This window comes from Lynx rufus, unplaced genomic scaffold, assembly GCF_022079265.1.
Source record: "Lynx rufus isolate CCGP_SWC_20201006 ecotype Redwood Valley unplaced genomic scaffold, mLynRuf1.p SCAF_2, whole genome shotgun sequence".
NCBI classification, from domain to species: domain Eukaryota; kingdom Metazoa; phylum Chordata; class Mammalia; order Carnivora; family Felidae; genus Lynx; species Lynx rufus.
The window spans coordinates 42,753,756-43,042,113 of record NW_025814834.1 but is presented as its reverse complement, the minus strand read 5'-3'; the positions used below and the strand labels follow the sequence as shown (position 1 = coordinate 43,042,113).

General features: G+C 38.2%; 1 protein-coding gene across 1 annotated transcript; it reads right to left on the bottom strand.

The window, feature by feature from the left end:
- Positions 1-50,245: 50,245 nt before the first annotated feature.
- On the bottom strand, positions 50,246-280,845 carry TMEFF2 (transmembrane protein with EGF like and two follistatin like domains 2). Its single transcript, XM_047085434.1, has 10 exons — positions 280,674-280,845; positions 278,194-278,303; positions 269,577-269,706; positions 265,297-265,323; positions 149,170-149,266; positions 98,665-98,813; positions 97,871-97,930; positions 56,037-56,160; positions 53,840-53,998; positions 50,246-50,479 (listed from the first exon to the last, which is right to left on the bottom strand). Exons 1-10 carry the CDS (start codon positions 280,843-280,845, stop codon positions 50,383-50,385), a joined length of 1,125 nt encoding a protein of 374 aa, XP_046941390.1. The 3' UTR covers positions 50,246-50,382.
- Positions 280,846-288,358: the final 7,513 nt, after the last annotated feature.

Genomic DNA, 288,358 nt, shown 5'->3' with positions numbered 1-288,358 from the left:
CACGAACTGTGAAATCATGACTTGAGCTGACGTCAGACATTTATCTGACTGTGCCACCGAGACGCAGCCTCCCCTATTATATTATTGATACAATTTTCTATTCTATTCTATTGGTCTGGGAGAAGTCAACATTTTCCTTTCAATTTATAAATTGACTCAGTCGGTTCATGTGGCATTTTACATAAAAAGCAGCAGGCTCTTAGAACCAAGTTAGTGACTATGGGATATACCATCAGTAAGGCCAAATCTGGAGACAATTTTATTGTCCTCTGGTTATTTTTATTGTCCTCTGGATATTGTCCTCTGGATTTATGACCTCTTTGATGCAGATAGTGCTGTCCAAGCTGCTGGAAGTGCCAGATCCTTTGCAACCTGTGTGGTTAATTGGAAAGCTACTTTTACTCTCAGAGTCTATGTCTACCCTCTGTCTCCTCCTACCCCGTGTCTCTTTTGTTATGTCATTTGGAGCAGTCCAGGATTTCACTTACACCCAGTACCACGCTTTATTCAATGATGAATATAGCTCTGGGCTGTGGCCAATTAGGAGCTATAAATGTACATATTATAAAAATAATCACAACTTAACAGGCAAAGACCTTAGGGGGCTGATTTGCTCACACTAGAGGCTCAGTGTGTCCTGATTCTTCATTGGCTACACCTGGAAATACAGGCTCTAGAGCCAGCGGAAAGGGAACATCTTGGGAATGAACATCACAGTCTAGGATAACCTGGACTTTCGGAACCATTGTCACGTGGCAATGACACGGTGGTAAAGAGGGTGGATTGCAAAGAAAGATAAACTAGGCTCAAATCTCTGCTCTTCCTTCTGACTGGGTGATCTTTGACCAATCAGTTAATTCTGCTAAGCTTTAGGTTGCTAATCAGTAAGACGGTGACGATTATAATACTTTCCAAATAGGACTGCAGTGATTATTAGATTAAATGATGTTTGCTTTGTCTCTGACAAAGAGAAAATATTTAATATATCTAAGCTGTTATTATCATTTTGATTATTACTAGTCAATATCCAAATCAGTATATTTTAGCACTGTGTCTTTCTTATTTTTACCTAATAAATACAGTTATTCTTTTTTAGGATAAAAAATTGGGGTTGTTATCCTCATATTTGGCTCCTAAGGAAAACAACCCACAATCTAGGCAAGGAGGTCAATGCATGGCACATTCGAGCTAGCATTCTGTTTTTAGCAAGAATAACCTGGAGGAGAATGCTGGAAGCTTAAAGCCCTATTTCTTAAATGGCTGTGGACTGGGGTGTTCTATTTTCTCTTCCAGGAAGATCAATTATCTAGATGTCAGATTTCTGCTGCTTGCTCCTCTATTTTATCGTTTTTCTCTGACTTTTCATTTCTTTTTCCTTTACCTTTGTTTTCTGGAAAAACATGTCAAATCTTTCTCCATATCCCAGATATGTTTTCTTTTAGCTTTATTGAGATAGAGTTGACATTACAGCACTGTATAAGTTTAAGGTATACACCGTAATGTCTTGGCTTATGTATATTACATATGTTGTGAAATAATTGCCACCCCATAAGTTTAGTTAATACCCATATCTTCATATAGTTATCATGAGATGAGATGAGAACTTTTAGGATCTACTCTGTTAGGAACTGTCAAATATACCATAGAGTAGGGTTAACTGTCATCATCATGTTGTGTATTACATCCCCCCTGCTTATATATCTTGTAACTTACTTGAAGTTTCTACCTTTTGACCACCTTCCTCCAGTTCCCTCCCTCCCCCTGCTATAACCACAAATCCGATCTCTTTTTCTACGAGTGTTTTTAAGATTCACATATAAATGAGATCATATAGTATTTGTTTTCTTTCTCTGAAGTATTTGCTTTAACTGTCAATATTTTTTTTCTTTCTCTTCTCTTTCTTTTGCCTGACTGATTTCACTGAGCATAATGCCCTCAAGATCCATCTATGTTGCTACACATGGATACACACATATATACATATATATCCATTATATACACATATACACATATATATATCATATATGGATTATATATATATATATATACACACACACACATATATATATATATATATATATATATATAATATATGGATTATATATATAATCCATTCACCTGTTGATGGATATTTAGGTTGTTTCATGCCCTGGCTGTTGTGAACAATACCATAATGAACTTGGGAGTCCAGATATCTCTTTGACAGTGACTTTGTTTTCTTTGGATACCTACCCAGAAGATTTAATGTTTTGCGAGGCAATTTAGTTCTTCATGGCTGTAAGTGATATTTTAAATACTGCCATGACATGATTAATTACCTTATATTCTTTACATTTTTTTCCCCAAGTGCAGTCACCTTCCCTTCAAATTTATCTTCCTCTATCTTATCTTCTATTTTAAATATTATGAAAACAATGTTCTAAAATGTTTGTTCCTTGGAACAAATCTTTGTAAAAACACACTCTCCCAGCTTTATCATGTTATCTTTACTTTCTTGCCAAAATTTTTCAAGGGCTAAACACTTTATTTTTTTGTGTACTTATCTTTGATAGAAGGCAGCTCTATTTTGACCTGTTACTTGAACAAAATTTAAGAGGCACATTCTCTTTGGGACTGCTCACTGTTTGGCTTGATATTTTTACTCCTACTTTTATATCCTTATATCTTAAGATAAAAAAAAGAGATAATATAGATTCATATTAATAGTTTGGTTATTAGGCAGACAGGAAGATATGGAATGAAGAAAATCATGGCATGGGTAGTCCCAGAAGGAGAACAGCAATTTACATACTTGTTGAACTGAGCTTCCAGGGTTCCATATCTGATCTTCCTTTTAACCTAGTGGTAGCTTTTAGGCACATGACATCATATCCTGTTATCTTCCTGCCAATCTGGGCAAATGTCCTTCTGTTTTAGGGAAATGCCTCAGAGTCAGGATGAATTTGTCAGTTGGGGAGAAGCTGCCTGTCTGTGCTCCCTTTGGTGTGGTTTCACGTATTTCTTCAGCTCAGTGCTTCTGCCTTGGAGTGTTTTCATGCAGCCTGAAGCTGACTGTAGGGCGAGGAGTTCCTAATTTTTCTATAATCCCTTCCTTCCTTTTTCCTTCCCTCTCTTCCTTCCTCCTTTTTGCATCCATCTTTCTCTTCCTTTCCTTCTTTCCTTCCTTCCTTCCTCCCCCCCCCTCTCTTTTTGGGAAAAATTCTCCTTTAATTTATACAACTATTTCATCACTGGGAAAGGGGAATCCGTAACAGGAAATTGGGGCCAGCAAAAATCCTGATTTATCTCTGCTTGAGGTGGTCTGCTCCCATGATGCTGGTATAGTGGTGCAAGAAGTCCAAGTCAAGTCCCTTTCTGTTTCTTGCCTTAATCTCTTACAATTCTTATTGGTTGGGTGAGGGCACTTGGCTAAGTGGGGGCTGCAATCTATATTCTTGCTGGCTGAGCTGTGTAACCTTGAGCAGGACTGCTTCCACTAAGAGTAAGAGGCATTATCTAAAAATTATCATAAATACCTTGTTACTTGCCCAGGCTGGGGGACCTGAGTCTTCCTGAAAGGTTGGGGGGGTGCTTATTTCTAGTTTGCACAAAAATTTAGCATGGGCTATTAATAGCTCTTACAACATTAGGTGAATTTGTGGGCTGTGTGCTTTCTTGGAAAGAAGATTACCAATTAGCTCTTGGTGATTTGCTTCAATCTCAGTCTATCTAGGCCACCTCTGGGAGAAATTCCTTGACATACTTTGCTTACTTTTCAATTGATATGGAAGGGGAATTTTGGCCTACTTTTCTGTTCTCAACCCCCTGACAATCACTGCTTTATGTAAAAAAAAAAAAAATTAATTGGTTGTAAAACTTGAATGGATGAATGAATGTATGAATGAATGAATAAGTGAATGAAGAAAGAGTGAAAGAAAGAGAGAAAGAGAGAAAGAGAGAAAGAAAGAAAGAAAGAAAGAAAGAATATATAACATGGAATACCTTTCTCCCATCCCTGCCCCCAATTTGTCGAGTTCTTACTCCGCTGCCATTGTTCATAGTTTATTGTGCTCCCTTCTACAATTTGTTCACGTATACACAAGCAAATACAAATACAGATTCTTTATTATTTCCTCATTATTCTTTTAAAAAGAAACGGTATACTATAATACCTCCATTAATATTTTTGTTTTCATCTAACACATATCTTCAAAAACTTTCCAGATTTGGACACTGAAGTTCTTCATTTTTTTATCTAGCTGCATATTCCATTTCAGGATAAGCATTCAACCAGTCTGTTCTAGATAAACGTTAGGGATGTTTCCAATCATTTGTTCTTCAGAATGATTGCTCTTAAGAATCATTTTTCCTTATAATGTACTGTAATGAAGAATCTTTTTTAAAATTCCAGTGTACTTAACATACAGCATTATATTCGTTTCAAGTGTATAACATAGTGATTCAAGAGTTCCATATAATACACAGTGTTCATTACTACACATGTACTCTTAACCCTCTTCACCTATTTTCTCCATCCCCTGCCCCACCTCCCCTCTGGGAACCATCGATTTATTCTCTGTAGGTAACAGTCTGATTTTTAGTTTGTCTCTTTTTTTCCTTTTGTTTGTTTTGTTTCTTAAATTCCACATATGAGTGCAATCATATGTTATTTGTCTTTCTCTGACTGACTAGTTTCATTTAGCATAATCCTCTCTAGCTCCCTCCATGTTGTTGCAAATGGCAAGATATCATCCTTTCTTATGGCTGAGTAATATTCCATTGTGTGTGTCATGTGTGTATGTGCACATATATATATATATATTCTTTATATAATGAATAATCTTGTACATTATTCATTTTACACATGGGCAAATATGTCAGTAGGATAAATACCCAGAAGCAGAAGGTCCATAAGGTCCACTGAGTCCAGTGGTATTTGGATTTATGATGTTTATATATATTGTCAAATTACCATTCGTAAGATTTCAGCCATTTGGGGCGCCTGGGTGGCTCAGTCGGTTGAGCCTCCGACTTCGGCTCAGGTCATGATCTTACAGTTCGTGAATTTGAGTCTGCATGGGGTTCTGTGCTGACGGCTCAGAGCCTGGAGTCTGCTTCGGATTCTGTGTCTTCCTCTCTCTGACCCTCCCCCGTTCGTGCTCTCTCTCTGTCTCAAAAATAAATAAACATTAAAAAAAATTAAAAAAAAAGATTTTAGCCATTTATATTTCTATGAATAAAGTCTGAAAATATTTCACTCTAGACTTGCTAGAATAGTGTATTATCAAGCTTTTAGATTGTATTCATGATACATGATAGGTGAGACAGGGTATTAGTGTCATTTAATTTGCATTTCTCTTATTGTGAGATTGGGTCTGAGTATCTTTTCATAAGACTATATAAGACATTTGTATTTCACTTCTGTGAGCTCTGTTTATATTATTTTTTTCCTCTTTGGTTATTGGTTTTAATTATTTAAATTATTTTGAGGAGCATTTTACACATTAATGTAGTTGTTTCTCTGTTATATGAATTGTAAAGATTTTTTTTGTTGCCCATTTATTTTTTATCTTTTGCTTTTGTTTTATTGTATTTTCCATGTAGAAATCTTTTTTAATGTAAACAATTATCAGTATTTCCTTTTATGGCTCCTGGATTTTGAAGAATATTTTGAAAAAAAATCTTTGAAATGAGGTTATGAAGAAATTCTCCCATATTTTATCCTATGATTTAATTGTGCACATGGACATTTTTGATGGATTTTGAGTTGTTCTCAAGTTTATGCATTGTATAATGTATAAAGTACAAGTTATGGATATATATATATATATATACATATATATTTTCTAGTTGGCTACCTCCTCTAAGCAGGAACAAGGTATCAATTCTCATTCTCATCACTTTTATTCACCCTGTCACTGGAGGTATTAATCTATGTAATTATACTATTAAAGAAAGCTAATACAGTCACAGAAATTTTAAGGAAGTTAAAAAAAAATCACTATTGTTTGGTGATATTATTATATACCTGGAAAACACAAGAACTAACTGAAAAGAAAATGCTAAAAAATAAGAGATTAAATAACTAGCATGGTAAACATTTTATACATATAAACCAATAGTTTCATTTATAAATAACAATCAGTTTTAACAGCTAAAATAATTTGTAAAAATCCTATACATAGTAGCAACAAAAAAATAAAATACCTAGGAATGCATTTAATAAAGTATACACATGATCTGTATAATGTTTAGAACACTGTTAAGAGGCACCAAAAATTTGCTGAACAAATTGAACACTATGTCTTACAGTAATAGTAACAAGATCATTCTTACCAAACTAACTTATAAATTTGCAGGTCAATAAAAGGATTACAAGCAAATTTTTAAAATATGCATGTTGGTGCAAATGGATTCGTAGAAAAATAAACAGAAAGAGCTCATGAAATTCTGAGAAACAACACTGAAAAGAGACCAGATATTAAACCTATTACAGAGCCACAGAATGTAATGCAACACTCTTCCGGTGCATAGCTAGACAGACCAGAGGAATAAATAGGAAGTTCAGAAATAGACTCCAACAGATCGTGGAGATTTTGTACATGATAAGGGCACAGTCTTAACCTAGTGGGGAAACGGGGATGTTGGAACAACTCATTTATTTTAAACTGCAAGTTGTGAATCATCGTATAAACACAGGAAAAATTCTAAAATGCATCACAACAGCCCCGCATCCTAGAAAAGCTGATGAGATTGAAGATGCACTTTGGGTTCTGACTAAACCCACAACTTCAACAGAGAAATAACTTGTTCCTATGCCAGAGCAAAGCACGTTGCCAAATTCCATCTATTGAGATCGGGACAGGGTTTATATATATTCCTTTCCCATCCCCCGGCGTATAGGTATATGGAAGGGGAGGGGAGTTAGACTTTTATAGAAGCAAAGCAGAATACTTACAATATAACCGTAGGAATCATTTGTAAAAATTGCTTTTAAACGTTCGCCGCTTACTGGGGAGACAAGGCGGTATTCTTGAACAATTTTTAAAATACCTGTGTCAGTCAGTGTAGAGGAAACTTTGTAGGACAACAGGATAGCTGCCTTTTGTTGTCTTACAAATAATTTTTGCTTTATTCTAACGCTAGCATGGAGAAGACCTGCAGGTCACCGAGAGTCCACCAGCAGGCGGGATACGGGGAGACGCAAGCTGTGTGCGGTGTTAATTGCTCTCATTAGTGCTCAGGAATTCTTAGGGAAGTAGAGCAGCTTTAGAGCTGCAGCACTAGGGTTTTCATCTCCAGGTGTTCTTATTTTAGGTTCCTGCTTTATCGCCTTGCTTGTCTAATGTCACTTTCACCCATTTTCTAGGTGAAATTTGAACGAAATTTCTTCAGCTCTTTCTGAGATACTGGGCGAGATAGCAGTGTTGTATAGATGAACCAAGTCAGGGTCTTCAAGTCGTTGGATTCAGGGTGCAGTATAAATGCAAAGCAGGATGCACCATAAAGCAAAATGCTAATTATTGCAGGCAATGCAGATGCTAGTTTTAAAGGTACCAGATGTGAAGCGTCTCTCAATAGCACGGGCTGGCTCCTGGAAAAGAACACGAGGCATGCGAATGGTATAAACCGAGTAAAACAAATCACTCGGAAGAATAAAAACCACCGAGTAAGCAGAGCTACAACTATCTTCAGAAAAATTAGGATGGCACTTTCTGGAAGACAGCCAGGTGGAATGGGCACGAAAATATCTGGTAAAACACTGGGTTCCCCCCACCCCCCAATTTTTTTGAACATGGATGAATCATACTTCTGTTTGTTTTCTTCGTACGTTGCTGTGTGGTTTCATAAGAGGTTCGAATGCCACTTAGAGGATTTGGACACAATTCAATCTAAATTGTGAGAATTTTTCAAGGCTGAGTAGTGAGTGTATAACAGATTTATTATGTGCCATGAAGACCAGGTGAAACACATGCGTGTTCATGGAGAGGGTGAATTGTTCTCAACTATCCACAAGAATAAGTTGGTCTTTTAGGGAATTCGTTTGTATCACGTATCCCAAAAGGTTTGTGTCCAGTGCTACGCATCAGTTCAGGCTAACAAATGAGAAAAAATTCAAAGGCGGCATATGCTAACCACAAGGGTAAATATAGTTGCTCTGATGAGACGCAAGAATTTCCCTCTAGCCGTGTCAAAGAAAGAGACTTAGTAAGTTGCATAATCTTTGTTATCAGGAAGGAGAGAGGGAGCATATCAATTCTCCAAAAGAGATAGTTTTAGCATTTGATTCTGAATGACATTTAATACATAGGATCTGATAAAGGGATATCTAAGCAACATAATGCACTGTATTTTCGATGACAGTCATAAAAAATGAAGGAATATGAAATAGAAATTTGACTCAATTCTGAAAATTGTACTATTCTGTTACAGTCTACAGGCGATAAAGAGAATTTGCAACCTCACAAATATTTAGTGAAGAATTATTTCATAAATGGGCCATTTATGAAATAATGCTCCATATAGATATTGCAGAGACCCCCAATGTCCAATACGAGAGAAATAGACAAAGCCAAGAGACAAAAACGAAGATACTGGAAGGTTCTAAAATCCATTCTATGTAAAACATTTTCATCATTTCAACAGAAGAGGTTCTTTATGTTAGGATAATTTCTTTATTTTTTTTTTCCGTGACAGCCTCCATTATCTGCTTCTATAACTCCATCTGTCTAGCATAATTCCATCCATGATATTTAATTGAACTATCTCTTCTAAAATAATAAAGCAAGAGGGACACGAAGGGCTACTGTTCGTGAACTGGCAACTTCAGGCACGGAACTGAGCTACCCACCCAAATGGTCAAGGAAGAGGTCAATGGTCGTACGAAGTAGAAGCTGTTACTCAGACATGGCCTCTGCTTCTCGCTCGGCCTCTACCAAGTGAGGGCTGTCCGTCCTTGTTCCTTGCCTCTGTTAAAAGACAAACCGGGGCATATTAAGCATTTCAGGAGTTCATCTGAGCAAAACTCGATTCATATCAGGCAGGGCCAAACCAGAAGGAATTAGGAAAACTCCACAAGTAGGGAAAGACTTTTCTAGAGAAAATGTGAACACAAAGCAAGGAAATGATTTGACTGGCTACAGCTTAGAGCCTAGGTGGTTGTGATGGGTTGTGCTGAGGGTTCAAGTTCATGACTGTGATGCATTCACAGGCTTAGATCATGTGGGCCTTGAGATGCTTTGGCATAGAAGCCACCTCAGCTTTGCGGCCTCCTTTGCTCATTAATTTAACACCTCCATTCTTGTGGACCCGGGGATTCCTCTCTACCTGGGAGCTCGATCCTGCCTTCTCCAAGGATCTGTCTTGGCAACTCGTGACTCCCTGCTCCTTTCCGTCAGTTGTTGTGCTCACATCTTTATGAAAAGCAACAGTTGTGAAGGTGATGACAAGGACGGTGACCAGTGTACTCTTCTGCCCAGTTTCTTCTTCCCTTTCCCAGCCCAACCTCTAGACATTGACAGCTCATTTCCATCCTTTCACCTTCTCTTTGCAGCTGTCTGGCCTCTCCCTCCACTCTGCATGAAAACAGCTCTCGCCAAAGTCACTGATAACGTCCTTGTTGTTCCATCCTGTGGAGCCTCCAGAACCTTCTCTTCTGGCGCCTCTGCAGCATTAGACCTCTGCTCCTTCTTGCTGCCTTTTTCCCTTTGCTCCAGGATGCATTGCTCTTCTAACTTTCTAGTGCTCTAATGGCTGTTCCGTCTCTACGGTGGACTTCTCTTCTGCCAATCTCTTAAATTTGGGGAATTATCTCCCCGTCCTTGTTTTAATTTCATACTTGCCGTGGGGCTCCCCTCTACTCCCATACTTCTAATTGCTCTGTCTTTCTCCTGAACTTGAGATTTTCACCCCCACCTGCCTACTGGATATCACCTGCTGGGTAAACATCAGGCCCCCTAGACACAGCACATCCTGGCCGGTCCTGTGGTTGGCTCCTACCATCCACCCCAAAATGTGGGCGTCTTCCCCAACTTCTCCTTCACCATCAACCCCATCTCCAGTCAATCCCTATGCTCTGTTATTTCCGCCTCCTCCATACTCTCAAAGGTGCACAGCTGTCTCTGTCTTTCCTACCCTCATCCCCCCTCAAGCAAGTATGGTTTCTCACCTGGGTTACCGATCCCTCCTCCTATCTCCCCGCCCAGAAGCCTTGTTCTCCCTCATTTGTTCTCTGCAGCCAGAGAGATCATGGTACAAAGCAAATCAGATTATGTCATTTCCATGCTTAAAAACCTTCAAAGACTTCCCAATCTCCTCATGAAGAAGTTAAAACTCTTTGATATGGCTTAGAAAACTCCATGATCTCATTTTCATTTTCCCTTTTAGCCTCATTTTTTTTAAGGCTAAAATTTATTAAGCCAAAGGGAAGTCCCTTTAGTTCCAAAAGTAAATCCCAAAATACAGGCACAAAATCCATAGTTAGGAGCAGACTTTGGTACCAGACTGTTGAGGTCCAAATTCCAACTTTGATACTGATGTTTGACCTCAGGCAAGTTCCTCAACTTCTCTGTGTCAGTTTTCCCAGCAGTCAAATGGGATGATAATTGAATTACTGGGAGGCTTAAGTAAATCGGCCTCGAGTAAAATACTCCGGGCTCTGCTGGGGCATAATTGGCATTCAATAAACACGAGCCTCTATCGTTACCACCGGCCCTAAACACTGCAAAGACTGTGTTGACTTCACATCTGGGATTCAAAGTAAAAACAACTTCAGACTGTAAAGCGCATTTAGACAATAAGCGAACCTCACAAAGCTGTGCTTCCCGCCCCCGCCGCCACCACCCAATGGTTGCTACTTTGATTCCTTTTGAAAATAGATTGAAAAAAAAAAAAGAGAAGTGTGGTTGTTTCTGCTTTGTTGGCAATTACCCCAGACTTAGTCTGGGTTTTTGATTTTGATCCAGTGCCTGCTTTTCCCTCTTTCTAGAATACTCTTCCCCTTCTCACTGCCTCTTTCTGAGCCAAAGGGGGTTTCCTCATTTAGGTCTCAAGTTACACGGTAGTTCTTCTCAAAGGCTGGGCCCCCGCATACGCCGTCTCGAGGCACACTGTATCCAGCTCGGCACCTGCCATTCTGTGTCACAATCTCCCTTTTCCTTTCTGTGTCTCCTGCCGTAATGCTATCGTCATAAAGGCCGAGGCTACTAGCCAAGCCGTGGCATTATCCTCTGTGCCTGGCAGAGTATGTGCTCAGTAAATCAGAGAACGACTCAGTGTCAAGAACCTCAATTTTTCCCCCGAGGCATCAGCTCACTCGGGCAGGAATAATTCCGTGGAAGAACACATTCACCTCTGTGAAGAACACCCACCATTTGTTTCTTCTCTTTTTTCTTCTGACTTGGTAGTGGCTCGACCTCAAACCCCACTCATGACCCAAAGAATTACTAGCTTGGTCCGTCCGCTTTCCAATTCAGTCAACAGGAATGAAGCAGGGCATCTTCTAAGAGTGTGTGTCTGGAGACCTTTTCAGAATGTGATGAGGCTTCCTCTGGGCGCGGTGTGAGAACCAGGCGTGGAGGCATTGCTCTTGAATCTGTTGTCCCCTTTTTTAATTTTTTCATTGAGGCATACTTGGCACACAGCATTATGGAATTTGTTGTCGTAAGTCCAGCCCAACATCCTGCGTGGTGGGAATCTCACGCTTGCGCTGACTGGTAAAGAAGACGTTTCCCGAGCAGGAGCCCCTGAAGTCAGGGTCTTGGGGTAGTTACTTGTTCCCTTCCGTACAGAGCAGTTCCTGTGTTTCAGATATGAAGGCCCCTGGGGAGCCCCTGATTCCCTGTTTGGCAGTTAGGTGTTGAGATTTCATCTCGCTGTTATAAATTATTCAACAAACGTTCACAAGTTCTTCCTGGGAGGTTTGTACTAGAGCCCGTAGAGGCGTGATGTGATACACAGACACAAAGCCATGGTCCTGCCCTGCAGAAGAACAATCCAGATGTCACCTGTTGCTCCTAAGAACCTCCGCCAGACACCCTACAGGAAATACCAATATCTGTCCCAGGGGGTTTGCCAATCCGGGGAGTTCGGCTTCATCTCGTCCTTTTAGGCTCTGGTTTCTTACTGATGCTGCGTTTTCGTTGTTTGTTTGGTGGTTCTCCCTTTATCTCTGCCCTGGCTGCAACCCGGAGGTAGAACACCTTTCTTCTCCATGATTCTTTCCCTCATGCTCCTGAAATATCATTCTGGGAAGCAGCTGGACGTGGCCGCATTTTACTGAAGAGATGGGGAGTGGCGAGAGACTTTCTATGGCATTCCACAGTCAGATTTTCTAAGAACTGAATGGTGAGCTCTTCAAAAACCCCTGGGCCGGTTCTCCGAACCGAAGTTCCAGATGCCCGCCATGCTTTTCGGCCCCCTGTCTCCTCTCTGCGCCTTTCAGCCACTCCCGAAGGAAAACTAATATTGTCTCATACTTGTCTAGGCTGGGCAATTCAGCTCTCTCCATTTCCTACCTGTAACCGGCTTGGGCTTCCTCTGCGTGGATGTAATTCACCACCGGGCTTTGCTAAACGATGCGCCTCCTGCTCCGGGTCCTGCCCATTCCCTTTTCTCCCTGATGACGTGACTTGCACCACTGCCACCATGGCCCCTCCCTGCTCCTCTGGAGGCCCACGCGGAGAGAGTCACATCTGGTTTAAGTGACACGTTCTCCTACTTCCCTCACAGAGGTTCGAGACCTGGGAAGAACTTGGAAGAAGAAGAAGAACGTATTTATTGAATGCATTCCTTCAACACTTAAAGGACAAGGGCCACATCTTGTTCGGTATTGTATTCCTATCTCCTGCACGCAGAGTAGGCATTCAACACATATTTATTACCTGCGTGAGTTTACAATTTCTGGGAGAGCTGCATGGGAGATAAATGTGTTCAATTTTTTTTTTTTTTTTAATAGCTCAGCACCACCAAGTCATTCTAGTTACCTGAGGTATACTGTATTCTAGCATATTCGGAGCACTATTAATCTGAAGACAGGCAGAATCATCTGGCTGGCAGTCTTTTCACGGCATTCTCCCTGACATCTCCGGGAAAACAGCAAGGATCTGGCGAAACGTTTTGACTTTGCAGACTGTGGGGTTGTTCTCTTCGGGGGCCCTGGCTGCCAACATCCCCGAGATAGAGTGAACTTTTGACTCTGGGCACAGCACAAAGCCCCCCCGCTGCTCCCTGTAGGAGTGAAGAGCTTGGACGGGGTTAAGGACTTTGGTGGCTTTTGCAAATGCTTTAAGGCAGCTTCACCTGCATTTGCATCAGCAAGCCGGTCTGAGAAGTGCGCAGACCAGCCAAGAGCAGAGCCTGTTTTGAATATGCCATCCAGGATTCCTGGGAATCCAGCTATAGGGACCGATGTCTGACAATTGTGTTTTTCTTTACATAAACCCCAGCAGCTCTGCCACCAGCAGCTGTCTCCCGTGTGTTCTTGAAGCATCGTGTCCTTGAAAGGAGTTTCATCTCCTGCATATCCTGTTTATTTTCTCAGGTGAAATGATCTCACGAAACCATTTTCACTTAATGAAATTACCTGCCTGGGCCCAAAAGCTTTATGTTTGAAGAGGACATTTCTTTTACATCCAGAATGGCTTTTCGATGAAGAAACTGACGGTGATGGAGCTCTTGACCTTAAAGATGAAATATTTGCCTTTGCGTGTGGTGCGCTTTCTCCGGAGAAAGTTATGTTATTTTCCTGGTCCTTCGGTGAAACATTGTGGTCCCTCACCCAGGGAAGACGCTTTGGATCTTAGATCAACAATGTCACAGGCTTCCCTACTTTTATCACCCGCTGCCTGCATTTTGTTTGGAAGGCAGAACAGCAGACCTGGCCGTTGCCGTCGGAGCAGATTTCTTTGTTGGGTTCTCTCCTCGTTTTGAATTGCTACTCCGTAAAAAAAAAATAACAGTTGAGTTTCATTTTAGTATTGGTATTGTGGCTCCAGCAGCGAACACGCAGCACGCTCTGGAGGAAGCTTTTAGGAGACTCCGTAATTTTTTCCTGACCCCAGCTGGTGATCAGTTTATGTCCTGAAACTTGCCGAAGAATAGCCCTTCTAATTCCCGTCCTAGTGTGGGTGCAGTCTGGCCTGCCCCTATCTGAAAAGACAGTCTGAATGGTGACAGCGTTTTGAAATGTTATTCCTCTGTAAGCAGGTAAAGAAACACCTTAGATTAATAGTCTTTTATGTGCTACAGGGAGAAAGGATTTTGCGGGTCGCATTAGAATGCCGTTCAACCACTCCAACCTATCAGGGTGTTCATGGTCTGTTTATGGCTTTGTTGTCTCTTCTTTCTTTCTTTTTTTTTTTTTATTAATTTTTTTGAGACAGAAAAAGAGATAGAGCATGAGCGGGGGAGGGAGAGAGAGAGAGAGAGAGACAGAATGCGAAGCAGGCTCCAGGCTCTGAGCTGTCAGCACAGAGCCCGACACAGGTCTCTAACCCACAAACCATGAGATCACGACCTGAGCCGAAGTCGGATACTCAACCAACTGAACCATCCGGGCGCCCCTCCCCTTTCTTTTAACATATTATTCAATAACCTAATCATTCTGTGATTCTTGTATTCTTTATTCATGTGTTCTTTTATTCAACACACATCTATTATGCATCTCTTAACGTACAAGATGCAATGTAGGATCATTGATCCTGCCCTCCTCAAAAAAAAAAAAAAAACCCATAAAACAACAACAACAACAAAAAATAGGTTGCTGACATCCAGGGGTTTACAAGCTGATGAGGCAGATAATAGTTGAATGTACAAACCACGGTGGTTAAAAATACCTTTATGCTGCATGCTTTTTAACTTTTTTTTTTTAACAATTTGTCAATCACTTCCTCCCAGATTATCTGTTGTACCCACCATTGTGTGTGCATGTACAGCTAGGATTAGAATTCAGATCTTCTGATTCTCTTTTCCTTTTGTAATTTTGACTTCACCATTCTTGGGCCCACTGTATTTTACTTAGCATTAAAGCTATACTTAAAGGATTCATTTGCTTTTCTGAAGATTTTGTCAAGGAATGCATGAGGACATTTTCTTGCATCATAATTTCCCCTGTGTCATCGAAGTTGTTCATTATGGCGTTTCTTTACATGCCTGCTTCTTTCCCTCATCCCAAGACCATTTGGAAAAGGGGGCATATTGTAATTAGAATGTTCATCGAGAAGTTGGATGCCAGACTGCATTTCTGGCGGGGACAGCAGTAAGAGACAAAGAAAACATTCTAAAAGGTACCAGTTAACTGCCACTTAAAATATGCGCGAAGAGGAAAGAATTTCCTTGTTTAGAAGAGACAGTTAATTTACTTTGGAGAAGGGACACAGCAATCTGGAGCAGATTGTACTGGTCATGTAACTCACGAAGGGGACAAATCAAATCATAATTCCCAAATAAACTTTAGTCTCGGTTATGACCTCTGTGGTCTCTTCCAGCTAGAAAATTCTTCTATGATTCTAATTATGTTCTGTGTGATTGTGTATCTCCACTTCTCTCACAAAAATAGACCACCAAGCTTAGGGTGATGTGGAGATATGAAAACAACCAGTTAACATGACAGATACAGAGACTGGAGACAGACTGATCGTCTCCTCCCCCACCCGGCTTACATGGCTCAGTCCAGCGTTGTGTTGGGTGAGTAAAATCTGGAAGAAGAGCCACTTCAATGAATCCACGCTGGCAGAGACAACCTGATGGGTCATCAATAACAAATTATTCCATACTGTCCTAAATAGACATATTTAGGTTACCTAAAATGTCACATTTAGAGCTTGTTTTTTCTAGGAAAGCATTCTCATATTTGTTATCATTAACAACCCTGTGACATGGGGAATGTGATAATCAGCATGACCTAAACCAGAGGTTCTAAAACAAATTTTTGTCTTCCTCCAAATGCCTGAATGGTGTGATATACTAAAGTCAGGAACAGTGCTCGTGATGGTAGCATTTCTCACCAAGGGTGATTTTCCACCCTCTCCAGGATACAGATGAGAAATCTAAGGAGGGGCTCACTTCATAGTGAATTTGATTTACACCTCACTATCAATCAAAACAAAAACAAAAACAAAAACAAAAACGAAAACGAAAACAAAACGTTCCTCCCAGCCTCTTCCGGTTGTAAATTATTATTTCTTACTGAATGATCGTCTTTGATTACCTGGGAGTCCTGTAAATGTCAGCTGAGGAAAATCAAGGAAATCACCAGGATTTCTTCACAATCAGGGTAGAGGAGTCAGGAGAGAGGCACATGGGGAAAGCATCAGTTTTCCAACTAATCTCTAACTCAAGAGAGTTTGGATGGACATAAAGACCACGTGGTGGAACCCATGCAGGAGACCCCTTTGGAGAACGCTGGGGTTCATCAGCTGTGCAAGTTATGTCTCTCTAACAGACTAAGCTAATACTGAGCTTAGTATCTAAGCTAATCGTGAGATACTTACTTTTCATTTATATCATAGGGAAGAATCATAACTTCATACCTATCTGCATGGGTTATGTTTCACAAAATGATCTCAGACACAAACCCTGCAATCTTACTTTCAAAGGAAGGATACTGGCAAAAAATATGAATGTTAAGCTAACTAACATCCATTTACAGGGTAGCTGAGTTAGTAGTCAGTTTCCACGGTGGGGAAAGATATTGATAACAGCTCCTGAAGGATCTAGGATTTCAACAGTTCAGAGGTTGTGTAGGATGTGACAGAAAAATGCATAACTGGGATGTTAGTGCATTCTACCCCAAAGTAGTTGTTTTGAAAAGCACATACCTTTTGTTCGGCAAGAGAAAACCATATTGAGTGGTAGGGATATTAGAACAAGTATGGAAGGCGACAAAATCACAGTAATAGGCCCCAGCTATAGCACAAGGAGGCTTCAGTGCCAGGTTAACCATTCTTGAGACAGAAACACGACAAAAGTTTTTGAGTAGTGGTACATCACAATTAGATTACTGTTTTCAAAAGCTAACTTCATAACAGCGTACGTAACGAAGACTGAATGGGAGGCTCTTACAAAGCCCTGGGTGACAAGTTCAAGGGCGGAAATTAGGATGCTAGCAGGACTCTATCCTCAGGTATCAAATATAGGAAAAATGGAGGCAGTGTCACCATATTTGGAACTGACTGGATAGAAATTTGGAGTCAGGGCTGAGTTGCAGTTGGTCGGTTGGTAAGTCCATAGAATGCACTTTCTTGATGAAATAATATTCCAGTGGTCATGTTCCCATTTGATGCACAAAGTACAGTATAATTTATAATTTCCTAAATTAGAAAAGCATGGTGGGGTCACCTTCAGAGATCAGTGCAAGAGATGTGACAGAGTTAATGACGTTCGCATCAAATTGGGTGGGGGGAGACAGGATTCCCAGGTGTTAAACTGGAGAATAAAGAGATAATGATGTTTTTCGTGGAAACGGGAGCATAAGAGGAAGAGTTTTGAACTGGTGGTAGAAAGCCAAAGTATACTGCTTTCCAGCTTTGTGTACATTAGTATCGTCCAACAGGCCAGTGAAAATGTGGGCCTGGGGTTTATAGATGAGTTTTAGAGAGAGGTTGACAGTTGTTGCTATATACAGGTGATAGTTGAAATTGCAGGCATGAATGGGATGCTGTTCCTAAATAATAAGTATAAAAACAATAGAGAAAGGGCCCAGGGAGCTCTTTGGACAAAACATATAAGAGGAATGCCTGATAAACATACAGGGTAGGTTTTGTTATACGCAGGAATCACAGATCAAAGGTGCAGCAATGAACTATGCAGCTTCTCTGGAGTCACAACCTGTGTGTGTGTGTGTGTGTGTGTGTGTGTGTGGTCAAATATCCTGGGTTCTACTCTTTAAACCAAGCAGGACAAAGGTGACACGATCTGTCCATGTTTCCAGTTGTCAGTCCTTGTGTGGTATTTATCCGCAGCTGGGGTTGTTTGCTCTTGTAAAGATAAAAACATGCTAAAGCTCCCGCTCGGTGCCCACGGAGACATTCTCCTGGTTTGCAACATGCATGCTTCCCAGTTTGTTTAGCCAGCGACCTCCAATTTGATTCAGAAGTAGTAGTCACTGCAGAATGAGAAATGATTCATTTTTGGTTCAACTTTAGCCTTGGGCCTGCTCCTACATAAAGAATTGCCTGGTGAGCCTGATTATATGCAGAGGCTTAGAGGCTTGAACTTCCAGAAAGTGCTCTCTTAATCATTTCACTCAGGTCCTCAACCTGACAGAGCCAAGAGCCCCAAAGGGGAAATGCCAAAGCCTTATCTGTTTCGACCAACATCTTAAGGGATTTTCCTGCTCTTGGGGCTTCTGTGGCCGGAAGTGTCCTTTGCCTTCTCCCTTCCCATTCTCCCCCTGAGTGTGCTGAACGTGAGGACTAATTGAGGAAAGCCACGGAAGTTATCACTGTTGCCGACAGAGATTCTGAACCCCCCCACTTAATTCTGGCTCCCTTGCAGGGCTCTGACAATCTCTCTATCTTGCCTCTCTCTTTCTCCAGCTTTATTTCCTTTCCCGGGCCCTTTCCAGTCTCCCCTCCCTCTTGACAGCCTATTTAGTACCCCACTCTCTCGAGCAGAGAGAGAGTCGCTCGGCAGAGTGTCATGCCGTAATGGAAACTGGGTCCCACGGGTGCCCACTGCCTGTCCCTGAAAGCCTTTTCGTCGTGTCCCTTGTTACCCCAGAGAATAATTACTTCAAAGACCAGTCCTGGTGCCTGGTACTTCAGTTTATCTCATTACGTCCGGTTTTTTTGTTTTGTTTTGTTTTGTTTTTTTTGTTGTTGTTGTTGTTTTTTTTTCCCCAGGCCTGCTAGCAGTGCCAGAAATCAAATCAGGTTTGCTGGCCGTACTGCCTGCCTAGCATGTTCGGCCTCTCCGCTGCCCGACACTCTAATGTTCCCTGATTGCAGACCCTGTTATCATCTTCTTTGAATTAGCTGCGCCTCCTGAAACGGCATAATGGGCGTGCGGTGCTGGAGTGCTGATGTGCAGTCCTGCTTTAACTGTCTGTCAAAGCCCAGGCTAATGAATTCTATTAGCATCTGAGCTTGCCAGCTTTGGGAGCCCAGAAGGAGCTGGGCAGCCAAACGCGGTTGGCAGGGCTCAGCCACCGTGCTTCAGAGAGCTCTTTGGCAATCGCGGCACCGGAGCCCCCGACCATGTAAACGCGCAGACGTGGGAGCGTAGGCAGAATGAGAAAGGTGATCTGTTCCCGTGTCCTCGAGCAGGAGAAACCGGCAGGAGAGACGGCGGGGCGGCGTGGGCCTCCCCCAGGCATTGGAAAGGGTAGGATAGCCTTGAGAGTGCCCCAAGGCGCTCGTCCTCTGATCCTAGATTCTTTGCGGAAATTAGAATGTGTGGAAGCAAGGTGTGCTTTTCACAGGACTTAAGAGAAAATGGCTTGAGGGGTTCATCTGATGTTGATTTCACGTTGACCATGATGACCCAAAGTTGACTGGCGCCACTGCTTTAATAACGGGGGCATCAGTCTTAGGACAGTTTGTTGAGAGTGGATGAGAGCGTAGTGATAAGGACTCCCCTTCTCAACCCTTACGTTGAAATCCAACTCCCCAGGATAGCAAACTACAGAATCGTCAACCACAGAGAGAGTGCATTTTTCTAACAAACAGGTTTGAAGTGGATATATATTCATCGCTGATTTTCCATTAATGTTTGGGATAAACTTACTGTAAGAGCTGGGCCCAGGGTTGCTAGGCAACCAGCGGTGATTGTTATGCCCAATATTCACCTCTTAAAGGTACGCTTAATGGGTGTAATCTTCAATTTAGTTTGAGATTAATTTAAAAATGTATAGCTTGAAATGCTTTATGTTAATAAACTTTTAAATATTGCAACATGGTATTAACGCTGAATGTGTGACAGGCACTGAATTCCAGAAAGGTTCCTTAAAACTGTATTGACTTGTGGTTAGAGCTAAATTATTCTACCCACCGAAATAACTTTTGAATACATTAACAAATTAATTAGCCTTATCCTCAAAGACTTGGTGAAAACCTGCACATTCCTGGGTAAAAGATGGCCGACATAGCATTGTAAGAGCTGTATCTGGAAGTTTGGTCTCTGTTCTTAGTTTAGTTTATTGTCTCTCGTATTAAGTAAGATCACTTTCAATCTTTACTGTCAATAGTAGAAATACATGGAGGAACTTTGGCTTACTGTATTAGATGCAGCACTGAAATTTTAATATTTATTTTGGAGAGGCAGTCCACAATAATCGAACATATTTTTCCACTCAGAAGGATTATGGTGCTTAAAATTTTTTATGAACTTCTTATTTTCCTTTCCTTTCCTTTGCTTATTTTTCATTGTTGTTGAAGCATTATTTGTTTGTTTCTTCTGTATCAAAAGTAAATATAGCTGTGCCTCTTTTTGTGGAAAATATGGCTGACCTGTTGTTTATTTGAACATCTGGAAGGTGAATGAATGCAATAAAATGAAGCTGGATTGATCATCGGCTATTGTAGACAATATTGGTTGTTTATCTAACAACAAATCCTTCTTGTGTTTCCCAAGCCTAAGTTCTTGCTTCAGAACCCTGCTTTCTCTCATTGCCTGGAGGAAACTGGGACGCTCTCCCCAGCCTCTCAGCAAAGTGGATCTTGATTAGTCTTGTGGCTGAGCCAATCACAATAAATTCCAGTCCTGTTGACTGCCGTTGGCTTAGGGCATGTTGATGTGATTCTGGGCAAAGAGATAGGAGAAAAATACAAGAAAAAGATATGCTCTAATTTCCCAGTCTGGCCATTGGATAGCATGTGATCATGTGATGTTTGAAGCTGCCGTACCAAATTAAAACCATGAAGGAGGCAAACCGGAAGACAGCCGATAAAAAAGATGTCATGTTGAACTACTGGTTGAACTTGGGGATTCTTCTGATGTGAGATAGTACATTTTCCTTATTGTCAGGCATTAAACTTTCCATTTCTCGTAGCCAAGACACCATGAGTGATATTACCTGGCATTATTTTATTTTTACGTAGGATTTAAGCAAAGACAAATGTGTATGATTTCTCATATGTCTTATTTTCTTAGATCATTAAAATCGCAGACGATGTACAATATTTTCCTTTGCTTCACTTGGCTGGCTCTACATGGCACACGCTTCCACACTTGCCGTCAATGCAGCAATCAGACGAACTGATTGATTGATTGTTCTGTTCATCAATCATTTGAAGGCAAGGTCCTCTGCCAGCTACCTAGGAACGGTTATAAATACAACACAATCCCTATAATCAAAGGGTATTCAAAAAGACAAAACTGAATTTTTTGGTGCATGCTAAGAATGCGTCTTTGACTGGAGAGTGGAGGAGGATGATGGATAGGGATAAGGGGAGGAGGAAAGAACTTAATTTGTATTTTCAGCAGTAAAGCCCTGTTAGTAATTATATTTCCATAAAAAGTCCTTGGCTCCCTCGGTGTCAGTTTTCTTTTTAAGTGTTTGCAAGCAAGGTGAGCAGAGGTTATCACACAGCCCAACTAGAAGTTCAGTCGTGCAACGTGGCTGTTGATGACCAGGAACAACAAGACCACATGAATGTGGAATGACAATCAAAACTTCCATTTGGACTAAAACTGTACAATTGTACAACCCAAGCTGACTCATCTCAGTAAACAGACCCCAGGTAGAGGACGGATCGATTGATGGATGATATATACACGTGAAGGACAGAGGCTCTTATTATTGTCACTTTCCGTTGCAACCACCCCAGATGATCCACGGTTCCCCAAATACCGGGCTACTCCACACTCTGTACCTGTGCACACACTCTGACCTTTACACGGATTGCCCTCCACCCCTGGCTTGTTGGCCACATTTCATTTATTCCACATCTCAGCCACTAACGCTCAGCTTGTCACCTCCTGTGGGCACTCTCTGGGCCCCTATCCCTGAAAATAGTTAATAATTCTGTTCTGCTGCTTGTATCTGATACAGTATCATGCTTTTTATACTTACATGGCGACGATTGCTTTCTATATCTTTCCTCCCCATCATCCTGGGGCTTCTTTGGGAAAGGACCCATCATTTGTCCCTGTTTGTGTTTTTAATGCCTAACAAGGTGCCAGGCATGCAGGAAGCAGCCTCCACCGTCCTGGGGGTGAGGCGGGAAACTGTTGCAACAGTATCGTTAAGAAAGAAAGAAAGGAGTGAAGCTTTTTTGTTATATCTGTGTATGTGCGCTCTGCTTTCCCCCAGAACTAGACTGCATTCGCCAGTCTAGGCGTTGTACCAACAGACACGCTGAACCAACACACTGCAGGGCATGTTATCAAATTTATAATTATCCGTGCCTTTTGTTTCTCTCCTTTACTAGGTGATACCTGGGACTTTTAGGCATTGATAATGCTTTGTAATGGAACAAAGGAAAATAGGTGACTCAAAAAGTCACTGTTATTCTTAGTAGCATGCTGGGAAGAGGGGAGTGAGGGTAAACTTAAGCTAATGTGAGAGCGTTTTGTCATGGGGTTTCCTTTCTTCTCCCTCGGGCCCCACTAACTGAGACAGTAGGCGAGAGGCAAGTGAGATCCGGGCCTACGATGGCAGGTGCAACCGGATGGGACCCAAGAGCCTTCACTTATTTTGTAATTAGGAGCTCACAGAATAGGTAACAACTTGACTGCTGCCTTCATTCCTGTTATTCCTGGGAGAACCCCAGTGGAAGTGTCTTCAGCAATCTCTTTGGGTCTTTGATAAACAGGGCGGTTAGGCCTGAAAGAACTGTGAAATGAATAAGAGAATATTGATGCCCCCCTATTTAATTGCCTTCTAAATCCATGGTAAATTTTTCAGTGATTTTAAACTCTGGAAGAATAGCAGACTCATTGATTTCTATAATTCATTTATTTAGGGATTTCTATTATCAACTGAATTTGATTGATGGCTTTATGACAAATAGCTGTGTGCTCAGCATATACCAGCACTCTGTAAGCTCACTCAGCCATAAACAATGTGTGATATAATTCTTGGGTCATTTTGCTGAGTCTGTACTTTGCTATTTGGGGAACAACTGATTGAGATTCCTTAAGTGAATGAGGTAAAGTGAAATTCCCACTTAGTTCCTTTGGCTAAGGGCGGTGGGGGGGAGATGTTTTTGTATGTTAGACAGTGAACATTCTCAAAGTCTTATGTTGAGAGCCTTTGGCATTTTACTCCAAAATTTCAAGCCCCCTCTCATGATCCAGAATACCGCAGAGTCCCTTGGATTAAGGAATAGTGGCATCTTCTGTATGCTGTCACAGGTGGGTCCATCTTTCAGGGTGTTTCTCTCAGACACAGGGATGATGGATAAGATGATACGTCTTCATCAAAAATTAAAATGGAGCCCCATAAATCATTTCAGTTTGTTTTTCTTATAAAGGACTTTGACTCACAACTTCTACATGGATGGAGATCAAGTGCCTTTTCTATTTTACAGGAAATGGGGAGTCATTAGGTAAGACTCCAGTTCCAAAAACTTGTTTGCCAGTGAGACATCATTGACACTAAATATTCCTGGCAGATTACATAAATGGCAAATTGTGACATTTATTGTAAAATACTCCTAATGCTTTTCCTGATTATAAATCAATTAATTTGTATTAAAAGCAAGTCGAAAATTAAAAACACATAAACAAGGAAATTAAAATTGCCAATAAAACCACTAACCAAAGACCACCATTGTTAATAACTTAGCTAATCAGCTGTTGTAACTGAATAATTTTCTTCTCAGCACCCCAAGCAGGCAAAGGTTATCAGGCAAGGGTTAATATTGGTCATAATGATGAGGGTTTCACATTTTTTTGCTATTTACCTAACATCTACCAAATAATACAGAGTTGAGTCCGGAAGTTGGATCACGGGCACCGTGATAAGTTGGACAAATGTGTTGTGGAATGTGATGATTAGCTGATTTTTTAGTACAGATTAGGACAAGATGGAAAAGTATTGCAATAGCTTTAGAGAAGGATCAAATTAGCAAATATCTTGATGGACAGCATTCCTATTGTCATTTTTGTCTCTATTTTACACTAGCTTCCCTGTCTGTAAAAAACCATTCTTGGGTATTTAATAAAATGAGTTCACCATTTCACAACCAGCTTCTTTGGATTTAAAAGATGCAATATGAGTAACATAGTGACACAATAATGTCTTATTCAGGGTGGGCCTTTTAGGGTGGGCAAAACATTTAACCGACTAGTGTTTATAAAATTAATAGAGCTTTTAAGGAAAAACTAAAGAAAATAATTTACTAATTTTCTAATCAGTGGTGAATTTAACTGTATAAAAATAATATAACAAATCGTAATATAAATATTGGGGACTTTTAGTGGGCCCTTTTTGTTGTGTGAGTTGTAGCAGACTGTGTCTTCGTAATTAGTAAAGGTATGCTTTATAATAATGGAATTATATAACTGAAATGTTTGTATCATTAGAGTTGATTTTTAATTATAATGAAGGCAAAAGTAACGCAAATAAATCAAGGATGAAGTTAGTGCAATAAGACTTGTATTATTGTCCGTGTAGTTTACCACCATTCCAACATCGAGAGGGGCTCCAAAAGATATTGTAGTAATTATTTTGCCCTATTTAGTTTCTTCTTTTTTTGATAAAATGTAGATTATTTTCCCTAAATATCTGTGACTGCTGCTCAGTACACTGGACATGAATTTACAGTTTCCTTCAATCCCTTTGTATTTTTTGTTTCCACCCATTCTTGGGCGTCGCATATTTTTTCAGTTTGCTCTCAGTGTATACTATGTTCCAAGTTTTATTTGTTTAAGAACTAAAGCTTTCACATTTCAAGGAGTAGCTCTTAATTCTATCCATCAGTGAATGAAGCCCTAATCAGTCTATTTATATGCTTTTTATTCAATGAACATTGATTATACAATACCACTCAAGCCTTGTGATTCTAAGCCAAAAAAGTTCTAAAGTTTAAACCTATTACGATACAGTCTACTCAACTCCCCTTACTGATTTTCGAGGTTGTTCGCTAAACTTCAGTTTAGTTAATTGTCATTAACATGAAAAGGCAGACACTTGGCTGCCTTAGACCTGTCCAGGCTTGAAAATGTTTTATTTCTGAAACATTCCCAGGAGTCTCCAGCATTGTGTTTCTCTAGTCACAGAAATAAAATATCCTGATTTTAGGAGGAATAGTTCCTAGTTCTACCTAAACAATTTTCTAGAATTTTAGTAACTGGTGGGATCTCATATCTTATACATTCACATATATATATATATATATATATATATATATATATATATTCTATATTGCTACTTTATTTTTTAAGTATTTTTTTAAAGTTTATTTATTATTTGGAGAAAGACAGAGACACTGTGAGTGGGGGAGGAGCAGACAGAGGGAGAGAGAGAATCCCAAGCAGGCTCTGCGCTTGGGATTTGGAAACGCAGCTCAGGCTCAGGGTTTGAATTCATGAAACTGTGAGATCATGACCTGAACCAAAACCAAGAATCGGATGCTTAACCAACTGGCCCATCCAGGCACCCCTATATTTATACTATTTTCTAAATTTTATCTTTTAATATTGGTACACATTAAAGATCATCTACCATTTTTCTTTCTATATAGGCAGCCTTGGATGGTGTTTGTTTGCTTGTTTATTTATCCATATAAGTTTAGATATCTCACTGCTGAGATCAGTTTCATATTACCTACAAACTTGATTTTTTCATTTGATCCGTTTTTTTGTTTTTTGTTTTGTTTTTTTTTTAGGATTCTATATAAAACTGGTTTATCAAGGATACCACTATTATCACTTTATCATCCAGAGAAATTCCCATTAAATTTTCCCTTTTGCCCTTGTCTCTAGGGTGATTCTCTCTCTGTGTAAAACTTCAATTACAACTGAAAAAAACCTACTTTGCGTGTGTGTGTATGATGTGTATGTGTGCTCACGTGCACACGTGTGCATATAAAATGTTGGTATGGAAATTTGTCAAAGCGTATTCAAAAGTGCAAATGAATAGTACTCGTTGGTTTCCCTTTAGACTTGTGTTTATATATTTTTATGTTCTCCCCTTAACTAAGTTCTAGTTTTATTTTGGAGATTTTCAAATGCACAAATGTAGAAAGAAAAGGGTAAGAAACCACTGTGTGCCCATCTATCAGTAGTCTGCTTTCTTTCTTGTGACATCTGTTCTCTTTCCTAATTTTTTCCTTTTGGGGTATTTTAAAGCAAATCCCAAATATTATGTAATTTTAGCCATAAATACTTACCTTGATTTCTAACAGGTAAGCAGTCTTTAAGGAAAAACTCAACAAAACTGAGAATTTCTTAGTATCTGTTTCACGTTTCGTAAATCATCTGAAACATGTCCTTCATAGTTGGCTAGGCAATTCCTCATAAAAACTGCAACTCCTCTAGTTCTTGGATTTTTAAGGTTTATGTAGAAGCTATCACCTTATCAAATATAGCAATCAGACTGAAAGGCTTTTGTTTCCTGAATCTCCCTGGGAGTCCCATCTAAGAGTTTGAACCATGCTGGCGAGCTGCCATTCTTCTCCTGTAGTGGTAGGTCATAACAACAGGTTACACATTTTGGCCAACAGTTGCTTATTTCACCCTTGAGTTCCTTTGAAAGTCTTGGGTGGATGCCGTCTGGTCCCGGTGATTTATTTACATTTAGATTTTAAGTTAAGTCTAGGAAAATCCCATTTCCCAAGGTTTGTTCTGATACCTCGCACTTGTCTGCTTCAAAGTGTTAAAAACAAAATTCAGCTGAGTAAATCAGAAGATCTAATTGGGTTATTAAGTGATTCATGAAATGAGCATGTGGCGTCCCATGTGGCTGGTGGAGAGAGACTCTGAGAAGCTGTACAAAATGGAAGGTTTTTGTAGGAAAGCAGGTGGGGCAAGAAGTGATTGGCCAAAGGAAAGAAAGAATGGCTTTAGGGGAGGACACTATCTTTTTTGGGGGGAGGGTCCTGCAGGGGTTTTATCATGCAGATTATTTCACTAGTGCTGATCAGAAAATTTCAGACTATTAGAAGGTCACATTCCTGGGACAGGTTGAAATTGTAATTGAGTCTTGTTTTGCTGTTAGGGGGGCAAACCTCCCTTTGAAATTTGTTCTTTTCTTTTTTACCAAATACAAGAGGGAAGTGAGACTCTTTCTCACGTTTCCTTCATTAAAGACTGAGGCAAATAATTCATTGGTTCTCGTTGCCATCACTTATTCACCCCTGCGTGACCTTCACCTCTTATAGCTGCTGTACTTAAAGGGGTTCCTTTGGAACTTCTTGTTTTGTGCTTTGGAATTTCTTGTGAGCTGCTCTACTGATTTCTCTGTGGACCAGTTGTTTTTAGTTTGCCTCTGACCTGCTCTACATTCCTTTTCTTCAAGAGTGGCAAATTTTACACTTAAACATATTTGTCTGGCCTTTTTAGGTTACCAGCTCGGCTTGAGTGGCTTTTGTCTAAGTGCTCTCTATTTTGATCGGTGCTCACATTTTTCCTGGCCTTCTAACAATGTGTTTTAACACCATCTTGCTTAGTTTGAAAACTTTTCCTATCCAAACATGTGCCTTCTCTCTTTGCCTGTCCTGCAAGAATTGCAAAAGCACAAGATGGAATTTGAAGCTTTCTTTGTTCCACTTGAATGTCTGGATCGTAAGTGTGATTGTTGTTAAAGACTGGTTCTCCCACAAGATACTTCTGGCTTCATTTTACAATCCACTCCTGAGATCAGGTGATCTGCATCTGGTTCTGGAAAGTGCTTTCCAACTTTCTTCTGCAGTCACTGACGTGCCTGCTAGCATTTCCCTCACACTGCTATAAAGACTAGCTTCTCCATTCATTCATTTAACTGGACAGTGGGGAAAGGTAATTGGAAATTTGTTCGGCATTTAGGTGGACGTCTATCTTTTTATCATTTACATTCATTATTTAACAAAATGGATAATATTCTGCAGATAATTAAGATTTAAACTTACATATTGTGTAGATGATATAGAGCAACAGTGTGCAATAGAAATGTAACACGAGTAACATATAAAGCTTGGAATTCTCTTGTCTTGACTGGTCTTTTTTCTTTGAGAGCAAGAGAGAATGCGAGTGGGGAAGGGGCAGAGAGAGGGAGACACAGACTCTAAAGCAGCTCCAGGCTCTGAGCTGTCAGGACAGAGCCCAACGTGGGGCTCAAACCTACGAAACGTGGCAACGTGACCTGAGCCAAAGTCAGACGCCTAACTGACTGAGCCACCCAGGTAACTCCTAAAACTTCCAATCTTCTGGTAACCATATTTAAAAAGGTAAAAAGCAACAAATGAGATTAATTTTAACAGTACGGTTTATTTAGCCCAAATAGCCAAAATATAATTATTTCAGCAAGGAATCAGTATATACATTATTGATATATTTTATATACTGTGTGCTACAGTTTTTGAAATCCAATGTGTACTTCATACGTACAGCACATTTCAATCTGAGCTAGCCATTTTTCACGTACTCAATAGCCACTTGTGACAGTGGCCACCATATTGGACAGCACAGCCTTATATAGGGTGCATCTGAAAAAACACTCACATATTGCTCTACAGATCATTCAGAATTATATATATATATATATAATATATATACGTATGTGTATATATATACATATATATGTATATATATTACACATATATGTGTATGTATATATATACATATATATGTAATATATATATATATATATATGGTTTTGTTTTGTTTTTGTTTTTGTCTTTTTTACTTACACGTGTGGCAGCACACCAGTATAACAAACTCTGAAGGAGCCATTTTACCTGACAAGAAGAAAGTTGATGAATGCATTTAACTGTATTACTCTAATATACTTGGTATATCTCTTCTAATTAAAATAAGATTATCTTACAACTTATGAAATGACGATCTGGCATAATAGACTCAGAATGTGATGAAAATGTTTTCATTAAGTGCTAAGATACCCTGCAAGGCATGGCATTTTATCTCAAGTCTCCAATAACGTTAATATACCCTTTTAATCTCTGAAGCATTTAAGACTTAATAGGAACTCCTTAAAGAATGGCAGAATTGGAAGACTTGCAAGGTTACTTTAACTTGAAGGGACTCACGGTCCACCGTGAATCTGAGGAATTATAAAATTCTTCATTGGCAGCATGTACAAGTACAGTCTTGTTTACTGTGAGACAAGACTCAAAAGCCACACATGGGGTGGGGGTGCAAAAGGGAGGAAAGCAGGAGTTAATAGTGTGTTCCAGTAATTGTCCTTGGCTTCAGCGATAACGTGACTTGGCTGCCATTCCTACCAGGGGGTGATGGCTGCGCGTGCACAAGTTGGGAACTCAGCACAAGTGGTTTGGCAATTTTATTATCATTTTACGAAGCAGTGTGTGGGAAAACTACAGTTATTCATTCTTTCTCTTTTTCAGGTCATTGATTGCACGTGTGTATATTTATTTGTTGCTTTTCTCTAGTAGACGAGCTACGTATAGCCAGTAAGTATTATTTTGTTATCTGTATTGCTACTGTTCTCATTTTCCTTTCATGTGACAGAAAGCAATACTGGGGGAGGGGGACTCCACTGTTATATCTAATTTTCCACCCTTGATATTAAATAGATATAGCAATAATTTGCTAAGGGTTAGGAGAACTGGATTCTATTCCTCCCTTTACTAATGGTTAATACCCACTTTGGATGACTCTATTTGCTTTCTCTTGCCTTATTTTTACATACATCCTAATGGAACAGTTTAGAGCTCATTAGGGAAAGGTTGCTACATTAATCCAAGAGACTAATGTGGTAAGGCCCTGATACTCTGTTAAGAAAACAATATCCTCTGGAAATGTGCATAAATGTTTTCTTTCTAGGCATTATGACATCACTGGCTTGTAATATTTTGTCCTGTAACTTTTGGTCTATGAGGATATTCAGTAAACAATCTATATTCCCTTGAGAACCTCAACTCAGCTAGATTTAATTTTCAAAGGAAAGAGACGAGAGTCCTGTGATAAAGACATGGACATCTAATGGTATTAAATGAGATAAGAGGGGATGGGAGGGGAGAATGAAGCCCATTGCAGGAGCCACGTACACAGTGGGTCTCCAGCTATAGTAGGTATGCACAGAGCCAGCTGTGGGAGTTTAACCCCGCTCTTGGAGAGTCTCATTTAGTACCCCCTTGTAGAAGCAAACGATTCTGCGGTTGTAGTCAATGCTCTGGATGAAGTCAGTAACACAGAGACCTCACTTTGGGAAACAATGCCAACTTTAGCAGAAAGCCCACCAAGACTCTCAAGTCTTGACTCCTTGGCTTTCGCAGTGACTAGTGTGGAAGGTTTTATTTTTTGTCTCGCTACCTTTTCAACTACTCTGGTAGTTGACCTTGACTCTCTTGACTATGATTACTTGTTCAGTTTTTGTGTAAGTGGGACAAGAATTCACACTTCTTCCAATGGCCTATTTATTCAGTGTGGAGCCCTTGGCCTCTGACCTTGCTCCGGACCATATCTCTGTCTTATCTTTCCATCTCCCCCAGCCCCCCGCCCTCACCCTTCCCTTAATCCTTGAGTTTTCTTGTCTGCTTGGCCAAGAACCCACCATCTGTCATTCAGTGCAGTCAACTCCCTTTTAGCATTTTTTGCCACTCGGTCATTCTCAAAACCTACACAGCCATCGCAAGCCATCACCCTCAGGGTGGGCTTGGGTAAAACAGATAGGTTAGTTGTACTAACCACTGGCTTTTTTAAAAAAGCACCTGGTATTTGCTGCTGTGGAAGAACAAAAAGAGGAAGCAATGCATGGAGATCACAGTGTCTCATATATACACCTCTGCTGAGAACATAATGAAGGTTAAATTGTGCCTGACACACAGCAAAGGCGACAGGGCTGCGGGTTTTAAGGGAAGTTGTTTGATAACACCATTCTAAAAGCAACCAAATCTCCAGAGTTGATACCAATAAAAGGATGCTATTACGAGTGGCTTTTCTAAACGTTCTAAACAGAAAGTGTGTCTTAAAACTGTTTTCTCATTTCACGAGAATTTAGAACACTTTTCCTCAGCTCCCACCGAGCTTCACTGGCCTTATTATCAAGATGCTCAGAAACCTGGGCTAAAAGGAGCTCCTGCTCATTGTGACCTTTTCTCCTTCTTGGAGTTTTCTTTGCTAGTTTGACCCTACGGCTGACTCACCTTTTCACTCAGTGCAAGCCTGCAGGTCAGGTCAGAAGAAATTCCTTTGGGCTCTGGGATGGCCTGGTGACATGACTGGGTTCACGAGAATTCGGAGGGTGTTTTGGTGTTCATTCGGTGAAGAAGTGACTGGTTTAAATTCTGGGTTTACTTCCGTGTTTATTTCCAGGTGTGGACAGGCAGATGTCCTGTGCCAGAATTACCTGGGGGTGCTTATTAAATATTTAAATTCCCAGGTCCATTCTGGGTCAGCTGAATCCGAATTGATAGTCGTGGAGCTCAACAGCATTTCTTCAGGGCATTCTCATGCGCACAAAATATCGAGATCCGGTTCTAGTTTCTAGATATCATTTTTAGAATCTAAAATACCTATGAGGTATTTAGCAAATGTAAACACAATGCCACTTAGTGAACATCCTTCTAGCACAACCCCACGAATGTGTCCTACACAGTCAAGCAAATGTACAGGGTTCCCCTTTGTGTCCCTAATGACTTGTGTTAACGAAGGGCATTCAGTGCCTGCAGATGTATGTTTTAGTCTTTGTCATCACTGTTGTGCTTGCCCTTATTTGGCAAAGGATATTATTAGGGTATTACAGCTTCTTCCTTACCATGCAGTCATTTGCTGAGGCAACAAACATTACCGATAGTGAAAGGGTAAGAATCTAATTTCAAAAAACCTCATTAAATGTACGTAGAAATGTAAATGTAATGTCAGAAAGCATCCCCAGGTGGCCTTTCTGCTTATGGTGCTGTGACCAAAGTGTGGTGACAGTGAGTATTACTGAATAAAAGTGAGACGGCCGTGCGGCGCATTTAAAAGCTGAACTCAAATTTGAAGCCCACAAGTAATGATAACACAAGACAAGGTGAGAACTGTCATGAATTTTGCACAAATACAGCTTTATAGGGTTTTAGAGTGGCTTGTGCACGTTAGGTGTAGATTACGGACCATACTGGTGAGTCAGCTGAACTTCAAACGGTAGTTTTAGACCATGTTGAGACGAGCCCTGAGTACTTGGTGGGCACGTGTGACCCCAGGGGGTAGGATAAATCAGAGGAGGCAGGGAGACCTTTTGGGAAGATGTAGTGGACTATTGGGCTATTGGTCTTGCTCTCCTCTCTTGGAAAGTGTGTCTGTCTATATTTTTCACCATATTATACTACCAACTTCCAGCATATTGGTCATGGGGAGGATAGCTGATCCCAGCTGGATCAACTAGAATACCTCTCAAGGATATGGAATTTTTGAGCTGGAAGACCTGAGAAGAGCTGGTGGGCCACAGCTGGCTTCAGGGCAGAGCTGGAGAAGAAAGTTCAATAAACTCCAGGTGTTGAATACTCTGGCTCCTGACTTTCCTAGGCTTTTCGTTAAACCCTTTCTTAAATTTATGATGTTCAAGGCTTTTGGCCCTCACGACCGAAGTGTCTGAGTAAGCAGTCTCTATAAGGCTACGGACTAAGCACACGCACTGGCCCAAGATTCAGGGAAGAACCAGGGGCAGGCACAGCAGCTGCAGGCTGGCTGGTGAGATAGCAGATCAGCAGTGACACGTGAGTGCTACAAAATGGCGGCTGCTTCCTTTCTGCCTCCAGCTTCCCTGCGTGATTCACAGTACCCAGAACCAATTCAGAGAACTCATCCTTAAGATTCTGTTCCACTAGAACCACTCCCAGAATCAAAATCTAAGTCATCTATCGTTACATAATACATTATCCCAAAACTTGATAGCTGAGAATAAACAAATGTTGGTTGAGCTTGGTGGCTAAAAACAACAGACATTTATTAATTCATAATTTCTGTGGCTCCAAAACCTCAGAGCTGCTTAACTGGGAGATTCTGGTTCAGAATCTCTCACAAGGCTTCAAATATTGACTGGGGCTATAGTCATCTGAAGGGTCAACTAGGGAGGGATCCATTTCTGAGCTTGCTCTTATAGCTATTGGGAGGCCTTAGTTCCTTCCTACATGGGCCTTTCCACAGGGTATCTGGCTTTTCCCAGACAGAGTGATCCAGGTATCCAAGATAGAAGCCATTTTTTTTAGGACCCAATATTGGAAGTGACATCCTATCACATCTGCCACAGTCTATTTATTAGAAGTTAATAAATTTGGTCAACACTTAAGGGGAAAGGATTCGACAAAAGCATAAATACCAGGAGGTAGGGATCATGGGGGCTATTTGAAGCTTCCCACCATAACCTTAGATTAACTTTCTTTTTTTTTTCTGTATGTTAATTTGAATTGTTTTCTGTTATACAAATAAGTAAATTTTGTTATATAAATAAATATTCTGTTATATAAATAAGCAAGTAGGTTTTCCTTAATATTATAGGATTGCAATAATCTAAGCAAGAGTTTGGGGTTTTGCAATGATAAGGGCAAGAGACAGACTAATTCAAATAAGTACCATTTTTTCCACTAACAAAATATTATGAATTTAGAATTCATCATCTTGGCAACACTGGGCACTGGTTCAGAGTTAGAAAAATGGGTGTGCATTTTGGTCATTGTGTTTACTAGATACATGGACTGGGCAGGTTCTAAACGAATTGAAGTCATAGTTTCCTCACCTATAGAAGGGTACTTACCTCATGGGGCTGTTGAGGGGATTCTATGCATATGTATCATTCAGGGTCCCAGTAGGGAAAACATGGTCCACCCAAGTCAAGTGGCTGAGAAGAGTTTAATAAAGGGAATGGTTTTTTGTTTGTCAGGTTTTTTTAATGTTTATTTATTTTTGAGAGAGAATGAGAGAGAGAAAGAGAGTGCAAGCAAGGGAGGGACAGAGAGAGAGGGAATCACAGAATTCGAAGCAGGCTCCAGGCTCTGAGCTGTCAGCACAGAGCCCGATGCAGGGCTCGAACTCACAAACTGTGAGATCGTGACCTGAGCCGAAGTCAGACGCTTAACCGACTGAGCCATCCAGGCGCCCCAATAAAGGGAATGTGTACAAAGATGTGGGCAGGGTTAGGGAAAGAACAGAGGATGGTGAAACAGAATAGTTACCACTTCTAGGCTTTAAGGGGCAACGGGAGGAATCTGTAGGCATCGGGGATGGCTGCTGGTTGGGGATCTTCAGAGAAGGACACAGCTGACCTGCTGTGACAGTGCAGAAAAGAAATAATACCCTGACCTCATTTTTCTCCCTTCCACCCAGCTGCTGCCAGTTACTTGTACATGTAAGCAGAACGCATCCAGAAGCCAAAGGCAAGGGAGCCTAAAAATGTGGTCCAGAAGGATCAGCCTTCCAGGGCACAGAAAGGGGCACGGAGCAGGGTGGGGACAGGTACAGAGTAGCTCTGAAGGGCACATGGAAATGATGCAGCATAGCATGGAAAGTGCTTAATTAACACGAGTTACTTCCGAGAGGAAGTGCCCAATTAATGCGAACTATTATTATTATAATTGTTGCCTGCTAATGGGAGATATAAATGGAGATACGCTGGATAGAATGTGTGTGCGGGAGAGGGCAGAGTGATTTGAAAGAAACCTAAGTTTTCTCCCCACGAAGAGGAGGTCTAGCTATCCCAGCGTTAGGAAATGCAAGCACAGTGGAGTTTACTGAATTTCCCGGCATCATTTAGCTAGGTCAAGTTAGGAGACAGATCTCATTCGGTATGATAGTCTACCCACCGGCCCATGAAGAGGAGTTCTCCTCTTCGTTTTGGAATCATCTTGGAATATCAAGGAAGCTTCCCACACGACATCTAACAGCAACTCCCGAGCTAAGCCTTCGGCTCCACCTCTGAGAGTCGGTCTTGCTCAGCAGGACATGTTGCTTCAGCAAAGCTCTTCCATCCAACTTTCCTCCCACCCAGCTGCCTGCTTCTCTCTCGGTTCAAATAGCTGTGAAAGGTGCCACTCCCACGTAATTCGGCGCAGAGTATTCTGGGGTTTCCTGAGCAGCAGGTTGGCAACCAGCAACAGATGGAGAAGCTGTGTAATACTGAGTAGAGGCTGCAAGGAGAGGTAGGCAGTGAGGCACGGAGCCAAGTGGGCAGTCTGGGAGACGGAGGGCCAAAAAGCAGAGAGAGCTCTTGTTGCCAAAATGGAAAGATTCCTGTGAACTTGCAGATTTCACACTCGCACGTTCCCCTTCTGCCCCTTCTTCTCCACAGCCCGTCTCCAAATCCAGCAAACCTCATTTACCCATTTTTCTTGGCTAGTGATGTGCCGTCTCTGCCCCTGAATCTGATTTTCCCTCTAAGGCTCCACTACGGCAACTCCATTGTGCCTTTAAGGACGAAATCAACACGGTGCAGATGGTATTTCAAACATATTTGTTTCTGTGTCATCTGCTCTGAACATAAATATCAATTCAGTAACTTCACTGTTGTAAGTGATAAGTTGAAACATCATCAGTTGTTTTTTAGTTAAATGACAGTAACAAAATGAAAATCACCATTAAAAAGGCTATATTTGCATATTTTTTTATGCTGTCAAAGAACCTGGCACTAATGTGGCATAAGGAGAATTCTTAAACAGAAACATTACAGTTTTCAAAATCTAAGGACGATCAAAAAATAAATTCTGAAATTTCGTTTATAAAAAGAAACCGGGAACAGTTACTCTACTGGCAGAATAATAAAAGCACTTTCTAGTGACATTTTTAATAGCATATTAAGTCAAAATCGTGATTTTGAGACGGACTGATTCCATCTCCATAAACACTAAATGCATTCTAAATGCTTGGTATTATCATAATGACTAGAAATTAAATTAATAATGCCAGGAGAGTTAAAATCTGAGGCAACCTTCTTGAGTCTTTTGTACCTACATGAATTATTTCTCATTCCTATTGAACTCTCATCCTGAACTTCACTTGTTGTTTTAATTTTTCAAAGATCTGAGCCATTCTTCAATCTTAAGAGTGTGTCACTTTCAGAAGTTACCTTCGAAAGGCCCTTACAGTCATTTTGAGCCCACCAGTCATTTTTACAGCTGGGGGGCCTAATTGGTCACATACACGTGCACACGCACACACACACACACACACACACACACCCTCATAATGTTGCCAGTGACCGTCCTCCTACACTGCTGCCTTTTACCGTAGCTTGTAACAAAGATGGTCCAACCAAATTGGTACTGTTTTAATCCTAAATGAGTGGAGGATGCCTTTTAATCTAAGTTATATCATCCGAACAACAGTGCACAAAATTAAGAACCCCATATCAAGGGAAACATTTTCTAATCCCCTCCTGAAGACTTTAAAAACACTGCAAAGGTCTGGGGAAAGAGATTCCTGAGGGAGAGTTTCTTGGTTTCTTTTCTTCCCTTTCAAGTGTTCATCAGGATGGTCAGCAAGTCTAATCCCGCTGTTCGTCGTGCCTTTAATGAGACACAGGGCAGCAGGCAGCCTCGGTTTCAACAGGTTTGTACTATTTAGGGCTTCATAGACTCAGTCACGCTCCGAACTTGATTGTCGGATGTATGAGCATCTCGGGTAATTCACAAAGCGGACATTTCTCCTAGGAAATGTAAACACTATCCAGAACGTTAGGCATCATGCTTTGGCCTCTTCTCACCACTTGGCAAGCTTCTATTATTATTTACTACGTCCTCAGTTCTCTTTGTTTCCTAAACCACAGCACCCCTGAAAAAGTGATTATGACATGCAACTGATTATGAAAAACCACATAAAGCCAGGCAGATTGTGCTTCACTAAGGATTTTCCTTCACTGCCAAGGCACCCTGCGGCCAAAATGCCAGTGTGGCATAGCCCTTGGCTGCAATGGCTGCGGCCATCACAGAGCCCAGGCAAGGCTTCTCAAAGGACGTGCAAAACATCCACCTTTCCGAAGCCCGTATTTATGCTCTCAGACTTGGCCCTCCTGACCCCTTCCCCCCCAGAACGCCCCACTTCTCAAAAATGATACCAAGAATGGAAAACACAAGAAAATGCTAAACTGTAAACGTATACAGTCAGAGATTATTCGCTCCGAGAGTTTCATTGTTTTTCAACTGGAAAATTGTCGTGATGTTTGTTTTTGATTTTGTTTTTCTTTTTAAAAGGACCCAATGTGCATTATTCATAGGCCGTTTGGACTCACAGATCTCCTTGCGATTGGTTTTTAGGGAAAGTCTCTACACAGAGAGTGAAAGTGCATTGCTAACATTTTGCCTTGGTTCCCACATATTCCATATGGAGGTCCTTGCAGTAAATCCCTTTATAGTTATCTAAGGCTGTCCTTGCACTGAATTTGTTGCTCCTAATATAGTTCTGTCCCTATAGCCTCTTCTTGGAATAGTTCATTGGCCCCAGGACAGATTCGAGTAGACCCAATTCAGATAACAAATATAACACCATTAAATCTCACTGGACGTCCAGTTTACCTTTCTTATCCCAAGGAGGGAAGGAGTAATCAAATTTTAATAATAAATGTGCAAACACATAATAGCAATGTATGCAATTAAAAAAGTTTAATCTCCTATCGTATCTTATAGATTTTTCTCTCCAGTACATTTTGGGTCTGACAGATTCAGTGTCTTCTACCTACTTATCATTTCTATTAACCATTAACCAAGCAGGTTCTTTTTACTTCAATTTCTAAAACGGGCAGGGAGAGCAGGGTAGATCCTTAGGATTAGGTCACAAACAATAGCTTTCCCCCTCCTCACTCTCAGATCTTCCAGATGACAAGGTTTGGTGGGTAAGTTCCAAAGGTGCCCGCTCACCTCGCCAGAGAGTCTCTGTTTGCCTTTGCTGGTGGTAATTTATTCTGAATACATCTCTTTCATTTACAGCTGACCTCGTGGAAAGCAGGGTTCATTTTACGGTTTCTACCTCAGTAGCTTTGGAAGTACTGTTCTCCGGTGGCTCACATTTTTCTTTTTTACTTGGCATCCCTTCACTTGAACGGCTAATGAAAGAATCGAGACCCATGTCTTGAACAAATGAAATCAGACTCGGTGCCCCTTGCTCCTTTATTCCTGCCTAGATTTTTGTTTGAGTTTTATCCTACATATCGGTTTGCTTTTTGGCCATGCTGAACTCTGCCATGCGGAGCCATTAAAAACGTTCCCCTTCTTTGAAAACAGGTCAGAAATAACTGATGTTAATCAGAAATAAAAAAAAAAGCACGTTTCCATTTTGACTAGTTAAAGGGTGCGTGTAGGCCATCTGCAGATTCCAATAATGACTCAGCGTTCACTCGTTTTCTTAGTGATCTTTTTTAATGCATCTCTATTTAGCGGTCACGGTGGCCACAGGGCATTATGCTGCTTTGTACCAGGTGCTGAAAGAACAGGATGAGAGACGAGGCAGAAAACAACCTTACAAGTGGATCTGAGAGTTCCAATGCCCTTCAGAAGAATAGCTCATTTTTACTTTTTGGGTTTTTTTTAAGTGTTTATTTGTTTATTTTGAGAGAGAAAGAGCGTGCATGTGCGTGCACATGCATGAGCGGGAGACGGCAGAGAGAGAGAGAGAGGGAGAGAATCCCAAACAGGCTCTGTGCTATCATCGCACAGCCCAATACAGAGCTCGATCTCACAAACCGTGAGATCATGACCTGAACTGAAATCAAGAATCAGATGCTTAACTGACTGAGCCACAGCTCATTTTTAAACTGACAGCTTCTAATTAAATTGATTGTGAGATAAAATGCACCCAATACGTGTCAGATTCACATGAGTTAAAACAACCCCGGTGGGTTGCAAAAGGCATTTAATACTCCTAAACCTTCTTGAAAGTGTATGCCCTTGAAAGCTCTCCTAGCAATGCGTTAAGGGTCTCAGCTGGGGGGCTGCTGACATGTTGTAATGACTGTAATTTATAGCATACCAGCTCCATACTACCCTCTGCCCCACCAGGGGGCTGCCTGAAAGCTACTAGGCTTTTGGAGGGTTGGAAGGAAGAAAGGGGAAAACACCCCAAGACCCTTTTAGCAGCCCCTGTGTGGTTAGCTGAGACTTCGAGGCCTCTTTCAGGGACGAGTAACTTTTAAATCAAATGTATCTTATTCGACTTCTGCCCATTTATGCCATAAATAACACAGTTATGCTCGTGATTTACATAGTCAGTCATTCCAGGTAGCTTGGCAGAAGCTCAGAGATGACTTTAATTCCGTTTGTTCCTTCCTTCGTTCATTCATTCATTCAACAAGTATTAATTGAGTAGCTACGTTGTTCCAAGAAGTGTTCTAAGCACTGAGATCATATAAACAAGACAGGCTTCCTGATCTCATTTAGCTTAACATGCTTTGGGGTAGAGAGGCCAGAGATGGAAAAAAGACAGGAAAACAAGTAAACATGTACGTGAACCAGATGATGTCTGATATGATATCACTTATAGAAATCTGAAATAACCTTGTTCAACTGTTTCCCCTGGCACTCGTGCTTTAGGTAGAAAGAGCTATGTGGACAGCGGAGTTCATCAAAATGGAGATAACGAGGAGAAGGGGGTGAAAGGAGAGAGCGGCAGGAACCCAAAGACAGCATCCTTTTAATATGTTGAAACAGGTGTTCTGGTGTGGCTCATACGTCGTGTCTGAGGATAATTTCCATAGCAAAATTTCAGAATAATCAGAGCAATGGCACCATTATTGGAACAAGCATCTGGCCGTCCAATAGGTAACCCTGAAAGCTATACAATCTCTGACCTGCTCGTGTAAAATGAAAAGTAATAGAAACCACATGATATAGCGGAACAGACTGAATCCTGCTTTGATCTGGATTCAAATTTTGATGGTGGTTTATCCTGGCTCTGTGACCTTGGCCAAATTATCTACAACTCTACGAGTTACTTTACAGCTACTTCATCGTGAAACGGCTATAATCGTGAACTGTCTCAGAGGCCCATTATAAGAAATAAGTGAAATACTACTCATAAAGTGCCCCAAACAATACCTCTCCTATAAAAGATGAGTAGGAATTTAATACATGAGGCTCCTGCTTTTATCCTTAGTCAGAAAAGATAATTTTATAGACATCATACATTATCACAATCAATAAGCCATAGTATCAATTCTTAAAATCCTCCAACATAGAAAGAAAAAGTCAGTTCTTTAAGGAGTTTCCTTCCTTCCGATCAGGTCAAACACGGGGTTATGTCTGAAATGGAAAAAGTTTGGTTCTGTGTCTTCAGGATCAATTCCGGCATAGTGTTCCTTTGAGTACGGCCACTATTCAAGTTAGCTTTTGAGGTTTTTTGATATTGCGAAACAACAACTCAATGAAGGATCAAAGGATGGAAAATTCAAGGTTGATTCATGAATTTTAAAGTAAGGATGTCTTAGAACACGGGGCGTAATGTGAAGCAGTGAGTGCCAGGGCGATGGAAACTCAAGAGAACAGAAAGACCTTAATTTCAAAGAAAGAAAGAAAAGAAAAGAATCAACAACTTAATCTCTCTAATGCCTCGGATCCTGACAGAAAAATTTGCAATGATGAAAAGAAGGGAGCAAAATACAGATGACTAGACCAATTTTCCCCACACAGACTGGAGACTGCTCACTATTTCCAGCCTTTCCAGAGACGTCTTTGAAAATCTCCCACACAGGAGCCCTCCTGATACGAGGACCTGGGGAAGGCCTCTTCACTTACGTGTTGCTGCCAGACAAACACGCAGGGATTATGAAGTAAAATAATTTTGTATAGGATACCAGGTGCTTCTACGCATTAAATGCAGGGTTAATGGCCTTTTTATCGAAGTCCTTGGTATGATGCAGGTAGCTGGTTTATGAGGCAAAGCGTTCACAAGGATTGCTCAAGAAATGAACTCAGGAGCGTGTTTCTCTATTTTTTCAATTTTCCGAAAATGAAATCCAATCTGCCTAATTTCAACGCACAGTCTTTTTCTTGCAAATGCAATCTGTTCTGAGCATGAGATCCTGCTCTCCCATGAATTTTTCTAGGAGCTCACGGGTCATCTGGTGTCTCTTTTGCCCCTTCGAAACCTTTTCTTAGGCTATCCGGCTTTTCTGTGTACCGGGCGAAAAGAGGGCTGACGATGTGGCAAAATGGAATTGCCGTCTTTTGTGGTGAGCCGGTGCGGTGAGCGTTCGGTCCCCGTGAGGGGTTTTTGTGCGGCTTTTCAGAGAAGCATTTCCACGTCCCCACTGAACTGATAACGGTGACACTCCGTCCCCGTTACCTTCAATCATCATCTTATTGTGCCAGCTCGGTGATCTGCCTTCAACCCCACTGTTCTGGCACCAGGTCTGGCACCGGCTAGGAAAAAAAAAAAAATTCTTTCGGTGTGAGTGGCAGTGAACTTCACTTCCAATTCCCCGTTAATGTGCAATCTGAAGTCTTATTCAGAGAAAAATCGTGTTCGTGTTTGTGGCCAAAAGGAAGGCAGAAAAGCGACAGATGTACGATGAGAGCAGAGGCAGCCTTTAATCATGTTGTTGTCAAAGCAGCTTTGGATGGCCCTTTGAAGACAGCATTTTCCTTGCTGCTTCTGGAAAACTGGAGACCCATTCTCCTGCCCTTTGCGGATTCCTCGCCCAGAATGTTAAACTCCTCGCTGCATGCAACACTTCGGAACTCGAGATCCTTGCTACAAAGTACTCCGGTTCATACATTCGCATTTCGGAAAAATTAGATTCCTTTGCTCTGGCTAGATAAGGACTCCGGTGACTCCACTGATACATCATCCTGAGAGAAGAGCACGGAGGGTGAAACCCAGTGACTGCAGAACTCATTTTCATTTGCGCCTGGGCCAGAAATATGTCGTACAGAGGCTAAGTGTTGAAGCGTATAATGTTTACAAAGTAAAAGCCCTTTCTCCCTTAATCCCTGCGTGGCTGCAATTAAGCAGGAAGAGTTAATTGTATGTAAATCATGCATTACTGTAATTGGGCGCAAGTGAACATTCGTGTACATCTTGTTGAAAAGGGAGATGTAATGTCACTACGTGGATGCTGGTGCGAAGTCTCAACCCTCTGGGGGGACGTTGGCGACGTCACCGGCTGTTAACAAGGCTCCGGTGTGTGAGCTTAATCGCGGATCCCTGCAACTAACTCCTCTGCCCTTCGAAGAACAGAGCTCCGTGCCTTTGGAAGGGCTGAGAGGTAGAACGCTGGGGCCCGCCTCGTCCCCAGTCCTTTCTTGGCCTCCGCTTAGAGAGATGTCGTTTTTCTCAGGCTCCTCGTCTTTTCAAACCTGAACGATACTTCCCCATGGTTTGCTCTGTGCGGCAGTTCGGACCCGTGTTTCCCCAGGCGGACCACAGATGGATTTGTCTTCCCTCAGCCGGGGCGAGTCGGCTTCCTTTTGTTTTAGCAGGTCTTTTCTGAACGCTGCTCGGGGCTGCTTTCAGGCCCCAGGATTTTGTTTTCCAAGCGTAGCCAGATCCGATTGCTACCCCGGCGGGCCGCGGTTGTGACCGCCGCGCGGCCTCCCCAGCCCGAGAGGGAGGGCTAGCCTCTGGGTGGAGGATGAGCTGTTCCTTTATTCTCCATCTAGAAAGATCCAGGGCTTTGGGACCAGGTGGTTCTGCAGAATATAAAGGATCTAATCTGCAGATCTTGAGGTCAAGAGTGGTGAGGAAGAAAATGGGCACGTGACGAAACTTTGTATTTTAGACACATTCGCTTCCTCACCCAGAGGCCTGAAAAGTCATTTTTAGAGCTGGGCCCTGGCCTCGTTCTGCCCAGCTTGCAGGCTAGCTCCTCGCCCACCAACCCGTGCATGCAGCACGTTGGCCTTCCAAGACTTCAGGGCCAGAGGCCGGCTGGGGTGTCCCCTGACTGCCTCCTGTTTTCTCGCGGCCCTTCTGTACTCTTGCAATCCCGCTTACAGGCTTTGGCCACACTTCTTCTCGAAGGGCCATTTGAAGGAACCATCTTTAAATTCCTCTTCCCATACCCATCCCCTTCTCCCCCAGTCCAATTATTTGTTGTCTCAGTTCCTCTCACCCTCCGGGGCCCTGGATTCAGCTCTCTCTCACTCGCTTTTTTCTCCCCCATCCCTCATTTTGTCAGTTGGCCTTCTGAGGGTACTTTCTGGAAACGCCATTGGTCCAGAGGTTATGGATATGAACAGGTGAAATCACTTCTAGTTATCATTGTTTCTTTCAAGTAAGTAGTAAAGAGGTAAGTGTGTCCCTTGGAGACCACAGTGTTTTCCTCTTTGTTTTGTAAAGAGACTCCTTGAAGCAACGCGTAACAAAGCCCGTTAGAAGAATAGACTGTCTTTACTGGACAAGTTCAACGAGGAAAATTCTCTGTCCTTTTATAGCAGCTAACTTCAGCTCAGGTAATGGGTGGCAGCTGTTTGTGCATTACTCTAAGTAAGATACATTCTTTTTTTTTTTTAATGTTTATTTATTTATTTTTGAGAGAGAGAGAGAGAGAGAGAGCAGGAGAGGGGTAGAGAGAGAGGGAGACAGGGAATCCCAAGTTGGCCCCTTGCTGTCAGCACAGAGCCAGACATGAGGCTTGATCTCACAAACTGTGAGTGAGATCATGACGTGAGCCAAAATCAAGAGTTGGACACTCAACTGACTGAGCCACCAGGGCGACCCTAAGTAATATAACATTCTTATGGTACTTTTAATTATTCAAATTTATATTGTGTTCAAGTTTGAAATTGGCTCAAGTATTTTTGAAAAGAGTCACATAAGGGCACCTGGGTGGCTCAGTCAGTTGAGCGTCCAACTTTGGCTCAGGTCATGATCTCTCAGCTCGTGAGTTCGAGCCCCACGTCGGGCTCTGGGATGACAGCTTGGAGCCTGGAGCCTGCTTCGGATTCTGTGTCTCCCTCTCTCTCTGCCCCTCCCCTGCTCACACTCTGACTCTCTCTGTCTCTCAAAAATAAATAAACATTAAAAAAAAAGAAGGAATCACATAATACATTTTTGGGTAAATAAAAGTAAAAATATGCACATTTCTTAATGTCATCGTTATTGTTATTTAACCTTACACTACTTATACTAACTCCTGGGTTCTGAATCAAATCAAATGCCTCAATTAATGCCAACAAATGGCCTTTTACTCAGAGCAATCAAGGCAGGGAAGGGAAACACCTCAAGTCAGAGGTAGGCCCCATGATGGGCTGAGTTTGACTTCAGCACAAACCCTTGGCGGAATGATGGCATTGGTACAGGCACATCGTGGGCGCGAGATGGTTACGTGGCCCGGGGCTCAGAGAGAGGCCTCTCCAGAGTGAAAAGAGACACAGAACTGCCTCATCATGAGTGGAGGGTACAGCTGGCTAGGCAGCCCTGGATCTAGGCAGATGCAAGTTAGGCACACGGACAATTAAGGAGAACTTGTCGATCTGGCCCCCATCCTCTGTGGGCAAAGTCTGGGCAGCTGTAGACCACAAGACTGAGAACTCCTGGCCAGTGCTGTAAGTGCGCTGACAGCAGAAAGCCCCTTGCAAGGAGTATGGGAGACGGTGGAAATTAGTGCTAAGGGGAGACAAAGAGAAAGATACAAGGGGGCGCTTGGAGACCCCAGGCTGAACTCTGAGGGCCTCACTGAGTCATGACGGAGAGGGGTTAAACAAGAACCGCACCGTGTACACGGATAGGTTAATACTGACTATGATTCTCTGTAGCTTACCCTTTGGTGAGGATTCGGTTTATTAAAAATTGTTTCATTGTCTTCTAAAATCCTCAACATACATTCATAGACATTATCTGAAAGGATATACACAAACACCACGGTGTTTATCTCTTGGTGGATTGTTTTATGTTTCTGGCTTATCGGCGTTTTCTAATTTTGGTTACATGTGATTTAGGTAACACGTTTACTTATCATTTGGTGCACTGTGGCGACAACTTGGGACATTATTCTGTGCTTCATTTTCAGAGCTGGACTCCTAAAGAGGCCTGCGTCTTCAACACTTAACTCCCCGGAGGAGAATTAGGCTGGATTGCGGCAAAGATGGGCTGTCGCGGAGGATGAAGTCTTCATGAGGAGAAGGAAAAAGGTGGTGAGGACATTAAGAAGGGGAGAAAGCCCCGCAAGAGGAGACCCTCACAGAGAGGGAGGGCAAACAGCCCTCTCAAAATGCCCGGCGGAATGGGTTGACTGCGTGGGTCTGGAGAATGGCTGCCTCAGGAGATCACTCTGACCAAACGCCTTGTGGACCCAAGCTTACCAGTGGCAATGGAATCACTAGGAACAGAGGACGGGTTCTTGTTCCTGTCCTCTCTCCCCCGTAACACCTGCTTTGGGGCATCTCATTAACTCTGAGTTGAGGTTCTTGGGCTGAATTGAATTTGGTTTGGGAAATAATGGAAAGCATTATTTCCTTCTTTTCTGATCTGATGCAAGGTAAATAATGAAAAATAATTGGAAAGTTAAGAGCAAATGCAAAACTTAAGTTAAAACAGCTCACTTAGTGTTACCGGAGATAGGTATCGATGAAGGTCACCTTCCTAGAGTAGGTGGACCAATAAAGCAGATTTTTGTCCAGGACGAGGGTGGACGGAAGTGTGAATGTGATCAGGTGGGCTGCACATCAGCCATACCTTCCTGACGCTGATTTCAAAGGGTCATATTCATTTGTATATTTACGCATCAGTTTTAAAGCCGATGCCATTACTCTGTGTAATCCTTCATCCTTCATATAATGGGAATGCTCGTATAAAGATAGCAGTTAGTTAAGGGAAAAGGTTTTTGTTATTGATATCCAGATGATTAATTATATAACCGAGGTGGCTACTGTAATTGAGGAACGGTAACAGCTGGCACAGGTGTGCATGACTTTGGAGACGGGAGGCAGCATCTGAGGATAAACATTAGCTGAGAGACTAATATGACTCTGAGATAATCTCCGTCATATTTTGATAGTCTGCACTGACTTCTCCTCAAGGATTCATGAAAGTAAAGAATTCAGCCCTGCAAAGTCCCTGCAATATTGACTCACTCATCCTGTGCCTGGGAACGCACACAAGAGGTTTAACAGTATGGGCTTTATCAGGATAGACCTCTTTTAACATGAAAGAATGATCCCTCCTTTTGTTCAGACATGATGCCAGTGAACCCATTTGGAAAAAAAAAAAATAGAGGAGCTGTATTGTTTCTTAACTCTATATTGCCTCATTTTTCCAGAACCAGCTCTCTTGTCTCCACAGAGACAATCCTTTGAGTAAGTGTGATAGCTTGATGCTTCCCAGCTTTAACCATCTCATTCCTTTTACGTTTCACTTAACTGATGAACTATGTTTTTTTCGTCTGGATGACTCTTACAGCAAATATGTATTCTATCCCTGAAAAAAAGTTCCATGTGTCCGAAGTTTACTCTGTACACGTCATTGTTCCAAGCACAGCATGGATTGTCTTAGTTACTTGTCATAGTAGTATTATTGAGGATGGGAAGACATTTTTCTCTCCATTTTAAATACAAGGCATATGGAACTGAGGTAACTTGCTCAAGGTTGAGTAGTTAGTAAAGTGGAACTTCGCCTAGGACCCATTTCTGTCTTGAGTCAGAGGCCAAGTTTTAAAGACCATACTCTCCTTGGAGGGACCCAATCCCCACTCACCATCCAGTCACCCCGAGTCACCTCATTCTAACTTTCATTCTTTGAATAGAACTTAAACTTTATGGTTGTGTTGTTGTTTTTGTTTACTGTTTAATTAATCCTCGCCTCTATCTCCTTTGCTAGAAGGTCAGCCTGGGTGCAGAGACCTGTTATCTACTTCATCACTACGTAATAGCTCCTAGAATAGTCTCTGGCATGGTATAGGCGCCCAATAGATGTTCGTTGAAGAAATGGGAACAATTGGCAAGGTGCTAATTTTCTGCTTTCTGATTGCTCCCAGGCTAAGGGAAAGACAGATTTGCAGGGACGAGTAAGGAATAACATGGGAAATGCTACAACAGAATTAGGAACACTGCCAAAGGAAACACGGAAGCTTCACTGATGAGCTGCTCTTTGCTCTGGGTACTGTGGATAGAAGAAGGGTATAAAGAGAGCAGTGAGAAGTGGATAAAATCTCAGAAGCAAGAAGTGAGAGTTTGTATGGAGAATGAGGAAGTCATCCTGTGTATCTCACTGCAAAGAGGCACATCTACCTGGCCTTGAGAGTCTTCCTGCAGGGGCCCCAAGCTCTCTGAACTGACCATTATCCTAGCCTTTGTTGCGTGCTTTATAAATTTTTATTTAGCTCTCAGTCTCCCAGCAGGGCTGTGGCATCTTTGATGCAAGGAACCAGGACAATCGGACAGTGAGCTCCTTTCAGGCAGGGATTCTGCCTTACTTATCTTTGTAGTCTCAGTGCTTCGTGTGGTGCTGGTAATTGGTGGCCCTCAGTACCTGTTTAATGTAAAATAAATGTATAATGAATGAATGGGAGAATGACATGGCTTAATAGCAGTTTATTTAAAGAGTTTTAGATTTAAGTTGAGAACAAACAGCAAAAATAGTGTGGTCTTGGATAGCAATAACAAAAGTATTGTATCGGATTTCTGGATATCTAGAAGCTTAGAGCTACAGAGATCGAAATAATGAGGAAAATAAGGCCGGTGATTTGAAATGACTTGCTTAAGATTCTACAACAAACTTGTGATCAAAGTAGGAACTTGAATTTAGAGATCGTGGCTCTCAGTTAAATTTGCTTTTTACAAGTTCAACTATATTCTCTTCTGGCCAGACCACAACCGTGTAATTCTGAACTCTACGCTTAAAGAAACGAATAGACAAAGTAGAATTTGTCCAAGGAAGGATGATGCAGATGTCAGGGGGTAGGGGAAACTATATCACATGAAGATCAGATGAGAACATGAAGGATATTTCGCCAGGAGAAGAAAGCACTTGCAAAGGGGCCATGCAGTGAGTGGAGAAAACATGGTATCTGTTTTTAAAGTCTTAAATTCATAAGTCATTATTCTTTTGCTCCAGTAAGGAAAAATAAGAGCCATGGGCAGAAACCACAGAGAAGTAAAATTCAGCTCAATATGAGAAAAACAGGTCTCAAAATTAGAATTGTCTAAGAATGAAATTCCAAGTTATAAGAAATGTGCAAGCAGAGGCTGGATGATTTTCTGTCAGGACTAGATTGTGAGTTGCTTTAGAGTAAAGATCGTGTTTTACTTGTATTTTCCTAAGATTTTGCATAGCGCTTGGCACATAGTATATGGTCACTTATGATTCACTATGTTTCTTTTAAAAGGATTTCCTTCATCGGATAGGTGATCATGGAGGTGAAGAGGAATGCATTGTGTTATTAACTCCAAGGACTTTTCCAACACTCAGGTTTATGATTCTTTGATAAACATTCCTGCAAAGTAGCATACCGATACTTAGCAAAGCAAGTCATTTCATACTCTTAACAGGGAAAGGTCAGTGGAACTGTTTCGCTTAAACTCTAAGGTCTGTAGTATTGTATCATTGCTCTTCCCTTGGGAGGAAGGGTTTGTCTGCCATTACCTACTGTCTTACAAAGGAGATCACCGCTAGTACATCTCTGTGCTTTTTAATCAAACTAAAGCTCCGTGTACAAGTTTAAATGGAGTTTGTTTTGTACAAGCAGCACAAGACCGATTTTTGGAAACACTTGTGTGATGATTATGCCAATAGTTTCACACTTTTCAGAGGGCCGATTAACCTAGAAAACCAGGTTTTTCACAAAGACCTAAATCCTATTTAGATTGTCCCCCCTTTAAGTGTTTTAACAAATATCTTAAGTATCACTTCAAGAAACTTATTTTTCACCGAATATTTTATATCCAGAATGTATTAATTTGATATTTATCTTTTTTTTTTGGGACACAGAAGTGGCGTTCCTCTTACTCCGTGCAGAGGTCATTTAAAGGAGACAGAGAAAGCTCTATTTAAGATGTACTACATTAGCCACAGAAAGCTGAGGAGAATGGAGTCATAATAAGGCAATTATTTGATTCCTTATTTACTTCTTACTCTCAGAGAGTACTCACATCTTATTTCTTTCCAGTCATACCTATTTACATACTGAAAAATCCCTATCAACTTCCCACTAAATTCTTTCAGATGCTATGGGATTGATTTTTTTTAAGTTTATTTACTTATTTTGAGAGAGTCAGAGACAGCACGAGTGGGGGAGGGGCAGAGCGAGAGGGAGACAGAGGATCCTAAGCAGGCTCCACACTGTCAGCATGGAGCCCTGAGTAGGGCTCGAACTCACTAAGCACGAGATCATGACCTGACCCAAAAATCAAGAGTCGGACACTCAACTGACTGAGCCACCCAGGCGCCCCAGGATTAATTTGCTTTCTTACATCAGCGTATAAATATACTTAAAACATGTTTCTGTGTTTTCGTGAAATAATCATCATCAATCTGGTTTCACTTCAAATAATGGCGTTGCATTAGCCATAAGGCCATTCGTAAGAAATTTGATGGGGATTCTAACTTTTTTTTAAAGAACTCTATAATATAAATGCAACAAGGTGCTTCTGAGAATCCACGACTCTGGTGTTTCCCTTTTAACGGTGTTATTAAATTTTTCTCCAAGTTGTTAATTCCGCTCACCTAAATGGAATAGATTTTGTGCTGTGTGTATTCCTGATATGTATCTCGTTCCAGATCCTTCAGGTATATGCACTTAATGGGGGGAGTCTAAGATGTCTTCCAAATAAAAACCAATATCTTCTTTCCCCCTTTTTTATGAGTTATAAAACACTTTCCCTCCCTTTTTTCTTTGATTTAGTTTATATGCCAGAGGTTTTTCAGCTCTGGGGATGAAAATGGAAGACCGGGGAAGTTGATGAAATAGAGATGATTCGGAGATCTGAAATATTTTACCCTCACTCGATACAAAGAAAATTATTTTTTCTCTTTTCCAATAACCATCATTTCCCTTGATCTTGGAATCACTCAAAACCTAGCCACTGAGTCCTGTATAAACTAATGCTCTGTCTCAAGGTGTGGGGAAAGATGAACTACTGGTACCTGTACAGATTGTACTAGCTTGATTATATTTACAGTTATGAGATACCGCACATTTAAGAATGCCAATTTTTTCTCATCACTGAGTATTTATTATATATAACAAATACATGGGAAAGAAAAAACTATATTGTGTGATATAAATAGTTTATTTACATTACAGAAAAAACATCAAGACAATGTATACTATTTCAAATATATCCATACATAATCAAATATAGCTGTAGTACATGTTTTCATTGGTGTAGATTACCACAAATGCAAGGCAACATGTGTAGATCTCTTGTCTTATTCTTTTGTCTATAATACTGTATTGTGTAGTCCCAGCTCTCGGTAGTCCGGCCACTGTGCAACATGCTCCCTTTAGATTAACCTCGTGGATGCTCTTGTTGTGTTGTCTGAACTGTAGTGCCCTGTATTTTGCTTCTGTCTGTGAATTCTGTTGCTTCTGGGGCATTTCCTAGAAGGTTGGAAAGTTCACAGATCTTAGTCCAGTGCTATACCTAAAATTTGGTCCTACAATTACAGACTGAAGTCATGGATTAAGCAAACTGTCGAAATATTTCAGACCAAAGAATTTATTAGCAGCAGAAGCTGGGATTATGTTGGAAGATTTTTCCTGTTTGCTTCTCCTTGCCACCGCGTTTAAGCATTTGTTGAGGAGAACTGAGGAACAGAGGCAGAAGTCGGGGAGGAACGCGGTTACCTAGTCTTGCGCTGCTCACTCAGTAAGGCAGAAGAATGACTCAGCACAATGCGATCAAGCAAGTTGTGAGCTCATCTCCTCTCACTTTAAAGGTCTTCAACAATTTTGTATTTTAAATGTCCTAAGGATGAATGTTATATTGACATTTCAGTGCTACAAGTTTAAATTCTATCCCACCAGAGAATGAGCCAACTGTTAATATCTGATATGTACTGAAAAGAGATATTGTTCCGGTCCAGCCTAATATCACTTTTACATATTAATACTCTCAACTAGAGACATAAATTGGGACCTGTTATTTAGCTTCTATAAAAAGCTAAATTTAGTCAAATTATCTGAAAAGCTCTGATCTGTCTGGTGTCTTTTCTCTTGTAACAAAAGAATGCTTTGACGATGCAAATAAGAACAACGATGTAAAGTTCATATCAAATCCTATTATAGTAAGATGGGCATCGGGGATTAGATATTCATATGTATGTTCATACGTGAATAAATATTTCAGAATATATATTTATATTTTTTCCAGGGGTGTGGCAGATCTGTCAAAATGAACGTGGAGCCGAAAGTCGCATTCCCAGCAAGTCGGAGCTAGAGATAAAAAGATTAAAAATCCATCTTCCTAACAGGGCAACTCTTTTCATTCCAGAACATGTCTCTGGATGTCTATAATTTTAAGACACATGTTGTATTTAGAAGGAGGACAGATGTTTGACTAACATAATAAAAAAAAGGGGAAGCAATTAGAAAAAAAGAAAGCGGGAGGAGGAGAAGAGAGAAAAAACAGGAGAGACCAGGTGATGGAGAAATTAAAAAAAAATTGAAGAGAATGAGCAGACCTCTGCTTGGTGCAATTTCATAAATATTTTAGCAACTGGGTATGTTGGAATGGGTCTTGACAGGCAAGCATGGTCAAGGTGGCCAGAAAAAGGGAGGGTTTGGGTGACGGGCAGATGGCCTCGTTGGAAAATCTGGTTTTGGAGCAGAATGTTCCCATGAGAATGAAATGAATCCACACTGGGCAAAGTGCGGCTTGTTGACTAGTATGACTCCTGGAAAGACTCTGGGAGACTAGGACATCCCAGGACAGATTTATAAAACGTGTTTCAATAACGGTAACTTACCTCACGTACTCCTCCTCAGAAGTAAACAGAGAATAGGTTTTGTTTTGTTTTAACGTGGAAAATGAAAACGGCCATTTGCCTGGAAAAAATGGCTTCCTCTAATTTGGAGCTCAGTTTAGGCTGTCGTGAGCATCAGAACACACAACGTCATGACCAGCCGAGGGGCAGGATGAGCAGTGGTTAAGGGCGCAGGCTCTTGCACCAGGCAGCCTGGACTCCAGAGCTGTCTTTATTGCTCATGTGTAAACTTAGCAATTTGCTAGCTTCTCACACCTCAGAGCCTCTGTTTTGAAAACGGGGATACCTGTTCCTTTCTCACATTATTAAATATGTGTGTGTGTGTGTGTGTGTGTGTGTGTGCGCGCGCGCGCATACGTGCACACCCTGGGCATTCCAGCTGTTCTTATTATGTATGGGAACAGGACTGTGGCTAATAACAAACTTGAGGACATATGCTAAAATATTGAAAGCTTTGCATTTTTGTCAGTACAGGAAGTAGCAAATCCAACAGTTATGAGATCAGACCCATTAATATGAATTTGGTTGCTCGTGTACATTGTGTAGATATCAGAAGGCTCAAGCCCCTTAGAGTAACATGGCACCATTTCTTGTGTTTTAGATTCTTTTCTATCTTTCCTTTATACTCAGTATTTTTGGTTTCCTGAGTTATCTTTATGTTCCCTAGAATCTATTTTAACATAATCCATTGACTCACTTGGCATCTAAACGTGAGAGTCTAGTTGATGAGCTCAACTTGGCTTCGAGCAGCACAAAGCTCCAGTCGATGATCTTCCCTTAAGCTTTTAGGCCCAGAAAGGATTTATGAACCATATTTTGTCTTTTTCAAGAGCAAATGCCACACTTGTCCTCAAAGAAGATAGTGCAATACAGCTACAGAGATGTATTATGGCCTTTATTTTCTAAAGATATGATGCTTTATTTTATTTTCCTGTCTGTAGAAAAATAATTTTGGAGGAAACCTTCTGATTTACTACAGAGCTGTATAAATGAATGAAAGTTTAAATGTCTTGTGAATTTGGCAAAAACCTTGAAAAACTTTCTTGGAACTTTTATCTCAAGGAGGATGAAATCGGGTCAGAAAGAAGTATCTTCAATCATATGGCTGGTTAGACATGGCGTAAATAATACGAGTTTGGTTGCCATGAATTGACACACTGATAAAATTAAGCAAGTAAATACCTGGCCTTACTTCCTTTACCTCAAGCACAATGGCAAACATCACTAATTAACCAGATTTTTCTCTCCTGTTGAAACTGGATCCAGAGGGATCTCTCTCAGTCTAACTCTCCAGGAAACAATTACCATTTGATTGTCCTGGAGTTTGATATAAATGCTTATCGTCATATTTGCTGCCTGTTCCCTATACCAAAGGTTTGCATGTACTGCAACATAATCTTTTTAAATTATAGCTGCTGTCTTTGAATTTTGTGATTAAAAGCTATTTCATTAACTTAAGACAAAAATGTACTTGTTTATATCAAATATGTTAAAAATGATTATATCTGTGAGTTACACTTGGAAATATAAGTACCACAAATGAGAGCTATACATTACCACGTTTCTAGGCCTTGTAACCAATCTATTCTGACCTCTTTTGGCATACTGATCTGAGTAAAGAAGGAAACACTGGTCATTTCATTAGTCTGTTTGTAGTTTGAATGAGGACTGACTTTTTATAGCTAAAAGAGAAGAGCAGGTTTAAACAAAGATTGGCATTATGCTTTAAAGAAAAAAGTATCTTTGCTTCAGAAATAAATAATCCTCATCAACATGAAAAAATAAGGAAAATAATTTGTACTATTCCAGCATGAAAATCGATGCTATTCATATGCTGTTATGATGAGGAAATTGGACTCCAGAGAATGGATGACCACAGAGGCCACAAAGGGACTCACATCTAGAGTGAACTGTTTCAGGCAAGGAGAAACAACATATTCCTTTATCTGGGTGGCCATTGAGCACAGGTACTGACCTGGTGATGCAGAGGACCACCACGCAGATGACAGCAATCTGAATGGTTCCAATCACAGCGGCGATTAAGACATACTGAAATCGTACAGGGCCGGGGACAACATACAGTACACTGTAGTCCTTTTTTTCACAGTGTTGACCAGTATAACCAGCATCGCACCTGGAAGAAATGAAGTGTCCGGTTACCTATAGCTGGGAGACTCATTTTTATAGTTGGCCCATACCCATTTATCTTCTTGTTTCTCTAAAAAAAAAAAAATGCTACTTTGTAGATACGGTTTTCTACTACTTATTTTCCACAAGATCTCCGTGTGTTTTCGGTTTCAAAAACATGAGGTTTTTCTTTTATACTCATAATAAGATTTTGAAGATAGGAGGGTTGGTAGGTAGTTTGTGATGATCATGTGAGAAGTAAGAGATGTCCAGAGGTAATTGTTCTTCCTATATATTTTTGTTCAAGTGAGCCTCACATTTTCTGTAACTTGCTCTTTAGTCAACCTAAGCCAACATGATTATCGTGAGAAAAGGTTTGTTTCGGAGGATAGGGGTAACAAACAAGGGCTATTTATTTATTTATTTATTTTTGGATAAAGCATTCTCTATGCTACTGTGAGAATAACTGTTGAAAAATGTTTAGACCAGAAGTACAACAAGCAATATCTTTATTGATCATAAAGTTGTCTACTTATGTTAGTTAAGTTTCAGTAAGAAGAAAAGTATGGTGTAGGCAATATAGTTCTGTAAAATAAACCCATGTGCTATTCATCTGAGAATGAATGCTGCTTCTCACTTACTCAGCCCTCATCAGAAAGCTCCAGTAGACCATCTTTGGGTTGCAACTAGCAGTTGACAATGGAATGAAGAACCAGTTCACATAACAATACCAATGAGGATCAACTTGTCATTGGCTTTGTGCAATTATTTTAGTACGTCACGTGGAATTTCTACATCCTGAGGTCTTTCCTTCTGCCTCAGAAGGGTTCAGTAATGGGGACCCTGGTAAGGATAAGAGAGCAGCAGGAACAAATCTCAGTTTTGTTCACTCTACCTGGCTTCACTGGAAGGTAGGTGTTAGTGTGTTCAGTTAAGGAAAACGTAAAAGGAAGACAGTTCTTGGGGGGGGGAGGTAAGAGACACAGAAAAAGAGGAGGAGGAGAAGAAGGAGGAGAGGGAAGAGGAAGAGAGAAGAGAGAGAAAGTCCTCTCACTGTATAGCAATACACAACCTATTTCATCATATGCCACTTGTATCTTCCTTTATAAAAATACATTTGTTTTTTGTTTTTGTTTTTTTTTTTTAATTTTTTTTTCAACGTTTATTTATTTTTGGGACAGAGAGAGACAGAGCATGAACGGGGGAGGCGCAGAGAGAGAGGGAGACACAGAATCGGAAGCAGGCTCCAGGCTCCGAGCCATCAGCCCAGAGCCCGACGCGGGGCTCGAACTCACGGACCGCGAGATCGTGACCTGGCTGAAGTCGGACGCTTAACCGACTGCGCCACCCAGGCGCCCCAAAATACATTTGTTTTTTAAGTTTGGCTTTACCATCTCTGAAATAATTATGTTCTATTCATGAATATTCAGCAGATATTTATATTTATTAAGTAAATCCAGGCAAGGAGTTTCTTTGGGTATCAACCTACTTAGAATCTGGGGAGGTACAGCTAATAATCTCACTATACAAGGCTTCTGGACAGCAAATCCGCAGAAAAGAGTATGTGTCTAGCAAAACCAAGATTGATAATATTTATTAGAACACCTGAAGGACTCTGGAAAAGACCTCCCAGAAGCGATCATGTTCTCTTAATGTATAGTCAGTCCCCATCCATTCATTTCAGAAATACTTACTGAGCACGTATTATGTGTCAAGAGCTATTCTATGTCCATGGGAAAGAGTGGTGAATAAACCAGAGGAGGAGGTTGAGTTTTTAAGAAGCTTGTAATGCCAAAAGTACAATTTAAAATGCTACTAGAAGAGTGTACATAATAATATGTTACATCGTACTCCCGTGTGTAAGGCACACCCACTTCAGGGCTTTCTAGTGGGTCTGTGTGGGGGGTGAGGGGGAGAGGCAGCGAAAAGTTTTGCTGAGCATCACTCAGTCAGACAGAATGCCATCCAATTCTCTGCAAACATCCAGAATTTAGTTTTATATTTTTACTTTCCACATTTTAATAGTTAAAGAGTGAAAACATTACCTGCAAGATGGCTCCTGCATATTGATAGAATGTTCACACTTTCCATGCATGCAGAAACCATTGTAATGTTCTGGGCAAGGTATGTGGTGCTCTCTTGCACTTTCTTCTAACTTGTTAGCATTCTCTGTGAATACAGATAAAAGCAGGCACCCCTTGTAAATACTTTCTTAGCCCAGTAAGACCAACCAGGACATTAAGAAGCAAAGCTATAGTAGGCAAAAATATTTAAAAGGGCAAGAACTAAAAGGCTAAGCTTCAGAAGAACGAGGGAGAAAGAACTGAAAGACCGACATCTTTACAATTGTGTTTAGAGATGAAACTGCAAAATTACCCAATGCTTTTCATGCTTTTATGCAATTTCTTCCATCTTTAATAGCCAGTGATGTTTCTATGAGTCGTCAGACAGCTTTAATTTTCCTTGTGTAGAGACTGTACATTGATCATAAAATAATTCAAGAAGAACTATCCTATTTTTTGGATTTCAAAGCCCAGCATAATGTCCCTAAGAGTAAATTGCTGCCGTACCTGGATACTTTCTCAGTGTGGGAGCTTAAAAGTCAAAATACGGCTGTGTTCAGTTGTTAAACAGACCTTTCCCAAAACCAATGCAAATTGCAACAAATGTATTCTTTCGGGCTTTTTCCATTTACCGTGAATGTGCATTTTACTAGCGTCCATACATTTTCTTATTGCCAAAATAAGGCTATCGAAAGAACAAACGTTATTTCAGAATCATTTATGTAGATACTAACACAGTACATATTGAATGCTGTGGGTGTATTCCGATGCATGGTAGCTGGCCTGTGTTAACAACGTCATGTGAAAGTTAAACTTACAATAAAGAAAAAGTTTGTGTTCTAAAATGAACCCTTTCCTCTATCATTAACGAGTTTTGTTTTCTTACGTTTCTACGAAGACATTAAAATACTTTTTCTGACCGTTAGCCCCAATACATTTGCTTGCTATTTGTAATACCATCTCTAAATAGTCTTTGGAATATGTTCACTTTTTAATACAAAGTTTTGTCTTTTTTGAGTCTCTTCTGTAATCTGTGGCCTGACCTGACAGACTTTAAAATTGTTGCCTAAGCACATGAAAACCAGAACTTTTTGACTCAGTCTAAGACGCTCTTCCATCCCACTGACATAGAAGTAATGGAAGCAGCGGTAATGGAAGATTAAGAATGAATTACTATTTTCATGAAATAGATTATTTCCTATTATTTCACGTAGAGGTATAGCTTTTATTACAGTGCATCCTTATAGTTTTGTATTGACGATCACAGATGATGTGTATATTCATCAGGAGAAAAAATACCTTCAATATTGGTGAATCAGACAAATGCATTATTTATGTTTAAGCAGAGCTCTAAAATATCTACTATACCTTTTAAGGTCTAGGTGTCCTCTGCATAACTTTAAAGTTTGAAGTATATCGTCAAATATGTTAAGTGTTTTCTTGCGTGGGAATATTTGTGTACATTTGAATGATGGGTAGTATTTCAAATCACATACTCAAATTAATAAAGGATTTGTCACAAGCTGCTAGAGAGACTGGAGATTACATTTAAATCATTCATTTGTTCTATATTTGTGTCTCTTTACCTACTTAGGTTATATTTTGTTTGCACTGTATCTCTAATATTTCTACTTTGGTGAATATAGTTAAAATTAATGAACCGCTTCCATGGAAAAGACGAAGAATATACAAAACTTTCTCTTTTGTCTTCTCCCATTTTTCCAAGCTACTTTGGAATTGTGTCATGGTGTTTTGGGCACACACATTAGAGCCTCAGTGAGCAAACACACAAAAAAGTGAAATAAGTAATGTTGGGTGCAATTTCCAACATGGGAATATGTGATTAAACTGGAAGCAGGCCAATCATGGTATTTCGATGTACCTTGGGAATGGCTTGTGGTCATTCATAAATCCATAGAGAAGATTAGGCTCATTTGCTGATGCTGCCAGGAGGCTACAAGCTGCAGTGGTCAAACCATGCACCTGCTGTTTAAAGGCGACTTTCACAGTGGGCTTTGCCAGCCAGCCCCACTGCTTATGTAACGAACCAGCACTGATTCTCATTCTTAGCTCTGGATCTTCTCCCCATGACAAACTATTCAACACTTGTATTCAGTGTTTGTTAGTAACTCTTCAGTGCTTCTGCACACCTGCACGGAGGGGAATTTTCTGTAACGTCCCTAAATTTCAGTTATACATCGTGATTTCCAGCCTATTTTTTGAACACATCTTATTAGGACTATTTTTCTTTTTGTCAGTTGCTGAAGAAGATCAAGAATTTTCTTAACTCCAAATCCGTTTTTAGGCAATTTTATTTTCAACTCCGTCCCTCACCCCATTCTGCTTTTGTTTCTGGATTGATACCATATCCACAGTTATGAACCAAAGTCCAAGGGCAAAGTAAGAGCTTGTTTGAGTTAGACTGTTGCCTTCGTGTAGTAAGAACCAGATACTTTCACAAAGTTTATTACCCAGATAGGATGATCACGTGTGAGGGGAATAGTTTCTACCATAAAATCTGCTAATTCACACCATTCCTTATGAGCTTGGAGTGCTCTGTTACGCTACTCATAGGATACTGTCAAATGAGAAAGTTAGAGAGATTGAAAATAAATGAGTAGAAGAAATGATCCCTGAGCAAGAAAATGAGGAATCATCAATATATGTCAACAAATTTATAGTCAATCCAACCAAGTAAACCAGTTGATTGAAAACCTGAATGTATAACCACTTCTAGTAATGCAATAGACATATTTTAGAAATGAGATTTAAGTATATTAAGAAGAATAGAGACACAGAAATCTAATATTCCGAACAAATATGTGTATGGATGATAATATTGGTGATCCTGATGTTTATGCACACAGAAGCATTTCAAGATTCAAAAAATATAAAAATTACGCTTTGGCAGTCCATGTTTCCTACAGTGGCTGACAATTTAGATGTCAATTTCTCTGTCCTCCTTTGAAAAAGAGGTTTAATGTAAGGGTTGTGTTCTTTCTGCTAAAAGAGATAGTGACAATGGTAGAAACTCTTCGTGTTTTTGTTTAAAATCCTTAACTGATTTCCCACCCAATTGTTTACAAAGGATTTATGCTGAAAGAGATCCGGACCCTTTTAAGAAACAATTTCTGGTATAATCTGAGTTACCTGTAGCAGTTAACAGGACTTCATACCTATTGCTAGTCAACGCTCCAGTCAAGAGCTATAGAGGTGGGTTGCTCTAAAGCACAGCTGCATGTATCATTTCTGTCCTTGTGCTTTCAGAGAAAGAGATGGGTGAGGGGGGGGAAAGAGACAGGGAAAGTTTCTACCTTACCACAAGGCAAGTAAGGGAAGTAGTTAGAAAAGGGGCAGAGGCAGGCCAAGCAGTTCCGAGACTTAAATCTATATAACCTGGAGTGTGTGTATGTGTGTGTGTGTTCAGCGTTATTCCTGCCTTCCTCTTCCCCCAAAGCTGGGAATAATTTGATTAGAGAATTCATCTGGCAAAGAAACACATTATGGACTGAGGCAGAAATATGAGAGTGTAAAACTGGACTGAAACTATCCACATCTCCGAAGAAACCATGTTTCCTTGGACAAAGGTTAGAGTGTGGCAAAAGGAGCTTCATGGTCTCTATTCAAGTACTCTTCAGGGTGGGGTGCCCTGAGAAGCCAACCTGAACTTGCAAACCTAGAGTCCTAGTTGCAGAAATGGATGCACAAAACTATTAGTGTCTGATGCTATTAAGTATTCACTCAGTCAACCCATTTCTCTTGTTCTGATGCTCTGTTCTCTGAACAGTCTCAAAACAATTTGACTTCTGTGCAGCCTACAAATTGGGAATGGCTTTAACTGTACCACCTTGGGTTTCTCATCCATTTGACAATTATATTTCATATGAATTGAACTGACTGGTTCTGACTTTTCTGTGTACTTTTTGGGGGGCTGGGGGGGGGAGGGTGAGTCAGCTTTCTCCAGCCCACTCACTTTGGGTATTTTGTAAGATCAAAGTTCTGTAGCTACAAGCCCTACCCATAGTGCACTGTAATCTGGGAGGCCTTTCGGGGGCTGATCAGATGATATTTCTCTGGAGATAGCCCGGTTTTGCTTTAATCAGGCCTTTTTTTTTTGAATCTATACAAATCCCTTATGTCACTGATTCTCTAGGAGTGGTCTGCTTCTGTGTAAGGATTTCCGAGTAAGTTGGAAAGATCCTAAACCAGAGGTAACATCGAAGATTCAGTGGATGTTTTCGGGAGCCAGATTTCCACTGCACATTTTTAAGCAACTAGAACTTGTTCAGTAAGTGAATGAAGAGTAGTGGGTTTCTGGTGGTGTTAAAAAAAAGCCTTCTTACTATTGTGCAGATTTTGTAGTGTTACTGTTTTGTAGTAACAAAAGTGTAGTGTTACTTGATTGTTTCAGACTTCTAGGTTCTTTGAATTCTAAGAGTAATATTTGTTTCTATTGCTAATAGTTACTTAAAATAAATTACCAATAAATATTTACTAATATTTAATGTGAAATATTATTACTTTTGATATGCTGGGAAAAAGAATTAGACAAATAGGGACATTATTTAGGTATTGTAAATAAAGGAAATCACTTTGCCTGAATTATGGGAACATTTTACTTTATCAAAGGGTATAAAATATCTTAAATATTTACAATGCCCATAATTCAGACGTTCTAGCCTAAAGTGAACTCCCCTATGCATTATCTTCCTTTTGGAAAAAAGTATGCTTGTGGATTTAAATTTAATTACTTTTTTTAGATGTTTATTTACTTTTGACAGAGAGGGCAAGAGCACAAGCAGGGGAGGGGCAGAGAGAGAGAGAGACAGCCAGTCGGAAGCAGGCTCTGCACTGACAGCTGAGAGCTTGATGTGGGGCTCAAACTCATGAACCGTGAGATCATAACCTGAGCTGAAGTTGGACGCTTAACCGACTGAGCCACCCAAGCGCTCCTTAAATTCAATATTTAACAGCATGCTTTCACATCATAAATTATCTTTGACAAGTGCAGACATACGTGTAACATCATTTCATTTACTACCTTTTTAACAAGCTTTTCCTATGGGCACACACAATGTGCCACACCTTTCCAACAAATGAAGTCTTCCATTGTGAAGATATTTATATAATATTTTTGTTTTTTACATTTAATAATGGCACAAGGAAAGCCCAGCACCGAAGTAGTCATATACTTGCACACCTGTTGTGATTACTAGATTTTACCTGTCCCCTACTTCCTGCCAGAGCTCTAAAGCAGTTTGAAAATAGTTTTATTTAACGAACATGAAAAAGAAAAATTGTCTTCATTTCTATTATATTTATATTGTGTCTGGGACAGAACCAAATTATGAATTTAGAAGTAAAGTCATGATTGTCCCTGTTGTTGATTAGAGTTGGTTTCAGAGAAAATATGTAATTCTTAGGATTTCGTGTCCTTATCTTTATCACGTATAAACATATGAGGTGGCAGTAAAGCCTCATATCTTGAATATGAGCTTGAATTATAGTCGAGGGTTTTTAAAGACCAGAAAAGTGTTCCTATTGAACAGGTTCTGAACGTAATGCAATAGGAGGTCTTGCAACTTGTATTTGTTCTTCTTAACAAATTCTATAATAGCTTCACCTGCTGTCATGGTTTCTTCAAGGCGCAGATGAGTAGATGAGAAGAGTCTCTCCTTTTTTAAAGCCTCTAAGACAGAGACTCAAATGAGAATCCTAGCTAAAAGCGACAGCTAGGGCAAGGGACATGAAGGCATTTAAAGACACAATCGATTCTCAAGTTTTGTAAAGAGCAGTCCCAATCTTCCTAGTTATTTAATGTCTGTTAAAGATTTGGAAAAATAACTTCAAAACAGAAACAAAGTCCTTGGCTACCAATTCAACATTTCTTCTACCAGTGGAACCTATTTTTTTCGGAAGAATAATGGAAACTATTTGGATCCACAATTTTGCCAGTTAGGCAGTGGTCTGGGTTGGGAATAGGATGGGTAGAGACAGAGAGAAATTCTTTTCTTTTCTTTTTTTTATTTTAGAGAAGGAGAGGGATAGAGAGGGCCAGAGTGGGGGTGAGAGAGAGAGAGAGAGGAAGAGAGAGAGAGAGGAAGAGAGAGAGAGAGAGAGAGAGAGAGAATATCTTAGGCAGGCTCCACGCTTAGTGCGGAGCCCCACCTGGGGCTCAATCCCAAGATCCTGGGATCATGACCTGAGCTAAAATCAAGAGTTAGATGCTCAACTGACTGAGCCACCCAGGCACCCCAGAGAAATTCTTTCTTACCCTACCATTGATCGGGCACTAATATAAAATGTGAAATGTGGTTATCCATATTACCACTTGCATATATAAATATTCTTATTGGACATTAAAAAACTAAAATAAAGTGGAAGAAAACAAATTTTCATGTTACTACATTCTCAGGCACAGCCTTAATGACGTTATTCAAGAATTGCTTGAATTTAAATTGGAAAAAGTACCAGCATCTGAAATAGACATAGTAATTTGGGGACTGGAGTGATTGAAATGCAACAATGTTGCATGATTATTTGCATGGGGTTTATTATCTCAGTGTCTACTGGTAACATATTTCCATAGGTAAAAGTGGGGAAATCTGTGAAATCTCGGGAAAGAAACTTGTACGTAAACATTTTAACTTATGACATCCAAATACAGTTATTACAATTCCAGGATTTGGCATCCCAAGGCTAAATCACAGATTTAGCTATAAATTCCAGACCTCCAACACACACACACACACACACACACACACACAACACACAACACACACACGCACGTTTATTATTAAAAGAAAAGTAAGCAGATTTTGAGCCATTTGCTCTGTCTTCTGCCTCAGAAATGCCTTGCCTGGCTTCGGTGGCACAGCCCTCCAAAGCATGAAGGGAGCAGGCTACTGGGAGAAAGCGTACCCTGCCTCTAATGGTCCTTTTTCAAACTTCACCATTCAGTCAAGAGCCTATTAACTCTCAGCAAGTGGGTAACTCCTATAGGTTTAGAGGATTTAGCTTGAAGACCTTTTCAAAATACAGTATTTCATGGAACTTTAGATGTCTTTGACAACACTTCATAAATATCAGGCCTTGAGAAGAGGTAGGGATCATTAACCTCTCAGGAGTCCAGAGTTGCCTTAAGCTTATCTGGGGCAATTTGCTATATAGCTCTCCCCACTGAGCTTTTCCTGCAGCAACCCTTCTTGCATCCAAGCTGCTCTTGGAAGACAAAGTTTACTACAAACTTCAGAGAAAGAAAAAAAAAAGTACGGGAAGCCATTTTATGCCAAGAATACCCCCCTCCCCTTCTTTTTTTTGTCTTAAACTAAACCTATGCACATCTGGCCGAATTTATTTGCTCAGTGGCCAACTGGGCATCCTTTCTTAGCGAGCCTGTTTGGCGACAATGCTGAAAATGACGGTGTAAGTGACAGAGGGCTCAGGTCCTGTCTACTTCTGCCTTCTGGGCTATGCGAGTCAAGCTGTTTTTTCCCTGCAGATACAGAAATGGTTAAGGGGTTCTGATAGACCTTCCCAGGTGACACGTTTGTTTTCCTCTGTGACACTAAAGTTGCTAACCAATAGAGAGCGAGGAGGATTTAGATAGGAGCGTGCACTGAAATGCAGCAGAAAAAAGGGTTTTAATAATGTAAACAGGACAAAAAAATGGCTTGTGTTAATCTGTTACATGAATATTTCTCGAGCACTTGCTATGTGTCTGTGCTATGTACCGTAGGTAACATACTGTATCCATTGGTCGTCTCCCCATGATTTTGTTTGTCGTCTTCTAAACACAGCTAAGAAAACCGATCCGCATACAAGGTGATGATAGTACATCTACATTTACTGGAGAATCGACCACATGCCCAACATTGTGTTAACACTTAATATGATAAAAATGTATTCTCTATCACCGCTCTTTAACGTAGATTTATAAAAATCCCATTTTGTATAAATGAGGAAATGCAAGCTCAAATAGGTTTAATTGCTTATCTTAGAAATTTGCACAATTGATGGGCAGACCTGGGGTCAAAGCCAGGGCTCTCGCCAGTGTAACATGCAGAGCAGGTAGTCAAGAACTCATTAAGACAGAAGATAGTATCTGGCCTCCATATCTTACTTATTGTTTGCCCTTTATGATTCCTGACTATTTATCCCACGTGGATCCTGCTGCTGCTCTGAAAACTGGTTCTTTTCTTTTCTTCTTCCTTCTATCCTGGGAAAGATATCTTGTCCAAGGCCAGACCATCATGAGTCCCAATCTCTCCATCCTCGTCAAGGGCCTCTCCATCACTGATCTTTCTCTCCTGTATCTTCAACCCTCCTCCGTTCTTTGCTCCTTGCCACTAGCATTTAAACATTTTTGAATGTCTTCCTTCTTACAAATTTACAAAATGCTGGGTGCCTGGGTGGCTCAGTTGGTTAAGGATCTGACTCTTGATTTTGGTTCAGGTCATGATCTCATGGTTGTGAGATCGAGACCTGAGTGGGGCTCTGCACTGCTCTCTTCCTCAAAATAAATAAACATTTAAAAAAATTTTACAGACTTCTCTTAATGCATGTCCCCTCATAGGTCTCTTGTCTCCTTTCTCCTCTTCTTAAGAAGCTAAACTTCATGAAAGTGTTGTCTCCACTCCTATTCTTTACTTCCTGCACTAAACCCCATTCACTACCCACTGCTCTCTGGTCACCCCTGCAGAGAAACTGCTGGCACCACAGTCGACCCACAATATCCTTTTTTTTTTTCATTTTAAGACAAAAATTTAAGTCTATTTATTTTGAGAGAAAGCAAGTACAAGTGGGGGAGAGCAAAGAGAGAGAGGGAGAGAGAATCAGAAGCAGGCTCTGTGCCCTGTCAGTGTGGAGCCCAATGTGGGGCTTGACCTCACCAACCGCAAGATCATGACCTGAGCTAAAATCAAGAGTCTGCCACTTAACCAACTGAGCCATGCAAGCACCCGGAACCACAACGCCTTTCTTGATAAAACTAATAGTCTCTTCTCAGATGTCAGCTGTCCCGATCTGTCAGTAATTTGATACAGCTGACCACTTCCTCCACTTCCTCCTTTGTTAAGTTTTCTCTTCCCAAGGCTAATACACTACGTACCTCTTGGGTTTTTTGTTTTTGTTTTGTTTTGGTTATTCTTTCTATATTTAGGTATTCTTTTTTTTTTTTTTTGTACCTATTTTGTAGGTGTCTCTTTTCCAACTGATTCCTTAAGTATTGATGCTTTCCTAAAGTTCTTCTCTTTTTATACTTTAACCAACCTCCCCCAGGAGCCCATCCTAACTCAGGGCTTCTGTTGTCACCTAAATGCCTCTGACCTCCAAATTCTGATTACTCAGCCCAGATCACCTTTTCTGAGTCCTTACAAGGCTAACCTGTATTGTGAGGTGACAAGAAAGGACACGCATTATTCATCTTAAATTTATTTGCGTTGGGACCCTCTCTCTTCTTTATAGTAACATTTTGTGGGACTCTTTCACCATCCTCCGTTCTGGGAAACATTGCATTGGACCGTGGCATCTGTAGATTTTTCACATAGCTGCAAACATAGAAAATGGGAAATGTTTTAGGTTTTAGGTAAAAGAAGGAGACCACTCGCCGGGGGGCTTTAGCCACGCAAGGCTCCTGAAGGCTAAGGTGGATTGATGAGTTAATACACCTGTTACTCATTCAGGGCACATAAGAAAACTTTGCACTGGACTATACTTTCTCTTAGGTCAAAGGCTGTGTACTGTTTACTGTAACATCTCCAGGGTGTAGTGTAAGGACTGGCACAAAATGGGTGTGCAGTAAGTAGTATGAATGAATGAATAAATAGTATAGGAATAGGCAACGTAAGTGCAAGCCACAGGTACCTTGGTGTGGCAACTTTCAAAAGACTAGTGCCTCTTAGCTGTTTGCATCAAAGAGTCAGCCACACTTGGATAATGTGTTCTCAAAGGCACATATAATCCCTACTTTAAGCGGCAAGATAGGGTGTAATGTGGTGGAGAACTGTAATACACTCAATAGAATGTATATATTCAGGGTGACAGGAGTAGACGCACAGGTAAAAGCCTATCTGCTATGCCCCTCCGTCTTTGTCAGCGAAAGGCCAAAGGCTGGAGAGCAAAAATGTGTTGCCAACCATAAAGAACAAAAAAGACACCTATAAATGACTTGAAAGTGCAAGTATAGGCAATTGATGGGTTGATGAGTTTGCACTTTTCTCCTGTATGATGTCATGGCCCAAAAAGGGCAATTAGAGAAATTACAGTGTAGATTTGGATTCATTTGCAAAGTTGGAGTACTGCCATTTGTTAGTACCTGACCAAATTAATGTAAGTGATTCTCATCGAAAGGGTTAGAAGGCACACCATCTTTTCCAATATTCGGTGATGAGACATAATTTTAAGAAACAAATGGAGCTGATTGTGCTGTGGGTGTTTCTGAAAGTTGGTTTAACATTTCAAATTAGCATTCTAAATAAAACTGTTAATAAAAAAGTCATGGAGTCAACTCTAAGCAGAATTTTATAGTTTTTCTACGAAGTAATTTCGGAACATAGCATAGCCCCTGAACAGTTTAATGGCATTGAAAAGTTATTCTGTTTTGATGGTATTTCTCAATGATATCTTCATCTAGGTCTACAAATCAAGTATTTTTGTGTTTAAGCAGAATAAGACAGCTAGTAAAGGTGGTATTGTTTCCTAAAATAAAACTGTTAGTGATGTGATAATTCATCACAGATTTATTTCCATGTAGTTTCTCCATTTATCCTGTTCCGGAGACATGATAATACAAATGCACAGCCTTTTATCATGGCTCATATACACTGTGTTTTTTTTTTTTTTACCCTCACTAAAACTTTATGTCTAATGGTTATTTGGTAATATAATAGCCATATATGTTATCATTAGGTACTGTATTGGGCTGAATAATGTGTTCCCCCCAAACTCATGCCCACCTGGAGCTTCAGAATGTGACATTATTTGGTAATAAGTTATCAGTTCAGATGAGTTCATACTGAGTTAGGCTGAACTCTAAATCCAATGACCACTCTTAGAAGAAGGTTATATGAAGACACACACGTAGAGGGCCATGTGGAGATGGACGCAGATTGGAGCTATTTTGCTACAAGCCAAGAAATGCGGGAGCCACCAGAAGCTGGAAGAGGCAAGGAAGGATTCCCTCTTTGAGACTTCGGAGGGAGTGTAGCACTACCAACACCTTGATTTCACACTTTTGGTCTCCAGAGCCAGGAGACTATAAACTTCTGTTGTTTTACGTCACCCAGTTTGTGGTAATTTATTATGAAAGCCCTAGCAATCTAATACAGTCACAGTCTAGCAACCAAACGGTTACACTAATAATTTCTTTTTATTTTGCATCTTTTATTTCTTAAAAAAATTTTTTTTAATGTTTGTTTATTTTTGAGAGAGACAGAGACAGAGTGTGAGTGGGGGAGGGGCAGAGAGAGAGAAGGAGACACAGAATCCGAAGGAGGCTCTGGGCTCTGAGCGGTCAGCACAGAGCCCGACGCGGGGCTCGAACTCACCAACCACAAGAACATGACCTGAGCTGATGTCGAACTCAGCTGAAGTCAGCTTAACCAACTGAGCCACCCAGGTACGCTTTTTATTTATTTTATGAAATATATTTTTTAATAATCCACATGGAATCAGTGAAAATAAAGATTGGTTTAAGCTAGTATGTGACCTGGATGGCCTTGGTTTATGTTTATTTTGCCAGCATGCTTTTACTCTCAAAAGTCTCTTAGTTTGGGTGGTAAATTATATGATTACCTTAGTTTAAATTTAGGTTGAAATATCTGTGGTTCATTACATTCCCAACACACACACACACAAACTATGTTTTAAGGTGCTGAAATGTCAAAAGATGCTAATAATCCCAGTTAAGAAGAATTTTTGAGATGATAGAAAACTTCATGGAAGAGGCTACATTTGTTTTTGATTTATTAATTCATTTTGTAAGAAAGACAGTTATCTTACATGATCATTTTGTCATACAACAAATGATGCTGCATTTTACCTTTATTTTTTTTTTGCTTTCACTTCTTTTATTTTTTTTTATTTTTTTTCAATATATGAAGTTTATTGTCAAATTGGTTTCCATACAACACCCAGTGCTCATCCCAAAAGGTGCCCTCCTCAATACCCATCACCCACCCTCCCCTGCATTTCACCTTTAGTAGAAAGAAGCAAATGACCAAGAATCAAACTGACATCAATGACCTTTCAACAATAAGATTCACAGGTCATATGTGGCATGTGATCTCCCACATTATCTCTATCTGCATTTTCAGAATGCCTGAATAGCTAATGCTTTATGGGATTCTGACTCATTAAGAAAATGATAGTTTATTTAGCATTTTTTGTTTAAGAAGGATAGGAGTTTATAGTACTCTATTAAGAAAATTTGAGGGGCGCCTGGGTGGCGCAGTCGGTTGGGCGTCCGACTTCAGCCAGGTCACGATCTCGCGGTCCGTGAGTTCGAGCCCCGCGTCAGGCTCTGGGCTGATGGCTCAGAGCCTGGAGCCTGTTTCCGATTCTGTGTCTCCCTCTCTCTCTGCCCCTCCCCCGTTCATGCTCTGTCTCTCTCTGTCCCAAAAATAAATAAACGTTGAAAAAAAATTAAAAAAAAAAAAGAAAATTTGAACATTAAATTTTCTTTCAAGTGGTATCCTTCAGTTAAATGCAAATATTTTTAATCTAGGACAATTCATTCCCCAAATATTCTAAATAGCTATGGGTTCTCTCTCTCTCTCTGTCTCTCTTCCCAATTTTGAACAACTGATTTGCTTCTCATACTACCTTAATTTCTACTTAGCGATAACTCTGAGTACAAAAAAACTGCTCTAGAAATAGTTAAGGCTGAGGTGTGGATCTTAGTTTCTTTCCAGTTGGACAGCATTTAGGGCTTGATATTGGTTATTAACTAAATGGTACTTATGGTCTCAAGTATTAGTTTACCTTTTAACAGGTCTAACACACTCCCAGTGTATAATTTACAGTCTCCAAGTACATGGTTAACCACTCAAGAAATCAATAGGGATTATAAAACATGTACAAATTTGAATTGAAGAAAGTCAAACACCTATTTTATCCATTAGAAATAAAGCAGCTGACATTTAGAATTAGAGCTTCTAAGGAAATAGAATGTATTTTGAAATAGAACGAGCACAAAATGTCTATTCCAGAGACAGTAGTGGACATAGCCAACTCAAACAAAGCACCTCACTGTTTCTGTAACGAATGCTATCCATATTAACCTACAACTTTGGGGGGGGTTCTTGGTATGTGGCTGTGTAGACCTTTGGATCCACAGAAGATAAGAAGCATGTTTTATCTTATGAGGTTTTGAAATTTACTAGATCTTGGTCCTACTTTTGCCTAATTAATTCATCAACCTATTTATTCACTTAAAAATACTGACTGATTCCCTCCTATGTGCCAAGTACTACAAGTACAGGCTATACAGTGGTGAATCAAACAGGCCAACTTTCTCTCCTGAAGGGCACACTTATTAGAGTGAGACGAGCAGTCTACAAAATAAAAAACAAACAAAAATCTAACATCTCAATTAGAAATGTTCCAGGGGAAAAATAGAGTATTCAGATATAGCAGAATAGGGTGGGAGGCCTCTTTAGAGAGTAAGGGAAGGCATATAGAGGAAGGAAGGATGAGAAAGAGCTGGTCAGGAGAAGAGTCTTGGGAAGACCCCTAGCTTTAGTAAATGGCACAAATGGGAAAAGACTGAAATATAGGAAAGAGACGTTCCAGGAACCAGCAAAGTGGCTACAGCAGAGGATGCCAAGTAGAGTAGAGAGAGGCCCAGGATGAGTTAGAGAATCAGTGAGTTCCTTTTTATGTAGAACTTCGTAAGCTGTGTTAAGGAGTACCAGTTTAAAGGGCAATGGGAAACCTACCATTTGGATAGTGTCAAGTAGATCTGACTAATATGAAAAATGAATCATTGAGGCAAAAGAGAAAAGAGAGAGAACAGATAGGAGACCATTGTAGTAGTGTGACTGCAAGACAATGTCCAAGTCTTGGACCTGGGTAGCGGCAATGGAGGGAGAAAACAAAACAAAGCAAAAAAAGTAGACTGAATATGACTTGTTTATGTGTTGTAACATGGGAGGAACAAATCAGATGACTTGGTTTTTGGCTTGAACATCTGGGTAGTGTCTTTTTTGTATAATGGAGAAGACTTGAGGAGAATCTATTAAGCTCTGAGGTATACACATGACAGATGTCTGGTTATGATTTTTGAGACTGCATCGAAACTTCTATGTTTATGTTTGGGTATGCAACAACATAATTGATGTTAAAGGTAGTAAATCCATAGTTTAGTAAGAAAATTATTAAAGGGTGAGATGTCTGTTAATAACATTAAGCAAATTTATGATTATTAAGTGGAAATCTTTAGTAGGAGGAAGGACATTTAAAGTAGGAGGAAGGACATTTATAATGGTCTACAAAGGATTTGAAGATGCAAATTTAAAAGCAAGATAAAAAATATCATGAAATGAAAGGGAAAAATTAGACTGTGCAAAAACATCACTGAGGAATGTTTTTAAGCAAAGCACTTTTCTCTCTTTTTGAAAAAATTATTACAAGAAAATATAAATTATTTAAAGATTATTGTAGATTCGCTGTCTTCAGTTACCATTTTATAAAATAGGTTCTATTTTGGCCAAAAGATTATTAAATTATGTTATTTCACTTTGTTTAGTTATTTACATAAGATTTTTTTGTAGCTATTATTTTATATGAGACTGCAATACCCCTAAATATTGGGTAAATATAAGGACATGAATGTGTGTGTGTGTGTGTGTGTGTGTGTGTGTGTGTGTGTGTGTGCATTTTTATCCTTGATATACTAGGAGGTAGAGGCCAGAAATATTCAATTATTCTCTAATGTGATACAGCAGCTCAAAGGCGGAAAGCTAGCTCCAGAGGTCATGTGTTCTCATTTATTTTAATGAACTTTTTTTTTTTAAAGAATAGTTCACATTTATAGAAAAGTTTCAAAGATGCTACAAAGAATTCTCATATACCCACAACCCAATTTTTCTGTATCTTTTCCTTTTTAATATGGTGTTTTCCTCACACTTTTTCAATGGTAAAGGATTGTCTTAGAGTTGTACATGTAGAGATAGGGGAAAAAATGAAAGAGGCAGTCACCTGGATAATTCCAAGCCAGAAAACAATTTTGTCTGAAAGATATAGATAATTGAGACAGAAATGTTTTTTTGCCTGGAGAGATCCCTATGATTGCCTTCCTTCTCCACTTGAATTTGCAGGTATAGCTATGACTATAGGTGTTTCACTTACTAATAGGAAACTGTGTATCATTCAATGTGAAGAATGTGGGGTTTTGAGAAGGCTAAATTGCTTAGTTTCTATATTTCTTTTCTTAAAAATAAAGTATATTGGGTATTTTTCATTCTAAAGGCAATTCACATTGATTTAAGGATAGTAGGAAATATAGAAAGTAAAAGGATAGAAAGTCTTCATTGTTTACAACCTACAGAACACCATTATCCACATTTAATTTATTTACTTCTAGTCTTTTTACTACATGTATTGTTTGTGTCTGTTTACTTAGATTAGATAATACACGGGATATTCTGTTGTTGTTTTTTTTTTTTTAAGCTTTGTATCAGGTTGTGTCTAAAAGCTGATAGCAAATAGCAGGACAGTTCAATTGTTGAGCATGGTATCTGATAAGTAGGGCAGTTAGTCTATCTGGACAAGAACCATTCTAATTGGAAATCCACAGCTTATGTTAGCTGGGCAGTAGTAGATAGTGCAGAGACTAGAATTTAAGAGATCATTGGTGGAAAAGAAAATGGTACCAACTTTTAAAAACTAATATAGTATTATATACCAAGAGACTCAAAAGCCAAGACTCATGTTGTAAATACGTCAATTACAGCATCTTTTATAAAAAAGGAAACTGAGAAACTACCCACATTTTCAGCAAGAGTATAATATAGTTAAGTAAGTTGTAGTGTAACTACATGGTAAAATATGATTCAACAAGAAACATTATGCCATAGAAAAAATTATGAAGGATTTTGATGGCATAGAAAAATGAGTAGGATACTAAAATATGTATTGCGTGGAAAAAATAAAAATTTGGAAAGAAATTACCAACATTTAGAGTTATTTTATCAGTGATTATCTCTGGGTAGTAGAGATAATTTCCTATAATAAATGTATTTTATTTTGATAAAAATACACCAATTAAAAAATAAAAGTATCAAGTGATTCTTCCTTTTTTTTTTGTGGGGAGACTAAAAAGGAATGATTTGGTCTTTGAACTTAAGAATTTTCTCTTACTTGATTAGTTTAGATTTAAATGAACAATATTAACAATCTCTCACAGTAGAAATGTGAAATCATAGTTCCCTTAGCTTATGAAAGCTTTAATATTCATTGTCTTCATGTCCTCATACTGTTTGCAGAAAACAGATTCTCTAGTTCCCAAACCTGACTGAGTGTATTCCCACACCCTTGGAGCTCCACAATCTTTTCTTTCATAGTTAGGACTGCCAGGGATGAAATAATTATTTTTGAGTGTCCGAACTTCCTTCATATCTCTATTTTTTTTTTTATTGGTCTCAGGTCACTGGAAGAACTGCTACCGTGTCCTGACTGTGGTTAGACATGACAAGACTGTCCTTTCAGAACCCTGCTAGACTTAAACACATACAGTGTGGGAATCCTGGTCTGAGAGTCAGAACAATGAATCTTTCACACCAATTAAGGAAGATCAGTTTATACAGAGAAGAGGAAGTATGCCCAGCGGAGGAACAGCTTTGCAGAGTCTCAAGATCCCATCTGTCTTTGTGCTAAACAAAGTTGGACCCACACAGACCCTTTATCATCTTTTCAAGCTAGGTCATTCCAAAGAAATTAGGCGCAAAATATGAGCAGGAAAGGCTTTAGGTACACTCATTTCATTCCTACTCTCTAAGTATTTCTCAGTATTCTCTGAGGGGTATTGAACATAAGGCACATTTGCTGTTAGTCTCCTAATATACAATTGATATGTTATAGGAGTCAAATAGTTTTGGTAATTGACAGTGGATTTTTGTTAACACTGAAAATAATCTCATTTCTCCTACAAATGAGAAGTTGTGTCAAGTTAAGTTCAAGATCTAATTTCTGTACCTACAAGTTGTGGATTCAAAGCAAGTCACATACCCCTCTACGGATCAGTTTTCTCATCTGTAAAAATAGGGATGATAACAGTGTTTGCATCAGAGGGTTATTGTGAGGAATAAATGAGAATATCCACATGAAACGCTCTGAACGAAAGCCAACAAGTAGTGAGCACTTAATAATGCTTTAGTTATTATTATTGTCATCACATGTCCTCACAGTCATGTTTTAAAACATATCTAAAGGAACCAGTCAGAAAGGAAGCAATAGACCTAGAAATATTCTCTGTATCCCTTTAAGTTACTCTGCTTTGTTTTTACGGGAATGCACATCTGTGGAGAGATTCCCTGGCTCACATTTACACAAAAGACTCCGAATAGCCAAAGCAATCTTGAAAAAGAAAAGTACAGCTGGAAGCATCATAATTCTGAACCTCAAGCTACGTTACAAAGTTGTAGTCATCAAGACAGTATGGTACTGGCATAAAAACAGACACACAGATCAATGGAACAGAATAGAAAACTCAGAAATGGATCCACAACTGTATGGTCAATTAATCTTCAACAAAGCAGGAAATAATATCCAATAGAAAAAATACAGTCTCTTCAACAAACAGTGTTGAGAAAACTGGATAGCAACATGAAGAAGAATGAAACTGGACCACTTCCTTACACCATACACAAAAACAAATTTTAAATGGATGAAGGACCTAAATGTGAGACAGGAAAGCATCAAAATCCTAGAGAACACAGGCAGCAACCTCTTTGACCTCAGTCAGAGCAACTTCTTACTAGACGCATCTCTGGAGGCAAGGAAAACAAGCAAACATGAACTATTGAGATTTTATCAAGGTAAAAAGCTTCTGCACAGTGAAGGAAACAACACAACTAAAAGGCAGCCTATAGAATGGGAGAAGATATTTGCAAATGCCATATCTGATAAAGGGTTAGTATCCAAAATCTATAAAGAACTCATCAAACTCAATAACAAAAAAACAAAGAACCCAGTTAAGAAATGGGCAGAAGACATGAATAGATATTTTTCCAAAGAAGACATCCAGATGGCCAACAGACACATGAAAAGACGCTCAACATCACCTATCGTCAAAGACATAAAAATCAAAATCATGATGAGATACCACCTCACACCTGTCAGAATGACTAAAATTAACACAGCAAACAACAAACGTTGATGAAGATGCAGAAAAGAGGAACCCTCTTACCTTATTGGTGGGAATGCAAACGGGTGCAGCCACTCTGGAAAACAGTATGAAGCTTCCTCGAAAAGGTTAAAACAGAACCACCTGATGATCTAGCAATTGCTCTACTAGGTATTTACCCAAAGGATACAAAAATACAGATTCGAAGGGGTACATACACCAAGATGTTTACAGCAGCACTATCAACACTAGCCAAATTATGGAAAGAGCCTAAATGTCCATCAACTGATGAATGGATAAAGAATGGATATATATAGAAATGGATATATATATATATATATATGTATATATATACACACACACACACACACACACATAATGATCAAAAAGAATGAACTCTTGCCATCTGCAAGGACTTGTATGGAGCTAGAGTGTATTAGGCTAAGCGAAATAAGTCAGTCAGAGAAGACAACATATGATTTCACTCATAGTGGAATTTAAGAAACAAAACAGATGAACATAGGGAAAGGTGGAAAAAAAAAGAGAGGGAGGCAAACCATAAGAGACTCTTAAATACAGAGAACAAAGTGAAGGTTGCTGGAGGGGAGGTAGGTGGGGGATGAGTTAAAGGGGCGATGAGTATTAAGAAGGGCATTTGTTGGGATGAGCGCTGGGTGTTATGTGTAAGTGATGATTCACTAAATTCTACTCAAACCAATACTACACTATATGTTAATTAACTGGAATTTAAATAAAAACTTAACAACAAAACAAAACAAACAAAAACCCCTAAGAGATTGTTCAGCAGAGGAAAAAATGCAGACTTTGGATCAGAGAGAGCAAAATCTCAGCATGGACATTTGATTTGGTTAATGGTCTTTTGGCAAGTTGCTTCACTTTCCTCATCGAGAAAGAAGGGAACAGGGAAGCAAATTGGCAAAATACAGCGCGACATGATGCCTGGGTGAGGATAGAGGCCAAAGAGCATGTGGAAGAACCTTTGTCCAGACTTGAGGGTAAAGGCAGGGAGCACTCGGTCTCTGCTTCTTCATTTTTAAAATGGTTGAAATAACGGTCCTGCCTGTTAACACTTGTGAGGCAAGAAGATCGCAGGCTTGGGAGCCTAACTGTCGAGGTCCAGTTTGGGCCCGCCCCACACCACCCTCCCCAACTGTGACCGCAACCAAGTTATTTAACCTGCATGCATGTGTTTAAAACATTTATAACAATATCTGGCACACGGTAAGTGCTCACTAAATTATAGTTATTTTTCCCTAATATGTGCATGCATAAATGAGCTTTTAAAAGTAAAGAAGTGTTTATTAAACAGAGTGCCTGGCCCATAGTAAGTGCTCAATAAATGAAAGCGGCTGCTATAATCATCATCATTCCCAGAGGAAGGTTATCTAAGCGGAAACATGAAGAATAAATAAGAGTTAAGCAAATGAAAGAGACATGCGAGTATTCCAAGTTGGAACAATATATACAAAAACCCAGATGGGAGACACAGCATGGTTTGTAGGGACACTGGCAGTTTCTAGAGCATAAAGGTAAGGAGATGAGAGTAGAGGGAATGGATTAAGGAGTGCAATACGTGCCATGAAAGCTATTCTATATACCACCCTGCTGTACAGTAGGCACCTGTACAGTAGGCACCCATGAACTGTACAGTAGGCACCCATGAAGCATGTATGTGCAGGACTCCGCTCCTGGGGAGACAGTCTCTCCATCAGGAACTGCAGTTCCCACTGCGATGCTGGTCTTAGCCAGCCCTTGAGGATACGGTGTTGCTGGTGTTCCGCGGAAGAGATTCAGTTATACTCAGTAGTTGAGTCTTGAGAGAGCCCCGAGGAGATGAAGGAGCCCTTGATAAAAGCCAGGGGGTAGGATTCTAGAGTCAGTAAAGGCAGACTTCATTTTGACAACCTACAAAGGAGACAAAGCCATGGTGTCTCTATCTCTAATAAAGTAATCTCTCTTTCCATGAGGTCTTATAAAAGACGTGGAATTATCTCGTGGCAAAACCAGACCAAAAAATATAACGCTTTTAGGTCATTTTTCAAACTAAAGGCAATATTAATAGTGTAATTTGAATCACTTAAAATGACAAATCTTAAGACTTGCAATGTATTCTTATCTCTCAGATACAAGAGTTGCTGACTCAATATGATCTATTCTGATGGGAACAAGTTTGTTACAAAAGATAACATCCATATTCCTCATTTTAAAAATAACTTCATGTTTTTATATTTGATGGAGTGAGATCCTGTAATACATTGGAAAAAACATGCATGATGTTCATTCATTGTGGCAGTATATCATAATTACTCAGCTTCCTTTTATCATTAATAATGGAAGATTGTGAATAAAAACATACTAATACCCACCAGATGTTCGGAAAAACATAAATATCTCCAAATGTCAGCACATTTTAGCAAAAAGTCAACAAAATTTTGTCTACTTCTTTTTCCTTTTTTAGTTTTCTGAACATGTTCTTTGATAACGATATTTTTAATCCTCATAAAGGATTTGCTTTTGGTTTCCTTAATGTCTGCCCCAAGAGACTGACTGCCTAGTTCAAATGCAGCGAACATGCATCTAGCTACCCTTTTCCCTATTACTCTATACACCAACAGGCCGGCTGATGTAATGGAAAGAGATCAGCCAGCTTTGTGGTCAAAGAGGTATCAGTTTATACATTTTCTCGGCCTCTCAGCTAGGTGACCTTGGGAAAATTGCTTAAACTTTCTGGGCCTAAATTTCTTTATCTTTACAAGGGTGATAGTAATTCTTTCATTGCAGGATCATTTCAAAGAGAAGCACTAATAAAATGCCAGGCATCCAGCCATATTCAATAAAGGGTAGCAATTATAGTATTCATCTGAAGACCATTCTGATTTCTTAGGTTCCTTTGACTATCACATTTTCCCTTTTCTTCCCCATTGATACCTTAAGCCTGTTAATTTACTTTTTCTAGAATTCAAGTGTTTCCCTTCAGTAATCATTTTAGAAGCTTATTCTGTTAGCCCCAGCGCCCTCATAAATATGCTGTGCAAGGATGAGGGCAGGCTTTGTCATGCTTTTTAACACCCAAGATGAAATTGTGGTGCAGACACTACCTGACAGATTGCACGTAGCTCTTCCAGGTAGGGAAACAATTCCCCCAATGGACTCCCTAAAATGGCTAGCCAAAGTTGCATAAAATAATTTATTAATTTTTTTTTCCTGTGATGAATTCTATCATCTTAACTTGGAAAGGAAAAATGACCTACTGTAAAAATAATACCTGGGTACCGGGTCCCCACGAATGGGGTACATCATTGGATGAGGTACTTTTCCAGAAGCAAAGAGCATCCTAAGAGTGCAGAAAAAAAAAAATGTGCTTTATAGAGTGGTACCCTGGTGTCCTGGAAGGATAATTCATTTAACATAAAGGAGTTATTTATCCCCATCTGGTAGTTTACATACTGTGGTTTACCAGAGGGATTTTTTTCCAAAGTGACCATTTTGTACCGAGTCAGGGGAACAAATACCGAAATAGGAAAGAGGTAATAATTGAAGTCTTGGTTTTTTTTTTTTAGTACAGCCTTTAAAATTTCACGCGGAAAACAATCCCTGGCATAGAGGTTAAGTGTAGAAGACATCATGAGGCCCTTGACTTCTGTGTCAACGTTTAGAAGAAAGCAAATACTTGATGGGAAGTTGTCTTCTTTTTATGTCTTTTTTTTTTTTTTTTTTATCTGTGACTCCCTTTTCTTCTAGCTGGTTCATTTCTCTTACTAGTCAAGTACTGTGGGTTTTAATTTCCTTTTGGTCTCAATTTGGCCAGGTGGTCTGTGACCTGAAGTACCACAAATGTATTCAGAGGTAGTAAAAATGTGTTCTTCCATATCTTGACTCATTGCTACTCTATCAGTTTGTTTTATTTTGATATGGAAACTGGCGGATACTATACAAAGTCTCCCTTCCCGGAATGCAGAGAGCAGCTTATTTATATGTAGATGTAGCTATATGACATTTTCAAATGCCATACATTTGCATATGAAGGTCTCTTTCTTCCCCTTTTAGTAAACAGTCATTGCTATTACTTCCAAAGCAATGTTGAGAATTATATTTTCTATACAGGTCCTTCCTTAAAATGTTTTTTAAATGCCCAGTAGAGATAAAAAATTAAACCCTCAAATTGGAATTAGCTTTTTGGGGGTGACAATTTAGAGACATCTTTTGGCACCTTCTGTTTCCGTCGTTTTGCACTAAAAGTCCTCGAAAATGAAACAATACGAATACGGTCAAAATGTCTTAAGAACAAAGCAAACGTGACATTAGTTTGATATGGAGCTTCCTTTAAAAATTCACGTGGTTTTGTTTCTAGAAAGATGACTGTCGGTCTGATTTATTTATTCAACAAGTAATTATTTAATGTCTACTATACGCCAGGCATTTTTTGCCAGACAAGGCATTTACAGCGGGGGGGGGGGGGGGGGGGGGGGGGGAAACCAGAGAAACTCCCTGCCCTCAGGAAGTTTACATTGTACCAAACGAAGACAGAAAGCCTAAAGGTAAAAGCGTAGATACAAGTCTGTTCTCACTTAACACCGTGAAGAAAATGAAACATAATACTGCCACAGAGAATGCACAGGGTGCAGATGGGCCTCAAATAGGGTGGGCAAGGAGGCTTTCTTCTGAATGGTGCCAAGGGTCCTGCTGGGGGAAGAGGAGGGGCAAGGGCATCCCTGAGAGCACAGAAAAGCCTGGGGTAGACATGACAGTCCAGAAACACAAGTTCTGCAACAAGAAGGACATTTTTAAATGCATCTCTCAAAGTGAAATGGTTATGTGACTTTAAAGTTTGAAGAAACATGAAGGAGGAAGGAAGAAAGAAAAAAAAAGGAGAAGAAGCTATTGAGCGTTTCCACATTTCCATTTGCTTCCAGAGCTCCCTGTTACGGGAGCAGGTCCCACTGCTCGCCAGGGTTTCATTCTTGGTCAGCTTTGCTTTTCCTTCTACCTGAGATCCCGGCACCCCCCAGACGCAGCTTCTACTTGAGGATTACGACACGATTCTTTTTATTTCTACTTCCCTCCAGATTTTTCAGCCTCATCTGCTCATTTCGATGTCGATGCCCTCATGCAAAGCGGAGGAAAAACGGACTAAAGATTCTCCTCTTCCCCATACTGAGCCAACTTCACATTGACTCTCCCCTTCCCTTGGCATTCATATCTGGTCACTTAGCAAAGCGGCTGATTTTATCTTCTGAATCCACAGAGTCTGTTTCTTCTTCTCTGCTGCCATCACTATCTACAACATTCAAACTTCATTGTCGTCTGTTTGATTAGTACTGTATCCTGCTACCTCATCTTGCCTAGGGTCCTTCCTCTCTAACCTATTCACTTCGTCGCCAGTGTTTGTTTGTTTGTCCTGTTTTGTTTTATTATTTTTAAAAATTTTTAATGTTTTTTTTAATTTTTTTTATTTTTGAGACAGAGAGAGAGAGAGAGCAAGTGGGATAGGGGCAGAGTGAGAAGGAGACACAGAATCTGAAGCAGGTTCCAGGCTCTGAGCTGTGAAGCACAGAGCCCGACGGGGGGCTCCTACTCATGGACCGTGAGATCATGGCCTGAGCCCATGTCGGACACTGAACCAACTGAGCCACTCAGGCGCCGCTGTTTTGTTTTATTTTTTAAATAAAATATGACATCATTTAAGATACCTCAGTGTACCCCTATTGAGCAGAGGGTAAATTTCTACTTTCCTTGAAAACGAGAAAAGAGCCTCGTTTGATGCTCCAAACCATATTTCTATTTTAGTCCGTATGTTCCCCTTCCTCAGTCCATGCTTCAGCCACTCCAAACTATTCGCATTCTCTAAAAATGCCTGCTCATCAAAGCCTCTTTGCCTTTACCAATGCTGTTCCCTATGTTTATAAAGATCCTTTCTCTTCTCTGCCAGGTAAACCCAATGGAAGTCCCAGCTTCTCTGTGACACCCTGACCTCTTGTATTTCTAGTCATAGTTACTTCATCAGCTTGAATCTCTGCTCTATTACACAGGCATCTCTGAGCTCTATTTAGTTCTAGAAAGGACTCATTATTCCTCCTCCCCAGGCAGGTTGTGAGGAGACAACTAGTGTGTTCTATATACAATAGATGACACAAAGTAAATAAAAATAAACATGGTTTTTTATTATTTTGTGTCTACTTCAACACTCTGAATACCTTATCTCCTATTTGCTGTGAAAAAGCTATTTGAGGGGCGCCTGTGTGGCTCAGTTGGTTGAGCGGCTGACTTCAGCTCAGGTCATGATCTCGCGGTCTGTGAGTTCAAGCCCCATGTTGGGCTCTGTGCTGACAGCTCAGAGCCTGGAGCCTGTTTTGGATTCTGTGTCTCCCTCTCTCTGACCCTCCCCCATTCATGCTGTGTCTCTCTCTGTCTCAAAAATAAATAAACGTTAAAAAAATTAAAAAAAAAGCTATTTGAATAATTATCATTTAGGATAAGAGTGCTTGTTAGAGTAACATGCCTCTCTGAACTTAAAGTTAGGGAGAGGCTTCCTTATTTCCTAAACAAACAAACAAACAAACAAACAAATAAATAAAAAGAAAAAAAAAACATTATCAGCATTAGTGAGGAACTGATCAACCCTCATAAGATGTTCACTAATTAAAATCCTGCATCCAGTTCACTAATCACAGTCTCTCTAAGGCATTGCATCTTCCACATGAGCAAACTTTGTGGGTCTCAGGTTGTTTTGTTGAAGTCTTGGGTACCACCAACCTGAGGACCAGGACACTTTACTTCAAGGGTGTCACAGTTGAACTTATGCCACTTGATAGTGTCTGAAAATGGCACTCTTCTAGGCTTAGGATTTATTTTGATGAACTTGGGGCAGCGGTGTTGACTATAGCAAGAATAATCGTGAAGAGACAATGGACGAATTTGCTAATCATTTTCGGGATTTCAACAGATTCATGCAAATTCAGGGGAAAGTCACTGTTTAGCAAGGGCTGACCACTTCAGTCTGTGGCTTTGTATGTCATCATTTTTAGGTTAATAGATGACACTGCTACCTGAGGACATCGAGATCACGTATTCAAGGCCTGTGATTTACACATAAGGACACCAAGGCTCAGAAGGTTATGGCCACATGCAGGAGCTAACACAGGTCTCCCTGGGGACCACTGTGCAGCAATGATGAGATCCAAGGGCATTACATCTCAATCCTGAGATTTCCCCACCTGGGGGGAAATGCCTCTGTTATTCAAAGATACTGTAACCCATTTCACAGGAGATAATGGAAACAGGTAAAAGGGGGGAAAAGGGTGAAGAGGGTGGAGACAGAGTTAACACTAGTTTTAAAAGTATGTTACATATAAAATAAGAAGGCTAAAATGATTTAAGATCAGTGAAAAACTGGACTCACCCATTTTAGGGATTATGACTTTTATATTAAGAATAACAGATGCGGTATACCATTATATTGTTTAAGTTTCTGATGCTGAATCATATTTTCCTACTAAAATTTTAATGTAATTTTGAATTTTTCATAAAACATGATATTTCGAGGCATGTGAATGTGGACGGTTTTCTCAGAAGAACTTTTCTTCAGCCATTTAATTTTAAAAGGTTTGTTTCATTTGTAAGGGGTGTTTTTAACCCATTGGAATCATTTTCCAAGACAGAAATACAAACGAGAGCCATTAGAAACCAGAATTCATTTACCAGAAACTAGATGCTAGTAGAACTTGAAGTAGTCACAGCAATCCCAAATATCTGCATTTACCACTGAGCGTGGGGAGGGGGGACACTGAGCACAGTAATTTCTTGTTAAGAACTCTGGCCTGCAGCAACATATCACTGCCTCTTATATATTTGACCGCTTCGAAAACATCCTATCCCTTAATGCTCTAAAAACACAATGCACATGGCCAGTAATAGACATCGGCAGATCAGGATAATATGACAAATTGGATGAACTGACAGGTAGGTGATGAATAATTTTAACATGACCCTAAAAATAGTGAAGGGATGTTTGCACATTGACACTTCTTTAAAGGCAGATGGATATGCATGACCCGTGTTTTTAGACAGGTGTCAGGAATATTGATGGTTGGTATGGGAATGATCATTTTCTTGGCACTGTTGCAGTAGACAGTTTGCATGATTAATGACGCGTCTTAGTCTTTTTTTTTTTTCCTCCTAGGGGCAGAAAGGGATACACACTTTTGTCACCCCAAGGAATGTAAGGATTCTGCCTGCAGGGGAAGGCAGGAGAGTTTTGTTCACCTAAAAGCACCAATTTCTTTTCTGGGGGGTGAAGGAACGGTAGTAAAATACACAAGCGGGTCTTGGCGTCTGAGATGATAGTCCCTGGTAGGATAATTATAACGAGCTTCTTATTAACAGGGTTCCATCCCAGGGCAGAGAAGGCTCGCGCAGATGTGAAGCATGGAGCCTAGAAAGCCTAGGCTCAGACAAAAACGAAAGCGAACTGTGGCGCTGGGATGGATCTGATCACATACGTGTTTGAACGAATATTAAGAACCACTCAAAAGAAACGGCGCAGGGCCAAGGCAGGAAGTAAGAGGTGAGATCATCTTCCTAACGTTTGTATTCACTTCAGGTTTCCAGAGACAATTTTCTGATTCAAATCAATTCAATATTGTTTCTAAATCCTGAACCTAGTGAGAAAGAGCTTTTCTTTCCCAAGAATAATACTGTTTGCTCAGGTTTTTAAAATGTCACATAGAGCAGTGAATGAACTATGCTATTTCAAGGCTCAAAATTAAATACAAAGTCTAATAACAGTTTGTAGGTATATACGGCTAAACCTTGGGTAGCCCATCTACTAAAAATATCATGGTAAGGTAATGGCAAATATAAATTAAGGAGGTAAACTACAGATTTTTTTTTCTTTTTCTTTTCAAGGAATAAAGGGCAACCATGGAACTCGAGTCCCAATGAAGGGGAAAACTTGTTTATTCAAAGAAAGAATTTTCTTTTTTATACTGAGACTTATTAGCTAATACATTTAGGTGATTATGAAAGCAGACCATCTATATCGTCAAAGAAATTTAAATACAGAATACAGACTTATTTATATGAGGGGAAGGGGTGAAAATTTAATCTTCATGAACACAAGGACTAGATTGTTTCTTTATTTTGTTTACCCAGGAAGAGAGAGGACAAGAGTTACAACTTAAAATCCCTCCTTTGCCTTACTGGAAATATTTATGGATTTACTGATGAAATTCTCAGTAGGTAAACTCATAACAAAATGTGGGAATGATGGAGTGTGTCTTATCTGGAATAGGCTCTTCACATTTCTAACTCATAATTTTAATTGGTATACTGCTACAGTCAAGTTCTGTAATAGAGTTCTCTTAACAGGGCTAAATAACATTACCTTAGAATAATACAATTTTTACTCGAGTTCTGAAGCATTCTACACATGTTGCGGAAATGAACTCTTCCATTCCTTGGGAACACATTGTAACAATATGAATGGCTGCTCCAATGGCTTTGGAGCTTTTGGAAAAGGGAGTCTGAACAAGGCATAAGCCAACCAGCAGGGAAAAGAACTACCTGGGGCATACATTCAAAGCTTTAGATATAGGCAAAAGAAGACTGAGTCAAACAGCCTTGTCATTTATTTTTTTTATATCACCCAATTAATATATGCATATGCAGGAATAGAAAAAATGGAAACTTAGAACCTAAAAGTCTTCAGTTTGAATTTTTTAAAAATTAGATCAAATTATGCTATCCACACTAAATAATTATTTCAACCTGAAAAATAATTACAACTTTGATGACAATATGGAAAACATGTTAGACTAGGTTTTCCTATCCTAAATTTGTGCTAACAATAATTCCCAGTAACTGCATAGTGAGTCACATCTCACAAAGGGCTTTCATTTCTAAAACATGTGAAAAATGTAGAAAACGTATCATTTTCATTTTAAAGATTCTCAGAGAAGACAGGAGACTTCCCCAGATTATGTAACATTTGTAAATTGAGCAGCTGGGTTTAGAATTTCGGTCTTTTGATAACCTGTCCAGTGTGTTTTCCACAAAATCAAAACATCTCAGTAGGGAATTAACAAGCTATATAGAGAATAACTTTCAATAAATGGATTTCAATAAATGGCTACTTGTATGTTATTTCATTTATCTATGCCAGAAAGATTTACTTCATTTTTTTCTTTCAATGATTCACTTTTGTCATGAAGCTAGTGTAGATGGAAAAAAAAAATTGTCCCACCTTTCAGAGACAGTCTGTTTCCGAAAAGAATATCATAAATTTTTCAAAACATTAACACAGATCTCTCAGACAATTTATTTACCAACACCTCTTTCTTAGGTACTTTTTTGTTCCAGTATAAAGGTCAACGGTACACATACTATACGAATTGGTAGTAGTATAATCTGAGACAGAAAATAGCATTGCTGTGAAAGTTATTCATTTGTTTCAATACTAAAGTAATTACTGTAGCAAAGACTTGCTCATTTATCATTTCCCGTTGTCTCTGCTATTTTTTAAGTTGTCTTTTTAAACAAATATCCTCATTGTCCTTGTAACAAAACCAATAACTTTATTTTACGACAGCAAACCGAGGCAGCAAGGTTTGTTCCCTGTTCCAAGGAGGGTCTACGCCTGGGAGCTTCTGAACAGTATTGTCCGTTAGCGTCCTTCCCTGAGGAGTGTGGCACAGTCTAGTTGACCGCTAAGTTGCATTTAAGAGACATCTTCAGTTTCCCCTTCTGTTTCACTTATGAAGGTTTTTCATGAATCCCTGAGATCTAATGTTATACATATCAAGCATTTTGTTCCACGAACAACACGATTTTAGTCTTAAGCATTGCTGTTGGACGCTTCAAATGAATTTAGCCAGTTGATTTTAAATAGATTCTTACGAAGCAAGGTTTACAAAGATTTATACTGTAAAAGTGCCTGATAATATAAAGAAATGGTTGCTTTTGACTTCTCAAAGAATATCATTAAAGATCTTTCAAACAGGTCTGCAATTTGGTCAAAATTTGTAAGGAGCAGCTAATGTGAACTAAAAGATGACAGCTTTGAACAGAAGCAAGGCAGGGACCCAGGTTATTAAAATACTACTTCAGGATAGTGAGTAAGATAAGGAGTCCAATTATGACTGGGACTTTCTTCAATTACTTACAATAGCTAAGAATATAACTTCTTTTTTAGACAGATGAATTTTTATTATTCTGATAAGCCTTTTCAAAAACAGATCTTCTCTCTTATTTGTGAAACCTTAAAACACATTTCCGTTAATGGGACAACCATCATTTTAGAAAAAGAACACGTGTGTGTGAAGCAGTGAGATAAAAAGTTTGGACCAAGCCAATGATCCTCGTTTCTGGGATTGTATCTCCTTTTGTGGCACAGGAGAATTGAAAATGCTCAGGAAACCCAGCTCTGGATTTCATAGGTCACTTAATTTGTAGAACCAATGTCATACATACGTGCTTTACCATAATTTCTAACACCATAAAGCAGGATTTATAAACCTTGGCATTATCGGCATTTTGGTTAGATAATTCTTTGTTGTGGAGCCTTGTCCTGTACATCACAGGATGTTTAACAGCATCCCTGACCTCCAACCATTAGATGCAAGTAGTATCCACTCTCTTCCAGACAATCAAAAATGTCCCTAGACATTGTCATATGTCACCCTATCTGAAAACCTCTGTCATAGGTCATGGTCAACAACTTTCCCTCAAATTCATGATTTCTGCACTAAAGCTATGTACTTGGTTATAACATCATAAATCTCGGAAAAAAATATAATCTAATTATTACCAAATTTTACTCATGGGAAAACAGGTTCTGAGAAGTTAAATACCTATTTAAGTTTCGAGTTAGCTTAGACTAGAGAAAAAACGAAGCAAAAGTTTCTGCAGTCTTATTCCCGCCTCTTTCTTCTACAAAATGCTATTTGTAAGTCATGGGCTCTGAAATTCAAATGGAATTAAGAAATAAATATGACTACACATATCACTGGAGAATAGTTTTGCAGAAAATTCAAAACAATAGATAACATAACATACTTTCTAACTGATTTTGGAATAAACTAAGTTATCTTATTACAGTGGTATTATTTTCCTGATGATGATGATAATGATAATGATGACAATGAAGATGGCAACAGTTTTCTTAGGGTAACATTATAATTAGCTCTATTTCCTAAGCATATACCGATTCGTGGCCAAAGTAAACAGCTAAGAAACATACTAAGTTGCAGAATGCAGCCAGCTTGAAAGCTAGAATACAGGCCTGATAATCTACTGAGAAGACTGAGAGTTAATGGTTGCTTATCGTTGCTGATGGGATATTATGCTTCCTATTGATTGTTCGAATTGTAGAAGACAGTGTGAATACTCTACTAAAACTACCACAGAGATAAGCTTCCCTGGCCTACCTGTTAAGTTCTTCCTCACGCTCCCACAGCTACATTTCATTAAAAACCAGAATCTGAGAACAGAGGTATATGTGCCAACTGTGAGGAGGGGTGAGTAGCCAGGGATGTGGGGACAGGAGGGGGATTCGCTCAGAGATTATTTCAAGCAACTGGAAACCCCCAGCTTCCTTGGGGTTCTTTAAATAACAGAAAAATAAAGAGGAAAAAAGTCAGTGGTGCAAGATTTGTAAAATAATTGTGACTGTACATGAACAGTCAATCTGCAGAAGTGAATTTGGATGTGTACTGCCTGACAAAGCACTAATTGCTTGTTGGTTTAAACTCTGTAGACTAATAACATGCCCTTTCTGGAATACTTAATTTCTGGAGGACAAATGGCGCTTGTTTTTAAGCTTCATTTTCTGAGTGATTTTTAAAAATTTATTAACTTTTTTTTGTTAGACCTTTATTTCCAGTATTAAATGAAATTTTTTAATGAAATACTCTCGAGAGGGAGTTTTCTGGATAGCACACACAGCTTTGAATCTCAGAAAATGTAAGAGAAAGTGGAAAAATAGTGGGTTTTTTAATGGCCTGGTATATATTTTTTAGGCATTATTATGTAACACTATCAAACATTGGTAATGCGTTCACAACTCTTTGGAGAACTCTCCATCTCATTCTGTGTGGGATAATTAATAAATTCATTGTTTTATGAAACTAAACATTAACATTATCACCATAAAGGGTATTTGTTAGCATGCATGCTAAGAATAAAAATCTTAGTAAATACCAAAAAAATTAAACTTGCTTTCTAAGATTTATTCATTCTTCTTTGTTATTGGTCGGATGTCTTTGGATTACGTGTTAAAGAATGGCCATGGAGGGGCGCCTGGGTGGCGCAGTCGGTTAAGCGTCCGACTTCAGCCAGGTCATGATCTCGCGGTCCGTGAGTTCGAGCCCCGCGTCGGGCTCTGGGCTGATGGCTCAGAGCCTGGAGCCTGTTTCCGATTCTGTGTGTCTCCCTCTCTCTCTGCCCCTCCCCCGTTCATGCTCTGTCTCTCTCTGTCCCAAAAATAAATAAACGTTGAAAAAAAAAATTAAAAAAAAATTTTTTTGAAAAAAAAAAAAAAAAGAATGGCCATGGAAATTAATGTTGTGTAAAAACTCTTACAGGTTTCACAGTGAAGGAGGACCTACCAACCCAATATGGCTAATGCTGACATTCTGTACTAATATTGTCATTTCTAGGGTTATTGAGTGAGATCCCAGAGGGATTCAAAAGTAAGGATAACAAGATTGCTCTGTACTTTACCAGAGCACCAGAATGCCTTAAAGTCATGAAATGCATCAGGGAGAACAGGCCTCAATGTCACCCTGACTAAATGTATTATATCTAGGAAAAGAGGTAGATTGGACAAGAATTAGTCAGAAATGGCAACTCAGACAAAGGAGAATAACACAGGTCAACAGTGTTAGGTAAGCTCTGACCATGGGAGAGGAGGTCCTGGCCAAAGGCACTTCCCTATCTCGATCTGAGGGTAGTGGTAGGTATCTTTAGAGTGTAGACATTTGTATCTTAGCTTGTTACCTTAAGTATCTGAAGAATATATCCTCTATTCAAGCTCACTAAGTGACCTCATCCTGCTGGGCTTCTCAGAGAATTCAAGTCTAAGAAGAGAACACATTGGTCAGGGGACCCGAGTCCTCCCGGTAATGCTTTCTCATTGCAAATCAACACACAGACATTGAATCTGATTAATTTGAGTTCCCTGCTGAACAACAGCTTACTCCTGGTGTGTTGAAAATTTAGATTTTTAAGTCTACAGGTCCAAGAGCTTTTATACCGAATTTAGTCAATATCCGATTCCTGCCCTGTCCTGTCCCAGTTGCCATGAATCACCATGAATCCACTGAATCACCATGTCCACAATGTGCTGCTGGTTTCGGTTCTCCATCTTTGACTAAGCCTATCTTTTTGTCCCCAGTTTCCATCCACTTCCCAAAGCTCACCAGAAACTGTGCTCCATAATCAGCAAATTCCTCACCCCACATCTTCAGAAGTTTCACTGAAATTCTCATCTCCCTTCTTGCATCCTGAAGTACTAGGTTTCTCCTAGAATACCACACGCCTTTAGTCTTCTCACAAGGTGGCCATTTTCTCTACCCTCTTTTCCTGTGTTTCAGGACTCAGAGGTGGGTGTGGGTGCTAACCTCCCTGGTCCTCATTAGTATTTTCATGTTATTGGACCACCCCACTTCCCTCAAGCCTTATCACTGATTTTCATACATTGTTATGCCTGGAGTTTGGCTCACAAGTTAGATTTCTCTTAATTACATTTGAGTTCAAACCAAAAGTCTGAGCAATTTCCAAATGAACAGCTTAAAGGGAACAAGCTATGACCCATGAAACAAGGAACAGTGTTTAGAAACACAATATTTCCGAGGGATTTTAGCTTCAAAGATATTTAAAAACATTTTTAGTTGATTATATGTGTACACAATCTCAAATCATCAAGATGTGAGAACTGAATTTTCAATGTGCTTGATAATGTGGGTTCATATATGTGAAGCATATCAGACTCATTAACAAAAGCAGCAATCAAAGTGGTCTGGATATTTTGGGGTTTTTTTTGAAACTGCTTGAATTCTATTTATTAGTTTTATGGAAAACAGCGTGTCTTGAAATTATGCAGAGCATTTGGACATATCCTCGTCTTCTTTCGGTTTCTCACATTCTACCCATATTTATGCCACTTTTCCTAGGAATGGAAATAACAGGCTTGAGGTAAAAGGGTAAATTAAGGTGGAGAACTGCGTCACTTTCACTCGTGGTATCTAGATGTTCACGTTCAACCAGCCTTTCCTCTTTGCCTCCTGTGTTAAACAAAGCAACAAAAGCTAATCGGCAAGGAAATGCAACTCTTTTCCTTGATGCTTAGCTTTTGTTGCACGCATTTGTTCTGACCTTGATGCTCTGACTCTTTAAGGTGTGTGTGTGTGTATCTGTGTGTCTGCTGGTTGATGATGTACAAACACTAACTTTTCTCAGTAGAAAGAATGTTTTGCATAACGGGCATAACTTCTTATATATGACATTCCTGTTATTTCTGCTTGATACTTTCCCATCACTATGGTCACCCATTACACAGGCTTCTTTTAAAGAATGAATGTGCAGTTCTTTCATACAAACACCCTGGGATACAAGCGACTAACTTTAAAGGTCAGGAAGAAAAGAAATGTAAGCGATATCATGATCTTGCAATTCTGTCAAGCCTTACGTCCTTTTACTCAATTTTTGTTTGAATCTCATGTTTTAATAATCGGGTGATCATATTATTTGAAAGCGATCAAACTATATTGTACATAGAATTATGCCTGGAGACAAACTGAAAAGTTAGCCATGTGAAAATTTAGACATACCAATGTGCTGGAGACTTACAAATGGTAGGTGCTCAATAAATACTTCTTTACAGATGAATTAAAAAGTCTGCCAAAATCTCTTGCGACAAATTATTGTACGACTTGAGTAGGAAAAAAAGAAACCCCTTGTAATTGTATGAGTCCAGAAATGAAAGTATTTGTACAAAAACTCTGAATATATATCATATGGCTGGACCACAGCCCATACAATATGTTATACTGTCCATTAATAAATTTTCAATTGTCAGACAAAAAGGAAAATAATAACAAATAGCTGGCTTGCTAGTTTCTTGCTAATATGTTACATAATGTCTTTTTAATTTCAAACTTTAATTTTCTTTTAGTTTATTTTTTGAGAGAGAGAGCAAGTAGGGGAGAGGTAAAGAGAGGGAGAGAGAGACTCCCAAGCAGGCCCCACACTGTTTGCACAAAGCCCACTGTGGGGCTTGAACTCACACACTGAGCCAACATCAAGCGTCCCAGTGGGATGCTTAACTGACTGAGCCACTCAGGTGCCCCTTATATTCAAACTTTAACCCTAAGGAAGGAGGCTTATTATCTCCATCGAACAGATGAGGAAACTGAGGCTCAAAAAGGTCAATTAATTGGCTCCAGGTTAAATAATCAAAAGCATGGCCAGTGTTTAAACTTGGCCTTGATTTTTAGTGGCCTTAACCACTAATCTGCCTGCCACACCTTTATGGAAGAGAAAGGTACATGAGTAACACCTCAAAGTGAACAATTTGTTTCAGAAAGGAGCATTTCAAATCGGAAGAAGAGCACATAAATGATGCAGGATGCATTTATGAACTGGGGCATAAACACAAAGTTTTCCAGAGTCTACCAGGGCCCAAGGCAACTCTTCAGTAGGAAACGTTCATCTGTATTGCAAATACCATTTCTGTGTTTATCTATAACCATGAACATAACATAATATTACAGATGACTGGCTACATGATTTTATGGAGAAAACAATGAAAGCACAGAAGTTCAAGAGAGCAGGAAAAATTGTGAGCTAGAGTTCATAGAAAGCTTTATGAATTTTGCAGCAGTCTAATGTAAATCCCAGAGGGGAAAATACTTGAATTGAGATACTTTCCCTCAGAAATCTTGAGAAAATCTTGACATCTTAATTCATTTCCTGAGCTTAAATATTCTAGGCTAGTCTGGTGGCACTGTAATAGCCTGGGCAAACGTTTTTATTTATTTCACTGTTGATACCAATATTTGTGCTACAAGCTGCTGCCTGCATTTGCTGCTATTTATTTATTTCCTACAGATCAAATTATTGGCCTAGACATAACATGCTTTCCGGTGAAGTGCTCTTTGTGTTCATGAGCAAACGGAAAAAGCTTCCATTTTAAATGCAGATTTTTTTCCACATGACTGAATTAATTCATGTTATAAATATGATATGTAACCACTTGATATTCATGTCGATATACATATAGTGGAAGAGGAATCGAGGCAAATAGTAGATTAATCAAGCAAGTGCTGTATTCGCATGGGTGGCTGGTCAATGTGTCAAAATACTGTGTCCAGTTCTGGGTCAACCACTTAGGTTTTCTGAGCCACAGTTTTATTCCCCCTAGTATTTGTAACTGTGTTTTATTGAATTGACATGAGAGCGAATAAGGTAATGGGAATGGATCTCTGTAAACCTAGAAAGTATCACACACACTTTTTCTATTAATGTAGGATTACTGGGTAGCAAAAACTGTTCTCTTTGGTTTCTCTTGTCTATGTGAGGAAATAGAAAACAGAAGAGTAAAATTTAAAAATCAAAGAAGACAGAGCTTGTAGGATGTTTATGAGATAGAGACAGATTCAAAGAGAGGAGGAACTCTTTGGAGCATTTCACAGCAATGTAGGTATCATGGCGAAACATTTTTGAGTCTGGAACTCTCAAGGAGTTAACCTCTAAGGTGCAGAGGGGGATCCCAAAGTCTCTAAAAATGTTAAGTAGTGACACATCTCCTCTGGTCCCATACCATTCACGCTTTGCTGGATTCTGGAATTAGTGATGATGGTTTGAACCTTAGCTCTATCGCATACCCTTTTTAGTTAATCTCCCTGAACCTCCATTTCTCACCTGTCAAATGCATATAATATCTCCCTCACATTTCTGTCATCGAGACTGAAGGAGACAATATACGTGAAAAGCCTTTGTAAATTGCCAAGGCTTCTACAGAGAACAAGTTATTATGACAATTCACTTAGACTAGATACCCTTTCAAGATGTCAGTTTCCTCTCAGGGTGAACAAATGAGTCAATGGAATAATAGTAGGATGTATGGAATTTGGTTTAAATGTATACTTCTGGCTTCTTCCTTTCATCTTTTAGACCCGAGCTTAGTATCTAAATTAGACCCAAACTTCATATCTAAAGCATTGCTTAAAGATAAAGGAGAGGTTTCTAAAGAGAAACTTGCCTAAAAAGAATTAATCTTCTCTAAATGTTACAAGAAACGGTGAAAGGCCACAGTGTAATGCACGATAAGAAGACGAATAGACTCCATGCATACCTGTACCTAAACTCAGAGCTGGGAAGACCCTGGCTTCCTCCCAACACTGGAGATGACTCAGGGTTAACTTTTTTCATTAACTGCTAATACAAGCAGGGGAAATTTCTTTTCCCCATATACACATTATAATTTACCATATTCTTTATCTTTACTTGGGCCTTCTGACTCTTCTGTTAATCCAGTTCCCGTCAAATCTGTAGACACACAAGGAAGATAAGCCGAACACATTCTCTCAACAGCCATTTCCCTTAGTATTCTGGGATTTATTTTTTTTTTTCCAATTTGGAAATATACATAAACATAACTGATTTTTTAATCTGCCCCAGAGAGACTATCATTGAGTTACACGTATTCTAATTCTGTGGTCTAGAATGTATAGGACATTATTACAAAAAAAAAATCTCCCCAGCCATATGAAAAGCCTACAGGCAAATTTCATAAAAATCATTGTTAAAGATATCATCCATTCTATGTTTTCCAGTGATGCCTCGTAAGATCTATGCCAAATATTCTTTTAGAACTTAGCATTAGAGAAATTAGTTGTTTGGTTCCTGACCTGATTATTTATTTATTTTTTATCAGACACTGAAAGCCTAGGCTGCATTTTAGCAGAGACTTAGAATGATGTGTTCACCCTTGTAAAGCCCCGTGGAGTGCAGAGAGCAGGGCCTCTAAATATTTGCTGAATGAACGAATTCATCACATTTCCTCTTTATACACTGGTTGCAAGGAAGCTTAGGGCTAAATGCAGTAACTGTAATAGTCCATGTTGCTGATATATTTATTTTCCTCTACAGTTATGCTTTGTGTTTTCACTTTCTCTTTTAACGATCTCATTGAATATGCTTTAATTGTAAGCCACCACAGATTATTTTGGAAACTGGTACAAAATGTCATGAAACAAAATTCATTTTATTTTCTAGATGGTGAAAGACAAAACAGTTTAAATTCATGGTTTGTTTTGCTTTTTGCGCATCTTTATGTATATGTGTATATTTCACAAACATAAAACCGAGTAAATTTTCCCTGGAAGATCATGTAGCTGGTTCTTCTGAGGCATGATCAGACTTTCAGATAGAAAAGCAATATAATCAGAAAATATATATGCCAGATGAAGAAAAACACAATAGTTGGGCTTCCTTTTTTTCGTCAAGACATGAGGGAAATTTTTTTAAAAAGAAAATGTTGCAGATTTCAAGAGGTGTAAAACATTTGCTATTTATAAAATATGCTATTTATAAAAACTTCCAGAAGGAAAGTTTAATATTAACATTTTCAAACAATGGAAACCCTCAAAAGCTCCAGCTCTGTGGAGCTTTTTGTTCTCGGAGACTTTCTGCAAGTAAATAGAAAGACCTAAATCGAAGCCCGAGTCTTAGATGGTGAAGAAGGATAACACTAAGTGGCCCGTTTAGTTTATCAGACAGGGGTCTTGTCACTCTGCCTTGAAACACAGAGTCAAAGCTCTTGATTCAGGACTCACTAAAGTCTTGAGTCTCATTAAAAGAGAGAGGGCAGAAGAGAGACCCAAGTCAAGCACAACCAGAAAGCAGTGGTGGCTGGGATGATCTGGCAAATTCTTTGTTTTCCTCATCTCTATTTCAGGTATATGCCTGTGAGGATCTCAGAATTCACAGCTCTGCACAAGTCCAGTCACACTGTAGTCTACCTCTGCTTAGTGTTGTTGGAGGCATGGCTCTCTTAGTTTGCATTTATTTGTTTGCAAATCGGCTCTTGCTGGTCCTTACTGCAGTCTCTTTCTTTTAAATGATATTAAATATGAGACACAAGATATTTATTTTTAGGTTTAGGCTCTCTTTAAATTATATTTTCATTTTTTTACATTTTTTTTTTAATTTTTTTTTCAACGTTTATTTGTTTTGGGGACAGAGAGAGACAGAGCATGAACAGGGGAGGGGCAGAGAGAGAGGGAGACACAGAATCGGAAACAGGCTCCAGGCTCTGAGCCATCAGCCCAGAGCCTGACGCGGGGCTCGAACTCACAGACCGCGAGATCGTGACCTGGCTGAAGTCGGATGCTTAACCGACTGCGCCACCCAGGCGCCCCTATATTTTCATTTTTTTAATCAGAAATGTGTGTTCTTATATTTAAGGTAGGCTCAAAGGGGAAACTACGGTGTGTTGTTAAAGGTTTTTCACATATAGTATTGAGGACATGTAAGAAGAAAATGAGAGTGTGTTAAGACTGGTATTTCCCTTCAGTGGGAGCATCCATGGATGTTTGTCTAACAGGGGAAGTGACTGTGACATTGAATGAGCTTGTGAACACACAGCAAACTTCTAGGAATGTGAGTCACACAGTGCCCATCTTCCCTCCTTGGGGAGTTTTGAAAATATGAAACAGAAATTAAGAGGACAATGACATACTGAGTCTCTGTTTGGTTCCTTTTATTTTCCCAATGTTTTATCCCCAAATTTATAAAAATGCAAACACTGTTGGGAACCTGGAAATGTTGAGGGACATGGCTATTATTTAAATAATGTCTAACGAGGGGTATACATTGTATTTTAATAAGATTGCCAATGAAAATAAAGACATCTAAATTAAATTCCATGGGAGTTTTAAAGTATGTAATCAATGGTTAATTAGAAACTGCAAGCTTCAATTGACATTATCTTTGTTCCTGTCTTAAATGTGGATTTCAACAAACATGTATTTTTAAACATTACTTTTATCTTAAAAATTTTTCGTCGGAAATTATTAAATAAATCTCATGTCAAACTAGAAGACCTTGGACAACATGGAGGGTCTGAATAGTTTCCATTTGCATGGATTTAAAAACACATTCTCTTTCCTTCTCATGTTCAATAAAGTGATAAGATAGGAAATAATGCCAACTGAAAGCATTGACATTGAAGGTCAGAAATTATTTGTTTGAAGCCAAATTCAAATATGAATTTTTTTGGAACAATATTTCAACTCCCAAACTCTTTGAAAATGGGCAAACTGTAAATATGTAATATGAATGACAATGAGAGAGCGGTAAACTCCATTATGATATTTAATGTACAATTTCGGAAACTCACATATATATGCATATTGATGCTAATCAACTTGAAAAGTTCTTTGTTTCAGGGAGAGTCTTGATTTTCCTATGAGTTCAATGATGGATGGTTCAATAGAGAACATTTTCATATAATATTAAATTTTTGAAGATTTTTTTTCCCAAGCGAATTAGTTTGCAAAACAGGTATAAAGGTATTTTAAGCACAGTTAGTTACTCTTTATGTGAAAGTGAAATCTTTATGAAATCTTCAAATACTTTAGGCTACAGTAAAATTAAATATGCCAGGTAGCAGCTTATAATACCTTCACAATATAGCTATTGTTTAGAATAAAATATAGAATTTAAATTTGATTTCATTTAATATTTAAAATATATATTATTAGCTTCAGACCTCGATTTTTCATCATCTTCTATTACTTTTAATATTTTCCTGTGGATCAGCATATTTCAAAGTGCATTCTTGGGAACATTAGTGCTGTAAAAGCGCCCCAAAACATGTGTTATTTATCAAATAAGTTTGATAAAAGCTATATATTATAAGGGATTATTCATAATCATTTTAGGTGTGATAATAATGAAATTTTATTTAAAAAGTGTTGATCCTTTAGGGTTGCAGGCTAAAGTATTTATGAATAAAATGATGTAATTTCTGGGATTTCTTTCCACATATTTTGAAAATGCTGAAACGGGATGGAGTTTGGGATGGGACCAGGTTACTACATTTGAGTGATGAATACATATTGGTTCATTATACTATCCAGCCTACATTTGTGTGCATTGTGTATGTATTGGAACAAAAATTAAATAAGTTAACTAATTAATAAAAGATTCATATCTCTTAAAAATTTTACAGTGCACATAAAGAGCTCTGAAGTGCTCTGGGTAAGAAAGTCATTTGTTTACCTAGGCTCTTCCCAAACTTATTGACCACAGACAACTTTTTTTAAGGAATACCTGCTAATATCTTAGCTGGACATTTGGGAACACCTATACAATAGTAGAACTAATGTTTTCCATGTATTATTGTTCATGATGATTCTGGGCTTCTAGCACATAAAAGGTTTTACATGTTGAAAATCATTAAAATAAAAATTAAAAAAAAAATTATTTTGTTACTTCCAAATCCGGAGAGGTATGAGGTATCCATAGTACAATATCTGATTACCTTTCTTCAGTTTCATTGAGATTAATTTTGTATATGAATATAACTTCATAAATACTGTTAAAGAAAATGCAATAACTGAAAAAAATGAATGATAATACAGATAGAAGCACTTTCGATTGACTAAATTTAGTCACTACTGTTTGATAGTTAAATGAAAAACTCTTTAAAAAATTAAAAAAAAACCTCTACATATCGTTATCATCATCAATAATTTATTTTTATATTTCAATCCAAAATTTTATAAAATTTTATGATCTGCTATTTGCGTGCCCGTCAACTATCTCTCACTCTAGAAACATTACATTAGATAGAAATAGTTCTCAAAATAGCATTCTATAATTGCTAATAAAATGTATGTTTTTATATAAATGCTTGATAATTCTGCAGATGTCAGAAGCTACATTGTAGTTTTAAAGAACTTTATTATTTTGAAAATTGTTTACACCTACCTTTTTAACTTTGCATGAAAGAGAGATCAGCTGTATTATTATCTATAGCTGTCCTTTCTAGTGTTTTTAGAGACTAGCAAAGCTTTTTCTTGTTGACTTTAATGAAAATTCAAGCAAGAACGTTTGCATTCATCACGATATGCTGCCAAAAACTGCATTAATTTCCATTGACGCCCATTAATTTGATAAATGTTTTGTCATTTGTACCGTTTGCACTGTCAAAACAAGTTAGTTATATCTTGCTGACATTTTGACAATTGCTTTAACTCTGGCAAAAAAAAAAGTATTTTATTTGCTTCAACAAAAATTCACTATTGCCTATTGAAGGTTTGAACTAAGCGAGAGATCAGCACATGTCAGAGTCTTGGAAGATTCAACTAAGGTTCAACAGTAAAAATTATTCTTTCAGAACTCTCTTAAAGAAGCGCTCATATTCTGTAGTAGAAAACATTATAAGTACCTGCATAATCTGTTCTTGCATAATGCCCATCTTCAGATTTAGTAGTTGTAGTTGTGTTATCTGCGTTAAAAAAAAAATTAACAATTAAAAGACTGATCAAATGCGTCCTTAACATCTAATGTCAAATTTACATTACTCCTCCGATAGTACCTTCATGACAATTAAGGAAATTTTACCACTATAGTTCTAAGCAACCTGTACACAAAGACAGATTTATGTCAATTTGCTTGAGAGTGAATAGTAGAATGATATCAGCTTTCTGAAGTTTGGGGCAGAGTAGGTTCACAATTACAACTGAGATAAGGTGGATAAAAGAATAACAAGTCAAAAAGCCAGGAAACGTTTGTTTCTGAATAAGAAACAAAATAGAACTTTCTAGTACATGGTGCTTTAAAAAAATGTACTTGAAACACTTCTATTGAAATCAACACATAAAAATGGTGCCATTTGTTTTTAATTTCAAGGCTTGCTAATAAATCCTCAGCCTCTTTGCTAAAAATGACTTTGGCTCTTTTTTCCCTCTGCAACGAGAATGTCTGCTGAATACAGGCTTCTGTGTTTACGGCATTATGAAGACACAGTCCCATTATATAGAAAAAAGATACGGACTGTTGCTGACAGACCCTGAGACTCCTATAATCACCAAAATGCTACAGTAGACTCTGCTATCCATTATAAATCAGAACTGTTTTTCGGAAATGAAATAGCTTGCCTAATAAGGAGTTATCTTCACTCTTCACTTCTACACGAAGACTAAAAACATGCTTTGAAATGAATTTTGGTACGAACATTACCTTGACATCGACCCAACGACATGACTTCAATTTTCTCCTGTTTCTGACATGATGCTTCTTTGATTTGACATGCATTATCATAAGATTTCCCATCAGAAGCACAGAGGGGATTGAAGTTGGTTTGAGAGCAGTCGATGTTGCACACACACCTGTAGGAGAAGAGAAATAAAAATGGGTGAAGGGGCTTAATTGTATGCCGATGGATAGTAACTAGGCTTAGGATGGTGATCTCTTTGAAGTGCATACAAATATCAAATTATAATGTTGCACACCGGAACCTTATATAATGTTATACACCAATTTACCTCAATCAAAAACCTGTAACATCAATAATGTTAAGTGCTGGGTTGGCAACATACAAGTTGGCAAAAGTGAATTGTATCCTTCCAGGGAAGTTCCTTCACTTTTCTATCTGAGATGAAAAGAAGCACAGGACTAATTGAAAATAATTCAAAAGATTGAGAAATGGATAAAAAATAATAATAAAAAGGGAATATAATCATCAGTAAATCTTGGCCGCTGGAACTTTTAAAACAGGTACATAAACTTCCATGCTGATGCCTGTAGGATTTGAATAGGTTGAGGTAGCCATGAAAGTCTGCTTTACAATTTCCTCAAATGAGATCTTACCGTGTGACTTCTATTCTCAGGATATTTGAATGGTGAGAGCATGAAGAAAATGATTCACGAAAGTAAGCAAGGAGATTATTTGGAATGCAGTCAGGAGTTATATTTTTTCAGCATACATAAGGATGCACATGATGAGAACTAAAACAGGACTCTTTGATGGTCCTTAACGTTTCGGGAGGAAGTGGAAAACCCTTTGAGAATCACATGAAAGGTACTGCTCTCTCCTCAGAAATATTCATACTCACATAAAACAACGTTTTGCATGAAATTTCAGAGTTTTTGTGGGCTCCTTGATGCCTACTCCATGGACTCCTTTCCCAGATATATACGTTTTCTAATTCTTGTTTTAAGTAATAAGTCGAAGTTGATTAGCACTCATGATTTTAATATTTTTCTACAATATGCATTAAAAATGGTGAATTAGTGAGAATTAGGTTGCCTGAATTAGCAGAATTATACATTTTGTCATTTTTTTTAAAGTTTATTTATTTACTTTTGAGAGACAGAGAGAAAGCACGTGTGTGTGAGCAAGGGAAGGACAGGGAGGGAGGGAGAGAGACAGTCCCAAGCAGGCTCCACGCTATCAATGCAGTGTCCCAATAGCAGCTTGATCCCAAGAATCATGAGATCATGACCTGAGCCGAAATCAAGAGTTGGACGCTCAACCAGCTGAGCCACCCAGGCACCCCAGTATTGGACGTTTTATTTATTTATTTATTTATTTATTTATTTATTTATTTAAGCAAACTTCATATGACTTTTCCTATGTTCTTATAATCCTCTGTATTTTACAATCTACTTTGTTACTCAGACTATGTTTTACATGTGTGTAAATATGTCATTGCTTTAGAGTATAAACTCGTATTTTAAATTCCTATTAATATTTACATCATTTTTCCAAATAGGTTATATGCTTCTTGAAGTGGTGAAGCACACATTTTACTTCTGTATATCTTACTTAGAGCTGGGCATATAATGATAACAATAATAATCAGCTTACTACATGCTGGGTTCTTAACATGCATTGCTTTATTTAATCTTTGCAACAGCTATTTTATAGATCAATGATGGAGCAATTATAAGGTCAGAGAGCTAGTAAATTGTGGAACAAGGACCACCCACGGATGTGTTGAAGTAAAATATAGCCCCTTTCCTCTCACCATTGGCTGTACGTTAGACTTTCCCAGAAAACTTGTAAATATACGAATTATCAGCAGGTTTCTGGGCCCCAGTAACTCTGGGGGTAGAGACTCCAATTCTGCCTTCTCAGGCAGTCCGCCTGGCACTGGATCCACTTCCTGGGAATCACTGCTTGATCCATGTGTTGATTAAGTGAGAGAGGGTTTGTCTACACACCAGGGCTGCTCAGAGTGTAGTCCTTAGACCATCTGTATCAGAACTACCTAGATCTCTGTTAAAAGTGCCGGCAGAAATTGTGCTAATGCACTTAACTTTTTTTTTTCTTTTTCTTTTTTCTTTTCTTTCTTTCTTTCTTTTTTTTTGTAAGAGAATTGCTTTAGGAACACTTGGTTATTTTTACTTTCACCTGTTTAGGAACAAATAGCTAGGACAGATGGTAACCATCTCCAAATGCTTAAGTCACTGAGGAGTGGAGTCCCTACCTCGGCCGTGATGTTGCTGCTGAGATCACAACACGGGGACCTGGGCTGATTCTTGGCATCTGAAAAATCTGAGATTGGGAGCTGCCTACATGTTCAAAGAACTTTTGGTCCTTTTCACAGTGGATTTGGGAAAGTGATTTTGTAGATCACCCTTGGTCTCCTTAACCGTTTGTGGTAAACAAAGAGGGGAGGACACTGACGTTTATTTTTTAAAAGTTGGTTCCATTTACCTTCAAACCGGTTTACTGTTGTTGTGTTAGATTCTGGGGATTATCTCCTTGAAAGACACCAAAATTATTATCTGTTACTGGCAGCATAACAGAGAGAAATCATGTTTTGTCATCTATCGAAAGAGCAAATTATATAACAAGGGCTTTGCAGGTATCTTCAAGTTATTTTTTGTGTCTGAGTTTATTAAACTTAGTTAGAAAACAATGCAGGATTCCGGGATGATAGTCTGAAACTCTATTGGTAGTAGTTAAATTACCCTTGTGTTCCCTACCCCACCCAATACACTCATCATTCAATAACTGCAAGTTAATAGGTAAATAAATGAAATGAATAAATACAGTGACATGACTCTATATTCTTATAGAATTAATACAAATTGTCATTACTATATTGCCATAAACACAGACATAGGATAGCAAAATAATTTCTTGACAGATATTAAATGTTCTGAGATCAAATAATGACAAAAATAATACTATCTTACTTAATGATAGTCCCTGTCCCATGGGGCGCCTGGGTGGCTCAGTCTGTTAAGGGTCCGACTTCCGCTCAGGTCATGATCTTGTGGTCAGTGAGTTCGAGCCCTGCATCGGGCTCTGTGCTGACCGCTCAGAGCCTGGAGCCTGCTTCAGATTCTGTGTCTCCCTCTCTCTCTGCCCCTCCCCTGCTCATGCTCTGTCTCTCTCTCTCTCTCTATCTCAAAAAATAAATAAACATTAACAAAAATGATAGGGCCTGTCCCAGTGCTATATGCTTTATTTTTATTTTATTTATTTATTTTTATTTGTGAGAGAGAGCAAGCATGAGTGGGGAGAGAAGCAGAGGGACAGAGAGAGAGAGAGAGATTCTTAAGCAGGTTATCCATGCTCAGCATGAGCCCATGACCCTGGGATCATGCCCTGAGCCAAAATCAAGAGTTAGATGCTCAAACGACTGAGCCCCCCAGGCGCCCCAGTGCTATGTGCTTTATATGCAGCTACCTCTTTCATCTGTCTGTCTCTATGAGGTAGCTACTATTATCTCCATCTTACAGATGAGACAATTGAAGCTTGGAGACGTCGCATGGCTTGTACAGGGAAGAACCTAGTTTCCAGTATCGACAGTTTGATATCAGAACCTGCACTGTTCTACGTATTGTTCAGTACAATGAAAAACAAAGCAGATCCAAATTCCTACTATTTACTCATTAACAGAATACCTTGGATGTACAGGATGTGAAAAAAATAAGATTAGGTCTCCTCTTAGAATATTTATCATGACTTTATGAATTTAAATCACAGTGACTTTTAGTATCTGACTTCCCAAACAAGTGATCCAGACTTCTTAGTATCGTAAGGATGTATCAGTAAACATTCATTTGAAGATACTCTGAACTATTATCTGGTTATTACCACAAGTAACAAGTTGATATGCACTGAATCAGTCTGGCTACAGAAGGCATCAATTGTTTAGACTACTGTACCCTTGGCAAAATTCTATCTAAAGGTGTTTCTACTTTTTATAAAAATACACACGTAGACAGACACACACACATCTACACAAACCTACACTCTAAATGACACTACCGAAATTGTACATTTTAGAACCACATCTTCTCCAAGGCACTGCTTCAAAACTTTTAAGAGCTTGGAGTTTTTGGAAGTTCAGATTCACAGGGTAGAAAGATTTTGTGTGTTGATATGAATAAGTGAATTTGTGTATGTGTACGGAGAGTGGACTCTGTGGTGGCATTTACTGCATTGTTGATGTCCCAATTTATTAGTTTATACCTTCACTTTCTACAAATTTCTTAAGGGCAATGTGTATTTTTTACCTTCAGATTTCTGGAACCTGGTGGAGGGCATCATAGCAAGGTCATCGGTAACGATTGTTGAATGACTTACTGAGAGAATGGCAGAATGGACTTGGATGAAGTTAAAGAGAACAGTCATGGGGCGCCTGAGTGGCTCAGTCGGTTAAGCGTCCGACTTCAGCTCAGGTCGTGATCTCGCGGTCTGTGGGTTCGAGCCCCGCGTCGGGCTCTGTGCTGACAGCCCAGAGCTTGGAGCCTGTTTCAGATTCTGTGTCTCCCTCTCTCTGACCCTCCCCCATTCGTGCTCTGTCTGTCTCTGCCTCAAAAATAAAGGTTAAAAAAAAAATTAAAAAAAAAGAGAACAGTCATTGTGGAGACATTAACATGTAAGAGAAAGAACCAGTGATAGGTTCATATAAACTCTCACCCAACTCTGGGCTATCTGGCCTTTGAAACAGGTTACCTACCTCCTTCCTTTACTTTGTGCCCCACAGACAAAGGAGACAGAGCACTAGCCGTTAGGGGCCTCAAAGGCATCAAAGTGCAGTTGAGAAAAGGACGCGTTTCACCAGGCAGGTTACTACTTATATTTTACGGCATTTGGGTGCAAGTTTTTCAGAACCAGGATAATTTAACCATGGTGGTGACTTGTCAGTTTATTGCTGTTTCAAACCATTGAAAAATATAAGGCTCCAATAAACGGGTGACAGAGTTATCATACAGTGTAATGGTGAGATTGCAGGCCACTCTGTGCAGTGGCAGCTTATGTAAATTAATCCAGGGTTTTTCTTTCTACGGAAATGTAAGGCAGATATTTTTAAAAACAGAAACTCTCCTTTCTTCACTGCTTTTGGCAAATAATTGCATTATTATTCATTCTGAGAGGAGTAACTAGTTAATTACAGCGTGTCACAAGTACTTTATGTGAGCCAAGGATTTATAAGGCTGAGGACTGTATGGATGCCTTTAAGTTTTGTGGGTTTTTTTTTTTTTTGTATTTTCTTTCCTTTTTTTCTTTTTTCCAACCTATCTCAGTCTTTGACATTTTGACACTGCGATTACATAGATCTTTTTTCTTCTAGGTTGCAAAGAAAAAGCATCAGCCCTACTTGAAAATAATAATTTTAAGGGTCTCTATGTGGAAATACCACCCTCTGAAATCCTTCAAAGAAAATTAACATTGACTGAAAACCCTAGCTCTCCGAATGGTAAGAAAGAAGAGAAACATCCAATAATTTTAAAAGGCCACTGGAAGGAGTGAAGAACCGAAACTATAGGAAGTAAAAAGTGGCGTCTATGGTGAGTCACATGCATTTATAATTATCTCATGAATATCTGCGGGGGGCTCAAGCCCCCAACATTAATTTAGTTCCTTGTCTCTCTCGAAATGGCTCTTCCAGGGTGTTCTGCAATGAGTTAAATAAACCCTTCCCTCATGTTTCGAAATGCCTCACTGTTGGCCAGAGCATGAGGCTGCAAAGCCTGCCAGGTAGCAAATCCCTTATTCATGTGTCTGCTTGGGGACTGCCCTCTAATATCACTAGATTTGGGTTCATCTATTAAACATGCCCGTCACTTGTTCTTCTCCCCGGGTCCTTGACTCGTCCATTCCAAATTTTGTCCATACAACATCCCTAATCAGTTTTAAAGTACCCAATTGTACTTCAGTGAGGATGGCTTTCTGGGTTGTTCTGAACCTTGACTGGTTTGTTTCCCTTGTGCCTGTCTGGCTCTAGGGCTATTATGCAGACCCTTCCTGGCCTGGCCAGAAAATGAGGTCAGAGCCACTGTCCATGCTCTCCGTCAGAACTGTAATGGATGAGTTGCATTATATTAATGATAGTGAAAACAGTGTGTACTTTTCATTCAAGACTCTTGTGATACTTTAAGCCCATTTACTCATTAACTCTCATGTCACTCCTCGATTATAATGATTTTATCTGTAAAGAAACTACAATTCAGGAAGGACTGGGTTGTGAGGGAAAAAATGAAATAAGAGATATGAAAATGCGCTGAAAACAAAAACCCTCTATACAGAGCGTGGAAAAGCACTGACTGCAAGGTAGTGTTGTAAGTCTACTATATTGTTACTCAGGCGATACACGTGAGCTTGGGCCGATAATTTTTGTTTTGCTGCTGTTGTCTGTTTCGTTTGTTTTTATTTTTAAATTTGAGAAGGGCAGTCTTTCTAGTTTGGAAATCTAGGAGGAAGGAATAAGGCCCTTCTCCAGACAAATTACCAAGGACTACAGTCAGGTTTTCCAAGGGGGACCAGGGTTATCTTGTTTATGGAAAAGCTTAGTTACCATTGATATATACCTCTTTATAAGGAGGTAAACTATAGGAGTTGGTCTATTAGATGGAAGGTCTTGGGAATACTGAGAAAAAGCCTAGGGCAACAAATAGTCAACGGGGTATCTGAATGAAGAAAACCTGAGCTGAGAGACCCTTCCTTGGGGTGGTGTCAGAACTTTCAAAAACAGAATCACATATTGAACATATGGCACAATTTCTGGATAAAAGACTGATGGCCATGTATTTAAATAATATCAAATACAATAAAGGTAGATGGGGAACGTGACTAGAACCTGGAGTTTCGTATCAGATAGACTTGTGTTTCACTGAGGCTTGATCATGTGCTAGCTGTATGGCATTGAACTAGTTACTTCACCTCCCCGAGCTTGTGACAATGGAGAGACTGATTCAGGATCGTGGGGATTAAATGGAATATGCATGTGCATTGCTTAATAAAGTTTCTGAGAAGTTGTAGTTACCCAGTAAATATTGGTCCTCATTAACTTTTGGCTTAGTGGTTTCTTTCTACTCTTGGATGCAAAGAAAAATCTGTGGAATATTTCAACCTTGGGCTCCCACCCAGAGATTTACACTTAGGAGACCTGATGTGAGGCTGCAGTGACCGAGGGGAGTTGTCAAAAACTCTGCAGGCGATTCCGATGTGCAGATGTGGTGAGCTGCACTTACAGAAAATACTCTTTCTCACCCTCTAAGACTAAGAGATTTTCTAATTTGGCATCTGTATGATTCACGTGAGAAATTCTGATGCACTGGGTCTGGGGAAGGACTCAGAAAATCCCTTCGCTCTTTCTAGAGCAGATAGCTGGCGTCGCCTATTGAGCAACCTCAACTATTTTGGCTTCGGTCCCACCCTTGTCTCTCTTCCCTTCATTCCATTAGAAGGAATTTAATATTCTTGTTTCATGTAAATGATTCAAGGACAGGCACTAAAAGGCTTTTCTCCACGCCGTTGGGGCAAACGTTTGTGGTGTCAGGTGACAGGGACAGGTGATTAAATGCACTGACACAAAAACATCATTGGTGGCGCAATCAGCAGAAGTGATTCGCCGAGCAAAACCATGAGAGAGCAATGGGAGAGGATGTGAACCCATGGAGGGCCTCCATGTGCCAGGCACTTAACTCCAACTTCCACCATGCTCCCAGCTTTAATGTTCCCAAGACTGGGAGGAAAAGGTGGAAACCGAACTATCTCCAAAGGTGAGTCAGATTTAACAGAGCTGTGATAGAGCAAATGTGATAGGGAAACGTGCAGGGGCAGACCCTACCAGAGAGCTGGGCAGCTGTAAACAGATCAATCTAATTGGAATGAACTCTTCTCATCCCAAGTAGCAGGATACAAGACTCTAGACAGATTGTGAAGGGGCCCAATTCCATCTAAGGGGTGGCCTTTATCTTCTAATGAAAGCTTTCTGAGCACAGGGTGATGAGAAGGTCACCATGATGGAAGGGGTGTTTTAGGAAGATTACACTTGCAGGGGAGTGCAGGCAGAGGGCTAATCACCAGGCTATTGCTGTAAACTGGGGGGCTAGCAAGGAAAACCTAGGGCAGGGGTGTTGGCTCCAATGAAGAAAAGGACGAACCAATGGGGCTTAGTGGCTCCATACTTGAGGCATATTACAGTGAGGTTCTAAGGCACAAATGTCACCAATATGCCCTTCCTGCTCTACCCTTTCCTGCCTTTTTCCTGACCTGCGTTGTGTTCCAAAGAGGAAACTGACCAGAGGAGCAGCCTGGCAGCTGTGTGTGCAGGAAGGCACGCTTTCCTGGTAGGGAGAGTTTTCTTTCTTTGCTGTCGGGGCAGGGCAAACAGTTCCATCACGATAGCGACATCAGGTAAGCATCCTTACCAGCAGTTGAAGGAGAATGATTCTTTGTAGTCATGTGTACCCTGCCTGGTTCCAGGACTGACTGAAGATGACTGCAACAAAACAGGCAGCAGGTATCTATTAATGCTTGCTGCCTTAGAGAGCAAACAAGGTGCCCTCCAAGCAGCGGGTGGCCGTACGCCCCTCTTCCATATAGACGATATAGGCGAAACGGGGTTTAACTTGAGATCCGTGTTCACGTATCATGTTTGCATTTTTCCCATGATTATTTTTCCCTTTTGAAGCAGCTGCATTTACATCTTAAAATAATCAAAGTAAACAATTCTTCTTACTCATATACATTTTTAAAAGTATCTTGAAGCAAAAATCCTTCATTAGCATTATGTGTACGCTCTTGCTCATTAAGCTGGAAAACATATTCCATAACCGAGAGTGACTCTGTGATTGCTAAGAAGTGTGGCTGCTTTGACTAGATGGGCCTTACTACAGAGCAGAATCAAAAGGCGTGAAAACCCCAGAATGAGAAGTTGGAAGTTAAAACAATACAATGCAATTGGCATTTGAATCCCGAGATGTACTAAAAATTCCCTCTTGCTCCTTCCTATCAGGATCATGTTGCACGTTTTGACACTTCCCTTCCTCGATTCCTACGCTCACTTCAGCCAGCTCCACATTTATATTTTGCAAGCTGGCCCTCTGGTATGCCTTCATCTGACCAAGGACTTTCAGGAGTAAATATGTATGAACATCATTACAGTCTAGATTTTCCACGAAATGGCAATTGAAGATCATATCTTTGGATTTCATCCATAAGATATAAAAAAGCAGTAGATGAATTATAGCTCTGCATTGTGATAAAGCTGCTAGTTTGAAAATATTGTCCATTACATTGTTCAGGTGGTTTTCATGATGGTGGTTTCGGGTCCTGGCGGGAATTAATTCCATTCATGATTAAAATTTGTATCAAATGATCTCTCTTATTGCTATATGTCATCCTGTATTTTTTCCTTTATTACTCGTAGGGTCAACGTAATTTAAATTTGCTTTCAGAATGACATAAAATATTTATGACAACACGATCAAGAACTTCATTATTTGAAGTCATAATGAAAAAAATATAATAAAAATATTCGTAGGGAATAGGACCCTAAGAAGGGAAAGTGGGAAATAGGAACGAGGATGTTCTAACTTTATCTATAATGTTATGGTTCTTGAGAAATGATCAAAGGCAAATATGGTTAAATGTTTGTTTTGTTAAAAGTAGGTGGTGGATGTCCATATGTTACATTATTTTTTATAGCTTCAAAATATAACTAAAAATAAGAATATTAGATCAGACATTTTGCTGAAAATGATGAAATTACCAAACTTGGTACGTATTTTTTGCATTGGTTCGATCCAGTTAATTTATTTCTAAATTGTTTAAACAAAATTAAATATATATTCATATGTGTGTGTGTATGTGTCTGTGTGTGTGTGTGTATGTGTGTGTGGAGACATCCCAGTGGAATAAAATAACATTTCTTTGTGAATAACTAAGATTGATCTTATGTGTGTATAAAAATGAGTCTCAAGCAGAGTTTATTATACGAAGGGACTCATCTCTGTGTTTCTTCCTCCCTCCTCATCTTACTTGTTCGCCCACTGAAATGTTAAACTCGTGAACACATGGTGGCATTTTAGTTAACAGGCCCAAGCCAGCATTCTTCATTGACTTCCTGCCGGTGAGTTTTGATTGCTCTGAAACAGGGCTGTATGGCAGTGCTGTCGGCCAGGAATAGTCATGAGCTATTCTGAAACCCTTGGGATGAAGGACTTTAAGTAGAAATGTTTTAGCATTTTGCCTTGAAATAAGAATACTTTAGGGTGCCTGGGTGGCTCAGTTAGTTAAGCATCTGACTCTTTATTTCAGCTCAGGTTCCCATCTCGTGGTTTGTGAGATCGAGCCTTGCATCGGGCTTGGTGTTGACATCGTGGAGCTTGCTTGGGATTCTCTGTCTCCCTCTCTCTCTGCCCCTCCCCTGCTCAAAAATAGATAAATAAACATTTTAAAAAAGGAATACTTTAATTTATCAAAAATATTAAGCTTAAAAGGTAAGAAGGGAAAGGTTGTGTGACTGCCACCCTGCTGCAAACTCTCGAGGAAGGTCCTGTTGTTGAAGGTGTCGGGAAGGTTGCCACTATTACTGCCGTCCTTTTTTCTATTTTGTCTTCTCTTAGGCACATTCATTTTCATTTATCACAGATCTCATTTAGTTCATTCTAATCCCATCAGTGTAGTTGAGCACGTACTTGGTGCTAGGTACTGGGCTAAACATCAGAGACATCAAGATGGCTCGTGGGATGCCGACTGGAGGCAGAGATCACAACTAAATGAGAAAAACAAGTATCCGTAAAATGGTGTCCTCAGAGTTGGACTTTGTCGGAGTGAACAACATGTTTAAGAGCGCTGAGGAGGAAAAATGACTTCTACTTAGAGAGTCTAGGAAGGTTTCGTAGAGAATGTGACTCTTAACTAGAAGCTTAAGTGGGAGTAGAATTTCCACAGGTGGTTTCCATGGTGACTTGTAGGAAGAGGACTCAGAAATCCGATTCCACCCTAACAGTTCATTTCTCATTTTCCTTCCTCTGTTGATGCTTTTCCTGTGTGTTCGTTTATACAGTAAGTGATACATCAAAACATTTTTCTCCTTCCCTAAAACTCTTATCTCACATTCTATATTACAAATGATAGCACATGTGTCCTGTGTGGGGCCCAGGGCCATAGAGACTTCTGGAAGTCAGACCAGGCCATTGAAAGAAGTCAAGCCTCTGCTGTCTGGTATGGGCATTCTCATTCTCAAGATGCTGGATCTCTGGCTGCAGGATACAGAAGGATAAGCTGGCCCGGGACGATGATGTCTGGGGCGACCAGTTCTAAAATTCTGACACTTTGTTTCCTGATACTCATATTACCGATTATTTCTATTTATCCAGCACATCCTTGCCTGTCAATCTTCCTCACAGTCTTTGCTGCTTCATCTCTGCTAAAGCCTCTACTAAATGAGTTTGACACTCATCAGAATGTTTCTTTCCTAGAGTTGATGTTCCTGCTACTGAGTCTTTCTGAGTCTACTGCACTTTCATCATCGACAGCCTTACTCACTTGCTCTCCAACCTGTCCTGCGTTACATGTCTCTGCAGTTGAGTGGGAAGAACATGGACTCATGAATCTTGTAATAAGGGCCTGAGCCCATTGTTTATAGCTAAGAAATGCCTGATGAGTAAATGATAGACTTGAATTAATATCTTAATTCTGCAAATGGCTTGACACATCTGTAAAGGGTAGAAAATAACTCCTGGCTCGTAATAACACCTGCCTCCAAAGGTTTTCCTGAGGGTATACATGGAGAACAAATGGAAACGTCTTCACGGGATATTTGGTGCATCGCAGGTTTCGCTGTTTTGCTGCTTCCCTTGCTCACGGATAGTTCATTCTTCATCTTGTACTAAACTGGTCTAGTCCATTCCAGACGGGCACCAAATACAATATTTTTCCACATACACTTAATTGATTAACTGCAGATAAGCTTTGACCCAATGTGCATGAAAGAATTACTTGTGCACATTTCTCTAAAATCTATAAATTGAGGGGTTTTTTTCTCTCATATTTGGAAGTACAAAAAGATTAATGTCTTTTTTTTGGTTCAAAAAGAATTCTTATAACATTTTAGACTATCACTATATTGAGTAATGCTAAAAATAAGTTTGTTTCACTCCTATTTTTTTCTAGCCCTTGTTATCTCTGTCCTCTTCTTCCTTACCTTTCTGTCTTTATTACTTGTGCTCTCTCCAAAGTACACAGTCTAAGTACTTCGAAAAAAATTTCCTGCCATTGATGGAGCTTACCATCTAGCAGAGAAGCTTACTGTTAACAACGTGGAAAGGTTTAAAGTTCTTGCTAATAATATAGGAAAACATTTTCTTTTTTTTTTTAATTTTTTTTTTAACATTTTATTTATTTTTGAGACAGAGAGAGACAGAGCATGAACGGGGGAGGGGCAGAGAGAGAGGGAGACACAGAATCGGAAGCAGGCTCCAGGCTCTGAGCCATCAGCCCAGAGCCCGATGCGGGGCTCGAACTCACGGACCGCGAGATCGTGACCTGAGCTGAAGTCGGACGCTCAACCGACTGAGCCACCCAGGCGCTCCAGAAAACATTTTCTTAATATGTTGTCTATAAAGATGATATAAATGTATTTATTTGCAGAGACAATATAAATGGAATGAGAGACAAATCTACTTGTTTTCAAACGTGGTAGAAACAAACTCAATTTGTAGATTTTAGATAACATACAGAGCAACATGAAAAAAGTCACATTGAATTCTTTTGCTTTCATTCATTTTTTTCATGCTAGAGTTATTTGCTAATAGTGCTATTCTTTTTATTCTAATTAAAATGTCTGCATTCCTATTCTTAAGTGTGGCTGTGCAAAATGGTCCTGTTCTTGGTTTCATCTCAGAAGGCTTTTTAAGCTGAATAATCAAATGTGGACCTTCTTTTAGTAATAGCAAATGGCCACTGCAGGAACACAACATGTTTTTTTAAGACAGTGTTTTGAATTACTTATAAGAGGAGAAATCCTTTTAATGAAACCAATAATCTATTGACTATACAAATGCTAGAGTTATTACCTGAAACCAGGAAATTGATTGATTATTTTAACTTTGTTGTACTATAAGGGATTTGATTTATTTTTACCCATGCTATATATTCATTTCACGAATTGTCAATCTTCTATCTCAAGCAAACTATATTATAAACTTTTTCAATTCAAAACAATACTTCTTTTTTACCACATATTATCTTTTATATTTTTCAAACCACATAATATCTTTTATATTTTTATAAAAGATATTACCACATAATATATTTTATATTTTTCAAACTAAGTACCTCTAAGTACCTAGTTACTAGTACCTGCCACACCGTAAATGGACATAGGATAAAACACAGATAAATTCTACTTAAGTAAATCAGCCTATAGTTGATTCTAATTTAAAATCATTGAGCAATAACTTTTGTTTGTACTGTTGAATAGCATGTATTCTATACTTTTTTCACTTACAAATAATCTACCGAGATTTGACAGTTGTCAGGCAGTCAGACTTGGGGCTTGCTGAGATCATTATCAGATACGTATCAAGGCACGAATAGGACCAATGCCAACAATGCATACAGGATGCTCTCGTTACTCATCCGGATGTTGTATCGGTGGGTGGATCCTTCGACATGAGCTGGAGTTTAAGCTTAATGTTAGCCCTAAATAAATGACCTGTTCTGTTCTCTAGTTTGGGATTTTTCTAAAGTGAAAAAAGTACTTTTTAAATGTGAAGTTCTAATCAAGGTAATATAATTAAAAGTACATAAAACATCTAGGGGCATGTGGGTGGCTCAGTTGGTTAAGCATCCGACTCTTGATTTCGGCTCAGGTCATGATCTCACGCTTGTGAGATGGAGCCCCGTATCCGGCTTCATGCTGAGAGTGGAGTGTGCTTGAGTCTCTCTCTCTCTCTCTCTCTCTCTCCCTCTGCGTCTTCCCCACTAGCACACTCTTAAAAAAAATGCATAAAACATCTAGAAAGAAATGGGGATGATGTTAGCTTTATATTCATCCTCGCATAGATCAGAGAGTAACTTGGATCACAAGAGATTCAAAATATTGTGCTGGGAAAATTGCCAGTATATAAATTGGAATACCAAAGTACTGAGAAATTAGTAAAAGTGTATACAAATTAAAAATTCTCCTTTCTGAACATAGATAAAAAATCAGAGGCTAATCCAGAATTGAGACAGTAAAATGTTCAGAATCAAAAAACAGCTAAAGGTATGTATACACATACTGTAAGCTATAAGTCATCAGGGAAATGAAAGGGCCTCTGAATTGCTGTCTCTCCTCTGCCTCTGTTGAGTCAGTTCACGGCACAGCCCAGGTGACGCTTTTAAAATGTAAATGAGCTCAAATCATTTCCTTGCTTAAAACCCAGCAAAGCCGTCCCATCAACCTTAGAATAAAATCTATGGTTCTGACCATGGTTGATGAGGCCCTGCATAATCTGGCCCTTGACTAGCTCTCCAATTTCATTTCTCCACCCTTTTCATGCTCCAACCACACTTGAGTGTTACTGCTTTCTGGACACACCATATATGCTTCTGTCACCAGGATATTTCATTTTCTGTCCCCTCTGCCTGGCAGGTTCCTACATCAGATATTTGCATGGCTCAAATCTGACCTTTTCCGAGAAGCCTTCCCTGACTACCCTATCAAAGTCAGAACACTTCCATCTCTGACTCCTAACATTATTGCATATATGATTTTTAAAATTGTCTGTTTTCTTTAAAAAAAAAAAAGTTAAAAAAAAAAAAGGGCGGGCGGGGGCGCTGTGTGGCTCAGTGGGTTGAGTGTCCGACTTCAGCTCAGGTCAGGATCTCTCAGTTTGTGAGTTCAAGCCCCGCGTGGGGCTCTGTGCTCACAGCTAGGAGCCTGGAGCCTGCTTCGGATTCTGTGTCTCCCTCTCTCTGCCCCTCCCCCGCTCATGCTGTGTCTCTCTCTCTCTGTCAAAAATAAATAAACATTAAAAAAAAAAAAGGAAAACTCTTTTCTTCATTTCAGTGTATGTTTTGTGTAAAAAGTGACTTTGTCTGCCTTGTTTTCTGCTGCAGACTTCAGCAGCAGAAAACTGCTGTTTTCTTTAGGCCTAGAACAATATCTGGCACATAATAGGCACTCAATAAATATTTGTTGAATAAATGAATAAATAAATATACTTCTGACTTTAAAATAAAATATACTTATATTTTAGTGATCTGGGCAAAGTTTTGATTTGAAGTCTATGGTTAATTAGGTCGATGCATATTATTTTGCTTGAATCATCAAGAACAGTATTCATCATTCTTATATACAATAAACATTAATATTTGTTAAAGATTTAGCTCATAGTGGGTGTGCAATAAATATTTGCTAAATAAATGGAGTGCCACCATGTATAAGTTATTAGACATTGGTATTTAATTATATAAAAAAAAAGGACAAATGTCCCTCTTAGGTGGATTAAGTTATTTTAAACATGTTGATGGATTTCATGTCCCAAGGGTAAGTCTTCAGTAATCAGTGGGGGTAAAAGTCCACACAGTTTGACAGCCTTAGGCTTCATGCAGTGCATACAATTAGCCTTTTCATTATCTGTGTACATTTTTGGCAATCCTTATTATATAACTTCAACCTTTTCTATTCAGTATTTAAAACGGTTTGGACTCCCCATCTGTCAGAATCTTCTTATTCTGAACAAAAACTCAAATCAACCTTTTTCCTTTTAATGATAATTTAGTTTGTGCCAACCTTTGTTATTACTATCCTTAACATCACGTATCCTTTAAAGTATGAGTCAGTGTTTACTGCAGCAGGAGAGGATGATTAAAGGCTACTGTCTGCTATAAGCCTTTGCCAATCAAGCAGTTTCTTCATCTTTAGGCGATTCAATTTATTTGTCTAATGTAAGTAATTTGATCATTCTGATCTGAATTCCAATTATACTCCTATCAACAGATCTATTTCATTTCAAAGACTTCAGCAGCAACTACTGAAAACTAAGTAAACTTAGGTTTGTACTGGTTGAAAGTGCTTTCCGTAGGTTCAAAAATTTAGATGGAACAAGGAGAAAAATGCATATCAATGTATTGCCGGTATTACATGCAGCTATTACTAAATCACAAATTGGAATCAGGAAGCGTGTTCCATACTGCATAAATATTTTGGAGCGAAAGACTTTGCCTTTTCACAGACATTGTGACATTATTTTGACCATGGCTTCTGGAGACTGCTAGTCAGAGGGCACACTCTGCAGCAAATGTGGGTAATAAGCAAGCAAACGCAAAGCAAACAATACTCCCTTTGCTTTGCAAGATTTCTTAGGCAACAGCGATGTTCTACTTTCCTGATACATATGCTGTGCCTCAGCAGACAGTATGTTGTCAGGGCGGTCTTTAGTGAGTATTAGGGACTGGACTATATGTTGCTATATAAAGTTTTATCTACAGAAATGATTTACAAAAGTTAAATCTAAAAATTATAACTGTGACTTGTCATTGGAATTTTTTTGTTGACGGACATTAAGATGTTTGAATGGCATTCTAGAGGCTATCATCAATTTTTTTTTTTTTTTTTTTTTTTTTTTTTTTGCCACGCTGGTAAGGACTAAAATGGGTTACAGAGTTTTATGTGTGTTTTTTTTCTAATTTTTTTTTCTTAATGTTTTTATTTATTCTTGAGACAGAGAGAGACAGAGCATGAACAGGGGAGGGGCAGAGAGAGAGGGAGACACAGAATCGGAAGCAGGCTCCAGGCTCTGAGCCATCAGCCCAGAGCCCGACGCGGGGCTCAAACCCACAGACCGCGAGATCGTGACCTGAGCCGAAGTCGGACGCTCAACAGACTGAGCCACCCAGGCGCCCCCAGAGTTTTAGATGTTAATTCTGAATGTGGTCCATTTGGCTACGTATTCTGCAACATACGTGCCCTTTGGAAACACTATGATTAAAGGCTGAAACCGAGGCAAAACTGTACAATTTATAGTCTATTTCTTTAAAGACTAAAGAATGATCATCTTTTTGGTAATGTTTCGAAATAGTAGGAAACACGGGTCCTATTAAATACACTTTATAGGAATCTTCTTTAAACAACCTATACTAAGTAAAATATTTATTAGGTTTTTAAAAGAATAATCTATATGCAGGAAACAATGGTGATCGTTTAATAAGCAGAACAAAACATATGAATAATAAGTGTGACATTTAGGAGACAGCTCCTTTCGATGAACAGTACACAGCATTTTTCTTGGTATCATTTTCAGGAAAGTTGTACGAGAGCTGTCAGGTAGCTTGAGAGACTAGGGTCCGTCCTCTTTTACTTGAAGCATAATGCCGGTGTCACAAAATGTTGGTGTTGTCTCACTAGATCATAGCACGGTGTCATAGTTCAGGCAATCACTGTGTCAGCCTAACCTAACTGCATTGTACGCTTGCAGTCATAGATAATGAAAAGTTTCACAGGATGAGACATTTACAATGAATGTTGGCTAAATATAAGGTCTATACAGAGATGAGTCAATATACCATGCCTTGAGTCACAAAGGAGAATACTTATTAAATTCTACTAAATACTTACTAAATTCTAAGAGACTGCTTTCAATGGACAATGATGATAGTACCAATTTTTGGAGTGGTGGCCACATCATAAAAAAGAATTTGCATATGGACCAAAGATGATAGAATCCCATGAATTGAGAGGTATGATTACCTTAACTCTGTTAAAAAATTATTGGAAATATGCAAAGAGGTATTAGGTTACAGGGAACTAAATAGGATGATTCTCATTTCCATTCAACATAAACTAATTAGTGAATATACATCTACCTTTGTTTATTAACAATTGATAATTAGATTAGATTAGTCAAGGGCCATTTGCTCTTTCAATCTTTTACACCACTGTTCGACCACAATAACCCAAACTCTTTGACAACTATCTGCATAAAGCACTCAATCAAATAACTAATATAATTTTAATCCCATGCCTCATCAGCTAAAACATGAACTGTGAAACACGAATACTCCCGGTCTGAGACCCTGCTCTCAATTGACGAGATGCACCTAGGACCCTATGAGTTCACCTCATGGCCTTTCACACTTTCACACATGCTCTTTTAGGAGCTGGTCATTACAGGTTCAGTGAAATTGGACATTTCTCTATTTCAGCCAGTGAATGAGATGCAGAACCCAAAAGGTGTTTTCCTTAACTGGAGGAAGGAAAAGAAAACTAGGTTACATTTTCTTTAACATTACCAAACATTACATCTTCACTGGGTAATAATAAGGCAGTACGGCAGAAAGCTGTAGAAGGAAAATTACGAAAGGCAGAATCTTGCTATACTCATTCGTGCAGTTATTTACTCAACAGATTTGTGCTGAACATCTAACTGGTAGCAGCACTGGTTTTTGTTTTGTTTTGTTTTCATTTTGAAATTTCAGGGGTTTTTTTGGGGGGGAGGATACAAAGGCAAACAAGTAAGCACCTACAGTTAAAAGCAAGGGACAAAAAATTAGCGAGTGCTTCTCTAGAGGCACAGGCAAGGCTGAGAGGTTAACTGAGTCTAGATGTGGAAGAGGATCGAGGCTTCTTTGAGGAGGAACAGAAGTTGAGTAGCATTTGGTTGGGCACAGAAGTGGAGATGAACGTGCAAGCTGGAGGGAAGAGATTGCCCCCAAGTACAGAGGCACAAAGCTTCTGCTCAAGGAGCTGTAAGGTGGTGTGGTAGATCTGACAGTCTCGTGTGCCAAGGAAGGAGTAGACTGAGGCTGAAGAGGTAGGCGGGACCAGATCATGGGTAGATCTACGACGGGTGAAGGACTTCAAACTTTACTGGGAAGTTCCCAGATCTTTGAAGAATGGAAGCAGAAGAGTGACGAGGGTAATGGGAATGGGTTGGAGAGGCAGAGACTGGAAGAGGAGGAATGATGAGGCCCAAATGATTGGATTACCCCTGTTAGCAACTGACCCTTCTTTTCCTCTTCTCACTTTCTATGTTAGTACTCTTTCCTGGTTTTCTTGTACTTCTCTGGCTCCCTCTTCTCAGCCTGTTTAACTTCTTTTTTTCTCCCTCACACTCTACAGGTTGATGTTCTCCAAAGCTCAGTCCTAGTTTCCCCTTTCTTCTCTTTTTATAATCTTTCTCTAGGAAATCTCTTCTATTCACAGTCTACAGGTTCAGATTTATTTTTCCAGCCCAGAATCCGCTAGAATCCACCCCTGGCATCCAGCTGCCTACTTGACATTCCTACTTGGGTGTCTCACAGGCACCATAAACTAATACTAAAAGGTAAACTCTTGTTCTTTTTCCAGAAATTTACTTCTTCCGTTTTCCCACCAACATCAGCCGCACGGGCGAGCCAGAGCCTAGAGGCAGAGTTGGTGCTTCCTCCCTCTCTTACCTCTCCCCAGATCTACTCCTCACTGTCCCCACTACCACCTAAGATGGAATGAGTTGACGAAACCTCTGCTTGCTGGCAGAGTGAGAGCAAGGGACTCAGGGGGCTGTGGGGTTGGGGGAATTCACTATTTGATTCTATGAGGATGAGAAGTACCTTCGAGGTCTGAAGAAATGCAAACCCTATTAGGGGCAATTTTAGTTCCTCTGAGCCTCAGATCACTACTCTGTCAATAAATAGATATTCTTTCTGATTGGTAAAGTCATTAAAGATAGCCAGAAAAAAATTCTACATAAATATTTTAGAGTTTTTACTCAGAAAAAAAAAATGAAAGTGGGTCAATATTTTCCTTTTGCTTGTAAGCCTTTAGCTTATCCTTATTACAGTTTTTTTTCTTTTTTAACCCTTACACATTCAGATACCAAAAATAACCACTTCCTGATCCTCATTACTTCTCAGTGTTGCAAACATTTTTCGCTTATTCACACTCTGGGCATTTAATCTAGTGTATTTGTCTTTCTCTCATTTTATTTTATTCAACCATTATTTAAAAGGGGATTTGATTGGGGCACCTGGGTGGCTCAGTCAGTTAAGCGTCCGACTTCGGCTCAGGTCATGATCTCACAGTTGGTGGGTTCGAGCCCCACATCGGGCTCTGTGCTGACAGCTCAGAGCCTGGAGCCTGTTTCGGATTCTGTGTCTTCCTGTCTCTCTGCACCTCCCCTGCTCATACTCTGTCTCTCTCTCTCTCTCTCAAAAATAAATAAACATTAAAAGGGGACTTGATTGGCTTTGTCCAAGTGAACTGGCGTCCTGTAGTTGACAGTATCAGATGGGGACTGGCTGGGAATGACATTAGGTCTTCTTGTTCCTTTTTCCCTCTCTTGCCCTTACCCACTCAAGTCCCGTCATGATTTCTCTGTGAAACTGATCCAGTTAGTAGTATAGTCCTTCCATGAAATTTGACAAATTATGTTTTTGGTTTATTTGCAGTATTTTTTCAAGGTAGCAAAATTAACTTTGCTGCATTTATGAAGTAGCCAGGATATGCTAAAATCCTAATCTTAATTCACTATACTTGTGGAATCAAATTCCTTCTAACCACAACAACATTATTACATAATATTGTTACTCTATTACACACCATAACACAATATCTGTTGTAATTCTTAGTATTTATTTTAAGGCAAAATATTCTTGGAAATAACTCTCCTGGAAGGAAAAATTCTGCTGAAATTGTTATGCTATTATTTGCTTTGTTTATTTATAACAAAGTTTATTGGTATAAATTTAAAAAGTAAATAGATATCTAGAAGTTTGACATTTTACTACTTGTCACTATTTGGATGGTTACTAATACTATCCCAAAATATTATGTTGAACGAGGTTTTTTAGGTAAGTGATTACCTGCCAGTTATTTGATTTCTTTTTTTTTTTTAATTTTTTAATGTTTATTTTTGAGATGGAGACAGAGTGCAAGTGGGGGAGGGGCAGAGAGAGAGGGAGACACAGAATCTGAAACAGGCTCCAGGCTCTGAGCTGTCAGCACAGAGCCCGACGCGGGGCTCGAACTCACAAACTGCGAGATCACGACCTGAGCCAAAGTCGGTCGCCTAACCAACTGGGCCCCGTGGGGGCCCCATTTAAAAAATTTTTTAAATGTTTATTTACTTCTTTTTTAATTTTTTTTATGTTTATTTATTATTGAGACACAGAGAGACACAGAGCATGAGCAGGGGAGGGGTAGAGAGAGGGGGGAGACACAGAATCAAAAGCAGGTTCCAGGCTCTGAGCTGTCAGCACAGAGCCCGATGCGGGGCTCGAACCCACCAACTGTGAGATCATGACCTGAGCCGAAGTTGGACGCTTAACTGACTGAGCCACCCGGGTGCCCCTGATTTCAATAAAAGAGAGTCATCAAAGTAAATGACACCATATATAGTTTTTTACTCTTATTATTGCAACTCTTTTTATTTTATTTTATTTTTTTACATTTATTTATTTTTGATAGAGAGAGACAGAGCACAAGTGGGGGAGGGGCAGAGAGAGAGACACACACCCAGAATTCGAAACAGGCTCCAGACTTCAAGCTGTCAGCACAGAGCCCGACGTGGGGCTTGAACTCACAAACTGGGAGATCATGACCTGAGCAGAAGTCGGATTCTTGACCGACTGAGCCACCCAGGCTCCCCTATTATTGGAACTCTTAAACATAAAAGGTGTTAATCGAATATTGAACACAGAATCATTGAGAAGTATTAGGAATATCTTCATCTAGATATGCTATGTAGAATTTGTCTTTTCAGCTCACAGTGCCCTCAAATGTTTAAATAATGGGCACTCTGATCTAACTTTGGCTAAACAACTTAAATAACAAAAAATAAATGCACACTGCATACCAGGAAATTAACTGACAATTCTGAGCTGAAGGAAGGAAAAGATAACTCTACCATAATGGGTGCACATTTAGAAAAAAAATAATGTTAGTATAAAAATAGCTTTGAAAATTTGTTTTCAGAATTGCTTCCTTCCTCTGAAATGATGATTATAACATGCACAAGATATTGCATTTATAAATATTGTCTGTTTTTTATCTTTAGGGTCCTTGTATTTTATATTGATTTTTCCTGATGGTTTATCTATATTAAAGTTTGCATATTTCTCTTTACTGAGAATAAAAGGCATTTAGAAGTTGCTGGATGGCAATTCAAGAGGACAGAAAAGGTTAGTCAAATAATTAGAATAATACATATATAAACTATATCAAAATGATCAGAGCATTACATGGAGAATTGGTTTTGCACGATGAGAATTATTTTAAAGGCTTTCAGGTTTCATAATATGAAGAAACTACCATAATACTATTTTTGTTTGCTCATATAGAGAAAGTTTTCCGTTTTGGAAATGTGTCTAAGCAGATACACACTAAAATAGTAGGTTTCATACTATGCTTCTAGGAAACGATTCTGTTGGGAGCTCAACCAAGATTCAAGATGTTCTGCCGCTAAAATAAAATAATAACAGTTTTTTTTTCCAATTCTCTCAGAGAAACAGCATTTTTTTCTGATTTGTAAGCTTTTCTCACCCACGTTTTTTTTTTTTTTCAGTTTCATTGGTTCTTTAATCTGTAATTGGCATGTGCAGCTGTATGATGAGGAAACGAATGAACCAAGGGTACAGAAGAAAAGAAACACATCTTTTATGTATTAATTCTCAAATATATGTCATGAATCATTATTCTTTATGTGTAGAGATTTGCATTCATATGAAAACAGTCATGTTTCTGCAGGTGACTTTCCTCCTGGTTCTCTCAATCAATTAAAATACCATTATTTCATGGAAATCTGCAGACAATGTCATAATGTTCAGGTGCTCAAGTGCTTAAGCACAACTGAGAACCTAGAACCACTGAATTAAAAAGCTAAATTTATTTATTAGTTGTTTGGTTTTTTTTTTTTTTTACTTTTTGAGTATAAATTATAATCCAGAGGTGTCCAGCTATGTTTAAGAATCAGGCTAAGTGAAATAAGCCATACAGAGAAAGACAGATACCATATGTTTTCACTCTTATGTGGATCCTGAGGAACTTACCAGAAGACCATGGGGGAGGGGAAGGGAAAAAAAAAAAGTTAGAGAGGGAGGGAGCCAAACCATAAGAGACTCTTCAAAACTGAGAATAAACTGAGGGTTGATGGGGGGGGGGGGTGGGAGGGGGGGTGGGTGGGTGATGGGTACTGAGGAGGGCACCTGTTGGGATGAGCACTGGGTGTTGTATGGAAACCAATTTGACAATACATTTCATAATAAGAAAAAAGAATCATGCTTAAGTATGATGATAGTACTTCATATTGTTTGAGCTGAACATCTCTGAAGTAGCAAAGAAAATACAAACAAGTTAGAAAACACATTAACTCATGTCTGTGTTGGGAAGTTATTTTCAAAAAGATTTATGTTAAGTGACACTATTACTGGCTGCATATCTAATCTAACTCAAGACCTTGAAGATGGTCTCTGGTTTGCATTCCATTAAAAGTTTTTAATAAGATTTCAACAAAAATAATAATAAAAAGCATTCCATTTCACCTTTGCTTCCCCTTAACAATTCAGAGTATCAATTATAACATAACCTTCATTTGACTTGCAACCATCCCTGTGCTCTCAACAGCATATTAAATTGTGTGTGAACACTTTAAGGGCAGAGTAAATGTCTTGTTTTACTTTTTAACTTTTGTTCCATTTTAAAGTAACCTCTCCGATGCGTAACACCCAACTGTGTCTATTAAATAGTACTTAGAAGCATTTGTCTTCTTACTTTACAAGCATTTTGGATAGTTGGAAAGGCATTAAGGTGAAAAATTTAAGAGTACATATTCCTTATTCACATCTTAGACACTGTATCTCTCCAAATACAGGTGTTGTCTTTCATTATAATTATCGCACTAATACCATTCTGGAATTGGAACAGTTGCTTAGTGAACTTCCTTTTATTTTACCACTCACTTGCCTAGGACGGCTGGCTGATCACAGGATTCTTAGAAGAAATAGGCTGAAGCAGGATGTCAAAGAAAGAAAAAGGAATTTTGATTATTAAAAGTTCTAGAGTTCTCCACCCCTTTAAAGGAGTGTAGCAATTAACAAAGGAAACAGAATAAAATTTGAAAAGAAAGGAAAATGAAAATTTATAGGAAAGGTTGAAAGATAAAAGAGAAGAAACACTTTTGGCACCCAGAGAACTATCATTTTTAAAAGCAAACTCAGCAGTTCCTACCGTGTGTTGATCAGTGAGCAAATATGCTATTAATCTGCTTTCCCAGTAGTGTTTTTCAAAGTCTGGTCTGCAAAGAGGATGACACGAGGGCCTCTGAGAGCCTGCTGCAAGTGGGCAGGGGTCAGCCGCAGTGGAAGCAACGGTATAAGGCATGGGAATTCCAGACTTAATAGCTAGAATCGTTTGCCAGGAGGATACCACCATTTCAGGAATATTTTTGTTAGGTGAACTTACGCTGTAGAAAATGAGACTGGATTTCTCATTTATCATCAGTGGACAGTCTGAACCATCTGAATCTTGGAGAAAAAGAGCTTCAACATAACTCGCAAGTGACACCCAAGGAAAGAGCTAAGCCTTCATATTATACAAACAAAAGTTCACGTTACAAACAAGGACGGTACCAAATTGATGTATGCTCTATAGTCCTTTTGTTGTTGTTTAGAAAGGGAAGATTTCTAAATTTTTTTTAATGTTTATTTATTTTTGACAGAGATAATTTAGATAATAATCTTAGGAGATAGGCATCTCCCAATGAGCATGTTAAGTATTATGTTTGATTTCCCAATATTATGAGTATGAAAAAGAGACATGATGTTGGGATTTTTTTTTTTTTGGTTGGTATTTGGCTTGCTTATTCATTTATGAATAGGTCCTGATTTACCTAAATATAGTTTGTCAATATATAAGGTGTGTGGATCATGATTTGTCCTATTTTTCCCTCTTCATCTGAGTGGAAACTTAATGATCTTTTTCCCTTCTTTATCTGAGTGGTAAATTAATGACCACATTTCCTAGTCCAATGGCCAATGCTTTGGCTTTTCTCTAAAATGGCCAGCCTTCCACTTTTCCTCTAAGATACATTGAATAGATTGAATACACAAAAATCAACAATCGGGGATATGCCCAGCATCTCTCTATACCCCCTACCCCCACCTATAGCATTTGTGTGTATGAAGGGGTGGGGGACTACACCAACATCAGGGATGTCCTCCTTCTTGTCTAACTACATTCTAGGAACTTTCTGCCTGCCATTCTAGACAGTTTCTGCCTGCACTTTGAGAGAGAGAGGGGTGATAATGGGAAAGAGGAGGGGGACAGAAGCATTTTTGACTTTCTCCAAAAGTAGCATTATCTATATAGAAAAGTCTGCCCAATTTTCTGACTCGTTTTATTTTATGTTTTTCAAAATAGGCTGGTGATAGAGATGGGCAGTCTTTGTTTCTGCAGGAAAATAATTAGTGGGTATTTACTGCATTTTTAAATACAGGTTTTGTTTGTTTGTTTTGTTTTTGTTTTTGTTTTTTGCCTTTTACTTTGTGAACTACCTGCAGGTTTGGGTAGTTTTTTTCTTTGTTTAATTGTCTATCTATCTATTATCTATCTATCAATCATTTCTATCTCTTACATTTTTAGTTGTTTTATTACTAGGAAAAAGTTTCATTAGGTTTGTTAGCCAGACCCAAGATTAAACTGGGAGATTTTTCTCCTCACCACACCTATAATACCCCTTTCTAGGGATGTTTCCATTCCATTATCCTTACTTGATTCCTTACTTCAATATTACTTGAATTTGGGACAGACTATACTTGTTGAAGGAAGGCTTAGCAATTCACATTGATTAAAGATAATCATATGTTTCAAAGTGATTAAAAGTCATGTGAAAGCAAGATTAACACTAAATAGGTCTTCCCGCTGAAATTCTTTGAAAAAACACTGTAGAGGGAAGGGCTTTGGGAGCAAAGCAGGACCAGCTCAAGGGTGTATTTGCAACAAATCTCCCTTATGCACATATTTATTATTGCTAAAGCACAATAGTCCCATATTTCTTCATTCATGAAATATTTTTGAATATATTCCCCATACATGAGGTGTTTCATAGTTGATTTATCATAAATACTGAAATGGAATTATATTTAATGGCTACTTGCTGTTCTTCATTTAGTTACATGTTGCATTAAGTCAACACAAGCTGCAAATAAGCCAACACATTATTTCAATTTAAATATAGCATAAGAATGTAGTCTGTAAAAAATCATGAGTGCCCTGCAGTATATTGTTATTTTTGTTTTGTTTTTTAAATTCGGTGGGTTCTTGTCTTTTCATGAGTAAAATAAAAAAGAAGCTGTGAAATTTATCAAATTAAGTGGAATGCTTCCTTATGTTAGTGTCAAACACCACAGAGCTGTGTCAGACATTAATAGTTCGTTAACGGAATTCTAGAAGTTATTCTGCAATACAATTTTAAAATTTAAGTTAGAATTTACCTGTTGTAAATTGTGTACAGCAGACATATTTTCTAATATGGAAGACACACGTTTTAAAATATACACTCTGAGTATATTTTACTCCTTCCTGTGAGGAGATTTTGGTTTTTTTTGCTTTTACCTTAAGGATAAGGGAGATGGATGCCAGAGTTTTATTTTTCCAAGCCCTTAATTTACAGTCTATCCTCAGCTTTATTTACCAGTTGCCCAGTGGTTTCTCCAAACGCATTTTAAATTCAGTATCTATTTCTATGTCAGTGACCACTGAAAGGCTGTAGCATGAAAAATAAACATATATTGGACTCTGAGAAGAATAATGTTGCCAGCTTTTTATGCACAGTTTTCTAAATTAAGCTCATTGCATGGATAATTTCCTGTAACCACAGGGGGCCAGAGCTGGCTGGCCGACTGGAAGAAAAGAAATGAGGAACAGAGAGGCCTGCACAAAGCGAGAAGGAATGAGGTATACTATTGCCTAATGTAAAGGAGAAAGACTAATATCCCCACGCAGGGAGGTGCTAGGAAGTTTACTCAGTCAGCACTAAATAGCTGATCTGGAGAAAATGCATTGGCAGTCAGTGAGAAATCCAGACTTCATGTTATGTGTGTTGTGTTGGTGACTGAGAGTGTCTATGGTTGTTTTGTTTGAATGATGCCCACTTTTCTAGGACTGTTAATGGTGGCTCGATTTCAATTTAAAGCTTTTCTATTGAGCTTTTGAATTATTGAGCAGGGGATAATGATGGGCCTGCGATCAAGTTGTAAAGTTACTGGTTAAGTTGGTGCTGGGAAAGGTCTTATCTGAGGAAGAAATTCAACACACAAAAAAGCCTTTCACTGTGATATAGGATTTTTGTTGGGGGGGAAAAAGCATGCTGGATGAGGAAGACATAGAAAACAGCACAGTTCAAATCCAAGAAGTTGGTGAAACTCTCAGCCATCAAGTTATAAAGGGTAGAACTGTTTTTCTGTGTAATGAAAAGCAAAATTTCTGCTTCAGCATGTTATCATGGTATAAAATTCGGTACCTGCACTTTCTATAGGAAGAGATCTGAAAATGTACCACAGTAATAGAAAATCTGTCTGGAAGCAATACTTTGATTTCTGGCATATGTCTTTTTAAATTGGGAGATTAAGAAATGCATAAACAGATTTCCCAGTGCTTCCTTCCTCTCTAGGTGTGGTACTAGTCTAAAATGAAGCAGGATACGGGATGGGTGCTGGCTTGAGGGGGCGTGATAAACAGTGTGCGTGTGTGTGTGTGTGTGTGTGTGTGTGTGTGTGTGTGCAGTGGCTGAGTGCAGCGCACCGAGGCAGCTCAAATGCTTCTGTAGCTTTGTACAAAGAGAAAAATACATACTCGACTGAACTATTTAACCAACACATTTATTTCTAAACTGCAGACTTGAATTGTTGCTCGGTTATTCATATATTCTTATATGAAACATGATAAAAATACAATGCATTTATCGCTAAGATGCTGGTAAGAAACTAGTAAAGAAATAAACACACATTGTTTGTAACCTTCTGCCTTCCATCCCATCTCTTCCCTGCAATCCACTCCCCCCCCCCCCACGCAAGCCCCTGCCTGGCTCTCACTTTGGCTCATTTCACATTATCATAAATCTGAAACAATATATATCATTCTTTTCTTGGTCACATATTTGCCACTAGGTATTCTATTGCAAGGAAACAGACCACTGTGAGGATACCAGTCACTTTGCTGCCAGAATTTGCCTGGAATTGTTGGTTAGGGTACCGTGTGCTTTGTTTTGTTTGGGCACGGGAGGAGGAGGGAAAGCCGAAGTGTGAAGACAAAGGTGAAGAAAGGCATAACCCTATTGCGGGTCAGTGTGGGTACTTTGCTGCTGTAACAGATGACAGTGTGTCAATGGGCATTAATATTTGATGTGCATCATCATATTATACTTTATGTGCACCTTCACAATATTGTGAGGGAGTAAGGTTGCTCTAGACAAGGATTTATATGGCCAAGTGCAGTGGCTTCTACTTGGTGAAATTAGCACACATCCTGTCCTTACAACGTCAAAAGGGATGCTTCTGTTTATACTGAATAAACAGGCAGAGGCTGGGTCCAGCCTTTTTTAAAAACACTGTATTATCTTGAGTGCATAAACAAGACGGACAAAATAGTTTTTCCTAAATGGCACACTGATGCATTTTGTATTCTGCTCTGTGGAAACAAAGACTTAGCTTCTGTCATACAAAAGACCCTTGAAACGGATCTGGAAGTGAAAGCTTATGCTTTATGGGATAGACCAATGAAGAAAACTGAAGAAAATGCTTAGATCTACAAAGGCTTCTGCTCATTTTTATTTTCTTTTTCTGAAAATTGAATACAAGTTCTTGGAAGCATTATTTGCTCACACAATGCCTGACCACATGTGCAAACCATTAAAAGGGCGTAGTTTCCCTGCCATTTTGATGTCCAAAATAAAAATGTAAATGCTAATGGAATGGTTTCTCCAGTTATGCTCCAGCTGTCCTTTATATCATTAACTCTTTTCTCAAGTACAATGATTCATTCATGACAATAACCTAAATAAGACTTTTTAGAGGTCAGAAAGAACCCATGCGTGAAGGGAAGACAGTCCAGTGATAAGGGGGTCAAAAAAGAAACCAGTATATGCAGTTTGTGGAAAGATAAGAATCTGAAATCACAAAGGCAGTCAGTCATGAGATCTTGCAACATTTGAGGAATACATTAAGGTCAATTTATCTTATTGATTGTTTTTCACAAAGACCACTCACCAGAATATAAATGAAGCTTCCACATCATTTATTCATTCACCCATTCACCACTCATTCCATTGAGCATGTTATCAACGCTTCCTCAGTGTTGCATTTTACATATGACAAAGGGGTGCTGGAATATATATCAGAGAGGAACCCTGTCCTTGAGGAGGTTACCATCGAGTAAAGTACTGAAGACAACAGGCATATAACCAATAGAGAGTAAAAGGGAAAAAGGAGCAAATCAAAAGAGAAGAATGATAGGAATGTGGCAGGCAGCATCTCACATGGCCCTTAATGACCCAGCCTCCTGGTATTCTTGTCCTTATGTAATTCCCACCCCTGCCTTGAAGGTGGGGCTGGTCCCGGTAGCTCTTCTCAGTAAAAGTGATGGGCAGGGCTGATGTCATGGATATATGACCTATCCACACAGCCCTGTACTCAGTTTAGTGTTCTGTTGTCATCGACTGGAAATTTTATCTTTGAATTTCATAAGTGAAATTCAGTGACACAATGGAGCTTGCACATGAGCAGAAGAGTGAGATTCAGTATGTGTGTCTGCCTCCTTTCTTGGCTGCCCTATTCCCGTATAAGTGTTCGCAATGCCCCATGAGCACAGAATTCCAGTGGAGCCTTGATTTATGGGCGTTCGGTGAGACTCAAAGCAAGGGCAAAGTAAGCTGTCTACTTCTACAATTGAGTAAATGGGGCACTGGCAGCCTCATAAGATGTCCCTTCTGTCCAAATAACTTGCTCAGAGACAGGAAGAAGGAAATAGCATCTTAAGAAACACAAATGACCAAGGAACTCCATCACATATATATTTTTATTCATGCTACTTCCCTTGATTAACTGACTACTTGTACTAAAAATTATGACTTAGAAGGAAAGAGAAAGGACAAGCCATAGTTCCTTGTGTTTTGTTTGTTTGTTTGTTTGTTTTTTGGTCCTTCCTTCCTTATCAGTAAACCCAAGGTGGAGAGTGTTGCTAGAATGTGTGAGCATCAAGAAATAAAATAAAATAAAAACAGGTGAGTTAGTTTTGTGCAGCAGTTTCCACTGTTCTAGTAAGAATGAAATATATATGCATGTATGCACTACAAAGTATGATTGTGCCATTTTAATGACTATATATAAATTAAACGGCCTTATATTTGCACTTAAGCTTGGCTTTGTACAATACAAAAATTAACAGTAAAAAACATACTAATAATTTTAAATTTTAATCTTTTTCTAGTCAGAATGACATAGCAAATAAAAATCACCATGACAACTCAAGAAAGAGAGACTAACAAAAGAAAGGAAGAAAACCTTTAATAGAACTTTTCTCTGCTTTTTGAACCAGAGGCATCACTTTTCCTTTTGTGTTGGGCCCCGCAAAGGGCAGGCCATGATGATGGGATGTCACTTCCAAAATTAGGTTATAGAAATATTCTGGCTTCAGTGATGGAGGAAATGGCATTGCAGGTAGAGGAGGCTATGTAATCTAGGCTCGGGCAACACTTCTTAAATCTTTTGATCACAAGGCCCCTTTATAGTCTTAAAAAATGTTGAAGGCCTTAAAGAACTTTTATTATGCAAATTATACCTATTGATATTTACCATAATAGAAACTAAAGCTGAGGTATTTAAAAATTTTTATTTATTAATTCATTTAAAAACAATAATGTACTTATTACATGTTGGCATAAATAACATTTTAATAAAATGGTATATTTTCTAAAAATAGCTTCAGCGAGAAGAATGGCGATGTGTACATTGTGCCATTAATGTTTCACTTAATAGAAGAAAGCTGGATTCTAATTGAACCTGTTGACTAACACATTATTAAGTAGCCCAGAGAAAGCTCACTGTGCATTTGTGTGAGGATGAGAATGAAAAAGGCTGATAGTACCTTAGTCCCTGGACCAGACACTGGGAACTACTGATCTAAGGTGTGAAGATGGGAGAGTTCAGAGAACATATGGATGCTACAGAAGGGGAAAAAAAAAGTCTCAGGAAGATAGATCTCAGAAGGCTTGAGTATCATGCCCAATATTTTATTCAGTAGAGGGTTTGGCAGAAATTCTTTGTTGTTAATCCAAAAGCCACTCTTGCTCTCCTTCCTTGTTTAAAGAATTCTTGGTTCTATTCAGGTATTGAAAGCTCATGTTTTTTTTGGGGGGGGGTGTATTGATTGGCCTTCTCCCTTTTCCATGATTGTTATAAGCCCAAATATGCGACACAAAGTGGCACTGAAAAGAAGTCTGCCATTGCAGGTGGTGATGGCAATGTGTAAGTTTTCTTCAGGACAGAGGCTTGCTCCTTTCTGCCCTTGGATGCTGTGCTGTAATAATATGATGCGTGAGCTTGCTGTAGCCATCCTACGTAATGATGAGAAGGCCAAGGGAACCTTGGAGAGCTGACCCAGAGCCTGGATATTGTTAAGCCATTGGATTGTTGGAGATTTTGAAACTATGAACTGACAGCCCATTGATGTCTATGAAGACTGAACTGATCCCATAGATTGAGAGGTACCAAGTAGGTGGCTATTAACACAGTCCAGGTGAGGGTCATACGGGTCTGAAATATACTGGCATCAACAGGAACAAACAAGAATACAATAGAGGTGGAAGAATTGTGGCAGTAAAATCTGTAGGACCTGGCAGCTGTGCAGATGGGCATTGTATGTATGGACGGGGGGATGGAAAGGAAGGATCCACAATGACACAGTTAGTTGCTTACCTAAGTGATTGGAACAGTGGTTCCAGAAACACTGCAGATGTAACAGGTTTGGGGGGAAGATGATGGATTAAATTTGGACATATGGAGTGAAGGAGAGAACCTAAAATACACAGGACATGGTTGGTGCTCAAAGAATGTTCGTTGTGCTATGGGAGAGACTAGACCTGATTATCTATAAAGTTTGTTTCCTCATATCCTCCATACTTTTACTAAAATGTTGCCTTCTTAGGAGAGCCTTCCTGAACACTCTGTCTAAAATTTTAATATTCACTCCCCACTTCTTTAACACGTGTCCAACATGTCCTATCAAGTGCCATGTTACTTTCATGCTCTTTTTTAAACCTGTGCACTTATCTCTAGTAAAATACACATATTTTTACTTATTTATCATGTTTTCCTAATAGAAAGTAAGCTTAGTAACGAAACTTTTTATTTGTTTTGTTCACTTCTGTAACTCCAGCACCCAGACCAATGCCTGACACAGAGCAGATAACCAATAGGTGTTAAACAGATAAATGAATGCTCAGACCATGAGAGTCAGAGCTGCAGAATATCTGTCTATCATACGCCTAAAGTTGGCAATTGAAGCCTCAGGACTAGATAAATGTAACATAATTGGATACTGAACCCACAAAGGTAATAACAGATACTTGCTGAGGTCTAAGGATTGTCCTAAACATTTTATCTACATCTCAGCACTTAATCCTTACAAAAATCCTGTGGGTGGACAGGTATCTCTCCCACTTTAAAGATAGAGAAGCTGAGGTTAGACAGGTTTAGGTAACTCAACTAACATCACAAAACTAGTGAGATTGCTGGGCCTTTATGTAAGAGACCAGAATAAGCTCTTGTGTAGATCTTTAATAGAAATTTCACCTCTAATGGATGCAGTTTTAAATTGTGTTCAGCCATGGTATACAGTTTAAAAAAAAATGATCTGGAGTTGCTCCTGCTTCCTGGTTTTATAAAAAGTAGAAGTGACCCCTTTGTAAACTTTCAGGAAAAAAACTTCCTAACTGAAATCAGAAGATCATTCAGGTAACTAGACACATTCGTACACCTCTCTTCTAAAATCTGAATAAGGCAACGGTAAAGATTGATCAAATAAAAACATTAACATTTAGAGTTAAAATTAATTGGTCTAAAGAGGCAGAGCACTTGTGACCCCATTGGTTTTCTACCCAGAACTGTAGTGAAGTGACCTGGAGCACCTTAGAAAATGTGTGACAACTAGTATTATAGGGAAGATTACACTTCTCTTAAAGTCACATGTCAGTTGCAAGTTAAAGTTATGTGACTTAGAAGGTCAGTCATGACATCCTTTCCCTTAATGCCTCAGAGATGGGCTTCACAAAGAAAATGACTACGTGCTTATTTCATCCCAAACAGACTCAGCTTAAGGATGGTTCTCCCCCTTCCATGAAAAAAAGCAGGCTATTCGTGGAGATAAAGCCTCTTGGCTTTGCAACATGTTTTTACATTTTGTTCATGGACATGAGATGGAAAAACAAGATGAAAATGATTCTTTTATTGAGTATTCAATTTAAAAACGTCACGGCTTTGCCATTAGTTTGTATAAATCCTAGAGATGAGTTTTAAACGAGAGTGTGTTATTATGTTGAGGAAAGCTGGAAGTGTATAACCTTGGGCAGATCATTTAACATCTCTCTGCTTTACATTTACAGGCAGTAATACAAAGAGACAGGATTATATGATCTCCAAGGTCCCATCCAGCCGATTGAACGCACTCTGATTATTTGAAAGGCCATTTGGTGTAGTAGTGAGGATCCTGGGCTCTAGAACCAGACAGCCTACATTTAAATCCTGCTTCACTCCACTTAGTAGCCACAATATATGACATAGGGTTTATTGTAACCCTACAAGCCTCAGTTTCCTCACTGGTGAAATGAACATAAAACACTCATAGGATCCTTTTGTGTACTAAACATACTCAGCTTTGTAAACTGTTAGCATTGGATTTAACACAAAATCAATAAACAGTAGTGTGAACAATTGCCATTTATTTTATATTGTAAATTAAATTTTTTTTCCTTTAACAACAAAAAATAACTTTCCTCAGAATTTGGGATGGTATGATTTTTCATGGTTTAAACTCTTTAATCTACTTAACACCTACGCTATGTTTTGAAGCATAAAAAATAATTCAAAGCATTAATTTCATTTATTTAATCCCAAATAATTGGTTTGATTGTTTTCACTCTCTTTCATCCCCCACCTTAGTAGGATAAGATTCAAGACCTACCTAAATTCAAGACCTACCTAAAAAGCTGCTTTGGAGACTTAGAAATTTCTGATATGCTAGGGTGCCATCACACGGGTCACCAATAATGAGAGAATGAATAATATTTCTCCAAATCACAGTCTGAACAATAACTTATTATAATATAGGCAAACAGAAATATTTTTGAGATCTATGTTTTTGAATAAAAAGTTTGAAGAAAACTCGTTAATGAATTATGCTCTGATGCATCTTTCTAATACCCTTATAAGTGTTCAAATTCTCTTTACATGTACGAAGGCACTGAGACTCAGGAAGGTTAAGGAGTTTGCCTAAGGCCACACAGAAGTAAGTGACAACACCAAAATTTAAGCTCAGTCTGACTTTAGCATCTGAGCTCTTAATTAGACTGATTTTAGCACAAACGTCCTCTGTTCGAACGTTCAGCCTTCTGCCTTCTGTTTTACACAAAGTCTATGGTCTCTCCAGATACTGAGCTGCCTCATTATATCTATCTATCTACCCATACAAACACCTGTCTATCTATCCACCCACCCATCCATCCACCAAAGCATGTTTTTGTCGATTAAAATAAGACCGGTAGGATTTGAACTCTTCATTCATGGCCAATGAATAAAGTTTCTCAGATATAGTTTTAAGTATAATACACCAAATTTAAAATTAGGTCACTACAAGTAGTCAAAGATTAAGCTAAAAGGAATATTCATTTCCTTCCCCTTCCACCTTCCTCCTCATCCCTTCATGGGAAAAAAAAAAAGTCACTAATATGTTGCACATTGTAGGAAGAAAAATGACTTTACCTATTTTTTTTGTTCTCTTTTCTTTTTTACTAGTCCCTATATTTGTAGGCCTCACATGGAAAATTAATTTCTGCTTTATTCTTGTAAGCTTAGTTTTATCTTCCTAAATGTATCCTTCTTATCAGAAGCCAATCAAACATTTTGCTCTCCCCTGTTTTAAGTTGTCCTACTTTATGTTTCTGATTCTGTTTAGCTCTGATGCTTTTTTCTTCTTTTTCATAGGCATTGTGGTGCTGGAGATTTGGAGGCACCCCTAGGCAGCCTCTTAACTTTCTGAACCTCAGGCCAGTCAACTTAATTCATGTGAGCCCTGAAGAGGAGACAGGGAAGGTGGCACAGCCAGCCAGCCGGAGGACTTCACTAGTCCATTTCTCACTGGGTAGAGCATGGATGGGCAGGTAGACACATCTGCAGTTAAGTTTTCAGGGCCACCCCACTTCAAGGCCTTTGGGGATAAGCACATTGGAAGCTTGGCCAATGTTTTGATCCATTTGTGCTGCTATGTCAAAAATACCATAAACTGGGTGGCTTATAAAAACAGTTAATTTATTTCTCACCGTTCTGGAGAACTCCAAGATCGTGGCACGGGTGTCTGGAGGTGCCCACTTCCTCACAGATAGCGGTCTCTGACATCACAAGGAGAAGGGGTGAGCTGGCATTCTGGGTTCTTTTTTACGTGGACACTGATCACGCAGTCTCCACTCTCATGACCTAGCCACCTCCCAAAGGCCCTACGTCCTACTACCATCACCTTGGAGGTTAGGTTTCAACATACGATTTAGGGAGGAAACAAACATTCAGACCATGGCGGTATCATTTGCCAACTTTGAGTCTCTGTCTTCTCTAATGACCCCTAATTTCTCCATTGTTTTCTTTTTCAAGAGTCAATCTCACTCCACATCTATGTTTTCTCACCAGTGTCAAGTTTATCAGTTTGGACAAGATATTATTATGCCGTAGTAATAAACAACTTCAACATTTCAGTGGCTTAAAATGACAAAGGTCTATTTATTACTCATGTTTCGTTTCACCCAAAGACCCAGGAAGCAGTCACCTACTTGAACGTTGCTGGTTACTATTCCAGAAAAAGGAAAGAACTTGGCAGAATTTTGTATTGGCAATCAAATACTCAGCCACTGGTCAAGGCACTGAACTAGACATGAGTTTCCCCAACCTCAAGTACAGTCCAATAACACAGCAGGATTTGTGTTCCCTACCTACTTTGGAGGCAGGAAGTCAGAAATATTTAGTGACCACCTGGGCAATAATTTTATATTCTAATTAAACAAATGGAGGACAGCAGCTCCTCCATATTTTTCTTATTTGGTCTACTTCTAACTTCTGTCATTAATATATACTGATGTCTTTCTATTTTCATTACTTAGTTTATCCTTTCCTTCCAATATCATATTATTTTCTGTAACTATTTTGGGTCCTTTTTACCCAACAGTCTAACTTTTTGCTATTCCCAGTGTCTATTTTCATTGCTCAGCCCCAAATTCACTTTCTTTATTAGATTTCTCTGAACTCCTGCAACTCTTCCTGTCTGCACCACACAACTTAACCTTTAATTATTTGCCTACTGGGCATTCCTTGCGTTTCTGCCTTTTGTCAGCTGAATCAGAAAGTAACTTTTTCTCATCACCTCCCTCTCATGCTCCAAATTGACTCTACCTCCTGATCCCTATTCCCACTATTCTTCCCTGGTGCTCATCCTCAAAATTTTACCTTCTCTTTGACTCTTGCTCTAAACTCTTGTTTCTTATAATTGTGCCATTTACGCATTCTTCCGCGTGTACCCATTGTGCTCATGTGGGTCATATGACAGTGAAGGTGAAAAAGCACATTACAGACTCCAAATACAAAAGGATACTGCTCTTTATCCCTTTAACTATTGTTCTTTCCTTCATTTATTTATTTGTCATTCATGCATTCATGTACTTACTCAGGCCCTAAATGCTTTCTTGGAGCTGTGCTTGTTACTGGCGAAGGCACAAATTATATACCAGTCTCTGCTTTCCAGGAGGTTACATTTCAGTTGGGGAAATCACATACATACACTTCCAGGTCACTAGGTACTGACAAAACTGAAATGGGAGAAAGTGCCATGGGGTAAGGGAGAAGGGGGCAATGGCTATGTTCTGGAGTGGTCTAGTAAAGCTCAGGAGGACGGACAGTGCAGATGACTAAATCAAATCACTTCCAGATGAACACATCTGAAGGCTTCTCAGTATACCCAGAATGAAATCAACACTTGTCACTGAGGCCTTCTAGAAACTTCATGATTAGGCCCCTTTTCAACTTCATCTAAGACCTTAGCCACACTAAGCTTCAATCAGTTCCTTCAGCACACCAAGCTCCCCTGCACCCTTGTGCCTTTAGGCTACAGGTTCTCTCTGCTCAGATTTCTAGGTCTACAGATTTTTATGAGGCTGGCTCTTGCCTTGCCTCCTATTTGGATCCACAGCAATCTTCAGAGAGGCATTCCCTACATACCCAGTCTTGAGTGGTGTCTCCTTCCCCCAGGACCCTGTTTCCAGAACTTGTATTATCTGAAAGGATCTTGCTTGCTTACTATTTTCTTTCTTTATCACTTAACCCCCTCCTCCTCTAGCATCTATGTCACCTCCTCAGATGAGAACTTCCCCAAAATGTAAGCTCGTTACAGGCTCGAACTTGTTCTATGTCAAATACTGTATCGCCGGGGCTCATAGAGAAGATGACCCATCAGACATACTAAGTAAACATCTACTGCTCCTGTACAGCTTTCCCGATTCTAGTATCTCTCTTTCAGGGCCATTATCAAACTTTCACTCCTGGGCTCTTTCTCCTTAATGCTACTTTTACTATGTAGCACATGTTCTGGCGGGAGGGATATACGTGGAAGTGAGAAATGCCACTTCCGAGACTGGCTGACAATAAAAATTCCCATGTATGATCTTTTCTTCTTTTTTTGCTTTTTATTAAATGAGTGAATAGAATCTCAATGATTTGGGGAAGCACAGGCCCATGGTATGGAAAGAGATACAGTTCCTAAAAGACCTTGTGAAGACTGATTAGGAACACTTGCCTTGAAATGTGATAAGAGCAAGAAATAAGTGTGTGTATGTGTGTGTGTGTGTGTGTGTGTGTGTGTGTGTGTGTGATATCTCTGAGAATTTGACACTTATCTGTTATTACATTTAGTGTTGTTAGGTAGAAGCTAGACATGAGCAGTGGAAGGAACGCCCCAAGGCAGAGCCCTTAGTCCTTGAAGGGGAATGGTGGAGGCATGAGATGGAGGCAAGGACGGTGATAAATAAGCTACATATTAAAGCCCAGGGACACAACATCCTGACCTTGTGGCTTCCAAGACCTTGGGGCTGACAGATCGAGAGCCATAGGTGCAAAGCACGTGCTCTCCTCTTTCACCTCCGTCCGGAGGTAACCTCAGCCTCATTATCATGCATTTGCATTGTGGGAACAGCCCCCTCCCCCCGCCCCCCCAAAGAGAAAGGCTGCCAGGACCACTCTAGTACAAACCTTGTATGGTCAAAAACTCTCCCTCGCAACCTGTGGGAGGAGTTCCCCAAATGATTGGAAGCAGCCTCCATTAGAGACCACCCCACTGTAATCACTGCTCCTCCCAGCTCAGAGAGACGCAACAAATACCCAATGTCAAAACCACCTAAGGGCTGATTCCGCTTCATGGAACGCGCTGGCTCTCACACCTTGAGAGTGTACTTCTGCTTTAATAAACTGCTTTGTGCTTGCTACTTTCCTTCTGGCTGTCTTTATTTGAGCATGGATCCCCACGTAAATCTTCTTGTGGGCATTCCAAGGACCGAGACCTCCATTTACACGATGCAGGCTCTCCCACCAGTAATGGTGTTGCGGGAAGTAATATATTTGACAACAGAGTCTTCCATCATTTGGCTATGGGTACTTTTCCAGCCCTTCAGTACTACACACAATCTCATAAGCTATTCTTCCTTCTGAAAAGACAGTTTCTATAACTACCTTAATTCTACCCTGACATCTGTTCTTTAGCATTATGCACTAAAATGGGAGGGCATGCACCTGGACTTAGAAAAATCTGAGGTTGAACTCAAGAACTGCTCCTATATAGCAGCATATATTTGGCATGTTATTGATCTCTCAACACTTGGTTTCCTTCTTTCTCTAAGTGGAGGAAAATAAGACCTAACTTACTGCAACTTTGTAAAGGATTAGATGAGATGGCTCACTTGACTTCTATGGAGGGTACACTTGACTTCCATGCTAATTAAACATACATTCCTCTCTCTGTTTTCCCAGGGAAATGTCGCCCCCTTCTCTACACCTGTAAAACTCCTCTGAGTCTTGCAAGTTCTCCATTGTATCCCCAATTTTCTGGAGCACAATGTTTACAAAATAGGTCACAATGTGGACTCTGACTTTGAATCTTGACTTTGAACCTTAATAGCTAAGTAAATTTAGACATGTTATTTAACACCTTTGTGCTTCAGTTTCATCATATTTAAAACTGCAATAGTAATAACACCCTTTAGTCAATGAGGATTACATGAATTAATAAACACAAAGCCCGCAGAGGAGTGCAGGGCACAAAGTAAGCGCTTCCTCATGTCTGGTTGTTTTTTTTTTTTTTCTTTCAGCAAAAATAAATTCAATTAAAATTAAACTGCATACTTCAATCAAATATATTCTTTCATTTCTTTGTCATAATTAATAATTTGATGTTATATTTGAATGTTTTAAAGTGCTGCATTTATGTCGATATCTATGTTTATTACAGAAATACATCACTAATGTTTGCTAATGTGAAGACAGTATTTTATTTCACTTATTATTTTTGCATTTGTGCCACTTGTTGTGTATATCTTTTAATATCTGCTCATTATAGTCACTATGGCTACTTGTAGTCTAGCATTACTTTTATTACCCTGGATAGTACAATTTTGATTGTAGAAAGCTCATTTTATTTTTTTATTTTTTATTTTTTTAATTTTTTTTTTCAACGTTTATTTATTTTTGGGACAGAGAGAGACAGAGCATGAACGGGGGAGGGGCAGAGAGAGAGGGAGACACAGAATCGGAAACAGGCTCCAGGCTCCGAGCCATCAGCCCAGAGCCTGACGCGGGGCTCGAACTCACGGACCGCGAGATCGTGACCTGGCTGAAGTCGGACGCTTAACCGACTGCGCCACCCAGGCGCCCCTGTAGAAAGCTCATTTTAGAATGAACTCAGAGAATAGAGAAAACTACTATGTCAAAGACTTTAAAAAGACTGTAATGAATAAAAAAGAGCTGTGGCAAACAATCTTTAGAAGATCATCCGTCCCAAGTGCATCATCCTGATTTCTTATGTTTCATTCATAGCTTAGTGGTGAGGGGAAGAATGGATCCACTCCTGAATGATTCTACTTGGCACTGGGTGGGGGATTAGAAAAATCAGACCTCCCTTTCCTTCATTTATTTTTTTCTTTACTACAATAAGCATTTAGAGCTTCAGGAATATTGATTGTCCGATGGGGTGTTGCATGTAATTTTACAATTGGTTCAATCACTTAGTAGAAAATACACATCCTGCTTGTAGGGGGATGTGTCTGGAACGGACTGATGTTGGCTGTGGAGGATGGCTTGCTGATTTGTTGTTTAGATGAACTAACACACACGATATATTACTGTTTGGAAGTAAACCACTGAAGACTAGCAATAGTTTCTACCCAATTTAAAACACCTTTGGGAGGACAGTTTCTCTGTAAATAATGCTTATACCTCAGAAAGCTATTTATTATGAATGCTCTGGAAACAGACAACGAAATGTTTACAGTTCATGAACCATCCAGTCTCTTGGAGTTAACCAAGAAAAATGTCTAAGGTGGACTCAGAAGGGAATTAGGTTTTGGTACGTTTTTGAGATCTCAAAAGTTGGGACAGTGTTCTCAAATCCATTCGTCTTGAGAAGCTCACAAATTTTGAAAGGAAAATGATATAATAGAACACAGAAATTATGTTCAAATCTGAATATGGTCTTCATAGGTTTATTTAACATTCCTAACAATCTCCAAGCTCATCCTTAACCTTAAGTAAAAATTTTGGGGAGGGGGTCTATGGATGTGTAAACAATGACTTGATTTTCATTAAAAATATATACAGGCACGTGTATGCACACATACATAAACACTGATGTGGGGGGAGTATATTCCTCCAAATTTTGCAGTGGTTTTCTTGGAATGGAGGGATGATGGAGATGCCATTTTAATAGAGTTTTTATGCTTCTAGTTATTTTCAAATTCTCTGCGATAAACATGTGCCACTTTTGTAATCAGAAAAAAACCTATTTTAATGTAACCTTCAAGAAGATCTACGAGATTGGGAAATAAAAGGCTTGACATGATATGTTGAAGAGCCAAACGGCAAGACACAGCAGCGCACTGCCACTACCACAGGGATTAAAACCCACTGGCATAGGGCCCATATTTAGCTGCCATTGAATGTAGCGATTTTCCCCTTTTTCTCTGACATGCCATAACTTCTATTCTTATGGTCAGAATACGCATTTGTAATCAATTCTCTTTTGCTACTTGGAAAGGGGCACACAGTCCATCAGCTACTCCCAGAGATAGTAAGGACAACGTTACTTAGCAAATGGCTTACTGAACAGCGCCCTTGTTCATCTGGGTTCCTCAGTGTTCTCTGCTTTTTGCACACTCTGTGACACGTGGCTGATAGTGGCACACCAGCATTAAAGGAAGGAGGAGTGTTGAATGGCTCATCTCTCACATGCCTCCTTTCTGGATAAAAAGATCTAAAACCTACCTAGTTAATATATAAATTACGTCCCCCCCTGGTCCATTAAGAAGGTTGCTACTGTCACTTCAAAAGCAGCAAACTGAAGTTGAAACAGCTCAAAATAATCAGGTTTTGGTGAAGATACGTCTGTTCTTTGCAACGTTATACCTAATAACCTCCCTCTAATTGGGCACATGTAGTCATGACATCCTCCACAGATAATTCAATGCTTCCATGAAGAACAAACAAAACAAAACAAAGGAAAGCCATACAGTCTCTAAGGAAATGTATGTACCTAGTGAGAAAGAAAATACTTCAAGGTCATCATAGACAATGTGGACGTGCTCATGGTGGATTTCCTCACTTAAGTCTTTGTTTTCATATTCTATTTCAAGACAAAAGATATGAAATTCAGTATATGTGTGTGTATATACATAATGTATACTACACATGCACCCACTCAATTTATCCCATTAAATATATGAGAAGACAGTGAGTGGTGGCCTCTTGAGTCAGTCTGTTGGGGTTCAAATCCTAGCTCTTCCGCTTACTGTCTGGCTTTGGGCAGTTTGTGTAGCCACTCTGTGCCTCAGTTTCCTTTCTTGAAAATGGAAAATATTAATGCATCTAACTTCATGAGATTATGAGGATTAAATAGCTCCATAAACATAAACGTTATGATGGCGGCTGCCATATAGGAAACAAACTTTTGGAAGTTCTGTCATATTTTGATAACTATGCGAATCATACTTTCATGTCTGAGACTGGGGCGTTACAGTGGGACGCGAGAAGATGGAATAGGTGTTCTCTAATTCTAGCGGGGAGCAATCTTTGACTCAGTGTATACTAGAAACTGAGACTCAGACAAGTCTAGAGGAAATTGAGAATGAGAGCTTGATGAACGAACACCAAAAGTAAGGCAAACCCCATTAGCAGGGTAGAGTCCAAAAACAAGATTCAAACAGCAAGTAAAAAGGGACACAAGTAACAAAAACAGTTAAATTAGTGGTAGAAATACACATACTTAGGAATTTTGTTCCTTTGTTCTGCTTTCGTGCAGTATTTCATTATTTTTATATAAAATGTAAGTTACATGATTTATATTGCACAAGCTAAATAAAAATGATTAAAAGCATATAAAACATATGTGAAAGTTTAGAATACTTTATTCCTATTTTTCATGGTAGTCCACACCAGATTTATGTTTGTACCTGTTACACCATAATTAAGTTTCATCAATCATTATGTGATAGCATAGTTGTGGCACAGTTACTGAGAAAAATTCAAAAGAACTTAGGTGAAAAATTTCAAAAGAACTTAGGTGAAAATCTAATTCCTTTTGAAGGAGCCCAGTATCACAGAAGACCTGAGGTAAGCCATTGTTTTAAAGACCATGGCTTATTTGCAAATTTCAATTTTATTTATTTATTTTTTAAATTTTTTTTTAACGTTTATTCATTTTTGAGACAGAGAGAGACAGAGCATGACTGGGGGAAGGTCAGACAGAGAGGGAGACACACAATCTGAAACAAGCTCCAGGCTCTGAGCTGTCAGCACAGAGCCCGACACGGGGCTCGAACTCACAACCGCGAGATCATGACCTGAGCCAAAGTCGGACGCCCAACCGACTGAGCCACCCGGGCGCCCCTCAATTTTATTTTTTAAGTTTCACTTTTCACAAAGTATAATGTTCCACTTTTGGTGGGTGGGTTAGTTGTTCATTTGTTGTTTGTTTCCTGAGATTGCCTGTTGTTCATTTGAAGTGGCATTGTTATTCATTTATCTCTCAAAGTGACAAAATGTTAGATTCAGTTTGCAGATTTATTACTGGCAGCTACTACAGAAGGAAGTTTGGGTCACAGATTAGGTGTTTGTTGGCACAGATCGTTGTATAGACCATGTAACAAATACTAGTCCCTTTTAACTCCAATTGCATTCTAAATTTTATTTCTGTGTGTGGAATTAAAAAAACACAAGTTATTTTTTTCTTGATTAAGATAACTGGAGGAATGCATAATAAGAAAGAAATAAAATCAAACGAACTTTTACATTTGTCTATGGATTTGCTAAAAATGTCTGCATTTCCCCTTGGAATTGTGGGAATGGAAATAGGTGTGTTACCCCAAATCAAGAGCTGCATATTTCAGTCTCTGGAAAAATTTTCTGGGCAAATGGAGGCATTGAAGGAAAGAGATTTGTCTTTACTCTTCAGTCTCCAACCATCTACACAAACAGAAAATACGATGGCAGTTTTCAGAGGTGACCGCACTGCCTTCATGGTGGAGGAGAAGAGACGATTTGAGGGAGGCAATATCCCAAGTCCACGAATCTTGAGATTGGAAAGGTTTTCTCATAAAGTCATATTTATATCCAACAAAAACCTTGGATTTTTCAAGAGCAGACCTATTTTTATTTTTTTATGTGTGTTTTTATTCTCTCCATGAGTAAATTCATTAGAAGTCAGTCCTAATTATGGTAAGCACATTTACAGTTCTGAGGCAAGAGAGCAAAGGAAATCAATAAAAGGGAAACACCCTGAGAGGAGCCTGAATGAACTCTTGAATCACTAAGATTTTGTGACTAATCAGCATCCTCTTCTTCAAATATCCTGTATACAATCCTAACTGATCTTTTTACTTCGTAGAAAACAACTGGAAACTTTCCATATGTAACACAATCTTTTTGTTCATTTGTTGACCGGTAGTAGTTTTAAAAGAAATCATTTTCTGTATTCTCCTCAGAGGTGTCTTAATTTTCCCTTTCAAACTCGTAATCCAAAAGCACTAAAGTCAGCAGGACCTAATGCCTAATTTGCTACTATGTATGGTGAAATCTAGTGCCAACGATCATCCACGGCCATTGTCCTGCTTCAAATATTCATGATTCTCCACAGTCCAAAATGCATTAAAGGTGGGAATGATGCCAACAACACACAGTCATCCTAGTGACAAGGAGCCTTCTCAGATCAAAGAAGCAAGATGTTAAGGACTTCAAACTAAACTGTCTTTGTAAGAGACACTCACAAAAGCAACGTCAAAGCCCACACCCTGTCTCAGTTATGGAACGCCAATGACATGAGAAAAACAGAGATGCTCATTCAGTTTCTCTGAGCTCATTTTACTGCAACTACTTTGCTTTTTCCCTTTCTTCCCATTGCAGTCAAACTCAAGGATGTTATACAGTAAAACTGGAACACATTATCAATGCTTTCAAAGACAAAATGAATGACTACTGAGGAATTAATAGAATTTTAGTCAATAAGATTTTGCCAGTGGAGCCTGAGTAGCATGTAGAGTGGGATACAAAAGCAAAGTTAAAATGGAAATAGGAGCTAGAAAGCATACACACGAAGCAAATACACATAATTTAAGTTGCCCCTTTATATCATTTGTCACGAGCCACATCTGCTTTTACACCTGTGCTCCCTTCCTTGATCTATGCTGACACCCTGAAAATGTTAGGCAGGCAGCCAATTTCTTACCCAGTCATTCCTATGATCAGACTCAGCTATCAACTTGCTTTTTTCTTATATTAAATCAAGTATCAACCCCGGGGCTCTGAACTACTTCTGACTGACAGGACCAACAGAAAGTTCTAGGCTAATTACTTCTTAGGAATAGTTCCCAGTGCAAAGAGAGTTACCATTGACCTACTTTGGACTTACAGAAATAATTTATCAGGTAAGATAATTAAGGGAATATAAACCTGTTTCTAAAACGAACCAAGTATCAGAAGTATTTGTTGAAATTATAAGTTGGTATTCCCAGTGCTATCAGATTGGCTTTATTACTCTGCAATGAGTCAATTTTCTTATGTTTGACTTATTTATAAGCTATTCTTTTTCTTTATAAATTATATTTGGCAGGAGGCATTTGAGAGTCTCTTTGATGTATAAACATATTAGTTTTGACTTTTTTCAGTCTGGATATTAAGAGAAACAATCTTTTAAGCCCTTCTTTCCTTCCTCTCTTTTTTTTCTTTTTAAATTTTTTTTTTCAACGTTTATTTATTTTTGGGACAGAGAGAAACAGAGCATGAACGGGGGAGGGGCAGAGAGAGAGGGAGACACAGAATCAGAAACAGGCCCCAGGCTCCGAGCCATCAGCCCAGAGCCTGACGCGGGGCTCGAACTCACGGACCGCGAGATCGTGACCTGGCTGAAGTCGGACGCTTAACCGACTGCGCCACCCAGGCGCCCCCTCTTTCCTTCCCCTCTTAACCCCTTCCCTATAAGCAAACTTACACATCCCTTTGCACAGGTGTTCCATTTGTTTGAAGTCCATCCTAAATAAAGGGATGCCCCGATATGAGAGTGGATAGATCTGTGGTTGGACCACTTCCCATGTGGACTTTTAATTCTCTCTTTTGGACACTTAATTGTTTCCTACACTATAAGAAAATTACTGTAACTGAAGAATCTTCTGTAGCAATGGTGGTTCTCTGCTATTGAGAAAATCTTCGGGTTTCTAGAGTCTTGATGTTGTCCATAAGAAGAAGGAAAAGGCAAGAGAAAAACCTTGAAATGAAATCATAAAATGTACGTGAGGGGTTTATATGAGCTTATAAACCATCTGTTTTTCTCAAAGGCATTAAAATGTAATGTCTTTAGTATCATGGTTTATCAGTGCCATTCTCTAATTATTATTAGTTCTCTTCCTCTATTTTCCTTACCCCTCTACCATTCATTCATTCGTTTGTTTATTTATCTTCTCCATGTCCAGCGTGACTTGTTTTTGTTTTTTTAATTTTTTAATGTTTATTTATTTTTGGAAGACAGAGAGACAGAGTGTAAGCAGGGGAGGGGCAGAGAGAGAGAGAACGAGACACAGAATCTGAAGCAGGCTCCAGGCTCTGAGCTGTTAGCACAGAGCCCGATGTGGGGCTTGAACCCACAAAGTGGGGGATCATGAGCTGGGCTGAAGTTGGACGCTTAACAGACTGAGCCACCCAGGCGCCCCCAGCGTGACTTGTTTAACTCCAAAACTCATCTGTGAAAAGACCAAGTGACTGCGATTGATTGTAACTGACCAACCGGCTTCTTAATTCTAACAAAGATATGTCCTCATTTGGCAAGTACCTAAGCATTTTTGGATAACTAGACTTAGTTTCTGTGATGAAATATAAAATACTAATTTCTCAGGCCAGGGTTAAAGAAAGACCAGGAATTAATTTCTCATCTTTGTTCCCATATCACAAATTCAGTAATAATTATTCACATCTTGTTATTACTTCATAACGCAGGATTGAGGAAATTTGCATGTATAAAACGGTGGGTTTAGTTAGTATCAAAGGCAAAAATAAAATTGAACACTGAGTTGTACTCCTTGTTGCCACACAGCATATGCAATACGTTATGTTTGCGAGAGGACCTGGCCGTGGTTTCATCTAAAATCAACAGCACATCAAAACTCCCCTGCTTCAGTTGACCAGTACGAGGCTCAGATCACTCCCCAACTGCCTTCTGTTGTACTTTATAGCCTCTTTCCTTCCATGCCTATTTAACTTCATTTATCGCTTTATTCTTGCGTCCTTCAGCTGTTCCCAATCTGCCCTTCATGGTCATAACTAAATACAAAATGTTAACATACAAAGGTATTTATGTAAATGAAAATCAATACGCTTTATCACTTTCAGCACCATTCCTTCTTGCTTACATTGGACATTTTAAGTACATTTTATTTAAATGCTAACAACTTTTCATTCTTGCCTGGGAAGTATAATGATCTTCTTGGCTCCCTGCCCCCTGCATCCCTCTAATCTTCACAGCTATAGCCACTTAGCCCCATCTGGAGGTTCAGCTTTATTCCGCATTTTGGAACTAATCTTGTCTCTAGGCTGGGGGCGTACAAGATGTCCTAGCCAAAAGCTAACTGATTCAGCATCCAGTCAGCCTTGCTGCTGATTTCATTCTGACCTTGTAATTTATTTCTGAGATCTAGACGCTCGTCTCAGCCCCTTGTAACCAAGGCTTGGCTTTCTACACCAGTTCCGGCAAGTGGGTATCTATCCAGTCTTGCCCGGATCTGTCTCTGTTTTCCTGATTGATAACCAATTCCTTGATCACTGAAGTTCTGCTTTGTCCTTCTTGTTCCCTTTGTATAACTGGCTTTCTTTTTCTTAGCTCCAGTTGCATGGCTGGGACCTATGACCTCCTGTTGAATTTTTCGGATGCCACCAGCCCTGTGTGTATCTGCTCATTCCACCTGCCCTCAGACCATAGATTGGAACTTTTGCTAGAATACCAGGAGTGACACTGCTTGCCTGGACATTTTCCCACTGCCTGCTGCAGGCATCTCCCTTGTCACCAGCTTGAATCCTGCAGGTCTTGAGTCACTACATCTAAGCTGCCTGCAATCTGGCTATTTTATTATTGCAGACACGGCAGGAAAGAAATATTATTTTAATTGTATCTTTGGCTGAATTGTTAGGCTAACACCCTCTAGTTACTTTCACCTCACCTCTTCATTGTGGACTGCCACTTAAACACTTCAAAACTCAGTTTCCTCTTTGTAAAGTGAAAGGATGGTGGAATTTACCCCTAGGGTTAAAGATAAGCGACAAGAAAAAGCATACAGGTGGATCAAACCCATAGTGAGCAGCCAGTAGCTTTTAGCGGCTATTCATATCGTTTCTTAAATCTTTGCATCTGCAAAGGAAACTATGTTACCTAAAGATGACCACTGAAGAGACGAGAAACCAGGGGAATGGAAATTCTAAGAAAAAATTAGGAACCCGTGTGAATTTTTTTTAAGTAAAATAATTGACAGCAAGATAATTAACGGCTTTAAAAATGATGTTGAACTACAGATGCAGTCACCAGGAAACATTAAAAATGTAATGTTTAAAGGATGTCTTTCCTATCAGTGTGTCTCAATATATATAATGGCTATGACTATATAGAGTCCAAAAGCATTGAGAGAGCAAAATGATTCTTTGAGTCAGTCATTTCTTTTAAAGCAGTGTTTCATAGTCATTTGGGGGAGTTTTAGATAAGTAAAAATTTAAGCCCTACTTCTCTGAAATTCTGATTTATTAGTTTTGGGGTGGAGCAAAAGAATTAGTGTGTCTAAAAAGTTTCCAGAGTAATTGTGATGATCAGCCAGGTTTGGGAACGATAAATTCATTAGCCATTAAGATGCCCGAAACGCTCTTAAGAAATTACACATTTATTTCCCTCAAGGCGGTCAAACCAGTACAGAAGCTCTCACCTGGCTGCTAGCTGCCCATTGGTGACAAATGTTTGGCAGGTATGGAAAACTCTACTGCTGTCTGCATTTATTAGTGGGTGGCTAATTCACCTGGCTACGGAGTCTACCTGTAAGTACCTGATTAGTTTACCCTAAGAACGCCAGTTTGCTCTGTTGGAATCCACCACTTAATCCTCATTCAAAAAAACTGTAAATATTTTTTTTTTAATTTTTTTTTCAACGTTTATTTTATTTTTGGGACAGAGGGAGACAGAGCATGAATGGGGGAGGGGCAGAGAGAGAGGGAGACACAGAATCGGAAACAGGCTCCAGGCTCTGAGCCATCAGCCCAGAGCCCGACGCGGGGCTCGAACTCACGGACCGCGAGATCGTGACCTGGCTGAAGTCGGACGCTTAACCGACTGCGCCACCCAGGCGCCCCAAAACTGTAAATATTTTAAGTGCAGGCTGTTTCACTCTTGCCAAAATTATCTTGCCTTCAGTTTTTTTCTTCTTGTTCTTTGGATGAGTGGCTCCCTCCACGAACAAAAGTTTGATCCAAAGTATTGTTGTTTGCCTCCAGCTCTACTGAGATATAGTTGCCATATAACATTGTATAAATTTAAGATGCGCACGTGTTTGATATGCTTACATATTGCAATATGATTACCACCATACTGTTAGCTAACGCCTCCATCACGTGACACAACCACCATTTCTTTTTTTTTGCGATAAGAACATTTAAGATTTACTCTCTTTGCCACCTTGATCGAAATGATTGTTAACTCCTCTAGACAAACACAGTCTGCACAATGAAGACAACAAAGGGCACTTGGCTGTTTTCCTGAAAGGCATGTGTATAAGTGAGGGGGGAACCCTGCCTCTTTCCACTATCACACCACAAAGACCTCACGCTGAACTTTGGGTTGCTCCCTTTGGGGATGATTTAGGCAGGACTAATACATGTGGTTGCCCCAGAGGACTAACATTTTGGGACTCATTCAAAATAATGACTATTATTCATTATTTGTTCAACATGTTTCCAGAAGGAGTCGAGTATTGTTTGGATGAAGGGAGAAGTTGATCCTAGAGAGAAGCCCAGAAATCACTCTTTGCTTTACTGCCTTCTTAATTTGGCTATGGGTGCGCATATGCAGAACCCTTCAATTCTCTGCAATTACTCAGATCCACCATCTTAGAAAGCAGATTAGCAACCATCCATTGTTTATTGACCATGGTTCCTAAGAAACGTCCTGATAAGTATGATTTTCCTATCCATCTTTTAACACTGACAGTATCTGGGGGTCTAAAAGGTATCTGAGCGTATCGTATCAAGTAACGAACGTTCTTAACAGCTGCCTGGCTAGTCCAGCTCTTAATTCAGCCTCAGAAATTCCTTGCTGTTATTATAGCCCTTCATTTCCCCCTTAGGAACTGGATTGGAAAACGTGCTGAAAATGTCTTTTAGGAAATGGCCGAGGGAACAAAAAGAAATTATTGCCATGATTTGTTTAAAGAATAAAAAGAACGCGTTACCAGACATCCTCAGCGTCTTCATCGCATTCTGCACCAAACTGGCAGATATCACAGGTGGAAGTCTCCTTTTGACTGGTTTCTCCTGAGCCTTCATGAACTGGAGGGCAGAAAAAAGGAAACAAAAAGAATTCCGATAAGTGTGCTTACTACCCACACTCGAAGACTATTTTATCAAGGCTACTTTTCCAAAAGACCAGTTTGCTTTTTGGGCCTTCAAAGAATGTCTTATTCACCTCTTTTCTTCCCTAAATTTAAGGGAAACTCTAGCAATAATATGCAGCCATTGCTATGTAATAAACACTTGAGGTTCTTACAAACAAAATGAAACAACAAACAAGAGGTTTAGTGGATTTGTCAAAAAGACTTGGTTAATAAATAGACCATATGAGTTATTAATTAAAAGGGATTTAGATTGTTACTTGCCTAGAGGAAATATCTCCTGTTTACTTTACAAACGATACTTTGCATTTTCTCTTTCCTAAATTATAAATCTTTTTCATTCAAAGACTTCTATACATAATTAAAAACATTTAAAAGGGCAGTCTTGACTTATTAGATATGTCTTCTCTCTTTTTTTTTTTTTTTGCAAAATGTTTAGTACTTATAAGGAAAATATGTTGATTATAAGTTTGTAGAAAAAAGCTTTGAGCTGGTTTATACAGTAATTTCTTGAATCTTATATAAATATTGCACAGAGCCCATCATAGTGATTTCCTCCAGGAGGATTATGAACATATATTTCATTTAAAAAATACATATTCTCATTGATGAAAATTATTCATATTGGTCTTTTTTTCTCCCATAAATTACAAGTACAAAATATGCAATATATAACTTAATTAGAAAATTAACTTTTCAAAATCAGGACACAGTCGTGTAAGTTGGACTCAAATATTTTGACTCCAAGGAATGAAAATCTGAGCAACACTTTTGAGATGATGGATTACTATTTATCCAATTAAAAAAATATACAGTTGAAAGTAAAAATAGTTTTGGTTATAGATGACAAGTTGCAACAACCTAACTACTCTACAGATAATTTTATTCTGTAGACAGATCATATACTTAAAAAAAAAAAGACGAAAATTAAGAGGATCTTTCTGTTTTAAACATTTTTGTTTTTATTTTATTTTTGAGAGAGATGGAGACAATGCAAGTTGGGCAGAGGCAGAGAGAGGAGAGAGAGAATCCCAAGCAGGCCCTGCAAGGGCAGCACAGAGCCAGACGTGGGACTCCAACCCACGAAGGTGTGAGATCATGACCTGAGCTGAAACCAAAAGTTGGGTGCTTAACTGACCGAACCACCCAGGCGCCCCATAAATCAAGAGGATCTTTAAAAGTGCACTTCTGGGGCACCTGGGTGGCTCAGTCGGTTAAGCGTCTGACTTCAACTCAGGTCACGATCTCGCGGTCCGTGAGTTTGAGCCCCGCGTCGGGCTCTGGGCTGATGGCTCAGAGCCTGGAGCCTGCTTCCGGTTCTGTGTCTCCCTCTCTCTCTGCCCCTCCCCCGTTCATGCTCTGTCTCTCTCTGTCTCAAAAATAAATAAAGGTTAAAAAAATTAAAAAAAAATAAATAAAAGTGCACTTCTGCAAAAGGTTAACTATTTTCAATAGAAAAAGAAACTAAGCAATTAAGTATGGAAATTTCTCCAATCTTTATGGACCCTAATAAGATCACATTGTCTTTAACAAAGACAGAATGTATTAAGAAGCACACGGAAACTAACAAACCCAATCCTACTTATTTTGTTTTAATATGATATTTTCCTCATTTATTCTCTGATAGCAAGAGAGTTTTTAACATTTACAAAAGCAGAGGACTTTATTCCTCGCTTTTCTTTAATTTACTGCTGTGCACGTAAGTGATTTGATTTACCAAAAAAAAAAAAAAAAAAAAAGACAGGAAGATATCTGAAAGAGTTCACTGTTTTATAGTTTTTTCAGGAAAGGTAGAAATATTTAGTTTTTCCAAAGCAACTTTTCTTCCCTCTCTGTTCTTGATGGTTTGCACTCACATTTCAAAAGAATTATGAATTAAAGAGACAAGTTCAATTACAAAAGTATGGAGGGTATAGTTTTAAATTTGGAAGACTTGAGAAAAGGTATTCCTCCCCAGAAAGAAGAAGGAATTTTAGACTTTGATAGAATAGACAGCAGTTGTTATCCACTCTATTACTTTAATACAGTGGACCATGGGGATAAGAAGGAAGCTGTGGTCTCTCCTCAGGAGAGAACGAACAGCTGCGGCCTCTTTATTACTTTCTTATTATTAATGCAACACAGAAGCTGCTAATGGGAGAGAGCCTTTTAGTGTTAGCAAGATTAGCAGCTTCCAGACTAAAACTTCCCACCACTCAGGAAACATACGAACGCAACGGGAAGGTCCTTAATGAGCAGTTACGGCCACTTAGGGGCAGCTCCGTTTTCTTTGGCAGTAGAGATCCGAGGTTACGGATCTACTGGAAGTAATCTAGGGGATGAGTTGTGCTAACTCAGCAGAACCGCTACTAATATTTCTACTCGAAGTCATGTTTCATTTCTATAAACGGACGGTTATTGGTAGAATGAAGACGTCTGCAAATTCTCCCATACGGATGAAGCGGCCAATTCAGAAGTAGCAGTGGCAATACCTCCATCAATAAATATTCAGGGAATAAAGTGATTGTATTTGAAGTCATCCACAATGAAAACTAAAGTAACATCGCTCCATATTACTTGAAGCATAGGCTTGCACCTTTGTAATAAATTGGTACGTGGTTTTCATTGAAGCAAGAAGACCAGTGGTTCTTAAATAGGGTGGGGCTCAGAAGCTCTGGTAGATTTTGTTCATTTATTTTTAGTTTTTGGCATAACTGCCTAGGATATCCTTGTAGACACTGGAGTTGTAGCCTTGATGCCTGGATACGTATATTCTAAAAAACGGACCATCCCTGCCTAAGAATCTCTGCCCTAAGCAAGAAGACTTTGTCTGTCCCGAGCATTCTCTCCTTGCGTTGTTGAGCACAGGACTTGTGACGCATTAAAGTCCACAGGGAGCATCCGGAGGTTTGATTAAAATGCAGGTTCTGATTCAGTAGGTGCGAGGTTATGCTTTTCTTACAAGCCCCCATAGGCCGATGCTCTGGGTCCACAGACCACATTCTGGGTAGCAAGGGTAGCACTGTGTTTTTCAACCCACAATCCATAATTTATTAGCGGGTAGTGAAAAGGTAGTGGGTCACTTACCAGAGTTTTTGTAAACATGAGAGAGAATATACCAGAATAGAAAACACTGAGTGCATCTCGTTTAGCAAGTATAGGTTTTATTTTACAACAGTGTTTTGGTTATCCGTATGTACATCTACACAGAGCTGCAATATAAATTTCATTTCTTACTAAAGGTCACAGTCATAAAAGCCTGAAAACCACTGATTTAGCACACGGTAGATGCTCAGTAAATGTGTATCGAATTGGACTATTTCTTCTTCCCGTTCTTTCTACGTTGTCAGAAATGAGAAGGGTCAGTGCTTCATCATTTGCATTCGTCCACTGATTACATGGGAGTAAAAGTCATTTATTCTAAAGTATTAGTTCAACTATGCATTTGCATTTTAATCCTTTTATTTTGTGAGGTAAAATCATTATTTCCCTGTATTCTGTAGAAACTTAGATTTCAGCAACTGACTGAGGGAAATGTGAGGGGTGAAGGAGGCAGTGCTCCTACAAGCATATTTTATCAATTGTGGAGCCCTGTAGTTAGCCCTGTTTTCATCCCTGGAGATTCTGAATTGGGGGATTATAAGAGATAATCAAATCACTTCTCTCTCAACTCTCCTTGCCCCTGGTGGTTTCATCTGGAGGTTACCAAAGTTCGTTTATCATCACCTTGTTCTGGCCCAACACAGGTCTTCACATTGGATGTGCCTGCTGGGCCATATTCTCTTCCTGACTCACTGTAGTGTCTCCTGGGTCTCTTGCTAGCCTAACCTGTGTTATGCCATGTCTGAAAACATCACAAAATAATAATGTTCAAACAGTTATTCAATGTCACTTATTTTGTCAAAAATTGCACTAACATTTATATTCATTGAAATGCTCAGATCTTTCAATCAGTTTTGGGGAATGCCCATCAAGACAAGGAACAACTCTATCATCCCAGAAGGTTCCTTTGTGCCCCCTTCCCAGCCATCATCCTACCTCCACTCTGTCTCTATATAAGGCAGATCAGTGATCTGATTTCTGTCACCGCAGAAATCTGTTTTAACTATTCTAGAAAATCACATCAAGGGAATCACACAGTACTTAATTATTGTGCTCACCTTTGTCACTCAGCATCACAGTTTTTGAGGTTAATTCAGGTAGCAATGTGTATCAGCAGTTTATTTCTCTTTATTGCTTGGTATTCAGTTAAATGAATATATCAAAATGTACCATTTTCTTGTTGCAAAACATGGTTGTTTTCAGTCACTAGCTGGAAACAATAACTGAGTATTTATTAATCAAGTTGGTAAAAGACTTTTTGCACATGTTAGTTTTTACATCTCTTGGACAACTGGGTGTCAAGTACAAATTATTCTTGTTTCTCTTTTTTATTCTCAAGTTGCAGGAATCTTGAATATATTTAGGTTTCAATTTTTGTCAGATGTGAACGCTGTCAGAAGTCGTGAGGCAGAGGCTGAGGTTCTTTGTTTTTCCCCTATGGACAGGGTTTTTTCCTCTTGACCTGTGGATGTAGTGAAATATGCTGATTGATCTTCATGTTAAGCCAACCTCCCATTGTTGGGATAAGTCCAGCTTAATCCTTTTATATAATGCTGGATTTCATTTAACGATATTTTGTTCAATTTTTAAAAATCTGTGTTCATGGGATATACTGGCAGTGATTTTCTTCCCTTATATTGTTCTTGTTTGGTCTTAGTATCAGGAATAAAACTGTCTCATGATATGAATTGAAAGTGTTCCCACTTTCTCTATTTTAAGAAAGTTTGTGTATGACGATACTATCATTTGACTTCGCTATACAAGGCTATTTACATTTTCTATTTATTGATTTCTGCCCTTATGCTTATTATTTCCTTTCTGCCACATAGTCAGGGTTTACTTTATTATTTTTCTTTTCTTTTTTTAAAAATTTATTTATTTTGAGAGAGAGAGAGAGAGAGAGAGAATCCCAAGCAAGCTCTACACTGTCAGTGCAGAGCCCAATGCAGGGCTCAATCCCATGAATCCTGAGATCATGACCTGGGCAGAAACCAAGAGCCAAACATTCAACTGACTGAGCCACTCAGACACCCCTATTGTATTTCTAGTTTCTCAAAATGGAAGCTTGATTTTCTACCTTTCATATTTCCTAAGATAGTCATTTAAATCTATAAATTTCCTTCTAAAGACTGTTTTAGCTGCATCCCATGAATATGGATATATTGTGTTTTCATGTATTTATGTTCAAAATATATATTGTAATATCCTTTGGGTTTTTTCCCCTCTGGTCCATGGATTATTTTAGTAAGTGTGTTTTTAACCTCAAACTATTTGAGGCTTTTCCAGGCTATCTTATTTTTATTCATCTTTAATAATTCTATCATGGATGAAGAACATATTCTGTTTAATTTAAATTCTTTGAAATTACTGAAACTTGTTTTATGGCTCAGAACATGATCTATCTTTTTGAATATTCCATATGCATCTTAGAAGATGTAACTTCTTTTGAGGAGTAGTTTTCTATAAATGTTAATGAGCTTAAGTTGATGGTTCATATTATTCGAAGCATCCATAACTATACTAAGCTTTTGTTTAATTGTTCTATCTTTTCCTGAGAAAGGTATTTAAAATCTCTATCAGTGACAGTAAAATTATTTTTAGCACTCTTTTGCTGTGTTATTTTCTTTTGTCCTGTATTTGGAAGCTTTGATATTGGGTGTGTAAACATTTAACAGTCTTATGTCTTTTTAAATAAGTGACCCTTCTACTGTTATGAAGTGCCCCCTCTGAATCTCTGGTGACACTATTCATCTTGAAATCAACTTTGTTCTGAAATGTATATATTCATAGCAGCTTTTGTTTGCTTACTGTTTCTATTTACTTACACCCAACATGTCTGTTACATGTTTAAAGGGTGTTTCTTGAAAACAACATACAGTTGGATCTTTTTTACCCAGGCCGAATATGTCTGCATTTAATCAGGGCATTTCATGAATTTACTTTAATGCAATAATCGAGATGTTTGGTTTTAAGTCCATCAACTTGGCACTTGATTCATAGTTGGCCTATCTTTTTGGGTTCCTCTGTTGTCTTTTCTATCTTATTGTTTTCTTTCATTTAGGTGAATCAAATATTCCATCTTGTTCATTTTATCTTATGTCTTCTAATTTTTTTGGTTATACTTTTTATGTTATTATTTTGGCGGTTGCTTTAAGAATTATAAAGTGCATTAAATAAAAAAAAACAAGCAAACTCGATTTCTGTATCATCAAGTATACTAGAATTTGGGAAGAGTACTTAAAGATCTACAGGAATAGTATATTTCTAATAAAATTGGATCTGCCTTCCCCCAAAAAAACAACAAAAGAATTACAGTATGCCTCTTTATTACTTCACGAACAATTTAAGAACTTTATGACAATATATTTTTAATTACCGTAGTTTACATTTTGCATATTTATTGTCATGTATCACACTTCTGCCTTTTTAAAATTAGTTTTACTTTACACAGCTGCCCTACTTGTTTTTGTTAATTTCAAAGGCAAAGGCCAGAGATTTCTGTACTAACGAAGACTCCCGCCTGTCATTGTTAAATGACCGACTCGTGACACATTTGCTCTAACTTTTCAAACTTATCTATAGTCTCACATTCACCATGAAAAACATTATTGACATATGACATTTATAGTAGATTGTTTTATTTTTCCCATTATGTTTCTACACTTTCCAATAAAAGGACTGTATAATTCCTTTCCACATCCATATTTCCATTGAGTTCCATCGTGCCACTATTGTTCTTGTGACTTGCTTTTGCCACTGAAATGTGGATGGAAATGAGAAGCTATATAAAAGCCATTATGTGACTTTCTACTTTCCTGCTCTTTCCCTTTGCATAAAAAAGGCATATTCCAGAATAGGAGTGGTTACTTTATTTTTAAATTTTTTTTAATGTTTATTTATTTTTGTGAGAGAGAGGGAGACACAGAGTGTGAGCAGAGGAGGAGCAGAGAGGGAGGGAGACCCAGAATCCAAAGCAGGCTCTAGGCTCTGAGCTGTCAGCACAGATCCCGACGCGGGGCTCGAACTCACGAACCATGAGATCATGACCTGAGCCGATGTCAGGTGCCCAACCGACTGAGCCACCCAGGCGCCCCAGGAGTGGTTCCTTTAACCAATCCCAGAATGAGATGATATTCAGAGCACAGCCACAGTTAGCTGCAGCCATGAGAGTAAGAATTATACCACTGATGTTATAAGCCTCTGAGATTTTTTTTTTTAATTTACTTTGAGAGAAAGAGAGAGGGAGCACATGCATGTGAGTGGGGAGGGACAGAGAGAGAGAGAGAGAGGGAGGGAGAGAATCCCAAGTAGGCTCCACACTGTCAGCACAGAGCCCCACACAGGGCCCAAACTCACAAACCACGATGTCATGACCTGAGCCGAAATCAAGAGTCAGACGCTTAAACAACTGAGCCGCCCAGGTGCCCCAAGCCTCTGAGATTTTGAAGTCATTTGCAACTCGACATTTACCCAGTGACAGATGACTAATGAGATATCAATGAATGTTACCAGTTAATGCTAAGGAAATGTATTTTCACACTTGTTTTCCACACCTCAGATTTCGGTCGCATTACTTACCCACACAACCCTAGATCTACTTTTAATTTTCTGCAACTCTGCCTTCAAACTTTTTGCTATCTATTTTCTACAGCAACACATATTCTCCAATAGTTAAGGTGTGTTTCTTTTTAACATTTTTATTTTTTCACAGCACAGCAGAACCTATCCCAGTCTGTGGATGGTTCCCATCGCCTTCATCATGTAGCTCATTAGTAGATCTCCTTGACATATATACGGTGTCCCATTTAAATCAAGCATAGCATAAACGTTAAACGTAGTACAAGCATGTATGAATAGAAGCCTCCACATGCGCCAAGCCTGAAATGAAACAGGCAATCCCCAGCACATCACTGTGTCCACAAAAAGAATGAGACTTCTGAGCTTAAACGTGACCCACATGTATTGGTTCTAAACTCGTTTACATTACTCTACAGTTGAAAAAAAATTCCATACATTTTATATAGGCCTTAATCTGAATGTTTGCTAAATCTAGAATGCCTTCTTCTTTTTCCGTTTTATGGTTGCTATCAATCAGGTATTCAATGTTGCTGCTGTTGTTGTATCTTTCCTAGGTAGGTCGACTGACAAAGTAATTCTTGGCAGACTTAACTTCTTCCGCTTTGTTTACATAGAAAAAAGATTGAAATCAGTGATAACATTCAATATAACTGTTGTTACTGAAATTACTTTGATTACTAAATTATGAACAGCAATGTTTCATTTTGAATTACTTCCAGAAGTTATTATTTCATTATCACTGAAAAGCTGACCTTTGAGTTTACCTTCCAATGAAGGAAAATTCCACTTAAACAATGGGAAGTTTTTATTTTATTTTTTATTTAAAAAAAAATTTTTTTTAATGTTTATTTATTTTTGAGAGCCAGAGAGAGACAGAGCATGAACGGGGGAGGGTCAGAGAGAGAGGGAGACACAGAATCCGAAACAGGCTCCAGGCTCTGAGCTGTCAGCACAGAGCCCGACGTGGGGCTCGAACTCACGGACCGTGAGATCATGACCTGAGCCAAAGTCAGACGCTTAACCTACTGAGCCACCCAGGCGCCCCCCGACAATGGGAAGTTTTTAAATCAGAACCCTTCTTTAATTGGAACGACTTGTCTATTTTGCCTTTTGTATGCCAGTTTTACCTCTCACATGCCTTTCCCATGTAAGTGGAATTTAAACGATGGCAGCTGCTGACAGTTCTTAGAGGCTCAGATAATTCTAAGCCTTGGTCATGTTCTGTTGCATTTCCCAACATTTCCCTAGAAACCCCAATATGACTTTAAAGAAAAATAAGAATAAGAAATATTTTCCTTTTATTCATATTATAATGCAAGGATATTTGTTATATGAAAAATAATTATACCATGACATCATATTTCTGAAATTCTGAAGCAAGAGAAGTAGCATTTTGCCGTGCTGTTTACAAAACTAACCCAGATTCACTGTGTATATGTATTGGCTCCACCAGGCAATAAGATGTTTCCGATTTTAGGGAGGAAATCCATTATCTTTGCTTCAGTTTAATTAAAAGAGGTACAGTTCCACCGACAATTTTTAATTTTTAAGTGATTTAAGTGCCAAAAACTAGAGGAAGGCTACAATTACACTTACGCATAATGATCTAAAATTCTAAAAACCACTTGAAAGTCTAAGACCTAAGTTCACGACTGAGCAAATGTAATTTTATATTAAACACTCAAAAGAAGAGATCATTACAGAAAATTTAATTTTTCATAATTAAACTAGTTTGCTAGAGCTTGACAAAGTTCCTTTAGAAATCACACGTAATTTATCTTCTGCACAACTAAAAATAATTTAAGAGATGAATACGATGCTACTATGTTGATGCACAATTCAACTGCCATCATCGAAGTCTGACTGATTTCATTCAGTCCTATCGAGCTAGAACCAAAGGTACACAGTCGATTAAAAAAAAAAAGAAGTGACAGAGAAATGAAATGAGGAAAGAAGAAATGAGAGAAGGAAGGAAGGATGGAAAAAATAAAATAAGAAAGGAAAAATGCTTACTTTGTTTGACATCATGCATACCAGAATTCATGAAAGCGAGTTACTATGTCAGACTTCAGGCAACTCTATCATTTCAATCATGTGATAATTACAAACAAAAATACTCTTCTTATCCTCAGTATCATGAATTTGAATCATTTTACACAAATTCATATAAATAATTTAAATGTTTTTCTTACTAAATGCCTGAACGATGAGACATTTATTTTTTTATTGGTGAATTCTGAACATTGGCTTGGGTTAAACGAGTTGCTGTAGAGCACGGTGAATACCAAATCCTCACGAGAGGAGACAGAAAAGATTAGGAGGCGGAAACAGTAAATGTGAGGGACAGCGAGTACAGAGTTGCTGATGAGGACAACACGGAATGAGGCATTCGTTGGATAAGGATGTATAGTCAGGAAATGGGTTTTTATGGAAGGATGGCGTTGAGGCATCACCGTATTCTGACAAGCATGAGGGAGTGGAGAGGAACAAGTGTATGCGGAGAGAAAGAGGACGATCAGAGAAGCAGTGTCCTTGAGAAGGGATGGGTTTAGACACAGGTGTAGTGGTTGGTCTCAGAGGTAGGGACACGTCTTCCACTCCAGGAGGGATGGCAGATTATGCGGGTGCAGACGTATGGAGGCGGTGACACTGGAAAGGGAAAGATGAAACAGGTCTCCTCTGGGTGTCTTTATTACCTCTATCGTATCTCTACTTAAGAGAAAGGCCATCGGTTGGCAGGACGTGGTAAGAAAGGAAAAGAGGTGAAATACTGTAGGAGAGTGAATGTGAATGAAGACAGAAGGCTTTCTAAGTCTTTCTGCTACTAATTTGTTGCTTCCCAACTTGGTGCTTAATTCTCCTAATTAGCAAATCTCTGATGAATAAAGATATATCTTTATTAGCTTGCACTTCTGTATGTATTTAGTACATGACATTTGGTGTTGAGAACTTAAAGGCATTTTGTGATGTTGAAAGTTTCCTTTGAATCATCAGATAACGACTAAATTGGCAACGGAGTTAACTCGAACCTACTTAATGTTTGTTTTGCTAAAGGGGCTTCACAATCTGGTAACAATTTACATGCCATGTTTATCTCCTAAATATTTTCCCATTCCGTCTTGTCACCACTGAACTAGTTCCGATCTGCATCATGCTTTGCCTAAACTTCTAGCTACCTGACCTCTGTACTTGCAAACTTGCCTCTCTTAAATATATCTCCCATGTATCTCATTGAAATGCAAATCTGATCACGCCATTTAAAATAGAAAATGACATGAAGTAATCTAAAGGCAACTGGATGACATACAAAATTCAGGCCTTGGGCCGGGAGGGTTGGATTTGGGTTGCCTAGATTCGCTCTTGATCCCCCCGATTTCTCATGTGAAAAATGAGAAGCCTGCCTCGCTTAGTTTCCAGGCGGTGGTGAAGATTAAATGGAAGGATGTGTGAAAGTGTTTTGCACCCTCTTATGTGCTCTGCCACCCCAAGGTGTGAGCATTAAGAAAGTATTACAGGTGAAATAAAGTCATTATCTTATTCCAGGCGACAAGGTTCTTTGAAGGATGTCTAAGGCTGAGTGTCACAAATGTGAATTTTTGGCCCTGTTAAGTGGACTTGGACTGATACTGAAGTAGGAGTCTTTGTGGGAGCAGGGAAATAAGAATCCCAAACAACATAACAAAATGGAGAAAGAAAAATACTGAGCAACTTACAGAGGACGTCTTGCACCACAATATCCCATTTAGTGTCTTATGTGAAGGAGGGAAACGGACTGAGGAAGGTACAGGTGAGAAGTGGATGGAAAGTCCCTGATAGATACTCTCAGAAATTGTCCAAAGCTCCAAGCCTTTTTGTTCTAGTGTACGGGATCTCAGAACAAAGAAAGCACCAAAGTGACATTTTCTTTCTCTTTTTTATTGACGGAGGTAAGAATTCATTCAATAAGGCTTTATCTCCACCCCCCATCCCCACTTGCCTGCTATGGGCTTTGGCTTTCACGAAAAGCCCCAAAACCATATTCTGTCTGGTTTTGACTCCCAGCTCCAAGTGAGACTTAAAAATGAAATTTATAAAGATCAAGGCTTGTTTGAATATATAACATATTGATATAAATAGGCCAATGAAATAAAAGAGCAGCAGTAATAATGAAGCCAATTTTAAGAGGTCACAGCATTTCATAAAACTGGTAGTTAAAGCAATAATTTTTCTGAAGTGCCTGTGATATTTTCCAGCCTAGTTTTGCTGTCTCAAGTCCAGTCTTTAATTCTGGGAATCACAAACACTAAAATAATAGGAAAATGTCAGGGCTGGAATTCGGTGTTTGTGGTTAAGTTTGTGATCAGATCGGTCTGGTGCTCGATCTAGGAACGTATCTTCCTCCACCCCCACTTGTTCCATACTGAGAGTACCTGTTTCATTTCTATAATTTCCCTACTGCCTACTGGCTCTAGTTGGTGGAGTTCGGTTACTATTGTGTTTTCCTGTTCTAGTTTACAGCTGTCTCTCAAGCTCGGGGTTCAAATCGGTAACATATTGCCTACTCCCTAGTACTCTTGAAGACCTCTCTTGTGAAATACATTTTGGAATCAGCCCTACTTGCAACCAAGTAAGGCAGACCCTGCTGTCTTCTGTTTCACTCCCTCCCAGAAGAAGTGCTTGCACATACACTATTTCAAGTCAACATAAACAAAAGAAGACAAGAAAAAAATGTACTCTCAAAAGTGTAAGGATAGAAAGGGCAGGATTACCCAATTTGAGGTGTGAAAGAAGACAGGAACGTCTTCCACAAAATGGAAACAAAGAAAACACAAAACAAAACAAAACCCACAAAATTGTCTAAGAAAGCTAGAATGCTGGAGTAGCTTGGAAATTGACTTCTGGCTAATCAATATGTCTACTTACAGAACCATTAGCTCAGTCTGAATCTGCCAAGTGGAAAGAATGAATAATTGTGGGAAAGACGTCTAGATTTTTTAAAAATTGCATGGATTTTAGAGAAAATTTTATTGCCATTAGATTGCCAAAGATATCCAGAGAGGAATGGAAAGTGGTAAAAAATTTTGAATATTAACAATGATCTATTGGGAATTCATAATGACACCAATTTTCTAAACCTTAGATTTTTAAACTCAGACCACTTTCATTTATAGTTTCATCAAAATAAATGGCCCTTTTATTTTGAACACCTTATACCTGCATTGTAAGATAATTGGAAATAAATTAATTTCTCTGTTTTTATAGATTTAGGGAAAAAAATCTTCAGGTTTTAGGGAAAGTTGCCCTTTGTCTAAACCATGAAGATTTAGGTTTAATAGGGACCGTAGCTTATTGCTTCTGTTTAATGTTTGTCTTAATAATTACAGTATTGAAATACATCTATGCTAAAATTATCAGGCATAAAAATATGATTTAACTTTGTGAATAAATAAAAACACATTGATAAATACAATAGATGCAAGAAGAAAACATTTTAAAAGGTCAACACATTTGTATTATAACACTGAGTGTTATACTGATGGAATTAGTAGCAAACATTTTTTTTTTTTTACTCTTCTATTTTTGTAGAGCTTTACTGTTGTTCATCTAATTTAAGATTGTAGTTCAGTTTAGGGGTGCCTGGGTGGCTCAGTCGGTTAAATGTCTGACTCTTGATTTCGGCTCAGGTCATGATCTCATGTGGTTCATGGGATCAAGCCCTACCTTACTGGCTCTGCACTGACAGTGAGGAGTCTGCTTGGGATTCCTTCTTTCTAGTGAGTATGAAATATTGGTCAATAAGCAAACTTGAATGATACATATTATATTTAAAAATATAAATATTAAGTATAAATACAACTCTGTTTAAAGTTTCCCTATTTATTACCATTAGGATAAAACCCCACAGTCCTTACCATTGTATACCAAGGGATACAGGAGTGCTGATGCATACGGGCACATGTACCCCAATGTCTACAGCAGCACTTTCGACAATAACCAAATTATGGAAAGAGCCTAAATGTCCATCAACTGATGAATGGATAAAGAAGATGTGGTTTATATATACAATGGAATACTACTTGGCAATGAGAAAGAATGAAATCTGGTCGTTTGCAGCACCATGGATGGAACTGGCGGGTATTATGCTAAGTGAAAGAAGTCAGGCAGAGAAAGACAAATACCATATGTTTTCACTCATAGGTGGATCTTGGGAAACTTAACAGAAGAACATGGGGAGAGGAAGGGGGAAAAAGAATTACAGAGAGGGAGGGAGGCAAACTATAAGAGACTCTTAAATACTGAGAACTGCAGGCTGATGGGGGGTGAGGGAGAGGGGAAGTGGGTGATGGGCACTGGAAGAGGGCTCCTGTTGGGATGAGCACTGGGTGTTGCATGGAAACCAATCTGACAATAAATTATAGTTAATAAGAAAATAAAAAAAAAGTCATTTATGAATTACCACCAACCTATCACTCTGTCTTCATCTCGAGGCACCCAGCATGCTCCTAATGGTATAGCTCCTCATGGTTGCCTGGGTGGGATTCACACGTGCAGTTTCTACTGTTTAATGGCCAATTCTGACTCTAACTTGAAGACTCTGGTGTAGCCCCACACTGTTCAGGAAAGATGCCCTCACTTTCCGCCCTTGTCCTTTATTCCCAGGATATGTAGAGCTCTTGGTGTGTGTCCCCAACACATTCTTTGTATGTAGCACATTGAAGAAGTAGGGTTGATTCGCCGATTCTCCCAATGTCCTGTGAGTTCTTCAAGGTCAAGTCATATGCTTTATTTGCTCTTATATCTATTCTCAGCTCAGGGCTTGGGAGGTGATGGGAAGTAGTGGTCAGAGAGGGGAATTCCAGAATTTGAGGTCTTTTGTGTTGTAGCAGTTAGCAGGTAATGAGAAGATAGGACCACATTTCCAGGCAGCTGAAATGAGGTCGAGGAGTCTGAGGAACTATGGGGGCCAGTATTGAGAAGAAATAGAAGAGAGACTCTGTGGTAGTTACATGTTGTGCATAAAATGTCTGGGCACGAGGCGAGATTACCTTTCCCTGGATATTAAATAGGCCCTGGAACTAGTTCTGGCCAGTGAGTTGTTGAATGGAAGTGATAGCTGGTTGAAGATCTTCCCTTTTATTGAAGAATGCCTGAGAGGGGCAGGAATGGAGGCCAAATTAGAAGGCTATGGCACAGTGATAGTAAACAATAGAAGATGGACACATAATTTGGAGAGAGAATGGACCAGATCTGCTGATTGATTAGGTGAAGGTATAAAGTCAACATTCAAGAGACCTATTCCATCTGCCCAGGTCCCTGAGTGATTGCAATGCTGCCCTCACCTAGCATCTTACCCAGTCACTCTGTAGTAAATGTGTGGTGAGAATAAAAAAAATAATAAATGAATAAACAAACAAACAAACAAACAAACAAACCTGGGTTCTTTTAAGAGATGTTTGTTTCTACTGAATACCCTTGCATAACCTAGCATAACTTGATTATGTCGGAACATGCGGCTGAGAAGCATGAATGCAATCTGTTCCATTGCGCTGATTTCACCAACTCCCAGGTACCTAACTGATGGTTACCCTGGAACAGAGCATACAAAAGTGAGCATGCACTGATTCACTGAGGAAAAAGGCAGTGACGTGGGGTTCAGCAGCTTATACCTAAAGTATGGGAAAGAGTAGTATCAGCAAATAGCATGGGTTTTGAATAAGAAGCAGTTTAATGAGTGATGATATCAGCTTTCCTTGATGACGGTTTGAAGATGATGATACGAAGCCAGAAATATATGGCTTCTTCCTAGCCTTACATGGAAAGGTAGAGAAGGAAATAAGATTTGGAGGAAGATTATGCTGTCACTGGGGAGAATATACAAGGAAATCATCAAAACATTTAGGATAATTTAACCTTACTTTTTTCACTAGAGCTAATATTGATAATAGCTACCAAGAAACCAAAAAACAAAAAACCACACACCCAGAACATACTAAGTTCTTGTATCCTTAAATAGGCCCAATTTTACTTTCACAGAGCATAAAGGAAAGATTTCCTAACAATTATTGGTGTTTTGAAAGCTATGTTCACATGCATGCTTTTAATGCCTTAACGCCCTTTGACCCAAAGGTCAGATTGTGGCTGATTTGGGGTATCCCCAAATGGAAAACATTTTTTTCCTATCTCAAAACACTTTCTGCTTCCTGCTCAAATTCGTACCCACAAAACATTCTGTACTGTTGCTTTCATTTTCCCCCAATGCTGCTTAGATTTCTTCATGCATATTCGTATTTTTAGATCAGATAAAATGAATAGAAGTTTCTTTCCCTGAAAAAATATGTAGTGTGATTCAAAGAAAATGTTAATTAAATGAAATGCTTACAGTCTTGTGAAATATTGATATGTAGCAACTAATTTTGTCTCTGTACTCAATTGCTTTTTCTTTGTATATCTGAAGCACCGTTCTTCTGGAGTTTTGTAGCTGTACAAGCACGGTTATTGACGGCATTTTTAAATGGAAGAGAAAGGGGATGGAAAAGGGATTTCAATGCACTAAACACCATCTCTTTCAAGATATGCCTAAATATGAGGTAGTACTCAGGGACTACTTAGGTCTTTACTGCGTTATATTCATTTTCTAAGAAAAACCACCTCCATATATAAATACTTTCCACCAACACAAATCAAATGCAAATATCAAAATGAAGGGGACAATTCCTGTGTTGTAAAATCCATGTCAGAAACATGGGCTGTCTTTCATGACAACAGTTTCATACCTCCTCTGCTCCCACGCTGCCTGACAAGCAGGTCACAGAGAAAGGTGACAAAACACACAAAGGATTGCCTAAAAAGGGATTTCAGAAAAACATGTACTTGAGCTTTACGCCTAAGAGGGTCAGATGGCTGAGGCAGTGATTTGTTTATGTACAGATGAGCTAGTGCATAAGGATGGGAAAATATTCAGGTGAAGAATTTCTAAATGGGGAAGGTATCTTTTAAAGACAGCTTCTATTACATAGCAGCGATACCTGGCAGAGTCACAGGGCAAGGTGACTGCACTATAAACAATGAAGTCTTCTTAGTGAAAACTGATGCATATTGAGAGAGATCTGTGTGTGGGATACAACAGCCAAGAGTGTCACTTTTACAGTATACGTTTTTAAAAGCAGGTTTCACATCAGCTTCAATGCAACTGGGAAGGATTTCAACTTTTTTTTTTAAGACAAATTACTTAGATTTGACTACTATTAAAAAGCCCAAGAGGGGCGCCTGGGTGGCGCAGTCGGTTAAGCGTCCGACTTCAGCCAGGTCACGATCTCGCGGTCCGTGAGTTCGAGCCCCGCGTCGGGCTCTGGGCTGATGGCTCAGAGCCTGGAGCCTGTTTCCGATTCTGTGTCTCCCTCTCTCTCTGCCCCTCCCCCGTTCATGCTCTGTCTTTCTCTGTCCCCCCCCCCCCAAAAAAAAAAAAAAGCCCAAGACTCTATACGACAAACAGCCATGTTAGATTAGAAACACAATTTCAGTAAAATTAAGAAGCCAGTTGTTGCATTCTTGGTGCATAGAAATGTACATTAACAAAAATGACTAGTTTGTTTAGTGCATCTGTTAAATGATACAATATCCATATCTATGATTACTCCAGAGATCAAATTAAGAACATTCCTCATTTCTTGGTTTGTCTCTAAGGAAAACACAGGAAAACAAATGCTGATCAAAAGATTAATGGACTTCTCAATGTATAATACATTAACCACTCCGTCAACCTTTGGGAAACAAAAAAATAAAATAAAATAAAAACGAAGTGTTGTCTAGCAGATTCTTGGTAATTATTGTACTGTTTTAAGGTCCTTGTCAGGATGGATTTGATTAAGTCTGTGAATCTTTTCTGAATATTCCTATAGCAATCTAGACAGAAACACCCATACATAAAAATGTTCTTTATTCCAGAACAGATGAAACTCCCAGGGTAAAAGATTTAGGTATCTCTGAAGGTTTCTTATCACCCGGCGGCATAACTCTCTGATGGTTCAGTGCCTGAAAGGGTTGTCTGAGATCACTCATCAAATAAATCAAATAGTTGGCTGGCTAAAAGAGTGGGCGCCCATAGTACTCTCATGTCTTTGCTTTCAGACATCAAATCTTTATTCTACGGAGCCAGCAGAGAAGTTAACATGTAACTTGGCACATCCAACCCTAAATATCAACCTGCTTTAAGTTGCAGCTAGTAGTTCTAAGAAGGTGTGACTGACCTAGGCAATGACTAGATTTTACTGTTAACATTTTAAACCATGAATTCCAAAACCTTGATATGTTGCAGAAAAGGCGGTGGTGAGAAGGCTGGAAATGTACTGAGTTTTGTCTCCAACTATCTTGAAGGAATCTTATTGAAACGTAGAAAATCCACTTCAGTGGGGTGATCTTAAAATATTCTATAAACATTTATTGAATGATGATAAAATTATATTTGATGTAACCTTTTGGATAAAAGTTGACTAAAAGCAGCATCTTGAATTACTACTGTAAAAATGAGTCTTTTAAAAACGAGAAATCAGATGCTATAGGATCATATTGTTCAGTATGGTAGCCAGTGGCCCCTTGTAGCTATTTAAATGGATGTTAATTGAAACTAAATAAACATCCAGTTTTCTCAGTTGCACTAGCTACATTTCAAGAAATTAACAGCAATATGTAACTAGTGATTACCTCCATTGGCCAAGACAGATGCAGAACATTTCCCTCAACACAAAACGTTCTATTGGACAACACTGCTCTAGAAAGATGTAACTCTGAAACATCATAAAACTGTATTCGTGAATCAGTTTTCCCAATTCAGTAATTTTGTTTTAGAGCCTTTCAACCTATATAAGATAGGAGACGGTGTGACTGACATTTTTATCTTCCTATGAGGTGGAGATAATATCTTACCATGATGCATACATGTATGGTATGACTGTGTATGCCACGTTAGATATATATCCGTTTGATTAATAAACACAATAGAAATTCTTAATTCATAAACCCTTGTTTTCTGGGGATCCTGGGTGGCTTGGTCAGTTAAGGATCTGACTCCTAATTTTTGCTCGAGTCCTGATGTCACAGTTTGTGAGATCGAGCCCTGCATCGGGCTCTGTGCTGCCAGAGCGGAGCTCTGCTTGGGATTCTCTCCCTTTCTCTCTCTCTCTGCCCTTCCCCTGCTCGCATGCTCGCTCTCTCTCAAAATAAATAAGCTTAGAAAAACAAACAAACTTTGTTCTCTTACTCTTCCTCAAGTGCTTAAAACATGGCTATCGTCTAATTCAGTCTCTAAACATCGTGGTGATGAGTATGACCATGACTGTGACATCAAGCTCAGAAGATTAGAACTGGCATGACAGAGTGAATGTGGTTTTAATAAATACATTTTGTTCTTCTGTCCGAGGCTTTGGTTACCACACTTGCAATTATATTTATAGTTTGGGTTAGCATGCCTACCTCTTACACCAAGATTAATTATTGTGCCTGGACTACAGCGTCTATATATACACATTGCTTAGCACAGATCCTTGAAAAAATGTTTCCTTCTCATGGGGGCCGAATTCTTCCATATATAAACTTAGCCGTGTGAGTTTAAGCCAAGACAACATGGGAGCCTTGAGCAGTATATTACTTGTAATAGGGCAGGCTTGATTTTTGGTGGCTAAAAACTTCCTACAGAAGAATTATCTTCCCAACTGGCATCAACAGGCTTTTCATTACTAGCAGTTTGAGGAGGGAGATTAAAGCAGAATGAAGGCATATAGAGATTTAATTCTGTGTGCACATCTAGAAGCAGTGATAAGCTGGGGATCTGGCATTACCTTGATATCTTAGAGATAAATGGGTAGCTGAATAAATAGAAGTCTTTGGTTTCTGCAGCTGTCACTAACATATTTCACCCTAATTGCAAAATACTTATTTTAAACACTAGAAAACACACCGAGGAAGCTAACCTCAGCCGGTGAAAGGGAGATTTTCAATTGCTAACTTTTCTAAATTAATTCAGTGTGAGAGATACTAAGGATGTCATTTTATTCTTTATACTTTTAACTTTGTACTCTGTACGTGGGGGAGGAAAGAACTACCTCTCTGATTTCTTTGTGGGTAAGAAACACTTTATTTTGCTCTGTGCCCTACTATTCACACATTACTTGGCCCATGATAAGGCACTTAGGAAATATTTGCTGAATAAAAGAAAGAATAGGTTTTGGCTGAGACAAGAAAAAGAGTCATTTTTAAACTTAATAATTACAGGTATATATTTATAGTTATAATGTTTCCTTACTCAAATATGTGTGTGTGTATATATATATGTGTGTGTGTGTGTATGTGTGTATATATATACATACACACATACATATATATATATACATACACACATATATACACACATATATTGCTTTCTTACACTTGAAAAACTAGTGTGTACCACTTTTCCTCCCACCCTCCCTTCTATCTACTTTTCCTCAATCCTTTTCCTCCTTCTTCGATTATCAATCCTTTTCCTCCTTCTTCGATTATCAATGAGAGTTTTAGATAATGAATCACGTCCTGGATCTTGGAAGTCTGCACCACAAAAATACCTTCTTCAAACGTTTATTTATTTACAAATATGATGACACTAAGACATTAAGATAAAACTGGATATTGAATTCTTAATTCACTGATATAACCCATACTAATTCATTCTGCCAACTCTCACTGAACACCTTCTATCTGGTAGTACTGGGGACAAAGTAGCGAGCTAACTAACGTTCCTGTCATCATGGCAATTAGAGGGTTGCGAGGAAATATTTTTAAACAGCTCTGAATAATTCAGGACTGTACACAGTTTGTTTTCAAAAGTCACCGAGTTCGGGGCGCCTGGGTGGCGCAGTCGGTTAAGCGTCCGACTTCAGCCAGGTCACGATCTCGCGGTCCGTGAGTTCGAGCCCCGCGTCGGGCTCTGGGCTGATGGCTCAGAGCCTGGAGCCTGTTTCCGATTCTGTGTCTCCCTCTCTCTCTGCCCCTCCCCCGTTCATGCTCTGTCTCTCTCTGTCCCAAAAATAAATAAACGTTGAAAAAAAATTAAAAAAAAAAAAGTCACCGAGTTCACGTACTTCTTGAGTCCAGTTCGCTCCCCCTACCTCACCACTACCATCTCATTAGGAAGCAATGGGAGAGTGAAACTGAAGGAGCCAGTTTTGAAGAACTATACATTGGTATTGTGGAATCTGGGCTCTGGAGGGGCCCGCCACAGACGGTGAAGTGTCATGTGGGTGAGCAGGGAGCAGCCGGTGGGCCAAAAAACCTGCACAGAAAGGGCCTCAGCGTGTAGTCAGGGTAGCAGTAAGGATCAAACTCAAGGCTCAGGCTTCCGACCACATATCACCCCTTACAGTCCTCCAACAAGGGCAATACAAGCTTCGGTTTGCCCATTTCCCTATCCTTTCGTTCTCAGAGAAATCTGGGTTCAGAAAATGATATCTAAATGATAATGTGTCATTGTACTGACGAGTAGGGTTACAGTGCTTGAGACTATCTGTCATAAGCAAGCAAGGCTATCTGACATAAGCAAGCAAGGCAGCTAGATGGCACATCAAAGACATTTCTTGACCAGAAAGTGGAAAATAGCAGTTGGGAGTTGTAGCAAATGTACTTAAGAATCTAGAGGAGCTTCTCGGGCATTTATTAGAAGCTAATTCAAACCCTTAGGGTTATGGAAGACTTTGTGAAAAGCACCTCTTCACTGACCAACTGTCAATTAGCAAAGGAGAGAATGCCTCAAGTGCTCCATTATGATGATGATGATCAAATAGACGGGCTTTGATTACTATAATAATGGTAGAATAATTTATAAAAAATCTTTGGTTTTCTATATGAAAAGAATTCATAACTGGTGATCATCTGTAAAACCTACTGTGGAAAACTACAAGTATAATTGCCCAGTGATGCCGATTTGTTTTTTTCTCTTTCAAACTTTTCAGGTGATCTAATATAATGAGAAATAATAATCATTAAGGTTTGATCATGCTAATCTAATTTTCTGGATGGCTTATTAACCTTCCAAGGATGTCTTTATTCTACTTCTTGATCATTAGATCAGGCAATAATTAGGGCAAGAATGAGGAATGCCAATTATATAATGATATGTGAGAAGACAGAGAATGGTATCCTGGATATTTAGGCTTATGTTTCAAGTCTGGCTACATTCACGCACACACACACACACACGCACACAAGCACAACTTGCTGATTTCTTATAAGAAAGAGATTTAACAAAACATATATTTTAAAATATAATTCAAATATTTTTTCCTAAACTGAATCAGAAAAATTCGCAATTTATCCTTGCTGGTTCTCTATACGTATATTACAAATTATGTGTGGTGACTTCAGGCATACGGCCCTCATTAGCTCTTTCTCAGTGTTTCAGCTGAATCTCACTTCATGCAAACTGACAATTATATTTTATGTAGTGTCAGCTTATAAATAAAAAATTAATCGCAAACTTGACAACAAAGTTGCACCCTATAATCTCCTACATAAATTCTGGTCTAAAAGAGGAACAATATAAACACTGCTCAGAGTAGGTATGGTGCTACACTGCTCTCTCCTTGGTAGGTTGAACAGGGTTCATCCAGTGATTGAATCCATACTTCTTCGTATTCTATTTATACTAAGCATGTGTGTGTGTGTGTGTGTGTGTGTGTGTGTGTGTTTGTGTGTGTACTGTGTCAACTAGTGGTGTTCCTTAAATACATTCTCCTTTTATTTTATAATATAGCAGCTACGGAGGTCCTCATTTCAGATCTCATTTTAAGAAAGAATTTGCCATTTAGCTGGAAGATACGTCGTCAGCTGGGAATCTCAGGTTGCTAGCAATTTTATGATTCAGCTTTAAAATTTTTTTTTCTTAACGTTTATTTATTTTTAAGAGACAGAGACAGAGAATGAACAGGGAAGGAACAGAGGAGAGGGAGACACAGAATCTGAAGCAGACTCTAGGCTCTGAGCTGTTAGTACACAGCCTGACAGTGGGCTCGAACATACGAACCGTGAGATCATGACCTAAGTCCAAGTCAGTTGCTTAACCAACTGAGCCACCCAGATGCCCCAATGACTCAGCTTTTAAAAAGCCCAGGCCACTTTATTCTTGTGCAGCCACAGCCAATGACCAAGAACATTGGGGGAATTAGGCTATGGCAATTCCGGCCCAACGTAAGATTCCCCCTAATGGGCAATATTTGCTCTGAATACTAACACACGGTTGACCTAATTTTTGCTAGATTTGCATCTTGGTCTGAGGTTTACTCAGCCCAATCCTACTACCCTTCTGCTTCCCTTTTACAGGTATTAGATCAAAATCAGCCTGAGGAATTTCCCAACCCAATTTTGCTTCCTCTACATTTTCTCGTTCACTCCTCCAGTAAACTTTTTACACTCCTAAATTTGTCTTGGTGTCTACTTCCCAGAGGACCAAATGGACACATATGGTACTAGAGTTTTAGAAGGGTATGTGGAAATCTACATAGAGACTTCATTTGCCAGCCCGTCTTATGCCTAGATATGGCCATATGGCTAAGTTCTTGGCAATGGAATATGGCTGAAAGTGATGTGTGTAAGTACTGCTTCAATTCCTTAAGAGGAAATTCCTCGCCTTCCACTTCTGTTGTTTTCCTCTTCCTGAAAGTTGGCACATTGATGTGGCACTGATCAAGCTTCTAATATGTAGGGAATTTCTTTAAAGAAAGGGTCAACAAATCACTGCCCACAGGCAAAAGCTAACCTGTGGACTGTTTCGTACAATCTGTTAGCTAAAAATGGTTTTCACATTTTTTAAGCATTGTTAAAAGAATAAAAAGAAGCAAAACATGTAACAGGTTGGTCCACCAACCCTAAAATACTATTTGACCTTTTATGGAAAAGACTGCTGACCCCTGGCTTAGTACAGATCAGTAAGTTAGATGAAGCCTGGGTCTCTGAATGATCATGGGGAGCAAAACTGTTCACCTGTCCTGCAGGCCTGGTCTGTAATGTGAGAGAGACACTTCTTTCTCTTCTGAGCCACAGTATTATTGTGCCTAGCTGTTACGGCTATTAACACATGTGCAAATAAATAAAAGATTAAACATTAAAACAAGTTTACCTTCCTCCCCAAATTTTATATAACACAGTCATTTCTTCATCTAACCTGTGAACAGCTTTCTTTTTTTGGGGGGGTAAATTCTTATTTTGTTTATTAGTTTTTAAAAACCTAAAGCATTTTTCATGCTTGTTACTTGTATATCATGTCTAGGAAGATAGAAAAATATGTAAACTTGAGATATCATAAGAAGTATAAAGTCTATTAACTTCCCTTAATCCAAAATACCTTACCATTATTTCTAGAACTGGCCTCTACCTTACACAAAAACATGATGATGGTAGTGATGTAATTGAGGTTGGGGGAGCAAAGATAATTTTACAAATGGCTAAACAATGACTGCATATGCTAGAGGGTAATTTATTATAAACATAGGGTCTACTAACTCATATCAATTACACTGTATTATGACAAAATAATTTACTATCATATGAGCTTTGTACAGTCAGCCATTTAGGAACTTACACAGCATACGTTTTTTTGTACACTTTTGTGAGCCTTGTATTGAGGTAGAGAAAGCAAGTCATTTTGGTATTTCCAGATACACAGCAACTGAACATATTTTACATGTATCAATTCAAATGGCCAGTTTTACTGCTCCCAGATTTTCTTTTTTTGACAGCAATTAAGAATTGAATTATATAAATAATCCCTTTGCCAAATCCTAAACATGTGCTCATTCAGGCTACTGTTTTATATACCCCAAATCTCACTTGCTTGCCAAATTCTTATCTGCTTCTCATTCCACAAAATTCTCTGAAGAATATTTGATCAAGTAAGTGTGATATTTAAAAGCAAATCTTTAAAACAAACAAACAAACAAGAAAACCCTGTCTTTTTTCCAAATGTTTATTTATCTATTTTGAGAAGGAGAGAGAGTGCATGCATACATGTCTGTGCATGTGAGCAGGGAAGGAGCAGAGAGGGAAAGAGAGAATCCCAAGCAAGTTCCACACTGACAGCTCAGAGCCGGACACGGGGCTCAATCTCACCATCTCATGAACGGTGAGATCATGACCTGAGCTGAAATCAAGAGTCGGACACTGACTGAGCCACCCAGGTGCCCCCAAGTCCCCCTATCTTTTATAATTTTATTTGTGCCACCAAAATAAAATAGATTTTAAAAAACCAGCATTCGTTGCAATGATATTTAGAAAGATGGTATAGGAATGTGTAAGAGTAAGCAAATTTTGTTATGACAGACGGTGAAGAATGCAAAAAAGAGCTTCTTGTAATAGGTATTTTCAGACACAATACTAGGACCTATTTCAAAACATTTAAATTACTGGAAAAGTAAAGTGGAACTCTGTTCTTCTAACAGCTTCTTGGTGCATAGCTTATTGGTTTACCACAAATCTGCAGAAAATGCAGTATACTTCCTAATTTAGCCTTACAGCTTTCTCTGAAAAATGTCTTTGCAAAGAACCTGGTCTACTCTAATACTAAGCCTATAAATGCAGGGCATAAAAATGTGTTTTTCTCCTAAGTAGTCTGAGGTTTTGTTTAATTTAGCAAATTTCACCATAAAGAGGTACAAGATGGAAGTCATTTCTTTCAAGTGTTATTAATTTTAACTTAATAAAGATAGAGCAATCAGCTTGATGATGTGCCAATTTATTAAATTCATATACCTGAAATTTAATTTCTACAGAATTAACTGTGATAAAATATCAAGCTTTCTTTTCTAAAGAATCAGGGAATCATAACTATTACCAAAAAATACCAAGGGGGAGGGCGATGATATAAAACTGCTATCAGAGGCAAAAAAAAGTCTCAGTGCTTTTGAATTAACTCAGTGATTATTTTGTTCGCTTACCATGGGCATGTTATATAGAGAAAATATCATGGAGGAAGTATTAGAGTGTTCTTTGTGGTCTGTAAAACTATACTCTTTAATGCATGAAACTCAATAATGAGAATCACAGTTTATTAACCTATTTACTTGTTTTTGAAGTTGACCCCTGGACCTGTTTTTGGTCCTTATAGTTAGTTCTGTGATGAACACCTTCATAAATACATCATTGTTTTGTCTTGTGTTAAAACATATGTGTAGGAGTGGAGTTTTTTTAATCAAAGAATTTGAAAATCTTCTGTCTTTATTTCCTGTTATGTCCTTACCCACAGCAGACACTTCTATTCAAGTCTAGTGCTCTTTCTAAGACCCTGTGTGGCTCGGAATTCTTAGAGCATTGTGATCCAAACAGCCGGTATAATTATATAGAAAGTCAGAGTTAGCATGCCAAATATGATCTATCTATCTTCTTTCTCCTATGATTTTCTAAAACAGTCATCCAAATTTCAATGCTTCTAAAAATAAATGAATTTAGCAACATCACTGAAACTTTGCTAACATTTTATCACTTTTTAATCATTAAATTTTTTTAATGTTTTATTTATTTTTGAAAGACAGAGAGAGACAGAGTGTGAACAGGGGAGGAGCAGAGAGGGAGGGAGACACAGAATCCGAAGCAGGCTCCAGGCTCTGAGCTGTCAGCACAGAGCCCCACGCGGGGCTCGAACTCAAAGACTGTGAGATCATGACCTGAGCTGAAGTCGATGCTTAACGGACTAAGCCACCCAGGTGCCCCACTTTTTATCATTTTTAAACTTTCTCTCACTTTTATCATAGCTATTGCATTTGTATTCCTTGTCTCACATGTGATGATGAACTTTCTCACATATGTATGTTTGCTAGTTACCTTTACTCTGAATTTTTTTTTTTTTGAGAGAGAAAGAGAGGGGGGGCAAGCTGGGGAGAGGGGGGAATGGGAGGGAAAGAGATAATATCTTAAGCTTAAGCAGGCTCCACACTAAGTTCAGAGCCCAAGGCAGGACTCGATCCCACAACCCTGGGATCATGACCTAAGCCAAAATCAAGAGTTGATGTTCAACCAACTGAGCCACCCAAGTGTCCCCTGAAATGAATTTTCATTAAAATTGTTTCACCTATTTCCTGGGATTCTATAGATAAATGACCTTCCTTGATAGTTAAGATTTGTGTAACCTTTTCTCCATTTGGTATTTATTTTGGTGCCTTTCCCCAAACTATTATCCCTAAAAACTAATTTTTATCACTTTGAATAACATGGTTTATTTTTAGCCATAAAATATATTTTCAAGCAAATAAAAATGGAAGGCAGTAAAAGACGTCAAAATGCTAAACAGAACATTGTGTTGTATCAGTTATGTTTCTTGCATTTTGGTACATGTCTACACTAGCAAGATTTGTAGAGTTATAGGAGAAGAGTTGTTTTGAAGTCAAAAAGTAGGAGGAAAAAACTCTTTATACAGCAGTTACTACCTGTAGTATTTAGACAACTCATCGTCTCTCAAAATAGATATTATAGTACTTCTCTACATAATCAATACTTACCACCTCCTTCCCCTACAATAAAAAAAAATCCAATATTGTTTCTTGAATGCTCTAATTATATTTTTACCTTGCAGACTATGTTCACTCTTTCTTCACATCTGAGATGTCTATCTCCATTTCTAAACTTCTAAGATTTATTTTGCCTTTAGGTTCAAGTCAAGCAATTAGAGAGCTAAGTTGTATTGTAGGTAAAGGGAGGGCTTAGGGAAGGTAATTAAATTTTATTTGGGGCCTTTTCTATGCCAGATTCCGGTCCCAAGCATTTTAAAAACACTCTTCATATCACCCTCACTAGAATCATTGTATCACTGAATTGCACCTACCTAGAGATAAATGCTGGAGTAGGTAATTATGAATTCCTAATTTAGTACTCAAAATAACTCTATGGGGTGGGCATAATCAAGCCTACTTATACATGCATGTAGAATCAGAGACGTTAAAAGTCCTGCATAAAGGCACACAGCTAGCAGTGGTACAGAAGGGATTAGCAGATAGCTCCATTGAAATCCTGAAGTCAGGCTCTTACTGCCATTCATTTTCTTCGACGCCTCTGATCTGAAAGGTTCAAGTTTTGCTCTGACATTATTTATTTCTCGTCTAAACACCTGTATTATTTACTGTGGGCGCCACTGACTTGGCATTCCTTTCCTTGCATCATAGCTGTATGCTTGCACCATTAAATGAATGCTCTGTTCCACAACCAGATCATAACTGCCTTGAGCGGGGAGGTGATATCTATTATCCGAATAGTGCCAATTCTGATGCCTTGCACATAGTGGGTGCTTATTAAGTGAATCTTACTTAAAATCCTCTTACTGAGGATAACCGTTAATCTAAGTATCGGTGTGAAAGACAATGAAATTTCTTTATACTTACAAAATACAATGAAAGAAGAACGGATCCAGGGGAGAAGAATTCTTTTATTGAAAGAGAAAAAAAGACAAAAGTCCCATTTTATAATTTCTCCACTTTTATTTTCACCTTTCTACCCCTTCACTGTAATCTTAAATACACTTAGATAGTGAGTTTTTATTTCTTATGATATTATTTTATATAGAGCTCTATACACGTGGTTACTCTATCATCATTTTGATTCTTTATTTAGCCAGAAAATGAGATTCCACCAAAAAAGGGAATTGATGCTGTGTACTTTTTGATAGAAGCAAGCATTTAAAAATGTGTGAGTGGGTGTCTAGCACAGGTTGATTTTTTTTTTTTTTTTTGGTTTTACATTAATGTTTAATCTGGAGGCGATTCATTAGATCTTTGTCACTGAATTACAGGCACTTTTTAGTTTCCTTGCCTCACCTACTGCTAAAAAATTCAGTTGTAGCTATTCTAAGCCTAATAGTGCTTGGTTTTCCTTTAAATATTTTAAACTGAAAACTGGAATAAAAGTCCTTCTCAGATGAACCAGCCTCCAATACAAGTAAAGGTTTAACTTCTTTTCTTGTCTCCTTCTCAGAAATGAAATCTGTATTCAGGATGTAACGCTTCTTCTGAAGTGCTTGGAGAATCAGAGAAAATGGCCCATTTTCATTTTAATGAATCATGCTGGAGAATAAATTTACATGATGTTAATACTGAGACCTGGAAGATGGTATGGTATAATGCTCATAATAAAGGATTTAGGAACCATGACAGTTCTGGGGTATGAATTCTGGTAAGCCACTCATGTGTGACTTTGGATAAGTTACTGGAGCTCACAGTTGCTCAGTAAATTGAGATGGAGTGCTAGAGAGAGGCAGCACATCGCTGAGAACCAATTCTGCGAGGCCAAAATGAGATAAACAAGGCATCAGGGCTATACCTTCCTTATGCACCCCAGGATTTTGTGCACGTAACACAGCACTATGCAGTCGGGCATCACTCATTGTGGGTTCTTTCGCTGAAACTGACAGCAGCTGAAAGGCTTTTCTCCTACAGGTTGAGGGACTAATCCCATCTCAGGCAGTCTATGGAGAGGGAGATTGGGAGGATGCAGACCTCGACACAGTATGTTTGGCTCCAGCTCTCTCTCTCTCTCTCTGCTATGGAATCCTCAGCAGTTTATATCTAATCATTATTTTTAAAAGCATTATGAAGGGGAAATCCGTATCTATGGAGATAGGGAAGTGAATTCATAGAAGCAGGAAAAATAAAAAAACAAAGACCCACCAAGGAAGTACTTTCAGAATTCAGTAAACTAGCTGGATCGGGAAAGTCAAATGTGCAAACGTGCAAATCTGGCACAAAGCTATTAAGAGAGACTTTGACCATTATCTCCCAGCATTGCCTCATCATGCAATTAGCACTCCAGACAGCCCTGCATTTCAAAGGACTTGCTCATACGGGCAGGATCCATTTCCCAAGTGTGAAGAGAGCCACTTTAAAATGGCTACTGTGGGCTTTGGTAGATTGTTTTTCTCTCTTTTGTGTGTCAGTTCCCTCACCAGGAAAAGGGACCCTACCAAATTCCACAAAAAAGATTGGGAAGGTTAAGGGCCTTCACACAGGGCAAATGAAATGTTTGCATCTTTGGCCAGGATAAATCCTCAGCACTACCGGAAAAGGAAATACTTAATAAGTAATCGGTTGTTGGATTCATTGACACCTCTCCACAAGTAAGAAAGAGCCTTTAAGTTTTGTGCATTCAGTTATTTGTTCATTTGTCTTGCCTTCATAATCATTATGCAATATCAGTGAGCTGCCATGAAAACTGCATTAAAGTACATTTAGAGTGCTTTTTTTTTTTTTTTTTTTTTTGGTCCTTCAAAGATCATACATGACTAAAGGCAATTTCAATTATCTTGTAATTTATCTTTTTTTTTTCTTTTGGTAAAAACCATCTTCTGACAAGCGTTTGCTTGAGTAAAAGTTTATGCAGACTATTTCAAATCACTGATTATGGAAACTGCTTGCAATCTGGTTGCCCATGAAATATTCCTACTACAATTCTTTTTTTAGTAGTGCATGCTCTATAGTATGTACCACCCTGGTAACACTCCAAAAAAGGAAAAGGGCTGTTCTCTGAGGAGATAAAATGTTCATAGTAACGATCAAAATTTATGATCCATCTCTATCATGGTAGGTGCCAAACTAATAAGAGAATTAGACACATTTCCTACCAAGGGACAAGCAACCTTAAGATCACACATCTCATTCCTTGTGGAATACACTTCCCATTGTGTTTGGCCCATATGCAATCTCTGAAGACACATGCCTTGAAATATTTGTATTTTGTTAAGACACAGTGCTGCAATTTATTACCTAGCTGCTATACACGGCAGAAAAAATACATTAGAAGCCAGTTTTCTCTTTTAATATGACACGTGTAATAAAAATTAGGCCTCATTTGCTAGATCGGACTTGAGAAGGAAAGAATTGGTATATATATATATATATATATATATATATATATATATATATATATATCTTTTTGACATTAAAAAAAATCACACTATACATAAAACTCAATCTGGAAGCTCATAGGTAGATATTTTTACCCCACTCTGGGCAAGAAATCTAGGGGAAAAATCCAGCTATTTAATCAATGAGGAGGACTTTGCCTGTTCATTGGGAAAAACCAAAAGGTAATTCATTCATTTATTTCCTAACCACAACGTATTTAATCCCCAGGGTGCCTGGGTGGCTCCGTCAGTTGAGCATCTGACTCTTGATTTTGGTTCAGGTCATGATCCCAGGGTCTAGGATCTGGAATTGAGCCCTGTGTCAGGCTCCATGCTGGGTGTGAAGCCTGCTTTGGATTTTGTCTCTCTCTCTCTCTCTCCCTCTGCCCTTGCCCCTACTCTGTTTCTGTCTCTGTCTCTCTCTCCCTTTGTCTCTCTAAAGAAAAAAAAAAATTAAAAATTTAATTCTCAACCATGATGACTCTAAGGACGTGTATGAAATACCTTGAGAGAAAACAACCTATAATTCTATTCAGTAAAGTGTCAGGGTTGTGGGAGTTGTTAGGTAGATAGAAGACAATATCCAGGTAAGAAAAAGGAGAAAAATCTAAAATATAAACATTGATCCCAAAGTGTGTGGGTTCCACTTTCACAGTGTCCGGAGTCCCACCCAGCACCAGCAGAGTGAAAAGTCACTTGAGGGGTAATATTACAGCTGCAGGAATGACCTGAGGGGCTAGGGTTGAGAGACAGCCCATCAAATCTTTGTTTGTTTAATAAACCTAAGGCATAGTGCCAAATTGGTTAAATGTAGCATGTCTGCGTTCACTCAAGCATGTTACCACAGTGAAATTAAAAAAGAAATGAAAAGGGAACTGATCCATTATAACTAGATGCAATGGAAGAGACTAAAGACGATATTACAAACTTTTCTGTTTAATGTACAAGAGTGAGTTGCTGACAAATAATATTTCCACGGGAGTTCTTTATATCATCCCTGACAGACTCAAATCTCTGTATGGTATCTGTTGAATCCCTCGGTGAACATCTTTCTTAATAAAACTGTATTTTCAAACACTCATGATCGTTCGACATTACATATTTTAGTTGTATGTTTGAATACAAAAGAAGAAACAGCTTCCATATACACCAAAAATAAATTTATTTATAAAGAAGCAAATGCTGGGGTGCCTGGGTGGCTCAGTCGGTTGAGCGTCGGACTTTGGCTCAGGTCGTGATCTCACAGCTCATGAGTTCAAGCCCCACGCCGGGCTCTGTGCTGACAGCTCGGAGCCTGGAGCCTCCTTCGGATTCTGTGCCTCCCTCTCTCTCTGCCCTCCCCTGCTCATGCTCTCTCTCTCTCTCTCAAAACTAAATAAACATTAAAAATTTTTTTAAAAAAATAAAGAAGGAGGCAACATTTAGTACAATCCATTCCCATTCTTCACCTTGAGCCAAACATTGATTTAGAAAGGACAAACTCCTTCCAGCATGGTTCCAATCCCTATAGCTACCTGATGCACTAGGGAACTGTAGTGCTTCAGTGTTGGATTTTTCTGTCTGTAGCTCAACAATGAGAAAACGGGTTCTTTAGAGAGGCTCTGCAAAGCAATATAGGTGTCAGGACTTCAATCCCTTCCACCATATCCAGAAAGTTTCTATTAGTTCAAAGCAAATAAGATTTTTTTTCCCCTACCACATCTAAAGGGGCTAAATTGTGCCCATACTGAAGAAGGGACTGAGTCCATGAAGAACCATGGAAGATTGAAGAGGTACTAGAAAAGGAGAGGCTCATAACTATTTACAGGGTCTATTTGCCCACCAGTCAGAGGAATATAAAGTTAATGTATTTTTACCTAATGGAGTCCTTGCGTTTTTCCCAGACCACCACTGGCTGCAGAATTTATAAAAAGAGTGGGATCTCGTCCCACCTGATGGCAGAAGCAGTGAGCGACATTTGGGTGAGGGCAAGTTGACCCTGATAACGTTACTCGTGGTGTCAGCATCAGCTGCTTTGAATGAAACAACAGATATGCAGAATGTAGCACAGAATTGAATCAATTACCCTGATAGTTTCTGAAATATTCATGCACCCTTTGCTGTCCAGGCGAACTGAAGTACTCAGTTTGTATCTTATTCATATTTCATGCTTCCTATCTTGCAATCTTTTGACTTATGCTATTCCTTTTGCTAAAAACTGTTTTTCTCTCTTCTTCCATCTCTGAATGCCCCAAATCTATTACACGCATCTCAAATACCACTGTCAAAATAGCTTTTGTGCTTAACCTTCCACCCACCCTTGCCCTCTTTTTCCTGAAGTAGGTCTTTCTCTTCAGAAATCTGGAGACTTAGGCCCTAACGTGGGCTGTCAATCATGCTCACCTGGGCTGTAGGGTTAATTCTGGGTATGTGGTCTCATAATTCTCAGTGAGGGTAGGATCTGTGTCTAAATTATATTTGTATCCCTTTAATCCACCTACCACACTAGGCGCTCAGTAGATCTTTGTTTAACAAACACATTGAGACAAAAATGGCATTTGGGGATTGAATCAACCAATTGCTGCAATTTGCCACTGAGTTTAGGGTATCTGGACAAAACCTCAGCTCCCTGGACTCCAGCACGGTCTTTCCTAAACTCCTTTTCTTTTCTTTTTAAAATCTTTAGGCCCAGGTAAGGCCTTTCTCCCCACCCCCACTCATCCCTTCTTTTTCCTGCTTGACCTAGTTACTCTGATAGGAGAACTAGGTCAGCAGTCTAGGGACAAATCACCTCAGCCTTTTTTTCTCCCAGAGGTGAAGGCGACTGAATATTGGTCTCCAAGTGGCAAAGAATCCTGCCTTGAAGTTCTTCGACAACTCGGAAGAGCATAGGCTCTAAGAGACTCTCGCCTCTCTTTCTGAGTGAGTCTAAAGGTCCACATTCAACTTGTAGGTTCCAATCCGTAGAGTCCTCGTTGACAATCCCTTTGCCTTTTCCCATATCCAGATAGCCCTGAACACTTGCCGGAGAAAGCCTCTGTGATCCAGTTCCACTTCTGTGTTCTCATAGCCACCACCCTAGACTGAGCCTGCAGGCACAACTATGTGCCCTGTGCTCCTCTCAGGCTGTCTGCATAGACTGGGTTTGAGCTCACCTTATTCTCCTTCCCAGTTGTGTGACTTTATAGAACACTCCTAATTTTTTGTTTCCTTATCTAGACAATGGGGATGATAATGTCTACTGTACTGAGAGGATTAAACAAGAAAAGGCATGTAAATCGGGTGACACAATGCCTAGAACAAGGTAAACTTTAAGCTTAAGAAAAGGTTTTACCTGTTCTCTGCAAAACTACATTCTTTTCTTCTTCCATGCAGAGATCTCCTTAAGTTGCCTTCCTTTCTCCTTTTGCGTAACAAAATTCAACCATCCACCACTTAACTGTCAGACTGTCCCATATAAGTCTATCCTTACCGATCTGTTTCTTTTTCCCTAAGCATCGCTCATTTTCTGCAGCATGTAAATTAGAAATAGTATGTATTATCTTGTATCCTTTTATGTTGCCTTCTATAAACTTGACTACCAGATTTTTAAAGGACAGGGCCATGTTTATTGTCAAGTGTTCTACATGGGCTAAGCCCAGTGCTAGCACGTAGAGAGTAATAAACATGTATTTATCAACAATTGAAAGAAAATGCCAAAAGACAAAAATTGTGAATTCTTCAGTGGAATGACTCTGAAGTTTCCCAGAACTGTTTATTACTGTTCTGGCTTGCTAATTTTAAGCGTGACAAAAATGCACTAGCCCATTCATAAAATTCTCTGGCATCATGACATGTCTTTAATCTTCTGTAGTTAAATATCATCACAGCCAAATGCAGTGATATAATAAAAAGCAATCTATTATCATAATAAGTTGCCAGGAGTACAATCAGTCACAATGGCAGTTCTCTGACACCTTGCCATCCCCAGGCTCTCCCTCCACAGTGTGTGACATAAAACAATTTACATGTTTTCTATATAAAGGAGGATCAAGGAAATCCGATAATTGACGTAGAAACAGCAGGGATAGCTGAAAAATGGTAACATCAAATTCGCCCATTACATCCAGGAGGCGACGTAAGTATGGGTGTTTGTCTACTCACTTATTATAGTGTTACTCAACTCTGAAAATGTCTACCTCTGTAGGCCAGGTGCCACAGGTAGTTGAACAGCCAAACTAGTGTAAGAAATTGAATCGAACAGGTATGATGGCCCGGGAGTCTCATTAGTTATACATGGATTTTTTATAGGATAAGAAAGACTTCATTGCTCTGACAAGAAGTTATTCATCTACATTTTTAAAACTGGCAAGACATTACCAATTTCATGGTTCTATTCCTGTCACTAAGCATGCCACGAACTCTAATGCTCCGTTAATGTGTTGGAATATCACACGTGGGAGATGGTGAGCGCAGCAAGGAAGCAGCATCTGTCTCCTACACTCAAGCTGCATGCTCTCTCGTCTCCAGTCTTTTGGACGTGTTGTCAACACCCAGCTCCCCAGACTCCTACTCTAAGTAGTATCACACCTGCTGCAAGGCTTAGGGAGTCTCTGCAGCCAGTTCACGGCAGTGCTTGTGGTAGGTTCCCGTGTGGGTAGCTGTTTGAGGCTTTGAGAGTTGTTTAATGGCTCCTTTCAAACACCTATTCCTGAAAGACGGAATTACAAATCCCAGCCAAAGCAAAAGTCACACAGTAGCGGCAACTTCCGGAAAACCACAGAGACTGTTAGGACAGTGGAGTAGTTACTGAGCAGTTACACTCAACCCTTGTCCTCTGCCCTACCCGCACCTCCACACCCCTAGCGCACCCACTAAGTTTATAAATCCATAAAAGAAAGAAAAGATAGAGTATTAGCTCCCTAAAAGAGAGAGGAAAACAACTTCCTTTGCTTACTTGCACTTGAGTAAGTTTATGCATGCATTTTAGATTAAACTCTTAATAGCTCAACACAAAGAGCGGACATTTGGAAAGTGGACTATCTCTGTAACATTTGCTGGTAGAATCTTCCATTGCTAAACCTGGCATTCTGGTTTTATTATGTGACTTTATGAGCAATAAGATTAGATTTTTTTTTCAAATGCAATTTTTCTGAAGGAAAATATTAATTTGGAGGTTATTATCACAGTACTGAATTTCAATGTAAAACTCCAACTCATTAAAAACCATGAAATGAAATGTGTATTTCATGTTCAAATATTCAAAAACTGGGATAAAAAGAAGAAGATGGGGATAAATTTCTAAAGTCCAGTGATATCTATGTCCAACAACTCTGCTCTCTTTGCAATAGGTGTGTGTTACTACTTCAGAATGATTTCTTATTTAAGATATTGTGACTACTTACTCTTAAAAGTTTGTTTTAAAAACAGGTGGATTGCTTTCTTTACCAGAAACTTAAACATCTGAAGTCCAGATACTTACCCAGGCTTTGAGCCTACAATTCCATTTCTTCTGGTCTTATTAAAGCTCAGTTATAAGAAATAATATTCCCAGATTGTGGTCTAGTTATTTACTGGTAATGCCAATTCCTGTTGTATTCTGCGTGATGCTATCTTTTATTTCTGGAGTCAGTAAAAACAAATGGAATCATGATAAAGTTTGACTTTACTAAGTACTAGTGAAGAAATTCTCTTCAGTGTTCTTCATTTTATTTTCAAATATGTGGGGTTCTGTGTATTTATTTTCAAATATATAATATTCTTTTATATTACCATACGGTAATTGACATTTATCAAATGTGTGGTATTTAAAGATAATTGATATTCATCTGGTTAAAAAGAATTTGGGGATTTGAGCACCTGGGTGGCTCAGCTGGTTAAGCATCAGACTCTTGATTTCAGCTCAGGTCATGATCTCACGGTTTGTGGGTTTGATTCCTGCATCGGGCTTTGCGCGGACAGTGTGGAGAGACTGCTTGGAATTCTCTTTCCCTCCCCCTCTCTACCTCTCCTCCCTCTCAAAATGAATAAAAACTTACAAAAAAGAATTGGGGGACTTTATAAATGGCCAAGAAGAGAATGTTCCATGTTTTAGAAAAGTCTTCAGTGTTCCCGAGGACATTTTTGTCAGCGACTGGGGATTTACTGGGAAAGAAGTTTGTATAGAATCCTGTGACAGAATAGATAAAATAAAAAAAGCAAAATAAAATAAAATAAAATAAAATAAAAGCCCCCCTCCCCCAAGATGTTCATATCCTATTCTCCTGAACTGGTGAATGTGTTATCTTACACAGTAAAAGGGTCTTTGCAGATGTGATTAAGGAGATGGCAAGAGCCTCGATCATCCAGGTGGGGCCAATGTAATCACAAAGATGCTTATAAGAGAGAGGCAGCAGACCAAATGAGCAGAAGGCAATGTGACAATGGGAACTGTGAAAGGCCAATGTGATGCAGGGCCATGAATCAGAAAAGGTGGATGGCCTCTGAAGCTGGAAAAGGCAAGAAAACAGATTCTCTTCTAGAGCATCAATAAGGCACATAACCCTTCTCAGACAATGCACCCCAATGTTTATAGCAGCGCTATCAAGAATAGCCAAATTATGGAAAAAACCCAAATGTCCAACAACTGATGAATGGATAAAGAAGATTTTATCTATATCTATATCTGTATCTATATCTATATCTATATCTATATCTATATCTATATCTATATCTATATCATCTATAATGGAATATTACTCAGAGATGAAAAAGAATGAAATCTTGCCATCTGCAACAATGTGGATGGAACTGGAAAGTATTATGCTAAGCAAAATAAGTCAGTCAGAGAAAGACAAGTATCGTATGATTTCATTCATACATGGAATTTGAGAAACTCAACAGATGAACATAGGGGAAGGGAAGGAAAAATAAGATAAAAACTGAGAGGGAGGGAAGCCATGAGAAACTCTTAAGTACAGAGAACACACTGAGGGTTGCTGGAGGGTGGGTTAAATGGGTGATGCACACTAAGGAGGGCACTTTTTGGAGTGAGCACTGGGTATCATATGTAAGAGATGAATCACTGGGTTCTACTCCTAAAGCCAAGACTACACCGTATGTTAACTACCTTGAAAATAAATTAATGAAAATGAGTAAATAAATAAATTAGTAAATAAATATACATAAAATAAATATAATAAAAATATAAATATAAATAGATATAAATAAAAACAAAACAAAACAAACAAACAAAAAAGACACACAGCCCTTCTCATACCTTAGCCCCATAAGATTCATTTTGGATTTCTGACCTCTAGATCTGTAAGATAAAAAAAAAAAAAAAAAAGTGTTGTTTTTAAGCCACTAAGTTTGTGGCACTTTGTGACTTCAGAAAGAGAGAGCCAATATAAACCCAAAACACAAAAGGTTTACTTAGGAGAGCATCTTTTGTTACTTTCTCCAGCTGCCCCTTTCTTGGGCAGATGCATGTTGCTGCTGCTTGTTGAGCCGTTATTCCTTCCCTGCTTTGTTCATAGACTAGGGATCATTTGATAGCAGGTGCCTTTCCTGTGTGTCCCTGTTCTAATGGAGCTCACATTTTACTGGGAAGAAATAGATGCTACATAAATGGATGAATAGGTACAGTATACAGTAGGTGGTAAAAAAAAAATCAAAACAAGGACACGGAGGGCAAAGTTTAAGTTCTAGCTATTTATTTTGGAGGGAGTATTATTTGATCTGGTTTAGCAACTTCTTTTCTAGAATACATGTCAAATTCTGCTCCTTTGTTATTACCAATTATCTGTCCATAGAGAAGTATTCATTTGATCCTTCCCAACAGACGTTTGCTTTTTTTAAAATAACATCTCCCCACTCTTCAGGTAGTGGAAGGCTAAGTGTACCTCACATGTAAGAGCTAGTCATAACTGGACATGTAGAAAACAGTACAAGAAATCATTTGGATGCAAGTCCCACATCTGAATTCCAAGGTCTCAATCGCAACAGCATGTAAACATTTGATTCTCTTCCTTAGCAGTGGCCCGATGGGAACCAGACAAGAGCCTGTGCCAGAAATTTCCAGGTAAAATCTGACATTTCATGACATGTAGACCTAGGCCCAATCAGATCTTATTGGTCATTTACTGATCCACTGCAGTGGTTTTAGAGTTAAAACCCAAGGTGAAAGCCTTTGAGATTGTATTTAAGCCCCAATAACTCTAAAGTTAGAAGGAATAGACAAAACAAACAAACAGTCAAAAAAGTAAAGAAGAAAAGAAAAAGATAAGGAAGGGAAGGGAAGTCCTGGGTTTTCATATACGTAGGGGCTGGTCTTATAGACACAAGGATTATGCCCACAACCAGGTTTTTGTTTTGTTTTGTTTTCTTGAGCTCTGGATTGTCATTTAACTCATGGTATTAGCGGTAGGTCATGGTAATTCTCTACACAGAACATTCTCTACATAGAACATTCATATGTCTTGAACTTTGATATTCCAGGCAGTTGCTTTTGAATGTACTTACTAGTAATTTGGCTTGAATCAAGATTGTCTGCAGTATTTACTTATTTTTTATTTGTATTTTAAAGAGAGAGAGAGAGCATGTGAGCAGGGGAGAGGGACAGAGGGAAAGAGAGACAGAATCTCAAGCAAGCTCCACGCTCAGCATGGAGCCCAACATGAAGCTCCATCCCACAACTCTGGGATCATGACCTGAGCCGAAATCAAGAGTTGGATGCTCAGTAAATTGAGCTATCCAGGCCCTCTTTATCTTCATTATTTAAATTACCGTTGAAAAGGAGGAATGTTGATAGACTGTACTCTAGTTGATGTTTATGAGGTCTGCTGAGACTGAGAGGGTCAAGTAAATTTGGGTCTCAGGACACAGATAAAAGTTGCATATCATATGAATACTATTATATTGCTTTCCATGTCACTTTGTTTTCATTCTCATTTTAATGTGCAATGAAGCCTCTCAGTCCACCTGTATTCCATTTAATGTAACAAAAGGCTAAGTTCCATAGACACTCACCAAACATATTTCAAATGGTATTTGAACATAACCATTTGAAATAAAATTCTACCACATACCCATCCAGGGGGAAAACATTCTTAGTAATTGTGGGGGGAGGGATTGATATGTCCGCCTCAATTTTTTATGTTGCCTTTAAGCTCTTTGTGGCTGAAAAGGACGTTACTCTGATACAAAGAAAAAACAATGTTCAGACTTAAAAAGAAAAGTCTATTCTCAATATATATTTGATTAGACATCATGTTCTAACATTTAGTCTGATATTACTTATAGTCAGCTGAAGCCCTTTAAATGTATCCTATAATTTTAATATGTAATTAAGAATATATTTTGAAATATCCTTCCTCCCCTCTACTAACTGTTAAATTTATCCTTAAGAATTATTACACTTTCTATTTCTGTCTTGAGTTGCAAAGGGCATGGTAATCAATAATAACTGTAAAATAATGTGGAACAATTAGTTTTTCTTGCACGCTCATAACCTGTGTTGACATCAGTTGGCATTAGTTAATGCATCTATTGGAGAGGGGGAAATTAAGTTGCCAATAATAAAGTTTCATATTCACTATTATTAATAACATTTTTTTGTTTCAAATAATTTTTGAAAACGTGTGTTCTAGCATCCCACTAGCAGCAAGAATGGATATACAGTCTTTTCGGTTAGAACCCAATGACTTTCCAAGCACGACTCTTAAAAAATGAGTCACCACATTCCTTTGAGTTTTACCAACACATTCGTTTGAGTTTTAATTGGGTATACCTGTTTCAAAACTGAATCTATACTGCCTTTCGTATCTTGAAAGCTCATGATAAATTTACTCGAGTAAGGCAGTTTGCACATTTATAATAAGCATAACATTTGATCACAAAAGTTGAATTTAAACATTGGAGTTGAATTTGCCTCCAATACACATTGTTCCCTATAATGCCTAATGGGTCTACCAACTTAAATTAACATCCTCATCATTTCTTTCTTGCCTTTGTCATGTCCTGGGTAGGTTTGCTATTGTTTTCTTAGTCTTCCTTCACTGTGTGTATGTATTTACACATACATACACACACACACACACACACACACACACACACACGCACACACATATATTTTTTTCTTTTTTCTTTTTTTTTTTTTTGCCATATGATTCTGATTCTTCCATAGCCAGCTTTCATTTCTCTGTAGATGGGAAAGTCCTCAAGCCTCCCTCTTCAGATTTTACAAAGATGGGAGCTTGGAAGGTACCTTGAATGAGGGGACACAGCTGAAGCCATAAAGAGGTCCATGTTTTTAGCCTGACAATATTTTACAAATAAAACCCTAAGAGCAGAATTGATTATGCACAGTTTACTATTTATACTCAGAACTTTCTGCTTGTATTGCTGATGAGCCAAAACCCTAAATGATCAACAGTAACTTTTAAATAACAAACAGCTTAGAGGAATGTAATTCAATTCCTTTCAGCTCCATATTTATTGGAGATAGTGAAAAATTGTATAAATATAAATAGATGAAGTAAAAATTGATCCCAATGAAGGACAGAAATGAATAGAAATATACCTTTCCAACTAGATAGATGTTTTTTCCAGGGTGCTCCCATGTATTATCTTATATATATATGGCATGGTGGTGAATCCTTAAGGAAGTCTTTGAGGAAGTTTTGAAATAACAACATCATAGAATTCAATAAGGAAAAAATTCAGTCATCCTTCTTGCCTTGAAAATAAATTCTAACACTCAATAAACCTAACACTTCTTTTTGCAGAAAAAGAAATATAGAAAACAATTTTTCAAGATAAAAATAAGGACAAGAACCAGTAATAACAACACAAATCCTTACAATATAGAAAGTAGCATCGATATAGAGACTCTTGTCACTAATTCACTTTAGAGGCAAAGAACAAAAGACTTTCCATAATGATCCTGGGAGAAGCTAATGGCAAAGCCAGATACTATCAGAGTATTCAATTTAGGACTTCTAATTCAAGCCTAGTGCTTCCTGCACGCTGGTAATAAAAGTCTTCTGTAACTTACTTTAAACACAAAATAAATAAATAAATTGTCAAAACATTTAGAAGCCACAACCAACAAATGAAATGTATATAAGATAAATACGTTTCATCGTCTTTGACATAATCCATACTTTGAGGTTAACTTATATCCACAGGTCATATGACTAACTTAAATGCTGCTTTGGACACTTGGTCATGGCTTAGTCTTCAGTTCTCACCCTGTAAACTATGAAGAGATTTTCATAACAAGGAGAAGAGTTATTACAGTATGTGGAGACATTGTTCCACAGAACACAGAAAACAGAATTTGAATGGATGTTCTACTGCTTTGAAAGAGGAAGCAGTTGACATTCTTTAACTTTCTCTTCTGTTTGGGCTGTGACCTGACTGTTCATCTATTAAAAATGAAATCAATGGAATATTAATTGGGCCTAATTCATTCCAATGGACAGGTGACATTTCTTACATGAAGATATTTTTAACTAGAGTTGAAAATTTTATATACATTAATAAGCATTAATTATACATTATATATTATATACATTATATTATATATATATTATATTATATATATTATATTATATATTATATGTATATATTATATACATTAATAAGCATTAATATAAAACAACAGAAATGTGACTGTATTTATTAGACAGGTGAATTTTTTAACGGTTTAAGGAGTATTATTCCAAGAGCTTATTCTTTGCCATTTAAAAATTCTGCATATAAGAAAATGTTTCTTGCATGACTGATTCCTTTCAAATTAGTCTTCTATGTTTAATTTCAGGCTACAAATGTCCTCATTATTTTCAAAATTGTCAAAAGAAAAATATGTTTTAAGACTTGGATGTATCTTTGAGTATTCTAAAAACACAAATATATTTTTTGCATCATTTTTACTCTTATTTTTTATTATTTGCATATACAAGTATAATATTTAATAAGGAATTGAATAATAAGATTTGTGTGTACACTAAATTTTGCAGACAGAATAGTTATAAGCACACACAGTTTTAAACAACTTAAGAAAATCATGTTGACTTCACCCTAGGTATTTATTGAGATGATTTTTTTAAAAATTGCTTGTACATTTCTTCATGTAAGAAGCTGCCTTAATTGTTTATTACAAGCACACCTAACACAGTGTGCACAGCATGCTTTGCAAAGAATTGCAAGTTAAGGACATTTCACAATAGAATTATGTGGATTTAGCTATAATTCCAGCTTATTCGTTTCCTAATTCATATATCATAACATCTTCTCTCCGGCCAAAGCTTATAAAGAATATATGTATTTTTAACATAGTCCCTTTTCATTTTCATTGCAATTCTAAGTACTGCCTTTTGTTCTTGTGGTGTAACAGAAGAAGATGATTATAGGTCATCATGTCTCAATGGTACTTCACTGTGCTCTTTGACCTCCATTATTAGTATTTCTTATGATCTATATTTAATTGGCTTATGGAAATGTATCATTGACAAAACATATTCCCATTCAGAACTCCTGTTAGCCCAAAAATCTTTTAAATGAAATGAAGAAGGTGCCAGGCTACGATTCCATGTATGTTACACATGTTACCACATGTAGACTTTGCCAAAGTGGTAATAACACTCTCTGTTTAAACAACAGCTTAGAGGAAGAGAAAAATGAAGAAAAGGAAGGTCACAAGCATCTGGTCAATGACAATTACATTTTCCTCAATTAACCAAAATACGCCCTTGTATTTTGTATATTATACACCCTTGCACAGCCTTGTATATAATTCTGCGCTTGCCATTTAATAGCCCATACTATCATTTAACAATGGTTTAGGGTAGGAAGTAACCCCCCCCAAATAATAATACCTAACTTGAATTTAACCATAATAGTGGAATAAAATAAAACACTAACATATATCCTTTAAAAACAAAGTGTCATTTTACCCAATGAATAGTATGAAATGTAATGTCATATTCTGCTGAGCAAAACACTCTGAATCCAAATCTTATTTGAATGGAACCTGACCCTTGGTGAAACAAATTATTTTTTAAAATTTATTTATTTGTAATTTTAAAACTTTTTGGTCAATATAATATCAATGTTTTCAAATTAATTCTTGCCATTCAGAATTAAAATAATTTGCTCCAGAAGTGCTGAAGTCACAGTAGGCAAAGTGCTAAGAAATGAAGTCTTAAAGAAACACTAAGTTTCCTTATAGATGCTTCCTGATGAGACTGGAGATTTTTAGAAACAAGGGTGAACCAAAGTTCCACCATGTTTTCCAATTTCATGTACAGCAGGGCAGCCGAGCTAGAGGCAGAAATAGTCTGCTGCTTTTCTCTCAACTGGATGAGAAAAGTACAGTTTGAAATATAAGGACAAATTAGCTATATTGACAGCTCAGTAAAACTGTAATTCCTGAAGATTTTTTCTTTGGGTAAATGGCAATCCTATGAAGGGCAGCAGAATACGATCTCTAAAAGCATATTTTCTGCCAGCTGATCATCATAATTCATTATGTGTATCTGAGTAAGTATTGCAAAAACAATTTTTTTAGAATAAGCACTGAACAAGACTGGTAAAATAGTAGTCCATTTAGTTATTCAATAAGAATTGATTTGAATTTTTCAGAGTATTTCAGTGATAGAAACCCTGCATGAAATTGTGTTTAGAGTTAGTTTTTAAAACCAAGGGTATTATATTTTTGAAATTCTCAACAATGTCAACATTCCAAAACTACATTAGCACTTGGTTAACATTCTCAAAAGTCAGCCAGGTAGTAGCCACAGGGCACATACATTGTGAATTGAGGAAAAATCAATATAGACTTCCTTCCTTCTTTTCCCTTGCCTTATTCCATCTTTTCCAGTTGTTTGTATTTCAATCTTTAGAGCAAACAAATGGTATTTTTTTTCTTCACACTAGAAATAGGAACCAAAAGAACTTGAGTAATATTCATAGTTAAATTATGTACTTTAGTAGTCAACGTGCCTGTTGATTTTGATTATTGGTTTGTTTGCTATATTGAGTAATATCTAATTAGATTTTACTCCTTGAACAGAGGTCCATGAACAAATTCTTTGGGATGCTTGGAACATTAGGGGTTCTGAGGGCTTTCAGATCTATGGTTTTTTTCAAACCAAGCATTTTTGCCTATACATCTCTTGTTACTATTGTGTTTCACTTGGATGGCTAACGCCCTGTGTTCTGAAACCTTTCAACTAAGACCAGAATGAGTGTCCTTATTCACAGTTTTGTAAGCATGACTCCAATTGTCCCCATTATCTGATAGTTCCAGATGGCTCATGTACAGATCCCTACAACTTAGAGAGATTGGCTTCAGTTTTTTAACAACTATGTCAAATTAATTACTGGCAGCTTCAAAGGCTGTTTAAAGGAAAAAAGGTTTTCTACTCAATTTTCTCATTTTGGCACGCAGAATTGCATCATATGCCTCAGACTATGCTGCTACCCAACAGATTCAGGCACTAAAAGCACATAGACATGTATGTTCATTTCAAGATTTATTTTTCCAAATTCTTAGGTAGACCTAATTCATTGGCCCCTTTTACATCTAAGGAATCTATGTCCTAAAACATTAGTGAATTGTTCAAAATCATATCAGCAAGTACAAATCAAGCTTGGATAAGAAGTCAGAGTCTTGTTACCATGCCTCGGTCTTCCCATACCACATGGTAACAACTGAATCACTTTCTTTCTTTCTTTTTTTTTTTTTTTTTTTTTTTACAGCTTAGGAGTAACAGTATATTTAGTTACGCAATGCTTCTGAATAAAAATAGGTTAATTAATGGAAAAAATGTAGACAACTTTTAGTTTTTCAAACTGTTTTAATAAGCATTACTCCTATTCAAGTGTATTATAAATTTATATACCACTCTATCTCATAGACAGAAGTTTCTGAAAAACGTTCAAAGAACAAATGTTAATGGGTTATGGTTCTGCTCACATTTTTATTTTCAAAGTTAGTAAATTCTTTAAAATGGAAAAAAAAAGTTTTAAATTCAATAAGCCTTTTCATATTATACCAAGGAACCTGCCTTACCCAATTTAATTCAAGTTTAATTCAATGAAACCAACATATAGAGAATGCCTATGGCAGACTGGTTTTACTTAAAATGTATGCCATGCAGACTTTAGGGTAATTTCTTGATTGGCTTCGAGACTGAGAAACTGACTTTGTTTTTGATGTTTTGTTGGGACTAGTGGCCTGCTGGAAACCTTTGTCCAGAAAGACCCGCCTCATCCCTGGGCTTCTAGGAGAGTCTGACTCCAGCTATTTTCCAACAATTTTTAGTTGTCATTTTGACTAGTAAGGCATAAAACAAAACTACTGCTATTTTTTTCTGGTTTACTATATTTGTGGTATTTTAAATTTGCATTCTGTTATGTTTTCTTTTTTCCATCTAAATAAATATTCACTTTTATACCTAATTTTTCTTTCTCTTAAAATGTGAACTCAACATCTTACAGGCTTGAAAGGGATTACATTGAATCTGTAAATTACTTTGAATTGTATGGAAATTTTAGCAATATTAATTCTTCCAACCCATAAGCACAGTATATCTTTCCATTTCAATTTCTTTTATCAATGTCTTATAGTTTTCAGAATACAAGTCTTTCACCTTCTTAGTTAAATTTATTTCTAGGTATTTTATTCTTTTTGATGTTATTGCAAATAGGATTGTTTTCTTAATCTCTTTTTTTGATAGTTCCTTATTAGTTTATAGAAATACAACAGAAATCTGTATACGAATTTTATATCCTGCAACTTTTTTGAATTTATTTATTAGTTTTAATATTTTTTGTAGAGATTTTAGAGTTTCTATGTATAGTATCATGTCATCTGCAAATAGTGACCATTTACTTCTTCCTTTCCGATGTGGATACCTTTTATTTTATTCTTCTAACTAATTGCTCTGGCTAGAACTTCCAATACTATGTTGAATAAAAGTGGCAAGAGTGGGTGTCCTTGTCTTGTTCTTGATCTTAGAGAAAAGATTTCAGCTTTTCACTGTTGAATAGGAGGTTAGCTGTGGGCTTGTCATATATAGCCTTATTATGTTGAGGTATGTTCCCTCTATATCCATTTTTTTTTCAGTTTAATCATAAATGCATATTGAATTTTGTTAAATGCTTCTTCTGCATCTATCAAGATGGTCATCTGATCTTCATCCTTCATTTTGTTACCGTGGTTTATCACATTGATTGATTTTCAAATATTAAACTATCCTTGCATCCCTGGAATGAACCCCACTTGGTCATGGTGCATGATCCTTTTATTTGTCTATCTATGAATTAATTAATTAACTTCTATTTTATTTAATATTTTTAATTTTAAAATTTATTTTATTTTATTATTTTTAATTTTTTATTTTGGTGTATGAGCCTTTTAATGTTTTAAGTTGAATTTGAATTTGGTTTGCTAATATTTTGCCGAGGGCAATTTCATAATGTATAAAAATATTGAATCGCTATCACATACACCTGTAACTAATACAATATTGCATGTAAATTATAATTCAATAAAAGAATTATAGGCTTGGGTTGTTCTTTAGGTACTATTAATTTACAGAAGAAGAAAAAGACACACTGGGGAAGTCATCAAGAGCAGTAAATGAACAATCTGGAGTAGGAACTCCCGTGTTCTGATTCAAATACACATGTGCCATATCACTAGACTATACTGTATGCCAGGCAATACCTCAGGCTGTAATAAGCAACAAGCAGACTCTGTCTTCTTGCTTAGCGATCTAATACAACATGGCAAATATACTTTCTCCTAACTAAATATTGGTGAATCTAAATAACACATCTGAAGAGGAACTCAGATCCCCAAAAGCAAGTTATGCCAACCTTAGGCAAAACACATACTGTGAAATTCCAAAGTTCTCCACATTACAGTTTCCTTATCAACATAATGAAGAAATGATTATTCTAAATTTTTTTTTCAACATTTTTATTTATTTTTGGGACACAGAGAGACAAAGCATGAATGGGGGGGGGGCAGAGAGAGAGGGAGACACAGAATTGGAAACAGGCTCCAGGCTCTGAGCCATCAGCCCAGAGCCCGATGCGGGGCTCGAACTCACGGACCGCGAGATCGTGACCTGGCTGAAGTCGGACGCTTAACCGACTGCGCCACCCAGGCGCCCCAAGAAATGATTATTCTAAAGTTGTTGGAGGAATAAATGAGATTCCGCATGTCAATCATATAGCACAGTATCTGGTACATACAAAGACTCAATGGATGTAATTTAATTTAGCATTAGAGCAACTGATATAAAAAAAATAGAAGGAATTGAAATGTTAATCAATAAGAGCATGTCAGGGAGATGTGTATAAAACAGAACACACAAATTACTGAAGCTTATATAGTAAGACACTATTACCACAGAAAAGTGAAGACCAAACAAAATTAAAGTTATTTGCTTCTCTTTTAGCTTTTAGTTCATCATTTTGCAATGGCTAGCCCAGCAATGAAGGTCATGCTTATGAGCCTATCACCACTACATAGACCATGTATTCTCTGTTAAAAGTCACTTAATGGAATTCTATTTCCCTCACAATAAATGGCAAAGCCTACACTATGGTGGTATATAAGGCCCCCAGGATGTGCCCCAACCGCAACCTCATTTTCCATGTTTCTCTCCTTCTTCACTCTGCTCCAGCTACACTAGCCTTATATTTCTTCAAACAGGACCTAGAACGCTCTGTCCCCTGGATATCTCCATGGCACATTCTCCTTCACCTCTTTAAGTTTTTATTTTATTTTTTAGGTTTATTTACTTATTTTGACAGAGAGGGAGAGAGTGTGTGTGTGTATGTGTGAGCAGGGAAGGGACAGAGACAGAGGGAGAGAGAGAATCCCAACCAGGCTCTGTGTTATCACCACAGAACCCAGTACGAGGGACTCAGTCTCAAGAATCGTGACATCATAACCTGAGCCAAAATCAAGAGTCAGCTGCATAAGCGACTGAGCCACCCAGGCGCCCCAAGTTTTTATTTTAATGTCACTTTTTCAATAAGTCTTTTCTTAACTATACTATGGGAAACTGCAACCTTTAGTGTGTTCCTAAAATGAAACTCATTTTTTTTTTCTCTATGAGCATTCTGTGGTGTGAAAATTAAAGCTGAGTCTCCTTTGAGTTTTCTCCTAAACCCTAGGATCACTTCTGAACCTATGTAATGGGAATAGTGTTATCCAATTCATTTAGAATTAGTTGCCCAGAAACTCAGAAATGGAATTTTAGTATTCTATTAACTATGTTTATTGCCCTATAACTCAATTTCTTATTGAATATGGTCTTTCTGGATATTAGTTTTTCCTAAAACTCTGTTTTCTGATGGTTATTCCTGATTCCAAGGGATATCCCTTTCCTGAACATCAGTATGCCAAAATGAATACAGTTGCCGTCTGTATTTCCTTTCCTTATATCCATTTGCCAGCATCAACCGACCAATAAGTACCTTCACCAACCTATGCTTGGATCTTGGATGATATATGGACCCATTGGTTTTGGGTTCACCTTCACACATGTGTCCTCATGTGTTTGTCTTTAGAACAACTGGTCTCTATCTTGCTTCCATTTCAGAACTGTAGCAATCTTGTAGTTCCCTGAGGTCAGCTCTAACCTTTCTTTCTTGTCTAATTCCTTTGCCAATTATATATTCTCAAAACCCTAATTGTGACTCAGTATGTAATTCTTAATAGAAGCTTTTAAGAACGTAGCCTTGCTTTCAATTCTGCAAGTAAAACACCTGGTAGAGTGCTATAGAAATCATGAATTATTATGTATATTGAATCAGGCATTCAGTCTGTGAGCATTTAGAGTTGGATTCCAGGATTCTCTTGGTGAAAATCAAATCAATGGTGAGGTCATCAGTAGAAGGGGAATAAAAATAGATTGTATGCCTTTGTTGTATATGCAGAGCTGCTGTAACTTTGAGATCAGAGCATACTTGGTATGCTTAAGTAAGAGCTGAGGAAAAGGGAAAGAGAGTGGTAGGAGATAAAATCAGAGATGTAGCAGGGGTTAGATCATTATATTGTTGTGAAGTTCATTATATGACTTGGATTTCACCCTGAATGAGATGGAAAGCCATTTGGAAGTTTTGAGTTGAGGAGTGACACATTCTGACTTCTATTTCTAAAAGTCTGGCTGCTCTATTGGAAAGAGGCTATAAGAAAGCAACGTCAAAGAAGAGAGAAACATCAAGAGGCTACTTTAAGAGACAAAGACAGAATCAGAGAAGAGAGTGAGAGACACACAGGCCGAGGGAGGGAGAGAATTATGGTGGCTTAGGAAAGGGGGGGGGTAGCTGTAGGTGTTTGGGAGAATACTATGTATATTTCGTATGTAGCTTCTGGCAGGATTTACTAATAGGTAAGATACAGAGTTTGAGAGAAAGAAAGAAGTGAAAGATTCGGGGCAAGACTCCAAAATTTTTGGCATGGACAACTGGAGAGTGCCCTTAGACGTAGAAATTTAGAGAATAAGGTGGGTCAAATTTGGAGGTTGATTATCAGAATAATTTCCAGCTAGGTTAGTTTTCTTTGAGAGAACATAAACCTACCTATATGAGATTTTATTTTAATGTCTGAAGATATAGGTCAAATATTTATAACCCTGCAAACTCATTATATTCTGTACTTTACCTTAGTCTTCTCATTCATATTGCAACATATAAAACCATTAAAATAGTGATAAAAAAACAGACAGTGGTTATTGGCAAACATTTTAATGCAAAATTCTGACAATTTTAAACCTCTTCTATTCATATTGTATTCATCTTGGATAATTTAACTGGATGAATTAAAGATAACATAAATTATTCAACTGTAACTGATTTAAAAGCAAACAGCACATTCATTTTATCATTTTTCTCTTAGAGCCTTTCATTAAAATTCAGCCATTCTGCAATTGATTGTCACAATTTTCTGGCCAATACATTCATTTCCTATCATGTTCAAAGAAAATTATTTGAATTTTAAAAATCTTATTCTACATGTAGTTTATTGAACATTCAAGTCTTGACAGTTTAATTCTATATTTGTGGTATGAAAGGCAGTTCTTTTCTTTATACCTGTCTTATTTCTTTAAGTTAGTTATACGTGAAATTGTAACCCTGACTGTTACCTCATGTTAACTCAAGACAAGAAAATATGTGTGAATATCATGAAGAGATTTGACCTGGAAAGTTTCATTTATTAAAAAGGCTGTTGTTGGATTTTACCACATGAATTATTACCAGAATATTTTAAATATTCATAAGAAGTCTAATTGATGTTGTAACGTCAAGCAACACACTTTTTTCATTTGACCTATTCCAAAATGACACATTTTTTTAACCAAAATACTTCAGTGTTCGCAAGATAGAAGTTGACCATTTATGTATTCCATGAATTGTTACAGAAGTGAACCTAAAGTGTAATATTGTTTTTTGCATGGCCCTCTCTCCCTTAAGTAGCATAATCGATTTTACAATAAATATAACCATTTACTGAAAGTATCTATCAAGTAATGAACCTGTGTTTTAGGCAGCTATTTTCCAAATATTGTAGGTAAAAATAATAGCAGCTACTATTTTGCAGAGATCTTCTAGATAGCAGGTACTGGGCAATACACTTTCTATCACTATCCCACCCAGCTTTCACAATACCCTTCAAAGAAGGTGCCCTTGTTGTTTCTATTTTGTGAATACAGAAATGAGAGCAAAGAGCTATTAGCAGACAATGGTATGCTTCTTTAATTCAGTTGTCATTTCTGAAATTGCAATACTGAGTCACCATATACTATCTGCCATTACCGTGTCATGATGCAACTACAAAACATGTATTTTCAGATATGTAGAAATTATAAGATTAAAGAGAATCTGAGTTATTACATCCTTAACCCCATTGCTTTTTCTTCAGGAAGGACTTCATCTAATGTCTTCCAAGCAAATAAGAATTATACCCCAATATTGAGGAATACTTTAGAAAATGCAGCTTGAGTTAGAAAAGGGATGCTTAAGAAAGTCATACTGGGCACTCTAAAATACTCTTGCTACCGATAGAAATTGGCAAATGAATAAAAAAAGCTTGAAGGGCAAGTTATTGATGCGTATGAACAGATTTTATATATATATATGCATATATATGTATATATATACATGTACAGATATATACATATCTCATGTATATATACATGTACATATATACACATGTGCAGATATATATATATATATATACATATATATACACATATACATATACAGATATATATCTTCTGAGTGGGACAATTCTGTTTCTAGGAATTTATCCCAAGTACCTAAAATGAGCATAAAGATTAAATCCCCTAGATGAAGGTTAAAGTGATTTAGACATAGTGAAAAACCAGGATCTGAAATCTCTAAGAACAGGGGTTATATAAACAATAAAGGAATGCTAGGCATTTATTAAACTTGATGTTTGAGAAGCCTATTCATTGATATAGAAATAAGGTCATGACAAACCATTATTAGGAAAACACAAACTATGGAAAAATATATAAATTGTGCTCCTCTTTGGAAGTTTAAAAATGTATCTTGGTATATTTGAGGGTTGTCTTTCGTAATGCAGGTAAAAGTAATTTTGTTTTGGGGGATTTTTTTCTCATTATTTTATACAATAAACAGGTAATGACAATATAACCAAAAGAGTATTATAAGAAAGCTACCATTTCATGTGTTTTCCTTTCCTGAAACACTGCCTCTGCTTAGATTACATCATTTTCAAAAGAGGTCCATCATTTACTAATTTCTTTAATTATCTTAATGAAGAATGGATTATACTCTTTTTATGAAGACTTTTTAAAAACAATCAACACTTAAGAATGTGAAATCTATTCATTCAAAATAATAAACCTTATTTTAGGCACTCCCTGTCTGCACGACAAATTTTTTAGTGTTTGGGAGAGTCTAAGATGAAGCGTATATGGTCCGAGTTCCTATGAAACTTACAAGTAGAAGAACTAAAACACATAAAACCTAACTATAATTCCAGACAAAATGTAAGAAGTATGTCAATAGTGATAAAAAGTCTTACAGTAGCAGGGAGATGAAAAATATTTCCAAATCATTGAATCAAGAGAAGTTTAATGGAGATGATGGCATTTGATCTCGATGTTTGACTTGAATGGGTTGGACTTTTACAGAAGAAGTCAAGGAGTTTAGCATTTCCAGTAAGTAAGAGTTACGTGAGAAATACTTTGGAGGGAATCAAACAGAGTAAATAGTATGGTTTGTATTATAGAGCTAGTATTTGATAAGTAATAGTGAAATATAAGAGTGTAAAGGGAGTTAAAACAAGGTCTAAGCATTCTGGAAAAAAAAGGGTAAGGTGTTTAGATTTTATTATGTATTGATTGGAGAGCTATTAAAAGCTTTTGAATAAAGAAACATTACCTATATTAAGTACAAATAATATTAAGGCTACATATACTTAGGATCAAGGGACTATTAGGTTATATACAGATCAACTGAGTCATAGATTCTGAGTGCTTCAGCATTACATGAAATAAAAATCTTGATATCTTGATGGACCAGTACAAAAGTACAAGGAAAATCTTCAGAATTTCTTTCTTTATTTCAATTGAGTTACGGAGGAAATTATTCTCTTACTAGAGTTTTTTTTTAAGATTCTTAAACTGACTTAACACAATATTCTAAATCTTACCATGAATATCAATGCAAATACTTACACTAGCTACAATAATTTGTGAAAAATTAAGAACCATAATTGGGAAAAAATAGCTTTTTAAAAGCAGAACTGCCCAAAGGATACAGTATTATGTGCTGATAAAATAGTCTATCAAAACAAAGGTCAAAGTTTTTTGTAAACCTGGAAAATGTGTATGTATCCACAAGACAATTATTCTACGTTTATAAGACACTGAGATCTCCGTTAATTTCCCAAATATAATAATTCAAATGACTTCTGCACATGTGTCAGCCTGAGTGCATATGCTGCAGTAAAACACCATTTCTGTATCTCAAGGGGAACTGCCTCAATATATGAGTAGTGTTGGATAGTCAAAGAATCACAAGGCAGCAAGAATCACAAATTAACAAACATCTTGTTTATCTTCTGTTTGCCTTTTAAAACCCTGTCTCTGATGCTCTACCAAAAAAACCATGCGACATCTTTTTTTTTAGAAAATAATTAAAAGACATAATTTCTGTTTAATAATGTCATAATGACCATGTGTTATAAAGTAAGCTCACTTTTGTTGTTGTTGTTGTTGTTCTGGAATTAAATGGGGAAAAAAAGGCAAAGAGGTAGCCAGTCCTCTATTGAAAGTGATCAATTATCTGTTAGTTCAAGCAGGTCAACATTTTAAATTGATTGTCTTGGCAGGTGATTAACTGTTCATTTCAACAAACAGGTTACTAACCTAGCCAACAAGCTCAAAATGGGCACTTTTGGTTAAAAAGGTCTTGGACACAACAAATAAAATAAGTGACTAAAAACAAAAATTGATAACCTTAGCAACAATTTGAGTTGCATATAGTACTCATAAAGGTTGTTAATATAATCTATTTCTAGGAAGGACAGTACTTTATTTAAATATAAACCTTTTTGTAATAAAAATGAATGCTAGATAATTCCACAGCCTTCTCTAGACTAAACGATTTCTCCAGGTCATTGTGCTATGCCTCATAACTTTCATTTTTAAATTCTTTAATAATCTTTGCTAATCCATGGCAACAAATTCTCTATGGTAATCCTAAATTGTTAAGCATTAAACTAACACTATTCTTGAAAAAGCATCAGTGAGAAGGACACTGTACATTACAGATGCAAATGTAAAATGGTGCAGCTGCTGTAGAAAATAGTTTGTAGAAATTCCTCAAAAAGTTAAACCTAATTATCATACACCCCAGTACTTTGACTCTTTGGTATACAACTGGAATAATGGAAAGTAAAAACTCAAAAAAAAAAAAAAAAACACTAGTATACCATGTTCATTGCAACATTATTCTCAAAGGTCAAAAGGTGTAAACAATCCAATTGCTCATCAACTGATGAATAAATAAACACAATGTGACATATAGGTACAGACAGAATGTTATTTAGCTATACAAAAGCGGTGAAGCTCTGATAAATGTTACAACATGGATGGACCTTTGAAAACATGCCAAGTGAAATGAGCCAGGCACAAAAGGCCAAATACTACCATTCCACTTACATGAAATATCCAGAATATCTAGGTAAATTCATAGAACACAAAGCAGATTAGAATTCACCAGTGGGGGGGTTATTGTTAATGGATAGATGTCCTGTTTAGGATGATGGGAATGTTTTGGAAATAGAAAGTGGTAATGGCTCCATGATTTTGTAAATGTAATTAATGCCACTGATTGTATACTTAAAAATGATTAAAATGGCAAATTTTATGTTATACATAGTTTACATTTATATACGAATGCATCAATGAAAGCCATGTGTAGTAAATAATTAGTATGAGTCCATGTACTATATTTTTATTTATGGATCCTAGAGCGTGCTTTTAAAAAATCAATAAAGCCATATAGTTGGTTCATATGCAATCTACTGCGGGCTAAATCTCTGCAAATCCCTTTCTGTTATATTGACGCATTGCTGGTTGCCACTTCTTACCAATTTTCCACCTCCTCAAGGTATTTTTTTTCTGTAGTGTATTGATCCTCATTGCATTTACTTCTAACCACTTCTACTTGAACAGGACATATTAAATTGTTAACCAATAATAAATGCTTAATTATTGAAGATGCCTGTGGACTTAATGAACACTCTTCTTATATTATTATCTCTATTATACACAACGAAGAAGGGAAGAAGTAGACAGCTTCAAGATAGATTTTGAGTGCCAGGTCCATATTATGCAATGTTACAATATACATGGTAGGGAAGTATGAGGGAAGGACAGATATCATAATGACTTCTAGGTTTCTGGCTTACAGAATTCGATAGAAATAGGAAATTCTGGAAAACCAGATTCTGATATATGCAATACGTTTGCACATACGTGTGGGGGAAGAGGATTAATTTGGATTTGGAAATCTTAAGTTGTAGGTGTTTTTAAAGAAATTTTGAGATACACTTAATGGCCTTACTGTGTAGGCACTTACATTTCCAAGTTTGAAACTCAAAGAAGTCTGTGCTAGAGACATAAATTAAGAAGCCATTAATGACAATTATAGATCATAATAAAAGTCATAGTATAGGTGATATGGCTTGGGGAAATTCTAGAATAAGTCATGGAGATGAAACAAAAAAGAGAGTAAGAACAGTAGATAATCTTCAACCTTCCACTGAGGAACTTTAATATTTAATGCCTGGGTGATGAGGATGAGCCAGCAAAAGAGGCAGAGAAGTTACTATTGGAGCTGTATGAGGAAACCTGGCCAGGCAAGTCATGGAAACTAAAGAAACAAGGTTTCTGAAGACTAAGAAGTCAATGGAGTCATCTCCTTCTAAGCACTCAAGTTTGAGGACTAGAAAATGTCCTTTGCATTTCATAACCCGTAAGTCACTGGTAACTTTATAGAAAGCTGTTTATGTGGCAAGTTCAGGTAGAAAACCAAACTGAAGTGGGCTGAATGGTGAGTAGGAAGTGAAGTAATTGAGTTTGAGAGTATAGACAATTCTAAACAAGGAGAGAAAAGGGAGTTGTTACCTAGAGGTGGAAGGCAATTTTGGTGGTTGTTTTTAGCTGGTATCTTACATCTTTAGAATAAAAATCTAACTGTACTTTTTCTTCTTTTCTGTCTAAACAGCATCTCTCCTCCTGTCCAAGACTAAACCCTTGCCCAACCTGTCTACTTCCTTCAGGATATACAGCATTTATTAAGTATTTACTATATACTGATTTATTATAAACATACAATTTTACAATTTGTTGGGATTCTTGCACGTCCCTTTGTATTAATTTCTCGATTATTGAAAACCCACTTGTTTTCTTTCTAGCATAGCTGAATCAGTTTTTTTAAAGATGCTTTGGCTATTATTCTGCATACATATGGCTTTTCTTGGATAATAACTGTAAATACATATTCCACAATTTCATGTGCTTTAACTTGCTTTCACTAATGCCAAAAGTTGTATAAAAGCACTTAAAATTAATATTGGCATTTATTAAAGGTATTTGTTGATTTCAAAATGCTTAGGCTTATGTACTATTGAAAAAATATCAGCACTGTAGCAAATGTTAGAAAGATTATTTCAGTTGTATTCTTATTTCTACCAGTGATTGTTAATAATGAAAAGATTAACAATTGGGTAGTGTGAATAGACAAGAAATACTCATCTTGATATTTTTCAGGTAAATTACAGTGTTCTATAGGAAAGACAAATCTTTTTCACATAGTTTTGAATGTCTTAGTTATCATAGATCATATGTTACCATGAAACAAGAAAACCAATTTACATGAATTAATACTAGTCTTACAATTATGCAAAGTAAATGGATGTACAGGTTATACAACATATTTTTGTTTTAGATATTTCTTCATTAAGAAATTTCTTTTCTCTTAATAGAAATGATATAAATGATATGAAATAAATATGTCATTTAACCACATTAAATTAATTCTAATAAGTTGTTTAGATTGTTTTGAATACATATGATAGCAAATATAATTAGCATCTCTAAGAATAGTAGAATAAAATGAGAGATTTTTCAATAAATAATGAACTTATACAGTGAACATAATACAAGTTCTGAAATAGTGATTTTATTATGAGCAGTTACTCAAAAGTAAGTGACATTAATAGTAGCTAACAGTTGCTAAGTACTTAGTATTCACTATGCACTTTATCTCATTGTTTATCTACAACTTCCTAATGAGGTAAGTCGTATCATTATCCCTATACACTGACAGCAACTGAAGCTCGGAGAGGGTACATCACTGATAAGCAGTAGAGCAGGCATTTGGATTTAGATCTGACTTCAAAGCTTGGCTCTTAACTTCCATGGTTTAGTAACATTCACAACCAAAACTGATATGAGGCTTCTTAGCATTACCTTTTTCCTTAAGAACAATATTGAATCAAGGTTTGAAAGTGTGTGTGTGTGTGTGTGTGTGTGTGTGTGTGTGTGTGTATTATAGCCCTTAACCAATGCTAAGTTTGGGGGTATTTTTCATTAAAAAACAAAAACCACAAAAGCAAATATCAAATTAACAATTCAGATTATGGAAAACATGAATATAGTCCTAAGTCCAAAAGAGTTATATTAAGTTACATGAAAATAAAATTTACATGTAATGATCTATTTTTGTAGGAGACAATTTTACATCATCAGTGTAATGTTTAGTCTTGAATTCCAAAAGTATACTTGGAGTAAATAAAATGAAAATTAAAAATAGAAGAATACATAGAAGTTCAATTTAATAAATACGTTTAATAAGGCAAATCATAAGACTTGCCTGATAGAAGTCTGAGTGTTATTCAGTAAGCAAAATGAAGATAAACAAATGAATCAATTCAATGAATATACAGATAAGTTACTGTACGTTACCAAAAGAATATTATGTGTTGATGTTATTAGTCACTGGGTATTACCATAAAGGACATAATTTTGTAATTTCTGCTGATGTTGATAACAATCTGAACAGACTGGCAAAAGAGCATGATTCTATTCCAAATGTAACAACTTATATCTAAGAAAGTATTACCTGAGAACTGATCTGAATCTGTGGGAGACTTATCTTTTAGAAATATTTTGATATAAGTTAAAATTACTGCCAGTACTCTGACGTAAGAAATAAAGGAATCGATTCTCACCTGAAGATGAGAATTCTTAAAAATGTTAAATCTCAGTGCTTCATGTTATTTATGATTACTTACACAAATTGGTAAACCTTTTAAGCAAGAGATCAAATATTTCTAGCTCAATAATAATTCAAAACAAAGACATTTTATTTATTTATTTTTTTTTATGAAATTTATTGACAAATTGGTTTCCATACAACACCCAGTGCTCATCCCAAAAGGTGCCCTCCTCAATACCCATCACCCACCCTCCCCTCAGTTATGTTTATTGAAAGAATAAGTATTTTTCTCACTTCATTCACTAACAGTTCCATTTTAATAAGTGCTACTATGTACATACCCAATAGATGGTTTGTGGTTTAAAAAAATCATTATTTTTCTTAGCTTTTATATTTGTGATCTTAAAAAAATTTTTTTTTTAATGTTTACTTATTTCTGAGAGAGACAGAGACAGAATGAGAGTGGGTTAGGGGCAGAGACAGAGGGAGACGCAGAATCCAAAGCAGGCTCCAGGTTCTGAGTTGTCAGCACAGAGCCTGATGCGGGGCTCCAACCCACGAGCTGTGAGATCATGGCCTGAGCCAAAGTTGGACGCTCAACTGACTGGGCCACCCAGGCGCCCATATTTGTGATTTTTTTTAATTAACTATTTTTTATAACGAGACCTTAAGATATAATTACCAATAGATGGGGGCTATCAGAAAATAGCTGCAATCCAAGGTGATAAAAATATTATTTGTTTGAGAAAACTTCTATAAATACAGTGCTTTCTCAAGGTTATGAAAACTACATTTAAGAGATTTTTCATAAACTCTAGATGATATAGAATTTATTTCTGAGAACTATAATCAACTCAATGTAAGCAGACTTAAAATTACCTAACATCAAATTGTTACATACTCAAATAAACTTGTCATAAGAAAAATGAAAACATTGATAAATAGATTCTTAAAGTGGGGAGGAATGACAGTTTTTTGAAAAGGAAGCCAAGGATCCAACGAGAATATTAGGAAAGGAAGACTGAGTTAACGGTATTTAAGTGGAAAGCTCTTGGTTTCTATTGATAAAATTAACAGAATTGGAATAAATCTAATCTACTAGAGAATAGTTTGCTTTTATTCCTTTATGATTTCCATCCAAAAGAGTCTGAACATTTTCAGACTCCACTCTCCAAACTCAACGATGCTCTAATCAAAATGGAGGGTTTGTACCACGAATTTTAGATTAGAGCTCATTTCATAATGGAAGTCTGTGCCATCAGATGCCTTGGTGGCTCTTCAGTTGACTACCTAGAATGATGGTTAGTTTCTGAACAACTTCTCTAGGAATCCTATTTCTAGCAGGCATCCACTCTGTGGTAAAGATTTCGGGAATGACATAACTCCTCCACTATGATAGCTCTAAGAGAATCAAAGTTTCAGCACAGAAAATTGCTTTGTGTTTAAGGGATATATGCAAGTTACAGTGGAACAAAATGCCTTTCCTCTGTCTCCAGCTCGAAGAGCCCTCAGCATGTGTTCCGTAATGCCTCTGTATGATGAGATGCACAGTAAACAGTGCAGAGATACTTGCTGGGTTTAATTATATAAGTTGTACAGGAACTGAGAGCTTCTTCAGGACACCTAAATATGAAGGCTGTTTTCTAGTTTTAAAAATTACAACAATTTATGCCTGAAAAAGATAAATTCTCTGAAGACCAGGTTTCTTTATGTAATAGATTTAAAGTGTTTATAAAGTAAGTCTGATCTAGACCTGAGTTGTTCAGATATGGAAATTCTTTATGTTTATTTCCATGTTTGCTTTCCATGCAGTTTTTACAACCCTTTATCATGATGACTCTTCTCGGAAAAGAATTCAAATACATTCTGAAAAACATACCATTTTTATTTTATTATATATTTTACCAGGATTACTTAGGGAATAGGTGATAATGTAACTTCTAACTTGGCAAGAATGTCTGCATACTAGTCCCAGACTTATTAACTATGTTACCCACTTTTAAATGTTTAATTTCTCTGTCTTTGGTTCTAGAGCAGAGGTCAGAAATTTTTTTTCTGTAAGATGCCAGACAGTAAATATATTAGAAACATGGACCATGGGGCAAAATCAAGGGCATTATGTAGGTACTTATATGACAAGACAGAAACTAAGCTTCCATATTTTTTTTTTATTGATGAAATATAATAAGAATTGAGTACAGTTTTGTGTAATACAGATCTACTAGTGAGAAAATGTAATTACTCTTTGGGAGGAAGATAACATTTTGCTTAATTGTGGTCTACAGTTAGTGTTCCCCATCATCATAAATAACCGTAAATGGTTTTTTTTTTGTACTGTGATTTCATATATTAATTCTTTGAATACATTTTTTCACCAACGCAGGTAGTGCCACATGCTGACAGAAACACAGGCACACGTGGTTTTAATGAAGTATATTTATCTCTTGGAAGGAATTTACAGAATTCTATTGGATCATCTTGATATTGCCTTTTAGCTGGTTCTTAAAATTGTAGATTAATGACTTCCAATTGAACGTGACGTGGAAGCTCCCCAATTGCACAGCAAAATGCATTTTGAAAAATGGAAATTTCCCTTGCACTTGCATCTAGGCTTGCAAAGTGCCTGGGTGGTTCAGTCGGTTGAGATTCTGACCTGGGCTCAGGTCATGATCTCATGGTTCGCAGGTTCGAGACCTACATCAGGCTCTGGGCTGACAGTTCAGAGCCTGGTACCTGCTTTGGATCCTCTGTCTCCCTCTCTGTCTCTGCCCCTCCCCTGATTGTGCTCATTCGCTCTCTCCCTCTCAAAAATAAATAAACTTAAAAAAGAGAGAGAGAGAGAAAGAAGTGCTTTGGGACTCTAGTTGGGGCCCAGAAAATAAATTTGCTATGATTTGTGTGAGAATGGAGATCTCATTTCTTGATTTAATTTTGACTGTAGCCAAGAGTGTCTAAAACAGCTTGACATTACTTGTGATTCATACATCAGTTTTCTCAAAATTACTTTACAGCAGTGTAAGTGTCTTATATAGATGCTGTTTGCTTTGGAATTTTAACTTGAATTTATTAAGAAACATTATCAAATTTGCAGCAAACATTAATTTCTAAACTTGCCATAAATCACAGTGGCTGAGGGCTGGACTTGGCCTTGGGTTGTAGGCTTCAGACCCCTGTTCTAAAGGGTACCAAAGGCAATGGTTTACATTATTCCACAGTATCTATTGTTTTTTTATGTGCCTTGAGCAAGATGTAAAAAACCTTATAGTGGCTATTCTGTCATGAATTTCTTAAATAATCATTTGTTAAGATCTACAATGTTATTTTGAAGTCTACTAGATGTCAGAGAACTAGAAGTTGGAAAGAGACATGTCAGCAGACATTCCAACGTAATATAGTAAGTGTTAAAGAGAAATATGTAAATGTACTATAGGAGCAAAGAAGAGAAAGCCAATTGTTTATGATTTATCAGATTTATCAGGCTGTACTTCGAATCAGATGCCAGATGAGAAGCTATTTGATCTTAGTCATAGAGCATTTGTAGTAATTTCTTAAGTAGAGAAGTCAGGAAAGGGAACTCTTGAACAAAGAGACTACTTTGTATCCAGAGGGCTGGGGGCAAGAAAAGATTATTCTGTGTCCCCAGAGAAATGACAGCCAGTGGGAGCAAAGTGGAAGGAGAGGAAGGGGTTGGGGGAAAGATGTGGCTGGAGAGGCAAGGCAGGTCACTGAGGTGGCCTGTGGAACCAGGGATTCACAAGCTTTGACAGTCCAAACAAATCATCTGGACAATGTGGATAAAATGTAACTGCCGATTCAGTTGGTGGAGCCTCCACTCTGTATTTCTAACAAGATCCCAGGGGTGGTGATGCTGCTGGCTGGAGGACCCCCCCAAACGTGAATAGCAAAACTACCTGACACTAAGGTTTGAGCTCTCTTCCCTCTTCTGCTAGTGAATCCAGTGCTGTGGAGATTTTCAGCAGGGAAGTAACACAGTCAAACTCTGGAATTTCAGAAAGGCACTGTAAGCTATAAGGAGTATGGAACACATATAGAAGAGAATGAGGATATGGGGAGAGTGGCTGAGAGAAACTTGTGCTCAGGAGAGGAACGCTGAAAGCCCGTGGTAAAATGTGATAATGATGATACAAATTGTAAAAACATTCAACAGGTAAATATGTAAATTAGGTGGAATGACTTGATAAAAATAGCGAAGTAGCAATAGCCGAGTTTCCCTGAAAAATATTCATCAGGCAGCCATAATAAAATCTGGCCTCACTCCATCCCAACCCCTCTATTCTCCAGCGAAAAAGCAAAAACAGGATTTGATTTCCTTAGCGCTAAAAAAAAGTACTTAGTAACAGGACTCATTCCAACAGGATATATACAAGAAAAATATTTTGGCATATAATAGCTAACCTCCACTCTGCTAAAACTGATGTCAGAGGAACTTAGACTCTGCCAAAATAGGAGCTTTATTTTAAGGCTTCAGAAAAAAATCAGATGGTAAATTATGCGGATTTTCTTAAGAATGGGACAAGCATTTCTCCTTTTGAAGTGGCTTAGTTCTGCCAAAGAACCGTGTGATTTTTACTGTCCTTTAAAACCCAGCGCATGGTACTTCCTTGTATGGCTTCTGCGGTGATCAACAGGCAATGAAATCAAGCAAGTGTATGAAATTAACTGTATACGTCTACTTGGTCCAAGACTAATTTAGTGCAGAATAATGAGATCAGAGTACCCTTACAGAATGAACATACATACAAACATTACCTATAAATAAAATATCCTTTATTTTTATACCTTTTAAGAGAATACTATCAGGTATTAATAAATTGATGGAATTATATGCGTGCCTTATTCAATGTGGTTTCATCTTTACAAATACAGAAAAACACAACAGAATGGCAAAAAATGTAAAGTGAAGGTGTAAGAATCAGCCTGGAATCCAGAAACGAAATTAAGGCACACATATTAAGATGTATACGTTCAACAAGGCACACAAATTGGGCTCTGAGCCTCATAGCATCCGTGCAATAGGTAAAGCTATATATCTCTTTTTCCATGTGAACTTTAAAACAACTTCTCCTTTATACCAAATGGTAGAAAAACGAATAAGCTACCATATAGCTGCACCGTAAAATTATATTAAAGGAGAAAATTACTTCTCAACCTTTGGCAAGTTACTTGTAGCTCATTCTTGATGGGCTAATGGCTGCTGTTTTGTAGTTCTTCTGAACTAAAGATTTGTTCTTTAGTGTATTTACTGAGGCAATATTCGTGATGTTTTGCAGTATCTTTATTTCACATTTAGTTTTTCTGTGCTGAACTTCTGTTATGATGTGCTAATTTGATTTTCCCTTGCTTGGTTTGATAAATGAACTTACATATTTGTTTTTTCTAGAGTCAAAAACTGAGATAATTTCTTCTGGGTTACAAACACCTTCAAAATCGAGTGAATCGTGGGAAGTCAACAACACTTATTAAATCTTTGAAGTTTAAAAATATGACCTACAACGTGCATACAGAATTGGCTTTCCTAGTGCCGTCTGTAGTGACAGGCAAATATTTAGTAAATTCACATGATCATTATTAGGATGACAACGAGGGGACATATTATATTGCTGCTAGAAAGTAATAGTTTAAAATTGACCTTTCTCCCGTGGCACTGATTTTCTACTACACCACTACAAGGGAATCATTATTGTAAGGCTTCAAAATCTGTATCAATTGCTATTCCCAAGTAAATCTTATTCTCTTAAAATCAATATGCTTGTTGATAAACTAGTTCTCAGAGTTATTACAAATCATGATGATGTTTTGAACAAGCTAATGGTCACAAGAACGTTAATCGATTTTCCTACTTGGGAAAAAAAAAACTGTGCAGATAGCTGCCTTTTATTCAATATTGAGCTGGTTCATTTGTAGACTGATTTAATTTTGATTCAGTAGGATTATGAGAAATAAGAAAATGTTTGAATTTTCAAGTCACTCCTTTCTGTTGTGACATTTTGTTCTTTCATTCCGTCATCTCCATTAGTTTGCCAACTGGCACTGACAGGAGTGTAAAACTACTTCAAATTGTTACTTCAGCAGTACCCTGCCTGCCAAGATCTGATCAGCTGCTCCTCTAAATGCACCTTTCACTCTTTCCTAACTGAAGCCGACTGAGCCTGCCGTGCTGCTGGGTAATAAATCTCATCCCGCAGCTTTTAATGGGATCACCTGACTTCCACCACTTTAAGATAAACATGCATGAATGCAATCATTATGAAAATGAATGTCTAGTCTGCAAATTGGAGGGGTTGTGGGGTACAGTACCACAGGGGCAAGCGCTCACGCTCTTTTCTATTTATGGCTTCATTTGAGCTGATTTATCCATCTCTTTCTCATCTCCCCTGTCTCAGCAGTTATAAACTGCATCACCTTTCCTTAACCTGAGAATGCAGTCAAGCTTTTCCCTACTGAAGACATTCTAACGGGGCTCTGTGGGTCACCTGACAAACACCGGCAGAAGTGATGGATGCTGCATTCTTCCTTCTGTGGATCCGGATGCTTTGTGCCTTCTCTGGGTCAAATTAGGACTCCCGAGAATAATATCAGGATCCCCTACATAGTTGTGAAATGTCACGATCTTCTGAATGGATAAGATCAGCAAGTATTTCAAATTTATGCAGTCAACCTCAGAGAACCAGACTGAACACATAAAACTTTTCAGATGACAGAAAACATGAATAAGCAAGTAGAAAATGGGCTTCTTGGCTGACATCTTGCAAATGAAGTTTAAACATGCAAGGACAGAAGAGTAATTCATATTGATTGTAAAACTAAGAGGAAACAAATACATTCTTCCAGTATTTCAAACTTTGTCACACGTCACGGATGCCCCCTTATTTCCCATAATCCATCCGCATTGCCCAACAAGCACATCCCTTCTGAGGACTAGATCTTAGTCACTCTAGAACTGTTTTGCTTCTTGCATAGTAGTGCCTTTTAAATTTTTTATCCATAATATGCACAGAATTAAGTCCTTCCCATTAGCTAGTAGGGTCTTATATTCTCTCAAAAGCTATAATGACGAAACTTTTCACAGAAGAGGCATTGATTAATTGGGAGAGCGTACCATGAAAGAACCATTCCCATTTCTGTCCCAAACAACAGCACTTGTATGAGAGTATATACTATAGAAACATTTTCTTAAAGTTTTCTCATTGGGAAGCGAATACATTTGGAAACCACTGTGTCTTTAAGGTTTGAGAAATTACCTTCTTTGTCTTAGCTCTAACTGAATTTTTTTTTTTTTTAAGACAGAGAGAGACAGAGCATGAGTGGGGATGGGGCAGAGAGAGAGGGAAACACAGAATCTGAAGCAGACTCCAGGCTCTGAGCTGTCAGCACAGAGCCCGACGCGGGGCTCGAACTCACGGACCGCGAGATCATGACCTGAGCCGAAGTCGGACGCTTAACCGACCGAGCCACCCAGGCATCCCTGTATTTTCTAATCTTAAATGATTACGATAGACTTAGTAAAGTTTTGTTTTTCAAATTCTTGCCTTGTAGTTTTTATTTCTTCATTTATTTTTTTTAATGTTTATTTTTGAGAGCAAGAGAGACAGAGCATGAGCGGGGGAGAGGGGCAGAGAGAGAGGGAGACACAGAATCTGAAACAGGCTCCAGTCTCTGAGCTGTCAGCACAGAGCCTGACGCGGGGCTCGAACTCAGGGACCGTGAGATCGTGACCTGAGTTGAAGTCGGACGCCCAACCGACTGGGCCACCAGGGCGCCCTAGCTCTAGCTGAATATTATCTTAAACTAGAAGTCAGGTCTTAAAAGATATGCAGCAGGGCGAGATAAGCAAATAAGTAAAAAATGAAATTATTCTTCAGTTATTACATAAAGAAAGCCCATTTATGCAGTAAAAACCACACCTTCAATTTAAAAAGTATACTTTGTAATTATTTAAAATAAATACTACAGAAATATAAATGTTCTTGTATTCAAATCAATGTTGCATTGTATTGAGTGCTGCATTTAGTCATCCCTTCAAAGGATTAATTTTTAAATTCACCAAGAATATCCTTAAAGTATGCTAACTATTAATTTCACTTAAATTTAGACAAAAGTAAAATATTTTAGAGAATGTTTAATGAAGTTTTGTTTTAAAAAAATACCAATAAACATCGACATATCTACCAAAAATCCAGGTGGAAATGGAAAAATTCAGTCTATCATTCAGATATTTGAGAAAGAAACAACCAAAAAAGGTGAGGCATTTGTAAAGCACTTTCTGAAACATTTTTTATCTTCATTCATTACATCCAGTTGGATACTGCTTTACGCATAAAATAAGTTCTTAATAAGCTGTGCTAATTAATTAGGTGATGGGGGAAAAGTACAATCTGAATAATTTACCATTTCTTTTCTATGGAAATGTTGTCAATTGTGAATACATTTGCCAAGTCTATATGACAGGTTGGGTAACAGAAAGTCCTATAAATTATTCAAGTATCTCAAATACATTCAATTATTTGTATAATGATACTCTACGATATATCTCAGAAAAAAAAAAATCACCAGAATTTGTATGAGAACAGAAGGCGAAAACTAAAACTGCCAGTCCCGAACTGAAGATACTGACTGCATTTTTCAGGTCTCATGTCACAGCTTGGTGCACCCTGGATACAGTTCTCAGATACAGAGATGTGGGCCACTTGGTAGTATTTCTTTGTGCATTTCAGTGTATTTTGCTGTGCCAAATACATTTGAGAGAGACAAGACACCCTTGCAACTAGAAGGAAGGGAAAATGACTCACACTTCTTACATCACCTGGTGTTTTATACTTAGCACCGTGGTGTCTTCTCCTCACAGTCATATTAGGGAAACCGAGGCTCAGACAGTCTGGGTACACCCCACCCTGGTTACACCTAATACCTGTCCTCTTACACTGTGTGGGGCTATCTCCCAACCACAAAGAAACACTTCGTGTGTGTAACGCAGCTTTGGCTGCTTTAAAAGAATGCCTCCTATTTTTAAACTCAGGCAACTCATTCATTCATTTTTCCTGTTGTAGTTATCGATTTCTTTGTACGAGGACAGAAGTAATTCTTGGTTTGGGTTTCTAAATTTTGTTGTTTTGCCAAACAATTTCGGACTACTGTATTTAGTTAGACGTTATGTCAGCGAGGCATTCTTGCTCTGACAGCTATAACGCTAAGTACAGGAATGAGATTATTATCGCCAAGCAACTCTAGCCTCCACCAAGCTTTCTGACAGATGAGAGTGTGAGCTTCTTCCTCAGTCTGGGGAGAATCTCCGGTACTAATGGCATCTCGATTGCCTCGGACCATTTCCAAATGACCCTCCATCAGCAAGGAGAAAGAAAAATTTACCGGACCCTTATTGTTCATCAAGGTATAATCTTGTAAATGCTTACAGAAAGCCACGTATTGACTAACAATAGAGCAAATTATACAGGGTTCATTAAATACCACAAGCCACCTAATTCGCAGCTGTTATCTCTGTGAATTCTTAATGGTGTTAGAAGAGTTTCCCTTCTGCCTTTAAGCGCTGCCCCTCCTGCCTTCTCTCCTCCCTCCTTCCTTCCTCAAATCCAAAACGTAAGAAGTATTCATTCGGGGAGCATCTGAGAGATCAATAAGGCCGTTTCGTTCGTTTAAGCTGCATTAGAAGTCCTCCTGTTTATTTTGGAGAAGTCTGTGACTTGCTGGCACGGGACCGTTATCTAGGGGAAACGTTGAAGCATGTGCTAAGTCATGACAAGAACAGAACTGACTAGGTTTAAAGGAAAACAAAAAATGGGCAGCTGTCCAAATTTATAATTTCAACTTTGTGTTACATTAATTGAAATGCCCAATCCTTTTAAGTCCCAAATATGCCAGTTTGAGGAGTCTGGGGCATTTTCAGTAATACTTCCTTTACATTTTTATGTTATTCTTTCCCCTCAAGGTAAGTGTGAACTTCGTAAAAACCCTTAAAACTAGAAGAAAAGTTACCCAGCACAACTTAAACTTCTACCTCCGTTGAAACTTAGTTTTAATGATGATGTATGTACATACTCTTTGACAACCCGTTAAAGTTCTCAGAAACAGAGATGTGGGCCACTTGGTAGTATTTCTCAGTGCAAAGCTGCAAACAAAATTCTACCGTGCAGAATAGCGATCTGATGCATATTTCCAACACTGATTTGCGACCTCAACCTTAGATTTTGATCCCTGCAACTTTCAGTCTTTTACATAAGGTTAGCCTTTCGCTGATTAAACTTAAGTCCAAATAAATTGCATCTGTCACATTATTTTTTCAGTTTCCATTTCAGATAAAAACCAATTCTGAAAAAGCTAAAAAAAATGTTATTTTACACAGTGCCTATATATATATTTTTCATTTTTCTCCAAATCTCTCTTTTTTAATTTTTTTAATGTTTACTTATTTTTCACAGAGAGAGAGAGAGAGAGAGAGAGAGAGAGCATGAGTGGGGGAGGGGCAGAGAGAGAGGGAGACAGAATCCGAAGCAGGCTCCAGGCTCTGAGCTCTCGGCACAGAGCCCAACCTGGGGCTCAAACTCACAGACTGCTAGATCATGACCTGACCCGACGGCGGACGCTCAACCGACTGAGCCACCCAGGAGCCCCGCAAATCTCTCAATTTTAAAAATATTTCAGAACTGACATATCAAGAAGCAATCCAGCATTAGCATAGCATAATAGTATTCTTAGTTTTTACCGAGACTACTGACAGATATTCTAATAAATCACCTTAACCTTCAAATTTACTTTTAATATCATCTACTATAAATATGCCACATTACTTTTCCTTCTTAAATTCTTGCACAATCAGATATTATATTTTGACAAAAGAAAGGATATGCTAAAAATGCATACTTGAATTTACAAGTAGAAAATTAACTTCAGAACAAGTTAACTGTTGCTGCCTTATCTCAAGAAAAATATAGACAAACAGCATATATTTTCATTCTTGTACAACTCACTTTTAATAAGAATGAAAGTGCTGGGGTAGTCAGCATTAGTAAGGCTGCAATATTTTGAATATGCCAGGAGCTTATCAGGTACAATATGTTAATTTTTTTCTAATAGTGTAATGAAGTCTGAAGCTTTCAGGGAGATGTAGCTCTGATAATGGGCCTGTTTAAAACAACATTAAGAAAACCCTGATTATGGATTTCTCAGCAGCTTCCAAATGCTAAAGGAGAAAGCAATTTCTTCATAGGAGGTTGTTGCTCTCAGAAAATGTGTTTCCATTCTAAGTGCTGCAGCAGAACATTCTGGCATCCCTCAAGAGGTAGTGGGACTCTCGAGTGTGTGCATTCTGGGTAATTTGTGTATCTGATATATATTGCCATTGTATATCTTTCAATAGCCACATATTTCCTCTGGGACATTCCTGGGTGCCCCTTGTGCCTGAGTGTTGTGCACAGAGCAATCTTAACCTGTTCTGGCCTGGGGCTCTTAAATTAGGTATTTTAGCTCTGGTTCCAGTTTATATTTCTGTGTACCTAGGTGGGCAAGGCTGAATAAACTACTAGGACTCCTGCAATAATCCTGCAGGCCTGAGAATCTGCTTCTTGAGTTCCCCAATTGTATATTCTGGATCTTTTTTTTTTGTTGTTGTTTAGTCTACCAATTCTCCCATTTGTGCATCTCTAGTTATCTTGAAAATATAACCCAGTGGTAGATTTATAAGGGGAAAACGTGAAATATCCTGACACTTTTTACCAGCCAGCTATTTTATGTAAATAGTATCATCTTCAGAGCAATGCTTTCTGGCCATGAAGTAGGGAGTCCTTGTGCTATCGAAGGAAAAAGAACACTTTCAGAAGGAAACATTTTAATAGGTTAGCTCATGTCACCCTGAAAAATCCCCCATGTGGTGGGATAAAAGTTTGAAGACCTCATACGTGTTCTTACATTTCAATTTTAAGATGTATCCTGATTTTTAAAATGTTAAAATATATAAATACTGCAGCATAGAATTAAGGAAATATGATTTTGGGATTTGGGATTTGTCTGTTTTGCTCCAGAACCACCTAGTCTAAGGATCGGACCCTAATGTGTACATCTATAAGAGAGTAGTCTTTTCAATATGCATGTAGAAGAAGCTGGAAAGACTCAGGCACACCACACTGTATAATCTACTTTATGTACATAATAGAATAGTTATTTAATTTTATTTGTGTAATTATTTGCCATACCAAGAGTCACCAATTTTCTTAAAATATCTCTTTTATTCATGTTTCCATAGCTCTTTAAAAAAATGCACATCTGATACTAATATAGGTCACTTGTCCCAATTTAACTGAAACTGCATGATTTTTGGTAAGTATGCAACAAACAGATACAGAATGTCTACACTTGATTTATTTTTTTTAAATTTTTTTTAACGTTTTTTTTTATTTTTATTTTTGAGACAGAGAGAGACACAGCATGAATGCGGGAGGGGCAGAGAGAGAGGGAGACACAGAACCGGAAACAGGCTCCAGGCTCTGAGCCATCAGCCCAGAGCCCGACGCAGGGCTCGAACTCGTGGACCGCGAGATCGTGACCTGAGCTGAAGTCGGACACTTAACCGACTGTGCCACCCAGGCGCCCCATGTCTACACTTGATTTAAATTGTGTTGCACTGTGATTTGTAATCTTAAAAGTAAAATCGTCATTCAATAGTGATATTATTACTATTTTCAATTATTTTTTATTATATATTAATAATCTTAATTTGTCCAGAGAAACAAGAAATTAAAAATATTTACTATTTTTTTTCTTTCATGATTGAGGGTACAGAATAATAATTAAATTCACTAAATATAAAATTAGGAACTTAGATTTTTTTTCCCAAATTTCATGCTATGCCATTATTTCATGGGCTTCTTCCTTTTTTTTTTTTTTTAATAATACAAGCTCCACAATTTTAAGTTTATAGTAAAATTTTAAAGTTTTCACATATTTCAAAGAGTAGTTTTTCATTCTTCCAAAATACATAGGAATCTACTAATTAAACTCAGTATTTCATGACCTATTAATTCAGCAGTTATTATAATCCATCTTTAATTGGATTAGCTATAATTACAATTAAATGGCTCTTTGAATCATAAAAGGTTAAATACAAGTCATTTTCCATTTAAAGACTTAAATGTGAGTTGATCATGGTAAGAAAGGAAAGATACTTCATTCTAAGGTTAATTGCTAAGCCTTTTCCTCTATTTTCATGAAGTCAACTTCCTTATCTTGTGCTATTTTTTTTTTATGGTTCATAAAACCTTTTAACTCCACAACATACTGTCCAAATACATGGTATCTTCAATAAATAGTTTTTTATAATCTATAATTCTTACAATATAGCCACCACTTACCTGTATGCAAATGTGGATAAAATAATTCTTTTCCTACATCCAATAGGTTATGTTTCTACTTAAGTTCAGTTTGTGACAGTGATATCACTGACAGGAGGAGAAAGAAAGACTGAAGACCTTTGTGATCAATTCAGTTTTGGTGAATTGTTTCTTTCTTTCTTCTCTCTCTCCTTCTCTCTCTCCCTGTTTTCTTCCTTTACTTATTCCCCGCCCCCCACACACAGATATACGTTTATTGTGTTTTTTTAACACCAAGTTTTTAAAATTAATATTTTAAACCTATTTCCATTCAAAACAAGTCATTCAATGGTGAACAATTGATTTTACACTTATCAAAAGAACATTATGCTCATTATACTTTCTTCAGAAAGATAATATATTAGTATTTTGAATCACTAAGTTTATATAATTTGGAAGCAAAACCCTGGATTTCCTATTAGGCACTTTTTTTTTTTTTTTAAATTTTTTTTCAACATTTATTTATTTTTGGGACAGAGAGAGACAGAGCATGAACGGGGGAGGGGCAGAGAGAGAGGGAGACACAGAATCGGAAGCAGGCTCCAGGCTCTGAGCCATCAGCCCAGAGCCTGACGCGGGGCTCGAACTCCCGGACCGCGAGATTGTGACCTGGCTGAAGTCGGACGCTTAACCGACTGCGCCACCCAGGCGCCCCCCTATTAGGCACTTTGAAATCAACTATATCATTTGAGAAAATTTTAGGAGAAGAATAAAAAGGGAAGAAAAAGATGCATAGAAGAAATGATAGCATGTTTGCTACAGCATGATATTTACTTCAATTCCATAAATACTGTTAAGGATAAAGCACATGTCAGGAGTCCCTTGTTCTTTTTTAAGCATATTTCTTTATTTTAAGAGAAAGAGAGAGTGAGAGAGCATAAGGGAGGGGCAGAGAGAGAAGGAGAGAGAGAAAATCCCAAGCAGGCTCCACAGCCTGATGCAGGGCTCGAACCCACAAACTGTGAGATCATGACCTGAACTGAAACAAAGACTGTGATGCTTAACTGACTGAGCCACCCAGGTGCCCAAAAGTCCCTTCTTTTTTTTTTTTAATTTTTTTTTAATGTTTATTTATTTTTGAGACAGAGAGAGACAGAGCATGAATGGGGGAGGGTCAGAGAGAGAGGGAGACACAGAATCTGAAGCAGGGTCCAGGCTCTGAGCTGTCAGCACAGAGCCCAATGCGGGGCTCGAACTCACAGACCGTAAGATCATGACCTGAGCTGAAGTCGGACGCTTAACTGACTGAGTCACCCAGGCGCCCCCAGAAGTCCCTTCTTTTTTTTTTTTTTTTTTAATTTTTTTTTTTCAACGTTTATTTATTTTTGGGACAGAGAGAGACAGAGCATGAACGGGGGAGGGGCAGAGAGAGAGGGAGACACAGAATCTGAAACAGGCTCCAGGCTCTGAGCCATCAGCCCAGAGCCTGTCGCAGGGCTTGAACTCCCAGACCGCGAGATCGTGACCTGGCTGAAGTCGGACGCTTAACCGACTGCGCCACCCAGGCGCCCCCAGAAGTCCCTTCTTTTTTTTTTTTTTTTTATATGAAGTTTATTGACAACTTGGTTTCCATACAACACCCAGTGCTCATCCCAAAAGGTGCCCTCCAGAAGTCCCTTCTTAATAGAAGTATGCGATAAGTACCCAATCATGCATTGTACAAGGTAGTATTTCTTTCTTTCTTTTTTTTTTTTAATTTTAGAGAGAGCTGGGGAGAGGGGCAGAGGGGTAGGAGAGGGAGAAAATTAAGCAGGCTCCACGCTCAGCATAAAGCCCAACGAGGGGCTCAATCCCATGCTCCTGGGATCATGACCTCAGCGGAAATCAAGAGGCGGATGTGCAATCAGCTGAACCACCCAGGTGTCTGGTAGTATTTCATCAGGTTTTATGGTGTTGATCAGAGGAGAAGATGAGAGATGCCATCTGATCAAGTTACATAGCAAAGGATTCATGACGGTGCTGTACCCCAGGGAATATGAAATAAGAGAATGAAGGTAAATGGCATGCCAAGAGTTAGGACAAGCATGAACAAAGGCCTGTGAGCAGGAAAGTCCCAGAAACAATACTTAGTCCCATTGAATTGGAGTGTTGGCTATAAAGAAGGGGGTCATGAAATAAAATTCTGGAGAAAATGGATGAAGTGATACTATAGAGAGCCTCAAATGCCAGTTTGAGGAGTCCAAAACCAATAAAGAATTTCCAACAAGGAAATGACAGGATTCGGGCTGTGCTTTAGATCAATTCACAGAAGAACAGATCAGAGTATCAGAATGAAAGAAGTCTGGGAGTAGAGAGAGTAGAAATAGATTGGCTGTTATAGCCTGAGCAAGAACAATAAGGGAGAGGGTGCCAAGAAGTTCTCAGGAGGAAATAATCCTGAATGAGTCAGACTAAATGAAAGGCCTCAGTTACATACTTATACGGAGTCTGATGAGTAACATATTTTGAAAACACTGGAAATTTAACACTAGAACTTGAATTATCTTAACACACATCACACTATTTGGGGTGATGCAATTATATCTGTGATATAGAGGACTCCTTGTTCAAAAGAAATAAGTCAATAGGAAAGGCAGGGACATTCTACTATGTGGTAATAAGAAGTATCCGTCCTTAAAACCTGTGAGATTATTAGTCAATATCTGAGCCAGAATAAGTAGCTAAGGGATACTTTGCATTGATTCTCAGCCAGAAGATATAGATGATGTTTAACAACAGTAGTTCTCAAACTTCAGTGGGCAGAAGAATTACCCTAAGGGCTTGTGGGAATGCAGATTGTTGAGATACCCCTCCCCAGAGTTTCTGATACAGGCTGAGGATCAGAATCCACATTTCTAGTAAGTGCATATATGACGCTGATATTTCATTCCACAGGTTACAGAATGTTAAAAGTGACAGCTTATGGGAAATTAAAACACCTAGATATTTACTAGAATGCCCTTTGTCCTAATCAAGAATATCAAAAAATTGTGTTGCCTTGCTGAAACAGCATTCCTCAGGTTGAAAACAAAGCAATGAAGATAGTTTCTATTCCTGATTTAATTTTTACCAGCAAAGAAGAGCTTAGTCCTGAATCTGATATAATGGAAACTTTTAGAGGAAGCATACATGTTATTTTAATAGTTGAGAAAAGGCTACTAAAGCACATCCTAATTTTTAGGAAATCATATTAAAAAACAACTTAAGAAGAAATAGCTACCATATTCCCCTTGGGGTTCCATGGCCAGAAAATTTAAAGGAAATAGAGAATAAAATTTGAAAATCTGATAATACAATCACAAATGATACTGATGAGGAAAATAAAGAATCAGTATCCAAGGAAACCAGTGTCGTTGCTTAGGGCTCTCCTTCTGATGAGCTCTAATTTAAATGAGACGTGTGTAAAATATGAAGGGAAGAACATATAACCAAAGATGAATACAAAAAAGAAGAAACAATCTTTAAGAATAGGACCAAGAGGCTAAAATATTTTTTACTTATGCCAAGTGCACTAAAGAGTTTTCTCTTTAATATGCATAAAATATGTGTGTATATGTTATAAATTTACTATCAGACTAAAAATATTTTTTAAATGATGGATACAGTCACTGCTTAGGAAAATGATATACTGTTAAATGTGATAAAATGGTGGTTTACTTCTATTTCTCTCCACTGGGAGAATTATCTTCACATTAGGAATGATAGCATCATAAAGAGGTAATTGAAGCACAAAATAAAAGCAAAGATTATGAGAGCATTTAGCCTCTTTAAATGAATGTTCAAGTCCAGACACAGATGAATTACATTTGAAAGGTTGTGAAACAAATCATTCTGCATAATCACTAGGAAATGATGGTGAATAGAGGAAACCCCGGAAGATTAGAGATGGGAAAATAACTCAATTTTCAAAAATGGATAGAAGTAAAGTATGGGATTTATAGGGTTGTCAGATAATTGCTAAAACTAAAAAACTTTGGGGGTTGTCTGGGTGGCTCAGTGGGTTAAATGTCCAACTCTTGATTTCAATTCAGGTCATGATCTAACAGTGGTGAGATCGAGACCTGCGTCAGCAGATTCTCTCTCCTTCTCCTTCTGTCCCTCCCTTGTGTGTTTGTGCACACACGCATGCTCTCTCTCTCTCTCTCTCTCTCTCTCTCAAAAATAAATAAATAAATAAATAAATAAAGCCTAAAAATGTTTGTAAAATGCTGTCACAGTATTAGTTTGGAACCTCTGGTGAGTGGTGTACATTAAAATTGAATAAACAAATGAATGAATAAATAAGTATAAACAATACTCTGACCAAGGCACACCAAAAGCCGATTTCATATTTCATGAGATTTCTCTCAGATTCTAATTAAAACACAGGAATTTCAAGATGCCTTTGTAGCTATGACAGAGCATGTGCAACAAATGTTAGACATTTAGGTGAATTAGTTCTATAGAAGAGCTCTCCTTAGGGCTCTAATTACGAATCAGAAGAATGGACTCTTAGGAGGTAGCTTCCCTCCTTGGCTCTGCTCCATTCAGCTCAACTTTTTTTTCTATAAATATCTTAACTGAAAACTAAATGGTGTTCCTATCAAATATGTAGTTGACTCAAAGCTAGAGAAACTATTATCTTTGACACCAGAAACAGGATATAAATTGATCTCGACGGACTAAAGAGATGAGGCAAATACATATAATGAAACTGAACTAGGATAAATGAACAATCCTAGATTTGTGTGCAGGTAGCAATCGTACGTGTTGAAAGCAGAAGATCTTTCTCTTAACAATTGGTGGGACAATGACTTCAGAGCTTTAATCAACTACAAATTTACCGAGACAACATATGTGGAAGGGCCTTATGATGCCTGGCAAATAGTTGGGTTTTGTTGAATTTCGCTACAAAGCAACAACATAATTTGGTTGCTAAAGTTGTAGGCTGACTTGCAGGAGTAAGGCGCACACACGAAGGGAGATAATACTTCTATTTCATCCTGGCCTGGTTAAATCATTCACAGAGCGTTTTGCCCAGTTAGGAGTTCTTCATTAAAAGAAGTACACTGGTAAAGTAAGTAACATTTTAGAAGGGGTGACTGAAATGATGTCATGTTAGGAAAACAGATGGTGGGGCTAAGGGGTAGGTGAGGTTTAGCAGGAGAAGAGAATGACTACAGTAAGCACAATATTAATATTTAAAAGGTTGCCATGTGGAAAAGGAAAATTTTTAATATTTAAATTGCACCGGAAGAGCTGAGGAAAGATGAAGAGAAAAATATTTCCACCTGAAACGAGAAAGAACTTTCTAGTAAGTTCAGTTTTCCAACAAGGGAAGATACCATGTAATGAAGTGAGATTCCACATGTTTCTTCCAGAGGCAGGACTGTGGGGAAGGTGTAGAGGGGATTTCTAAGTTGGTTTAAGAAGCTGGTCTTAATGACTCCTATAGTTCCTACCAAATCAATTCAGTAAATATTTCTTGAACATTTACCATGTGGAAGGCAACCTTCCCCTTTTGGGAGTATATAAAAGCAAATGGGATAAAGACTCTCCTAAACATACCTATGGTCTTGTCAGTGGAGCTGAGGTGTGTACTTCATTAATTTTAAGACTGTAATACTTAGAGATAAGTGATTTAAAAACCACACAGTGCTCTGGAAGAAGAGGAGAAAAAGTAGTGTAGAAATATCCCACTGAACAGGGCCCCAAGGATGTGTAAGATTTTTATAGGCTATAATTGGTGAGGAAAAGAGGTAGTAAAATAATTTCAAGTAAACAGGAAATTATAGTAAAGATAACACCCTAAGAGAAAGGCTAAAAAGAAAGTTATTTAGTTGGGGTAAAGTTTGATGGTAACAGGGAAGGAAGGAAAGATAATGCTCAGAGAGGGCTTTGAAAGCTATGCCCCATCTTCTAGAGGCAGGAAGAATCCAAAAGAGTGTGGAATCACCATAATTGGAATTTTACTTTAGGAATTGGCATATGTGTATAAGTTGAATGCCATAGCGGCATTTGGAAAACAGGTAGCCAAAATAGAGGCAAATAAAGATATTTGTGTTATTGAATACCATCTATAATTCAGAGCACTAAGTGAGATCCTTTACATAAAAACATCTCTCTTAATCCTCAAAAGTTTATATGAATAAATATAACTACAAAAATGGTACAGACTCAAGTGAGTGTTATCACACTATGATAATATAAACTAGAAACATAGCCATAATTTTCAGGCAATGGTGGCGTCTTCTCAGGAAACATAAGAAAGCAATTCATTAGAATACTTTTGAAAGACCCTCTTTGGGGAGTCAGAAAGGAAAAGTAAGAGTTTCATGTGAGTTTTCATTATAGTTAGAATCAAATTATTATATCTAGGATCTTATATGAGAATGTAGTTTGTAAATCTAAAATTTAAGCATAATATAAATGTTGGGTACCATGAATTTGTTACATGTAGATTGAAAACTTGAGCTCTCCTATTAGCAGTGAACTTAATCTGTCAAATAGAGATAATTCTGACGAATGAGTTACTTCTCAGGGGGCCAAATGTGGTATCTTTTCACTTAAACCATATATACTTTACAACATTGAACACCTTTACTTTTTTATTCTAATGCCATGAATGAATGAGGAGAGTACATTAATTTGTATCACAAAGATAGTGGTTCCCTGTCGCAACTGAGGCAAAAATTCTGTCTGAAGATCAACAAATGACGAGAGTAGCAATTAGTAAACTTTTGGATTGGAACCTATTTAAACTTCTGTTGTGGATCACAACTGATTGGTAACTAATAAAAAAAAATTATGATCGGAAAGCAAGAATTAATAGACAGGATTTATTTGGTGTGCACCTGAGATCCACTGGCCTCATGAAATGCATACTTATACCTACATACTGAGAGAATTATCATTTATTAAAAGCCCCCACTGATAAAACACAGTGGGCTATTTTATATTCATAAAGCTGTGGCTGAGAAAATGCAACAAGATTCCAACCAGATTCCAATCAGCAAATTCCCTAATTGATTGATTTAGCCTACTTATTTAGGACAACTCTACTTGAAGACCTCTGGGAAGGGCACACACTAGTTACTGAACAGCTATTCTTTTGTGATCCATTAAATGATGTCAAGGTTTTATATTACTTGCCCATATTTAAAAGTTAAATTTTGCATTAAAATCTAGATCTCCTGCTTCCCATGAAAAATCAGATCTAGCATGTATGAGTAAATATTCATACAAAACAAACATTAGAGAAATTAACTTGCTCATTTAGACAAGGTGTGAACTCTTTAGTTTACTGTGGGCTCTACCAATCCTTTCTTTGCTTTTTTTTTTTTTTTAAGCACCCATATTATTCACTTATGTGTCTGATCTATTTCTCTTATGTAGTCCGGATCTGTTGTTTTTCTTACAGTTAGCAGCAAAATTGGGCATTTGAAAGCTACTTGAATTCCATCTGAAGGTGTGGTCCACTGATCAGCATTACAGCAATTTTTATACATCAGATGACTTCTGGTGTGTATAGCTATTACATTTACTTTTTGATTTATTTTGTTCCTATTAAAAAGTGCAAAAAGTAACAAAAATTCAGGCCTTTATTTTTATAAGTGTATTTATGTATTTATACAAACTCATATGAGAAAATTAAAGTCATCGGTGAGTAACTATACTGTATTTGCTATGGACTTCAATGACAAAATTTGCCTAATTTACATACATTGCAAATTTGGTATTTATTCTTTTTTTAATATCACAGGTGGCTAGACATTCACATAATAAATATGCTTTTACCTTGAATCAGTTGAACTTCAAGAAAAATTAATTACATTAACCATTTGATTTATTTCCTTTTATAATTTAAGAATCCCCATGACAATGACAATTTTTTGCTAATTTCTGAGTAGTAGATGCATCTTCCTGTATTATTCTCTACATGTATCAAGTGAGTTTCTTTGAAGGACATAAGACCTATCTACAGTCTCTTCTTAGTGATATTTCTGTAATAGTCACCCTTAATTTAGAAAGATCATACGTGCATTACAACTGTTGATTTCTCTTGAGTTTTAACTTCATAATTTCCTGTTCTTAGGCAGTCTGAATTCTACATAAACATTTATTAGCTATGTGTTTATACAAGCAGTTACATTAAAAAATGACATTGCATGTGTTACTAAGTTATTTTGAAAACTCAGTTGATATTGAAACACTTACAAAATAATAAATCTTGAGTTATCTAGTATGAAAAACATATAATTCCTGTTTGTCTGTTTTAAATTTCTGTTCAAGTGTATTGAGGAGAACAAAGAAAACACATTCACAAGGGTTTGCATTCCTTCCTAAATTGTCACCATCAACATCACTCTCCTCATTTTCTGATTTCATTTGTTAAGTATCACTTGGGAAAAATTTGCCTCCTTTTTCTATATTTGAAGAAAGATTAGTATGAAAAATTAATTTTTCCTAATTATCGAGGGCATGAGATTGGGGAACAGATAAGTAGGTTTATTTTAAAAAATTGACTCTACACATTTCCATCTTTCTGTTCCCACTCCATTTTCTGTTTTCTCTGAGTATCCCACTCTCTTTGTCCAATAGCAGTGGAACAGAGACAGAAGCTGTTGTCAGTTCTTCAGTTTACCCATCTTTCCTTCAGCAATGTTTTTACTGAATTGTCTTCCACACTTCTTTTAATTTGATTCTGTCCTCTGTTTTGTAAACAGCCTTACGATTGGCTAAATAGTGTGTGTGTGTGTGTGTGCACACACGTGTGTGTGTGCACATGTGTATCAAGGTTGATTCGATGCTTTGAATCTCATTCCAGAGTGAAAGTGAATGACCAGAGGTTAAACGGCTTATTTAAATAAAATAAGGTCAAACACAGAATTGTTTTGCTTTCATTCATTTTTATGTTATCTTATCCAAAGAGAAAATAGTGCTCTTATACAGTTTGATAATAGGTGGTTTAACATTTGTAGTTTCTCTATTAAATATCATATTCACTTGTGGGATTATTTCCAACTTGACTTTGTGAATGATAACTCTTCTGGTATTAAGATTAAAGTAATTAAGGGCCAAATAATGGCTAATTTAAGATTTGAGAGTTTTCTGGAATTTTTAAAAAATACAAATTTTAATTAATTAAAACAATAATACACATGAGTAATCATTATGAGCTGACATACTTGAAACAAATGGGTATTATGTTTTGGAATATTTTCTCTTTCCCTAAGGACAATTGGAGACACATTTTTAACAGAACAAAACTCATTTTCTAAGGATGTAAAAGTAGATGTTCTATAGCGCTAGCCACAGTATATAGAACATTAAATTATTTAACAATATTTAACATTATTATTTAACATTAACATTATTTATTTATTTTAAAATTCATTTATTTTGAGAGAGAGAAAGTGTGTGAGCATCTGCGCTCATGCACAAGCTGGGAAAGGGCAGCAAGAGAGAATCCCAAGCAGGCTCAGCACTGTCAGCGTGGAGCCTGATGTGGGTCTTGAATTCATGAACCCTGAGATCATGACCTGCACCGAAACCCCCGAGCTGGATGCTTAACCAACTGAGCCACCTAACAGTAACATTATTTAATACAGGAATTTGATTTTGACCTTTTTTGCAAGGTACCAATGCATTTTAATTTGACGAACAATTTCATTAGAAAAATGTATATTTATGCATCTATAATTCTGTTTGTGCATTCTATAAAATACCTAGTGAATGGCATCTTATCACTGCACACATGAACCTTTAAATATGCATACATACATTTTGTACTGTCAAATTTTTAGCTGAAAAGGGAAGCAATAAGGAAGAATGTGATAACCCATAGCAGCAACTTTTAAGATACAATTTTTATTTAAAATAAGATCCTTATTTATGGGGCACCTGGGTGGCTCAGTCAGTTAAGCATCCGACTCTTGATTTCAGCTCAGGTCATGATTTCACAGTTTTTGAGTTCGAGCCCCGCATCGGGCTCTGTGCCAATGGTGCTTGGGATTCTCCCTCTCTCTGTCTCTGCCTGCTTTCTCTCTTTCTCAAAAACAAAATAAAATAAATAAAACAATAAAATTAAAAGATCCTTATTTTTAGATAAAGTAGATAGTGGCATTTTTAAAGTCTATATTATGCTAGGAATCAGAATGATTTCAATTAATAATAATTTAATATTTTTTAAATATTTTGTAATGTTTTTATTTATTTTTGAGAGAGAGAGAGCAAGCAGGGGAGGGGCAGAAAGAGAGGGAGACACAGAACCCAAAGCAGGCTCCAAGCTCTAAGTTGTCAGCACAGAGCCTGATTGGGGCTCGAACCTACGAACCGTGAGATCATGACCTGAGCTGAAGTCAGACACTTAACTGACTGAGCCACCCAGGTGCCCCAATAATAATTTAATATTTTTAAAGTAATATATCCATTCACCTTATGTAACCTTTTGGGGGGATGTAGCTCATATATAATAAAAAAAGAAAAAACGTAAGTAAATTTCTCTATGAGGGAGAACAGAATAGTGACTAAGGTCAGATTCTAGACACAATTTACTCAAGTTCATACCCTGACTCGGCCATTTACCAGCTACGTAATCTCAGAAAACTTCTCTGTTCCTCAGTTTTCATCTAAATGTTTTAAGGTTGCTGCAATGATTAAATGTTTTAGTTTAACTATAGAACTGAAAATAGAAGGATATAGCAAATACTATATAAATTTATTCTATTATGTCAATGCGGCACTTCTAAAAATTGGAATTCTTTTGAAGAAAAAAACTGAAAAGTACTTCAGTTACTTAAGTGAACTGATTAAATGAAAAGCCCTCACATCTAGTGGTAGCAGGTGAGTGAAACAAAGTTTGTTTACTTATGTGTTTACTGTCCCAAGACAGCCAAAAGAATGAGCTCATTAGGGCAAGATATATAAATAGCCATAAAGAATCTTTGAAAAAATGTAAATATCACACAAGACAAAATAACTGAAACCCTTTCAAGGTGCCATCCTTATAGCAACTATGGAAAATTTTTAAAATTTTTATTGTCGGGAAAAACTAGATTATTCTTAGAAGACAGGCTACTGGCCAAAAAAAAAAATAATAATAATAATGTGGAGAAAAAAATAACAGAGACTCCATGTTTGGTTTTTAAAGAGTCGGACATTTAATGTATTTTTTTATATTGGGTTAGATTATGACACTACAGGGTTGGGTATGGAAAGTGGAATGAGTATGAGAACTGGAAAAATTAATGGCCTAAAAATATTTTAATTAATTTTCCACATTGACTTTCCTTAAGTGATAATTATGTCAGATTTTTAGAGTCTGATGACAGCATTCTCCCTGCAGCCTGATTTGCAAGCTCTTCTCTGAGTGTCTGCTTAGTCATGTGGACTGTTACATTTCTGATTCATTGAGAGAATGTGAATATCCTATTTTCTGAATTTGTAAGCTTTATAGAGCCCCATAGCGACAGCCTGTAATTTTTGTGTATGTCTGTATGTGTAAATTATTTTCCAATTGCACATTTTCTAGCAACTCTTTCAAATAAAAAAAGATCTTCCAACAAAGTGTTGGAAAATATTGGCTAGAGAATCTTGCATAAGAGCATCCAATGATGTATTAATGGTATGGTGATTACCTTTGAACAACTTTCCCCACTTACAGGCTAGTGAAAGCTAAGCAGGGTTGATGCTCTATGAGGCTGCATGGGAATTTTTTATGTGGAAAGTTCAAAGGAAGAACTTTAATCACACTAAAGGAAATATAAGCATTTCAGTTTTAATCTTCATGACCTAACGTGTAGGCTTTATTTTTAACCACGGTAACATATTAAGGGACATCATTAAGCTATGATGGGTATATAAAGATCACAGTCTGATTCTATTTTCGGCTGCTGCTTTTAGGGGGCACCCTTCACCTTTAAAATAGCTCGTTTCAGCATTCTAAGGTTTCTCTTTCTAGTATTACTGGTATCACAGAAACGAGCAGGAACTTTTGTGTATATATTGAAAACATGCACTGATATCTAACAGCAGAGTAAAGGCTAACTCACAGTGGGTACACATATATTCAGGTATGCACTGTGGGCTGGACTAATGTTAAAGATAATTAACATCCAACTGTGTTCACATCTCGACTGATTTCCAAACTAACCCTTCCATCTCATTATAACCAATTCCAAACACTTGATTGAGGTCCAATGGAAGCATTTTCTGGGACTTCCAGCCCCACAGCCATTAGTTATCGGATGGCTGTGTTTTTTCACGTAGTAAGCAGTTTGCTTTTTTTTTTTTTTCCTTGCATCCCCACGATGCAAATAAATACAGTACTGTATTAATGCCTATTTTACAAAACTGCTTCAGTTGTGATATACATTTTTAATATAATAAACTGACTGCATTACGGAAAAAAAATTCCAGAACAAATAAACTCATAAAAATTCATTGGTAATGTCTGTTCCTCAATTAAGGAAAGTCTGTCTATCGAGCTTAGGCGAATTGCTTGTAATGAGTGCAAAGTTCCATCATGTTCCCCACAAATCACTACAGCTAATGCTTACATGGAGGTTGCATGGAGTTATTAATTTGGGCTGTATTTCAAGGACAAGTTCCACTGACCTTTTTGTTCCTTTCATCAGCAGTGATACTTTGGTTCAGTCAAAAAGAAAAGACGCCTGGTTTTTAAGATCCTGTTACTATTCCATTTGGAAAAGCAGCTATGTTATTTGTCCAAATATAACATGTATTCTGAGGAGAAGGTGCTAGATCTGAAAGGTTTCAGTTTCCACTATAAAATGAATGTCATAGTAGGGGAAGACGAGGTTATCAGAAATTATAATCATAGACTTGATCGACAGTCCATGGAGAAACTTGAGATTTCTGTTCCCCTAGGTTTCTGTTTCCTTGCCTTGTCCTTCTTCCCACACTTGACATGTTACAGAATTTTGACAATTGAAGAACATCTCTGGAGTACTGATTACTCTGCCTGTGATCTCCTCGCCTATGTGGAGCTGTGTAGTAAGTCATTGACTATCAGAGGAGCCTTTAAAAAGACAGTTTACTCTTCATTATTATTGAAGAATGCTGCAGTGAGTGATCTGAGGAAGTCCAAATGGCCAAAGGACACATTTTAAATTTGTTTTGTTCCCAGGCATTACAGAGTAAAGCATGGTGCAAAATTAATCTCTTCAGCAAGAGAGTGTGGGGTATACAAAGCATCTGCTGGCTGCCTCTGGAATAAAAACACTGCATTTGTCTAGACTTTATTTATGATCCGTTTTTGGCATAACTAGTCGTTACTGCTGAAAGCCAAATTATAGCAGCCTTGTGTAACAGATTACCTCAAAAGAAGACAAATTCAAGAGCTGACTTTTTTTAAAATTTTAAACAAATGTATTTTTAGTCTATCTTCTATGTCCAGGAGTCCCTAAGTCCCACAGCATTTCCAGCTTTTTGAGAATGACAAGAAAACCACAAAGAGAAAAAACAGGAGAATGGCTTATTTTTTTTCCCTCCCATTTCCCCACAAACTGCAATCTACCAATCACTTTGTGATTACAATTTTCAGGCCTTAATTTTGCCTTCAAATCCTGTTTATTGTCTTACAGGCTCTGGGGGATTGGGAAGTCACGTGGTTCATGTGGAGGGCCCCTAGAGGAAGGGAACTGCGTTCTTCAGGATGGCATTCAGCGAAAGCTTTTCCAGAAGCACTTGTAAGTCTGATGAGTGAATTTCAGCTTCACATCAACTTTTTTTTTCTTTTTGCAATTTAATTTGCACCAAAAGCAAGCAGTGCTCTTCTGCCTCCAAAAATATGTACGAGTGGGTGTGTATACAAGAGTGAGAGAGACGAGCGAGTGAAGGGAGAGAAAGAAGGAATTGAAGAGAAAGCTCAAATTATGCTTGTTCCATCTTTCAAGCTTCATTTGGGCTTTTTCTTTATTAGAAAGTAGTGCTCATTAAAGACTCTTCTGGGAGTTTTTAATATTTGAAGAAATGGAGCTTTGAACTGAGAAGATGGGAAAGAAATATTTAGAGGTACGTTGAATCTACAAACTGCCCAGATACGAAGCTCAGAGTAAGAGCTTAGTTGGTAGAGTTCTTTCCACACTTGCACCATATAACTGGACTCAAAATTAGCACTTACAGTAATGATAGTAATGATTATACTACTGTACCCTGAAGAACAGTAAGTAACCTGCAGTGAAATGTATTATGATCATACATTCCAATCAGAGAAGAAGTGTATCTTATCCTTCTCATCATATGCTTTTATACAATTTATTGGTGAAGAAAGTGACTAAACACAAAATCCAATGAAAACAAGATATCACATAACCTCATGGGGAGCATTCAATGGCGATATATTAGTATTCCGGTGCCTTTATTAAGTACAACCTCTGCCTGGTATTGACTTGCTCCAGAAAACCCATTATAGAACAACCCCATTTAAAGCTCTGAAAACCAAATGGTTGAATCACTGTATCATACATCTGAAACTAATATAAAACTGAATGTTAACTAACTGGAACTAAAATAAAAACTTAAAAAGCCAAAAAAATAAATAAAGCTCCGAAAACCAGTGTTTTGTTGCCACACAGTATTTATAGTTGATATTAATAAGTTCCATGTAGGGGCACCTGGGTGGCCCAGTCAGTTAAGCATCCGACTTTGGCTCAGGTCATGATCTCAAGGCTTGTGAGTTCGAGCCCCGTGTCAGGCTCTGTGCTGACAGCTCAGAGCCCAGAGTCTGCTTCAGATTCTGTGTCTTCCTCTCTCTCTCTGCCCCTCCCCTGTTCATGCTCTATCTCTCAAAAATAAACAAACACAAAAAATATAAGTACCATGTGTGATTTTTGAGGCGTATCTTGTTCATTTTACATGGCTAAAAAATTAATTTAACAATTAATTAGCGAGCATATGAATTAGCTAAACTATCATTTTTATTTTTATAAATTTGTGGTTTTTTTTTTTTTTTCTCAATGGAAACTCAGCTACCAAACTGTACCTTTAAAAAGTATACAAACAAGAACAGTGAGGGGTAGGAATTGTTGTTACTGACAACACAACGTAGACCTACACTAACCAAAGGATAAAAGGAGCAGCCAGGTGTCAGTCATGCCACCGAGAATAAGGGCCACTGTAGGAAATTTCATTTGTCTTAACTAAGCTTTGATTCAGCATCTTGGAAAAGCCTTCACTTGCTCAGCCCTACACTGTTCAGGTGAAAGCGCTTTGCAAAGTTTAAGAACCAAATCTAAATAACAGAAACTAAACTCATCATTTTCAGGGTGATTTTGGTGTATCCTACAATACATAATTATTCCCCAGAGATCTGCCCAACAAGCATATCCTGCCTTTACATTGCATCCTAAATTCTTTGCGCCATTCTCATTATCTTCTGATTTGGGTGACTTTCCCTAAAGTGTATCATATTCAAGGCGTTGAAAAGTAATCCCTGAGCACATGCTCTATGGTCTACACAGTAGGTACCTCACAATTTCCTTTTACATTCGGTGATATTATAACTTCCCAGGGAACAAGTGGAGCTGGGGGAAAGAACTGCCTACTCAGCATACTTCCCCTCACAGCCTCTCTTTTGTCTTCAGGTTCAAGTCCTTGTTACTATTCCATAGCCTTGGAGAAAAATGCTGAATTTAGCACATGGGGTTTACATTTTTTTCTTCCAAGTTTTTATTTAAATTCCAGTTAGTTAACATACAGTATAATATTAGTTTCACGGGTAGGATTTGGTGATTCATCACTTACATACAACACCCAGTGCTCACCACTTGAATTTATATTTTAATTCTCTTTAGAAAGTTCTACATGGGGTAGGTCATTCATTATATCCTTTGAGAGGTTTTTCTCCCTTAGAAATGTCTTATTACGTAGGTTAAGAATGCAGGCACCAGGTTTTTTTAAAAAGCTCTCCAGGCAATTCTAACGTCCAGCAAAATTTAAGAAACACTGACCCAAGTATCATTTTAAGGTGATCACCATGGCTGTAGTATGGAGAACTGTTTAGAGAAACCAAGCATTCTATTTTTACATGCTAATTGTAAGATATCTGAAACCCAAGTCTAGAAGCAAATACACTGATTAAGGAACTACAGGGAAAAACTGGGAAATGGAAGATTTTGTTTTCGTGACAATCACGGAAGAGGTGATTGGAGTTGCAGGTTAATTTCATTACTTTTCTTTCTTTTTATTTTGAGAGAGAGAGAGAAGGGGAGGGGCAGAAGGAGAGGGAGAGAGACAGGGAGAGAGAGAGACAACAAGGAGCCAGACATGGGGCTCGAAACCACAAACCATGAGCCCAAATCAAGAGCCAGATGCTTAACTGACTGAGCCACCCAGGTGCCCTTGCAGGCTAATTTCAAAGATTAGTCCTCTAGGCCAGAAGTATAAGCAGAAACTAAAGACTGTTATTTTCACACAAACTATGACACTTGGAAGTGCTACTTGTTAGGAACCACAATGTCGTGGCCTCCTTCTTCTCCCCACTCCTGCGGAGGGGCTTTAGTGATGTGCGTCTACGAAATCTGACCTTGGGGTAGCATGAACAAGTGACACCGCCAGTGGATTGAAGCTGTACTCCTAGCAGGCCTGCACCCGGTGTCCTGAGCAATAGGACCAATCAGAATCGGGCCCAGGAGGATGAAAATTGGTACATGTTCCACACTGGCTGAGGGTAACTGCTCGGGAATCTTGTGAGTCATGTCCTTAGGGGACACTAGAGTGGTTGGGAAAGATCTGTTTAGGGAGGAAGAGGGCTGGAGGTCCCATAATAGCAATTAGGGGGTGGTAATCCAAAGAAACATGTGTTACCCGCAAAAGAATAATGAATGCATTCATGCATAATCAAGAACTGAGTGCACGAAGACGTCTGCCAATTTTTATCTCATACATAACTCAGTAATCCATACTGTCCAGCTCAGGACAACACTGAGGTGCCTGTGAGGGACTGAAGAGCTGTCATTTGTACTATTAAACACTAAATGTGAAGCTTGCAACAATAAGATAAGGTAATTGGCCATAGGGTCTCTTCCCTTCCACATCTATACCATTTTCAAAGGACTAAAGTAGGCCCTAGAATCAGAGATCTCCTTCCATTTTGTTGTACAGGCACCAAAGTATTTGCCACCATTGATGTTATAATTATTTCCAACCTCATGGAAGGTAATTAAGCAAGAGAGAGACCAAGACATCATATAATAATACAGGAGTCATGCAAACAAGATTTGGTGCTGCTGTAAAAGTAATGAATGGCCTCACGAACAGCGTCATACTCATCAATTGCAAAATTTCTTATTTGAGGGTTGTTGTAAAAATTGCAAAATATAACAGCTATGAGGGTAGCTAGTACAGTGCTTGCACATAGTTGATAGTTACTAAATATTTATTTTATTAGAAGTGAGCATAAACTAGTAAAAAGAAAAATTCTCTAATAGAATCATTTGATTCACTAATGATTTCCAATTTATTTAACAATTGCATTTGTCTGATACGTACAAAAGAACTATATCAGAATAACCTATGAGCCATTAATATAAAAAGCTGAGAGGGGTGCCTGGGTGGCTCAGTTGGTTGAGCGTCTGACTTAGGCTGTGGTCATGATCTCACAGTCTGTGAGTTCAAGTGTGCGTCAGGCTCTGTGCTGACAGTTCAGAGCCTGGAGCCTGCTTCAGATTCTGTGTCTCCCTCTCTCTCTGCCTCTCCCCTGCTCATGCTCTGTCTCTATCTCTCTCTCAAAAAAAAAAAAAAAAAAAAGGTTGAGAAATGAAGAAAACTGCTGTCTAATTATTATTATAAGCAGAGACAACTATCCTAAGAATATAGTTAATCAAAATCTTATTTCAGTGAATTAATTTGCATGCATAGTAAGAATGAACCAGTCATATGTCAGTCTCCATTAGAACCCTACAATTTAGAATCTTAGGCATAAAAATATTAATTTAGTATTTCATTTAAACTTATAATAGTGTTAATTTTAAGAAAGTTCTTCAACACTCCGTGGAGAGTCTACCTTCAAATATTTAAACTATTACTCTTGATAATATTATAAGTCCAAGAATTAGTTTATTTGCTCGAGATGCTTTAGACCTTTGTAAAAGAAATAGATTTTAGATATAACGAAAAGGTAGAGACTAAACCAAATTATGTGTTCATATAACTTTTAATGCTAACACTTACAAATAATTTGCAAGAATTTTATACAGCATGATCTACTTGGATAATGGTAAGTTTGGGAAAAATTCTGAATTTTCACAGATGGTTCTACATCCAGCTTTCCACGGCACTTCCTCCCGGTATATACTCACTTCGTATCTGCCAACGTATGGATGCATTGTCAGTTTTGCAATGCATGATGTGCTGATGGCTGGCCACTTGTGTGCAGACTCACCGATGTGGGCCAATGACCAGGTGCTGGCGTCAGCTCTACCCTGCCCGTGATGAACTAACGACTATGGGGCAGGCTGACCATCACGTATTTTGCCAACCATTTGACATTCTAATTAGACTATTTAAAATCTACACTCGGAAGGCAGATCATAACTCTTGAGGGCTAATATCTGTTGATTTACCATTCTTGTATTTCCTAGGGGGAGAAACCAACACCTGTGGTATGAAAAATGCAGACTATCGACTGTCTACAGTGTTTGTTTTCTGTTTTGAAAGATGCTGATCTGCCACAGATGCGTGTACCTTGTAATACTTGAAATACTGTACACTCGACTGGAGGTAAAAGTGCTGATGCTGCTCAAATATGCATGAGGTGGCTGGTGCGTACTTGGGAATGCACCAGAACTGCTGGCATGGGTTCAATCAGTAAATAAACATAAAACAGCTTTTTCATTTTTAGATACAATTTTATCCAAACCAGCTTATGTTCTTTCATGGTGGCGGAAGGAGGGGGTGAATACAAAACAGTGCCTGCATCTTAAATGTGAAGGCAGAGGAAATTAAATGCAATGCTAACTCCATTAGCTGGTTTTTGATTAGAGACATGGTTGCTTTTGAAAATAGGGAAGGTTCTCTGGGTGTTCCCAGTGGCTCTCCTGGGTTCCTTTAATTTAGAGAAGTCGAAGACCATAAGGGAAAGGGATCTGACGTGGAGTGGTACACTTCAGTGACTTGTCCCACAGAGAAGTGGAAGGTGTGCACAGGCAGAGATGGGGGGATACCAAACAATCTAGGACACTATCAACGATCTCTAATGGATAGGGCAGGGTTGGTTAGAGCTTTATGTAAAAGAGATGGTTCTGATCGAGGGTATGGCTTGAGGACACAATGGCGACGTGAAAACTCTACACATTAGCACGATGAGCATGCCAAGTCAAATTTCTGACATAGACCTGACTAATATTCACTCCTCAGATTCCACAGATCAAGAATGGTGGAGAGTTTCTATTTAGAAATTACTTTGATGCCTATGTCTCCTCTGAGGACGACAGACAGAGCTTTGTATCAACTTTAATAAGTACTACCATTTTACTTTCATCATGTATTTCATTGTTTGGGGGCAACGGGTCGAGTAGCATCTCTTCCGAATAATCTAACTAAATTATTTGTGCTTCCATACTGCTGATAGTGGTCAGGTTCTCTTCTCTATTTTGGCTGCAGGGTATTCAGGCAGTCTCTGGAGGGGTGGTTCTACTTGAATTCCACCTCCACAGTCCGTAGGAATACCTTCTCGAGGTTAGGCACAGTGCAGCCACCATATATCTGCACACAGCTGATTTGAAAGGCTCCCTTGCTCTTCCCACTATGCTCTTTGGAAAGCATCTTCCTCCACTCTAATAGATTTCTCTAATATTGCATCTTAGAAGAATGGCTTTACAGGTTGGTTTTTTGTTCGTTTGTTTGTTTGTTTGGTTGGTTGGTTGGTTTTTTTGTCTTTTTCCTCCCAGAAAGCCCATGAGATCTTAACGCAAAATCTTCCATACCCTTCCCAGAAACATTAAATTGGGTACCTATTACTCTTCCTGTAACAAAAAGTACACTTTCTTTCATTGGCCGATGTACCTCACTGGAAGACAACCATGAGATTTTGGTAGGACACATAACTCTGTTTTCAAAGCTTCTGCTTCCAATAAAATCAGACAACTAAAATATTAAAATAGTAGAAAGCTGGGAGGCACCTTAAATATCAGCACGTTTTTTACTTTGAGCCTGTTGGGACGAGTAATTTAGTTTCATTAACTAAAGTGACTGTCCTTGTCACTCTGGCAGGTCAGCGCTGACTTGGGGACAATGTCTGTGTAGGAAAGAATAAAGAGGAGAAAGCACGGGTTTTTAATAAAATAATATAGATTGTGAAGACCCTATAAACACTTAGATACACAACTGTAATTCTGAAATACTGCTATTGGATCTGAGACTGTGCATAGGATTTTTATCAAACGTAGACTGTTCAAGACAGGCAAGGGTTTGTATCCAGATGGGCAGGATTCTTAAATTTGGAATCTATGGCTCTAGGTCACAGCTTCCAATTGAATAAGGAAGGGGAGGCCTGTCAGGATTTCTGGAGTTCCTGGGTGGGCTTTCTCTCTGAAATCACTTTAAAACCCTCCGAAACAGTTGGCAGTGCTGCGGGCAGCTGCCCAAGTAGCAACTGCAACAGTTGTATCAATACAGCTACTGTTATAAGGAAGAGAACGGCCAAGACCCACGAAATATCCCAATAAGAAGAGGTCTGAGTTTTTTGGGTTTTTTGTTTTTGTTTTTTTTGAAAAGATGAAGCCTAACAATTGTTTCTATAATACCTAAGATTTTCAGATATCTCTGCTTGCAATATCGTAAGAAACTGGAACAGGCATCGGGCTAGAGACCACAGCTGTTAGTGCTCATTATATGATTTATAGCATACAGGATAATGCATTTGAATGTAAGATACATTAAAATACAAGGGAAAGCTTAGAATAAACAGGAAAACAGAACCTTCAACACTACTCTTTTTTTTTTTCTTTTTCAATACCATTTACTCCTGATCGATTCTTTCATTCCACAGATATCTACAGAAACCTAACCTGAGCCAAGCACTTAGGTTGGTACTGAGGATACAGCTATGAAAGAAAAAAATACAACCCCTGTCCTCTTGGAGCTTACCTTCACCATTTTTTCCTTCATCGACTAATTCTATAGTTTCTTTAAAAAAATTTTTTTTAATGTTTATTTATTTTTGAGAGCCAGAGAGACAGAGCATGAGTGAGGGAGGGGCAGAGAGAGAGGGAGACACAGAATCCGAAGCAGGCTCCAGGCTCTGAGCTGTCAGCACAGAGCCCGACGCGGGGCTCGAACTCACAAACCGCGAGATCACGACCTGAGCCGAAGCCGGACGCTTAACCGACTGAGCCACCCAGGCGCCCCATAGTTTCTTTAACTCGAATAAACGATGCCTCATCCAAGATGCGATCAACAGGTAACATCTGATGAATGTTCATATGGGTCAGGCACTGTTGTAGTAAATGTGCCACCTACATTGGCACGTTTAATCCTCCCAGCAACCCTTCAAGGCAGAAGCTGTCTTACAGATGGGAAAAGGAAGACACAGCCTGGAATGCACTTGCTTAAAGTTCCATCGTTAGGAAGTAGCAGCACCAGGGCTGAACCCACAGTCGGGTCACAGAATGAGCCTGCATCCTTAACCCCTCCACCTTACTGCCTCTCATGATAACAAACACTCCTGATGTCATTAGTAGGTATTCCTGATTATTTTGTTTCTATTGACTTAAATGTGAAACGCATTGCTACTTTGTGTTTTTAAAGAACAATTTTCTGTTTATAAATCAGGTATATCACCAGTAACAAATCCTACATATGCCAGAAATATGCAGGCCATGAGAGTACTTAAAAATAAACACAAAAATCACAGTTCTGAAGTCTGATTCTGAATTTGGCATTTATAAATAATTACACTTGAAGTTGTTCTCTCACCTCGACGCCAGCTTTTACTGTATCTATAGAAGTAAATGCCATTTATTTTGGAGGGTGTGCAGAATCCTGAGACCAAGAAAAGGGACCTTTCGGATTGTTGGTCAAACCCTTCATTTCAGAGATGAGAAACTGAGGTCAAGAGAGGTTTTTTTTGGTTTTTTTTTTTTTTTTCAGGTCACACTTGAAAGTTTCAGCTCACTTAGAGACTTCTCACTTGTTCTTTAAACGAATTCGAGAATTAACAGATCGAGATGCACTTCCTATAGAAAGCTGAAGATAAGATAGCTATAAAATTCTCTCTCTGGCAACTTCCAGAATGTTTAATATGAACGTTGTGATTTAAAGAAATCAGCATCAACATTTCCTATCTGACTCTTGGGACAATTTAATGAAGGATTTAAGTGTTCTCCAGCACCGACAGCGTTCACATTCAGACATGAAATAGATGAGGCCTGCGTAACGGATAGCGGCAGCACGGTATAAACCATTTACACACGGTGTCAAACAGAACTGAGCTTGAATTTTGATTTTGTCTCTTAGTAACTAGGAAATCTTGGGCAATTTTTTTTTTTTCTGAGCCTTGGTTTTCCCTTCTGTAAAATGGAGAGATGAATGTCTATTACTTAGGTTGTTGTATAAATTAAATAGGACAATGCATTTTAAGCACTAAAATAATAAAAACGCACAAAACTTGAGTTTCGGTACATTCTGTGGTTCAAAAGGAGAAATAATTAGCTCACAAAAAGTAGACGTTGCTTTGATTTCACACGTACTCCTAGGCTTGGCTATCCCATTTGTTCTTCCTGTCCTGAATCCCTCAAATTTTAGTAAGAGTATCCTTGAGCAACTAGAACCGTCTTCTAGACTATGGTAAAAAAAAATACAGATGAAACCTTTGATAATACCAAGTCTTTTTAAGCTTAAAAAGATCTTTCGTTGTCTGGCTTACAATAACACTTTTAGCATCATGTGCACCCTTCCTCCTTCCTCTCCTTGAATTTTACATTCCAGTCATGCGAAGCCATCTGTTGTTCCCTGAAAATGCCATGCTGTTCCACACTTCCATGCATCTACATGCCATTTCCTTTGTCTCAAATGGCCCTTTTCTTCTTGTTCTTTTGCCAACCTCTTGCCTGGCCTCTTGTACTAACAAAGCTCCTCAGAGGCAGGATCCATGCCTCTCTGGCACAGAGCCTGGAACATATATGAGGGCCATGCAAATATGTGTCACATGAATGAATGAGGAAGATGATCAAGCTGAGCCATTTTTGTCTTAATTAGATCTCATAATAATGTAAGGAAACATATTTGTGCAGTTATATAATGGCTGTCTAAGAAAGAATGAAACAGACTCAGAAAATCCATTGACTAATGGTATTACTATTGTTCAAATGTGATAGTATGTTCACAAAGGATCAAATGTGAAGGACAACCCTTATTTGGATATATGCTTTGAAAATTATACCTCTAATATATTGTGTGTCAGGAAGTTTGACACCTAAAGTTATTATTTTTAATGTGAAAACAAGACAGATATGATACTAGCCAAGCATTTTAACTATCAGTCAAGTACATTACATGGCACATATTGGCGCTATTAACATCGTTTCAATGATACTGAGTGATAGTCAGTGGAAGACAATCAATTCAAAATCTGCCTAAAATATTTGTATCAGAATATCACAAGTCATAAACATTACCTATGGTTATAATGATGAGACTGGAAATTGCTAGTCTTTCCTATCTTTTTGTCTCCACTAAGTTTCTCTGACATTGGAATGTATTACTCAGCACGTTAGTATCTCTAGTATGAATTTCTCCTAGAGCTAGGTAAATAACTAAAAGTACTCATGAAATGAACAGCTGAAACCAGGACTAAAAATAAGTGTTCACTATCCATTGGTCAATAGGAAGTGGTTAGTTTGTGAATTAAAAAAAAATCAAATTGGGAAATGATTAAAAAATGTCAAATTTTTCAAACCCCAAACTACTTTTCAAAGTTTAACTCATGTCTTATCTCCTTTCCGAGGTTCTCTCTACCGCTTGATCAATCATTCCTTTCTGAATGACTGCACATCATGGTTTTGGGTCTGATTCTTTCCAATCTGCATGCTTTCGCTCTCCTCAAGGACTACAGGCTCCTCCTCAAGGAGAAGAGATTATTTTATAAAGATTCCTACTTAACCCCACTGTGCTGTAAACACAGTAAATACATAATAAATATTTGGTGGTTCCTGTTTGTTAACAAATGCCAAATGGGGAATTGCAACCACAACAATTATGATTGTTTTGCCCTACTATTATTTGTCGTTAAGGAAAACCCCCAAGGCAAGAGTGTGTTCAAGGAGGAACAGAGCAGATAGTCTTGAGAGCGGAGTCAAGAAAGAATAGCATCGGGGACTAATTCATCATTTGAAAAATAGATTGTCTCCTGTTCCCTAGGCAGTCTGCTGCTGAGCATAGATGGGCTACAGTAACCAGATTGGTTCATTAAAATATAGTCCCTTGATGGAACTGGAGAGTGTGATGCTAAGTGAAATAAGCCATACAGAGAAAGACAGATACCATATGGTTTCACTCTTATGTGGATCCTGAGAAACTCAACAGGAACCCATGGGGGAGGGGAAGGGAGAAAAAAAAAAAGACGTTAGAGTGGGAGAGAGCCAAAGCATAAGAGACTGTTAAAAACTGAGAACAAACTGAGGGTTGATGGGGGGTGGGAGGGAGGGGCGGGTGGGTGATGGGTATTGAGGAGGGCACCTTTTGGGATGAGCACTGGGTGTTGTATGGAAACCAATTTGTCAATAAACTTCAAAAAAAAAAAAAAAAAAAAAAATAAAAAAAAAAAAAAAAAAAAAAAAAAATAAAATATAGTCCCTTTAGTTCACCATGACTCATCTTTATGATGAAGCTGTGATTCTGGGAACTGAATGTGCTCATTTTGCTACTCTCATGACACGCAAAAGAATAACATAAAACTTAATTTTTAATGACTTCATGTTCAGTTTACTGCCATTGTATAGCTCCACCTCTGTATGGACCCCACACATAATAAAATTTGGTAATACAAAGAACTGTCATAGCAGTTCCTTTGAGCAATGGCCCACTCTAACTGCTTGGGATTGAAAGTTTGTGGATCTGCCTTAAGGAAATGCTCTAGATAATTAAAAAGGCTTTCTCCGTCCTTCAATATCTCCCACCTCATTGCCCTACTCCATTAAACGTCACTGCCATGTTAACATGATTATTGTTTGTTTTTCACATCTATATCCCCAGAACAAGTGCCTCAGACATAAAATGTTTAACTAATGAATAAAATCATTTGCCGTATCAGTTCTAGACAGGAAAGTCTAAATCAAGGACATGAACTTAAGTTTTCTCTGAGACCACAGCGAATGGTGAAAAGTAACAAGGGCAGTAAGAATCACTGGGTCACCATTTGCTTTAGTGAGTTACACAAACTTTATGTCTGCCAGAAGCTTAGTATTCTCAGGAAATTTTCCATTGTGATGTTGCTGCCTAGGAAGGACAGTTGTTGGAACTGCCTTCTAAAATTCTGGTAGCCTTAGATCTTTGGAGCAAGAGTGTGTGCGTGTGTGTGTGTGTGTGTGTGTGTGTGTGTGGTGGGGGGAAGTCGAGGTGCATGGAATTTAAATATCCAGTAGATTTCACGAGGGGCCTCGTTTCAAAGTCACTGTTGATCCTGAAATTTGAGTCTCTGGGTGAATCATATAAATGGTGTATATCACCATTTGGCTCAAATGTTGTATGCTTTGTTGAATCATAGGATATCTATATTACATGTTATATTATATGTTATATATTAACATATGTTACATTATATTAAATGTTGTATACTTTGTTGAGTCACAGGATATCTATATTATAAGATCTAGTGTTAGAGATTTAAATACCATGTTTTATAAAAATAGTTGAAAGACCCATGAAATTTTCTTAGAAAACCTGGCTTCTGACACAACTCTGGACTAAGCCACTTGGGAGAAAAATAAATAAGTTAAAAACATTCATTAAGAAAAGAACCGGCGTAGCAACAACCTACCTACAGAACCACAAAACAACAACATAACAACACAACAACTGAAAAGTAAACCAAAGATCTAAATACTAAAAACTCATAGAGATAGATCCACGTTTCTGTAGAGCCTGAATATATATCACTTAATGGAACTCCTTTAAGAAAAAACCCAATATTATAAATGCTCAATTACATATGGAGGCCGAGAAGGGGCCCGGAAGTTGCAGCTACAAGCATTTCCCAAGGAGCGGCCTCTGCGCATCGCCATAGTCAGTCTGCTCAGGCAGGACGGACAATACTTATAGAACAGCTTTTTCAGGGAAACCCAAGTCAGGAAACATAAAATAGATGGAAAAAGAAATGGGGGAAGACCAGGGAAAGGCATTGTAGCAGCAATGATGCCATGGTAATTAGGCACTGAAGTGGGAATACTGCACAGTAGTAACACTGACAGCAGAAAGAAGAAAGTCTATTTTGAAGGGAGATAGGAGAAAAGAGCTTTTGCTTTGTGGGAATCAAGGAGGTATTTAAATCTGAGAATCTAGTCTAGGGTCATCACTCTGTCATGCTAAAGGCTTATCGACCATAGGACAGCTATTTTATTGCTAGAAAACTGCTAGATAATTGTGGGGCTCACCCTGAGGAAACAAGAGCCAATGCCCGGGAACATTTTTCCACCTTCCAGTCTCCTCTTCCCATTTCACCTCACATTCCTCTCTGCTCTGTCTCCCATCCTGCCACTTGCACACCAGTGTTTCCACACAGATTCTACCAATGAAATAGCACATTCCTCTGGGTGAAAATTATACGACATAAGTGATTACATAAGTGAGGTCCATCCAAACGTAGGCATTGTGCACTTCCACACGCAAAAACTTTCAAATTTATTATACATAATGTAAGCAATTAGACAAGTGGCTTGAGTGAGAAATGATTTGAAAGTCAAACATTCAGACTAGGTTGAAGATGGCTGTGTCCTTTTCTTCTGATGAAGAAAACTTGGCTTTGGAACCACTCTTTTCCCAGCACGCTAGTGCTGGATTGCCCAGATCATCAGTTCGTTGTGGGGAGAAGTCAGTCTTGTTCATTTTTATTTTTTAACCTTGGGTCTCTCCTTCAGTGCCTGGTATTAAATGGATGCTCAATAAAGTGTAAGAAATGAGCATCTCCTGTGAACACATTAAATACTGGGGGAGAAGAAAAAAACTACATTCACAAAAAAGTGCTCAACGTCCACCATATTAGAGAGTCTAAAATTGCAGAGAGTATTTTGAAAGGTGCTGACAACTCAAAGGCCATAACAACCTTGAGGAAGAAAAAAGAATGGGAGGAGGATGCTTCAAGCCCTGAGTCCTCAGTGATTTGGGTGAAAGTTAGCTAATAATGATCCCGGTGACTGTCAGACAATATTTGACGCCAACTTAGTAAACTTATTTAAGACACATTTATGAGGAAAAACAAGTCTAAAAGTAAAAGCAGTATCCATTCAACCCTATATCCACTGTCACTTTCATCTGGGGCCTGCCATGTTTACATTGACCCACAGTCATTAACAAACAAAAACCCTTCACATTAGGTGTTGAGTCTATTACTTACGGAGGAAAGTACACATATGACAGGGAAGAAATCTTTTAAACTGTCTTAAAGCCCCACATTTTAGCTATCTGAAAAAATTCAACCATGGCATGCAGATTCATCCACCCAAGTCACCTAAACTTTTACCGTAGTTGAGATTGACAATTTTAGCAAATTACAACTTTTCAACTGGGGTAAATAACTTTTATTCCAATCCATGATCTTTGTTGGCTTTAGAGTTTAAATAGCTCCACCCTAACTGTACAAACCTACAGAAGAAACTTTGCTACAACCCACAATATAGGCATGGTATGAGCTCCCCCTACTGGTACAACACTATTCCCACTTCATGAATCCAGTAAGGGTGACCCCTGTGAGTTCCAGAGTATAAGAGAATCACAATTTAAGGTTAAAGAGGAGGAGAAGCTAAACAAGTTTTAAAAAAATCAAATAACCACCCTAGACAAAACAAAACAGAAAAACAACCATACTCATTCAAAAATAATCTCTGCCAAAGACATCTTGACAAATATTTAACAGCACCTTTTAAATCCCCACCCAAGACTGGACAGGAGAGAGAGAGTGAATTAAATGATGCCACTCTCAGGATGTTCTGGTGTCTGCATTTGCATTTCAACATACCGACAAGCAGAGTTTAAATGTAGTGGTGTTCATATATCTCTCTAGCAGCACATGTATCATTTTGCCCTATAACAGCAGACGTGAGAGGCTACAGGCTTTAGAGAAATAAAATAGGGTAGCAGCATGGAGGTCAAACAAAGTCTATCTGAGGGCCTCGGGATTTTTTTGTTTTTTGGGTTTTTTTTTTTTTTTTGCATTTGAAAGTGACTTCTAATATATACCTATGTGAACTGGGAAACTACAAGTGGAAGCCGTAAGTTTTATGTTTCAAGACACTCAAATTAGTTGTCTCCAGAGGAAAAAAAATTCAATGTGAGAATCATGGTAAATATAGGTAAAAGTGCTACTGTGGGGACATTCGCATTGACAGAGCGGAACTGCCACAAAGGTGTTGCTAGTGATAAGCTGTTACAGAAAAAATATAATGAAAGAGATGGAACTCCCACTCTTTGAGTCAGCAGAAGGGAGCTGTTTCATGATATTTGCTATATTCGTAAGGCTGCAATTTGATTATATTGGATTCTGTTATCACAATCTGTTACATATCCTACATAGAATATAAATACATAAAGCCATTTAAAGGCCAAATTATAGAGCTGCGTAGTTTTATATTTTACCTTTTACTGCCACACCAGTGGTGACGCTTAAGTGGTATACGTTAAAAATGGTAAATGAAAAACAAAAACACTATTATCCTATGAAGGCTTTATTGGAAAGCCACTGGTTGAAAATCCCAAAAGTACATCAATCTGCTTTCCTCTTGAAGTCTGAGAAAATTGCCTTAGATAAGTATAATAGGCTCAATGCATGGGCTTAGTCTTTTTGTTGTTGTTGTTTTAGTGATACTTTTTATGAAACATTTTCATGTCCTAAAGTAAAGCTCTCTTTTCATTCATGTGGAATGTGAATGGAGAATTTGAGGACTACAAAATGAGGTGACGGGATTATCTTTTTTCCTTTCTCTTTCCAGATCCTTCTTTACATTGGCATATAACACTTTTGCTCATACCAGCATCATTATGGAAAGGGATGGAAAGTGATTTGAGTAAATACGGGGCACCAGTACATCTGTCACCTTCTCTTTATCTTTGTTGCCACTACCCTGGCCAGGTCAAGGTCATCTTTACCTGTCCTGCCACAATAATCCTTTGTACTGGTTTCTTTGCTTCCTCTCTTATTTCATCTACAATTCATTGTCCACACAGCAGAGAGTAGTCTTTCAAAAATATAAGCCAGATTGTATTACTCCCTTTCTAAGGCTTCCCCTGACATTATGAATACAATCCAATTCCTTATCACTTCTCCACTCTCTGCTTCCCATCTTCCTGCTCATCGTTTTGCTCAAGCTATACTTAGTTTCTTCCTGTTTTCTGGATTTCACTAAGCTCTCCCTTAGAGCATTCACATTTGCTCTTTCTTTGCTTCAAATGCCTTGCCTCTGGATCTTGGAGCACCTTTCTTTTCTATAATTCAGGAGTTCAGTGCAAATCTCTCTCTTCCCACAAAACGCAGTCACTTTGTATTATATCACTTTGCTTTACTTTATTAAAAGAAACGATCACTCGACGAAATGTTCTTATCTCTTTATTTACTTATTTTATGTCTGTTTCTTCCCTTGAGAATTAGGCTTCATGTTAACAGGGACTTCTTCTGTATCCCAAACATCTAAAGCACAGCTGGCACAAAGTATAATAGCATGATGCTATATTATCCATACTAGGAGAATATACAGTATAATATATGGATAAGTACTATGTTATCAAAAACCACATGGAATACATTCTTTGAATAAAAAATCTGTGTGTGTGTGTGTGTGTGTGTGTGTGTGTGTGTGTTTGTGCATGCACGTGTGCACACACCAAGAAGTTCAACCCCAGGTCACATCACACAAAATAAATAGCATAGATGTTTCCCCAATTAGTGCAAATTTCCTACTTCACAGCTACTTCCCTTTCAAATTCATAGATGTTTAATATATTTTCACATAAAAGATTATAGATTTTAAATTTAAATCCCTGACTTTAAAATATATGGCAGACTTCACATGAAACATCAGAGAAAGGGGACAAGTAGGACCTTCAGGGGCTTGAGTTTAAGCCCCTGGCTGTGCCACTAACTACACGGTCCTGGACAAGTAACTCAGACTTTGTGTCTTTTATTTTCTTCATTGGAAAACGGTGCTGATATGCTTTTCTTGAACAGTTATAGTAAGTATTTACTGCCTGGCTATAAAAACCTGACACATAGCAGGCATTCATTAAGTTTGTTAATAAAAGTATTAGTCTATTAGTCTTTAGAGTGTTACACTGGGCTTAATTATTAGAGAAGAGAAGCTATATGAATGTTAGTGGCTTATGTAACTATACATACACACATCTTTGTAAATTAGCACCGATGTGTCTTTATCAGTTCCTATGACTCAGTTGGAAAGCAGCATACCTAAAAATCACACCCTATTTGAAGCACTTTTCCGTCTATTCCTTATCATTCCAGGAAGCTCTGGGAGTAGTATGCAGCTATTGAATTTTTCGTCTGCTTGGCCTTGTCCCAGAGGTACAAAAATTAGGAACTTTGTCAAAAGAAATGCTCCCTCAGCATTATCAGTAAATACCGTGTGCTAGAAATGTCAGAAATAGTACTTTTTAATTCTTGGATAGTTAGAGCTAAAAACTACTTAGAAAAAGTGAGAAAAATATCTCTGAATTCAGAAAAAAATTCTTTGTTGAACCCAATACTTCCTTGAGTATAACAGAAGTCCCTTTCATAAATTCATCCAGCCAATCATTTGGAGTTCAAGGTGTACCACAGATGACCAAGTCCTTTGATTTTTAATATCTTTGTTTAAGAAAAATGTTTCATGGTCAGGAGTTCTTGAAAAACATGGTTTAAACAGAATTTAACCTGCTTCTCACTGGAAGATATTTCAGTCTTTTGCATGTGACTAAGGTGATCAATGGTCCCACTTTTAACAGGGCTGAGGAATTTGCTGAATTTTCTGTGCTAAAGCTGGAAAAGTCTCGGGGCGCCTGGCTGGTTGCGTTGCTGGAGTGTGCAACTGTTGATCTCGGGGTTGTGAGTTCGAGCCCACGCTGTGTGTGGGGATTACTTAAAAATAAAATCTTTAAAAAAAAAAAACTAGAAAAGTCTCGGGCAAACGGAAACAAGGTCGTCATCCAATATGTGACTCTTCAAAAGGAACGAAAATATACTGCATTTCCCAATCTCACTTACCTGGAGACTCTGGTATAATAGCATCTTGAAGCATTCAAGTTCCACAGAACACATTTTCAGAAGTTCCAGCGGAGGGGAAGGTTTCAGCTCTCCTACTCAGCAGTATTAAACATTGATTTCCACCTTTGTCTTGTCTGGCCAGAATGAAACTGATTTTTTCCTAATGAAATATGTGCCGGCAGCATTAAGTGCTATTTTAGATGGAAAGGAAAATGTATATGTGGTAGAGTTAGGAAGAAAATCTATGCCTGCGACACATTTTTCTCGGTTTCTTCTCAAAACAAATGTGTAGGGAGTACAGAAACAATCGAGGAGGGAAGTGCATTAAATGAGTAAATATCATTTGGGTTAATAATGCAAAGAGATGTTAAAAGTCGGAACCTATAAGCAACAATAGTCTACCCAGTCTATTTAAAATTCCACCTGTTTTGTTTCTTACTTGGACACTAAAACTCTATTTCTACAAAATATTAAACCTCGCTGCTTTCTCCTCTCTTCTGAAATTTTGCATTGGAACATCCTTTTCTCTCTCATCAGACTGCCCTCCTGCCTTGTTCCTCCAAACTCTCCTTTTTATCAATCACAAATCTGTTCTTTTATATCTGAGCACAGCATTAGCACATTGTTCCTATTTCATGGATGGGGGGGGGGATAGATGGGGTGGAAAGGGGGGGTGAGGGGTGTGGCTTGGAGTTGATAAAATAAATATAGTCACTCTCTTCTCATTTCTTAAGGAATGGTGTCTCTATTCACATGCACATCAGTCCATATTCACATGCACATCAATTAATTGCTATTGTAGGAGTGGATATCATTGCCCAGTCAGCTCATTTATCCACCCATTATTTCATCCAATATTTATTAAGTGCCTAACTACATGCCTGGCACAGTTCTATGGAATTCTGCTGGTAGTATCTTCACTTTCAGTCTCGAACAGTGACGTGACATACTCTAAAATCATTCCTCTAGAATCTTCGTGGCATCACGTGGAGGCTCCTTTTTCCTCTTCCCTATATTGCTGCATATCTCATAACAGCTGAAGCTCACAGAGTCCCGTTCTTATCTCATTAGGTTAAGAAGCTTTCTAGATGGAAGGAACAAATACCCAGTGTTCTATTTTGCAAGTAATATTCTTTGATGCTAAAGTACATTTTATGTGGGGTAATCATTGTAATTCCTTGAAAACTCAGAAAAGACAGGCTTTTTTCACTAGTTCAATGTCAAATAAATGAAAGCATCAAGTGGATTTCCAAATGATTCTGTTCTCTGGCCAAAGTCATTTGGTTATTTTAATAAGTAATTTGGATGTGAAATAAAGTACTCACATAGGGTAAAATTACCTCAATTACCTACAAACTAACTAACTAGAATCCTAAAATAACTTCAATTTTTTTTTTTCTCACACACGACTTTTAGGAGAATGAGGTAAATCACAAGTGAACACGTTGATATACTAGTATCAGTTGATGCTCTTCAAAAACAAAGAAAAGGCAATGGAAAAAAGCCTTTCAGATTAAGCTTGCAGCCTATTTTCGCCAGAATTCTCTTTGGTTACCTTTATTTTCTTTGAGTTTTGTATACATAAGGATATATAAGTGGGTGCTTAATTTTGAAGCTGGTTTAGGTTTATGAATATCATCTTCTCGCCTGTTCTTGGTGGGATGGGACATGCTCTAATTTTGGGGTTTGTTGTTTTTCAGTCCTTTTCTATGAAATTAAGATAATTCTACAGGTTTTTTCAGTACATAAAGCCCTTCACATTCAACTTTTATTTTGGATTTCAAATAATTTAAGCTGTAGTTTGCAAATGCGAAGGAAACATTTTGAAATTCAAGCACACTTGTTTTCTGTTACTGTCAGAGCCTTAGTTCAGCCGAGCAAACATTTAATGAGATCCTACTAAGCACCAGGTCTTGTGGCCTGTGTATATAAGAGTGTTAATAACAATTACCTCCAGACAAATATACAAACAGATTATTTCAACGAATTAGTTTGATGATACAAAGGAGAATCGGTGAGAGGTATTTAGACCAATCAGGAGATCGAAGGAAATCTTCCTGTAGAGTCTGATCCCTGATTTAGTCTTGGAAGGTGACTAATATTTAGGCAAAAGCATGGGGAAGAATGAAGAGCATGAGCAAAGCAAAAAGGCACGAAATCAATTGTGTTGTATTCCAATGAACTACTGTCAATGAAAAGGTATACTGGAGTGGCAAGTCTGAGGTGAAGAAGACTAGTGATGAGTATAGACAGGCAGGTACTGGACTAATTCTGGAGGTCTTTGTTTCTCCTACTAGAAGACTGACTTTAATTCTAAGGAAGATGGACAGCCATTGTTGGGTTGTAAGCAGGGCAATGATATGCTCAGATAAGTGTTTAATATAAATCATTCTGACTGTGTGAGTAAGAAAAAAATTAGGATGACAAGACTGAAAGCAGGGAGACCTGTTAGGAGGCTTTTTTTCAACGTTATAGACGAGGAATGCCTAGGGATTGAAATAGGGGATTGGTGGATGGTCTGGAGATATAGATTTGAGAACTGTCCACAATGGAAAATCCACAGAGCATGCTGATTTATAGGACTGGACTGGCTTTATAACTCTGCCACATTCCATTTCCAAGCACAGCTCGGCATACAGGAGCTCTCTCTTAGTGAAAGGCCAAGGGAGTTTTCTAATCAATGTCTGAACATTGGACAGCATGGACCTCAAAAGCAGTGAGAGTGTGAGCTTCCAGAATATAACCATTTCATACCATCCCACCATTTAAGATGCAGTATAATAACTTTACTACTAATTCCCTTCTTTTTCTAAACTGCCAGCTGTGTTTCTCTTTAATTATATTTAAAAATAACACCTACTTTCAAAGACAACCACATCCAAGCTGCTATTATGGTTGTCTTTTGAGCAACTGAGTAAGTCCTCAACATTGTAAACTCTCCAACCCTTAAAATCTCAAAAGGCATCACAAAGCTCGAAGGGTTGAGAAAAGATGACGCTCTCTAGCTCAACATATTTTTTCACCAAGTTTCCACCAATACCACTAATATCGATGTGTCAGAAATTCTACTTGCCAAAGGTCATGTTTTTCTGTTAGTGCTATGGTCTCCGGAGAGGACAGTCAGTGTATCTGGAATGACTCTTGTCCTAATTTAGTGCTTACAAGATCATGAGAAATTTCTCAATTTTGCCAAGAACAAATATGTGCAGAGCACATCAATTTTACATAGAAGCCATCATAAAAATGGGTTTCCTCTTTAACTGATTTCATAATAATGAGTTTTCTGTTTGTGGCCTTTACCCAAAGAAGGTAATGACAAAACAGCCACCGATTCAGCCAAACTATGGGATTAAGGAGTGAGAAAAGCAGCTGGAAAATGAGAAAATTGGGGGAAAGATTAAGGTTATGAGAAATATTTAATTAGGACTGGATTCAGCTTAAATGATTCATCTGTAGAACAGGTTTTTGGAAGCATCAGACCTTATTTAAAATCCGGTTAGTTCCCCTTTTATTCTTCTCAAAGAGATCAGCAAGGAATACAAAACTAAAAGATTTTTCAGAACCCGTTTACTAACTGACAAGCTCTGGAATAATTCTTTTGGTTTGACTCATTGAGCCAGGATGCTAACATTATTTAAACATTGTTTTCTATTTATTCCTGGATTTTTCTCTATTCCAGAGTTATAACAACTGTGTAATTTACCAGAGAAAATGAAATTGCTCTTTGTTAAGTACACATGGAAAATCATATGCTACAATATGTATTGAACATTTAGTATGGTGAAAAAAAAAGGCTATATTTTCAAATCCAAGTTTGAAACCAATTCTGTGCAATTTGGCATGCACTGTGGCATACAGAGGGATTCCTATGTGTTGGTAACAAGTGAAATTTTCTGCTTGCTTAAAAATATCAAAACAGAAGAAGGACATCTTAAATAAAACCCCAAATAAGAAGTACCTTAAGAGAAAAAAATGGATTAGACTATAGCAAAACCTAGAGTATCTGTTCAATAAAGGACCACAGACAATGTCCCTCAGATAGGTAGCAAACTGATAGATCTAAGACAAACAAGAGATACTTTAGAAAATATACCACAGATTCCTGCAAATCAACAGCCACCAGACAAAAGAACGTTATCTCTTTTCTTCCCCACTTCCTCCCTTACTTCAACACAGTGCATTCTCAACACAGATCTTACAAAATCACCAGTCAGATCACGGCTTCCAGTTCACTCACAGAAAGAGCCAAACCTTGAAGGAAGGTCTACAGGCTCACCCCCACCTCCTTTCCTCAACTCCAAGCACCCTCTCCCCTGCTTTAGTTCAACTAGCATCCTTGATCTTCTTGGATCACCCAAGTACGCTTTGCACTTATCCTGGAATGCCCTCCCTTTGCTTATCTGCAAGGTTTGCTCCTTCATTTCCTCCTTATCTTTGTCCAGCCCTTCTGGATCATCCCGTGCTAACTAGCAGCACCCCTCCCCCAACCTTTCCTTATCCCATTTTTCCCCCTCCATAGAAGTCATTACCATGTGACAATCTAAATTTTCCCTTGTTTATTTGTTTACTGTTTGGGTCTCTTCACAAGAAATAAGCTCTACAAGATCAGAAATTTTGCCTGTTTTTTCCCTTTGTTTTAAATTTTAAAGATCATAAAGGAGGCCAGGGTGCAATATTCACATTTTCCCCTTCTCAGCTATTGGGGAGTGTTGCATACAGACAGCTCATTGCCGAGTCTCTTTCCTGGTCTATTGTGCAGAAGAAGAGAGCCACCTGGCCCAAGGCAACCCTCCCTCTTTGGGGTTGCCCACATCAGTGGGTATCAATGGAGGGATGTGAAGGTCAGCCCCATTTGTTCTGATTCAGTACAATTAATAGGGGCCCTCCCATCTTAAGAGCTCTGTAGGAACATTGCTGTGGCTTTTTTTAAACTGCACCAGTTCAGCTTCTCCCTCTGCCCAGTCCTACTTTCCTCCCTTGCACAGATGTTGATCCTGAGACTACTACTCAGTAAACTTTGAATGCACAGATCTCAACCTCAAGGTCTACTTCTTCGGAAACCCTGCCAGGATCACAGATGAAGAAACTAAAAACAGAGTCTAAGTAACCTGCCTGTGGTCACATTGCTAGAAAGTGGTGGAGATGGGATCAAACCTACAGGCTCTAAATCCAGAACCTGTGTGTGTATGTATGTATGTATGTATGTATTCTTTTTAATGTTTATTTATTTATTTTGAGAGAGAGAAAGAGGGAGAGAGCATAAGCGCTGGAGGGGCAGACAGAAAGAGAGAGAGAGAATCCCAAGCAGGCTCCATGCTGTCAGTGTAGAGCCTGACACGGGGCTTGAACTCATGAACCATGAGATCATGACCTGAGCTGAAATCAAGGATTGAACGCTTAACCAACTGAGCCATGCAGGCAACCCCAGAACCTGTGTTTTTAATCATTACTTCCTGCTGCTACACAGATATCCATACTGCCCCCCCTACCACCAACAATAATTTAAAGTATACTGAATACCTTACAGTGAATACTTAGGGGACAAAAAGGAATGGGATTAGGGATGGGGGATGAAGGAGAAAATGAATAGAGGAGAATAAGTGGCAATCATAATGTGCCATGGACTTGGAGTATGATTAACTTAGATAACAGACAACAAAAACCCATAGTCGTTTGGGTACTAGGTTGAATAGAACAGATGAATTCAGAAATAAAAATGGGAGTGAGAAGGGAGTAAGAAGATGGGATAATGAAATCATATATGAGTGTTGATAGCATTTATGATTTACATAAACCACAGAATATGGGGTCTGGTGTAGTTGTTATAAACAGCTACCGCAAGAGGTATAGTTGTGCCACTACAGTTTCCTTCATTCTTGGAGTTCAAGGACTGACTTGGTTATCATATGCACCGTTTTTGGGTTTGAGGATAAGCTGTTTATCCTTCATGGTCATTATTCACACATCCAAAGGCTATTATGGTGGATAAATAAATTAATGTTATTTTAGTGCTTTTTATAAACCATGGAATGTTTGACAAATAATTATAAGGGCACCTGGGTGGCTCAGTCAGTTAAGCCTCAGACTCCTGATTTTGACTCAGGTCATGATCTCCCAGTCCGTGACATTGAGCCCTACATCGGGCTCTGTGCTGACACCATGGAGCCTGACTGGGATTCTCTCTCCCTCTCTCCCTCCCCTGCTCAGACATCCTCTCTCTCAAAATAAATAAAAAATAAATTAAAAAAACCCAAATAATTACGTATTAAGTATCAGCATCCTTACAGATTTATCTAAGTATGCTCTGACATCAAGTGGGACTATAATCAAATCTTTCCACCTATTTTAAAAGAATTTCTTTCTAAGAAGCTCAAGTCTTGGAAAAACTTCTCAATGCTTGGAACCCTAATGTACATTCTTCCCTGTAAGTGTACTGAATTCTCTATATTGTGAATCCATCTCATTTCTTCTTTTTTGGTTTTCTGTGGAGGCAATATGCCTGCCATTTTAGTTTCAAGAGCAATTATTTATTGTTCTGAAATTTTAAACATTATTCCTCATTTCTTGTCTATCTTGCGTAAGTCCAGTTCTTCTGACATCAACCCTGATTTTACTTCCCCTGAAGGTACGGAGCAAGCTGCCTCTTCCAAATACTGAAAACTGTGATGGGATTCGTGGGGTTCTTCTCATTATCTCAACATCAATACTTTAAACCGTGGATTTAAAAATAACTGATTAAAAGATTCAAACTTCTAATTAAACTCTTCAGAGAAATTATATTCTTAGAATAAATGGGAATAAAGAGCAAAGGTAATATATATTCTTTTAATTTCATCTTTAATTTTTTGGAGTTCAAAGTTCCTTGCATTAGTTTGTTATAATCATCTTTCCTATAAGTAGATATTATTCTCTTTTACTGATAAGATAAATGATTCTCCAAGGAGACAAGGGTAAAAATCAAATAGGCAGCCTTCAAGCCAATTAAAAATTTAGAATACATATCTTCTGATTTGTAATCCAAAGCATTTCTATCACCCTACACACAATGATTGCATTTCTTTTCCTAGGTTTTTTTTTTTTAAACCCATACAGATGATTCAGACAAAAGTTGGTAGCATCCATTTCACATTCTCAAGCAATCTTCTCTAGAAATTCAGACAACTCTTACTATTCTACTGGGGTGAAAAGTTATTTTTATGTTTAAGATGGTAATCAGGTTGAAAACAAAGTATAGCCAAGTAGATAACAAAGGTTCCTTTCTCCTCCTTTTTCATTTTCCATCATTCTCACTTTGTTCCCTTCTTCTGTTTGCTTTTCGTATTTTTTCCAATTTTATTATCCATTACGTGTTCCTCATTCATTCTACCTCTGTTTCATTACTCCATTGCAATATTGCTTTTCTTTGAGATGAAGAGAAAGCACAATGGATTGCAGCCCAGGAAAAGCTGGGATAAGATTTCAGTTGCAGTTCAGATGGCTATACGCCCATCTCCAGGCAAAAGAGCAGCTCTCAGGCATAAGACAACAAAAGTGAGGAAAGTTTCCACTTTCTCCCCTTTCTTGCCCTGAAAGAATCTCAGCCCTTGCATACATGGTAGAATTTCTTTATTGAATCAGTATTTAAGCTGAAGCTGCTTACAAGTGATGCCCGTCAGATTTTGGCTGTCATGGAGAAAATGCATGGTGAGGCATATTGTGTTTGCTGGAACTTGACCATGACAGTGAAGTAGAGAAGACACAAGTCGAGGTCAGGAAAGGGAATGTGTACAGGAACACGGAAGAGAAAAATTTCTTCGCCTTATACAAGAACATTTTATGGAATGAATATTCAATTCCTTGTTATTTACAGTATATTTAACATTTTATTTCTGCAGGGAATTATTTTTCTTTTGATAATTAGAATCATAATTTTTCCCATTGTGTGCTAAGAAGAGAATTTACATGTAATCTCCTTTTGAGTAAAAAAAAAAAAACAAAAAACCTGTGTCATATTCATTGTTACAGCTGCAGAAACCTTGCCACAATACCTAGGTTCTGTCAGGCTTGTTCAATTCAACCAAATTCCTGAGTATCCTCAAATTCATATTAGAAACATAACGATTTTTAAAAAACAATTTTTAAGTTCTCAAACTTCTTACAATACTGTTTCCCCATTGTTGGCAATCCACATTAATCAGAAATAGCAGCCTAGGGTCTAAAATGTGTTGCACTGTAAACACCTCTCGCTCAACCCAAAATGTATATAAAGTAAACATCCTAATTTTAGACATCTGAGTAATACCATACAAAGTTAATTTTCACAGGGCAACTTTGCATTAAATAAAAATATATCATAACTGGTTTCATACATTAAAGTTATCTCAACAATTGCCTGGATATTAAAAATCAGTCTTGATACTAGTCATGGATGTAAATTTGATTTGTTACTATACATACCTGATATTCATCTATTAACTAACTTTTTGAAGCTATGTAATTACATAAGTTGTATAAATAGGCCCAGTGCTTCATTTTACCTCACAAAATGAAAATACACCCAATTGCATCTTAGAAACATTTGATTTCTAAAGATATTATCATACAACTTCCCATAAGATGTTATTAAAATTGACTTGTGGAGTTTTCAAGACCTATAACAGGATAATACATTTATAATTCTTTTAATAGTTAAAATATTTTTAAGCAGTTAAAAAATAATTTTACTAGAATTATTTTTTATTTCTAGAAATCTATCAAAAATCCAGTAAATCCAGAAATATTTTTAAGAGAATAAAGGAAAATATTCATGGCTTTGTCTTTATAATATGACTAAAAGGCTTTGAGAGAAAAGCAGGGGTTAAAAATTATTCTTTAACCACCCACACACCCCTGGATTTTAAGAGGAGGTTTCTTTAATACTTTTTTCTTACTGCAGTATTTGTTGCTTAAGGAAGTCTGTGGGAGGATAAGATGTTATTATCCCTCCTACACACACCCGTTTTCTTATTTACAACATTAAATCTCCATATATATAAGTACTTGAAACGCCAACCCTTTTCTTTCAGCTATGTTCTTAAATTCTTTGGACTTTGGTCCACACGTTACCACACATTACCTTCCTATAGGACACATTTATAGTTAATTGTAGTTTATCCTGATTTTTTTTTTTCAAGTGTGAGACTACCCAAAAAGGGTATTTGAGGTAGATGCATTTCCAACTTTTTGTCTGAAAACAGAATTCCATAAGCAGCAAGTCTTATGTTCAAAACAAATAATACAAAATTATTCTTTGCATTAGTGAGTTTTCTTGAACACTAAAAGGACACAGTCACCGGCATGGGAAAACCCAACCTTTAAGATTTGTATGCAGTGTTTCCTATTACACTGTAAGTTACTTTTATAAATGAACGCATATTTGCAGATCATGTTGGAGATTAGTAAACATGTTTTACCTAAGTAAAGTTAGCCCTTTGAACTGTTTCATCTGAATAAATAGATCAATAGTTAAAATTTTCAAAATTCCCTATAAAATATATACTAATGTCATGAAACCTTTATATTGCTTTCATATTGTGGTAAAAATTTCCCTCAAATGTAGTAAATGACAGATATGCCCTTGTGCAAGTGGGTTAAACTTAAATTATTTTAAGGTAATTAGTTCTAACCTTCATTGCTAATATAAAATTCATTAATTTAAAAAATACAGGAAAATCTTAAAAAAATAAAAATTTATGTATTTTGAAGTGATTTTGGATTTGGAGGTTTCATGATATCATTTATAATAGCTACACACACAACGTGTTTTTGCAAATAAATCTGTTCACTTCTCTATTCAGATCAATGCATTCCAGTTGGGAATTATATTAACTTTTGTTAAAAGAAATTAGAAAAATAATCATTAACCATACAAAGTGCTTGCAAATATGCCCCAATTATTAACTAAATACACATTATTGAGAATATATCCTATGGAGACCTGTTAGAACAATCACTAGCTAGGATTGATGGATTAACCAAACAATCACAGGTCATTTAATCACTTCTGGTTAATTCAAAGGAAACGGATTCTGGCTCCTCTGATGTTTGGTAACAGGAACTCTGACAGAATACAGAGGCAAGACTATCTTCTTTAATAGCAGGGGTAGTGAATCAAATATATTTTATGTACAATCCAATGGATATGTGGATTGGAATTGTTCAGGTTACCCTAAACTAGGTCTTTAGGTTTAATTAACTCAGCTTTTTTGGTACCTTGTAGTAGAGTAAAAAAAATTAAAGAAAATTAAAACTATTAGTATTTCAGAGCAAAGTAAGACAAAGACTAGAAAAAAAAAAGTAATTTAGTTTAAAAAATGTTTGGTCTTTGATTTAAAAAAATAGTTTTCACAGAGTAAATACTCAATACCACAACTTTCAGAACAACAACTATTGAAAAAAAGAGTACAACTCACAATTAAATGGGTTATATGTCCTTTCTTTTTTATAAAACAATTATCTTTTAAGAAGTTGCTTTGTTTTTTTTTCCCTCAAAGTTACTATAAAGCACAAATAATTGAAAGGAAGAGTAAAAAGCAAAAAGGAGATGAAAATAAGAAAAGGAGAGTGGTTTCTAAATAATGTACAAAATTCAAGTTATAAACATCATATTCACGGCATCGAAATTATTTCCTAAAACATACTACCTTATTTAGATCACTGGATAACACACTGAACCAAAGATCTCAATATGGACTGAAACAGGGAAGAGTGATGTTGACCTCACTTCCACATGCATGAGCTAATTACAATGAATGAAAGCTGGAATCCACCATCAGAAACATAAACCATGTCTTCTTAAGATAAATTAAAATGAAGAAATGATGTGTGATATGATAGGGGACTCAAATTGAAAAAAGTATATTGTGACATTTTAACAGAAAGAGCAATGAAGATTTTCTGTGGTCCAGTTTGTTTTGTTTTTAAATTTTTTCTTAACATTTATTCATTTTTGAGAGACAGAGTGTGAGTGGGGGAGGGGCAGAGACGTGGGAGTCACAGAGTCTGAAGCAGGCTCCAGGCTCTGAGCTGTCAACACAGAGCCCAACGCGGGCTAGAACTCATGGACCCCGCAAGATCATGACCTGAACTGCAGTCAGCCACTTAACCAACTGAGCCAACCAGGCGCCCCGAGTTTGTTGTTTTTAAAGATGTAAAAAAATTAACAAGACTTGTTGCATGAACAGTGGAACAGTCGAAACTCAACGTAATTATCTGCAAAAGTAGGTAATCTATATATAAAGACTAACTATAGCTGGGAAATAAACAGAATTTTGCATACGAACTACTTCCTTCCAAAAGCAACACTTTTAAAACTGATTAATTCCTTAATATTCTAATGGTGAAATATCTACTCAAGCAACTTTTTCCTTTCTTTTTCTCTTTACCATTTAATTTGTTCTAAGCTCTTCTTTCCAAATAATTAGAGAAGCTTTCTTAGGAACACTATATTAATCAGCCAGAGGGGCTGGCAGGAAAACAATTTCTTAGAAGTAGTGAGAGACTGTCCTAACATCCAATGACTGTTCAATGTCATGTGACATTAAATACATCTTAACGCTCTCATGGTACTAAATCTTGACTTCTGTTCAGTTTTAGCCTTTATGGGAAAAATTGCTCTCCAATATTTTGCTGTAATTGTGTTCTCCGGGTATTACTTAAACTAATAAGACTTTCATTACATAAAGCAACTTGATAAATCTTTGAAGTATTACCCAAACTAGATAGTGTGATAAGTTAGATCTTTCTTGAACCCAAGGCCTTCTTTTCTTTATCTTTCATCAAATTCTGCATTTAAACACTAAAATTGACTTGGAATCATACATTTGATCATTTTATACAGCTTAAGAAAGGCTTCAAGAATGTATATTTTTGGGGCGCCTGGGTGGCGCAGTCGGTTAAGCGTCCGACTTCAGCCAGGTCACGATCTCGCGGTCCGTGAGTTCGAGCCCCGCATCAGGCTCTGGGCTGATGGCTCAGAGCCTGGAGCCTGTTTCCCATTCTGTGTCTCCCTCTCTCTCTGCCCCTCCCCCATTCATGCTCTGTCTCTGTCCCAAAAATAAATAAACGCTGAAGAAAAAAAAAAAAAAGAATGTATGTTTTTATACATTCTCTTTTTATTATTCTTATTGAAATTATACCTAACTTTTTTTTTTTCTTGTTGTGCATAAAGGTGGAATTTTGTTTGTATTTCATTTGAAAAAAACTTTTTGGGATATTTACAATGAATATTCAATTCATAAATAAAGGCTTATTTGACATCAGATCAAATTTAAAAGTTTCCACCTCTCTTTTGCATACTTCCTTAAACACATAATTTAATAATGAAAACATGTCTTACATTAGTAAAAATAATAGAGATTAATTTAGACAAAGAAGTAAACCTAATATCTTATTTTCATGGGCTTATATTTTGTTTATCTTTTTTACCTTTTTTTATGAACTAAAGCTCCTTCAGTTTCAAATTATTGATGTGATAAATAAGATCTTGTTTACATGATAGTTATGTATGTGTTAATCCCAATACCTGGTATTTTAGGTCAATATTTAAGTAATTTTCTCATGAGTTCTTTCTGCCCTGCTAAATGTTCTTGGAGGCTTCCTTTAGGAATTTTTGAAATGCATATCTCTCTTAAAGATAACTCAGGCACAAACGAATGAATGAACCAGAAAGATTAGATGAGATGTTCTTAAGTATGATTCATAAGTATATCAAAATATTTGCATGTATACACATTTATGTAATAAGTAGAATGATACTTTGTTTTCCCTTTTCCTAAAATGAAAAAGGTGAATTTGTATCAGACATCTGTAATGGCAAATACATAAGTTAATACCCATAAATAATATCTATAGGTAAGTCTTCAAATATATAAAAAGGTAACTCTTACCTCCATCTCCAGATCCTGATCCTGCATCTGGGGGAAAAAGAAATACTTTGTTTTTGTTTGAAAACATATTCAAAAACTACTTATGACTTTATTTAGTTCACGTTTACTTTCTTCATTAAAACAATTATATAATGGAGAAAATTACTAATATTTAACCTGAAAATATATATTCATATCAATTTAATTTAATTTGTATAATATAACTTATAAAATAAATTCTCTATTATTTTCATTCTTAAACGTTGTAAGAAAAACTATTATCTACCTTTGATACAATTCCTAAAATGGACTATGTAAAATCTCTCATATTTTTATTTTAACCACGATGAATTTGGTGCCATTAACTGAAAAAAAAAAAAAAAGGAAAACAAAATGCTTATAAGAGTGAGATTCAGAAATTAAACAGGCTAAGACATGTGGCAAATAAACTCATAATTAAGGCATATTATTATACATCACATATACACAAAAAGAAAAAAAAACAGTTTGTAGATGATTATCTTTTCATGTAATTGCTAATATGTTTCCAAATACCACAATTGTGGATGAGTTTATCTGCCACCAACTTCATCCTTTGTTTTTAAAATCAATAGAGGAGTGACTTTTGTCTTTGTGCTTAAAATTGGATACACCCTAAGTGATGCTGGCAGGAAAAAAAAAATGATACCCTGCCTTCGACATTCCTCTTTCTCCATTTCTTCTCTTCCCTCCCTCCTACATAATTACAGTTGATCAAAGGTGTCGATTTCTGACAACTCAGTTCCAAGGGACAGTGAGTTTTCTAGGTGGGAGTCAATACCATTGAGTTTCCATCTGGTTCTACCTCTTAAATGTGGACATCATCTTCCTTTTGCCTCTCCACTTCTTTTCATTCTAAAAATTTTTTTTTTAATGTGTACTTATTTTTGAGAGAGAGAGACACAGAGTACAAGCAGGGGAAGGGCAGAGAGAAAGGGAGACACAGAACCCAAAGCAGGCTCCAGGCTCTGAGCTGAGCTGTCAGCACAGAGCCCAACGCGCACTTGAACTCAAATACGGGAAGATCGTGACCTGAGACAAAGTCGGACGCTTAACCGACTGAGCCACCAAGGCGCTCCACTTCTTTTCATTCTAAATACATTTGGTTATGTATTTTTAATGTTAGTACTGGGGATTAAGACTAATACTGGTATTCTTTGTCTGAAATGCCCTCATCTCACACGGAAATCTCAATGATTCAAGAACGATATCAAATGGCACTTCTGAAGGAGTAGTAGTTTAAATAATCAGCCTTGGTGGAGACTCATATTCACTAAATTCATAGAGTCTAACACTGTATTAAGTCAGAAAGCCAAGTCATTTATTAACTTGTGTCTTTAGCCCAGCAGAGTCTTTCCTTAAGGCAAGCTAACTGGTAAAACAATTTATAAGAAAAACCCTTCTTACTAAATGTATGACCAAGTAAGGATTTTAATCATATGCCTTCTCTGTTTAATGGTAACAGATCAACAAAGGCTGATGCATTCATCTCCATAGTAGAATAGTGCTGTCGACTGAACTGACCATCAGAACTCATGGCACCATCACTTTTGGATAGGACAGTGCTTGAATGGTCAATGTTTACATACTTTCACAGCTAAAATTTGAACTAAATTTATTTGAATTAGTTTTAAAGCTTAATTCAGTATTACTTATATAACTATCAGAGCCTAACAGGTTGTTATATTATAACACGAATATATTCTATATGTTTTAGTTAAATGTGTACAGCTTCTTGTTTCTTCTGAAGACTGTAAACTTTTTAAAATCAAGAACCATGTCTTATTCAGCTTTTTATCCTTATAGTCACATAAGAGGAAATATGTAAAAGCTTACAGATTCAAATCTCCAAACATTACTCATTTGATAGCATAAGGAATGTTATGTAACCTTAAGCTTATTTGTCCTCTATTCAATGAGTGTAGTAATGTCTATGTCGTTGGGTTGTTTTGAGGCTTACTGCACAATAGCATGTTTTAAATGCTTATCACTGTGTCTGGAACATAAAAATCAAGGTTTTGAGTAAACATCTTGCCTATTCATTTATAGGTTTTCTAATAAATACACATGGTTTGGGAAAAGAAAAAAATGGCAGCAGTATATTGGCTTGTATTTCCCATGTATCTTCCTAAAAAGTGAAGGGACATGATCTTTAAGACAATTTTTGTTTTATTAGACCCAAATCAAGTAAGTAGGGAAGAAAGGAGGAGTAGATGGAAAAAATAACCACAGGTCCATGGCATCATTATGAAATAGTGATGAAAAGTTTTGAGGCTTCTCTAATATAAAATAAGCCATCTTGGCAAACCAGAGACAAGCAGTCTACTAAATCCTTATTGATGAGACAAAAACACCTAAGAAGTCATGCTGTTGAACTTGAAAATTTGAACTCCTAGCCAATGCACTTCTTATAACACAAAAAATTGAGAGTGAGACTATTGAGCAGACTGCCTAATAGGAAACCATTTTTTGGACAAAAAAAAAAAAAAGATTTGTAGGTTCAATGAAATATAATAAAGTTATATCTTCTACTGGCTTTTATTCCTAGAGATCACAACTTGCCATCTCTATTCAGTGTCAAATAGCATTTTAAAAATAAATGGAAAATCTACAAAGAAGGAAAATTTCTTTTAGATCAAAAGTCAGAACTCTAATTTATTTACAGTCAGACCTGGTTAATCAAAATTACTTTGGTCCCTCCATCATTATTCAGATCAAAAACCTTTTAGATTTTTAAGTCAATGGGAAACATTCAGCAAGATTGGCTTACTAATTAAATCCTACAGAAATCTAAGTGTGCGAATCAGGTAGGTATGGATTACTCAACTGCGATTAAATTTTCTACTTGGCTCACTCTTTATTTTCATAGTATAAACAATACATTAGGAACTAGAATGTAAAGATTTGTGTGAATCAGAAGAATGTGCTTGCCTGAACCTACAAGAAGTTGGAGGTTGGCAAGTAAGAAAGAAAGATTATGGCACCAAATGTTCCTAGCCATACCATAACTTAATGATTCTTTATTATAACTGCCCACTGACTCTCATTTGGCTACTGTCAGAGACAGATTGATAAGCTAAATGATCTTGAACAGATAAATCCTTTTCTCAGTACTCTCTGGTATTTGCCTCCAACATTCTTGGCTTCTAAGAGTCAGAGGTTCCATTTTTTCCCCCATATGATTCGTCTTGACATATCACTTTAAATTTTCTCCATAGGTATGGCAGATTGATTTTTCATATTTAGTTTGCTCCCTGTCTTTCTTTCTGTTTCCCCCATCTCTACTATGATAGTACCATGCTGGCCCTCCTTCCTCCCTACTGGGGAAGCAAGTCCAATGCCTCTCACATGTTGCTGTCATTTTCATTTGTTACTTCTTAGATGAAGTGGCAATGATCTATTTGCTCTAGCAAGTAAGAGGTAAGTGGGGCACCAGGAAGGACGTTAACATAATGAGGGAAAGAATCATATAACAGAAATGATTACTTAAAAACCAAAAGCAAAACAAAAAAGCCTACATCATCATCTGTGAGTAATAATATCATTCTCTTCTGCTAGTTTTTAGGAACTTTACTAGTCACTGGTACAATTTGGAACACAATCAATTACTAGCCATCAACAGACTTAAGATAATCTTTTAAAGAATACAAGACTTTCTCCTTGCTCATTTACCATCCTGACCCAACCATCATACACATGACTTTGTACAAAGTTCCCTAGAATAGAAAAACACCTGTTATCTACAAAATACGTGTGATCTATCTAATAGTTGTTATCTTTCCATTAAAATAGACTTTTCCTGGCACGATTCTGTGTTTTCACTTTTGAAGGAAGCTCATATTTTCTAGTGCTGCTGAGGTTACCCAAACTTTCACTTTCAAACCCAGATCTGCAAAACTGCCCTCTGGCAGATGATGCTATTGTTCAAAACAAACAAACCAACTTTATCCGTGCTTAGATAAGTTTCTCTATATTTGGCACATAGGCAGTAAATCTAGAGCTCTAATTATATTATTCAACTGTCTGCACTTCATTAAATAACATATGTATTAAAATCAACATCCTTATGGTAGATTTTCTCTTTCTTCCATAAGTGATTCGAAATGTAAACGAGGCAAAAATAAGAATAATGCATGCCTTGTGCGAAAGAATAAGAGGCTTATCCAGCCAGTATAGAGTCTGAATGATTTATCTGGAGGTAACATAACAGGAAAAGCAAAGGTTCCCAAAGGTCTCGGGAGTCTTTAGGATCATATACATACCTGTGGCACATGATCCTTCAGACACCACAAGTATCTCACTCTGCTGTTTGCATGCAGCCTGTCGCAGGTAGCACTCATTCTGGTAACTCTCCCCATTGGAGCCACACACAGGCACATAGTCACTGTTGCACTGGGGAACACACAGATATAAGCATATGGTTACTACTGGAGTCTGCATACCTTTGAGACCCTGAACAGAAATAATCATTTGCAAAAGAAAGTACCTGTTTTCATTTTCAGTAATCCCCATCATTTCCATTAAGTCTTTGACCTTACAAGGGCATCATTCAAAGATACACAAAAGTAATGTCAAGTCGGGCCAATCAGTCATTTGATTCAGATGGGGGGGTGGGGGGGAGAAAAAAAGCTTCTGAATTGATCAGGTAATTCCAACAAAGTGATTGGACAAGCAATTGTACAAAGATATTGCAAAAAATGTATCAACATTATTTAATACTGCTTTTCAGATATATGCCCATCTGGCTTGGTGGAAAGAATCAAAACACGCTACAACATTCACATTATTAAAAATACGTAATGCCTATCTGTGTTTGGAGCAGAAGTATATAGCTGCAATACCAATGAAGTCAGTTACGCCTTACTATATTTTTTCTCTGTTGAATTTTAATCTTTACACATTTCTAAATATTTGGGTAAGACATTTGGATTACTAATTCATTTGTCATGTATCTTTAGATCATCAGATATGGACAGATATAGCGCAAGAAAAAAAACAGCAAATGGAATACAAGGGAAAAATCGATAACTATTGAAGAAAAGTTTACTGATAAGTTTGTAAAACATATATATGTAAACTTGATTTATTATTGAAAAGTATGACTATTAATATATATTTCATAAAAAGAAAAGTTCATTTTTAAAACAACCTCATTACAAAAAAGTACACATTTTACAATGTAAATGAGGCAACCTACAGGGTATACTCATTGTAATATAATCACACTCTAAGGCATTAGAGATATTTGGCTGTGTCCTATACCTGCTAATTACACTAGAGATGTGATTATCTCATGATTACTACTACTGATGCTTCACTGTTTAATTGTAACAAACATAATAACCACGATGATTACTTATAAATATCCACCTATGCTAGAAACTAAGTAAAGCAAATCATACATACATATGCATGTGAAAACACTCTTCTGTTTCTAGTTCTTACTAAAAGATTTGGATTTCTCATGGCTGTAAGTACATACATAATTTTGTACATACAAAATTAACCAGTGATCTGGTGAGGTGGCTAGGAAAGTTTTTTTTTGTTTTGTTTTGTTTTTTTTAATTTTTTTTCAACGTTTATTTATTTTTGGGACAGCGAGAGACAGAGCATGAACGGGGGAGGGGCAGAGAGAGAGGGAGACACAGAATCGGAAACAGGCTCCAGGCTCTGAGCCATCAGCCCAGAGCCTGACGCGGGGCTCGAACTCACAGACTGCGAGATCGTGACCTGGCTGAAGTCGGACGCTTAACCAACTGCGCCACCCAGGCGCCCCAAGTAAAGTTTTAATGTATATGATAATAAACCTGAAACGCTATCATAAGTTAAATTCGACTCAAAGATTTATGCCAAAAAAAAAGAACAGATTTTCAGTAAGGTTACGATCTTATAATAAAGAAACTGAAATTTATTTTTTTACTCTATTTTCTTAGAATATCTGTACTTTCTCCCTCTCAATCAACCATTTAACTCTTGCTCTTTTTGTTTATGTAACAATGGCTTAATCACCCTAGTAATTTATAAATAAAATGGGATAAATCAATGTTCTCTGAAATGAAAAGTCTTATTTTATGAGTCTTGCTTTGTATCTGTTACTGAAAAACTAAAATAGAACTTATTAATAGTGATACACTTTTCTCCCAATAGTAAGTCCAAATTGTATGACACTCATATTATGATCTCCATAATTGCTAACATGATGATTCAGGTATTAAATCACATCTATTTAGAAATTACTTACATGTGATTAAAATCATTTAAATATTTTAAATATGACATATTTTAGAAATCTGCACTTCTACAATTTCTAATCTACATATTCTGGAAGCTCTCTATGCAGTAATTCCTTTTCACAGTTATACTGTTGGCTCCCAGACTCAGTCTATCTATGTGATTATATTTTTTAATGATTTTTTTTTAATGTTTATTTATTTTTGAGAGAAAGAGAGAGAAAGGGACAGAGAGAGAGGGTGACATAGAATCCAAAGCAGGCTCCAGGCTCTAGGCTGTCAGCACAGAGCCCGACTCGGGGCTCGGACTCACGGACCACAAGATCATGACCTGAGCCAAAGTCGGATACTTAAGCAACTGAGCCACCCGGGCACCCCTATCCTATGTGATTATATTTAAACTTGATTAGAACCTTTTACTAATGAGGATATTTAAATAGGTATTCACTTCTGATCAGGTGATAACCTATATAAGGGCTGCCTTCCACAAGCTTTCTAAAATATATACGCATTTTTCAAAATGTTTTTATATTTTTGAGAGAGAGAGAGAGAGAGCAGGGGAGGGGCAGAGAGAGAGGGAGAGTCAGAATTCCAAGCAGGTTCCGCACTGTCAGTGCAGACCTTAATGTAGGCCTCCAACCCACAAACAGTGAGATCATGACCTGAGCGGAAGTCAGATGCTTAACTGACTGAGTCACCCAGGTGCCCCAACATATGTGGATTTTTTAACTTACATCTCAGAATTGACCTACCATAGGTCAATCTTCCAGTGAGCAGAACTGACGTAGTACCACATAAATGGTGCTCATGTCAGAAACATGGCCTGGGAGGATTTATGAGGAACCATTGACATTAAAATGGTATCTGAGCACATGGAGGAGAGATCAGAGAGAAGTGAACAACTGGTGACATAGTCTTGCTGACACTTTCAGTAGGCAGAAGGTAATCAAAATTAGTGTGATGGCTGGACTAGTTGGCTTCTCATGCTCAGGTTCTGGCATTCTTGTCCTTGGCTACCTGTTAATCTCCATCTTCAAACCTGCTTACATTACTCTGGGTCCACATTTTCTTCTTTCCAACCCCTGGAACCACTCTATTTATCTTTCTCATCTACTTCTGCAGAATACTCAGATGTAGTCAGCGGACAGGGGGTGAGGGGTGGGAAGTATTTATTATCTCTGACAAGTGCTAGTACACAATGCCGATATGCACCTTAAAATATGGAATAAACTGATAAAGTGTTCCTATGCCACTTCTGAAGGACGCAGTAAGCCAAATGTGAACAGTGCTAAAAACAGAGCTGCCAAGTTCCATGCACAAGCCAAAAGGGAGATTTGTATGGAGCTGAAGAGAGCTCAACTGTAGATTACCAGCACGATGTTTTTGGCCTTTAGTACCACGACTTGCACTCATTAATATGAATAATGCAAGGAGGAAGCATACTCTAAATCATTAAGCCTCAGGAGTGCAAGTCTTGTCCTCATTTCTCCAATTTCTCTCACTGCCTCGGTGTAGGACCTTGTGGACATCACTCAACAGTTAAATATTTAACAAGCTTATAGCTCAGTTTCCCCATCTGAAGTGGTTAACCAGGGCATTTAGGAGGATTAACAGAGTCATGTTTCTAAAATACTTGGGAATATCCATGTAGGAAAAGAAACGTTAACTATTTGTCTCTCGTGGTATGTATTATTTTGAGTACAGCTGACACCCCGTCTAACGCTGATACTAAACACACGTGTCTAAAATTAAAGAAATAAAGGAAAACAGGATACCCTGGTACATAAAAATAGGCTAAGTACTATGTTAAAATATGCCAAATTATTGGAAATACTTTTTAGTGGTAATCATAATACTGCTCAGTTTCAGATGAAGGGACAGATTCAGATGTTAAGTGATTTGCTAAAGGCCACATAGTTGGCTGGTAAGAGAAAAAAAACAAGACTCAGGCCCAGATGGTTAGACCCATAAATGTATGTGTTGTACAAACTTCCTCTCAGGGGAACAGTGATCCTATTTTTCTTAAGATGTTGTAAAAATCTTAAGTTTGTTTTCCAAATATGTGTTTTCCAGTGGAATGGTTTTGCTCCAAAGTGTCCACATTGCTTAAGAAAGTAGCTACATATCACACTGGCGGGTTCAATGACTTGACACTCTAGAATATGTGGAATTCATTTTACTACAAATGAACAAAAAATGTATGTGAGAAGTTTTTTCATATGATTTATTGCTTGTTTGGTTAATGAAGATTTCTTTTAGCTGAGATTTCAGCATCTAGAAGCTAGGTATAACTTACATTTTCTAGATTGTTGGCACTTTCCATGGAATCTGGCATGTAGAAGGCACTCCACAGATGTTAAGTGAATTCTTGTTATATTCCCAGTTGTCAAAGGCTTAAGAATAATGGCTTAGGATATGGTATGTTTCTCTTCCAAAAAAGAAAAAGATAAAAAACCTGCACATGTCTCAATCCTTTGATCATTCAATAAGCAACTTTCTCTTCTCTGTAACCACATTTCTTTAAATGAAAGAAAATACGACTTTAAGGGTGGGCAAGCCTGTGGCTATGGTGAAAGTGACTCTGTGTGACTTCTCAGGCTAGGTCATTAAAGGATACAGCTTCTGTCTGGCTCTCTCTCTCTTTCTGGACACTTGCCCTTAATACCCAGCCATTGTGGTATGAGGTAGGCCAAACTAACACACACAGTTAGTTAACACACAACAACTCCAGTTGATAGTCAGACTTATGAGTGAGAGCCCTGAGGAGAGTACAGAACCAAGCCTTTGAGTTCTCTCCCTTCCTCGGCTAATGCCAAGGGAAGCAGAGATGAGATATTTCCATCAAGCCCTGTCCAATTGTAGATTCATGAGCAAAAAAAAAAAAAAAAAAAAAAAAAAAGTTCATTATTTATTTTATTTTATTTTTTATTTATTTTATTTTATTTTTTATTTTAAAAAATTTACATCCAAATTAGTTAGCATATAGTGCAACAATGATTTCAGGAGTAGATTCCCTAGTGCCCCTTACCCATTTAGCCCATCCCCCTTCCCACAACCCCTCCAGCGACCCTCAGTTTGTTCTCCATATTTATGAGTCTCTTCTGTTTATTCCCCTCCCTGTTTTTATATTATTTTTGTTTCCCTTCCCTTATGTTCACCTGTTTTGTTCATTATTTTTAAGTCACTAAGTTCTGGGCAATTTGTTATGCAGTCTTAGTAAGTGGAAGAACTGCGGATCTAAAACGTGCTTATTAAATGAAAACATTTAATATCTGAGTTAAATAATATCTGAAAAGCCTAACTTCATCATATTTTTGAATCACAAACTGGTAATTTGTCATTTTATGACCAGTGCTATCTATGAAAAACTGCATATGGTCCTTCCTCCCTCCTTCCCTCCTTTCCTTTTTCCTTCCTTCTCTTCTTACTTTATCCTTCCTTCCTTCCATCCACCTATCCATCCATCCAACTGTCTCTAAATTTTCCTCTCCACAACTGATTTATCAGAAGATTTATCAGCATGTCATCTGGTATTTAGATAGAAATGAGGCTGCAGGCCATTTCTGGAACTCATATCATCATCAAAAACTCAGGTGTACTACCTGTGATATTGAATTGTCTACAATAATTTGGTATTGTTGTTGCTGTTACTGATATTTTCATGTATTTTTGCATGTATAATGTCCTGGAAAAAAATTAGATTTGGTGTCAAAGGACCTAGGTTCTTACTTTAAGATCACCACTTAATAATGGTAATGGGCCTGAATTACCTCATCGGTAAAAGGAGGATAAAACAATTAACTCACTCAGTTGTAACAAGTAAAGGGTAGAATGTGTTTATTTAATTTAAATTTAATTTAATTTAATTTTTTAAATGTTTATCTATTTATTTAGAGAGAGAGGGAGAGAAAAGAGAGAGCACGCCCAGGAGCAGGGGAGAGGCACACAAGGAGGGAGGCAGAGGGAGAATCCCAAGCAGGCTCCACGCTGTCAGCACAAAGCCCAATGTGGGGGGTCCATCTCACAAACAGTGAGATCATGACCTGAGCAGAGATCAAGAGTTGGATGCTTGACCAACAGAGCCACCCAGATACCCCTATGTTTATTTTAGATCATCTAAGAGAAGTGAAGGCAAATATATGTTCTCTTTAGTGCTTCAATAATAATCCAAGTTGGCAAACTGCAGATCACACCCACACTTCCCTTTGAAATTTATCTCTCAGACAGAATGACCATCGTTCACATTCTAATTTGAATGAAAGAATTTGTGACTGTATCCATAAGCACAGGAGACTAGGAGTAGATAACCTCAGCTAGTTTAGACTAAGATATAGGAAAATAGATTATCAAGACATCTCCCTTATATGGAGGGAAAACACACACACACACACACACACACACACACACACACACACACCAAAACCTCAAATTCATTGGAATGCACTAGAAAGGAATGAATCAAGATACTCTTAGCCTAAAATATCTTATTATTCTTTGCACAACTTGTGCATTTTCTTTGATCTTGAACCTAAATCAGCCACTCTACAGTCTTAGTATGTATAGAGTCTAAATTTTCCATGAAGGTAATGTTTATTTTCTCTTGACAGACTGACATCTATCACAAAGCATAAGCTAATAGCAGTAAAATCTAGTAGTAAATTTAAATACTATAGGCATTAAAAAACCACATTTATTTTCTTATTCAAACTTGTTTTCATTGCCCTCTCCCCAATCAATTCCACTGAACAATTATTTAAATTAATGACAAATGTAACTGGCTGACCAAAACATGAAAAGCACAAATATTTTTGTTGATAAAAAGTTTTACCAAAACCCTTTGTGGAACCTGAAAACTGAATACAGTTTCTTTAATAAGAAAACTATACATTTCCTTGTAGTAGCATGCACCCATTTAGAATTTTGTGAACTCCATTATTTTTCTCTTGTCGAAATCTTGTTAGAATTATGGTTTTTCCTTTGTGGAACGTTCTTTTTGGTTCATTTTATACTGTTCATGAATTCACTTCTTATGCCTACCCTGGGTCATGAAAGTAAGACCAATTTATGGGAATCACAAACTGTAAGGGGGAAAATCCACAAAATCCTTTGGGCCTTTAATTACTGATTTGTCCAAATGTACTTTTCCCTGAGTTAACATTTGGGGAAAGTATGAATTGGAGAGTTTTCATGCTCTACCTCTCCCATGTAGTTCATTGAAAAAACATAATTACATTGTTCAGTGCGGCTGGAGACCTTAGAGGTTCGTGTCACGTGCATATTAAATATGCACAAATATGTTTCTAACACTATAGTATGGTCTGAAAGACTGTAGTGTGGTCACAGCAATATTCACCCACCAGGAGGTGGTGCACTTTGCAAATATTAGTTGTTTTATTGCTTTTCTTAGAAAGAAGAAAATACTTTGCAAGAAGCTTTTAACTTATCTACAAACCATTCAAACTATATTTAAATCTGAATTCCCTTATCTCTTTCACTGGGAGGTCGAATTCAATTCAAAATATTTAATTTCATCAACGATTCTAACTATTGCATACTATAACAAGTTTTTAGACCTGAATTTCACTTTAATGTTTTCATTTGTTCTGTAACATTTTTTTTCTTATTTTTTTAGTTTTGCTTACCCAGTCTTGGAAAAGTTTTACCTGATCTCACTTATATAGTTTTGTTTATGCACGTATTTCTTGGTTGAACATTATGTTAGATTTCATGTGTATTTACAAAAGTAATTCAGCAACACTCAAAGGTGAATATAAGACATTAATACAATAGCTGTGGTAGTTGAGGGTACATATGCTTATATAAACATTCTGAGAGAAAAGAGGGCTTATAATTTACGTGGTATAAAGCATTTGTTAGATGATGGCTGTAATAATGACATGAGTTCTATCTTCAATAGATACGCATAATGTAGTTTTGATGATACAAGTGCTACAGTCTCCCATTCTATTTACAAAAAAATTATTTTATTTATTCTTTTAACATGAGGCAAACTCCATCTTCCTAACATTCATAAAATGACCTGCAGCTATTTGCACTCTTTCGGGTTCTTGGGAGATCCAGCTGTAATTCAACGTGATACCCATGAAAAGTTGATATATATTAATAAGTTCCAAGATTTCCAAAACTAGCACAGTAGTTCTGAAGTCACGCTAATAAGGAGTTTATTTAAAAACTTAACTGGATTGCCAGGATCATAAGACCCAAGGCCATTAAAACAGAGCAGTATGATAAAAAAAAAAAAAAATGACAGCCCCAATCAAAAAGAACAAAAGTACAAATCCACCCTTCTTATCCATTGATTGTTGTAGCTACTATCCCCAGCAGTTGTTGAATTATAAAATTCTTGCTAGATGGGACACATAAACCTAATTTGCTTCTGACACATCAAAGGAACAACCTGAAGCTTTCTACCTCCAGTGGCATTTATAACTCTGGCATACACATTTCTCCAAAAAGCTATGTCTTTTTGACATCCGTTGGCTCTCTTGGCAGGACAACACTTTTGCTTGGTGCCAGCTTTCCTCTTAGCTTGCACAGCTATAAATTGCCAAGTGATGGTGTGTAAAGGGAGATCCCTTCTTTGTAGTCTCATCAATGAAGAAGAAGACGCAAATATCAGACTTCTTACCTTGAACTGACAGACGCAAGTCACAGTGTCTCCAATTCTTAAACATTCCCCATCAAATTTACAGGTGTTGGTGTCACAGAGGAAGAGATCGTTTTCTCTGTCATCATAACCTCAAATTTAAAGAAAATATTCCAGTCATTTAAAGATGTTACAGATTTTAAAAACAACCACAACAAAAGCACTATCTTGCAGCTTTAAAAGAATTGCTCTAAATTTTTATTCCATTAACCACAGCTGTACTGCAAGGTCATTCTCTACTGATAACCTCCAAAATCTAGTTAAGTGATCAATATTCATTTCTTTTTTTTTCACAATTCTTTTTTAATGAATTATCTTTTAATATTCTCTTTTGATTGTGCTATTTTATTTTAGCCAGAGTTAATACTGGCAGCAGTGAATGAAGGTTTATAACTTGATCCCCAGCTTCTTTATTTTTTTTTCTCATTAAGTAGAGTACAGTTTATGACCCCCCCCCCAAGCCTACATTTTAGAAAAAAGCTGTTGATGGTCTCTGAATGTCATTTTACCATTTTTCCATCCTTAATCATTCTTTTGCCTTAAGGTCTGAAGCAACCCCTTATTTGGAATTTCTCCAGACAAAGAGGAAACAAAGCCCCAATAATAAAGATAAACAGGCACAGTGTTTTCTGTGATGGTCTGTCTGGCTCAAATGAAGATTGATCACCTCTAAGTTAACAGGGTGGAGGGGGGTGCCAGGTTCTTGAAAACCTGCCTTGGAAACAAGTTTATTCTCTTTAGTCTCTGCAAATCTCCTTAAGATATCCGGCTCATAGTACATCTCTTTATTGCCAACCTCAATTTCCCATTTAAGTTAGTTATTTCCTAAAGCGATACTGTACTTGGGATGAAGCAAACCAGGCATGTTGGTCTACGAAGCTGTGACCATTCATTTCAAGCACAGGTTGTTTCATAGCCCTATGGTAAAGCACCTAAAAAAGTGACCAGACACCTGAAAACTGGAACTTAGCTTTTCAAAAATAACATACATGTGCCCATGAACCAGGAATAAGTTAAAGAAGACATGCTAAATTTTATAAAAATACCAAAGTTAGAAATTGCCAAAAACAGAACAAAGGCAATCTATTGACCCAAATCTAACAGGGTGCAAATCTCAACCTGTCTTTAAAAAAGCACAAACTATCATGATGCATAATAATGTTCCTCATGGCAGTAACAACCTAGGACTACATGTTCTTTCATCCTATGAGTTACAGTTGGCCATTCCCACCTCTCCAAAGTTACACACACTTCAGCTTACATACATCCCTGGAGCCACTTTGTTCAGAGCCAGATTTAACTACAGCAGAATTATATTTACAGAAGATGAAAAATTACATGCACGCTTGCTAAAACTAGAACAGACCAGACCTAGGGGACAATACCCAGGCATGTGAATGCAATTTAAAATGCCAATGAAATCACACCACAATCCCGCCCGGGTATACTCTGGGCTGTCACACTGAAATGCAAAGCCAGCCCGGAGTACAGCAACTCCCATCCTCGGGCCCTATGTACTTAGGAGGCTTCGGCTGAGCAAAGCCTGCCAAGCTCTCGCGTTCAGACTCTGAAGGGACCCCGGCAAGCAAGAAGAGCGCCGGACCCACTCGGAGGAAGCTTGCCCAGAAATGGAGTCAGCCCGGGGTCGGTTCCGCCCGCCCGCAGGAGCCTGCCTGCCTCGGCTATGCCCACCCAGGCCTGGGAGACCGACGACTGATTCTTTTCTCAACTTCCCTTCCCCATCAGGAGCTTGGGGAGGCAAGAGAGAAGCATCTCTGGGCTGCAAAAACACGTCTTTGAAGGAGGATGTGGGAGAGAGGAAGAGACGGAGAGAGGGAAAGGGAGAGAGAAAGGGGAAGACAGAGAGAGATATTGATTCTCTTAAACCCCAAGCTCCTTTAGAATCCGTGTGACCTGGTCTTGAAAGCAAGACCGGGGCACCCCATGGCACTTTTGCCAGAAATCAGTGTTTCCCCTGCAGTCACTCTTGGATTGATCGCTTTCTCGCTTGTTCCTTCCTATAAAGTTATTTCTCGCTCGTTTTAGCTAGACTTTTTCCTTTCATGATGGAAAGGTTCTGTTTTAGTCCCCACCCCCCACCCCACCCCACCCCCCACCCCCCCCAGCCCCCAAGGACTGGTGCTCATTTCGGTGGATCCACAAAACCATCCCGTCCAGTATTTCTTAAAATATCCGCCGCTCTAAGGGCAAGGATGCAAAAGGTTCCTACACGTGTACTTTTTGCCCACCCCAGACCCCGTCACCCCCCCCCCCGCCCCAGCTTCCGCAGCGGCCTGGAAGATTCCCAGTGCTCCTCGGGGTGGAGGTCGGTCGTCCGAGAGGTTTGGGGCAGTAAGAGGCACGGGGGCTGAGGAGACGCACTAAGGTGGGCTTGGTCTGCGCTGGAAACGCGTCCCCTCTGCGGGGCCGAAGGGGGTCGGGCGCTGGGGTGGTGGACTTACCAGAGCAGTTCCAACCGGTGGGCGTTTGGCAGTCACTTAAGGAGGTAGGGAAAGCCGCGAGCTTCACCGGGCGGGCTACGATGAGTAGCATCACCGGCAGCAGCAGCAGCCAGCAGAAGCCCTCGCAGAGTGTCCAGCTGCTGCACTGCCGCGGGGACTCCCACAGCACCATGACTAGTTCGCGCAACTCTGCAGTAGCAAACGGCTTCCGAAGAACACGCGATCGCGGGGGCCGGGCAGCGGGCTACTGGGCATCCCGCGGACGGCGGCAGCAGAGGCGGCGGCGGCGGCAGTGGCACCCGACGGGGAAGCAGCAGCCAAACCCGCGCATGGTCTCCGGAGTTTCAGCAACATCCAGTGACCCGGCCCAGCCCCGGGAGCGAGAGGGTCGTCCGCCGAGAAGCTGCGCCGGAGACTCGGGGGGCTGCTGCCATAAGGAGGGGGATCTGGGAAGCCAGGGGACCACGAGGAGACCGGAGTCCGGAGGGCGGAGGAGAGGAGTCCAAGGAGGCTGCGTGGAAGGAGAGTCAAAGCGCCCCACAGCCCCGCAGCCGCCTCTCGCGCTCTGCCGCCCGCATCCCTCTGGCGTTTGGGAAGCAGCAGGTCCTTAGCCCGCCCGAGATCACGTGGGAAGAGGCAGGCGGGCGCTGATTGGCGGAGCGGGATGCAGGTCCCGCGAGGGAGGGGTCGGCGAGGAGGTGCAAGGAGGAGGCGACGGCGGATGCCACAGATGGGCCAGCTCGCCAGGCGCTGGCCCGAGTGCGGCTAGGCGGGGATGGCTCGGGGGAGAAGCGCGGACTCCAGAGTGGGCGACTCTCACAGCTTTATATACCACCTGCCCTTTCACTTTCCGCCCCACGACCCCCCCCCCACCCCGACTCTGGGTCCGGTCTAGGGCTCCCCGATCTAGCTCCCCTCGTCAGTGCGTGACCCCGGGCTGCGAGTGCCAGCCGCGGCTGGGTGGCGTCTCTCCGAGCTGCGGCCGGCGAGGGCTGAGGTGGCGGAGGAGCGGGAGCAGCAGGGCAGAGAGGGGAGAGCGGGCCCAGAGGAGAGGGTGTCCTGCTGGCGCCCCGCGCTCCTGCGTGCGGGAGCGCGCCGCCTGTATCCGGATTCAAGCTGGGGAAATCGCCGCGCGAGCCCAGGAACCTTTCTCTAGGGAGGTGGCAGAGACCAGGAGAGGGTGAGAGGCGGTGGTGTGAGAACAGCTCTGGCCGGCCTGGAAGCAGCAGCAGTTTCCCCCGGAGCCTGCGACCCGGAGGCTGCTCGCCAAGCTGACTCAGCCAGCCTTGCAGGCTCTCTCTCCTCTTCCTTCTCTCTCCCTCTCTCCCTCCCCTCCCTGGCCCCCTGCAGCTCCGACGCAGCCCGGGGAGCCCAGACTCTGGAGCCTTCTCGTCACTCGCTCCTCTCCAGCCGGGAGCGTGTCAGTGCGGCTGCCCGGGAGGCACGGGGAAGTGTGTTCCGGAGGTCAGATTGGCTCCGCACAAGTGGTCGGGGAGAGGCGGGGAGGGCTCCGCCGCGGCAGCAACGGGTGGGTTGCGGGCGCAGCCCCCGGGAAGCGGCTTCCCAGAAGAGCGGCTCACTCGGGCGGCGCGGGGAGCGGCCCTGCGCGCTCTAGCGGATCTCTCCGCCCCATCGCCGGCGACCCGGGGAGGCGAGAAGGTCTAACTCGACTGGACTATCTCGCTCGGTGCCCTTCTTTCTTTCGCTCCAGCCGGCGCTGAGCAAAGGCGTAGCGGGACCCGCCTTCCGCCTGCTGCATTCTTCACGCAGTTAGACACTCTTTAGCCTAATGGTATTTTAGTCGCTAGTAACCGGACCGAGAGCTTCCCGGGACGTGGATGGAGAGGAACATTTTTCCGTCGTGACCCGGGTCGTTATTGCGGTCACAGTGTTTTGGATGACCTACAAGGAAGAATTTTCTTTTCTGTGTGATTGTTTAGTGATTCAGGATTTTTTTTTCTTTTTTTTTTCTCGCAGCACCCTCCCTATTTCTCTCTCCCTCCCTCCTTCTTTCCTCTTTCTCTTCTCTGCCTCCTCCCACCTTCCTTTTTTCCTTCCTTCCTTCCTTCCTTCCTTCCTTCCTTCCTTCCTTCCTCCTTCCCTTCCTTCCTTCCCTTTCTCTTTTTTCCCTTCCTTCCTTTCTTCCATCCTTCCTTCCTTCCAACCTTCCTCCCTTTCTTTCTTTCTTTCTTTCTTAGCCCTCATCTCTGTTTCTCTCTTTTAGAATCTCGCCTTTCCCCCTCTCCTTCTGGTTCCCCGAATTTAGAAGAGCGTGTTTGATAGTATCTCACAGGCAATTAGCGTCCATCCCCAATCACTTAAAAGAGGCATCAGTACACTTTGAAAGCAGGGACTATCTATCTTTGGCAGGCACCGTCAGAAAAACAAATTGTGCCCGAGCTATCCTTTTAAGTACCTTAACCTCCAACCTCCTCCCACTTCCTTGCTTTTTAACTTCTCCTTTGAGAGATGTGATCGTGCAGCACCTCAGAGCCTCAAAGAAATCTCATCTTTTTTCCTGTGTGAAACCCATCCCTTTATCTTACATCTCCGCCTCCGCCCCAAGATTACCCCCCAACCCTCGCCCACTTCCAAAGATTTCTGAGCCTCAGTGTCTCTCATTCCTGGCAATTAAGTAGCAGATCCCAGCATTCTAGTCGGTGGCATCTCGCTTCTCACCGACAAAGACTCCATTAAAACAGATCAATTAGACCAGACGTTGGAGGCATCAGAAAATCGGCTTCCAGACAGCACAGCTAAATTCTTTAAGGAAACGGAATGCCCATTAGCTACAGCTGCCAGCCGATATTGCAAAAACAAGGAATCAGGGATGTCTTTCGCTGCACCCTTTCAGCAGAAAAGGCAACATAAATATACACTTAATGTAGATCAAGATTTAACAACTCCCAGTTCAGAGTGAGGACATGTCATTTTCCATAGCAAGGCTGGTGTGGTAACTAATCAGGCTTATGAAAATAAGTCATGCTTAAAACTAAAGGCAAAGTCCTTAAAAGTGTTTATGCAGTAATTATGATAATGACACGGGACCTGCTAGGAATTCAGTACTTGGCTGTATAAGTAGAATTTTACAGCACCTCTTAGCAGAGTAGAACTGTTATTGAATTCTCTGCTAAGTAAATTTTTGGCATGCTTTCTACTAATATGTACTCTTCCTAAGACATTTTGCCCAAAGTAACTTAAAACTCCAAAGGAGTTAATTACTGGTTGTGACTGGTTAACAAATGCAGTTACTTGCACAGAGGTTCTTTAAATTACTAAACAGTTTCAGGCAAAGCCTTTCCAATAGGAATGCTGTGATTTTGTTTAGCTTGCTTTGTACTTGGTGTTAAAGTGCCACCAAGAAACAAATTCTGAAACTGGCAGGCACCACCAAGTGGCAGAAGAACATCACTCACTGCACAGAGCATAGGATCGCTGAACATGTAAATACAAATATATACGTTATTTAGCCTCATCATTAGTACCAAAGAAATAGACAGGGATTACATTTTATGGCAATGAAGATTGGATTAGTGATTGGATTAGTGCTTCAACTTTTCCCCCAACAGGTCAAATCAGTTTCCTTATTAGAATTGAATTTAAAACTAGGTCTACAAATTGTATTTTGCATCGTGCGTTATATGAATACTAGGTACACAATCCAATCTTGTCATGCATTTGCAAAATTTCTTATTTTCAAGGAGTACGGAATATTTACTTTCAATATCCCTGAGCTAAAACAGTTTATTTATGGCACACACACTCTAGAATTGACTCAGAGGGTGAGAGTCAAGTTATCATATTTTTAAGTACAAACAGAACAGAATTTTTTTTTTTCCACAGAGATTTTTTTAAAAGTTTTTTTCTCCCCTTACATGGAAAGGGCATTGTTAAGAATGGTGAGATTACTCAGAGTTTTAATGGGGGTGCAGGTGGGGGAAGGGAGAAAAAGTTATTCCAGAACAAGAAACATTTAAGATAAATAAATAAATCTGGGAAAATAAGACATACTGCCAATCAGAGCTCTATCTCCTTTCTCATCTCTAACACTTTCTGATGTTTCAATGATGGTAAGATATATAGTATGCTTATTAAGTGTCAGACATTGTTTCCTTCAGGAGGAAACACATTTTTAAGCCCCGCAAAACCCCTATGAGATAAGACATTCCTTTATCTCCATTTTATAGAAAAGCACATAGCTTCTTTTTTTAAATGTTTATTTGTTTTGAGAGGGGGTAGGGAAGGGGGAGAGAGAGGGAGAGAATCTCAAGCAAGCTCCACGCTGTCAGCACAGAGCACAGCATGGGACTGGATGTCAGGAACCCTGAAATCATGACGTGAGCCAAAATCAAGAGTTGGGCACTTAACCCACTGAGTCACCCAGGTGCCAAAACCAAAATGGCATATCGCTTTTAAAGCATCAAGGGGCTTGCCCACTGTAACAAACTCAGTCAATGGCACAGCTGGGACTCAGCACAGTTTTGTCTGTCAGAGCCCAAAACCTAAATCACCATTTCTTGCTGGTATGACTACTACCTCGTAGCTTCTATGAAAGGAAACTAACTAGGAACATATTCATTCTGTCCATGAAGCTGCTTTGCCCTTCCTATGGAGTACCAGTAAGACCCAAACATTAAATTTCATACTTGCAATTCTTATTAATTACCTCATAGGAATTACTTAAGAAGCTGTTTAAAAGGAGACAAATTCCAGGGGCGCCTGGGTGGTTCAGCCGGTGAAGAGTCCAACTGGTTCAGGTCATGATCTCCTGGTTCGTGGGTTCAAGTCCTGCATCAGGCTCTGTGCTGACAGCTCAGAGCCTGGAGCCTGCTTCACATTCTGTGTCTCCCTCTCTCTCTACCCTCACCCCGTGGTCTCTCTCTCTCTCTCTCAAAAATAAGTAAACATTAAAAATAAATAAACAAATAAATAATACACAAATTTCAGGTCTCACTAGCAGGATGTTAATTCAGTTTGGAGTTGGACCATGGAATCTGTATTTTAATATTCTTCCTTGTTTAAGAACTAAGGTACTACCTACACCTATATAACAAATGAAAGGATATCTGGATTCTTGCTCGGTTTTCACAGGACTTTTGGCAGAGAAGGTTCTAAGACAAGATAGAGGCTTACACTCAAAAAAATAAAAATTAATAAGAGAGGTGGGGGGGGGATGCTTGCCTGGCTCAGTGGTCGTGAGTTTGAGCCCCATGCTGTGTGTATAGCTTACTTAAACATTTTTTTAAAAAACATAAAGGCTTATACTCAGTGTATAGATGAGCTTTCATTCATGTCTGTCTCTATATCTACCATTAAGTATTGAATTTCTTTATGCATATGTTCACCAAATATGCAGTAAACTTCTACTATGTCTGACTTAGTAGCTTCATGACTGTGAACAGTTTTCTCATTTGTAAAATATAGGTAATAGTAATATCTACCTCCAAGGGTTCTTCTGAAAATTAAGGGAGATATATGATTTAATGAAAATGGCCATGGGGTGAATCTCTATACAGAATGAATGAACACATAAATATGTGTATATAGTCAGGTATACATTTATATATAATACTTTATATAAAATATGTAATTAAAAGTAATTAATGATATCCAAGGTATATATGTGTGATATTAGAGTGTACAATATGTTGATTATTAATAATGAAATATGGTATCATTTTCATATCTAACCCAAAACCTTATTTTCTAGCCTACCTCGATTATATAGACACAAATCATTATATCCTTAGCTTTCAATAGCTTTTCCTCAGCTATTTAAAATTTATTATTATAAAAAGTACATGTTATATTATCAATAACAAGTATATTAATACATCATGTGTTTAATTTGTAGATCAAATGCTATTCACAATGTTTCCGAGATGTCATCTTCATTTCAGGCAGATTTTTTTTTTTTAACTGAGAGTAAATTTGCTATTTTTCCACCCTTTGCTGTAATTATTTAATGATGCATATATAACAAGCCATGATTTAAAGAAATAATTTTATAATGTAACTTTTCCTATGCCTTATTGATTCCAGTGCCCTTAATTATTTTTCATAGTTTATGTTTAGATTTATAATTACAGTGCTAGAGAAATAGTGTATTTCCTCTTATGGCAATGGGCCCCAGTCATGACCGTACATTGTGATCACCTGGGGAATTAAAAAAAGTACTGATGTGGAGTCGTTGCTCCATGACCTTGAGTCTCTGGAGGTAAGGTGGAACCAGAAGCTTGAATCAGTTTGGAGTGAAACTGCTCTGTGTTAGGTGGGGTTTTTTGTTTTTTTGTTTCTTTTTGGGTTTGGTTTTGGTTTCCTTTGGTTTTGTTTGTTTGTTACCCAATTTACTTGTGTCAGTGGCAGAGCAGGTCTCTTGGGAACTAATATTCTCAACCATTTTGTTGCTCCTTCTACATAAGTGTTTCTTCCTCCTCTTCCCTACTCCCCAAAAAGGAGAAAAAGAAAAACTGAGGTGGAGAAGCTTCTGTCATAAAATAAATTTGGGAAAGGCTCCGGATAAACTCTACTTAGCTTCACAATGCACATTTGCATATTAAAGGCTCTGAGGAGCCCTGCAGTAAAATCAAACCAAAACAACATCAAATAAAACTAAACACCTATTTAACTTTATTGAACTCAGGTTTTCCAATATTATTTGATCATGGAATCCCTCTTAGCAAGAAAACACTGCAATAAACTATGGCAATGGATTTCCATTTATTACACCATTAGTAACAATAGTTTAAAGGAATGAAGCTTTAAAAAAAATTGTGTCAGCATGTTAGATAAGGCTGGTCATTTTCTCTGGCTTCTCCTTTCACAGAAACGGCAGTAAAGCCAGCTCACAGTAGGGTAAATATTCCGCAACTCTTATTTTCTGATGCAACTTTCCCTGTCATTATAAACATTATAAATATTCACAACCTTTAAAATTTTTCCTTGGTTTTCTCTTACATAAATTCTGAATTAGATAGCGGTATTCCCGTAGCAGTGATTATAACATAGGAAAAGATGCAGATTGTATCTGATAACACTACTTTGTGAAAAGCTGTGGTTCACATGTGGAACATGCTAAAAGTATTTAAATAGAAACTTTTGCAAGGTCTTAAAGAGAGTTTAATTGACTTCTTTACACCTCTATGCTTACTGCTTTGCATTGCAGTGAAAATCCGGACACTTAGCCCCTCACTGGCTATTATTAGAGCTTCTGATATGAGGGCAGGGCAAAGCTTTATGACAGGGTAACTGTGCATATGGGAGTTGGAATCTTTGACCTGACATTTACAAGCTGGGCATCCATGGAGAAGTTACTTAGTTTCTCTGAGTCTCCTTTCTATCTCCAGAGTTATTTTTATTTCTTGAGTATCAAAAAGAAATTTAGCCTGGTGTAAGAAAAGAGAGAATGTGGTGTGGGGCTCTAGAGGAGGAAGAAGGCAAGTTACAGGAAGGACTAAACTCTATAAATAGAAAGCCATCCAGAGAGTTAAGGCAGAGGTTCATTTCATCTTTCTGGGGCAGCAGCATCTTTTTTTTTTTTTTTTTCTTTAATGTTACTTTAGCTATTTCCATTATTTTTTCTCCCTATAGACTAGTTTTCTCTGCAATCCTAACATCCCCATCTCAGATGTCTGTTTATAAATTGCATTTAGTTGCTGAATATTATGTATGTATTATTGTGAACT

Excerpts from the sequence above, each read along its gene's own strand:
- TMEFF2 (XM_047085434.1), bottom strand. The coding sequence starts at position 280,845 with ATGGTGCTGTGGGAGTCCCCGCGGCAGTGCAGCAGCTGGACACTCTGC. Across the intron at positions 269,707-278,193 it reads CTTGCGTCTGTCAGTTCAAG|TGCAACAGTGACTATGTGCC; the intron begins GTAAGAAGTCTG and ends TGTGTTCCCCAG. Across the intron at positions 56,161-97,870 it reads TGCAAGAACAGATTATGCAG|AGAATGCTAACAAGTTAGAA; the intron begins GTACTTATAATG and ends CTGTATTCACAG.